The sequence below is a fragment of the Hemitrygon akajei genome, chromosome 23 (assembly GCF_048418815.1).
Source record: "Hemitrygon akajei chromosome 23, sHemAka1.3, whole genome shotgun sequence".
In the NCBI taxonomy this organism is placed as follows: domain Eukaryota; kingdom Metazoa; phylum Chordata; class Chondrichthyes; order Myliobatiformes; family Dasyatidae; genus Hemitrygon; species Hemitrygon akajei.
The window spans coordinates 58,570,481-58,791,934 of record NC_133146.1 but is presented as its reverse complement, the minus strand read 5'-3'; the positions used below and the strand labels follow the sequence as shown (position 1 = coordinate 58,791,934).

The following is a 221,454-nucleotide window of genomic DNA, read 5'->3' as shown; positions in this document are numbered from 1 at the left end:
ACTTCTGCACCTATTGTCTATATATATGTCACCACGTACAACCCTACCATTCATCTTTTGTGGGTATACTCAATGAATCTATAGAACAGTGGTTCCCAACCTTTTTTTGGCCATGCCCCACCTAATCACCTCTAAAATCCTGATGCCCCCTGTGGTGATATATAATTCTTATTATTCAAAAAGTGAACTCCTATTCACCTGGAGGAAGCCTAAAAGACCATTAACTTGGTTTAAACAAGCTTCAAATTACCCCCCTGTGGGGCGTACGTTGGGAACCACTGCTATAGAATAATAATCATAACAGTATCAATGGAAGAGCACCCAACTAGGGTATTCAACCAGAGTGTGGAAGATAACAAGCTGTGCAAATACAAAAAGAAAGAAATAAAAATAATAATAATAAGTAAGCAATAAATATTGAGAACATGAGATGAAGAGTCCTTGAAAGGTTGTGGGAACATTTCGATGGTGGGGCAAGTGAAATTGGCTGAAGTTATCTGCTTTGGATCAAGAGCCTGATGGTTGAGGGGTAGTGACTGTTCCTGAACCTGGCGGTGTGGGTCCTGAAATCAGAAAGCTGTGCAAATGTTCTTGGACAAAATGACCCACGTGGGTTTTTTTTTACTGTACTTTTTTACCAATTTTCCAAGGCGCTTTATTGATGTTTGATTCGGCTTGGACTGGGAAGAGAGAAGGGATGAGGTCATAAAATGAACCATGTTTCCTTACAACATAGAAAAACGCCGTGTGGCCTATGGAATATATACCAGTTCTCAGAGTAATCTTATCTCTCCGTTTACTTCTCTGTAAACTGTTCCCTCACATCATGACACTGATTTCCCTTCCACAAACCCAGAGTAGGGACTATTTACAGTGGCCAATTAATTTCCGATTAGACCTTTTGATAAAGGAAAATTAAGCTATTCAGCCCATTGAGTCTGTTCCGCCATTCCATCATGGCTGATTAATTATCCCTCTTAATCCCATTCTCCTGCTTTCTCCCCATAAACTTAGACATCTCGACTAATCAAGAATCCATCAACCTCTGCTTTAAGTATATTAAATGAATTGGCCTGCACAGCTGGGTGGCTACAGAAATTCATCCTCATCTCCATTCTAAATGAATGCCCCTCTATTCTGAGGCTGTGACCTCTGGACCTAGACTCCCCCACGACAGGAAACATCCTCCCCTCATCCAGTCTATCCTGACTCTTCAATTTTCAATAGGTTTCTGAGATCCCCTCCATCATTCTTCGAAACTCTACCAAGTAGAGGACCAGGGCCATCAAATACTCCTCATATGTTAACCCTTTCTTTCCAGGAATCATTCACGTGAACTTTCTCAGGACCCACTCCAATGCCAACACGTCTTTTCTTAGATAACGGGGCCCAAATCTACTCACAATACTCTTAAGTGCAGTTGGACCAATGCATTATGCATCTTTACTGTTATATTCTAGTCCTCGCAATATGAATACTAACATTGCATTTGCCTTCCTTACCACCAATTGAACCTGCAAGTTAACCTTTAGGGAATCCTGCACAAGGACTCCCAAGTCCCCTTGCAGCATTGGTTTTAGAATTTTCTCCCTGTTTAGAAAATTGTCTAGGCATTTATTCCTTCTATCAAAGTGCATGACCATACACTTCCCTGGTGGTGCAGAACACCACTAGTGGCTGACAGCCAACCAGAAAAAGGCCTCCATTATTCCCACTCTTTGCCACCTGCCAGTCAGCCAATTTTTTATCCATGCCAGTATCTTTCCTCTACCACGGGCTCTTATCTTATTAAGCAGCCTCATATGCAGCACCTTGTCAAAGACATCTGAAAATCCAAGTAAACAACACACACTGACTTTCCTTTATCTATCCTGCTTGCTGTTTCCCCCAAAAAATCCAACGGATTTGTCAGGCAACATTTCCCCCTAAGGAAACTATGCTGACATTGGCCTATTTTATCATGTGCCTACAAGTACCCTACAAACTTATCCTTATTAATGGACTATGATATCTTCCCAACTACTGAGGCCAGACTAACTGGCCTATAATTTCCTTTTTTCTGCCTCCCTCCCTTCTTAAAGAGTGGAGTGACATTTGCAATTCTCCAGCCCTCTGGAATCATCCCAGAATCTAGTGATTCTTCAACGATCATTAATAATGCCTCCAAAATTTCTTCAGCCATCTCTTTCAGAACCCTGGGGTGTGGTCCATCTGGTCCGGGTGACTTATCTAAGTTCAGCTTCCCAAGCACCTTCTCCTTCGTAGTCACAACTTCACTCACTTCTGCTTCTGACAGTCTCAAATTTTATGACATACTGCCTGAGTCTTCCACAGTGAAGACTGCCGTAAAATACTTATTAAGTTTGTCCACCATTTCTTTGTCCCCCATTACTACCACCTCAGCGTCATTTTCCAGTGGTCTGATATCCACTCTTACCTCTCATTTACTCTTTATATATTTGAAAAACTTTTGGTACTTTCTTTGATATTACTGGATAGTCTGTCTTGATATTTCATCTTTTTACTCTTTATGACTTTTTTAGTCGCTTTCTCTAGGTTTTTAAAAGCTTCCTAATCCTCTAACTTCTTACTATTTTTTGTTATATCATATGCCCTCTCTTTTGCTTTTATACTGTCTTTGACTTCACTTGTCAGCCACAGTCGCATCATTCTCCCTTTAGAATCTGTCTTCATCTTTGGGATGTATCTATCCTGTGCCTTCCGAATTGCCCCCAGAAACTCCAGCCATTGCTGTTCTGCCATCATCCCTGCTAGTGTCCCCTTCGAATCAGCTTTGGCCAGCTCCTCGCTCATGCTCTGTAATTCTCTTTACTCCACTCTATTACTGAGACATCTGACTTTATCTTCTCCCTCTCAAACCACATGGTGAATTCTATCATATGATCACAGCCTTTTAAGGGTTCCTATACCTTAAGCTCCCTAATCAAATCTGTTTCATTACACAACACCCATTCAAGAATTGCCTTTCCCCTATTGGGCTCAACCACAAGCTGCTCTAAAAAGCCATCTTGTAGGCATTCTACAAACTCTCTCTTTATGGATCCAGCACCAACCCAAGAGTGGCTGCAGGATATTCTCAAGGGGGAGGGAGAATAGTCAAAGGTCGTGGTGCATATTGGCACCAATGACATAGGCGGAAACGGGGAAGAGGACCTACACAGTGAGTATATAGAGTTAGGAATGGGGCTGAAGAGAAGGACTTCCAAGGTTGTAGTCTATGGACTACTCCCTGTGCTAGGGGTAGTGCGTGGATGAATGAGAGCCTGCGGAAATGGTGCAGGGGACAGGGTTTCAAATTCCTGGATGATTGGAACCTTTTCTGGGGAAGGGATGACTTGTACATGAGGGATGGGTCGCATCTGAGCTGGAGGAGAACCAATATCCTGGCTGGGAAGTTTGCTGATACTGCTCAGGAGAGTTTAAACCAGTTTTACAGGGGACTGCGAACCAGAGCCCCAGGTCAGTAAGGGAAGGATTGGTTTGGAATGGTCCAACAAGAGGAGAGGCTGTACTGACCTGATGTTGGGTAATGAGCCTGCTCTCTAACCTTCAGTGTGTGAGCAGTTAGAGAACAGTGACCACGACTCCTTAACTTTCAGGATACTTATAGACATGGTTAGGTATGTCCTTGTGGGAGAGTTTTAAATTGGAGTAGGGCAAATTATGAGGGAATTAGAAAGGAACTAAGAAAAGTTAATTGGGAACATCTTTTCTCTGGCAAGTCTACATCAGACATATGGAGGGTGTTTAAAGATCAATTGCACAGTGTAGAGGAAAGCTTTGTTCCTGTTAGAAGGAAGAACGGGGATGGAAAGATAAGAAAACCTTGGATGTCCAGAGAGATGATGAATTTAGTCAAGAAGGAAAAGAATATATATGTAAAGCTTTGGAAATCAGGATCAAACAAAGCACGAGGTGTATAGAGAAGCCAGAAAAGAAATAAAGAAGGGAATTAGGAAAGCCAGGGGAGGCCATGAAAAGTCCTTGGTGAGTAGCATTAACATGAATCCCAACTCATTCTATACATACATCAAAAGGAAAAGGATAACTAGGGAGATTGTGAGACTACTCAAGGATAAGGGCGGGGGGGGGGGGCATTTGCTTGGATGCAGAGAACGTGATGAAGTACTTAACGAGTACTTGGCTTCAGTACTTACCAAGGAAAAGGATTTGGAGGACCAAGGGATCACTGCTGAGTACATAAATATTTTAGGGTGTTTAGAGATCAAGGAGGAGGAAGTGTTGGGCCTCCTACACTTCCTGTTGCGATTAACCCCAGGTTAAAGTATGAGATTGCTGGGGCCTTGACCAGTATCTTCATGTCCTCTCTAGCCACAGGCGAGGTCCAAGAGGATGAACAAGTGGCTAATGTTGTACCTCTATTTAAGAAGGGAACAAGAGAAAATCCTGGGTACTATAGACCTGTGAGTCTCACATTAGTTGTAGGAAAATAGTTGGAGAAGATTCTTAGGGATAGGATATATGAGCATTTGGAAACTCATGGCCTAATTAGGGAGATCCAGAATGACCTTGTGCGAGGCAGGTTGTGTCTTACCAACTTGATTGAGCCTTTTGCCAAGGTGAAGAGAGAGATTGATGAGGGTAGGGCAGTTGATGTTGTCTACATGGATTTTAGTAAGGCGTTTGACAAGGTCTCTCATGTGAGGCAAATCCAGAAGATTAAGATGCATGGGGTCAGCAGTGAATTGGCTGTTTGCATTTCGAACTGGCTTGTGCATTGAAGTCAGAGGGCTGTGGATGAAGGGACGTTTTTGAACTGGAGGTCTGTAATTTGTGATGTTCTGCAGGGATCTGTGCTGTTTGTGATGTATACAAATGTCCTGGATGAAAATGTAGATGGGTGGGTTAGTAAGTTTGCAGTTGATACCAAGATTGCTGGTGGTGTGGATAGTGTAGAAGAATGGCAAAGAATACAGCGCGATATACAGTACATCATTTGCAGATGTGGACAGAAAAATGGCAGATCGAGTTTAACCCAGATAAATGTAAGGTGTTGCACCTTAGTAGGGTAAATGCAAGATCCTTAACTCTGCTGCTGTCCAGAGAGATCTTGGGATCGAAGTCCATAGCTTCTCGAAAGTGGCTACACAGGTCAATAAAGTGATTAAGAAGGGTTATGGAATGCTTGCTTTTATCAGTCGACGCATTAAGTTCAAAAGTCAACTTTATAAACTTTATAAAATTCTGGTTAGGCCACATCTGGAGTTCTGGTTGCCTCACTATAGGAAGAACGTTGAGGCTTTGGAGAGGTTTACCAGGATGCTGTCTGGTTTAATAGGCATGTACGATCATGAGAGGCTGGACAAACTTAAGTTGTTTTCTCTGGGGTGCCAGAGTCTAAGGGAAGATCTGATAGAGATTTATAAGATTATGAGAGGCATAGATGGAGTAGACAGGGTGTTTTTGTTTCCCAAGGCTGAAATGTCTAATACCAGAGGGCATGTATTGAAGGTGAGAGAGGGTTAGGTTCCAAATGTGAGGGGTAATTTTTTACTTAGAGAGTTATCCTCTCTGGTATGGTGGTAGAGGCAAAAACATTAGAGGCTTTTTGGAGATATTTGGATAGGCAGATGAATGGAAGGAAGATGGAGAGATATGGACATGGTGTAGGTGGGAGTGGTTAGTGTTTGGCTGTTTTTTTGATCTGTTTTTTAGCTGGTTCAGCACAACATTATGGGCTGAATGGCCTGTTCTTGTGCTGTATTGTTCTATGTTCTAACCTGATCTTCCCAATCTACCTGCATATTGAAATCCCCCCTGACTATTTTAACAGTCAATACTGCAATTTGACTGTTGCAATTCATATCTCATAGACTAGCCACTATTTGGAGGCCTGTATATAACTCCCACTAGGGTCTTTTTTTACCCTTGCAGTGTCTTAACTCTACCCACAAGGATTGCACATCATTTTCTCCAGCGGAGACATCTCACCCCTTCTGCCTACTCTTCTGTCCTTTCGATACATGGTGTATCCTTGGATGTTAAGCTCCCTATTCTGATCTTCTTTCAACCACGACTCAATGATGCCCACAACATTATACCTGCCTATCTCTAGCTGTGCTGCAAGATCATCTACCCTATTCCATTTGCCGTATTTATTCAAATACCTTCGGTCCTGTATTCATCACCCTTTTTGATTTTGCTTCCATGTCACACTTCAACTCATTCCACTGAATGCAATTTTGCCCTATTATTTGCCTGTCTTTCCCCACAGCCCCACTACCCACTCCATCTACTTGCATACCAAATGCCCCTTCCTCAGCCCTGTCTCTCCGGTTCCCACCCCTCTGCCAAATTAGTTTAAAACATCCCCAACATCTCTAGCAAACTTGCCCACAAGGATATCGGTCCCCCTCAGGTTAAGATGTAACCGGTCCTGTTGTACAGGTCATTCCTTCCCCAGAAGAGATCCCAATGAAACCCTGTCCACTTCACCAGTTCCTCAGCCACATGTTCATCTGCTAAATCATCCTATTCTTACCCTTACTGGCACACGTCACAGACAGCAACCCAGAGATGACTAAACTGGAGGTCTTACATTTCAGTTTTCTACCTGGCTCCCTACGTTCTATTTTCAGGACTGCCTCCCTTTTCCTACCTATGTCGTTGGTATCAATACACACCAAGACTTCTGGCTGCTCCCCTTCCCCCTTCCATAACTAACAAGCATGTTGCTGGATGCTTGAGGAAACCCACACATTCACCAATGAACAACTTCCTCTCTAGTAGCTCCAAAGGTTGGGAATAACCCTGGATTGCTATAGCTGTGAGGTGGAAGTATTATTAATTAGCCCACTCCCCAGACCTGCATATCCAGAAAAAGAACTCCATTGCAGAAAGGATAGGATGAAGAAACACAAACCAGTCTTCATAGAGGAATCTGAAGTGGAGAGAGTGAGTAACTTCAAGTTCCTGGGTGTCAACATCTCAGAGGACCTAACCTAGACCCAACATATCGATGCAGCCAAAAAGAAGGCAAGACAGCAGCTATATTTCATTAGAAGTTTGAGGAGATTTGGTATGTCAAGTGAAACATCTGCAAATTTCTACAGATGTACCGTGGAGGGTGTTTTAACGGGCTGTATCACCATCTGGTATGAAGGGGTGGTGCTACTGCACAGGATCGAAGTAAGCTGCAGTGAGTTACAAAATTAGTCAGCTCCATTATGGGTACTAGCCTCCATAGTATCCAGGACATCTTTAAGGAGCGGTACCTCAAAAGGGCAGTGTCCATCATTAAGGACCCCCACCACCTAGGACATGCCCTCTTCTCATTACTGTCATCAGGAAGGAAGTATAGAAGCCTGAAGGCACACATTCAACGATTCAGGAACAGCTTCTTCCTCCCCACTCCCCCCCCCCAGCTATCAGATTTCTGAATGGACATTGAACCCACGAACACTATCTCAGCACTTTATTTATTTCTATGTTTGCACTACTTATATTTATACTTACCGTCATTCAGTTTTGTCTCTCTTGTCGTGTATCGCATTGTAATACTGCCGCAAAGTTAACAAATTTACATTTACAATATGATCCTGATTCCGGTTCTTCTCTTCCTTCCATCCGGTCCATCTTCATGGTGTGTTGCATCAGGAAGGATAATGGTATCGCCAACAATGTATGCCAACTGCCCATTCCCTTTTCTCTCTACCTTTTAGAAGGGACAGGAGCTTAAAATCCAAATGACCAGGCTCAAAAATAGCTTCTTCCCCACTGCTGAACTAATGATCACTATCACAACCCCTTCCTAGTAGTGCTGCCATGTTCTCAAACTCTTCATTCTACCTCTTCCCATATTGTCACTGGCATTTCATTTGCAATACTTCAGTTTGCATGACTAGATTTTGCACTGTTCTGTTGTTTTACGCTTGCCCCTATATTTATTGTTCATTCATGTACTGTATACTCCGTCAGCTTCACATGAGCATAGAATTTCATTGCCCCCCCCCCCCCCAGAGAAAATAACTTCAAATTAATCTATGGTATCTTACTTACTACCTGTTTCGCCACTGGCATTTAGGGCAGCAATGAAGGTCCTCCATCTCTATCTGTCCCTGCTTGAGGGCAGATGTGGAAGGAATCTTCAGTTCTGCTACCATACCAATATTTTGTTTGACCAGTCAGGGTTGTTAGCCCTGAGGTGAACCCCTGAACCTGGAGGACCAGTGGACCCTCTAAGACTGGCGCCTAACCTTTGACCTGTTTGGCATGGGTGAACCTTCCAAGAGCCAAAGCACAAGGCCCTGCCTCCAGCCAACATAGCTCTCTGGGGCACGTAAGCTCCCAAACCCTAAACCAAGATTGTGGTCCTCTTGGAGGAATCCATGGTACGGATAATAGTTTAAACTGCGAGAAGGGAGGTGACGCACACAATCAGCAAATGGAAGGAGGTAAATTTAATGGATGGTGAAGGGCTGGAGAAAATCATTTTAAGCAAGTAGTATTGGAGGTTCTAAAATAAGATTATTTATCTTATGTTTTAGACCATAAGACCTAGGAGCAGAATTAGGCCATTTGGCCCATTGATCCTGCTCTGCCATTTAATCTTGGCCAGGATTTAATTCGCCAGGAGTAAGATATGTTAAAGTGCCGGGGTTAGGACTCAATGTATTAAGTAAACTACTTAAGAACTTTTTAAAAGCTATTTATTAATGCTTTTTGAGAGGGTGATTTTAGATGCATATCATATTTTTACTGAGTTAAGTATTGTATGTAATTAGTTTTGCTACAATAAGTGTATGGGACATTGGAAAAAATGTTGAATTTCCCCATGGGGATGAATAAAGTATCTATCTATCTATCCTTTTCTCCCCTCCTCAGCCTCATTCCCTGGTCTTCTCCCTGTAATCGCTGATGCCATGTCCAACCAACAACTCAACATGCTCTGCCTTAAATACCCCCAACAACTTGGCCTCCACAGCTGCCTGTGGTAATAAATTCTACAAATTCACCACCCTCTGGCTAAAGACATTTCTCCATATCTCAGTTTTAAATGGACCCCCCTCTGTCCTGAGGTCGTGCCGTCTTGTCCTCAACTCTCCTACCATGGGAAACTTTCCTTCTGCATTTAGTTTGCCTAGGCCTTTCAACATTGAAAAGATTTCAATAAGATTTCCCCTCCCCCCCCACCCCCCACCCCCCACCCCCCACCTTATCCTTCTAAATTCCAGGAAGTACAGACCCAGGGCCATCAAATGTTCCTTGTATGATAAACCTTTCATTCTGGAATCATCCTTGTGAACCTTCTCTGGACCCTCTCTAATGCCAGCACATCTTTTCTTAGATGAGGAGCCCAAAACTCCTCACAATATTCAAGGTGAGGCCTTATAAAGCCTAAGCATTACATCCCTGCTCTTGTATTCTAGACCTCTTGAAATGAATGCTAACATGACACTTGCCTTCCTCACCACCAGCTCTACTTGCAAGTTAACCCTTAAGGTGTTTTGCACAAGGACTCCCAAGTCCATTTTCATCTCAGATTTTTGGATTTTTCACCCCATTTAGGAAATAGTCTGTACATTTATTTCTAATGCCAAAACGCATGAACATGCATTTTCCAACATTGTATTTCATTTGCCGCTCTCTTATCCATTCTCCTAATCTAAGTCCTTCAGCAGCCTACCTGCCCCTCAACCAATCTTTGCATCATCTGCAACAAAGCCATCTATTCCATTATCTAAATCATTGATGTGCAGCATAACAAGAAGCAGTCCCAACACCGACCCCCGTGGAACAGCACTAGTCATTGGCAGACAACCAGAAAAGGATCCTTTCATTTTCACTCGCTGCCTGCTACCAATCAGCCAATGCTCTAACCATGTAGTAACTTTCCTTTAATACCATGGGCTCTTAACTTGGTAAGCAGCCTCATGTGTGGCACCTTGTCAAAAGGCTTTCTGAAAGTCCAAATATACAACATCCACTGCATCCCCTTTAGCTATCCTACATGTATTCTCCTCAAAGGATTCCAACAGGTTTGTCAGGCAAAATTTTCCCTGAATGAAACCATGCTGACTTTGCCCCATCTTGTCCTGGTTCACTAAGTACTCTATGACCTCATCCTAAACAATTAACTCCCAACATCTTCACAACCACTGAGGTCAGGCTAATTGGTCTATAATTTCCTTTCTGCTGTGTGAGTAACATTTGCAATTTTCCAGTCCTTTGGCACCATGACAGAATCCAATAAATTTTAAAAGATCATTACTAATGCCTTCACAATCTCTAACACTACCTCTTTCAGAATCCTAGGATGCAGTTCATCTGGTCTGGATGACTTATGTACCCGTAGGTCTTTCAGCTTTTTAGGTCCACAGACCCCTTGCTTAATTGTATTGGTCCATGGCATTAACATAGGTTGGGAACCTCCTCTCTAGATAGATTACTGTTTAAGTGGAAAGAAATCTAGGTCAGTTTTTTTTTTTGTTTGTTTTTTTGAGTTTCTGAGGTTGTAGCTCATAGAATAGATGAGGCAGAATTCAATCCCTGTGATGCATTTGAACTTCCAGAACATTTTTGACTGTTGCACAAGAGAATATAATGCAGTTAGTAGCCATCAGATTCAAGATTGTTTAATGCTATTTCCAGTACACACACTCTCTTCAGCTTCCTCAGAAAGGAGAGGCATTAGTGAAATAGTTACTCTAAATTTGGCAGCACAAAAAATACATTAGGAACACAATATTTAAAATCACTATATATATGCGCAACAGCTTGTAAACTTCAATTGTATGGCCATAAAGTGACACTAGGCACAGGTGCATCTGTACAAAAGTTGACTGAGAGTAAATGATGAAGTGGTGCTTGCAGATGTGGAGGAGTGGGTTAGAGGTGGAGGCATTGATCAGCCTTACTGCTCGTTCAAAGTACTGTTTTTGATTGTCGTGGACCTGGTGTGGAAGCTGTGTAGCCTTCTCCCTGGTGGGAATGGAACCAACAGGCCTTGAGCAGGATGCATGGGACCTTCCATGATATTATTGGCCCTTTTCTGTATAATCTGCAGGTAGGCTGATGTTGGTGATGCCTTGGGCAGTTTTGACTATACATTGTACAGCCTTCCTGTCTCCCACAATGTAGTTTCCATACCAAGCAGTAATGCAGCATGTTAGTATGCTCTCTACGATGCATCTGTAGTGCATGAATGTACAAAGTCCCGCTCTCGTCAACCTCCTCAGAAAGTGGGTGTTAGTGAGCGTTCCCCAGCTCTATATATTACGTTTTGGGATCATGTGGTTGTGCAAGATGAGCATGAGAAGATAGATGGCAGAATATTGGATCATCTGAATTAGAAAAGTGGCCTTACATTTTTAGGCCATGGAAATGTAAATTTCCTCAATGCCAAAGGGACAACAAATACATTTAAACAATTCTAGAATTTGAACATGCAAGCAATGGCAGATGAGGCAAATCGTTCTGCAATATATTCTGCATGTGTGTATGAGATGTTCTCTGGTGTAGGGGCTTATGTCCATTCTGGGGCAGCTCACTCACCTTTGATCTCCACCAGCTACTTAGTTCTCACCTGTGGCTCCAAGTAGCTGTTTGCATGCAACAGCAGCCCTACACCCTACATCACTTTGACAGGCAGCCTCATACCCAGCGAGATTGGAAGTCAAGTCCATTGATATGAACAAGCATCACAAACTGGGGTCTTCCTTGGTTGCAGTAGATGACCATGACATCTTCCATCATGCTCTTCCTTCTTTATGGAACTTTGTAGTAGAGCCTGCCTGCCTGTTGGACCTCACTGTAGATCTTTTGCATACTAGGACAAGTACTAATCAAGTACTCTTATTTTATAAACACTGCGATGTTAAAGATGATAAAAAGCACCCCATCAATAAATGACAGTTGAAAATTTATTGAGATGTCATACATTTAGATGCAATGGGGCTGCACAATGGTGCACGAAACTTTCACAGCAAAGTAGGACAATATTCAATTTACATTTTGACACATGGCAACTTAATTAAAAAACATTAGAACTGATTACATGAAATTCCAAAGTAATTTAATTATGCTTATTATATTCATCCTTAGTCTGAAAATAATGCTAATTTCCTCAAAAATATATAATTTTCATGCCTTGAAATTAGACTGTACAAATTCCACAATACTTTCAGGTCCATTCACACAAAGACAATTCCATCACCTAGTATGAACAATGCCAGTTCATGGTGCATTGGGGTGGCAACCTTTCTGCTTCTTTAGCACTTGTCGGTTTTTATTTTTAAAATGAGGTTGAGTTGCTAGCTCAACACTCAGCTCAGCACAGATAGAAAGTGTTCAAGGAGCCAGCTGGATTCGAACCCAGGACGACTTGCCTCAGTCTAGTGGGGATGCCACTACACCATTGGTTGTCTTAACTCAAAAAAAAAAGCCACATCATATATTAAGAGTGGTTTAAGAGGAAGTGGTGGTGGGGGGGGGGGGGGGGGGGGGGGGAGGAGAAGAGAAGAAAGATGAGGGTAGGAAGAAAAATCCCAAACCAAACTAATTCTGCTCAGAAAGTGTTCGGAGATCAAACAGAATTGTTCTTTTATTGAATGATAGACAATTTGCAGGGACCATTGGGCACCATTTAAATCAAGGTGCATCTTACTTTAAGCAAATCTTTTTTAATAATTTATTTTATTGTTTTACTCGAATAGACTGGGGGAAAAAAAACTAACTTTGAGCAAATCTTGATCAGCTCACTTTAGTCCATAAAATTACTGCAAAAGCTGCTTTAACAGTTATCTCTTCAAGCATCATCAAGCAGTAGAAGTGGTGTGATTCTACTTAAAATTGGATTCAGTTAAGAGGCATGCAAGTTAATCAGCTAGGTATCTGGTTAAGTAACTTGATATTAATATTCAGACTTCCCAATTATTGTTATTTCCTTCACAAACTGGAGAACCACAGATTCAAGATCTAGATCACTGGGGTGCACAGACCCCTCAGTTTATGGCATAAAAAAGTTTGGAGACCCCTGACCAAGATGTTGGCTGGCACAAGTTACTAGACAAGATCCATGCTGATTAAAAAAAACCTCAAGTGCCACTATTAAGGCGAGTCATCCAACTAGCAAAACAAAACTTTACCATGACTTACTGGTGCAAAGCAATCTTAGTGCAAATTTATATTTTAAAAAAAAAACAAAATGTAAAACAAATCCAATTCATTGTTTGGCTTTTTATGTCCACACTAGAACGAGTTTGTCTTTTTTAAAAAAAAAACATTACTTCATGTAAACAAGGAGCACGAATCCCCTGGCACTAGACAAACCTTCTCAGCAAGGAGGAACTGAGGCGAGTATACAAAAGAAAAAACAATAAATCAAAGCACCTACATGTGATAACGTAACTAAGAAAACTTCCATTAAAAGAAGAATTTTCTGCTAGATTTCAAAGAGCTTGTATCAGAAAATTTCAGCTCATCTTAAAGTTGGATTTCTTTTTGAGACTTGTGATGACTTCACTCAAGTTCTGATCAAGCCGCTGATAATCAGAAGTTTTTGGCCGCTTAGTTCTTTTGGGACCACCTTTCTGACACAAGGAGGTAATCTGAAATGAAATAACGCAATTATATGAAAGTTTCAACTTCACTCTGGCTATAAAGTAGACTTGCCTAACAGTCTTAGATTTGAAATAACAAATGATAAAATCTGCAGATGCTGGAATTCCAAAGCAACACACACAAAAAAAAAATACTGGAGGAGCTCAGCAGGTCAGGCAGCATTTATGGAAAAGGGTAAACAGTTGACATTTTGGGCCGAGACCCTTCAGGACTAGCCCTAGCCCCTCAGATCTTCGAAATGGTGAACTTGTGGAATTCCTTGACACAACCGAGACCAAACCCAATGCCACAGGTCATTTTAGATATCCTTCTGCTCCACAATATGCATCATATTCAAATATTATGTGGACCCAAATCCAAGCTTTTCTGTAACCGCACACCATTTAGAAGGGGTATTCCTAACCTTTGTAGGCCACAGAGCAATACCATTAAGGGATCCATGTACCCCAGGGTGGGAACTCCTGCTTTAGAACTGCCATATTAAACCACGGTTGGCAGGTTGAAAATGCATCTCTACCAAAGGTGGTGCAAGGCACTCCTCTCCGTTAGGCTGCGGGTCACCCTCGGGCAAGGTGTAGCCACCCCTGCCTCCCCCTCCAAAACTGATCAGGGTCACGTGAAGCCTTGGGAGCAGGTGGTGGATGCAGCCAGTGCATATCACAAGTCCCGGCTATGTGACCAGTGACACCAGGCAGACAATCTCAGAAGAGTATTGATAATGGCTGGGGTCACCCATCTTGTAAAGACACTGCCCAGGAGAACACAATGCCAATCCACTTCTGTAGAAAAAAATTGCCAAGACTTATTATCATAGAAAGGCCATGATCACCTATGTTATACAACACAGCACATAATAAACAAACATTAAACCAAGAAAATTAATGAGTTTACCTTATTTTTGTTGTGGTATGCAATATATACCACTGATAGAAGCAATAATCCCAGTATCAGATACATTATAAAATGATCATCTTCAACAGCTGGTTCTGCAGCGATGTTGATATCTGACTTGAAGGATACTTTAGGTGTAGTACGAATACCAAGTGCACTAGTTTGGGCATCTATTGCATCAGTGGCAAATGGCTTTTTGTTTACAGTGGTAGATTGGGAAGTCTGTGGGAGCACATCAGATATGCTGACAACCATGGATCCATTTTGCTGTGGGACATTGTCAACAATAGTCTTATCGTTTGAAGGTTTGGAAGTCTGGTTCTTGTTGCCAGCCTGAGTTCCATTTTGCTGTGGGACATTGTCGACAATAGTCTTGTTTGAAGGTTTGGAAGTCTCATTCTTGTTGCCAGCCTGAGTTCCATTTTGCTGTGGGACATTGTCGACAATAGTCTTGTTTGAAGGTTTGGAAGTCTCATTCTTGTTGCCAGCCTGAGTTCCATTTTGCTGTGGGACATTGTCGACAATAGTCTTGTTTGAAGGTTTGGAAGTCTCATTCTTGTTGCCAGCCTGAGTTCCATTTTGCTGTGGGACATTGTCGACAATAGTCTTGTTTGAAGGTTTGGAAGTCTCATTCTTGTTGCCAGCCTGAGTTCCATTTTGCCGTGGGACATTGTCGACAATAGTCTTGTTTGAAGGTTTGGAAGTCTGGTTATTGTTGCCAGCCTGAGTTCCATTTTGCTGTGGGACATTGTCGACAATAGTCTTGTTTGAAGGTTTGGAAGTCTCATTCTTGTTGCCAGCCTGAGTTCCATTTTGCCGTGGGACATTGTCGACAATAGTCTTGTTTGAAGGTTTGGAAGTCTGGTTATTGTTGCCAGCCTGAGTTCCATTTTGCTGTAGGACATTGTTGACAATAGTCTTGTTTGAAGGTTTGGAAGTCTCGTTCTTGTTGCCAGCCTGAGTTCCATTTTGCTGTGGGACATTGTCAACAGTTTTCTTATTGTTTGAAGGTTTGGAAGTCTGGTTATTGTTGCCAGCCTGAGTTTCATTTTGCTGCACAACTGTTCCGTTAGTGGATGTGGTGTTTCCAATAAACTGATTATTTTTATTGATAGTTGTATTTTCAGTTGAGGGATGCGTATCCTTCACTAATTGGGTTGCATTTTTTTCTGCTGACCCTTCGGCCAAAACAAGGGTGCTCTTGTAAAAAGTAACTGCAAACAGAAGTGTTGGTTATTCATTCACAATCTACTGTTCAAGATAAATCTCATCAAGAAATGCACATTTAAGATGCCTCAGTTCAAAAGTCCACCATAATAGAGTTGAGGGGAGAACAAATATCTTTATTTGCCACTGATAACACTTTTCTGTGAAGACAAAGCACTTCCTGCTTTAGAAGCACTACCTTTGCAGCAATGCAGACAGCTAACCACACATGGTTATGAACACATTATGAAGGGCAAATGTCAGCTAGGACACTAACTTTTCAAACAATTACACTGGCCTAGGTTAGACAAATTTTCTGGGATGAGTTATTTTTAAATTAAGCAATATCTGGTACTACATTGAACTGAAACAAATCAGCCATTTTGATTTTGAATACAATACTTTGTCCTGCCCCACTTCTCAGAGCATTACCATGACAACTAATTTTTAAGAGGAATATTTCATACATTTGCAGGTATAACCCGTGACAGCTATTAATTCCTTGCAGAGTAGATAAACATAATGAGTGAGAATTTTACATTGAAAATTTCTGCAAGTCAATTTTGTGCATTTCCCTGCAACTTTGTAGGAAATTCAGAACAATTCAAAAGTAGTGGATATGATCCAATCCATCATGGGTAAACCGCTCCCCATAGAGCACATGCCAGAGGAAAGCAGCCTCCATCAAGGACCCCCAGGACTGCAGTCACCAGGAAGGTGGTACAGGAGCCACAGGACACCCAACTCCAGGTTCAGGAGCAGTTGTTAGCTCTTGAACCAGAGACAGCAACTTCACTCACTCCACTGAACTCTTCCCACAATTTATAGTCTCACTTTCAAGGACTCTTCACCTCATGCTCAATGTTTATTACTCATTTATTATTACGGTATTTATTTTTTCCTTTTGTCTTTTTCACATTGGACACGTCCTGTTGGGTACAGTCTTTCATCCATTCTATTATGGTCCTTGGATTTACTAAGTATGCCTGCAGAGAAACAAATTGCATGGTTGTATATGCTGACATATGATCATAAGTTTACTTTGAGCTTTGATTGTAGCATTTTCATTGCCACAAAATCTTGTAACATGAACACTAGTAAATGAGAAAGCATTGAGATCACCAGAGTACCTATGATGTTAAAGGTACAATGAAATACACCGTCCTCGTTATATACAGGGATACATTCCTTAGTCAACGCATAATGTGAATAATCATTTAAATGGAGAAAATAGGGATGCGTTCTGGAGGGCTTCCTAAATATGTTTTATCTGTAATTGATTCACATTTTCATACCAATATGACACAAAAGCAGTACCACAAGGCAACATTCATATTATATTTCATCAATTTAAGGTAATATTCAATGTAACAAATCATAGAAAGTTAACATACTAGGGTGTACAGTACTCAAACCCTTAAGAGCAAGGGGGTTTAGTGAATGGTAAACTAAGAGAGACTTCATCTTACAGTCTCCTTCAGCATTGGAACACATAAGCAGAGTCAACCTATCCTTTGCTGCCTTGCAACCTGACGCAGTTTTTTCATCCTTACTTATGCAAGTGCATTTCGGCATTAGCTTCCAAAAAAGCCTGGTCTCGTCTGCATTAAACACCTGCTTTGGTGTGATGCCTAACTCAGCTATCATAGCCCACAACTGCACAGGATAGCGTTCAGCAGCTTCGTGGTCAGCACTAGCTTGCTCACCACACACAGCTAAGTTGTGAAGCCTGTCATTGTTAACAAACTTAGAAAACCATCTCCTACCTGCATTAAAGCTAACAATATCACTTGACACTTCCTCACTAGCCTTTGAACAAGGCGACCATAAATTTACAAAGCTTTCACACGAAGATGATTGGAACTAAGTGTTTTTTTTTCTTTGTTTCATGCTCAATGCACAAACTCAACATTTTCTCCATTTTTGCAATAATCGGGTTACGCACTTTGGTAACAATTTTTTGAAGACACTTGTGATGAATCAATCACTACGCTTTTTATTTTCTCAGCATTTTTCTTTGTTTCTGATTGTGGACTCCCCCAGGCCAAAGCAGCGTCCCAGAGCTGTGTTACCTTCACCTCACACTGCCCTGTTTATAATTTCCAACTCCACCCCCCCCCCCCCCCCCCAAGTGTTAAAGCGATTCTCTGCCACTTGGCTGATGGCCCAAGACTTGACATTGGACGCTTAGGAGGCATAGTTAAATATTTCAAGCACAAAAATCACTGCACTGTAGGTAAAAACAAAAGTTTAAGAGTGCAAGATCGCACATCCACATGCTGCCAAAACCAATGCAAGACTGGCGCGAGTGAGACTGTGAGGCGTGCGCACGTGACTTGTATTGGCGGGAAAGCAATGCTCCTTGCATTACTGAGCTGTGGACGCATACTAGGAGAAGTTGGTAGAAATAGGTTGCTCACACAACTGTGAATCCGCATTGTCTGAAGACGCATACAACGACGATAGGGTGTATAACATTAGGCTTGGTGTCCTAGCCACAAACACCAGTGGCCTACAGAGACCTTTCCTAGCTGTGAAAGAGGTCCCAGCCCAGATGTTTTACAGGCAAAACATTTGGACTGGGTAATTAAAACACCAATAATCCACTTATTTTGAAAATCCAAATGGACATTAAAACCTTTAAACCAGGTTTTCCCCAACCTGGGGGCTGCAGAGACCTTGGTTAATGGTAAGGCTCTAGGCCATAACGAGGTTGGGAACCCCTACTTTAAACTCATCTTGCTCAATGAAGAATGTTGTACTACTGTGCCTCATAATATAGGAATTAAGAATTGTATGTTGGGGTATTAACAGGAGCAACAGCCAATAGTCTAGAAAGTCTGCCAGTTTGATACCACTAAAATAATAAGTGGGCCAGGTGAGAGCTGTGAATTAAAAAAAAACTTGATCTTCCACAGAGAAAAGCCTTTCCTTTAATTTTCAACAGCATTTTGAATAACTGCTGAAAACAAGCAAAGAGCACCAAAAGCACTTCAGTCAGTGGAAAACTGCTGCTGCTCGAACTTTATTCAACAGAGATTGATAAATGACAGAATCCCATGTGAAAATCTACTCTTCACAGCTCAGACCGAAGATTGAGTGAATGGCTTAAAGAAACAAGGGTAATTTCAAATATTACTATGACTCAGACAAGCCCAAAATGTTGTATATTACAATAGCACTGAACAATTATTAATCTGATTGATTACAGATGCTATTGCCTTCAGGTATAATTTGTACAATGCAAGATCTACTTTATATTTTGGGCAGAAAAAGGCACAAGGACTGCAAGAATACAATCTGGATTTACTTTTATGGACGCAGTGAAAATGGACACATTGTGTCAGTTGGCTATTTCAAACAGAAAGTGAGGAGACTTTTAACAATAAAACAAAGTATTAAAAAAATCAGCGATTATTCAGTGAAATACGTATACCCAAGGGCCTGCAATGACAGCTTTGAGAGATAAATTTAAAGTATTCAGTTCATCACTAAATCAAGACCAAAACGGAAGCAGCAAATTAGTCAGCAGCTGTGGGGACCAGATAAAGGTTCCATGTTACTGACTTTCACATTACAGTGCTTTGAAAAAGTATTTAGCTTGCACAACTAATTTCACATTTTACTGTTTTTCTAAATACAAATATTGAATTAGGATTCTGATCAAACCTACAAAACATTGTACATGTCAAATTAAAAACTCCAAAACCTGTTAACAATATACTAAAAATTATAAACCAAAATTGTGAGGCCAAGGAAGTATTCACCCACTTGGCATAACTATGCTAACTTTTCTCAAGAGCCACGTTACCCTTTTTGTTGATGTAGAAAATTGGAGGATCACCCCTTCTCAATGAATTCATAATAAATACCCCTTTATATGGTCCAGAGGCAAGGTAGATTTTCAACACTAACCAAAATGAAGACAAGTTGGGAAAATGATAACAGAAGAGCACATATTTGGGGACGGGTACAAGACCACCACAAAGGCACAAAGGAAAAAATATGAAAATACTGCCACACTGTCTAGCTCAGACTGCCTTTCTAAACGTAGTTGCCGAAGAAAAATAAGAGAGGCTACTGTGACGACAGCAGTCACCAAGTGAGCTGAGAAGACAGTGGCTGCAACTGGAGATCATGGCTTCACAATCTCCAAGGCCTTGCACAAAAAGGGCATTTATAGAAGAGTGGCAAAGAACCATGGTGAATACAAAAAACAAAACCCTTGTCCATAAAGACTTTGCAAAGCATTGTCATAAGGTGGGTGTTGGGAACTGACCCAAATGCAAGACACAGACACTGAAGTACTAGGGAGAGAACTAGGTGTATCAAGAAAGCAAGGGAAGTGGGGAAGAAATGACACTGGACAAGACTAGGAGACAGGGCATGGGCTAGGACTAGAGTAGGAAAGTGGGACCTGGATGAGAAACTAGGAACCTGGACAAGGACTCCGAGCCAGAGACTGGACAGGGACCCAGAACCTGGGTCTTGACTTGGGCTCGGACTCTGGACCCACATGAGGAACTGGAAGTGGCGAGGCAACAGGACTGGATGTGGGGGCAGGACGCGGGACTCCAGAGCTGGACAAGGACATGCAGCTCAGACTTGGTCCAGATTGAGGGAGAGCAGGAATGCAGAGCCTAGGTTGAGGGAGAGCAAAGTAGAAGTGGGGAGAGGTATAGCTGGACACAGACACTAGCCCTGGATGAGACCAGGACTCAGGGCCTAGGGTACAACTTGGACACGGACTGGAACCTCCTCGGAGCCTTGAACATGGAGGCAAGGACAGGAAGGGACAGATCCCACTGTAGGGTAACGGCAAGAACGGCCCGACTTACCCACACAGAGGTGAGGACGGGATACCAACAAGATGAACCAGCAACCACACTCAAACCCAGGGCTACTTGTATTCCAGCCCCAATGTGAGAATCAGGTGTCTATGATTAAGCCCAAATGAAACAAGGGACAGCCAGAAGACCCGGAGTCTGGAGTACATGGACCGAACCATGAAATGGAACGCAGACTTTACAGACTGGACCATGACGAACATCACTTAGAAAATACTGTAAAAATGTGGTAAAAGGTCTTGTGCTCAGATGAGACTAAAGTGGAACTTCCTGGCTTCAACACTAAGCAGTACATGTGGTATAAATCTAATACAGTGCACCAGCTAGGTAACACCATCCCTACTGTAAAGTATGGAGGAGATATGGGGATGTTTTTCAGCAGCAGGGGCTGAAAATATGGTCAGGATTAGACACAGAAAGCCTATAGCACAATACAAGGCTTTCGGCCCACACAGCTATGCCGATCATGTCCTTACCTTAGAACTATCTAGGGTTACCCATAGCCCTCTATTTTTCTAAGCTCCATGTACCTATCCAAGAGTCTCTTAAAAGACCCTATCGTATCTGACTCCACCACTGCCAGCACTGATGAGAAGGGATTGATGAGATGAATTCTGCTAAATACAGAGAGATCCTGGATTTAAAAAACTGTTAGCCTCTGCCAGAAAGCATAAAGTAGGAAGGAAGTTCATCTTTCAGCAGGACAACAACCCCAAGCACATGGCCAGAGCCACCATAGAAGTGCTTCAGATGAAGGAAACTGATGCCGTTCAGTGTCCCAGAATCCTGACCTTAACCTGACTGAACATCTGACAAGACCTCAAGATTGATCACCACCATTCCCCAACTAACCTGGCATAGCTTGAGCAATTTTGCATGAGGAATGGGCAAATTTGCTCCACCACATTATGCAAAGCTAATATAGACACATCCAAAAGGTTCTGATGGCTGTGAGGTGGTTCAACTAAGTACAGAGCAAAGGGGAATGAATACTTTTGAACTGCTGACATTTCTGCTTTTGAATTTTGTTTTTTCATGCTTTAAAATTTTGCCTGTTTGGGGGACTTTAGAAAAATGAGCATGTGTTCACAAATAAAAATTCCTAGTTAAATTTATCAAAAATCCGTGGTTGTAATACTCATTTATGTGAGCAAAGTAGCTGAATACTTTTGCAAGGCACCGTATATATTGCTTCCGCATCAATATTGCCTGACCACCATTCGGAGAGCCAGGATGCTGTACGTGCTGGAGGCTTGGAGGGGACGAATGGCCAACATTTCAACTCAAACTCTGCAATAGGTCGAATTCTACCCCCACAGACGCTGCCCAGTCTAATGAACTATTCCAGCATTTCCCATCTTTTCAGGATTTCCAATGTATGTTTTTATTTCATGTCTCCAAATTTCTTTTAAGCAAAGCAAAAACAGCTGGAAACTAACATCATCCTGATATTTCTGTAAGTTGGACAACTATTGGGCCAAGGGTAACTTGGGTTTCATTCGTTCTATTGTATTTGCTATGAATGCCCGTAAGAAAATGACTCCCAGTGCTGTATATAGTGACATATATGTGCTTTGATAATAAATTTAACTTTGAACCTTGGTCGAGGGCGGGATTTTCTAAAAAAAAAGACCAAGACTAACAGACTAGGAACAACTATTAAGCAAAAAGTAAAATACACAACCAAAATCCGACGATAATTTCAGCAGCAGCATTTAATTTGTGTCTAATTATAAGGAAATGTTCACGTCTTAAAGGAATACCCCACCCCTAAATATACCCAGCCCAGGACATCGTGAAAACACAACTCAAAATGGAAATCGGAAGTTTCAAGTCACTAATGAGGAACCTTATCACGCCAGAATCTCTTCACGTGGTCATTGCTCGAAGAGATAAAAATTGGCTCTTTAGCACAAAAGTTATGTTTTGGATGTTATGGAAAAACTCGTGTTAGCGTTTTTAGGTTAATCTGATTCTTACAGAAGGGAGCCCCAAAAGAGCCAGCCCCATACATGACAGACGCCGAAACTTCACTACTGAGAACTTTGACCACTCCAAAATAGCGCGTGGAAATAATTTCTTCAAATTCATAATGGTCTGGCACTGGGGAGAACTCCTTGTATATTAAATACTCCACCCGGAACTGTTTCAACTGGAGTTTACAGGGCTCTGCTACGCACACACCTGCGGCCGCTTTATCTTTATTACTAAACGCGGAAGTTACCAATAGTTCCCAACACCCCCCAACTCAATGTTAACATTTACAAACTTACCACTGCCGATGAGGAGCCATATAACAACGCCAAAGGAATTGCTTTTTCGTACCATGGTAGTCTACTGTAAAGGGTATGTTGTAGAACAAGTACAAAGCGAAACAAACTGTTTTAAAATTGGATTGAAAACTAACCCCGCCTCTACATCCGCTCTCAACGTAGCTATTTACACAATTAGCTTTGATCGATATGATTGGATAAAAACAGACCGCTAGATAATAGTATGTCAAGTCTTCTGATCTTATTCGCTGCTAATGACTCAGTTTCTATTAAACTCTTGCCTGGCAATTTATTATTTAACGGCTGGTTAATTATTGATCGTTATATTTGCAAATGAACGTCAACATGCAGAAAAAAGTTTTAATTTATCGCTCGTAATGCCCCAATTGCCTAGATATATCAGGTTTGTTAAGAATTTTAAAATGCAATACTTAATGAAAACATTATTCATTCGCCCTTAATCATGCTGATAGCAAAATACTCGTGACTATTCCACGTGGTGATTTTGGAGTGATCCGTGTACAGGAAATTCACATGGTTCCAATCTCCTCGCAGCTGAGTTGGTTAATGACGAGTGAAGTCCATTTTGCCCAGGTGTTACTTGGGTCAAAGGAATAAGTGTGTCGCTGAGGTAGAAATCTCATCCTGGCTTGTAGACAGCGAATGTACTTGTTCTCTGAAGCAAGCCGTTATAATCTGAATTGGTAAGTTTCTCATTAAAAGGGGGTTTCTAGAAAAAGAACGTACTATGCTTACCTGGAATTGGTTCAAAAATTTTACTCCAGTGAACACTTGGCTATAAATGCCATTGAGAATTGCAATGCAAATTCTAATTCTCTTTGTTAAAAAGCTTAGTTTGATTGTGTTCGTAACTGGATGGAACTTCAGTATTGTACGTACAGCTTTAGATGTTACCCGCTCTATAATGCAGTATCTAACACCAGTGTGATATGCCATCGGGGAGGAGGTACAGGAGCCTGAAGACCCACACTCAATGATTTGAAAACAGCTTCTCTGCCATCAGATTTCTGGACTATCCATGAAAATACTGCCTTGATAATGTTTTTTTCTTTGCACTATTTAGTTTTGTAATACATACAATTTTTATGTGCTTGCAAAATAACAAATTTCATGTGTTTCAGTGATAATAAATCTGATTCCGAAGCCCTTTATCCAATCCAATGTGGGTATTTATTATGTATTCCCAGTTTATATTATAGACAGCACCGGGCATTTGAGGATTATTGGAGCCCATGAATGTAAATGCCACAGCAGTCCTGTTAAATAGGATTTTTAGGAAGCTGTCTGGGATGATGAACAAGGTTTATGTTGAGATGGTGTTAACTTGGTGTTATGGTGTTATTCTGTATTCCCACTAAACTTTCCAAGGGGTTGGAGGTCACATGTTTGGGAGGTGTTGCTGGAGGATTGAGTTGTCCTGGAGTATCCTGTAGATAATTGCAACTGCTGGCATAGTGTATGGGTGAGTGTGGCTATGTCTGTCTTGCCTGTTTTTATTAAACTTTGGGATCTCGCCATCTTGGGCAAGACCAGCATTTATTGGTTATCTCTGTTGGCATTGGGAACATGGTGATAAGCCACTTTCTTAAATTGTTGCAGAACTAGTGATGTTGTGATTGGGCAGGGAGTTCAAATGGAGAAGGGCAGTTCACAGCTCAAATGCCAACTATAAATTTGCTGATGATGGAACTATTGGCAGAATTTCAAATGATGACGAGGGCATACAGAAGCGAGATATATCAGCTAGTTGAGTGGTGTCGTAGCAACAACCTTGAACTCAATTTCGGTAAGACCAAAGAACTGATTGTGTACATCAGATAGGGTAAGTAGAGGCAACCCACTTTAGTCCTCAGAGAAAGGATCAGAAATGGAACGAGTGAGCAATTTCAAGTTCCTGGGTGTCAATATCTGAGGATCCATCCTGGGCTCAACATATCGATGCAGCTACAAAGAAGACATGACAGTGATAATTATTTCATTAGGAGTTTGAGGGATTTAGTATGCCACCAAAAATATTTGTGAATTTTTACGGCTGTGGAGAGCATTCTAACTGACTGCATCATTGTGTAGTATGGGGTGGGTTGGGGGGAGGCTACTGCACAGGATTGAATAAGCTGCAGAGAGTGTTAAACTTAGTCAGCTCCATCATGGGCACTATCTTCTGTCGTACCCAGGACATCTTCAAAGAGTGATGACTCAGAAAGGTGGCATTCTTCATTAAGGACCCACATAATCCAGGACATGCCTTGTTCTCATTGATACCATCAGGAAGGAGGTGCAGAAGCCAGAAGGGACTCACTCAATGATTCAGGAACAGCTTCTTCCCCTCTGCCATCAGATTTCTGAATGGACAATGAACCCATGAACACGACCTCACTGCTTTTTTAAAATATTTATTTTGAACAACTTATTTATTTTAACTATTTAATGAATATATACTGCCAGTAATTCTGTTTTTCTCTATTATTGTGAATACCATTGTACTGCTGCTGCAAAGACAACAGATTTCACGGCATATGCCCGAGGTATGAAACCTGATTCTGATTCAGTCAGACTCTCTCATTCCAAATGCTATTGATCTTTTTGAGTTTTGTTGCAATCACCCTCTCACAATCTGTAATATCAACTCCCAGGCAATGAAATATTTTAAGTTTCATTTTCACTTTCCCAGGAATGTATTTGCTTTTATGGTCTACAGGGAAAATGTAGAATATTCAGTGCTCAGTTGTAAACTGAGTGACTGGCTGTATTTTGGCCTGGTATGGGCACATCAATGCCTTTGAACAGAAAATCCTACAAAAGGTAGTAGATTCAGCTCAGTACATCATGGGTAAACCCTCCCAACAACTGAGCACATCTATATAGAAACAGAAAACCTACAGCACAAAACAGGTCCTCTGGCCCACAATGCTGTGCCAAACATGTACTTACTTTAGAAATTACCTATTTTTCTAAGCTCCGTGTACCTATCCAGGGGCCTCTTAAAAGACCCATCACCGGCAGCCCATTCCATGTACTCGCCACTTCCTGCGGAAAAAGTTTACCCCTGACATCTCCTCTGTACTTCCAAGCACCTTAAAACTGTCCCCTCGTGCTAGCCATTTCAGCCCTGGGGGAAAAGCCTCTGACTATCCACATGATCAATGCCTCTCATCATCTTGTACATCTCTATTAGGTCACCTCTCATTCTACGTCGCTTCAAGGAGAAAAGGCCAAGTTCACTCAACCTGTTTTCATAAGATATGCGCCCCAATCCAGGCAACATCCTTGTAAATCTCCTCTGCACCCTTTCTATAGTTTCCAGATCCTCCTTGTAGTGAGATGACCAGAAAGGAACACTGTACTCCAAGTGGGGTCTGACCAGGGTCTATATAACTGTAACATTACCTCTCGGCTCCTGAACTCAATCCCATGGTTGACAAAGGCCAATGCACCGTATGCCTTCTTAACTACAGAGTCCATCTGTGCAGCAGCTTTGAGTGTCCTATGGACTCAGACTCCAAGCTTCCTCTGATCCTCCACACTACAAAGAGTCTTACCATTAATAAATAGTAATAGTCTTACCAAAATTCTGCCACCATATTTGACCTACCAAAATGAACCACCTCACACTTATCTAGGTTGAACTCCATCTGCCACTTCTCAACCCAGTTTTACATCTGATCAGTGTCCCACTGTAACCTCTGACAGCCCTCCACACTATCCTTTGTGTCATCAGCCAATTTACTAACCCATCCCTCCACTTCCTCATCCAGGTCATTTATAAAAATCACAAAGAGAAGGGGTCGCAGAACAGATCCCTGAGGCACACCACTGGTCACCAACCTCCATGCAGAATTTGACCCGTCTACAACCATTCTTTGCCTTCTGTGAGCAAGTCAATTCTGGATCTACAAAGCAAGGTCCCCTTGGATCCCATGCCTCCTTACTTTCTCAATAGGCCTTGCATGGGGTACCTTATCAAATGCCTTGCTGAAATCCATATACACTACATCTACTGCTCTACCTTCATCAATGTGTTTACTCACATCTTCAAAAAATTCGATCAGGCTCGTAAGGCACAACTTGCCTTTGACAAAGCCAAGCTGACTTTTCCTAATCATATTATGCCTCTCCAAATGTTCATAAATCCTGCCTCTCAAGATCTTTTCTATCAACTTACCAACCACTGAAGTAAGACTCACTGGTCTATAATTTCCTGGGCTATCTTTACACCCTTGAATAAGGGAACAACATCTGTAACCCTCCATTCCTCCGGAACCTCTCCTGTCCCTATTGATGATGCAAAGATCACTGCCACAGGCTTAGCAATCTCCTCCCTCGCCTCCCACAGTAGCCTGGGGTACATCATGTTCAGTCCTGGTGATTTATCCAACTTGATGCTTTCCAGAAGCTCCTGCACATCCTCTTTCTTAATGCCCATATGTTTAAGCTTTTTAGTCCGCTATTGCCAAGGTCCTTTTCTGTAGTGAATACTGAAGCAAAGTATTCATTAAGTACCTCCACTACCTACTCCGGTTCCATACACACTTGATTGGTCCTGTTCTCTCACGTCCTATCCTCTTGCTCTTCACATATTTGTAGAATGCCTTGGGGGGGGGGGGGGGGGTTCTTTAATGCTGTCCACCAAGGCCTTCTCAGGGTCCCTTCTGGCTCTCCTAATTTCATTCTTAAGCTCCTTCCTGCTAGCCTTATAATTTTCTAGATCTCTATCATTACCTAGTTTTTTTGAACCTTTTGTAAGCTTTTCTCCTTGACTAGATTTTCAACGGCCTTTGTACACTATGGTTCCTGTACCCTACCATCCTTTCCCTGTCTCATTGGAACGTACCTGTGCAGAATGCCATGCAAGTATCCCCTCAACATTTGCCACATTTTTGCCGTATGTTTCCCTGAGAACATCTGTTCCCAATTTATGCCTGATAGCTTCATATTTCCCTTTATTCCAATTAAACGCTTTCCTAACTTGTCTGTTCCTATCCCTCTCCAATGCTATGGTAAAGGAGATAGAATTGTGATCACTATCTCCAAAATGCTCTCCCACTGAGAGATCTGACACCCGACTAGGTTCATTTCCCAATACCAGATCAAGATCAAGTACAGCATCTCCTCTTGTAAGCTTATCTACATACTGTGTCAGGAAACCTTCCTGAACACCCCCCCCCCCCAATCTAAGCCCCTCGCTCTAGGGAGATGCCAATCAATACTGGGGAAATTAAAATCCCCCATCACGACAACCCTGTTATTACTGCACTGTACCAGAATCTATCTCCCTATCTGCTCCTCGATGTCCCTGTTACTATTGGATGGTCTATAAAAAAACACCCAGTAGAGTTATTGATCCCTTCCTGTTTCTAACTTCCAACCGTAGACAATCCCTCCATGACTTCCTCCTTTTCTGCAGCCGTGACACTATCTCTGATCAGCAGTGCCACACCCCACCTCTTTTACCTCCCTCCCTGTCCTTTCTGAAACATCTAAAGCCTGGCACTCTAAGTAGCCATTCCTGCCCCTGAACTATCCAAGTCTCTGTAATGGCCACCACATCATAGCTCCAAATACTGATCCATGCTGTAAGTTCATCCGCTTTGTTCATTATGCTTCTTGCATTAGAATAGACACATCTCAAGCCATCAGTCTGAGCACATCCCTTCTCTATCACCTGCCTATCCTCCCTCTCACACTGCCTACAAGCTTTCTCTATTTGTGAGCTAACTGCCCCTTCTTCCATCTCTTCAGTTTGGTTCCCAACCCCAGCAATTTTAGTTTAAACTCTCCCCAATAACCTTAGCAAACCTCCCTGCCAGGATATTGGTTCCCCTTGGATTCAAGTGCAACCCATCCTTTTTTGTACAGGTCATGCCTGTCCCAAAAGAGGTCCCAATGATCCAGAAATCTGAATCCCTGCCCCTTGCTCCAATCCCTCACCCATGCATTTATCCTGAATCACCTATCTGTCCCCCCTCTAACTATAGAGTCCCCTATCACTGCTGCCATCTTCTTCCTTTTCCTACCCTTTTGAGCCACAGGGCCAGAGTCTGTGTCAGAGGCAAGGCCACTGTTACTTCTCTCTTCTCTTCCCCCCCCCCCCCCCACCCAAACAGTACTCAAACAGGAGTATTTATTGTTAAGGAGGACAGCCATAGGGGTACTTTCTAGTATCTGACTCTTGCCCTTCCCTCTGCTGACTGTTACCTACTTATCTGTCTCTCGAGGCCAACATATGAAACATTGCAGAAAAGCAGCATCGATCATCAAAGATCCTCACCACCCCGGTCATGCTCTTTCCTCGCGGCTGCCATCAGGTAGAAGGTACAAGTGCCTCAGGACTCTCACCACCAGGTTCAAGAATATTTACTACCCCTCCACCATAAAGCTCTTGAACGAAAAAGGATAACTACACTCATTCTATTTCTGGTGTTCCCACAACCGATTATTTCACTTTAAGGACTCTTTATCTTGTTATTCCATGCTCTCGTTATTTATTGCTATTTATTTGTATTTGCATTTGCACAGTTGATTGTAATCTATGCTCTTGCTCTTTCATTGATCCTGGTTACAGTCGCTGTTCTCTAGATTTGCTGAGTACAGTCCCAGGAAGAAGAATCTCAGGGTTGTATGTGGTGACGTGTGTACTCTGCTCATAAGTTTTACTTTGAACTTGGAACATTGGAGGATTATCAAAACTTCAAGTGTCACTGGCAGGCTTCAAAGATACATATTAGGAGGCCTGAACAGATGACTTCTTGATCTTTATGAAGTGATGATAATTCTTCCATTGGAGGTGCTCCATGTTAGGCTTTGTAACTCCAAAACGTAAAATCAATTTGAAGAAAAAGACAGGAGCCCAAGAGATGTGAGTTTCAGTTTGTGTATACTTTAAGCAAGGTGCACACATATCATGGGTCACATCATGACAAATGTAATTTACCTATTTTTACATATAACCCTTAAGTTAATGAAATGAATAAGGATGCTTAAACAAGATATTTACAATATTACTTAAATGCCACAGAAATATTAAGTACAAAACACTCCATACTTCCAAGTTTGGGACATGCTCTTGAATTAACCTGAGTGAATAATTGCTGGGTTTTTTTTTGTAGATAGCATAAACTGCGGCCAAGGGGTGCTGATCGTGGAAGGCATGAATGTTTATTTTGGTAAATCTGGAGCCATCAAGTAGGCTCTTTTTTTACTGGATGGGAGCCACACAGATATGAGATCATGCTGAAGGATGCATATTCAGTTGTTCTAGAGAATCTGGCAGGTAGGCCATACTAAAGTTGTGCTACAGTTGTGAAGGAGTATATTGGACTGGTAGATTGGAACTTCATCCATGAAGTTAATTGGCTAGTCTTCTCTTGTACATCTGGTGTACAGTACAAAAGTCATAGGCACATATATATAGTTAGGGTGCCTAAGACTTTTGCTTAATACTGTTGTAATATATAAGTATGTATATAAAATATAGGAGCAGTATTAGGCCATTTGGCCCATCGAGTCTGCTCCACCATTTCATCATGGCTGATCCAATTTTCCTGTCAGCCCCAATCTTCTGCCTTCTCCCCGTATCACTGCATGCCCTGACCAATCAAGAATCTATCAATCTCTGCCTTAAGTATACATGAAGACTTGGCCTCCACAGCTGCATATGGCTAGAGAAATTACACAGATTCACCACTCACTGGCTAAAGAAATTCCTCCTCATCTCCATTCTATAAAGGACACCCCTCAATTCAGATGCAGTGTCCTCGGGTCTTGTACTCTCCCACCATAGCACCATAGGAAATATCATCTACACATCCAATCTATCAAGGCCTTTCACCATTCGCTAGGTTTCAATGAAATCACCCCTCATTCTTCTGAATTATAGTTAATACAGACTCAGAGAGGCATGGTCCGATCCATGAAATCCACGTTCCGGTTCATGATCTGGTCCATGTACTCCGGACTCCGGGTCTTCTGGCTGTCTGTTTCAGTTGGGCTTAATCACAGGCACCTGATTCTCATATTTGGGCTGGAATATAAGTAGCCCTGGGTTCGAGTGTGGTTGCTGGTTCGTCTTGTTGGTATCCTGTCCTTGCCTCTGTGGGGTAAGTCAGGCCGTTCTTGCCGTTACCCAATGGTGGGATCTGTCCCTTCCTGTCCTTGGGGTAAGTCAGACCGTCCTTGCCATTAACCCTACGGTGGGATCTGTCCCTTCCTGTCCTTGCCTCCGTTGGGTATGTCAGGCTATCTTTGCCATTACCCTGAGGCTGGACTGTTCCCTTCCTTCCCTCTGAAGCCCTGCTGGCTACCCATGCCTGCGTCCTTGCCTGTATCGCCGTCAAGTTATGCCGCTGGAGTGAGACTAGAGCCTTGCCACGCCAACAGAAGGAACTATCTATCGTTGAGCTTGGAACTGTCTCTGTGTCCCTGTGTGTTTAGTGTTCATGTGTGAGTCCCGGCCCTATGTCCTGTCCCCAAGGAGGGGTCCTGTGTTCCAGCCCGCGTCCAAGTTGTAGCCTAGGCCCTTTCCTGGTCTCATCCAGGGCAAGTGTCTGTGTCCAGCTATGCCTCTCCCCGCTTCTATTTTGCTCTCCCTCGACCTGGGCTCTGCGTTCCTGCTCTCCCTCGATCAAGACCAAGTCTGAGCTTCATGTCCTCGTCCAGCCCTGGGGTCCCACGTCCTGCCCCCACATCCAGTCCTGTTGCCTTGCCACGTCCAGTCCTCGCCTGGATCCGGAGTCCAAGCCTGAGTCAAGACCCAGGTTCCAGGTCCCTGTCCAGTCTCTGGCTTGGTCCTTGTCCAGGTTCCTAGTTCCCTGTCTAGGTCCCACTTTCCTGCTCTAGTCCTAGCCCATGCCCTGTCTCCTAGTCTTGTTCAGGGCCTGTGTCTTGTCCAGCGTCATCTCTTCCCCACTTTCCTTGCTTTCTTGATACACCTAGTCCTCTCCCTAGTACTTCAGTGTCTGTGTCTTGCACTTGGGTCTGTTCCCAACGCCCACCTTATGACACAGAGCTATGAAACGCTCCTTGTATGACAAGCAATTCAATCCTTTGTGAATCTCCTTTGAACCCTGTCCAGTTTCAACACTTTCTTTCTAAATTAAGGGGCCCAAACCTGTTCACAATACTCCAAGCGAGGTCTCACCAGTTCTTTATAAATTCTCAACATTACATCCTTGCTTTCATATTCTACTCCTCTTGAAATGAATGCTGATGTTGCATTTGCCTTCCTCACCACAGACTCAACCTGCAAATTAACCTTTAGGAATCCTGCACAAGGACTGCAAAGTCCTTTTGCACCTTTTTTTGTATTTTCCCTCCATTTAGAAAATAGTCAACCGTTTAATTTCTCTACCAAAGTGCATGACCGTACATTTCCCAACACTATATTCCATCTGCTGCTGCTTTGCCAATTCCTCAAACCAGTCTAAGTTTTCAGCAGCTTCTCTACTTCCTCAAGCAATCTGCTCCTCCACCTGTCTTCATATCGTCAGCAAACATTTTAACAAAGACATTAATTCCATCATCCAAATCATTGACATACGATGTGGAAAAAAAAAAGAGAATCGGTTCTGACACAAACCCCAGCCAGACAAGCTCCCTTTATTCCCACTCTTTGCCTCCTGCCAATCAGCCACTGCTTTAATCATGCTAGAATCTTTCTTGCAATATCATGGGCTCATAGCTTGTTAACCGGCCTCTTTAACTTATTTGTTGGCTTTGACTTCCTTTGTTAGCCATGGTTGTGTCATCTTGCCTTTAGAATACTTTTTCCTCTTTGGGATGTATATATCCTGTGCCTTCCAGAAATTCCAGCCATTGCTGCTCTGCTATCATCCCTGCCAGTGTTCCCTTCCAATTAATTTGGGCCAGCTCCTGTCATATGCCTCTGTAATTCCCTTCACTCCACTGTAACACTGATACGTCTGACTTTAGCTTCTCCTTCTCAAATCCCAGCATGAATTCAATCATATTAGGATCACTTACTCCTATGGGTTCTTTTACCGTAAGGTCTATAATCTATTCTGGTTCATTGCACAACAGCCAATCGAGAATAACTGACCCTCTGGTGGGCTCAACCACGAGCTGCTATAAAAAGCCATCTCATAGACACTCTAGAAATTCCCACTCCTGCAATCCAGCACTAACCTGATTTTTCCAAATCTATCTGCATATTGAAGCCCCCTGTGACTATTGTAAAATTGCCCCTTTTCGATCTCCCTCCATAATTTGTAGGCCACATCATTACTACTGTTTGGGGGTCTTTATACAACCCCAATCTGGACATCTTACCCTTGCAGTTCCTTAACTCTAGTTTAACCCCCCACCTTGCAGCATTAACAAACCTTCCCAATAGGTATTAGAGTTCAGGTGCAAACTGTCCTTTTTGTACAGGTCCCATCTTCCCTGGAAGAGAGCCCAGTGATCCAAACATTTTATGTCTTCCTTCCTACACTAACTCCTTAGCCACATATTAAACTCTACAATTTTCCTAGTTCTGCCCCCAATAGCACGTGGCATGGGTAGCAATCCTGAGATCACAACCCTGGAGGTCCTGGCCTTTAACTAAGCCCCTAACCCCTTGAACCCCCTCTGCAGAACCTCGTCACTCATCTTGCCCATGTCATTGTCATGTCATCCTACATGGACCATGACTTCTGGCTGTTCACCTTCGTACTTAAGAATGCCGAGGACGTGATCAAAGTATCCTGGACCCTGGCAGCTGAGAGGCAACATACCATGCAGGAATCTCATTCCCATCCACATGTCCATTCCCCTAATTAATGAATCCCGTATCACCATAGTGTGCCTCTCCTCCTCCACTTCCCTTCTGATCACAGAGGCAGGCTCAGTGCTAGAGACCTGACCACTGTGACTCTCTGTTAGGTTATCACTCCTGACAGTATCCAAAGGTTGTTGAGGGGGATGGCCCTAGGTGTACTCTGCACTGGCTCCTTAACCCTTTTTGGCTGTCACCCAGTTTCCTGTGTCCTGCACCCTGGGTGTAACTACCCCTCTATATGTCCTATCTATCCCCCCTTCAGCCTCCCAAATGGTGTTCACCCAGTTCCAGCTCCAACTCCTTAGTGCAGTTTGTTAGAAGCTGCAGCTGGATGCACTTCTCACAGTTGTAGTTGTCAGGGACACTGGGGGTCTCTCTTCCTGCCTATATCCCAACAAGAGGAGCATTGCACTATCCTGCTTGGCATCTCTACTGCCCCAGCTGAACAGATATAAAGAAGAGAAGAAAAAATCTTGAGCTTTTCTTTCCTTTGCTTTCACTGAGTGATGCTTCTCAGCTCTGAAGCCTTGAAGACCTAAAGCCTCAAGATCACCACTCTGACTATGTCCACTCTGACGATGGCCACTGCGCTTGCCCCTGCTTTTCTTTAATTTGATCTTACTAATCAATACCAGAGGCTGATTGGTCTCTGATCAAAGCTCTATTATGCTTTCACTACCTTTTGCTGCCTTCTATGCTCAAGCAGTGGACCTGATTGAAGTCCTTTCTTCTCCAAACTTCTGACGTTTGGATTGGTTGCTGGTCTTAGCTGTATTCTGCCACTCTCCAGGATATTTGAAATTGGAGCCTTCACAATGCCAACACCAAATGTCATGGATAAAGAGGATAGATTTTCTCTTGTTGCAGATGTCATCACCTGGAACTGAAAAATGTTCCTCAGCCCATCCCTGAATGTCCCACTGCATGGGCTGCTTCATTTTTTGGAGAAATTTAGAGTGGCAATGAACATTATGCAATCATCAGCAAATGTCTCCATTTCTGACATGTAGGAAAGGCCATCATGGATGAACTGGGTGAAGATAATTGGCTGTAGATCTTCACTGAGGAATTCCCGTGGCAGTATTCTGGGGTTGAGACGATTCGTGATTTTCCTCTGTCATAGGCTGGTGGACAGTGTTCACTTTTGCATATCATCGAATTAAGTACATGTATCCCTTGCTACATTGAAGATTTCTTTAAATCAGAGAAAACAAATGCAGATTGGTTTGACACTGCACAGAACACCTGTGAATCTTGCTCTTCCTGTCATCTCGCCCTTTAATTTTTCATCTGACTCCCACTCTGAACTCTATGTGTAGGTCTTCTATATAATACTGAGCTTAATACCCAACATAAACTCGAAGGGCACCATCTCATCTTACACCAAAGCACCTGTAGACTTATGGACTCAATATTGAATTCAATAAATTCAGTTAATCAGCCTTTTTTGGTCAGTTCTGAAGAAAGCCATTCATCTGTAGGATTAATTCAGCTTTGTACTTCTCCACACACAGGAACTGATTGAGTATTTTCATCATTGTCTTCTGTGTTTTATTCCAGATTCCCAGTAACTCCACAGTTTCCGTATGCCGTCGTTAACACATACTGTTTTCATTCACTTCTGTTCATTTGCATGCTTCCCAGCACATCAGCTATGATTAATTCTTGTCTGGTGATAGGTTTTACTGTTGTCGGATACGACGGACTATGTGGGGGAGTTTTTATAGTGGAAAAGTGATTGCACTGGGGAAGTTCGACTCTCGCAACCTCAGAAATCCAGCTTCAGTGGTATAAACAAGCACTACAAAATGGGATCTTCCTTGGCTGCAGTGGATGACATGACGTCTTCTGTGCCTTGCATTGCCCTTTGCTCTCCAGAGTGTTGCAAAACCACCTTCCCGGCCGTTGGATCTGTGTAGATCCCATCCGCCTAGTCCGCTGGATGAGCTGACTTCACATGCTAGGACAGGCATGTCCTTACCTCACCAGAGTATGAGGCCAGCCAGCTACCCTCACCTGGTTTAGCCCGCCTGTCGAAGTGGTGTACAGGGGTGTGGCTGCTGTCACATGTGAACAGTTACTTTGAGCCACAGGAGTGTCAGTGGGGACCTAAGGTGAGTGGACTGCCCCAGAATGGACACAATAAGCCCCTTCAACATAGGTACTGCCCCCTTCCAGTGATTAGTGATTAATTTGATAGAGGTATATAAAATTATGGGTATAGATAGTGAATGCAAGCAGGCTTTTTTCACTGAGGGAAGGGGAGAAAAAAAACCCAGAGGTCATGGGTTAAGGGTGAAGGGGGAAAGTTTAAAGGGAACATTAGGGGGGGCTTCACACAGAGTGGTGGGAGTGTGGAATGAGCTGCCAGATGAAGTGGTAAATGCAGGCTCACTTTCAACATTTAAGAAAAACTTGGACAGGTACATGGATGAGAGGTGTATGGAGGCATATGGTCCAGGTGCAGGTCAGTGAGACTGGGCAGAAAAATGGTTCGGCACAGTCAAGAAGGGCCAAAAGGCCTGTTTCTGTGCTGTAATGTTCTATGACAGCAAAAATGACGTTTTTACTTGGATAACCAGATAACCATAATCTCCACCCTATCACAGACATTCACTTCTCCCCTTCCTCCAATTCTTCTATAACTTAAAATGCACATATTTTCTTACTTTTCAGTTCCAATGAAGGGCCATTGACCTGAAACTTTACCTCTGTCTCTCTCCACAGATGCCGTCTGATCTGCTGAGTGTCTTTAAAATCTTCCTGTTTTACGTCAGTTCTTCACAGGACTCATTAATGCTGCACTCAATCTTGTGCTGTTCCAAAGAGTGCTATATGAGGTCATTGTTGCCATTGAACTTTATAATGACTCAACTTATAGTTGGGGAAGTGATGACTCCCTCCTGTTACACTGTTTGAAGTAACTTAATTTTTTATTTTTGCCTCCTAATATTTATATCTGTGCACTTGTAATGCTACTGTGACACTGTAATTTCCTTTGGGAATAAAGTATCTATCTAGCTATGTGTCTAAAACACATGTAGCTCATTAACACTAAGTCAATTGAATCACTGTCTTTAAATGACACTCTGTTAAGTCATGCAAGAGTTTTATTCATTTGTTATTCTTATCATTTGGTTTAACTGGTTCTTCATGGGGCAGGATGGAGATACATCTCTACCGAAGGAGGGTAAGGTGCTCCTTCCCTTTGTTATCCTGCAGGTCACCCTTTGGTAAGGTTAGCCCCCCGATCAGGGTCATGTGAAGTCATGGGAGCAGGTGGTGTGTATCACAAGTCCTGGTTATGTGACCACTGACACCAGGCAGACAATCTCCGAAGAATCCTGATGAAGGGTCTTGGCCCATAACATCAGCTGTTTGTTCAATTCCATGGATGCTGCCGGACCTGCTGAGTCCCTCCACCACTTTGTGTGTGAATCTCTGCAGAGAATTTATAATGGCTGGGTTCACCCATCTTGTAATGACACTGCCCAGAAGAAGACAATGACAAACCACTTCTGCAGAAAAACTTGCCAAGGACAATCGCAGTCAAGATGATGATCGCACACATCATACAATACATGCATAATGATGATGATGACCATGTTCAAAGTTGATTGGTAAAAACAATGTATTATAAAAGATGAGTGTATTAATCTTCTAAAATCATTATTGGAAGTTGACATTGCATATGATAGTTACTGTAGATACTTTAAAAAGCAAATTAACTCTTGGTTTATGATTACATCATAACACATGAACGTTCATTCTAAATGAATCACGGATGCCATGTAAATGACAGCTTTACTGATCACAGAACAGCAAACCCCAACAAAATAGTGGAAGTTTTGAAGTAGATAAATTGATTATTATTTTGGTTTGCGTTAAAACCAATGCAGATTTTCAGCACAGATCTAAAGTTGTCTTTTTAGAGGCAAAAGAACACAGTAGGAAATAGTAAACATTAAAAATTTGAACTGTAACCATGGCGGATTGATTTATTTCTGTTAACATTCCATTGCCCTGTAAGTCGTGTTGTGATGGCCATGGTGAGCACGACGTGTATTGATTCTATTCACACTTCTCGATTAATAACATGTTAGATTCCAACACCTTCTGAAGTTTAATGGGAACATTGATTAATCGAGTTATGTTCATAGAGTCATACCCCATCCAGTCCATGCCGAATTATTTAAACTATCTTTTCCCATTGACCATAGCCCTCAATACCCCCACCAACTTTCTACGTCCAACTCGAATGCACCATTTGCGGTGTTGGTTTATGATATTTAGTTGATAACCAAAGTGATAATGAAAAGAAATACTAGACACACTGAACAAACAATAATAAACCAGTAGTTTACCTTGGGAAAACTCTGGACAACTTTAAAGCATGTGTTGTGACCATTAATAATAAAAAATAACCACAGGAAACTGAATTGTGCTTCAAGCTATTGAACTTAATTTAACTATTTTTTTTAATTTTGCTGGTAATATGTTGTCAGTTCCCTTTTACAGGTGGTTGATGTCAAATTGTAAACAGTATCATATCACTTCCTACTATTTTGGGACGAGACATTTCTGACCACCGTCACTCTCCCAATCTGATACAACTCGCACATGAGAGCGCTCTGTGATTGACCGCTTCGCTGACCATTCACAAACCGTATTCTGAAGATCCGAGCCCGGTAACGAATAGTTCCGACCAATGGATGAGGAGTGGGTACAGGACGGGATTAGCCGTGAAATAAAGCTCTTGACTGCTCGCGACAGGTTTGAGTACAGACGCAGTGAAAAGACGGGGGCCAAAAAGCACAGCTCGGGGGAAAGTAAAGTTTTTATCCTTGACTTATAAATCAACATTCACAATGAATACACCGTGCGCCCGCTGTGGTTTCGGGGTTTATCCCGCGGAGAAAGTAGTTTGCTTGGATCAAGTAAGTGATAATCTCTAGACTTTAAATGAAATACCATTACTAATGAAGATCATGGACAATTAATAACATGTTTATTTTGCTATCCACAGACATGGCACAAGTCTTGTTTTCATTGTGAGGTCTGCAAAATGATTCTAACAGTTAACAATTTTATTAGCCATCAGAAGAAACCATATTGTCAGGCGTAAGTGATTTTTAATATTAGCGGGAACTTCTGTGACAGTTTGCGAAATATTATATTATGATTATTATATCTTTAAAATATAGCAAAATATTAACACTAAAAACAATGTCATTAGTAATTCTGGCTCAAATCTATTTCTGTTTTTCCTGTGTACACCGACAGTGTCACAACTATTCTAATTTTAGATATTTATACCATCGGAATTCGTCAACCTATTAATAGTAAGAATAGATTGTATGATTGGAGAAACTTGCCTGGGTAACTTTAGGGGAACTTACTGGACAGTTCTATTAATTCCATTTTTATCAATTAAGTGCAATGGTTTTGCTTAATTCTCAGGCACAACCCCAAAGTCAATAAGTTCACCAGTATACTTGACACTCCTCTGAACATGAACGTAAAGAAGCAAAGCGAATCTAGTGAGGTGGGTACACAAAAAAAACCGTGAAAACATTTCATTCTTAAAGATCCCTCAAGGCGCCAGTCACTTCAACAGTTCGAAATGAGTCCCAATGGTTTTTGTCGTCTCCTTTAAGAATGGGTATTATTTCAATTTAAACAATAAATGAGTTAGTAAATTGTATCTACCGGTAATTTAGTACTTCATAGTGGACAGGTTTTACAGTGATTCAATACTAGCTTCCAGTAACTTTTGGTGATATCCAAATTTTGGAAGGAGCCCGTGTTACGGGAACATCTATTTCAGGATGGCAAATGTGGCATGAAACTTCCGACTTCATGTACAAATTCAAATTATACACCCGGCTTAACTTCTCGTAAACTCTTATCGTCTTCTGTTGCTTTTAGTTACAAATCACAAATCTGTTTTTGTGTTGCTAAAATAAAATGCCGTGACTTAGTACGTTGAAACCGATCCTTAATAAGTTAACCATGCAGGTACGAAAAGCAAATAACGAAAACGTCGTCGCATACACATTCTATCTATTTTCTTATGTTATATATGATAGCTTTCGCAAACCCGCTCGCATGTCGTTTGTTGTTAATGTTCATTGGTATAACATTATTGTCAGCCCCTAATGTCTTTTATTCCAGTTACACTTTAGTTTGGGCTTAACTTGATTCCATAACAAATGGAATATAAATTTCAATCTGCACCAGAAACTAGCAAAACCAAAATAACATTTTTTTTTCTGTTTAAAGTGACTATGTCTCATTTGTGTTAATTTACAAAGAAGGAACAAGGTCGTCTAATATTATTCAATGTGAATTCTATTTCGTCTAATTCTACTATTCAATGAATTTTATTTTGTCTAATTCTAATTCAATTCATCTAATACTATTCAACATGAATTCTGACTGATACCAGTAACTGAATAGAACAGTATGGAACTTTGTGGGTAACGATCAAGTCAACCAGACTGTGGTGCTAATTCAGTCCGTGCAGAACAGACATTTATAATGCTTGTGGTACGGCTTAATTAAAAAAAATTTAATTTTTTAAAAAAAAATAGTAATATTTTTAATGGAAATATAAATCCTTTTTCTTCTAAAGCAGGTAAGTGAGTACAGTGCCTATAAAAAGTATTTACCCCCTTGGAAGTTTTCATATTTTATTGTTTTACGTTTGAATCACAGTGGATTTAATTTGGCTTTTTTGACACTGATCAATAGAAAAAGACTTTCGTGTAAAAGTGAAAACTGATCTCTACAAAGTGATCTAAATTAATTACAAATATAAAACACAAAATAATTGATTGCATAAGTGTTCACCTCCTTCAAGTCAGTATTTAGTAGATGCACCTTTGGCAGCAATTACAGCCTTGAGTCTGTATGTATAGGTCTCTATCAGCTTTGCACATCTCAACACTGCAATTTTCCCCCATTCTTCTTTACAAAATTGTTCAAGCTCTGTCAGACAGCATGGGGATCATGAGTGAACAGCCCCTTTCAAGTCCAGCACAAATTCTCAATTGGATTGAGGTCTGGACTCTGACTTGGCCACTCCAGGACATTAACTTTGTTGTTTTTAAGCCATTCCTGTGCGGCTTTGGCTTTATGCTTGGTGTCATTGTCTTGCTGGAAAACAAATCTCTTGTAGACTGCATCACTTTTTCCTCCAGGATTTCCCTGCATTTTGCTGCATTCGTTTTACTCTCTACCTTCACAAGCCTTCCAGAGTTTGCTGCAGTGAAGCATCCCCACAGCATGACGCAGCGTGATGCTTCATGGTAGGGATGATGTGTTTTGACGATCTGCGGTGTTTGGCTTGCACCAAACATAGTGTTTAGTCTGATGGCCGAAGAGCTCAATTTTGGTTTTATCATACCATATCACCTTCTTCCAGCTGACTTCAGAGACTCCCACATACCTTCTGGCAAACTCTAGCCGAGATTTCATGTGAGTGTTTTTTCAATGGTAGCTTTCTCTTAGCCACTCACATAAAGCTGTGACTGGTGAAGCACCTGGGTAACAGTTGTATGTGCAGTATCTCCCATCTCAGCCACTGAAGCTTGTAACTCCTCCAGAGTTGTCATAGGTCTCTTGGTGGCCTCCCGCACTAGTCCCCTTCTGGCATAGTCACCCAGTTTCTGAGGATGGCCTGCTCTAGGCAGATTTACAGCTGTGCCATATTCTTTCCATTTCTTGATGATTTGACTTAACTCTACTCTGAGGGATATTCAGTGACTTGGAAATTTTCTTGTATCTATCTCCTGACTTGTGCTTTTCAATAACCTTTTTGTGAAGTTGCTTGGAGTGTTCTTTTTTCTTCATGGTGTAGTTTTTGCCAGGATACTGACTCACCAACAGTTGGACTTTCCAGATATGGGTGTATTTTTCTACATTCAATTTTAACACCTTGACTGCACCTGGTAGTCTCCATTTAATGAATTATGTGATTTCTAAAACCAATTGGCTGCATCAGTGATGATTTTGTGTGTCATATTAAAGGGGGGGGGGGTGTGATTACTTATGCAATGAATTATTTTGTGTTTTATATCTGTAATTAACTTAGATCACTTTGACACAAAGGAGTCTTTTTCTGTTGATCGGTGTCAAAAAGCCAAATTATATCCGCTGTGGTTCAGCATTGTAAAACAATAAAAAATGAAAATATCCGAAGGGAGGTGAATACTTTTTATAGGCACTGTATACAACCAAATGTTATTAATATTTCACCATTTATTGGAGGTGAAATTCTGCTCTTATTTCAAATTAGGCATGGGACCAGAATTTGCAGTTGAAGTAAATAAATTGCTGAATTTTTAGCTGCATTGTTCGATCTACTTTCTGTTAACTCTGTTTACTGTTTCTTGCTTTTCAAATGATTTCTGTTTCTGTTTATTTATATGGGGCAGATCACCACTCCATCTACTTACATAGCAGAATTTTTTGAAGAAAGGAATTTAACTCAGTCTATTCAACTTCAGTGATATAATGTTCCTGTTGCTCTCAAGTTGAAAATGTTTAATTCTGAAAAGTCCAACAAGGAAATGAAGCATGCATCCAGAGCTAATTACAACTAATTAGAACACAAAAGGACTTTATTTTGTTTGCTTACCATATGTGAACATTTGTTGTCCATCTCTAATTACCCATAAGACCATAAGATAAAGGAGCAAAAGTAGGCCATCCGGTCCATTGAGTCTGCTCCACCATTCAATTATGGCTGATCCAATTCTTCCAGTTATCCCCACTCCCCTGCCTTCACCCCATACCCTTTGATGCCCGGGCTACTCAAGAACCTATCTATCTCTGCCTCAAATGCACCCAATGACTTGACCTCCACAGCCACTCGTGGCAACAAATTCCACAGATTTACCACCCTCTGACTAAAGTAATTTCTCCACATCTCTGTTCTTATTGCATGTCCTTCAATCCTGAAGTCACGCCCTCTTGTCCTAGACTCCTCTACCATGGGAAACAACTTTGCCATATCTAATCTGTCCAGGCTTTTTAACATTCAGAATGCTTCTATGAGATCCCCCCTCATTCTCCTGAACTCCAGGGAATACAGCCCAAGAGCTGCCAGATGTTCCTCATAAGGTAACCCCTTCATTCCTGGAATCATTCTCATGAATTTTCTCTGAACCCTCTCCAATGTCAGTATATCCTTTCTAAAATAAGGAGTCCAAAACTGCCCATAATACTCCAAGTGTGGTCTCACAAGTGCCTTATAGAGCCTCAACATCACATCCCTGCTCTTATATTCTACACCTCTAGAAATGAATGCCAACATTGCATTTGCCTTCTTCACCACTGACTGAATCTGGAGGTTAACCTTTAGGGAATCCTGCACAAGGACTCCCAAGTCTGTGTTTTGAATTCTCTCTCCATCTAAATAATAGTCTGCCCATTTATTTCTTCCACCAAAGTGCATAACCATATATTTTCCAACATTATATTTCATTTGCCACTTCTTTGTCCATTCCCCTAAACTATCTAAGTCTCTGCAGGCTCTCTGTTTCCTCAACACTACCCGCTCCTCCACCTACCTTCGTATCATTGGCAAATTTAACCACAAATCCATTAATGCCGTAGTCGAAATCATTGACATACATTGTAAAAAGCAACGGTCCCAACACCGACCCCTGTGGAACTCCACTGGTAACCGGCAGCCAGCCAGAATAGGATTCCTTTATTCCCAATCTCTGTTTTCTGCCGATCAATGAAAACTCCACCCATGCTAGTAACTTCCCTGTAATTCCATGGGCTCTTATTTTGTTAAGCAGCCTCCTGTGTGGCACCTTGTCAAAGGCCTTCTGAAAATCCAAGTACACCACGTCTACTGCATCTCCTTTGTCTACCCTGCTTGTAACTTCCTCAAAAAATTGCAATAGGTTTGTCAGGCAGGATTTTCCTTTCAGGAAACCATGCTGGCTTTGGCCTATCTTGTCATGTGCTTCCAGGTACTCCGTAATCTCATCCCTAACAATCGATTCCAACAACTTCCCAACCATTGATGTCAGGTTAACAGGTCTATAGTTTCCTTTCTGCTGCCTCCCACCCTTCTTAAATAGCGGAGTAACATTTGCAATTTTCCAGTCATCCGGTACAATTCCAGAATCTATCGAATGGAGCTGCCTGCTAGAGCTGTTGCAGTCCATGTTGGAAGGAGTTCTCGATGTATTATTTGTGTTGTTTGTTTCAGGATTTAGGCTCTGTAATAATGTAAGAACAGAGAGTTTTCCAAGTCAGGACAATGTGTGACCAAGTAATTTGGAGTTACTTCCATACAGTTACAGTCTGAGACTTTGTTGGTGGTAGGAGATGGCTGGAGTTGGAGCTGCTGTTAACACATTATGACCATAAGGTATAGAGGTAAAATTAGGCCATTTGGCCCATCACCATTTCATCATGGCTGATCCATTTTCCTCTCGGCCCCAATTTCCTGGCTTAGCATTTATCATTCCTCATTTGCCTCTAACTCTCAACTAGACTAAACTGAACAACCAAGACAAAGAGAACATAATTATACTCACTCACTTCTACCACACCCCAACCCACATGACAAATTACCCATAATAAACACGCAACACGGAATACAATACAGACAGAAAATAGGTACATGGCTCCTGTAGGTGATGTCATTGGTTGTCAAGGATATGAGGTTGGATTCAAAAGAAATTGCAATATCTGCATTACTATGGACAGGAACCCCTAAAGATGTGTTTTAAAATTCATCATCGTAAACTGTCTACTGAATTTTTGTACTCAGATTAAGTACCGCGAGGAAGCCGAAAAATTCAAATCAGTATTTCAGTGGGATATAAAATCAAAGCAACTTGAGCATGCCTGTAGTGTCGGACAACTTGCCAGTAAGGTAAGCAATTTGATCTTATTGTGTAATGTGGGCATTGTAATTCATTATTAATAAGACAGTGGCCCTGAATATTTATAACTGTTTTAGTTAAAACCTGCCATAACTGTGGTCAGAATCCAACACCGCAATCAGAAGTGTTTCTGGGGATGGGCCTGCCAGATCATGCCTATTCCTGTCTCTTGGAAGCAATTCACTTTGAATTTCCACGGCAAGGATCTTTTATTGAGCTGCCCAGTACAGATAGTGCAGTTCTCCCAGGCGGAACAAAGGACCAGACTTCCTTATCTTTAGCCTCTTCAGTAGTTGGGTTGGGTACGATGAAGGCATATAAATTAATGGCCCTCTCACTGATGCCACAAACTTTAGTGGAGTTAGCGGTAGAGATGATTACAGGTACTGTATGATTCTGCAGACTTTCAGATCCTGTGTGGCTAATGATGATAGAACCCTGGAGAAATTTAAAATGGGATTCTGACTAATTAGATCCATTTACACTATTGTACAAAATCAAATATTACCACATTATATTCGTAACAATTGTTTTGAAATTATATAAAAATGGAATCTTGCCTTTGTTCAGCAAGTTTTAGTTACAAAATTTATCACAACGTAGGGAGGATTGTTCCTGGGCTTAGATTCAAACATTAGAGTTTGAAAATTGGATGTGAACCCTGCAGTTTTTCAGTGTTTGGTGTTTTCTCTCTCGTTTCTGTGGGAACTAATTTTAAACATACAAACAAATAAGAGAGAGTTTTCTTTATCACTCTGGTTTGCAGGTGCAATATACTAAAGACTGGGATGAAAAGAAGGGATCATATCACTTACCACCAGGCATACTTCAAGCACAGAACAATCTGGATCTGATCAGTGAGGTAGCATATGACTATTCGCCTTACTAAGTTAACAATATTTTATGTTGTACATGTTAAGGTTTGTCACTAGATATAAATAAACAAGGTTTCTCATTTTTCTAACATTCCAGAAAGCTTTCCAAGCTATGTATGGAGGAGGTAACAGTTGGTATTCTGCTACAAGTCAAGAGGTTGTACAAGTTCCCCAGGCACAAAAAGTAATCAGTGAGGTATGTGAAGGGAGATTTATGTAGTTATTCATTCTTAAATAAGTTGTATCATGTCTGGTTTCCGCTGATCTGTTTCTTAATGCTGCTTTAGGAGTAAGACCTGTAGATTAGATCATTCTTATTTTCAGACTACAGATCACATACTGCTGAAAGATAAGAATAAAGAGTACTAGTGAATGATGCAGTACATAATTATATATTTATAACTCAGCAATGCGGATTGCTATTCATTCCTGCACTACTACAACAATTTGATTGTTAAATTAGAGAATGAAAAGCAACTAAACTGAGTATACCTAGACTGTTTCAAAGATTCTGCACTTTGATGTTTAATATTCTGTGTGTTATTGCCTCTTTCTTTGCTGTTTGCACTTTTTTTGTGCATGTTGGGTGTTTGATGTTTCCTTGAATGTTTGCTTGACTTTCAAATAATGGTCATGGGTCTAAAGTAGAAAAAGTTTCATCCAAACTGATCATATTAGTGTAATTTTTTACTCAGCTTCTGTTGGCTGGTAAATCTAGGGAAGGCAATCTCTGGCCTTGCTAAACGTGTGAGATTAAGGTGTAAGCTCATCTCAAACCTCCTGTTTGTGTGGATACTGCGTGATTCGTTACCCTGTTAGAAATCAGTACCACGAAATACCAGATAGTACACCATGCACAATTAACGATTTAACTTTATAATTCTGAATTTGACTACACGGTTAGTAAAGAAAAAGAAAAGGGGCCTATTTTAATGGAACAGTCTAACGTGCACAAGTTGGAGCTCAGTTTCCCCTCTGCTGATCCTCCACCGATTTCCCCGGGCTTCGTTGACTCCCGGCCCCACTCCAAGTCCACTCCTATGACCTCTCCTCTCCGGCATCTTCTGCTGAACAAAAGACCCAGATCACCTTGATGTCAAACGCACTCCCTTCATTTGATGACTCATATTCCAAAGCACCCATTATCTCTAACCATAACCCAAACACTGCTTCTACAGAAAGACCATTTCATTAGCAGTGAAATCTTTCCCAGGGTATTACACAAGTAGCAGTAATAATAAGAAGCCTGCTTTAACTAACATTGAGGGATAGTTGAACCAAATTAAATGTAATACATGCCCCGTTCCTAATGTATGTCTGAGCAGTAGGAAATCTAATACATGTCGACAAATTGTCACAGTTCTAAGAACTTATAAATGATTAAAGGCATCATTTCTCCCAGCTTATTTGTCATTAATGTTGCATAAAATCTAGTAGATTTTAATGCTTATTCTGTTTTAAAATTGGGAAAGGTTGTGTTAACGTTGCATAAAAGGTTGTTCAGTTTTTTTCATTAATATTTGTAGTGTATATGTTTCTAATTAGTATTGTGAAGAAATACATCAAGCAGATAGTAAGTGATAAAATTAATCACTGAGTGGATAATGTAATTCATGACAACAGATTTGTAACTATAATAGTGTATTGATAATTTTAAGTTGGATCTGCATTATTTTCATGGCAAATGTTTGTTGCCTGAAACATGGATTCTGTGAAAATCAGCAATTGCCATAGTATGGTATACCTAATTTTAGGAAGTTAGCACTCCAATTTGATTCCATTATATACAATTCCTGCACGTGACATTGGCATACTCAATCCTGTTGATAATGAACTAGTAGCCTTATTGGTTAGGATGTTCTCGGGACATCCAGGTATGTCTGATAGATGCCAATTTGGATGTAAACATAAATATGAGGGATTCTGCTGATGCTGGAAATCCAAAGCAACACACGCAAAATGCTGGAGGAACTCAGCAGGTCAAGCAGATCTGTAGAAATGAGTAAACAGTCATATTTTCAGGCCGAGACATTTCTTCCAGTCCTGAAGGAGGGTCTTGGCCCGAAACATTGACTCTATTTATTTCCATAGATGCTGCCCTACTTGCTGAGTTCTTGCTGCATTTTGTGCGTGTTGCTTTGGATGTGAACGCCTGTTTCAGGCTGTTTCCCAGACTGTAGCTAACTGCAGTTTGCACCCACCGGGCTGCGAGCAGTGAACAGGAAGTGCAGAAAGGACCTTGGAATGGTCCAAAAGGCTAATTAAAACTTATTTTACATGAGCTAGAGTTTGTAGTGGAAGTAACAACCACAGTTGGCCTTTGCAAAGTGCCCTTGCGTTTCCCTCTCCCATTAACTAGAGAGTTGTCATAAACCAGAGTCTCGGTTATCCAATCTCACTTTCAGGTTGGAAAAGATGCTGTGACTAACCATTGAGTCATAGACTAAATGACTAGACTAGAAGATGACTGAGTCTGGCAGACTAATTCTGTGCATTTATATAGCATATAAAATGACAAGAAGCAGGGATCGAGTGGACAGCCAGAGATTTTTTCTCAGAGTGGAAATGGCTAATATCAGGGGCATAATTTTAAGATGATTGGAGGAAAGTACTGGGGGATTTCAGAGGTAAGTTTTTTACGCAGAGAGTGGTGGGTGCATGGAATACCCTGCCACGGTGTGGTGGTTGAGGCAGATACATTAAGGGTGGGCACATGGATGATAGAAAAATTGTTGAGCTGTATAGGAGGGAAGGGTTCGATTGATCTTAGAATAGGTTAAAAGGTTGGTAGAATTTAGTAGGCTGAATGGCCTGCAACCAGTTGTAATGTTCTATATTGCCAATTTACTCAATCATGTGTGGCATACACTACACGAGAATTGACTCCATGTTATGATCAAATTTGTAGCCAGCTGAATCTAAATAATTTTATTTTGGATTGTTATGCTGTAAGCAAGCACACCTCTGAAGTATAATTTCAGTGAATGATTAATAATTAAAGTTAATGTTTCAAAGTCCAAGGACTTGAGAATTTTACAGTAAAGGGGTCAGAATTAGAACAAAACAAACCTGGAAAACTGGTGAAAGATCATTTCTGAAATATTCATGCCCACAGGTGTTTCCTGACCTGCTGAGTGATTCTAACATTTTCTGGTTTTATTTAAGTCAACATTTGATACTCTTGATTTTCTTTTTAAATTTTACATCCCAGTTTCAACATAGTGAAGAATACGAGAAGGACATTGAAAAACAATGGAACCAAGCAGCAGGTGCTGAAGTGGCCATGAAAAGAGAGAACTCACTGAAGTACACTCAGGTTAGTTGGGCAACAAAAGATTATGTTGATACACAAACATCACTCTCCTCAATACTTTCCTGATTGTCTGAATGATTTGACTGATATTAATAAAAGTGAATTTCCTAATTGACCAGCTAATAACACAGAATGCAAGTCAATTAATAGTTTAAAGTTCAAAGTAAATTTCATTATCTAAGTATGTCTAAGTATATTTTTCATTATCAAAATATGTCACCATATTTAACCCCAAAATTCTTTTTCTTATGGGAATACTCAGCAAATCTATAGAATCATAACTATTACTGGATAAATGAAAGATCAACCAGAGTGCAGGACAAAAATACTGTGTAAATGCCGATGTAAATAAGACCATAAGACCTTAGGATATAGGAGACAGATTAGGCCATTTAGGCCATCAAGACTGCTTTACAATTTCAACATGGCTGATCCATTTTCCCTCTCAGCCCTAATTTCCTGCCTTCTCCCCATATCCCTTCATGGCCTGACTAATCAAGAATCTATCAACCGCTGTCTTAAATACACCTAATGATTAGGCCTCCACAGCCACCTATGGCAATAAATTCCACAGATTCACCACAATAAATAATGAGATCTTGCGATAATGAGTTAAAGAGCCCTTATAGTGAGATCATTGGTTGTAGGAACATCTCAGTGATGGGGCAAGTGAGTGGAGTCATCCCTTTTTATTCAAGAGCCTGATGGTTGAGAGGTAGAAACTGTTCTTGAACCTGGTGATAAAAAAGTCCTGAAGCTCTTGAGGGCAACAGTAAGAAGAAAGCATGACAAACACAATGCCAGAGGATCTCAGCGGGCCAAAACATTGGCTGTACTTTTTAACATAGATGCTGCCTGTCCCGTTGAGTTCCTCCAGCATTTTGTGTGTGTTGCTTGGATTTCCAGCATCTGCAGATTTTCTCTTGTTTGAGAAGAGAGAATGGCCTGGGTGGTGGGGATCTCTGATGATGGATGCTGCTTTCCTATAACAGTCTTTCATGTAGATGTGCTCAATGGTGAGGAGAGCTTTACCTGTGATGGACTGGGCCAAATCCACTACCTTTTGTAAGATTTCCCGTTTAAGAGCATTGTTGTTTTCATACCAGGCTGTGATTCAGCCAGTCAATATACTCTTCACCACACATCTATAGATTTGTCAGAGTGTTAGATGTCATGCTGAATCTCCACAGACTCCTAAGGAAGTGCTAATATATTTAGATTGAAATTTAACATTAACATTTTTATGCTTCACGTCCTACCTTAGTGGGACTTGAATTCCGTTTACTATTTTACCAATGCCATTCCTGTACAACAAATACCCAATGAAATTAATCAGTCTTTCTATATTCGACCTGAACCAGTGAAAAGCTTTGCTCAATTCTGTCCATGTCCCTCAACTATTCTCCTGGTTACTGTAAACTAATATAGCTCCGGTTTAAGTCTTGTTCTCATTGCTATCCCATGAAATGCAGAGGGCAAAGGCATTTAAATAAAACATTCAAAGATTAAAGATTAGCTGTATTTGTCAAACATACACTCAGTGGGCTACTTCATTCGGTATCTGCTGAACCTTATAAAGTTGCTGCTGAGGGTAAGTTTGTGGTCTTCTGCTGCTGTAGACTATCCACTTCAAGGTTCAACATGGATGCTCTTCTGCACACCACTGCTGTAATATGTGGTTATTTGCATTACTGTTGCCTTCCTGTCACCTTGAACCAGTCTAGCTCTCTTCTCTGACATCTTTTATTAACAAAGCAGTTTCCCCGACAGAACTGCCACTTACTGATTTTTTTGTTTTATGCACCATTCTCTGTAAACTCTAGAAACTGTTGTGCATGAAAATCCTAGGTGATCACATATTCTGAGATAATCAAATCACCCCATCTGGCACCAGCGATCATTCCACAGTCAAGTCACTTAGATCACGTTTCTTCCCCCTTTCTGATGTTTGGTCCAACCAATAACTGAACCTCTTGACCATGTCTTCATGCCTTTATGCATTGAGTTGCTGCCACATGATTGGCTGATTAAATATTTGTTTAAATGAGCAGGTGCACAGGTGTACCTAATAAAGTGGCCATTGAGTGTAATCAAAACACATGGATTAAAATAGTAAAAGGTTAAAAGATAAATTAAAAATATATAACAATTGTAAACAGTAACAATAATTAACATGAAGAAAGGAATCTCAAACCACTTTCCTTTTCATATTGGGTTATTATTCCCATTCAAATGAGTGGTGTTGTGTTCCATGGTTGAGAAGAGCTGAAAGACTAGATGTAAAGTGTGTTTGCCCCTCAGCTTAGTATACCTAGGTATCGTTCTTCACCCAGTGGCAAGTCGAATGGACAAGAGGTACCTGGCCTCCACCACCTTTCTGACTTCTTTGATTCATTCCATTGGTGCAGAAGTTAGAAATCTTTACAGAATTACAATCTTCTGTTCCAGACCATTTATTTCTAATTAGTTTTTAATGCAAAAGATATCTGCATGGCTATTTTTCAGGACAAGGAAGTAGTAATTCAACCTTACTGAGGCTCCTTGATGGAGGTAGTATGTGTGAGGGAGAGTTGAGAATCCACAGAGGCTACATGAAATGCTTCTATCCTAATATTAAGTTAGGCATGTTTTTGGTTTAGCTGGTAGCTGACTGAAACAGAATATTTTTTTAAATATATGAAGTAAACACTGATCCTGTTAGCCATTTTATTTGCTCATGTCCACGTGGACTTTGAAGAGTGAAAAAGGAGTTGGGCTGCTAATGTGTACCACCAATTAAACAGCCTCTTAAAGCAGTGACTGTGACCAAAATGTACATTCCTTTAGAAATTAAAATTAAAACTTCCAAGAAGAAGCTGGAATTCCCTCTGATTCCACAATATGGGGAGTGTCCCCAAATTTCCTAATTATAACTTGCCCCTGGTATCAGGCAAAGGAAGCTGATGATATTAGGTATTTCAAATGGGGGTGTAACCTGTCACAGGAACAAACTTTGATTATTGACGCCTGCCTTTTGTTTTGGAAATCTCCCAGCAAATGATTGCACATTAAAAAATGCTGATGTCAATTGCTTGTCATAGAGTTGTACGGGGCGCTACAGCACACGTTGGCCACGTCAACCAAGTTGTCTACTTGCGCTAGAACTGTTTCCCAAACATTTGGCCCATATCCCTTTAAGTCTCTCCACGTATCCATCTAAATGTCATCTAGGCACCATAATTGTACTGAAATTTACATCTTCCTCTCACAGCTCATTCCAGAAATTCACCACACTCTGTGTGGAAAAAGTTGATCTCAGATCCCTGTTAAGTCTTTCCTCCATCACCTAAAACCTATTCCCTTTAGTCATTAGCCTACCCTACTCTGGGAAAAAGATTGTGACTATTCACATTTGAATGGGATGAAAAATCATATACGCCAGGTCTTGTAATTTTTAATATATTACCTCAAGGCAAGGCAAGTCATTAAATCATCTGTAGTGTTGAATTTTCCTTTGTAATTCTATTGTTCACATTGTTAATGTTTTGTGGTAATGTGCTTTACCATATTAACTATGCCTTTTTTTAAAAGACCATAAGGCATAGGAGCTGAATTGGGTCATTCAGCCCATCGAGTCTGCTCTGCCACTTCATCATGGCTGATCCATTTTCCTTTGCCTTCTTCCAGTAACTTTTCATGTTCTGACTAATCATGAACCTGTCAACCCCGACCTTAAATACACACAGTGACATGGCCTCCACATCAGATTCCACGGATTCACCACCCTCTGGCTAAAGAAATTCCTCTTCATCTCTGTTCTAGATGGACACCCTATATTCTGAGGCTGTGCCCTCTGGTCCTTGATTCCCTCACTATAGGAAACATCCTCTCCACATCTATTCTGTCTAGTTCTGTCAACGTTCGATAGATTTCAATGAGATTTCCCCTCATTCTTCTTAATTGCAGCAAGTACAGGCCCAAAGCCCTCAAACCCTCCTCACAGGATAACCTTTTTGTTCCTGGAATAATTCTTGTGAACCTCCTTTGAACCCTCTCCGTCCTTTCTTAGAAAAGGGGCCAAAACTGCTCTCAGTACAACTGCCATGTGCAGAAGTTCGCTGATGACACAGCCATAGTGGGGTGTGTCAGGAATGGACAGGAGGAAGAGTATAGGAAACTGATACAGGACTTTGTGATATGGTGCAACTCAAACTACCTGCGTCTCAATATCACCAAGACCAAGGAGATGGTGGTGGACTTTAGGAGATCTAGGCCTCATATGCTGCCAGTGATCATTAATGGCGAATGTGTGGAGCAGGTTAAGACCTACAAGTATCTGGGAGTACAGTTAGACGACAAGCTAGACTGGACTGCCAACACAGATGCCTTGTGCAGGAAGGCACAGAGTCGACTGTACTTCCTTAGAAGGTTGGCGTCATTCAATGTTTGTAGTGAGATGCTGAAGATGTTCTATAGGTCAGTTGTGGAGAGCGCCCTCTTCTTTGTGGTGGCGTGTTGGGGAGGCAGCATTAAGAAGAGGGACGCCTCACGTCTTAATAAGCTTGTAAGGAAGGCGGGCTCTGTCGTGGGCAAAGTACTGGAGAGTATAACATCGGTAGCAGAGCGAAGGGCGCTGAGTAGGCTACGGTCAATTATGGAAAACCCTGAACATCCTCTACATAGCACCATCCAGAGACAGAGAAGCAGTTTCAGCGACAGGTTGCTATCGATGCAATGCTCCTCAGACAGGATGAAGAGGTCAATACTCCCCAATGCCATTCGGCTTTACAGTTCAACCGCCAGGAGTAAGATATGTTAAAGTGCCGGGGTTAGGACTCAATGTATTTAAGAAAACTACTTAAGAACTTTTTAAAAGCTATTATTAATGCTTTTTGAGAGGGTGATTTTAGATGCATATATTTTTACTGAGTTAAGTATTGTATGTAATTAGTTTTGCTGCAACAAGTGTATGGGACATTGGAAAAAAGTTGAATTTCCCCATGGGGATGAATAAAGTATCTATCTATCTATCTATCTATCTATCTATCAAGTGAGGCCTCATCAGTGTCTTATAAAGTCTCGACATGACATCCTTGCTTTTATATTCTAGTCCTCTCGAAATGAATGCTAACATGGTATTTACTTTCCCTGCCACCTGCAAGTTACTCTTTAGAGGATTGCCAAATCTCTTTGAATCACGGATTTTTACTATTAAAGTATATGGCTTTCCAAATGTGGCTGCCGACCAATTCTATTTGTTTGTGGGCACAAAATAGGATTCACTAGTCAGTTAAATGGCTGGATTATTCAGGTTGAAATGCAACAGATTGATCAAAGTCTGGAAACAACTGATAACTTTGAAGGTGATGCTATCTTATTTTGTTGTTATAACTTCAGCTGAAAAAAAGCTAGTTAGTGCATTGGCATTTTGTTTTAATGATCTAAAGTACCTGTTTGGTTAAGCAATGATAATAATAAAAGCAACCCAAATAAACTGGAAATAAACCAAAGATAAATCAAGAACATTAAATCAGTGTGATCTCAGTTCTTGAGTAACAGATTTGAAGTAAATAGTCTGGGTTATAATTTAGCTAATTTGCAAATTTAAATTAATGAATATTGAGGCTTAAGTCAGAAAGATAAATAGGTGTGTATCAGTGATATATCAGAAAATCTGGTCTTTAAATGTAATTGTCAATATGGGTTGACTTACAATTTGCTTCTCCTTTGACAGCCTGAGTTCTCTGCTGAGTTTGAGGAAGCGAAGGGGAAAGGGAGTTTCCCAGCAATGATCACACCAGCATACTACAGTGCCAAGAGAGCCAATGATCTTGCAAGTGATGTGAGTATTTGATTAGGAAAAACAAGGGTTTCATTGCAATACAATTGTTAGGCAGAACCTGAAATATTCCAGAATTAGGTTGTTTTCAAGAAACTGGTGTACTATATGACAATCTGCTTAAGGTTGTTTATAGTATGGGAGGTAGTGGGGATGAGTTCCCACTGTCTATTAAATGCTCCCAATTGCATACATTTCAGATAGCCTCTGATAACCAAGTCCAGCTCCTGTGGTTTAGCTACTAAGCCAGGTGCAGACAAGAGAAGGGGCAAAGGCAGGTTACTGGCATCTTAAAACCAGTCGCTTTGGGCAGATGGGGCTTGTCAGTCATGGCTGACAGCTCACCTAGGAGAAGGAAAACTCTGGTCTTGGACCTCCACTGCCTTGCAGTTATACCCACTCATGGGGAAGGCTTTGGGAGTAAACCCTGAGGCAGTCCTATGTAGAGTTCAACGCAGACTGGCAACTTAAGTGACACTACTAGTTCCTAATTGTATCGGTCTCTGCCATTCCTTTTGATTTATCGGCAGCATGGAGAGGGGGAGCCCGCTACATGGCAACCGCTTGCTCTCCATGTTGTACTGTCCTGGCTTGCGTATCGTGTAGACAGCTGGGACGCAACATCCACGGTCGAGCCTGACTGATGGAGGACTTCTGATAAGACAGATGCACAGAATGAAGTGAAGTGAACTTGTGTCATGTTTATCTACTCCCAGTTTCCAAAGTGAGCCACGGTGACATAGATAATGCCTCTGTGATTACAGTGAGCGTTCTGACTCGATCAAGTTTCTCTATCCTCTCTGAAAAGTAAGAACAAGCCCAATACCAGATCACTGCACTGTGTAAAAAATTTTTAGGCACATATCTATAGCTAGGGTGCCTAAGGCACAGTACTGTATTTGTCAAGGTGGAGCAGAGAATGAGTTTGAAAATCTGGGTGCAGCAAAGTATGTTAGGAATGGTGAGAATGGAGCACTGCGGGAGGGTGTGGGACAGTTGGTAAAGGAGGAGTGCCAGGGGTGGGGTATGGTGTGGGTGCAGACACACCCAGCTCTGAGACACCAGGCAGGATCAGTTGATTTCAAACAATTGGCTTATCGATCATTACAGAATGTCTCTCTGTTCTCCCCCCTCTCCCTGACCCCTTCCCACTCTCAGTCTACAATAGAGAGCCATACCAGAATCAGGTTTATCATCACTCACTCATGTCATGACATTTGTTTTCTTTTTGCAGCAGCAGTATAGTACAATACATAAAATTACTACAGTATTGTGCAAAGGTTTTAGGCACCCTAGCTGGATATATGTGCTGTACGTGGCCGCAGTATTGCAGTTTGTTCTTCCCTGCAAAGTCTGTATCCCAGAAATGTAAAATTCCCTGAGAGGCAGCGTAATCTGTCACTTCGAATTTCAGGCATGTGAATGCAGCATTACCTTGATTTCAATCACCCTGTCTCTTCTGATGTCAAGTGGGTTCCAATTACTAAATCAGGTTTCAAACCTCATGAAATTCTCAACAATTTTGATTAAGGTTTATTATGCTAAGCAACATTTTGATTTCATGTTGTCTGCAAAATGAATATGCATAATGTTTTTCCAAGTACAGCTATTTTGTATGTATGTAATAATGTACGTGTGTGCTGGGGTGGAGATACATCTCCAGCAGAGGAAGTGTGAAGTAGTCCTTCCCTCTGCTAGCCAGTAGATCACCCTTTGGCAAGGTGTAGCACCTGCGTAGCTCCCCAGTCAGGGTCACGTGAATCCATGGGAGCAGGTGGTGGATGCTGATCTCTGGAACAGAACCCCTGGTTTCCCATTTTTAGTAGCAATTTAACAAATCTCATCACCCACAGATAGAACAGACCGATGAGTTAACCTTCTTGTAGCTAGTGACTCATTCTTCACTTGGAAATCTTCAATTCACACTCGTGTGTTAATCGTCATCTCACTATGTCCTGTATCATATGATGTAGGTGATCATGAATTTTCCTTTTCCTCCAGCCCTTGACCTTTTCTGCCCACCTGGCTTCACCTCCTTCCCCTCCCTCCACCTTTATATTCTGGCATCTTCTCGGTCGTGAAGAAGGATGTCGCCCCAAAGTATCGATTATCTATTCATTTCCACAGCTGCTGCTGGACCTGCTGAGTTCCTCCAGCATTTTGTCTGTGTTGCTTTGGATTTCCAGCATCTGCAAACTTTCTGATGTTTATGATCTGACCATGATTGTTACTGGCCAATTTTTCTACAGAAGTGGTTTGCCATTGCCTTCTTCTGGGCAGTGTCATTACAATACGGGTAACCCCAGTCATTACCAATACTCTTCAGAGATTATCTGCTGGTGTTGGTGGTTGCACAACCAGGACTTGTGACCATCACCACCTGCTCCCGTGGCTTCATGTGACCCTGATCGGGGTTTAGGGGAGGCTTAGCAGGTGCTCCCCTTATCCAAGGGTGACCATTAGGCTAGCAGAGGGAAGGAGCAGCTTACACCTCCTTTGGTAGAGATGTATCTCCCCTCTCTCACCCATGCTTTATCTACAGTTGATTTATTGATATTTTTGTGACAATAGTGTCATTTATAATCTGCTTTCCCTCATCTTCCTAGTGTTAAAGATATTAAAGTATCATTTCTCATTGCAAAACTCAATAAAAATTTTGCCCTTCTGATTCACGATACAGTCACACAAGAGATTCTGCCAGTGCTGGAAATGCAGAGAAACACACACAAAATGCTGGAGGAACTCAGCAGGTCAGGTAGAATCTATGGAGAGGAATAAAATGGCATTGTTTTTGGCTGAGACCTTCATCCTTTATTCAGTATCAAATCAACATCACTGACGTATGTTGTGAATGTTGTTGTTTTGCAGCAGTTTTCCTCTTCATGAACGAGTTTTCCTCTCCATGGTTGCTGTCTGACCTGATGAGTTCAAGATGTAGTATATTTTTATGTTCTGTAATTTACAGCTGGTATCACCATGGTTATTATCCCTGTCAATTTTTTCCTTGTGTGTCAAGCACACTATCACATATTACATCTTTCTTCAGTATGCTTTCCCATCAACTTGACATGTAGACACATACCAGTCCCCTAATCTAATTCATTCATGACCAAGACCTGAGAGTTGTGTAACATCTTCCTTAAAATCTTTAAGCTTTTGATTGTCATAACCTTGTCCTTGACAAACAATCATTGATCTTTTTATTCTGAAAACTTAGTTGTGTTCTGAACTTTGAACCTTTGCCCTTCATTCTTTACAGAGGGAAAAATGACATGTGGAAAGTAGTCTTTGAGGGAGTATTTTAAGAAGAATGAGTACAAGGATACAAATACACGGTTAATTGCTGTCATTAAAGAATGATGCTGTAAGGATTATGTTGATGACAAGACACTAATGTACATGATTAAGTCATTGTTTAAGAGACAATCTCTTCCCGATTGCAGATAAAATACAAGAAAGACCTTACACAGATGAAAGGATCGGCCCAATACCACACAATGACAGCTGAAGAGAACTTAACCATGAAGCGTGCCCAGGAAGTTAACAAGCTTGTCAGTGAGGTAAAGGAACTTAATTGCTTGTGTATTTTTATACCTATTGGCGAGGAGTCATAACTGTAAATTTTCATAAAATTCATTGTCCTCAAAGGAAGACTGTTTACAGTTTTATTGATTTGTTGTGGGGTAATTAAAAATATCAGAGTCCAGTATGAACCAGAGCAAATGGATTTTCCACCTGATGATCTGTATCTGTAGCTGATGCCTTTCCAGTCTGTTTAATGACAAAGGTTGTATCAGAACTACTGAAATATATTTCTGTATTATAGGGCTATGTTATGTCTTTATCTCAGGAATACACAATAAGATTTAACATGAATTTAGTAATTTAGTTGATGCAAACAATTTTAAATACTGGTCTATTGATGATGGTCTGGAACTCCTGGTTCTACCTGATCTTGGAGGTCAGGGTAGAATTTGGTTGGGAGCACTGCATTTAAATACTAGGTCTAGAAAAGTTTACCTATGAAAAACTTGGGTTCCAGAAGGTGGCTCCACCAAAGAATCTTCTACAAAGCGAAGGAAAGTGCAGCATCTAAGTTGCCTCAGTACTTGCAGCAGCTTTAGGATTGACTTAGTGTTTGACAAGGAAATTATGTCAACAGATGAACGTTGGTCTATAAATATTTTACATAAAACTAAAAGATAAAGGAACAGCATTAGGACATTTGACCCATCGATCCACCATTTCCACCATTTGATCATGGCTGATTTAGATATTTTTAAATCCCATTCTCCCATCTTCCCCCGTAACCAACTAAGAATTTATCAGCGATAACATGAAATCACTTCCTAATCAGGTCTGATATCATCGGCATATGTTGTGAAATTTGTTGTTATGCAGCAGCAGTACATTGCAATAGATAATAATAAAAACTGCAATTACACATGTCCTGGGTGATAGGGGACCATAATGATGGATACCACCCTTTTGAGGCATTGCTCCTTGAAGATGTCCTGGATGCTGGGGAGGCCAATTATAAAACATGAGAATGTACAGATTAGTATCCAAACGTAAATCGTATAGTTGGCCAAGTCCGATCAAATTCCCCTCACTGGCCTCGATGCCACTTCCTTCTCACATCCCAAAGAGGTGCTGGTTGGTAGGTTAATTGGGAATGCAGATTGTTCCCTGTGTGCAGGAGAGTGATAGACAATAGACAGTAGGTGCAGGGGTAGGCCATTCGGCCCTTCTAGTCAGCACCACCATTCACCGTGATCATGGCTGATCATACACAATCAGTACCCCGTTCCTGCCCTCTCCCCATATCCCTTGACCCCGCTATCTATAAGAGCTCTATCTAACTCTATCTTGAATGCATCCAGAGACTTGGCCTCCACTGCCCTCTGGGGCAGAGCATTCCACATATCCACCACTCTCTGGGTGAAAAAGTTTTCCCGCATCTCTGTTCTAAATGGCCTACCCCTTATTCTTAAACTGTGGCCTCTAGTTCTGGACTCGCCCATCAGTGGGAACATGCTTCTTGCCTCCAGTGTGTCCAATCCCTTAATAATCTTATATGTTTCAATCAGATCCCCTCTCATTCTTCTAAATTCCAGTGTATACAAGCCCAGTCGCTCCAATCTTTCAACATATGACAGTCCTGCCATTCCGGGAATTGACCTTGTGAACCTACGCTGCACTCCCTCAATAGCAAGAATGTCCTTCCTCAAATTTGGAGAACAAAACTGCACACAATACTCCAGGTGTGGTCTCACCAGGGCCCTGTACAGCTGCAGAAGGACCTCTTTACTCCTATACTCAATTCCTCTTGTTATAAAAGCCAGCATGCCATTAGCTTTCTTCACTGCCTGCTGTACCTGCATGCTTACTTTCATTGACTGATGTACAAGAACACCTAGATCTCATTGTACTTCCCCTTTTCCTTACTTGACTCCATTTAGATAGTAATCTACCTTCCTGTTCTTGCCACCAAAGTGGATAACCTCACATTTATCCACATTAAACTACATCTGCCATACATTTGCCCACTCACCCAACCTGTCCAAGTCACCCTGCATTCTCATAACATCCTCCTGACATTTCACAATGCCACCCAGCTTTGTGTCATCAGCAAATTTGCTAATGTTACTTTTAATCCCTTCATCTAAATCATTAATGTATATTGTAAACAGCCGCGGTCCCAGCACCGAACCTTGCGCTAACCCACTGGTCACAGCCTGCCATTCCGAAAGGGACCCGTTAATCGCTACTCTTTGTTTCCTGTCAGCCAGCCAATTTTCAATCCATGTCAGTACTCTGTCCCCAATACCATGTGCCCTAATTTTGCCCACTAATCTCCTATGTGGGACTTCATCAAAAGCTTTCTGGAAGTCCAGGTACACTACATCCACTGGCTCTCCCTTGTCCATTTTCATAGTTACATCCTCAAAAAACTCCAGAAGATTAGTCAAACATGATTTTCCCTTCATAAATCCATGCTGACTCGGACTGATCCTTCTACTGCTATTCAAATGTGTCGTAATTTCCTCTTTTTATAATTGACTCCAGCATCTTTCCCACCACTGATGTCAGGCTAACCGGTCTATAATTCCCTGTTTTCTCTCTCCCTCCTTTCTTGAACATTAGCCACCCTCCAATCAGCAGGAACTGTTCCTGAATCTATAGAACATTGGAAAATGATTACCAATGCACCACAATTTCTAGAGCCACCTCTTTAAGTACCCTGGGATGCAGACCATCAGGTCCTGGGGACTTATCAGCCTTCAGACTCAACAGTCTATCCAACACCGTTTCTTGCCTAATATAAATTTCCTTGAGTTCATCCTTTACCCTAGTTCCTTTGGCCACTATTACATCTAGGAGATTATTTGTGTCTTCCCTAGTGAAGACGGATCCAAAGTACCTGTTCAACTCATCTGCCATTTCCTTGTTCCCCATAATAAATTCACCTGTTTCTGTCTTCAATGGCCCAATTTTGGTCTTGACTATTTTTTTGCTACTCGCATACCTAAAGAAGCTTTTACTATCCTCCTTTATATTCTTGGCTAGTTTACCTTCGTACCTCATTTTTTCTTGGCGTATTGCCTTTTTTGTTATCTTCTGTTGCTCTTTAAAAGTTTCCCAGTCCTCCGGTTTCCTGCTCATCTTTGCTATGTTATACTTCTCTTTTATTTTTATACCGCCCTTTACTTCCCTCGTCAGCCATGGCCGCCCCTTACTCCCCTTAGGATCTTTTTTCCTCTTTGGAATGAACCGATACTACATCTTCTGCATTATTCCCAGAAATACCTGCCATTTTTGTTCCACTGTCTTCCCTGCTAGGGTATTGTTCCATTGAACTTTGGCCAGCTCCTCCCTCATAGCTCCATAGTTCCCTTTGTTCAACTGTAATACTGACACATCCGATTTTCCTTTCTCCTTCTCAAGTTGTAGGTTAAAACATATCATATTATGGTCACTACCTCCTAATGATTCCTTTACCTCGAGGTCCCTGATCAAATCCGGTTCATTGCACAACACTAAATCTAGAATTGCCTTCTCCCTGGTAGGCTCCAGTACAAGCTGTTCTAAGAATCCATCTCGGAGGCACTCCACAAACTCCCTTTCTTGGGGTCCAGTACCATTCTGATTCTCCCAGTCTACCTGCATGTTGAAATCCCCCATGACAACTGTATCATTACCTTTGCGATATGCCAATTTTAACTCTTCATTCAACTTACACCCTACATCCAGACTGCTGTTTGGGGGCCAGTAGATAACTCCCATTGGGGTCTTTCTACCCTTAGAATTTTTCAGTTCTATCCATACTGACTCTACATCCCCAGATTCTATGTCCCCCCTCGCAAGGGACTGAGTATCATTCCTCACCAACAGAGCCACCCCACCCCCTCTGCCAGTCAGTCTGTCCTTTCGATAAGATGTATATCCTTGAATATTCATTTCCCAGGCCCTGTCCGCTTGAAGCCATGTCTCAGTTATTCCCACAACATCGTACTTGCCAATTTCCAACTGAGCCTCAAGCTCATCTACTTTATTCCTTATACTTTGTGCATTCATATATAATACTTTTAATTCAGTACTCCCCTCTCCTTTCATATCAATTCCTATTTCACTTGGCCATACTGTATGATCTCTTCTTGAGCTTTCTACTCCATTGATTCTGTTGTCCTTTTTAACTTTTCTTATTTTCACTTTCCCTTTAACTCCATCCTTATATTTCCAGTTCATCCTCTCCCCCCCACTACTTAGTTTAAACACATCCGTGTTGCAGTGGCAAACCTGTCTGCCAGAATGCTGGTCCCCCGCCTATTAAGGTGCAACCCATCCCTTTTGTACAATTCATCCCTACCCCAAAACAGATCCCAGTGGTCCAAGAATGTAAATCCTTGCATCCTGCACCAGTTCCTCAGCCGCACATTCAGATCCATTATCTCCCTGTTCCTGCCCTCTCCAGCACGAGGAACTGGAAGCAAACCAGAGATAACCACCCTGGAAGTCCTGCTTTTCAGCCTTCTTCCGAGTTCTCTGAAGTCCCACTGCAGAATGTCCTTCCTCTTCTTCCCGATGTCATTTGTGCCGACATGCACCACCACTTCCGGCTGTTCACCTTCACCCTTGAGGATTCCCTGCAACCGGTCCGTGATGTCCTGGATCCTAGCACCAGGGAGGCAACACACCATCCTTAAATCTCGCCTGTTGCCGCAGAAACCCCTTTCCGTACCTCTTACTATGGAGTCCCCTACTACCACGGCTCTTCCTGATGTCTGACTCCTCGGCTCTGCCTCTGCACCAATTTTCGGCTCGCAGACCTGTCTGCCTCTCAGACTGGCAGTATCTTCTGTCCTGACAGCTTCCAAGAAGGTGAACTTGTTTATGAGAGGTACATCCCCTGGGGTCTCCTGTACTTCAAGCATCCTTTCCTTCCTCATCGTCGCCCCCTTTCTCTCTTCCGGTATCCTCGGTGTAACGACCTCACTGTAGGTCCTGTCCAGAAAACCCTCGTTTTCACGGATAAACCTGAGGTCATCCAGTTCTTTCTTCAGTGCTGCAACATGCTCCTTCAGAAGCTGAATCTGGACACACTTTCCACAGCTGTAGCAGCAGTAAAGAGTCAGGGTTGGGGAGGTGGGGCATGTGGAGGGTGCTGTTCAGATGGGGTGAGGGAGAGAGTGTGGAATGGCAGTGGTTCTGAGGGGAATGTGGGGAGACTAAAATAAGCTTAGTGTAAGATTAGCATAAACGGGGTCTTGATGGTCTCTTTGAACCCAGTGAACTGCAGGGCCTGTATCCATGCCAAATGGCCCATGATTCTATTGAAAACTCAACAATACCATTGCCAAAAACATTCAGCCAGATTGGCTGGAGAATCATCAGCTGGCAAAGTGGTCAGGAACTCAGAGGAAGATATATTATTAGAGGGAAAACTGGAAGAAAGTACACTCTATAATTTAGTTTGTCATAATAGCACACATGATTGTCCAATTAATGTTAAGCTCAAGAGAACTTAGGTTACTTGCCAAATTTATACAAAGGCTTTGAATACTTGATATTTGAAATATTGTCATCCCAAAATATGTGTTTATTTAAATTGCAAGGTACACTACTGTGCAAAGGTCTTAGGCACATGTTCTGTATATAGCAAGGGTGCCCAAGACTTTTGCACAGTATTGTATTTTGTTTATTTTCTTGGAAATGGAGAAGTATTTCAATGTAACTAACCAGTTACTACTTTGTATTCCTATTAATTGACTATTTTATTTATAACTTTTTCAGATTGGGTACAAGAAGGACAGAGAAACATCCAAGGGTCACAGCATTAACTACTGTGAGACGCCCCAATTCAAGAATATTGCTAAAATATCTAAATTTACAAGCAACGTAAGTCATCCCAGCTTTGTGCAACTTTTAGGGATAAAATTGTTGCTCCTGAGATCAATGATAGGATAATTATTGTATTTCTTGTATTTAATTATAATAAGAAATTAGAAAGGTGTATTTATTCTTTGATATACAGTGCTGTGCAAAAATCTTAGCCATGTATGAATAGCTAGGGTGCCTAAGACTTTGGCACAGTACTGTATTTGACAACATGGAGTGGAGACTAAGTTTGTAAATTTGGCGGGAGCAAATGTTGTTGTGAATGGCAAGATTTAAGTGCCACGGGAGGGATGTGGGACAGGTGGCAGAGGGGGAGTGCTGGGGTGGGGGTGGGGGGTTGGCACAGCTACAGATACACCCAGCCCTGAGACACCAGACAAGGTCCTTTGATTCCAAGCAATTGGTTTATTGACCATTACAAAATGTCTCTCTGGTGCATCCCACTCCCTCCCTCTCCCTTCCCCTTTTCCTAACCATGATTCCCCTCTCCCTGCCCCCTTCCCACTCTCAGTCCACAATAGAGACCCATATCAGAATCAGGTTTATCATCACTCACATATGTCATGAAGTTTGATTTTTTTTGTGGCAGCAGTACAGTGCAGTACATACAATTACTACAGTACTGTGCAAAAGCCTAGCTATATATAGCAACACACAGAGTGCTGGAGGAACTCAGCAGGTCAGGCAGCATCTATGGAGATGAATAAACAGTTGATGTTTCGGACTGAGGCACATCTTCAGGACTGAGAAGGAAGGGGGAAGATGCTAGAAGAAAAAGCTTGGGGGAGCGGAAGCAGGCAAGGTGAAAGGTGATACCAGGTGGGTGGGAAAGGTCAAGGTTTGGAGAAGGAATCTGATTGGAGAGGAGAGTGGACCATTGGAGAAAGGGAAGGAGGACAGGACCCGGGGGAGGTAAAATGCAAGTGAAAAGAACTAAAAGGTCAGAGTGGGGAATGTAGGAGGAGGTGGGGATATTTGTTTTCTGGAAGGAATAATTGATATTCACGCCATCAGGGTGGAAGGTACCAAGACCAAATATGAGGTGTTGCTCCTCCACCCTGAGGGTGGTCTCATCTTGGCACAAGAGGAGGCCATGGACTGACACGTCGGAATGGGAATGGGAATTAAAATGTTTGGCCACCGTGAAGTCCCGCTTTTGCAGGGATTGGAACAGAGGTGCTTGATGAAATGGTCCCCTTACAAAGAATATCGCCAGTGTAGAGGAGGCAGTGTAGAGGAGATCGATCTATATATATATATATATACACCTAAGAATTTTGCACAGTACTGTAATGGTATTCTACTCTAGATTAAGTTTATTGAATATGTTCACTATTCTCTCCATCTCTTGGGTTGCTAACACAAATGACACATTTCACTGTTTGTTTCAATGTTCATGTGATAAAGGCACTTGATTCTTGAATCACTTAGGTTAAAATTCAGAGTTTAGTTGCTATTGGCTTTTGTACATTTTGGTTCCCCTTCAGTGATTGTGTAGATCTATAATTTAGCCAGATGCAGTATAAAGTTCCTTTTGCTTTGCTCTAGCGCTGGCTCTCTTTGTGTTTTAGGGGTTCCCAAACGTTTTTGTGCAATGGATCCCTACCATTAATCAAGGGGTCCATGGACCCCAGATTAAGATGCCGTGATTTAAGGAGTTACTATTACTGCAGACTAATTCAGTGAACAGCCTTCAGTATCTGGACTCTTGCAATTATATTGACAAATAATATTCTAAGTGGTAGTCATATTACACATGTAAATCCGTGAGAGAATTAATCAAGAATTGGTCAGATCACATTCTTTTGACGTTCAGTGCCGTTGCTGTAATTGAATTTCCGACCAGAAAGTTAACTGGATTGAGACGGGATGAGTTGTTGTCTGGAGGAGATGGAACAGGAGGGTGATTAAAACAAAAAGAGCACAGGGAGAAAGAAAAAGGAATTGCTGGAGCTGGTCTGTTCTGACACAAACTGGAAAGGCTGGTTATCTGAAGTTGCATTCGGTTTCCTGCTCAGCTTTCATTCTCTTGTTTCACTTCTGCCAGACAAATCACCTGAAGTTAACACATCTTCATTACACCATTTCAGCCAGCACTACTAATATATGTGTCGTTTACTCTGTCCAGATCTTCTGCACAAATATACCCTTTCTTTGTTCTCTCCACCCCCCGAAACTTAAAGCATTTTTAATTTTCCAAACCAATTCTGATAAAATGTGAATGCCCAGAAACATTGAGTATTTTTCCCTCTATAGACATTGGATTATTTCTGCCATTCTCAGTTTTGATTTTAACTTCAATACATAAGGGCGGCATGGCAGTGTAGTGGTTAGCACAACACTTTACAGTACCAGGAACTTGGGTTCAAATCCCACCGCTGCCTGTGAGGGGGTTGTATGTTCTCTCTGTGACCTCATTGGTTTCCTCCGGTTCTCCAGTTTCCTCCCACAGTCCAAAGACCTTCGTGTTGGTGGGTTCCATGATTAGGCTAGGGTTAAATCAGGGGATCTGCTGGGCAGCATGGATTGAAGGGCCAGAAAGGCCTGTTCTGTGCTGTATCTCAATAAATATAGTAATGGTATTAATGTAGTATAAATGGAATTCTCTTCTTTTGATGTAAGACAATTCCCAGTCAGTTTTGCTGGTTAAGTAGTTTGTGACTGTGTGATTAAAACATGACATTAATATATTACTCTATTTCCTTTGCATAGCTCAAGTACACAGAAGACTACCAAAACCAAGTGAAAGGTCACTATGAGGGCATTGGCATGGATAGGCGCACAATACATTGTATGAAAGTTGGAAGTTTGGCAAGTGACGTGAGTATAACGAAGAATAGTAATTAATGAAGTTCATTGTTGAATTCACTGATCAGATCAATGCTAGAGTGGATACTATAGGAAGAGTGCAGAGGATATTTACAAGAGTGTTGCCTGCATTGGAGAGCATGCCTTCTGAGAATAGGTTGAGTGAACTCGGCCTTTTCTGCTTGGAGCGACGAAGGGTGAGAGGTGACCTGATAGAGGTGTATAAGATGATGAAAGGCATTGATTGTGTGGATAGTCAGAGGCTTTTTGCCAGGGCTGAAATGGCTAACACAAGGGGGTATAGTTTTAAGGTGCTTTGAAGTAGGAACCGAGGAGAAGTCAGGGAGGGGTAAGTATTTCACACTGTGAGTGGTGAGTGCATGGAATGCACTGCTGGCGACAGTGGGGCAGCAGGATACAATAGGGTCTTTTAAAAGACTCTTAGATAATGCTTAGCAAGATAGTACATGGAGTTTAGAAAGATAGAGGGCAATGCGGTAGGGTAATTCTAGGAAGTTTCTAGAATAGGATACATGGTCAGCACAACATTGTGGGCCGAAGGGCCTGTAAATGTGCTGTAGATTTCTATGTTCTATGTTCTCGACCTTCCTAGGAATGACAAGGCAATGGGATTCACTGCTGCCAAACACTCGGTGTGGGGAGGATCATCCAGTACACTCAGTAAACCTGCACCAAGTTTACCATGGTGCAGCGGAATGGCTGGGGAACTGCGGGACGATGGTATTCCACAATATCTGGAATGACAGCAGTGAGGCACATTAGGAGGTCTGAGGCTTACAGTCACACACTCTTGTATGGGACTCCGAAACTTCCTGATAGTTCTACAGTCCATCCCTGGCTCTGCTTTTGCAGACGTTCTCAAACCGAATTTGAACACAAGTCATAGAAATGTACAAAAATCATTTGATACGGCAACCAAACCTTCACGGTGTTGTAATGAATGGCATCAAAAACATGTAAGAACACAGAAGTCTGACAAGAAAGAACAACAACCAAAAGGAGGAGGGGGAAGAGGGAAAGAGAGGGAGAGGGAGGGGAGGAGGGGATTGGTAGGGAGCAGAAAGGAGAGAGAGGGGAAAGGAAGGGAGGGGAGGGGGAGGGAGTGGAGGGAGGAGAGGGAAAGAAGGGGAAGGGATTGAAGGGGACGGGGTAGAGGGAAAGGGGGTGGGACAGAAGGGATTGAGGGGGGATGGGGAGAGAGGAAGGAGGGGGAAAGTGGGGGAGGGGGAGAGGCAGAGAGTGAATACAAACTAGTTTGGCTGTTCATAGGAATGAGCTTTGGTATGTACGACAGACTATTAAATTTAATATCATGGGAGCTTGTTCACAGATACAGGGTCACTAAGTTAGGTGTTCATAACCCTGAGATGACTTGTACCATGCAGAATTTCTATCATTCCTCAGTAATTTCATGTATATTATGTTCAGTAATGATTTCTAATTATAGCCCCATTCTTTTAAATAATGATGATAATGAGGTCACATTATGCGAACAACACACATAAAATGCTGGTGAAACGCAGCAGGCCAGGCAGCATCTATAGGAAGAAGCACTGTCGACGTTTCGGGCTGAGACCCTTCGTCAGGACTAACGAAGGGTCTCGCCCTGAAACATCGACAGTGCTTCTTCCTATAGATGCTGCCTGGCCTGCTGTGTTCCACCAGCATTTTGTGTGTGTTGTTTGAATTTCCAGCATCTGCAGATTTCCTCGTGTTTGCTCACATTATGTGAGATCCAATGCCGGTTTATGCTGAATACCACTGCTAGAAGCTGCGAAGTATTTCATAGACTGTAATTTTATGTATGGCAAGATGCTTCATAAAAATAATGTCAATTTATGCCTTTTGTGAAGCAATGCAAAGAACAGGAAGTGAACAATGACAAGCTTTTATGTCAAGGTAGCATTTCACTTTAATTTGATTGATTTTTAATCCAAAGCTGTTTACAGAGGCGTATACACAAGAGATTCTGCAGAAGTTGGAAATCTAGAGAAAAACACAGAAAATGCTGGAGGAATGCAGCAGATCAGGTAGCATCTTTGGAAATGAGCAAACAGTTGATGTTTTGGGCTGAGACTCTTCTACAGGGCCTGCTTATTTTCTCCAGCATTTTTTGTGTGTTATTCCAGTTTACAGAGGAAATATAATCTCAAATATTATAAGTTTTGTTATGTGCCTGGCTACAGTAAATATGACTTTGATTCTGAATAGATTGCAAACATATCTATCTACTTGTTATATTTTAAGGAAAGCTATTAAGTGTATGCAGAAGTCATATTCTAGAAACAACAATTAACAATTTGATAATGAGATAATTAGCTTAAACCTACTGGTTTGACCAAGCAACAGTTCGACTCTTGTTTACTAAAGTTGGCATTTACTTAACAAAAAGACATTGCTAAATGCCAATTTTCTGGTATTTGCAGTACAAAGGGCATGAAACTTGTGCACAAGAATTCATAATGTAGGCAAGAGGCAAATCACGCAAGAAAAGATGGGGAAAAAAAGTAAATATTCAGATTTCCAATGAGAAAATTATTTTTGTAAGTGGGGAGTCACAGCTGCTTAACCGTTGGCTACATTAAAGTAACTTCTGGGTAAGGAATCTGTACATCCTCTCTGTGGAATGCGTGGGTTTTCTCTGGGTGCTCCGGTTTCCTCCCACAGTCCAAAGATGTACTGGTTATTAGGTTAATTGGTCATTGTCAATTGTCCGGTGATTAGGCCAGGGTTAAATTGGGCGTGGCTGGTGGTATGGCGCAAAGGGCTGGAAGTGCCTATTCAGCACTGTCTCTCAACAAACTAATAAATCAATAATGCTATTACAGTGCTAGTGACCTGGGTTCAATTCCAGCCACTGTTTATACGTTGTCTCCATGAATGTGTAAACTTCCTCCGTGTGGTTTGGCTTCCTCCCACGGTCGAAAGGTTAGTACGTAGTTTAATTAGTCACATGGGTATTATTGGACAGTGTGGGCTTGCTGAGCCATAATGGCCTGTATTGCACTGCATCTCCAAATAAATAAAGAGAGAAAGAAGTATACTCTCCGTATGAAGAGAGTTTGAGCAAATTGGAACTTCACTCAGTGGAGTGTAGGAAACTGAGGGTTAATATTTAGAGATGTGTACACACAGGCTGAAAACAATCTTTTCCCCAGGTCGGGGGAATCAAGAACTAGAGGACATAGGTTTAAGGTGAGAGGGGAGAGATTTAGTATGAAACTGATGGGCAATTCTTTTCACTCATAGGGTGGTTCATGAGCTACCAGAGCAGGTGGTTAAGGCAGGATATAAGACAAATAAGAAAGACATAAGAAACATTTAAAAGACATTTGGATATGTACATGGATAGGAAAAGTTTCGAGAGATATGGGCAACACTCCCTCGGATTTAAAGCTGCACAGACCAATCATTGCTTTGAGCAGGAATTTTTTACATGGCCTGAAAACTGCGCTGCACTTTAAATGTGTTTTTTGTAATATGCATACTCTGAATGTATAGAATGAAAATTGAAAAATCACAACTTTTGATTTTATTTATTAATTGGAGGATATAATGAAATATAGTGCAACAAAGAAAATTTTTCATGTTTTGTAAACATTTTCTTGTTTGTCTTTATTCTAACTGCACGGCAACAGAAGTTAAGTGCGCGGAGGTATTGCAGTCACCGTGTGGCTGCACACTTGTGCAGATGAGAGGGACAAATGCAGGGAAATTCAGCTCGCACAGTAGCGTAGGGTTAGATCGGGGGATTGCTGGGTGGCGTGCGCGAAGGGCCGAAAGGACCGATTCCATGCTGTATCTCAATAGATAAATAAATGATAGACAGCAGACAGACCTGGCCTAGATAGGGATCTTGGTTGGCATGCACCAGTTGAGCTAAGTGTCTATTTCCAATGTGTATGTCCGTATGACTAAGAAATCTAATAGAGAATTCAGGATTAACTTCATTACGCAGAGAGTGATATGAACGAGGATTTCCGTACTAACGTGCATCCAAGAAATTGGGATGAGATGATCATCCATGTAGCTGGATGATATTCTGGCTGCTGGTTACCATTAAGCTGACACCTGAGAGCAAGGAAAAGGAAATCTAACAGAAGTCTAAGAGAATATCCATCGCTGACATACTTTGTAAATTATAACAAATTGTAAAACATTTTACAAATCGGGTAAAAATAATCGTGACCAGCTTTCTTTGGAGTCAATGGAAAGCATTTTCTCTTCAACACAAATTGCAGAATGACTTTTTTTAGTAATTATCTTTATATTTTATGAACGATAAGATTGACTATTATGTTAGATACCATTGCTTAGGAATAATCAAACACTTTTTGGCATGCAACATAAGAATAAATATTCATTTTCTTGACAGAGTCCAATGCACTCAATGCTAATTAATGTTTCACAGAATTATGTATTGATACCTGTCAGGATTCAGCTCCTGTCATTGACAGACTCAGAATGTTTTCAAAACCATTTTGGTGCTAATCCAGTAAATGCAAGCTTCTTGAAGGAATAATATTTACTGCAAAATTCTGACGTATTTTTCAGAGGAAGTACAAAGGTGGTTTGGAAGGGGACAAAATGCTTTGCTTTTACCCAGCTGATGTCACACCTTCGTATGAGACAATGAAGAAACTGGTCCCATTAAAAGATGTAAGTGTCATGTTTTGTAACTTAAAAACATTAAACTAATTCAAAGGAAGTCACAGGAGTCTAACTTTGTGTTTACTTAAGCGAGGCGCGCACGTATCACGTGGTGACTTGATTTATGTATGCAATTAACGTATTTATGCATATAACCTGTAATGAATTACTTAGAAGAACAAGAATGCTTAATCAACAAATATATATACAACACACACAAAATGCTGTAGGAACTCAGCAGGCCAGGCAGGAAAAGACTACAGTCGATGTTTCAGGCCGAGACTCTTCAAAAAATTTGGATTACTACATTGTGAAGTCTCTTCCGGGGATGCCTACCCTGAAGAAGTTTAATCTTCCCTATGAAGTGTCTCAGCCCGAAACATCGACTATACTCTTTTTCCAGAGATGCCGCCTGGCCTGCTGAGTTCCTACAGCATTTTGTCTGTGTTGCTTGGATTTCCAGCGTTTGCAGATTTTTTTCCTGTTTGTTAGTATGTACACAAGATTACTCAAATATTACTGCTGAACTATTAAATACACAACATTCCTCGCTGCTTAGCTATAAACACCAAATCGAAGGAGGCTGCATCTCCACTATATATACAGTTGTGGTTGTCTGACAATGACAAGAAACCTGTGCCGGAGATTTTAAAGAGGAGAAGCGTTGCACTGGGGCAGTTCCACTCTCTCGACCTCAGAAGCCCGGGTCCAGTGATATAAACAAGCGTCATAAACTGGGGTCTTCCTTGGTTGCAGTGAATGACCATGACATCTTCTGGCCTTGTCATGCTCTTCGCTCTCCATGAAGTGTTGCAGTACTGTCTTCTGGGTCGTTGGATCTCACTGTAGATCTCATCCGCCTAGTGCCGACTTCACATGCTTGGACAGGCATGTCCACATCTCACGGGGGTATGAGGCCGCCAGCCTATTGAAGCAGTGTACTGGGCTGTGGCTACTTGGAGCCACAAGTGAGAGCTGAGTGTTTGGTTTCTTACTCCTGTGGGATAATGTTTTCTTTGACAAGAGGGATTGCTCTGCTTGACAGGTGGTTGTGAGACAATCTCAGGTTCTGAGGTCTCCTCAGCAGAGTTGACTCAGAGCCTGCAGGAGGTGGTTCTGACAATGGCAGCCACCTTTCTTGTTCTTTTCTCAGCATTTCTCTCTGAATCTACTTCTCCCCCAGCCCTGGTTTCATTCTTTCTCTTCTATTTCCTCACACTCCTCACTTTGTTTTTCTCTGTCTCTTTCAACTTCTTGTCTTTTGTTTTCTCACCTTCCTTTTTCTCCTTTCTAGGACATGCATCTTGTCTTGGGAAGGTGCATTTAGTTCTGAGTTCTGAGACTGCAAAAGTGGTTCTGAAAACTCTGGGCTCCTTTCTTCTTCCTTTTTCTAGTTCGTGCATCTTGATCTTGTGAAGGTGCATTTAGTTCATTGAAGTATTCTCTTATTAATCCTTCTATGTCTCCCTTTACAACCTGATCTCTCCTCTTGATCTTCTCATGCACAGCATCATGTGGCGAGTCCTCTATTTTCATATCTCTATTGACTCCTTTCTTTTTGGCCTTCCATTCATCCAGATAGGTTTTGGTTTTTGTATCTACTTTTACAAGCAGCTTTTTGTCTTCCACTTGAAGTTCATGCAATAACCTTAATGCACACAGAGTAGATTCTGGTTCTTCAAACTCTCAAAAGCTGAATGGTTGTAACTTTCCTGAAGCTCTTTGAACTCTTTCCCATCTTAAAACCAAGCCTCATTCACAAGTAACTGCCTGATTAACATATCCTTGGTCCAATATGCTTTCCAACCAGAGGTTGGCAACAACACCTGTTTGCCCTTGGTTGGACAACGGTTCATGGTGTACAGCATGGAGACAGTTGTGGCATCACCCACTACCTTTCTTAGTTCACTTTCAGTTGACTCGTTTGCAGGGGATGTGGCATTGAAATGGTGAATGGATCTCCAATCAAGTTGTCGTTGTCTCAGTCAATCTCACCCCCACAATACTGGCCCTCCTGCTTTTACCACATACAAGCCCAATGTGGCTTGTTGGTTGCCGTATTTCACTGTTATGAACATCATTCTCCATTGACTTTATTTTTTCTCCAGTATAAGTTTTTAGTTGAATATCTGCAAGCTTTAATTTAGTATCTTTAAAATGCTGTTCAAGCTTATTTTGTGGAGTGACTGAAACAGCTGAGCCAGAGTCCAGTTCCATTTTAATTAATTTGCCATTCACACTTAAGTCTTATAGACATTGCTTGTCTATTGTTAGTTTTCACATGGTAAATCTCAAGGCTACATAATCTGGCGTCACTCTCATCATTATCAGATTTTTCATCAACAGCATGCAGATTAGTACTCTTTTCAAAACTACAACTTGACTTTTATCTTTTTCTCTTGTCTGAGTGGTTCATTTATCTTTTTGTGCCCAACATGCCGTTTGTATGTGTCCTACTTTGCTGCATTTTCTGCCAGTTTCATCTTTAAGCCTGCATTGGTCTGCTGTACGTGAGCCCCTGTCACAAGGTAATGTAATTTGTTCAGCCAGGAGGAGGCAGGTTTCTGTTCAGATATTGCAATTCTGTTCATGCTCATTTTCATTCCTGACTGCAACTCAATTGTGTCTCTATCCGCCGTTTCCGGTGATAGAGCAATTTCAACTTCTCTTTTAAATGTAGGTTGTGCTTGAGCCATTTTTGAATGCTTTCTTTTTTCTTTTTTTAAAAATTTTTTTTAGTTTTTCAAAACATTTTACAAAATTAAAAACCCCAAATCCCAATGAGGAGCATTAATACAGTGCAAGATTAAGCATACAATAACAATATGCTACAAAGGAAGAGAATTTAACAAAAAAGCACCTAAATTAAAGACAAGTGAGCTTAGTGTCCTCCCCAAACCCCACAACACAAGAAAAAAACAACAACAACTCCAGACCAACCACCACACAGTATAAAGAGTATAAGTCCGGACAGTCAAACTCCCAGACTGTGAATACACTTAGTAACAGAGGATAATAATGCCTACTACCAGAAAAAAAAGGGAGCTGAAAGCAAGGGACCGAAAAGAAGAGAAAAAAAAAGAAAAAAAAAACCCTAGTCAAGAGGAAGGTTATGAAAGTACTCGATAAAAGGTCCCCAGACCTTATGGAACTTTAGATCCGAATTAAGAACTGAATAATGTATTTTTTCGAGGTCCAAGCAGGCCATAATGTCGTTAAGCCATTGCGCATGAGTGGGCGGGGCAACATCTCTCCATCTAAGGAGGATCAAGCGTCTCGCCAGGAGAGAGGCAAAGGATAGTATTCGGCATTTGGTCGGACCCAGACATAAATCTGTCTCGCTCCAAAAACCAAACAGAGCAATTAAGGGGTTAGGTTCTAGGTGCTGATTCAGAATACCCGATAATGTAGTGAAGATATCTTTTCAGAATCTCTCCAAGCTAGGACAGAACCAGCACACATGGATGAGAGAGGCCACGCCCCTCTTGCATTTATCACAGAGCGGACTAATGCCAGGGTAGAATCGAGACAGTTTAGACCTAGACATATGGGCCCTATGAACAATCTTAAACTGTAAAAGGCAATGGCGAGCACAAAGGGAGGTTGAGTTAACCGATTTGAGAACTGAGTCCCAGCTCTCCTCGGATAAGGAGATATTTAAATCCTGCTCCCAGGCCATTTAAATTTTATCCACAGGGGCCCGTCGTAAGGCTGCTAGTTTATCTCGGATAATTGATATTAAACCTTTACCTAGTGGATTAATGGAAAGAAATAGGTCCATAGCATTTTTCACAGGCATTTCAGGAAAGTTAGGAATTAAAAGAGCAGTAAAGTGTCGGATTTGGAGATATCTGAAAAAGTGAGCGTTAGGCAGGTTGAACTTAACGGAGAGCTGCTGAAAAGAAGCGAAGCGATTATCAATGAAGAGATCTTCAAAATGTCCAATGCCCCTCCTGTACCAAACATGGAATGCTGAATCGTACGTAGTAGGTAAAAAAAGGTGATTATGTGCGACAGGGCTAGAAATGGAAAACCCCTGGAAACCATAGCACTTCCCGAACTGAGCCCATATACGCAAAGTGTGTCTAACCAGAGGATTAGCTATTGATCTGGGCAGACTGCTAGGGAGTGCAGAGCCAAGAAGTGCAGATATAGATAATTCTTTAGTGGAGCTCAACTCCATTGCCACCCAGTTAGGGCACTCAGGTTGACCGTGGAAGAAAGACCAGAAGGCAGCACAACGTATATTAGCTGCCCAGTAATATAAGCGAAAGTTAGGTAAAGCCATGCCACCCTCTTTTTTAGATTTTTGGAGGTGGACTTTATTAATTCTAGAGCACTTATTCTGCCACAGATATGACAAAACAATAGAGTCTAAGGAATCAAAAAAAGATTTAGGAATAAAAATTGGGATAGATTGAAATAAGTATAAAAATTTGGGGAGAACATACATTTTAACAACATTAATACGACCTATCAAGGACATAGATAGAGGTGACCATTGTACCAGACTCTGTTTTATAGCATATGAAAGATTGACAAAGTTTTCACGAAAGAGATCTTTAAACCTCCTTGTGACTGTAATTCCAAGATAAGTAAATTGATTATGGACTACTTTAAAAGGGAGATCACGAAATATTAGTTCTTGTGCTTCCTTATTAATTGGGAAAAGTTCACTCTTATGTAAGTTGAGTTTATAGCCAGAGATCTGGCCAAACTGGTCAAGAAGTGAAAACATTAGAGGTAAGGATGTAGACGGATTTGAGAGAAAGAGTAATAAGTCATCAGCATAGAGAGAAACTTTATGCTCAACACCCCCTCTCCAAATCCCGGTCAATTCAGGACAATTTCAAAATGCTATCGCCAGAGGTTCTATAGCCAAATCAAAGAGAAAGGGACTTAAGGGGCATCCCTGACGGGTGCCACGCCTGAGATTAAATACTTGGGATTTCTGAAAATTAGTTAGAACAGAAGCAGTAGGATACAGGTACAGCAATTGGATCCAAGAGATGAAACTTTGGCTGAGGTCAAACCTTTCTAAGACAGCAAAAAGGCAGCTCCACTCCACACGATCAAATGCTTTCTCTGCATCAAGGGAGGTAACACATTCAGGAGTCCCAGTTGGAACTGAGTATAAAATATTAAATAGACGCCGAATGTCAAAAAAAGGGAGACGGTTTTTAATAAAGCCTGTTTGGTCATCAGAGATAATGGAGGGAATAACGGTTTCTAATCTATGAGCCAACACTTTAGCCAAGATCTCTACATCAACACTGAGCAGAGAGATCGGCCTGCACGAGGAACACTCTGTTGGGTCCCCGCCCTTTTTTAAAAGAAGAATAATAGATGCCTCATTGAAAGAGGGTGGCAATTTGCTGCAATCAAACGAGTCAGATAATACTGAAAGTAACTGAGGAGAAAGAAGTGAAGAGAATGATTTATAAAATTCCACAGGGAACCCATCAGGTCCAGGAGACTTCCCTGAGGACAGTGCAGAAACCGCAAAAGACATTTCCTCTGGTGACATAGGCGCATTGAGTTTGGCCCTGAAATCAGACGAAAGTGAGGGGATATTCAGACTCTGTAAAAATTGATCCACAGAGATATTGTCATTCAGAGATTCAGAGGAATAAAGCCGAGAATAAAAATTTTTAAATGCGTCATTAATTTCTAAATGATCCAATGTAAAGTCTCCGTTCTCCTTCCGGATCTTTGTAATATGTTGTTTGGCTTTGGAACGCCTCAGCCGATTGGCCAGGAATCCACCAGACTTATCCCCATGAATGTAAAAGCGGCTCTTGCTTTCGAGAAGTTGGCGTTCGACAGGTTGAGTGGACAGAAGGCCAAATCCAGTTTGGAGTTCAACGCGCTTCTTGTATAATTCAGGGTTCTTAGTTTGGGCATATATTTGATCCAAATCTTTAATCTGGTTAATGAGGTCTGCTCGATCTGCATGGGATCTTCTATTGAGATTTGCTGTGTAAGAGATTATTTGACCCCTCAGATATGCTTTCATGGCATCCCAGACAATCTGGGATGGCACTTCAGGTGATGTATTAGTGTTAAAATAAAAGGTTATCTGATCCTTAATAAATTTTACAAAATCATCATCCGATAATAAAGTTGAATCGAACCGCCAGTGTTTATTCCTCTGAGGGAGACCAGGAAAGTTCAGAGAGAGGGTAATTGAGGCATGGTCAGAAATCAGTATACTCTGATAGTCACAAGAGTGGGCAAATGGGATAAGTTGGTTATCGAGTAAGAAATAGTCAATTCTAGTGAAGGTATGGTGAACATGTGAGAAAAAAGAATAATCTCTCTCCATAGGATGGAGGAAACGCCATATATCAGAGATACCAAAATTAGAGAGAAACGATTGAATAGCTAAGGCAGATTTAGTAGGTGATCTGGTAACAGAGGACGATCGGTCCAGTTTAGGATCCAACCAACAGTTGAAGTCACCACCCAGTATAAGAGAGTATGAGTTTAAGTCTGGTAGTGAGGGAAAAAACCGTTCAAAAAAGTTAACATCATCAAAGTTGGGGGCATACAGGTTTGCTAGTGCAACTTTAGTGTTATATAGTTTACCAGAAACAATAATAAAACGGCCATTTGTATCAGATATTCCATTATGGAGTTCAAAAGGAACACTTGAGTTAATAAGAATGGAAACTCCCCTAGCCTTAGCGGCATAGGATGAATGAAAATGCTGACCCGCCCACTTTGACAGAAGCTGGGAGTTATCAAAACAACGAATATGAGTTTCTTGGAGGAAAGCAATGTCAGCTTTGAGTTGTTTGATATGTGAGAATACCTTCCTCCTTTTAACAGGGTGGTTCAATCCCTTTACATTCCAGCTCACGAATTTAAGTGCACTAGCCATTATCAATTACTAATGCATAAAAGGCAGCAGGCATATAAAAAGTCAAGCAGTACAATAGCAGTCTGGGAGCAGAAATGTAAACATAGATTCGTAAGGTCAAAATATAAACATGTCCTAAGCAATAAAGAGATGTTGGAACTGGAAAATGCACCCCACCCGCACAACCCAAAACTAGACGGCTACCAAAACAAGTAGCTAGCTCTACCAAAAAAATTAACCCAAATACAACTTTCAGATCTGTGTCATTAACAACAGTTCCGTATAAATACTATAGCAAATAGTAACTAGTTTATGCACTAGACAACATAACTACAGATTAGAACACCTTCTGCAGAAATATAAAACTTAATACAGAGAAAATCGGAAGAAAACCAAAACTAACCTACCCGCGAAAAATTATAGAAGAATAAAGTAAGAGAAAGGAAAAAAAAGGTAAGAAAGAAAAAGAAAAAAGAAGAGGAAGGGGAAAATTATAAATTCAAGACGAGTATTTATCAACCATTTACAGAGAAGGGAGAAAAAAATTCAGAGATTAGAAAAAAGGGGTGAAGAAAAGAAAAAGATAAAATAAGTAAATATTTAAAACAAAGGAAAAATAAATCTCTCAGTGCATTATAGGACCACTACCGAACTGACAATGCTCAGACAGTCTCTTCAACTCAGCCACGTACACTGAAATGGACTCCCCTTCCTTTTGTTTCCACTTGTGAAACCTAAAGCATTTTGCATTCAACAATGGCTTCATTTCTAAGTGCTTCTGCATTACTTTCACAATATCAACAAAGCTAATTTCTGCTGGCTTGGTTGGAGCTGTTAAATGTTGAACAAAACTTAAATCCAATGCACTTAGTAAATTTCATAATCGCTTCTCATTGGCTATTCCATTTGTTCAATTAGCCCAGTATACGTGAACCCATTACTTGGTGAGCAATCAAATGTGTCAATTTTCCAATGTAGTCAGCTATTTCTGCTCTATATTTAACGATTATTATGAACCCATGAATTCTTCAGTTTTCTACCTTTTTTAAACTCAGTTGTGTTTTCACTTCCAAGGAACATGTGCTGTGCTGCCTTTTTAAAAAAAAACTCACGTTCCTTGTTGTGCTTCAACAGGTTGATATTTGTCTCCGGTTCGCTGTAAAAATACTTTGTTTGTAACTGCATAACATTCAACTAATTCAAAGGAAGACATGGGAGTCTGACATATGAGTCTAACTTCATGTTTACTTTAAGTGAGGTGCACACGTATCACGTGGTAGCGTGATGACACATGCAATTCATGTATTTATACATATAACCCATAATAAATTATTTAGACAAACAAGTCCATAATCAACCAATATATATACAAGATTATTCAAATATTACTGAAACATTAAATGTACAACGGTGAGGTTCTTCAGTAATCTACCTGTGCCACTTTCTCTTGGTGCTGGTTCTTGCGAGGCCAAGGGTCCCACTGTCCTTTTCTACCTTTGGCAGGAGTAAGCCCAAATATCTCATCCTGAAATGTTGACTGTTCATTCATTTCTGTAGATGCTATCCAACCTGCTGAGTTCCTTCAACATTTTGTGTGTTGCTTCGGATTTCCAGCACCTGCAGATTTTCTTGTGTTTATAGTTAATTTTATCAGACTATTTGAACCACGTTGGTTGTCATATGCATATCTCTTGACGATCCTGTTCCTGTATCCACCACCCCTAACCTCAGCTACTTTGGATGTTTTTTTGAAGCATTTCCAGTTTCAGTTGTTAACTCTGGCAACCATGCTGTCAGCTGCCAAGTCTAGAAGTCCCTTGTTGAATCCTTTTGGCTTCTGCCTCTCTGCTCTCTCTCTGCTTCAGTATGCTTCTTGGGATCAGTTAATAGGCCAAAATTTTCACCATCTTGTCAAATATTTCTTTGTCAATTTTTGTTTAGTGTGGGCAGTCCCCATGTTATGACAGGGTTCTGTTCCTGAGAACCCACATTTTACATGAAAGCGCTGTGTGGGAGAGGATCAGAGAAACATCTCCATTGGGAGAGTGAGCAGGCTTGGGAAGAGCATTCGCCAGTTGGCCTAATGGACTCTGTGTGTGAGTCTGCTCAGCTTTGATATTCCTCTGATTGTTCTGGCTCGGGGTGGGGGGGGGGGGGGGGGTAAGGTGAGAAGCGAAACGATCCATGTGACGAAAGATGCCTGTGGCCCCACAGGATCCCGCAAGTCCATCGTCATCCATTCCGCTGGCTTCCCAAAAACTTGTCTATATGTATGAATATCTGTAGGTTGGATGTTTGTAACCCAGTGAGGTCTAGAAATGTGGCTTCAGACACTCAATTAAAAGCACTTAGTTTTCTTGTTACAATGTTGTGGCGAAGGGCAATGTTTAATTTCTATACGCCATTTGTTATATTACTGTAAGCATCAAAGAAATTAGTCCTGCCTGCCTTTCTTAAGGAAGGGTTTTTGAAGCCCTCTGTTGGTCAGGGTTGCCCACGGATGTTGTATCCCAGCTGTCTACGTGATATGCAAGCCATATGGAGAGCAAGCTGTTGCCCATGTAGCAGGCTCCCTTCTCCCTATGCCGCTGAAAGGAATGGCAGTCCAATACAGTTCGGCACCAGCGACGTCGTCGGAGTTGCCAGTCAATGTTGAACTGAATGTAGGATTGCCTTAGGGACCCTAGCTCTGGATTTTTCATCAGGGTTTACTCCAAAGGGGTCAAATGTCTTCTTTCTCTGTTATAAAGTTCAGTTGTCCACATTTTAAGCATTTGCTGTTTCTTCTTACAGGGTATGCATATAAATCATAAACGCTTCACATTTTCCAGAGAATTTAAGCTGTATTCATTGTATTCCCGTCTATCTCTCTTGCCCTCTGTGATTTTCTGTGTGGTTCTAGATGTACTATAGGCAGCACGTGGAGAAGCTGAACTACACATCGGTAACAGACACTCCTGAAATTGTTCGAGCAAGGACTAACGCACAGCAGCTAAGTAATGTAAGTTATTGTAAAATAACTGAATTAACAGTTGGATATGGGGTTACTTGGGATGCCTATGTCAACTATGGGGATAAAATAATTGTTTTAAAAATGCTTTCTTCGAGGGAACATTTTTAGTGTCATTTGAAAGGATAATGGTAAATGCAGATTGTTTTTTTTTTCCTTCCACCTTTTTTTCCAGATTCTCAGCAGGAAAGCTCTATGAAGAGACAATTTACTGCTATCATTGACAGTTTGGTAGATGTGTTTAACTTGCTTTGTGTTTTAGTTACAAACTTGAGCCTCTACCTCTTTCTTTTCAGTTAAATTATCGAGCACAGTATGAAAAGACTAAAACCAAGTACCGTAGATTCCGGACTACAGAGCGCACCTGATTAAAAGCCGCTGGCTCTAATTTTAGAAATAAAATCAATTTTTTAATTGTAAAGGCCGCACCGGATTTTAGGCCGCACCGGATTTTCGGCCGCAGGTGTCCCACGTTGTAATATGAGATATTTACACAGAAAGATATTACACGTGAGGATTTTTTAACTTTTAATTAAATCCATATGGTAACAAAAACAAATACATATTGCAAATGCTTTTTTTCGAACCGTGCCCGTAACGCGGCTACTTTTAAATATACGTTGCGTATACTTCTTTACTGAACAACATTCCAATATCTCCTAACGACTGGTAAAAAATATATATACTGCAGCCTACCAGGAAAAGTTATTGATCGCCTTTAACTTAAAAGCAGCGTTCGCTCAGATCCAAAGCCGCTCGCGTAATGCGCTCCCTCCCTCCGTCCCGTTTCATCGCAAACCGGCATTTTCCCACAAGACACCGCGAAACCGGGTGTGACGTCATAGCATCCCGCGATGTAGTACAGAAAACAAATATAGTTAAAACTCTTCTAACTTTAACTAGAAAATGAATTACTAAGCGAAAATATTATAAACTCAGTAACTGCCATAAGGCAGCACAATGCTTCGAGTGTTTTCCATGTTGATGAGGGTGAGTACAAATGACTGATTTACAATAATTTAATTGTGAAAGTGCGCTTGATTTATCGTACAATTTCATTGGACCTCTGTGAACTACTCATCAATTTTATTGGTCTACTGTTATGAGGCAAAATGTTTACGAGGCGGCATGAAAAAAACCATGTATTAGCCGCTCCGGATTAAAGGCCGCAAAGTTCAAAGCTGTTCAAAATGTGGGAAAAAAGTAGCGGCTTAAAATCCGGAATCTACGGTACACGTTGCCTCTTGAAGTACCACAGTTAGTTAAGGCCAAGGCTAATGCTGATCTTTACAGTGATGTGAGTATGGAAGCCTGCTATTAACTTTTTATTCCACATCAGAATGTAGTGCTTTATTTTATGAAGTGATATCAATAATTCAATCATTAATCTGATTGCTGTCTTGCTTAGTTTTCGAATACAGTCAAAATCGTGTGTTAAGTTCATGTTATTGTCATTCAACCATACACATGTATACAGCTAAATGGAACAGCATTTCTCAGGGGCCAAGGTGAAAAACACAGTGCATACAGTCACACACAGCACATACAGTCACGATCCAGCACGTACAGTCACAAATTGATATCAGCACAGCTCCCTGAGTGGCTGGGCCTGAAGACTAACAGGTTGACATAAAGCATGAGGTACATGGTTATGGGGGACGGTATAATGCTACTGGCACTATTATAGTGAAACACACTGTCATATAAATATGTGAAACAGCAGCAATAAAAGATGAAAAGTGACAAGGGCATTCACTCAGAGTATACACATGCTTTCGTCTTGGGCTCTTAGCTCCCAGTGGAGCCTAGGCCATTGATGACCTTCCGTCTCCGTCGCCCAAAGTCGATGCGATGGTTGGAGTTCATCAATGTTTCTGCAATCCATCGTACCCTCTGTACAGGGGATTGGCCTATACAGCTTCACCAGAGCCCTGTTGGCCAGCCTTATCTGTTTTTACCTCTCACGACAGGGGCGTAGGGTTAGATTTTGAAAGGTGTACAGATGTACTGAATGGTTTTAAATCTGTGCTGCTCACCCTGATCTAACTACGATTGATGTGGTTAGTATGAACAGAGGAGGTTTAGTAGAGGAAAGGTCACCGGAGGGGTCAGTTTGCAATCCTGCGCAGGTGGAGCAGCAGGTGACTTATCGACATTTAATATCCATTGGTGCTGAAGAGCTTGAGAAAGAGAGGGTGGGAGGAGAAACTGGGAGGAGGGACGCAATGACAGGGAACATTGTCAAGCAGCAAGCAAGTGCACCAGACTGGGCCTTTGAGAGAGACTAGGGGTGATATCCAGGGTAGGCGCTTACCCCAAGGCCCAAGCCATGCCATAATATTGCCCAGGAGGGTGTACCCTGTAGGTGGTCACGCGTAACATTTCAAAAGCCGGAGAAAGGCTGCAGATGCTGGAAATCCAAAGCAACACAAAGAAAACACTGGAGGAACTCAGCAGGTCAGACAGCCTCTTTGGAAATGAATAGATAGTTGATGTTTCGGGCCAAGACCCTTCCTCAGGACTGAGAAGGAAATACCAGAATAGAAAGGTGGTGGGGAAGGAAGCTAGCTGAAAGGTGATAGGTGAAGCCAAGTGGGTGGAGAAAATCAAAGGCTGAAGAAGAACGAATTTGACAGGAGAGAAGAGCGGGCCATAGGAGAAAGGGATTGAGAAGGGGACCCCGAGGGAAGTAGTAGGCAGGTGAGAAGGTCAGAGTGGGGAATAAGGGAAGTGAATTGTTTCCTTCCCTTGGGTGGATTGCTTACAAGGAGTAATCGGTATTCATGCTATCGGCTTGGAGGGTACCCTCCACCCTGAGGGTGGCCTCATCTTGGCACAAGAGGAGGCTATGGATGGACATGTTGGAATGGGAATGGGAATTATAATGCTTGGCCATAACATTTCAGTCTTGTTGATATTGGGTTCCAGCACTTTGGATGACTGAATGGAGATTGGAGACAAATCTGTAAGTGTAAAGTGGTCTCAGCTTGGCATTTGGTTTGGCCTCTTGGCTGTCTGCAGTTTCAGTTTTCAGCTGGCCAATTTGTGGTGGAAAGGTGGTTAGAGTAAAGCTCAGTACCATTGTAACTGGCACCTAACCACACCACCCCACCTCTGCAATCGTCCACAGCCCGCTGGGTTATTGGACTACACTAAGCCTGCAGGCACACTAGGCATTTGCTGCTGGGTAGCTCCCCCACTACCCCAGGGACCTGGTTGTGTGGCTGTCCCACACAGCAGAGCGCTCCATCAGTCACAGGCTGGGGTCTCCCTCCCAGTCTACACTGACACAACATTCCCTCTCTGAATGTTGCTAATAATCAGAGACGGAACAGTTCAGATTTAAAATAACCAAAATTAAAAATTGTTTAAAACATTCTGACTTCCTTAGAATATAAGACATAGGAGCAGAATTGGGCCATTTAGCCTATTGAGTCCACTCCGCCATTTTATCATGACTAACTTATTGCCCCTCTCAACCTCATTTGACACCCTGACTAATCAAGAACTTATCAACCTCTGCTTTAAATACACTCAATGACTTGACCATCACAGCCATCTGTGGCAACGAATTCCACAGATTCACCACTGTCTGGTTAAAGAAAATTCCCTCCTCATCTCTGTTCTAAAAGGATATGCTTCTCTTCTGAGTCTGTGCTCGCTTGTTCTGGACTCTCCCACTATAATAAACATCCTCTCCATATCCACTCTATCTAGGCCTTTCAATATTTGATGGGTTTCAATGAGATCCTCCTCATTCTTCTAAACTCCAGTGAGTACAGGCCAAAATGCTGCTCATACATTAATCTTTTCATTTCCAGATATATATAGATAGATAGATAGATACTTTATTCATCCCCATGGGGAAATTCAACTTTTTTCCAATGTCCCATACACTTGTTGTAGCAAAACTAATTACATACAATACTTAACTCAGTAAAAAAAATATGATATGCATCTAAATCACTATCTCAAAAAGCATTAATAATAGCTTTTGAAAAGTTCTTATGTCCTGGCGGTAGAATTGTAAAGCCTAATGGCATTGGGGAGTATTGACCTCTTCATCCTGTCTGAGGAGCATTGCATCGATAGTAACCTGTCGCTGAAGCTGCTTCTCTGTCTCTGGATGGTGCTATGTAGAGGATGTTCAGAGTTATCCATAATTGACCGTAGCCTACTCAGCGCCCTTCGCTCAGCTACCGATGTTAAACTCTCCAGTACTTTGCCCACGACAGAGCCCGCCTTCCTTACCAGCTTATTAAGACGTGAGGCGTCCCTCTTCTTAATGCTTCCTCCCCAACACGCCACCACAAAGAAGAGGGCGCTCTCCACAACTGACCTATAGAACATCTTCAGCATCTCACTACAGACATTGAATGACGCCAACCTTCTTAGGAAGTACAGTCGACTCTGTGCCTTCCTGCACAAGGCATCTGTGTTGGCAGTCCAGTCTAGCTTCTCATCTAACTGTACTCCCAGATACTTGTAGGTCTTAACCTGCTCCACACATTCTCCATTAATGATCACTGGCTCCATATGAGGCCTAGATCTCCTAAAGTCCACCACCATCTCCTTGGTCTTGGATATATATATATATATATATAGATATATATATAAAATTATTAATATAGTTTAATTTAAAAGACAAATATGAAAAACTTAAATTCAACAGTTCAAAAATACAGGGATTCTGCAGATGCTGGAAATCTTGAGCAACACATACAAATTTGTTGAGGAACTCAGCAAGTCAGATAGCATCTGTGGAGAGGAATTAGCAGTTAACATGTCTGATCAACACGTTCATCAGGACGGAAAGGAAGGGGACAGAAGCAAGAATTAGAAAGAGGAGGCTGGGATGTAGCACAACTGGCAAGTGATAGGTGGGAACAGGTGAAGAGGTAGATGGTTGAGTGGGGAGGGGGAAATAAAATAAGAAACTGGGAAGTGATAGGTAGAAGAGGTAAAGGGCTGAGGAGAAGGCAGTGGGCAATGGAAGAAAGGGAAGGAGGGTAACTCCAGTTCAATAGGGACTCCTCACATGCAGAGCTGAAAACCTACCACAATGCTGCCGATTGCTCGGTTCAGATCCATTAGGAGCTACCTCTCCGCTGGCAGTTTGGCAGAATTAATACTGCTTAACCAAAATGAAACAATACTAGAAACTTTCTTAAAGCTCCTGATAAATGATGAGATATTAATTTCTATAGTTGCTGCCTGACCCATTGACCTTCTATTTTTATTTCAGACTTCCAGTACATTGAGCTCACTGTTTTTCAATGCTGTTCCTTTCATTTAGTGTATAGCACTGTAGTTCCACCAAGAAGCCAGGAGATGGCAGTAATACCCCACATAAACAGCACCTGAACATTTGACAATCCTCGTCCAATCTGCAGTGTTAACATAACACTGCTCTTTTCCCAAAGGATAAAGGGTATTGGAGATTAACTTATTAAAGTTACTTTAGGTCCACTCCAAGCATTGAGATTTAGTTTGTTAGATACCTTTCTGCAAAGGAAATTGTAATTCTTTTAAACAGTGTATTTACAATTTAGAAAGCTCCTTTCGTTTGCTCTAATGTTAGTTTTGATGACAAGGTGGATGCAGCTATGTTATGAACATAGAATGTTACAGCAGAGGGACAGGTTCTTTAGCCCATGACCCTAACAATGATGCCAAATGATGCCACGGTTAGCGCGACACTATTACAGTTCAGGGTGTCAGAGTTGAGAGTTCAATCCTGGCTTGCTCTGTAAGGAATCTCTGTACTTTGGAATGTATGGGTTTTTTCCGGGTGTTCTGCTTTCTTTGCACAGTCAAAAGATATACTGGCTGGGTTAATTGGTTATTGTAAATTGTCCGTGCTTGAGGTTGTTGAGAGTTGCAGATCGGCTCGACGTGCCAGAATGGCCTGTTCCGCACTGTATCTCTAAATCAAATAATAATAAGTTATTAAGATCTGCAAAACGGAGACACGAGGTTCTGCTGCTGCTGGAAATCTTGAGCAACACAGAGACAAAATGCTGGAGGAACTCAGCAGTTCAGACGGCAGGTTTGGAGGGAAATACTGAATGATCCCATCCTGAAACGGCAACTGTTCATTTCCCTTCATAGATGCTGCCTGGCCTGCTGAGTTCCTCCAACATTTTGTATGTGCTGCTGTAGAAATCAGCAAAATGATCTTCGTAGAAAATTCGAAGAGGAGAAATGGTATTTAAGAATAAAATAACAAAGAGGCAGAATGAATAAAATAAACCTGCTTTTGTTGCTAGAAAGCTTGAAAGCCGAGGGAGGGCAAAGAATTGAAAGTGACAAAAGAATTACTTCTTTTGCAAGGGTATATGAAAACAGGCTGGAGGCAGATTGAATTGATGGCTTTCAGAATGGAATTGGATAATTACCTAACCGGGAACCTATTGAGTGTTGAAAGGCCTCGATAGAGTGGATGTGGAGAGGATGTGGAGGAGTCTAGGACCAGAGTGCACAGCCTCTGAGTAGAGCAGAGGTTCCCAACCTGGGATACATGGACCCCTTGCTTAATGGTATTGGTCCATGACTAAAAATGGTTGGTAGCCCCTAAAATAGAGGGACATTCATTTAAAACGATGAGGAAGAATTTCTTTAGCCAGAGGATGGTGAATCTGTGGAGTCCATTGCCACGAGAGGCTGTGGAGGCCAGGTCATTGGGTGTATTTAAGGCAGAGGTCAATAGTCAGGGTATGAAGTGATACGGAGAGAAGGCAGGAGATTGGGGCTGAGAGAGAAATGGATCAGCCATGATGAAATGTCAGAGCAACTCAATGGGCCAAATGGCCTAATTCTGCTCCTATATCTTATGGTCCTACGGAAATTTGCATCTCCTGTATTGAAAAACTGGCATAGATCAATGGGCCAAATAGCCTTTTTTTTTATCATTAACAATTCCCTGATTCTATTTGTATGTGTGTCAGTTGCTTTAATCTTAATCAGTGCAATGGGCAACATTTTCACAGCTAAATCAGTAGTTGAAACCACACACACAAAACCGGAATCACTGGGCATCTGCCGAGAGAGAATTAGAGCTAATGTCCCAGGGAAATCTTGAAATGCAACACAAGGTGGGGTGTAGGGAGAAGGAGGTGGTGCAGAGAGTACAAAAGGAAAGTGGTATGATAGGTTGGAGAACCAGGGGGATTTAATGGCTCATGTGGTGATGGTAGTGAATTTATGTAATTTAAAAAAAATGTACCAAATTGACAATTGACTACCAACAGTGGTTCAGTATTAGTACTTCTGCTTAACAGTACTATGATTAAGTTCCATCCCAACCTGAAGTTTCACCCCAGTCTTGACATGCCAATATCTAGGTCCTCATTAAAAAAGAACAACAATCCATTCTTTTGGATGAAATGTTAACCTCAGATTTTCCTCAGACAGTAAGGGAAGAAAATCCCCATGTCAGTTCTATAAGGAATATCAGGGGATTTCCTTCTGTATTCCAGCTCATATCTATCCCATTCAAAAAGGATTTTTTTATTGTAATGACTTTGCTGTTTGTGGGAGGTTGCTTTGCTCAGATTTGTAGCTGTCAATCCTACATCACAACACTGACACCTCAGACGTACTTCCTGCATTGTAAAGCTGTTTGGGACATCCTGAGGTTGTGAATGCTATTACATAAATACATTTTTTTTGAACTATCATAATTTTCTGTACATTTATTATGCCTTGCAACAGTTCCAAATGTTCATGGTGTCTGCTACTCATCTCAGCGATTTCCATTGTTAATCCAATCCCACACATAACTGCTGATAGAAACTGAGGACTTATGGAATTATGTTGGAAAAATATTGCAAACCGTCAATCGGTGCTCCCGATTGAGTCATAGAATGCTTACAATGCAGGAAGTAGTCAATTGGTTCATCCAGTTCTTGCTGACCTAAGTAATATTCTCCAGACTTGGAAGCTCTGCAAATGAAGGACTATTTAAATTGTGTCTGGTGTTCCCGATGCAGCCTCCTCGATGTTGATGGGACCCGTTGTAAATTGGGGGACTGCTTTATCAAGTATCTCTGCACCATCTCCCACAAGTGGGACTTCCCGGTGGCCAAATACTTTAATTCTGATTCCCATTCTGACATGTCGATCCACGGCCTCCTCTTGTGCCACAAGGAGGCCACACTCAGGGTGGAGGAGCAACACCTTATATTCCACCCGGGTAGCCTCCAACCTGATGGCAGGAATATCAATTCCTCCTCCTGGTAAACTAATTTCCTCTGCCCCCTTCTATTCCCCAATTTGACCTTTTACCTCTTCTCCTCTGTCTATAACTTCCCCTGGGTCCCCTTCTTCTTTCCTTTCTCCTATGGTCCACTCTCCTCTGCTATTAGATTCCTTCTTCTTCAACCCTTGACGTGTCCCACCCACCTGGCTTCCCCTGGCTAGCCTCCTTCCCCTCCCCCCACCTTTTTATTCTGGTGTCTTCCCCCTTCCTGGTCAGTCTCCAAGAACGGTCTTGGCCCAAGACATCACCAGTTTGTTCATTTCCATAGATACTGCCAGACATTCCGAGTTCCTCCAGCATTTTGTATGTGTTGCTTAATCTAAACGGAATGTCCTGATTACTTTGGTAAAGATCCTTCCTGAGCATTGAATCAAGAGAAGTATCACAAAATGTTAAAATAGAAATCAGAAACTACTGGAAAAGAGGATTAGTGTCTCGAAGCTAATATGTTTCATGAGTCCATTTATTTGAGTAGTTCCAATCAACCTGCTGTGTTGATCAACATTTCTGAAAATACCATTTGCTTTAGGTGAACACTCAATGAGTGAATCAGTGGCAATGCAGAACCTTAAAACAGAATTAACTTTTGTTTTCTATTTTCTTCTGTGAAATGGACCCCAAGGGTTCAACGTTCAGTAACTCTGAGCAACTTCCTCCAACTTCCCAGTGGATAATAATAATAATATTAATAATAATAACTTTATTTATAGAGCAATTTTCATCCAGATGATGTATTCCAAAGTGCTTTACATTGGGATAAATGTACAGACATGAAAATAAAAGACAAAAAGATGTTAGTTAAAAGCAAGGTTAAATAAATTGGTTCTGTGCTGGTGTTTAAAAGTGTCAAATGAGTTTGCATCCTTTATAGTTTTAGGCATTGAATTCCACAGTTTAGGAGCTTAGTACAAAAGAAGTCTGACCTGCCAATTTGTATGCTAAACAATAGTCAGCTGCTGTGGTGCCATTAAAAGTGGCCACACAAAGAACGAGGAACGTTAAGAGCTCAAAGCAGTGGTTGGCGAAATGATCTCTGATTTCATTTAATTTCTCTGCTGGTCCTGTGGCTCAAGTCTTCTACGCTGTCTAATTTCTGTGTCTTTTCTGATTCCTACACCATTAATTTCGGCATATAATGTAGTCAGTGACTGAGTGTTCACATCTCCCTGCATCATACCTGCAATCCTTTGCTCAAAAATTGTACCCCCAATCTCAATGGCCCTCTACTTATTATGACTGTATGTTCACAAATCTAGACTCACCATCTAGAGGAAACCATATAGCATAGGCAGCCATTTGCTGGCCCCCATCATAATTTTGCTAACCCTCTGAATGGACTTAATTAGTTAGGTTTATTCCACCACTCTTGCACTATTGCCCTGCAATTTCGTTTTGATTATTTATGCTATATGCGAATTAAATATTGTCACATGCACAAACATGTGTGATATATAATTGGCATAAACTCTCTGTTCTCAGGTCAAATACAGAGAGCTGTGGGAGAAGAATAAGGACAAAGGGTTTCAAGTGAAGCTGGATTCGATTGCTCTTTTAGCTGCGAAAACCTCTGGGGACTTGGCAAGTGATGTAAGTTGCAGAATTTTTTCTCTACAGTTTCTCCTTAACCTAGATTCAAAGCCATTTTCACACATCCTGTCGATATTTTTTTTTACCTCTGTCTGCTACACCATAGCTAGCGTGATATTGAATGCTGAAAATTAATTACTAACATTGGTCAAAAAGGTCTTAAGGTATTGCTGATTGAAGGTGGAATCATGTTTCTGGCAGAGAATTGTTAGAACGAAACACATTCCTGATCTTCTGAAAAGGTTGTCAAAGAAACTCAGACAAAAACTGGGTCTTATTTCCATTGATCCAGATTAAGTCACATCACTTATGCTAATACAAAGCTCAGTGATAAAATATTTTGTTTGATAGATAAAAAGACAGTGATTCCTGAATGAATTCAAAGGGTTGAGGCATGATCTAACCATTGCTTAAAATTATCTAGGTTATGATAGGGTTGGTACAGAGACAGTCATTTTGCTGCTAGTTAATTTACAAGGGAGTTCTATCTTAAAGCTTCTCCATTAAGAAAAGTTAGGAAGCCCTTTGTTGCAGAAGGGAAAATGAAAATCTGGAATTACCTTCTCCAAAATGGTTATGAATGATGGCTTCATCATGGTAATGGAGACTGCACAAACTTTTCTTTTTGTTGGGAAAAAATATCAGAGGATGTGAATTGGCTTTGGGTAAATGGAGACAAGGAACTGAGCAACCGTTATCCAATTAAGTTATAGACTAAAACGGAGGGGTTTATTCATGATTCATGCTCTGTACTGCCATACTGCCACCCCAATGTTGTCTTCCACCCCAAGTCAGCCCAGCCCTCCTCTCCAATATTACGCACTTCCATCCTGTCCTCACCCCACCTGCAACTGAATCCTCACCTGGAGTTTGATTTGACCGCTATCATTCCCCAGGTATGGAGTTCTGGTTGCAGTGATGTTGACCCACCGGGTATGAGAGCTCAATTCGTGATGACGGTATTTTGCTGTAACAAATCGTGCCATTTGCGTGATTTGTTTCTTTGCACGGGGGTTGAAGTGGTTAGGTTTTCTCTGAATGGCTTCTATGGTTTACTTTGTACCATGTCTGTCTGTGGAAAAGATAAATCTCAGGGTTGTATACTGCACACATACTTTGAATATAAATGTACTTTGAATCCTTTGAGAGTAATCCATTATATTGAAAGTAGGATGCTGAAGTTTTCTTTAATGAAAGTATCCCCTTTGTACGTTAAGGAATGGTTAATCTTTCACTTTCCAAGCTACACAAACCGTAGTACCCAATCCTAATTCTTCAGGTCTGTGCTGCCTGATGTTGGACCACAGTCCCCTAATGAGTCAGATTTGTATCTCATTCCCTCTAAGGCCTGCCTCTTGCTCTTCCCTGTGGCCTCATCCAACACTGATTTCCTTTGCTGTGACCTACCCCTTCTGACTGGGCTACATGGTCTTCCTAAATGCCTTACCTCACCTTACCTTTTTTTTTATAGGCACCTTTGACCAGGGCTTTTGGCATTTATTTTCGTGGGTCAGGGTTCTAATAAGCAACAGCACCTCCCCACACTTCCATCATCTTATTCCCTTGTGAAGCACCTTGGCATCTTCTGCTTTATTCATTACATTAGCAAAAAGGATTCTACAGTTGCTGATACATATTTCAGTAAATTTTGCACTTGCACGTGGAATAGCAAATTCCCTTGGAAGTGACTATGTTCTTAACGTCCACAATTTGTTTAATAAATAACTGACATTTCATTCCCTGCTACTTTAACATGTTTTAAATAAATAGGCTGTAGCTTTGTTCACATGTCATCTTCTTAGACACCACATGAAGGCAAATGGACATCTCTTAGCTCCACAAGATTGAGAACATGTTTAAATCGTTTATTTCAACTCTTTATCGCCAGGCAACTGCCACATGTTTAATTTAATTTCTTTCTCCTGTTGTTTGAAAGATAAAATACAAAGAAGCATACGAGAAAAGCAAGGGCAAAGCAATGAGAAGCAAAGTGTATGATTCGAAGACTCTGCATTCTCTGTGGGTTTCCAAGATGAGCAGTGAGGTATATTAGATAAGAAAAATCAAAATCTCATTATTTACCTCAGTTCAATATGCAATTTAAAATCATAGTGGATTAACACATCAGTTATCGAAGGGCTGAATTTTCCTTCAAATTGACATTGCATCGTGCTTATGATCTACAGTTGCTAAAGATGCATTTTCATACAGTAGATTGAAATAAAATTTGCACAGTGATAAATAGGTTGTTACATTGGTTGTAATACATGTTTAATTTGTAACCTTGAAAGTAAACATTCATGTGTTTAATACATAACTACAAAAATGTTAAAAGCATAGAAATTCATTCTACTTTTGTGTGTACTAATTATAAACTCTGTCCTTCCACTCCTTTTATCAGCCTGTCACTTGCCCCTGGGTTCCCTCTTCATTCCCTTTCTATCGTGGTCCATTCTCCTCGCCTATCAGATTCCTTTACCTTTCTTACTCACATGGCTTCACCTATCACCTTCCAGCTATCCCCCTCCCCCTCCCCCTACTTTTTTATTCAGGCACCTTCCTCCTTCCTTTCAGGTCCTGAAGAAGGGTCTCGGCCCAAAACATCAACTGTTTACTCTTTTCCATTGATGCTGGATGTCTGATTGTATATGTTACTTTTAATTATAAACTTGATCCAACATCTCCCCATGCGTCAATGGTCATAAATGTATCTCCCATCCCCACACCAATCTATGCCAGTTGGTGAGCCAACTATTAAAGTGTTATTGGCCCACTATAGGCTATGTACCTAAAAAGATGCCTTTCAAGTTCCAAGTTACGTGCTTTATAACCCAGTGCCTTCACTCCTGTGTTAATACTTTTTCTTTGGATTTGTGTCTCTTTTCTTATTAACAACAGGTAGCATACAAGAAGAACTTTGCAGAGACGTGTGAGAAGTTCCACCTACCAATGGACATGGTGAATCTGACCCATGCCAAGAAAGCCCAGGCTTTGGCCAGTGACTTGGACTATAGAACGAGACTTCATGACTACACACTGTTGCCTGAAGATATGAAGCTGAAATGGGCAAAGAAAGCCCATGGGCTACAGAGTGAGGTGGGACTGCAATAGTGGAAAATTGACCTCCTCTTAAAGAAGGGTCAAAGTTCAATGGTGAATCAGTGGAATTCACTGCCACAGGCAGCTGTGGAGGCCAATTCACTGGGTATATTTAAGGCAGAAGTTGATAGACTCTTGATTGGTCAGGGCATGAAGGGATACGGGGAGAAGGCAGGAGATTGGGGCTGAGAAGGAATTTGATCAACCATGATGAAACGGCAGAGCAGACTCAATGGGCCAAATAGCTTAATTCTCTGCAGGCCAGGCAGCATCTATGGAAAAGAGTACAGTCAGTGTTTCGGGCCAAAACTCTTCAGCATGGTTTTGGACCGAAACATCGATTGTACTATTTTTCAGAGAGGTTGCCTGGCCTGTTGAGTCCCTCCAGCATTTTGTGTGTGTTGCTCGGATTTCCAGCGCCTGCAGATTTTCTCTTGTTTGTAGCTTAATTCTATATTTTATGCTCTTAATTATTGTTTTAAATGTTCACTATAAGATTGCACATTTTATTTATTTGTATAGAAATCACTGGCTTCTTGAAGGGTATTGTGTTTTTATTTGGAGGTTGTAGGTAAAAATAAATGCAGTAAGCATCCTGATAAATACGTGGATTTTTCCTGCGAGGTCCCTTGCTGCCTTTCTAAAGCTGGATATTTTTGTTGCATTGGTTGCATCACTACACTTGACTGCCCAGCTTCTCACATAAAGAACAGTGAGATGCTGACGGTGGAGCCTCTGGACTACAGCTCGTTTGCTTTCCAGCAAGGGTCAGAGACAAGCAATTAAGAACTGGAAACCGTGCAATTGTGAGGTTGCTAAGAGCACTTGCACTGCCTTTATCATTGTCGGGATCAGTTAAATCAGCAGTGATCAGACCAAGCCAAATAACAGGCTGTAGGTGGCAGTCCAATACCAGAAAGTGATTTGTAAAAGACTTCTCTGGTGTAAGAGAGAGGCCCACATGAGTTGAAAGGCTGAACATGAGATTCTATGTTTTGCACAATGTATACCTATCTTTGTCTCATTAACAAGATTTTGGTTGTTAACAAAGATTATTTTAATTTTAATTTTAAACTGCAGAGTAAGTACAGAGCAGATCTGACGTGGATGAAAGGAGTAGGGTGGGAGGCAAATCAAAGTCTGGATGTGGAGCAGGCGAAGAAAGCTGGAGATATTCTGAGTGAGGTGAGAAAACAAACTGGCCAGAATTAAAATGCATTGTATTGCAGCGGTTTGAAGAAAACAAATTACTCTGATAATAATTCTACTTTAGCAGAAGTATATTAACTGATATACCATGGGTGCTTGGATGCCACTAATAAAAGTGGTAAAAGAAAGTTTGTGCCAATATATTCTAATCAACCCTGATGCTCTTGTGATCCAAAGGTTATTCTAAAGTCAAGGATGATGCATAAATGTTGTTTCTTATGGCTAGTACAGCAGGAGCAAATCACAATTCTTGGTTATGAGATCACTGATGCCAGGCAGGCAATCTCTGAAGAGTATTGATAATAGCTGGGGCCAGCCGTCTTGAAAAATTTGCCAAGACCAATCATGGTCATGGAAAGATCATGATCGCCCATGCCATATGACACGGCTCATAATGATGATGATGACCATTGGATTGAAGTGGGGAATTGTTATTTTTCTTGTATTTTAGCTTGTTTTTCTTTTAAGTTGCTTGTGTGTATTTTTAGATAATCACTTATGTACATGCATGTGATTGGTGAATTTTCCAGTAAATGCAGTACAGTTGCCTCTGTATTTTTATTAAGTCTTACAAAGAAGGAGAAGTATCAAGAGAGATGAAGGAAGAGAGCAGACTAAAAAGTAGTTGTGGTCTTCTCAAACCAGACTAGAGATCAACAGAACATCCATTCATAACAGTTAACCAATAAGATAGTCAGGTTCAAGGAATATGACACCTGCGACTGAAACCAAAAAGTTTCCAGAAAAATAGAAGCAGCTCTACTGCAGTTACTGGGAAATTCACTGAAAATCATATATACCTAAGTGATTACATAAAAATACACACAAGCATCGGAAAGTTAAACTACAGGACTAATATAAGAAAAATAACACTTCTACACTCCAATCCAACAGTCATCATCATCAGTATGTGCCATGTTGTATGACATCATCATTGTGCTGTGTCATCTGATGTGGGCGATCATGGTCTAATGGCCATGATTGTTCTTGGCAAATGTTTGTACAGAAGCGGTTTGCCATTACCTCCTTCTGGGCAGTGTCTTTACAAGACTGATGACCCCAGCCATTATCAATACTCTTCAGAGATTGTCTGCTTGACGTAGGCTGTCGCGTAACCAGGACTTGTGATATGCACCGGCTGCTCGTACGACCATCCACCACCTGCTCCCGTGGCTTCACAAGATCCTGATTGGGGGGGAGGGGGGTTAAGCAGGTGCTACACCTTGCCCAATGGTAACTTGCAGGCTAGTGAAGGGAAGGAGCACCTTACATCTACAAGTACTTTGGTAGGGATGTATCTACATACGCCACCCAAAAATCCAACAGTACCCAACAAAAATTTCATTTCCCACATACATTTTACTTCTGGACTTGCTAGTAACTGGCTATGTTTTAGAAGGCATGGTACAACCCAACAAGATTATGGATTTCTGATGACTGCTAGGAATAAACAGGCAGTAATGACTGTGAAGTGATCTGCATCCCAGTCTCTGGTACATCAACCCCTTTGGAAATACTTCCACAGACTACACGTTAGTCTTTGAGGTTCTAATAAAGTTGTGATAAGATCACAAGAAAAGCTAAACTGAAAATTTAATTGTTAGGAAGTTCACATTAGAAGCAAAGCTAAATAAAAATGTAGGTGGCCACTGCTCAACAATCCTGAAAAAGGAGGGCTGCCAACGTTGTTGAGACGTTGAATGGACTGGCCCATAACATCCTCAAATGCTAATGAGGGCTGTATGTTTTATTGAATGTGAACAAGTAACATTTTCATTCTGAATGATTGGGACCTACTAAATGGTGGATAAGATACTAACAAAAATCTAATTTGGGATTAATAAATACAATCGACACACTACCATTGGTTAACCTGAAATGATCCTTATAAGCAACACACACAAAATGCTGGAGGAATTCAGCAGGTCAGGCAGCATCTATGGAAAAGCGTAAACAGTTGACGTTTCACGATGAGACCCTTCTTAAGGAGGATTTTGCCTGAAACATCAATTGTTTATCCCTTTCCATAGTTGCTATCTGACCTATTGAGTTCCTCCAGCATTTTGCGTGTGTTGCTTTGGATTTCCAGCATCTGCAGATTTCCTTGCGTTTATGTTTAAAAGCATGTATACTGTACTTCTGCCATAAAGACAACAGATTTCTTGACATATGCCGATGATGTTAAACCTGATTCTGAGCATACTATTTTCACATAAAGTAAATAATTTCTGGACTTATTCTGAGGATGAGAGAAAAATCAATAATTGTTAAATGGTTTGTTTTCACTTGTGTTTCGATCTGTTACTGTGTTAGAGTGAGCCAGCTCAGATGAACAATCTTTGAATTGCCAACAGGTGCCCTTCTAGAAGCCATTGAGGGAAGCTTACCTGAATTAATGTTAAGTGTCTGTGAAGCACAAAGACATTTGTGGCTGATGTTAGTGAGCGTAATTTCCTGTTCAATTTTAAATTCATTTTGTGCACTGGATGAAACTTCAACTGAGCGTGGCAGTATGTTTTAAATTACAATTGGACCCGAAATCTGCCTTAGTGGGTCGAGTTCAAAAATTTTAGGAAATATGATCAAGATAATCACATAAAGTAATGGAAATGTACAAATATTCTATCAGTTTTGAAGGGTTGTGCTTTTTTTTAAAAAACACATAAATATGATCCCATTAAAGTCATAGATTTGGCCCCTAATATCTGTATGCTCTCACATCACAAGTTCTGAAATGTTTCTTCATATGAATTCCTACATCTTACTTATAAGATCATACTTAAAGCAATTTCCTGGATTCCTAATAATAACAGCATCCTGACAAGAATTTTAAGAGACAACATGAATTTAGTCCATCCCCTGCCTTGGCTCAATTGTATTGCATGCTTTTATTTGACAGAAGTTTGTGAAATGGGTTTGATGAAGAATGCATCAGATCTTTTTGAAACAAAATAAAATGTCACGTAACATAGGCATGGACAGAAAAAGCAAAAATACCATTATCCAGGATAATTGAGCATTTTTTTTGATCACAAAATCAGTTTTATCTGGGGTAATCATGAATACTTCTGTTTTAAGAAAAAACTGAGAGTTTTGTGGTTTTAGCCTGACAGTAACCACAGCGGAACTATTAATATTGAAGTGTGGTGGCTAGATTTATGCTGCCGTTCTAGACCTCGACCTGACACTTGGTCTGGTAGTTAGATTTAATGTTTCTCATCGCTGTTTAATATCAGCAAGACTGTGTCCTTTAACAATCACTCACCAACCTTGTTATGACTGTGGGACAGAAGCTTCACGTTAGGAAACCTTTAAAAGAAGGATGTGGTAGATCTGCTGCCAGATTAACCTGCTGTTCAGGGCATTGCTGTGAATTCTTCAAACTCTTGAGTTCACTTCCTAATCCCCTCAGTGCCACCACCATTACTTTCATTTCATGTTCAGCTATTTTGCTCAAAATTCCATCTTTTCACAACATTTTTGAAGCCAACATTGTTCTTCTGTGTCTGTTTGTATCATGACAATTTTACACCTTTATGATATTCTGTTCTATGTACACAGACAATTGTAGGATTATCTGTTATAATAGAAGAATAACACCACACTGTCTCCATGGTCTGTGCACCACAGAATAGCCAGGAGGGCTCTGATTTTTCCCTTTTTGTGGTAGCATCATCATTACGTGCCTTGTATGGTGAGGCTGATCATGGTCTTTCCATGACCGTGATTATTCTTGGCAAATTTGTCAACGGAACTGGTTTGCCATTGTCTTGTCTTGACAAGACAGGTGAGCCCAGCCATTATCGACACTCTTCAGAGATTGTCTGCCTGGTGTCAGTGGTCACGTAACCAGGACTTGTGATATGCACCAGCTGCTCACACGACCGTCCACCACCTGCTCCCATGGCTTCACATGACCCTGATGGAGCAGAGGTAGCTAAGCAGGTGCTACACCTTGCCCAGGGGTAATCTGCAGGCTAGCGGAGGGAAGGAGCACCTTACACCTCCTTTGATAGAGATGTATCTCCACACTGCCTCCCAAATTAGATATCGGGTCTTTTAACTTTAATCAATCGTAGCATTATCTTGGGCTATGTTTTTCTCTCTCTCACTTAGTCTTTGTCTTGTCTTTGTCGTGTGCTATTGCTGCAACAAGCTAACTTTAATGAGATTACCTGTATACATATGCCTAATACAACAGTAACAAAGAACTTGAACAAGGGTACTGATAACAAAATAAACAATTATAATAACCCCAGTTATTTGGGTCTTAATAGGAATATAGTAGTGTAAAGGATAATCAACAGTATTAGAATGTGGCCATGTACAATTTCAACTTAATTTATAGTGCTGTGTTAAAGACTTAGGCACATATATATATCTAGGGTACACAAGACTTGACACAGTACTCTATTTGTCAATGTGGAGTGGAGAGCAAGTTTGTAACTTTGGAGGGTGCAAAGAACGATGAGGGTGGAGTGCCACAGGTGAGCGTAGGACAGGTGGCTGAAAACAAGGGACAGGGGGTACAGACACACCCAGCCGTGAGACACCAGGCAAAGTCATTTGATACCAAACGATTGGTTTATTGATCATCACTGAATGCCTCTCTGGTGCTTCCCATCCCTTCCCCTCTCCCTTACCCTTTCCCCAACCATGATTCCCCTCTCCCTGCTCCCTTACACTCTCAGTTCACAATAGAGACCCATATCAGAATGAGGTTTACACTCACGTATGTCATGAAATTTGTTTTTTTTTGAAGCAGTAGTCCAGAACAATACAAAAAATTACTACAGTACTGTGCAAAGGTCTAAGGCACCCTAGCGATATATACCATATATACGTGCCTAGGACTTTTGCACAGTACTATATAGATTTCAATATTGGCTACTTGGGAATATTTATTGTCCTGTATTTCATCTGCCAGGAGCAACGAAACCTTGCTATCAGCAAGACAAGATAATAACTTTACATTCCGGATGACAGGTGGATGGCAGGTTATGCAGAAGGGACAGGTTAATTATCAGGCTGATGCAAAACACAAGGGCAGCCATGTGAAAATAAATATGGAAGACATATCAGAGAGTGAGACAATTGTTGGTAAACTGGGTTCTACTTGCTAACAATGAATCTTCATTTAATGATATTATGATCCTGAAATAGTGGAATAACCATTTCAAATAGCAATAGTCAAGAAAAGACTGAAAATGAATGTGATCATAGTACATTGGTTTCATAAACCCTAGCATGCATTTGGTTAACATTTTACTAGAATCAGGCACAGACTTTTTTTTCGGCTGATTTAAAGAGTAAGTTCACTATTGTCAGAGATTAAATTGTACCTTCTTTTAACTTGCAGAAAAAATACAGACAGAGAGTTGATGCGTTAAAATTCACCAGTGTGGCAGATACTCCACAGATTATTCATGCTAAGAAGAGCCAAGATTTGCAAAGTGATGTGAGTACTGCACTGGCAGAGGGAGATCACTTACGAAAAAAAAATTGCTGTGTTTCAAAGAGTGATGGGTGCCACTGACATAATCAAAGATGATCAAACCAGAAAAGTTTGGAAGGAAAAGTTTCATGTGTTTATTTCTAAACATCAGAAAGTTTCTGATTTTTTTTTTCTTATTGTTTCATAGTTCCATACATAAATTTAGTGCAGGCAACTGGGTGCTTAAAATTGAACTCTTTCAGTTCTGAATGTAGTTAGTTCCACTAGCCCACTGATGTAAAAATATCTCTTCTCAACAATGCTGACTGTCATACAAAGGAATAGGTGAAGGTATTTATATGAACACAACGCTAGAGATCTCTTGCATTTCAAGTACCTTTACTGTGTTATCATTTTGCCTTTTATAAATTGAAGGAAATTAGTGATCACTGACACAAAGGAAGTGGATAAAGGATGTGTAACTTCAGTACCACTTGCCTCCTCCAGGTGGCACAATAGAGAATAGTGGTAAATAATGGCTCCACAAATTCTTTTTTGAGTTTTTTTTTAGATTTCAATGTTTATATCTGTTTATTGATTGTCAAGCCTGGACAGTTACACGATACTGTGCAAAAGTCTTAGGCACATATAAATAGCTAGGGTGCCCAAGACCTAGGAGCACAATTAGGCCATTCAGCCCACCGAGTCTGCTCAGCCATGGCTGATCCTGGATCCCACTCAACCCCATACACCTTCCTTCCTGTCAGATCCTTTGATGCCCTGACCAATCAGGAAATGATCAACTTCCGCCTCAAATATATCCGTGGACTTGGCCTCTGCCTCAGTTTGTGGCAGAGCATTCCACAGATTCACTACTCTCTGGCTAAAAGAATTCCTCCTTACCCCTGTTTTAAAAGGTCACCCCTCTGTTTTGAGGCTGCACCCTCTAGTTCTGGATGCTCCCACCATCCTCTCCACATCCATCCTATCTAGTCCTTTCAACATTTGATAGGTTTCAGTGAGATCCTCCCACATTCTTCTAAATTCCAGTGAGTACAGACCCAAAGCTGCCAAATGCTTCTCATATGTTAACCCCTTCAATTCCAGAATCATCCTTCTGAACCTCCTTTGGACTCTCTCCAATGACAACACATCCTTTTTGAGATATGGGGCCCAAAACTGTTGACAATGTTCCAAGTGTGGACTGACTTATAGTGTCTTATGAAGGCACAATATTATCTCCTTGCTTTTATATTCTATTCCCCTTGAAATAAATGCCAACATTGTATTTGCCTTCTTTATCACAGACTCAACCTGTAGATTAATCTTCTGGGACCATGGCACAAGGACCCCTAAGTCCTTCTAAACCTTTACTGTTTGAAGCTTCTCCCCATTTAGATAATAGTCCACACTATTGTTCCTTTTACCAAAATGCATTATTACACATTTCCCAACACACTATTCCATCTAACACTTTTTGCTCATTCTTTAAATTTGTTTAAGTCCTGCTGCAATGGCATTGCTTCCTCAGCACCACCTACCCTCCACACACCTTGGTATCATCTGCAAACTTTGCCATAAAGCCGTCAATTCCATTATCCAAATCATTGACAGACAATGTGAAAAGTAGCGATCCCAAAACTGACCCCTGAGGAACACCACTAGTCACTGGCAGCCAACCAGAAAAGGTCCCCTTTAATTCCACTCCCTGCCTCCTGCCTGTCAGCCATCCTGCTATCCATGTGCCCATCCTGCTTGTTACCTCCTCAAAGAACTCTAACAGATTCAAAGACCCTAAGACCTTTGCACAGTACTCTAGTAATTTTATACATTGCACTGTACGGCTGGTGCTTCAAAAAACACATTTCACGGCATACGTAAGTGATGATAAACCTGATTCTGATCTGGGTCTCTGTTGTGGACTGAGAGTAGGAAGGGGATAGTGAGAGGGGAATCATGGTTGGGAAAAGGGGAAGGGAGAGGGGAAGCACCTGAGAGACATTCTGTAATGATCAATAAACCAACTGTTTGGAATCAAATGACCTTCCCTTGCCTGGTGTCTCAGGACTAGGTTTGTCTGCACCCATGTCACCCCCTGCTTCTGCCACTCCTTCTCTGTCATCTGTCCCCCGCTCCTCCCGCAGCACTCCATCTTCACCATTCCCAACATCCTTTGCTCTGCCAGATCTACAAACTCTCTCTCTGCTCCACATTGACAAATACAGCACTACGTGGAAGTCTTTGGCCCCCTCGCTGTACAGACGTGCCTAAGACGTTTGCACAGTACTGTATGTGCGTAATTATAGTACTTCAAAAGCTGAAATCCTGAGTATATTCTGCCCCAGTCACTGTGAGCATATAAAGGAAAGCTGAGAATAACAAAAACCTGCAGATGCTGAGAATATGAGATAAATACAGAAAATACTGAAAACAGTTTTTTAATATTGAAGTCTTGAATTGTTGCATTTAGCATTGGCAAAGGATATTTATTCAAGATCTGTTGTTTTTTGTCCATGTTACACAGCTAACATACAAGGCAGTGGGTGAACAGAGTCGTCATCAGTACAGCATCAGCAAGGATGAGCCATTGTTCATGCAAGCCAAGGCTAATGCCCAGTACTTAAGTGATGTAAGTAACAAATTATTTAAAAAGCTGAAATTAAAAGTTTGGGTGTCCTTAGGTTCGGCTTTTGTTCCATGATTCAGTACTTGGGTTTTAGAATTGGCTTGAGTACAGGTGAGAAAAATAGGTGAATTGTATTCTGGTGAAAATGTTAATTTATTTATTGAAATATGGCATAGAATAGGCCCTCCTGGCCCTTCAACCTGCACTGCCCAGAAATCTCCTGATTTAACCCCATAGAACAATTTATAATGACCAATGAACCTACCAGCCAGTATGCCTTTGGACTGTGGGAGGAAACCAGAGCACCTGGAGGAAACCCTCACAGTCGTGGGGAGAACATACAAACTCATTGCACGCAGTGGCAGGCAGCTACCGTGCAACCTCGAAGTGTATGGTATTATTTCTCCCTGAGATCTCGCTGTATTTAATAAGGCTGAATTTTGTGTCCATTTTTCTTTGTTCTCTCGGAAGGGGCTGATGGATTGCTAGGTCACTTCTGAAAATAACTCAAGGAATATGGAGTCACAGATTAGTATCAATAAATTTTAATTTCTCTAGGGCATTAATGGGATAGTTGGAGTTTATAATACAATTTCATGGCTTCCTACAGTTAATGACATTGGGGCTTGAACTTGTGATATCCGTAGCACTGGTTCAGCACCATACCAGCTGCGCTAATTAGCTTGATTCAAACACAAATGCTTTATGTGGAAGATCACTAACAAAAGCAGTGAATAGGTTGTTTATAAACTATTATTCAAAGTAATTAAAGAAACTGTGGCTTAGGAGTTCTTTGCTATTGCTTTGAAAAGTGTTGAAGAGTTGTGTGGCACAGAGAGCTATCTTAGAACAGAACAATGCAGCACAGGAATAGACCCTTTGGCTGTACTAAACTAATAATTAAATACCAATCTAAATGCCAGAAAGTCTGCAGATGCTGGAAATTGAAAGCAACAAACACACACACACAATGCTGGAGGAACTGAGCAGGTCAGGCAGCATCTGTGGAAAAGAGTGAATACGTGACATTTTGGACTGAGAATAAAAAGGTGGGGGGGAGGGGAAGGGGGCTAGCTGGAAGGTGATAGGTGAAGCCAGGTGGGTGGGAAAGGTCAAAGGCTGGAGAGCAAGAGAGGAGAGTGGACAATAGGAGAAAGGGAAGGCGGAGGGGACCCAGTGGGAAGTAATAGGCAGGTGACAAGAGGTAAAAGGTTAAGGTTGGGTATAGAAGAGGTGCGTAGATTTGTTTATCGGAAGGAGAACTCAATATTCCATCAGGTACCCAGATGGAATGTAAGGTGTTGCTGCTCCAGCTCGAAGGTGGCCTCATCTCGGCACCAGAGGAAACCGTGGATCAACATGTTGGAACAGGGGAAGGGGAATTGCAATCATCTAAACTAATTCCTTGTGCTACCATGTGACCATGTCAATCCATTTGCTGTACATTTATGTGGCTATCTAAGAGCTTCTTAAATTCCTCTTTCATATTTGCCTTCACTACGATTCCCGGCAGTATGTTCCAGTCACCTACCATTCACTATTCACTGTAAACAAAAAAACTTCTCTCTTTTCCCCACACATCTCCTCTGAACGTACACCACCCCCCACCCCATCGTAAATGCATGACTTCAAATATTAGACATTTCAACCCCAAGAGAATGATACAGTGGCCGTGGGTTTGCTTCTGAAATTTCACTTGTACCTGAGACCCGTGGGAGAACAGGGCCACCAGTAAGGGGGTGGGAATCCGAAGGTTGTGGAGGGTCTGGGATAGCATCAGATAGTTGGTGGTAGTGTCCTCTGAATAACGACTGAGTTTAAGGAAAATAAATTAGACAGTATTCACTTGTGTCAGGTCCCAAGAACGTAGGCTGGGGTCATCTGTAAGAGCCCCTATTTACATGATGTTGTTCCTTGGGAGGAGGTGATCCACTCTCCTAATCAGTGCTTCAAAGTAGAGCTGAACAGTGTCATGCCACCGAGTCCTGTACAAGTGTGTCTAAAAGACAAATGTTTAGGGGAAGACGATGGTCAGAGGGAGGGAGGGAAAGAGAACGAGAGCGGAAGGTTTGTCAGTGTGTATGGAGGAGAGGGGGAGAGAGGGAGTATAGGGATAGAGGATGAGAGCGGAAGGTATGTCAGTGTATATGAGAGAGAGAGGGAGACAGAGACATGGAAGCAGAACAGAAAGGAAAAAAACGAGAAAAACAAAATGGATTTTAAGTTTGGGAGATGTGCAAAACCTGAACTTCAGCAAGAAGTGGTTTTAAATTGGCAGTTGTGTGAGTGACACAGCAGCAGATTAACTGCTATAATTAAAAATGTATAAATTAACATATAAATCTGAGCAGTTTCTGTGCACAAATAACTCATTGTTGGAATGCTGTACCCGGGAACAAAAGCACTTGCTTGGTCACATCTAGTGCACTGCACAAGCAGATAAGAGAAATGGAGAAAATAAGTTGGCACTTCATTACAGAGATAAGCCCAATAAAGTCCAGGCATAATGGACTTCACTTGTGTTTTTCTCTCTGCAGACCAGAAGCAAAATAATGATGATTATATGGCTTTGGTTAGATTTTAGAAGTGACCATTTTAATTTTAATTGCACTTGGCTCCTGCATTGAAAGGTTGCATTTTATATCTGGAGGTAGGAAGACACAAACTCGAATTCCCATCGTGCTTCTGTATTTTTACTGTGATTTTGTAAGGGGTATAGAAACTTGGGAAGAATGGTATAATTTTGGCCCTTCAGCTCGTGTTACTGTTGGAAACCAGGAAAATCCCTGTGCAAATTCCCCAGTGACCTTAAATCAAGACTTACCTGGGGTTAGTCAGGAGCCAGATGAGTTCCTGATGTTTCTTTTCTCTACCTGAATGATGTAAACTCTAATTAGCAAAGGGTACAATTAACCGAAACTATTGTAAAATCTGTCTTTCATCAAGAAAATCTACAAGAGTCACTGGGAGGCAGAGAAAGACAAAAGCTTTGAACTGCGGCTGGATACTATAGCCATCCTGGAAGCCAAGGCAAAGAGAGATCTTGCAAGTGATGTAAGTTATCTGTTCTGAGCAATTTGACACACCATTAATGTTTCAAATTTGAATAAGTATTATGCTGAATTTTCTTTATTAGACTAGATATTGCAAACAATATTACACTATTGCCACTTAAAATTAATTTATCTGAAAATAAAAAGAAGCTTGCTTTAAAAAGACTTGCAATGTAAAAGTCAATATAGAAGTAACTCCAAAATGTTATTTTGTAGTCATGAAAGCCAGCAGAGCCTCCAGGCAGTGTGGCTGACCACCCCCCCCCACCCCCCAGGACTGGATGAGCAGAAGTTTTCTCAGAATGAAATATTTGGATGAGTGAAGCCATCATCCTTGAGAAACATCACAAATGTTGGTTCCTCTCCTACTGACCCAATTTGAAACTGAAGCAGGTTCTTTGCAACTTTGCTGTCGACATTCAGTGCTCAGTGCTGTGACAGCTCCGACATTGCTTACCTTCACCTTCATGTCATCTTATGTCACCCACCCCCATGTCATCCGACAACCCAGGTCTCATCCTGATCTTTGTTACCCCCAAACTTGTCCGGTCTATCCCACTCCTGGCAGGCCTTTCTTGTTCTCATGCCTGCAAACCCGAGGAGATCCAACAATCTTCAAACTGTGACCAGCCTTACAGAAAACAGATTCCCCAACCAACTGCACACAGAAAATGCTGGAGGAACTCAGCAGGCCAGACAGCATCTCTGGAAAGAAAGTACAGTCAATGTTTTGGGTCGAGACCATACCCACAACCAATGATCTAACCTTAAGAACTCTTTATCTCATTATCTCATGTTCTCGTTATTTATTGCTATTTATTCATATTTGCATCTGCACAGTTCTTTGTCTTCTACACTCTGGTTGATCTTTCATTGATCCTGTTATAGTTGCGATTCAATAGATTTGTTGATTAAGCCTGCAAGAAAATTAATCTCAGGGTTGTATACAATGACGTATATGTGTTTTGATAATAACATTTACTTTGAACTTTGGAGTGCGTTTGCACCAGATCCCTGGGTATGCTGACTTGTACTAAAGCTTTGCTTAAATGGGGACCAGTTTTAAGATAGTTTTCAAATTCTTTCATTGTCTCATCTCCCTATATCTTTATGATCACTTTCAATCCTACTGTGATTTGAGACATCCCGAGAATTTAACAATTCAATTTTGACAGTTGCATCAAAGATCTAAACTTCAGATTCTCTTCCAGCACCTTTGTCTTGCATTTTGCCACTTTCTCACATTCTCACTTCATTACTTTATCAGACCCTCCCTCTCTCTCCATAACTCTGGTCTCCTGTTAAGGCGCTCTTTAAAATCTACGTGTTTGGTCGAATCTTCTTTTTGTCACCTTTCTTTACTCACATGGCTTGGCAACAACGTTTTAGTGTAGTAACTCTTAAGTAAATCACTCATACAGTTATGTAAGTGGTTTGGTATTGTTAAAGTCAATCTGTCGTACATGAAGCACTTAATGGTAAAGCACATCGGCAGAAATAATATAACATATAACTGCGCAATGTAATGAATCGTCTGAATTAGGCAAGGAAAGCTGCAAATAGACAATCCACAACGGAACTCACAAAAATCTAGAGGTCTGTCAGGATATTTGTCTTCTGAAAGGGGGGGAGGGTAAGTTGCTAGAAGTCTGTGGAACACAAACTGATTCTCTGAAAGATCGGTGCCACTTAAAACAACATGAATCCAGCTTTCATGTGAAGATAGAAAAGTTGACAATAGATACAAAAACAGTAAGTATGAACAGAGCTCATATACTCGACAGAAGCATTCCCTCTCAGTGATGTTATCATACTGCTTCATAGCACGGGTGGTTTTATTTATTTTATTGATTAAGAAACAGGGTAGAATAAGGCCTTCCAGCCCTTTGAGCTGCAATGCTCAATAAAATAAAGGAATCCCTCAATTTAATCCTAGCCTAATCACAGGACAATTTGCAATGACCAATTAACCTACCAGCCAGTATGTCTTTGGACTGTGGGAGGAAACTGGAGCACCCAGAGGAAACGCAAGCAGTCATGGGGAGAACGTACAAACTCCTTACAGGCACCCGGGTCTCTGGTACTGTAAAGCGTTTTGTTAACCACTATGCTACTGTGGCGTCCTGGAATTATTTGTATGCCTGGAATAAAATGTCAAGTTTCAGTAAATGTACAAGTTTATGGTTTGCTCTTGGCTGGGTTTACGCTTACTTAGATACCTGCCTGGTTCAATGTTTTGAAAGTACATTGCAGGCAGTTCAATATCTGCTTTTCCTTTCTCATTAGGTAGGGCAGGTGATGAAATAAGGGTTGGCCATTCATTAACCTCTTTACGAAATACTTTGACAGCTGAAGTACAAGGAGGAACACGAGAAGCTAAAAGGCAAGTTGATCGGGGTGAAGGATGTCGCAGGTGACTCTCAGCTGGCCCATTCCATCCAAGCCTCCAAGCTGCAGAGTGATCTAGAGTACAAAAGGAAATCGGAGGCAATCAAGACAAAGTTTCATCTCCCAATGGATATGCTGGAATTGGTGCATGCAAAAAGGGCACAGAGTTTGGCCACTGACATGGGCTACAAACACCGGTTCCACCAGTATACTGTCCTACCTGGAGACCCGAAAACCGAATGGGCTAAAAAAGCATATGCTCTTCAAAGTAATGTAAGCAGCAAGCTGCTAAATTCAATTGTGCTCTTTACTGTTGTGATGTGGATCTTTATGGTGCAAAGAAAATTTAACTTATTTCTTTAACCATGTGGTATTGCTTCCTTCCTGCCGAGATGTGCCCAGATTGAAGGTGAGATGTTGTTGTTCCATTTTGACTTGCTCCTTGTTGTAAGAGTGCAAGGTGGGGTAGCCAGGATGGGAGTAGGATGGAGAATTCAAGTGACAACCTGCAGGAAACGGAAGGTCTCTCCTGTGGGTTGAGCACTAGGTACATGGCAAAGTGCTCACCCAGTCTAGGTTTGTCTTCTCCTGTGCAGAGGAGAGACTGCGTTGTGCACACCGTATGCAACACAATAAGCAGGAAGAAATCAAAGTCTTGATATACGATTGGCTTGATTCTACACACGTATCACAGAAAGACCTAAACGCAATGAAAAAACACACTTGCGTACACTTCTGACATGTTCACATTTCTACATCAGCAAATAATTGTAAATTTATAAAGCTCTGGTGAGGCCTTACTTGGAGTATTGTGAGCAGGTTTGGGCCCCTTATCGAAGGAAGGATGTGCTGACATTGGAGACGGTTCAAAGGAGGTTCATAAAAATGATTCTGGGATTGAAAGGTTACCATATGAAGAGTGTTTGATGAATTGGGGCCTCTGTTCACTGGAATTCAGAAGAATGAGGGGTGACCTCATAGAAACCTATTGAATGTTGAAGGGCCTCAACAGAATGGATGCGGAGAGGATATTTCCTTTGGGGGCGGGGAGCCTAGGATCAGAGGACACCGCCTCCGAATAGAGAGGCATGCTTTTAGAACATATTGAGGAGGAATTTCTTTAGCCAGGAAATGGTGAATCTGTGGAATTTGTTGCCACAGGCAGCTGTGGAGACCAATTCATTGGGTATATTTAAGGCAGAGGTAGATATAGATTCTTGATTGGTCAGGGCATGAAGGGATATGGCGAGAAGGCAGGAGACTGGGGCTGAGAGGGCATATGGATCAGCCATGATGAAATGGTGGAACAGACTTGATGGGCCAAATGGCCTAATTCTGCTCCTATATCTTATGATCTTATGAACTTATTTCTGATACTCCAATTTCTCTGATGCATACTCTCCCCTAACTTAATTATGTATAACCTTGTTTGACTCAATTTACCACATGCACAAAGCTGTAATGGCCCTAAAATGTTGACAGCATTAAGATTATCCTGCTAAAAGCATGGATTCAATTAAGCAAGATTATAGTATTTCAGTTTATGTGAAATTTTCTATTTATTCAATTTTGCAGTTGTCAAATCTGAAAACTCTAAGCCAAGTAAAAGTTTGTTTCCTGCCTTACAGCATGTAGTTGTCATCACATATTCCAATGCATTAAAGAGAGCTAATGCAAGAGGGAGCCCAGCTGGTTCTGAAGTGTTGGGTATTATTTATAGTGTGAGCTGTCTTAAAGCTTTTGCCCAAATTCATCCACATGACTCATTAACCAAAGTCCTGGATCATGTAACTTTGGAAAATTCTTCCTTCATAAAATGAACACAAATGGAGGAAGGACAATTCTGGTGCCTGTTCACAACATATATTGTTTTTGCAGCCCAATAATTTAGTAATCATTTGTGTTACAGTCTTGTTTAACAAGGTTAATTCAATATATCGATGCCCAGTGAAACGAGCTGAATACAAACACTGATCAAAAGTACTGAAGTGGAAGAATGAAGGGATGTTATGTTTTGTACTTCCAAAACTAATTGAAAGAAAAACACAGGAGTCAGGGATAACTTGTTTTAGTTTGTGTTCTTTAGTTAAGGCACTCACATATGATGTGGTGTTGGAATAATGTATGCCATTTATGTACTTTTACAGGTGGCCCATATTGGAATATGTAAAAAATAAGGAATGCTTAATCAAGCAATATATTTACATATTACTCAAATATTACTGAACTATTAAATATACAATATGGGGGTGATAATTTTCCTTTAAGAAAAACATTGATATGGGTAGATGATATGTTTTGTAACTTCAAAATATTAAACTAATTCAAAGGAAATCCGTGAATGTAGGTCTAAATCCACATCAAATTTACAAGATTACTCAAATCTACTGAAATTTTAAATACACAACGTTAGAGAAGAGGAAATTACTTAGTTTCTTTTAGCAAGGCAGTTTGTATCTCATGCTAAGACTTCAAGTCTGAACTAATGTTGGGAGATGGTAGAGAGGAAATACAATGACTCCTCTTGTAGTTTATGAAGCTCGCTTATGTCACAAAAATATGTCTTGCCTTATAATCCTGTCTGGGAAGATTGATACGGTATTACTTTCTCAGAACCAGTACAAGTCTGACTTGAATTGGATGCGTGGTGTTGGATGGATCACCAGTGGTTCTTTAAGTGCTGAACAAGCTAAAAGGGCAGGAGAACTGTTCAGTGAGGTAAGTGTGATAAATGGTTCCTGCTAATCAAAACCATCAGCCAGCACACAATTAGAACACACAACCCAGCGCCACTTCCATGCCATTCAACATCACAATGTTTCTGGAATTGATTGGAAAGATTTAGAGGCTAATTGAGTCCTTAAAGTTTGAACATGATATCTGCAATACGAACACACATTTTGTGGGGCAAATTGAGGCATTTACCAGTGTTGCTTACGGAAGTTGGCTCATGCATATCTGTCCAGATATGCCAGGTTGTTGCTAGTGCTGCAATTTTGGAGCACACCACTTCATCCTGCCCTTTACTTCGCCTCTTATGTAAGTTCAGAAGCAGCAAGGAGCACCTCTATGCTCCCCACTCCCATAACCATTTCTATTTAAATGGGTCATCAATCATTTGCAGATTAATGTTGTTTAATGCCATTGGGATATAACTTCTAAATGTACTTCACCCTTCTTAGAGTTATTTGAAGTTCAAAACTGCTTTTGGGGAGTGTTGTGGCAAGTCTTGAAGGAAATTCAGCAATTCTGCTCTGAGCTTCTCTTGGATGTAAGATAGTCTGGGTGAAATTTACCAGCTGGCTTCAGCAGGTGGTACGTTTCAGCTGGAAGGCCAAGGGCAAATCCCACATTGTCACTGGCTGTCATGGCAATAAACCTTTATGCATTTGGCTTTATACAGTCTGGAACTAGGTACTGCTAGAAGTACTTGTTAGATTAGGTTGAACCTATGGAGAAAAAACAGAATTAGTCTTCATGTCAATAACTTTTTATTGACTCTGAAAATAATCTGTTAGAAATATGCACTCAGTATTTATATTTGTGTCAATGATAATTCTTGATTTTACATTTATACCTTTCAGAAAAAATATCGTCAATATCCTTGTAGCTTGAAATTTACGAGTGTTACAGACTCTCCTGAAATGATACAAGCCAAGATTAGTTATAACCAGGCTGTGGATGTAAGTAGTTGATTGACATGTTTCATAAATTAACTGCTCAATTATTTGCCCTATGTTATTCTTTTATTGAAGAGAAAATATTAGTAATACATAGAAAGCTAGGAAGTATCGGAGGAGACAGAAAGAGAATTAACACTTAATGTCTATTGCATTTTATCAGAACCGTTCTATTTTTCTGTAGGAAATGTTTCTCTTTATGAAGTCATAGAAAAGAAAAAGGTCTCGGTAACTATATCTGGTTATGTTCACATTCGCCGGGCCTGGACAATGAAGCAACAAAAGAACTAAATATATTTTTAAACTAGGATTGAATGACAGAGTATGGGACAGTACAATATCTACCAACTTTGGAAGCAGGACATTTTAGCTGTTTTCTTTCTATTACTTTTCTTAGTTTGGAGTGAATGCACTGTGGACAGGGCAAAACAAAATTGTATATTTTGAAGTTCAAAGTAAATTTAATATCAAACTACATATATGTCACCATATACAACCTTGAGATTAATTTTCTTCTGTGCATACTCAATAACTCTATGGAAAAACTATCAAAGAAAGTCTGCCCACCTAGGGCATACAACCAGGGTGCAGAGGACACCAAACTGCAAACACAAAAAGAAGGAATAATAATAATAAATAACTAAAGAATAAATGTCAAGAACATGAAATGAAAAGTTCTGGAAAGTGAGTCCACTGGTTGTGGGAACATTTGAATGATGGGACAAGTGAAGTAGTTATCCCCTTTGGTTCAAGAGCCTGATGATTGAGGGGTAGTAACTGTTCGTGAACCTGATGCTGTGAGTCCTGAGGCTCCTGCACTGGCTTCCTAATGGCAGCAGCAAAAAGAGAGCAAATGCTTCACTGCATTTTGTGGTCCTTTATCTACAAGTGTCTTGATGGTTAGGAGGGAGTATTTCAGATCAAATCTATCAAAAAGGCAATGGGCTGTTGAGAAAGTGCTGTTGAGAATATGTGAATTTACAGTTGTTCTGCCTGATATAATTGAGACCTGCCGTCCGGCCTAAAGACCCAAGACTACCTTTGAAGGATCAGCCGTGATGGTATGGCAGAACAGACTAGATGGGCTGAATAGCCTAATTTTGCTCCTATAGCTTATGGTCTTATAGTTAGTAATTTTTAAGGTGAAATGACAGAGATGGGGACCATTTGTCCCTTTGAGTCTAAGCTGACTCAAAGATTCGTCACATCCTGTCTTCCCACTAATTTCCCCTGTAAGCTCTTCTCCCAATTCTCATCTCCCACCACTCTCCAATTCTACCACTTACCTATTCTGTAAGGGAAATTTGTAATAGTGAATTAGTCACATGTTTGGGAGGTGAGGGGAAATGAGAGGTTTTGGAGAAACCCCCTGTTGTCACAGCGAGCATGTGAAAACTGCACACAGGAAGTCAGGACTGAACTCACATCACTAGCAGTGTGAGGCAATAACTACACCTCTGTTCTGCCACAGAAAAAGACTTTCCAAGTTCTCTAACATCATAAAGAAAGTCTTTGGCAAGTTGACCTTCGTAAATCTAAGTACTGGGTAAAGGAGATGGGATGTTATGTTGAAGTTTTATAAAATGTTGGTGAGGTCTAATTTGGAGTATTGTGTATTCCTCAACATGCCAGTCATTAAAGTGAACTGACATTGATCTGCTTTCAGCAACATGTCACTACTTCGGATTATCAAAACTGTCACATATGACAGCAGAATAAGAGATCAGCCAATCTAATGCCTTGGTGTGATTGGGTTTGACTAGATTTGCAAACAATATCCACAACTATTAAATACAAATCGAATTGTCCATATTGTCAGTAGGGCACTGAGGAGTGCTGTAGAACAAAGGGATCTGGGAATACAGGTCCAAAATTCATTGAAAGTGGCATCATTGGTAGATAGCACAATAAAGAAAGCTCTTGGCACATTCCCCATCATAGATCAAAGTAGTGAGTACGGGAGATGGGATGTTATGCTGAAGTTGTATAGGACGTTGTCGGGGCCTAACTTGGAATATTGTGTGCAGCTTTGGTTACCCACCTTTGGGAAAGATGTGAATAAGGTTGACAGAGTACAGAGAACATTTACCAGGATGTTGCCGGGTCTGCAGGACCTGGGTTATAAGGAAAGGTTGAATAAGTTAAGACTTTATTCCTTGGAACATAGAAGATAGGGAGGAGATTTGATAGAGGTATACTAAATTGTGAGGGGTATAAATAGGGTAAATGCAATCAGGCTTTTTCCACTGAGGTTGAGAGGGACTAAAACTAGAGGTCATGGGTTAAGGGTGAAAGGTGAAAAGTTTAAGGGGAAACTTCTTCACTCAGAGGGTGGTGAGAGTGTGGAATGAGCTGCCAGCACAAGTGGTGCATGCGAGGTCAATTTCAATGTTTAGGCCAAGGTACGTGGACGCAGGGATATGAAGAGCTATGATCCTGGTGCAGGTCGTGGGGAGTTGGCAGTTTAATTGGCTCAACATGGACTAGATGGGCTGAAGGGCCTGTTTCTGTGCTGTACTTTTCTGTGACTCTATAACTCTAATGTCTACATTTTTTAAGGAAGCCTGATAAACATTGTCCGATCTGATGTTAGCTTGTCATTGTACTTCGTGCATACTCTGTTCCTCTTTCCCAAATGGGCCTTCCTTGTTTGCCAGCTGGAGTGAAATAATTTTGTGATATTCCTTCCTGCATGATGCACGAGGATCCCCACTAGCTGAGAAAGTAGGCTGCACCCATCATTCCTTCACAACGTCTTTGCCTTTCAGTTCTCTTCCCTCTGCATCATTATCTCTAAAGTCCCTGAGGAAGGGAATAGGCATACTCCTGGTAATGCAAGTAAGATGATTAAAGCCTTTCCTTGTGGCATTGTAAATAATGTTTTAGAAAAAGATTAGCTTTATTTCGCTCATGTACATGAGAACATACGGTGAAATGCGTTGTCCTGTGTTAAATCAAATAGTGAAGGTTGTGCCGAGGGCAGCCCATAGGTATTGTCTGGTGTGCCAGCATAGCGTGCCCACAACTCACTAACTGTGACTGTACTTGTTTGGACCGTGGGAGGAAACTGGAGCACCCGGAGGAAACCCATCTGGTCATGGGGAGAGCATACAAACTCCTTACAGAGAGCGGCAGGAATTGAACCCCGATCTTACCACTGGCTGCACTGAAGTGTTGTGCTAACCGCTAAGCTACCATGCCACCCAGCGATTTCTATAAATACTTTCCATTGATTGTTCTTTTGAAAATGTTATAAAGTCAAATATTTTTGGAATGATCTGTTGTTTCCATCATAATAGTTGTTCGCTTGTATTTGGAGCTGGTTTTAAATTCTGTTGTTTTTCAGCGTGGAATAGATCCTTCAGATTCTTCGAGCTGGTGTCACCCAGATTCCTAAACGATGCTTTACTTCATATTAACTGATCAGATTTAATACACAAACCTAATATTAGTTCTAACTTGAACATGGTTCACACCATGATATTTTATGAGTTATTTTAGGCATAACAAGCCAAAATGAAAACTAATTGAAGAATATCATTCCTTTTCTATAAGTTTAAAACGAGTGCAATTGGTTTTCAGAGCCAGCAATCACCAGTTGGGGTTCAGTTCCTGCTGCTGTCTGTAAGGAGTTTGTATGTGCTCCCCGTGACTGTGTGGGATTCCTCTGGCTGCTCTGGTTTCCTCCCACATTCCAAAGATATATGGTTCGGTTTAGTGAGTCGTGGGCATGCTGCGTTGGCACCAGAAATGTGGTGACGCTTATGGGCTGAGTTGATATGATGCACACAATGCATTTCACTGTATACTTTGACATGTCAATCTACATGTGACAAATAAAGGTAATCTTAAAAAAAAATAGTAGAGATGCTGAAAGCATTCATATACACTTCCTCATTCTGATTCCTAAATGACTTGCATTAAATAAGTTAACATCTACTTTAAAATAGTGGAAAGTTAAACTGGTACCAGCTAAATAAGCCCGTGAACATTATTCATAATTTAACATGTTTATTGCTTTGTGGCTACCTATTTCTTGAGTTGTTAATGTAATTTGTTATTCAATTAATAATCTGTTAGTGGGATGTGCACAATTGCAACTGTGTTATATGCATATTTCTCTTACAAGATATAATACTTTTTCCATCTACCAAGATGTAAGATGACGTTGCCCTAGATACATATTAAAATGGAACTTATTCTTTTATTTGACAGAGACTGTACAGAGAACATGGAGAAAGTGTAAAACATGACTACACACTGACAAAGGACCTCCCAGAATTTCTGCAGGCTAAAGTTAATGCAAAGAACATCAGTGAGGTGAGATTTAGAACAGTGTCTCTCTGTCCTGATCCAATGTTCAGTAGGTTTATTAACTGATCAGAGGCACTGCTAATGCTTATTAGTGAATTAAAATTGTAGTCATTTCTGTAATGAGCAACCCAGGCAATAAAGGCAGTTTTGTTAAAAGATTTTACTTACATTTTCTGTAATTTCACATGAGGATGAAACACGTATTCCTCAACCTGCCAGTCATTAAAATGTACTGATATCGATCTGTTTTCAGCAACATGTCACTACTTTGGATTATCAAAACTGTCACATATGACAGCAGAATATGAGTTCAACCGATCTAATGCCTTGGTGTGATTGGGTTTGACTGGATTTGCAAACAATGTCCACAGCCATTACATACAAATCTAATTGTCCATATTGTCGGTAGGGCACTGAGGAGTGCTGTAGAACAAAGGAATCTCGGAATACAGATTGAAAATGGCGTCACAGGTAGATAGGGTCATACAGAAAGCTTTGGGCACTTCATCTTTCATAAATCAATGTACTGAGTACAGAGATGGGATGTTATGTTAAGATGTTGGTGAGGCCTGATTTGGAGCATTGTATACAGTTTTAGTTACCAGTCTACAGGAAAGATGTAAATAAGGTTGAAAGAGTACAGTGAAAATTTACAAGGACATTGCCGGGACCGGAGGACCTCAGTAATAAGGAAAGATTGAATAGATTAGGACTTGATTCCTTGGAACATAGAAGACTGAGGGAGATTTGACAGAGGTATACAAATTTTTGAGGGATATTCATAGGGTAAATGCAAGCAGGCTTTTTCCACTGAGGTTGTGTGGGACTATAACCAGAAATCTTGGATTAAGAGTGAAAGGAGAAAAGTTTAAGGGAATATGAGGGGAAGCTTCTTCACTCAGAGGGTCATGAGAGTGTGGAACAAACTGTCAGCACAAGTGGTACATGTGAGCTTGATTTCAATGTTTAAGAGAAGTTTGGATAGGTACATGGATGGTAGGGGTATGGAGGCTTATGGTTCCAGTGCAGGTGGATGGAAGTATATGGGTTAAATGGTTTGGCATGGAGTAGATGGGTTGTTTCTGTGTTGTACTTGTCTATGATTCTGTGCCTCTATATAATGTAGCTAAGACCCAAAACTAATTGATCCTTGCTTCCTAGCATACATAAATACTAAATCTCAAAGAGCAATTACATTTGTTCTTCACCTTTGGGATGTGGACATCAGTAGTAAGGCAGCAGTGATTGTCCTTCAGAAGGTGGTTATGAACATTTTGTACAGGGAGCTATCACATTTGGGTCCTAATTATAAATTTAGAACAGAAGGGTTAACATTTTATATCAGTTGCGTGAGGCTTCTTTCTACAACAACTTGCATCAATATAACAGCTTTAATTTACTTAACATCTATAGCATAGCAAAAACATCCCAGCCAGTTTGTCCTGGGAGAATTTGATAAGAAGGATGTAGCAAGAACTTTGAACTAGGTGATACTGTTCAAAAATAAGTGGTCACCCATTTAAACAGATAAGGCAAAATGTTTCTCTCAAAGGCTGCTGAGTCTCTGGAATTCTTCCTCAAACAATAATGGAAGCTGAGTCTGCATATTTTTAAGATAGAGGTAAATAAGATTCTTGCAATCAAGTGGGTGTAAAGTTATTATGGGTGGATGGGAATGGGAGTTGAGACTATCATCAGATCAGTGATGATCTTATTAATTGAGAGAAAAGACTTGATAGGCCAAGTGGTCCACTTTTACTCCTTGTCTGAATGTTCAATTAGACCATAAGATATAGGTGCAGAATTAGGCCATTCGGCCTATTGAGTCTGCTCCTACATTTCACCATGGCTGATCCATTTTCCCTCTCAGCCATAATCTCCTGCCTTCCCCCTGTATCCCTTCATGATCAGATCATAATTACACTGATATCAAGTAAAATTTGATAGAAAGCAAAACTGGGATTGGTTACCAATGGCTTTGTCAAAATTGTATGGGCTTTAAGGAACAAGTTAAAAACGCAGAGAGATTTGGGACTGGATGTTCAGAGTTTGGGGTGCTGCCACCTGAGGGGAATGTTCATCAGTATCAGAGCAAGAAAATACCGGCCTGTGGTAATGAAGTTCTGTGATTCTGAAGAGCCGTAGGTCTGGAGAAAGCCCAAGTGTAACCATGATGGTCTTTGAAAAATGAGGCTGAGACTATTAAGATTAATGGATGGTCACATCAAGTGTCCATGTAGGGTAGTTGGCAAATGGGTGATGTATGAATGGGAGTTACGATGTGGACAGCAGGGTTTTGGAGGGTGTAAAGTTGGAAGACCAACCAGGACAATGTTACAACTTTAACATTATAAACATCTGCAGGACATTTCAATGGAGCATTTACAGCATTTATGCCATGTTGTACTAAAGTGGTGGCTCCATTCAGAGAAATCATAGTATGATTGATTTGAGAATTGAAATAATTACAATAACTGAGGTTGGAGCAGAAAAGGTAGGTTTTACTCTGTATAAAGCTCTGGATTGATAATGGAAATGTTCCATCTCCCAGCACTGGGATCACTTACCTTGACAGGCACAACATCTGCAAAAGTGAAAAACCTTTTTTAAAGATACAAAGCCTTGAGCAAATTAAACAATTTGAATCCACGTACCAAAATTCTAATTAGCCCCAGCTGGCAAGACATTGAAAGACGATGCTGTGATATTTAATGACTTCAGAATTGAATGTATGTGCTTGCTTGGCACTTAATCTTTGTGATTATATGGGCTAAGCAATTGACAATTGTAGGAAAATTATTGTGCCTCTGTTTTAAGTTATTGTTTCATTAGTAACTAGTACATCATTTCGTAATATATATTTTTATGTTACTTTGTGGGGTAATTAGTCTTTCAAAAACAAGAGGCACTCAAATGATCAGGTATAAATTAAGATAAAAGTTCATTTTAATAAAAGAATTTAAAGCAAAACTGCCGTTTTTTTTCTGTGATGGAGGAGATAACAAAATGTGAATCAATTGTGAATGTGGCTGGCAGGGACACAATTGAATATGTCTGCATTTTCAATCTCTAAGATCTTACAGCTGAATAAGACAGTGAAAGTGTTTACAAAATCAAAGTATGATGTACAGGAGATGGAATACAATGCTGAAATTGTATAAGACATTGATGAGGCCGAGTTTGGAATAGTGGGTGCAGTTTTGGTCGCTTACCTACAGGAAAGAGGTAAATAAGGTTGAATGAATGCAGAGAAAATTTACGAGGTTGTTGCCAGATCTGGAGGACCTGAGTGATAAGGAAAGATTGAATAGGTTAGGACTTTATTCCTCGGGAAATAGAAGATTGAGAGGGGATTTGATGGAGGTATACATGAAGGGTATAGATAGAATAAATGGAAGCAAGGTTTTTCCACTGAGTTTGGGTGAGGCTACAACTAGAGGTCATGGTTAAGGGTGAAAAGTGAAATATTTAAGGGGAACATGAGGGGAAACATCTTCACTCAGAATGTGGCGAGAGTGTGGAACGAGCTGCCAGTGCAAGTGATGGATGTGATTCGATTTCAGTGTTTAAAAGAAGTTTGGATAGACACATGGATGGAAAGGGTATGGAGGACTATTGTCCTAGTTCAGGTCGATGGGTGTAGGCAGTCTAAATAATTTGGCACAGACTAGATGGGTCAAAGGGCCTTTCTCTGTGCAGTACTTTTCTATGACTAAGACTCTAAAATCACTTCTTGTCTTAAAGATTCGCTACAAGGAGGCATGGACAAAATTGCGAGATGGTGGATACAAACTGCAGTTGGATGCTATTCCATTCCAAGCTGCCAAAGCTTCCCGAGAAATTATTAGTGATGTAAGTATAACCTTAGATAACTGCTTTGGAAATTGTTGAAGTTAATACTTTCCAGAGGTGCAAAGAAGATGAAGTTAAACAGTTTATGTGCTATTTAGAATTAATGCCATTTACTTGAGAGCAATTTTGGACTCATACACTTGGATAAAATCCAGGCTTAACTATTCCTTGGCCTTTGGCAAACTTACATTTTGAAGCTATTAAAACTACTCTCTCCAACATGTATGTTGGGATGGGTTCTATCATGATTACGGTCTGTATTGGCATATTTTACTGACCTACCTCACTTTTTTTTTACGCGAATAATTATCAGAACGAAATTCAGAGCAGATGATTAGTGCAAAAGGGAATAGTACGTTAGAGTTACTGTAGGCTAAGTAATATCCTTTTTAAGAGCCATGATCTAGTAACAAAGCCTTTAATATTTTAATGAAGTCCACTTCTGATTAAAATACATCTCTCAGCATTCTGAGAACCGGCCACTTTTGGTACGAGGTTCCTCCTGTTACATTCCTTCCAGTGCTCATAGTTCAGTTAAGACTTGAAGCCACTTATTGAGGCCTTTGGCAGCACTCTGCAACCTTGTAGGAACGTCATTTAAAATTCTGACATGTTTGACAGTGTCTTTCCATTGGGACTTTGAACTCCTTTAAGACTTTTGGAAATTGGAAAAGTTTCCAACTTAACAGAGCAGATTTCATTTTTAAGTATTTTAACATTCTTCATACAGAAACATATTGATTCTGACATAACTTTACATTTCAGATGTAAGATGTTGCTTTAAAATGCTCAATATTTGTACACACTGCTGGATGGCTTTAATTAATTTGCTAGGAAGAGAATCAGAGTCAGGATTATTATCACTGACATATGTTCTGAAATTTGTTGTTTCATGGCAGCAGTGCAGTGCAGGTATTACAAATTATGACAAGTTTTAATAAGAATTATATAAAATAAATCAATAGTGCAAAAAGAGAGCGATAGTTCTGTTCATGGGTTCATGAGCAGTTCAGAAATCTGATGGTGGAGGGGAAGAAGCTGTTCCTGAAACGTTGAGAGTGCATCTTCCAGCTCCTGTACCTCCTTCCTGGTGGCAGTAATGAAAAGAAGTAGTAACGACATTCGGTGACATAAAGGATGGTTTACTGCAAACACATCTTTTGATATGAGCATTAGCTTCATACAGTACTGTGCCATTACTCCAGTTTTAGGCAGATATATATCACTGATAAACCTGATTCTGATATGGGTCTCTGTTGTGGACTGGGAAGGGGGCAGGGAGAGAGGAATCATGGTTGGGAAAAGGGAATGGAGAGGGGAGAGAGTGGGAAGCACCAGCACCAGGGAGACATCTGTAATGATCAATAAACCAATTGCTTGGAATCAAATGACATTGCCTGGTGTCTCAGGACTGGGTGTTCCTGTACCTGCACTACTTACCCCTGCCCTTGGCACTCCTCCTCTGCCAGCTGTCCACGCCCACCCATGGCACTCCACCCTCACCATTCACAACATCCTTTGCTCCCGCCAGATTTACAAATTCGCTCTCCACACCACATTGACAAATACAGTACAGTGCAAAAGTCTTAGGCAGCCTAGCTATATTTGTGTGCCTAAGACTTTGGCCCAATTCTGTTTACATACAGTATATTTCACAGTCAACATCACACACACATTGTTTGCCATGATAACTTTACCTTTCTGTATATCAATTGGTTGCTGCGTTTGCTACATTACAATAGTTACCAAACTTCAGATATATGTCCTTAGCTTTAAATTGAATTTCTCTTAGTGAAGGTGTTGAGTTTATGTTATACAGAACAGCATGGGGGACTAACACACACAAAGTGTTGGAGGAACTCAGCAGGTCAGGCAATGTTTATGGAGAGGGATAAACAGTTGATATTTCGGGCTGAGATCAGGACTGGAAAGGAAGGGGGAAGAAGGTGGGGTGAGGGGAGGGAGTACAAGCTGGCAGGTGATAGTTGAGGCCAAGTGAGGGGGAAGGTGGTTGGGTGAGGGAAGGGGCTGAGTGAGAAACGGAGTGATGATAGGTGGATAAGGAAGAGAGGTGAAGAAAAAGCGATCTGATTGGAGAGGAGAATAGAACATGAGAGAAAGGGAAGGAAGCGGTCCACCTGAGGGAATAGAAAGGGGGAAAGGTGAAGGTGTACAATGAACTTCTCACTACACATATGTTACAACCATCACTTCATTTATGTCTGTTACTTGTAAGGTAGCTGTTGGTTAATCATTGAGATCATTTTGTTTAAAGAGCTTTAATTCAGAAGAGGTCAACATGTAGATCTTGTACGCAGGCCCACTGCCCACAATGGTTCACAGAAACCAGCCTCCCTTTTATGGACTCTGTCTATATTTCTCGCTGCCTCAGAGAAACAGCCAGCATCACCAAAGACCCCACCCACCCAGGGCATTCTCTCTTCTCCCCTCCTCCACAGGGAAGAAGAGGCAAAGGCATATACCAGCATGCTCAAGGGTAGCTTCTAGCAGCTGATATAAGACTATTACATTGATGAAGTGGACTCTTGACCTCACAATGTACCTCGTTATGATTTTACATTTTATTGTTCGCCTGCACTGCACTTTCTCTGAAGCTGTTGTATTTTATTCTGTGTTGTTACTGTTATACCTTGTTCTACCTCAGTGCACTGTGTAATGATCTGATCTATATGAACAGTATGCTTTTCACTGCCCTTGGTACGTGTGATGGTAATAAATCACCAATTCCAAAACCCCTAAGCTTACCTGGTGTGGATTTACAGAGCCAACCTTACACTCTGACAGTATAGCCTGAATTGGGGCACGGCTTGATCACCATATTGGAGCAATTCCACTCCCGAAATACCTGTGACGGGCCCAAAACCCGGCTCCCATCTTTCCTGTCTGTCAAATCTGCTGGGTTTTAAATGAAATAAAGGACAAAAGCAAAATGTATTTAAGTTGTTAACTTTCTTATTTACTGCCTGTTACACCGCTGGCATTAGGGGCAGCAGTGAAGGTCCTCCATCTCTGGTGGTGTTCAGGGCTTCCCTCACTGAGTCAGTAGCTCCTCTTGGTTTTCACTACTGTCAGTCATGCAAGTCCCAGGTGGAAACTCAGGAATATCGTCGCACTCAGGTGTAGAAGGATTCTTCACTGCTACTTTCTTAACAACTTTCTTTTTGACCGGTCAGGGTTGTTAGCCCTGAGCTGACCAACCCCCCCCCCCCCCCCCCCCCACCCCCAACCGAACCTGGTGGACCAGTGGACCACTCTTAGTCTAGCCTCTACCCGTTGACCTGTTTGGCACGGATGACCCTACCAATAGCCAAAGCATAAAGCCCTGACTCCAGCCAGCATAGCTCTCTGAGTCACTGAGGCATGCAGGCTTCCAAACCATAAAGGTTGTAGTCCTCCTGGAGGTTAAGTTGTTTACAACATGATAAATCTAAAATAATTAAACAGCAACATATTCTTCCATGGCCCTTCTTCCCTGCAATTCAACAGTCTGGATTGAAGTCAGTAGGGTCACAGATGTCCCACCAGGTCTAACCTAGAGCTGATATCTTTAGGGTCAATGTTGAGGAATCTCAGGAAGATTGAGCTTAGTTCTGGATGCTTTTGTGGAATATGTATCATCAATACTGTCAAGAAAATTTGGACTATTCAGAGAGGACGATTCTTACTATTACTGATCAACAACTTTGGGGCATAAAAAGACTATCCTTCAACAAATTTGTAATGGTACTCTTAGATGCAGACCAAAGTTCCCACTAATTATTTTTGCAGTGGAGTGGACTAACCCCAAACATTGCACTGAGCAGGAAATTTTTACGTGGTCTGAAAACTGTGCTGCACTTTAATAAATGTTATATAAAAGAGATTCCAGATGCGCGGCTCCATATGCTATGTGCCTGGGAGTGTTTTAGTTACTGCACGCTGTGAACCCGCGCAGCTTAGAGGCAGCCCTTTTAAGGTGCAAAAGGCTTAGATTCTGCTGTGTGTTATTAGTACAGCAGAGAAACAGGCCCTTTGGCCCATCTAGCCTATGCTGAACTATTTAAGCTGCTTACTGCCATCGACCTGCACTGGACCAATACTTGAGCATATAGACATTAAAATGGAGGATGTGCTGGAGCCTTTGAAAAGCATTAAGTTAGATTAGTCACTGGATCTGGACAAGATATGCCCCAGAATACTGTGGGAAGTGAGGGAGGAGATTGCTGAGCCTCTGGTGATGATCTTTCTATCATCAATAGGGAAGGGAGAAGTACCAGAGGATTGGAGGGTTGCAAATATTGTCCACTTGTTCAAGAAAGGGAGCAGAGATAAACCCAGAAAGTCCTAGACCAGTGGGTCTTCCTGCAGTGGTGGGTAATTTGTTGGAGAATATCCTGAGAGGCAGGATTTATGAGCATTTGGAGAGAAATAATCTGTTTGGGGACAGTCAGCATGGCTTTGTCAAGGACAGGTTGTGCCTTACGAGCCTGCTTGAATCCTTTGAGGATGTAACAAAGCACATTGATGAAGGTAGAGCAGTGGATGTAGTGGATTTCAGTAAGGCATTTGATAAGGTTCCCCATGCAAGGCTTTATTGAGAAAGTAAGGAGGCATGGGACCCAAGGGGACATTACTTTGTGGATCCAGAATTAGCTTGCCCACAGAAGGCAAAGAGTGGTTGTAGATGGTTTATATTCTGCATGGAGGTTGGTGAACAGTAGTGTTCTGCAGGGATCTGTTCTGGGACCCCTCCTCTTTGTGATTTTTATAAATAACCTGGATGAAGAAGGAGAAGGTGTATTAGTAAGTTTGCCAATGGGGTGGATTGGGGGGGTGTTGTGGATAGTCTTGAGGGTTGTCAGAGGTTACAGTGGGACATCAGTAGGATGTAGAACTGGGCTGAGAAGTGGCAGATGGAATTCAATTCAGATAAGTGTGAAGTGGTTCATTTTGGTAGGTCAAATTTGAAGACAGAATGTAATATTGGCATTGTGAAGGATCAGAGAGATCTTGGGATCCGTGTCCATAAATCACTCAAAGCTGCTGCACAGGTTGACAGTGCTGTCAAGAAGGTGTTGATCAACCATGGGATTGAGTTCAAGAGCCATGAGGTAATGTTACAGCTATATAAGACCTTAGACTACACTTGGAGTACTGTGTTCAGTTCTGGTCACCTCACTACAGGAAGGATGTGGATACTATAGACAGAGTGCAGAGGATTTACAAGGATGTTGTCTGGATTGGAGGGCATGCCTTATGAGAATACGTTGAGTGGACTTGGCCTTTTCCCCTTGGGACAATGGAGGATGAGAGGTGACCTGATAGAGGTGTATAAGATGATGAGGGGCATTGATTGTGTGGATAATCAGAGGCTTTTTCCCAGGGTTGAAATGGCTAACATGAGGGGGCATATCTTTAAGGTGCTTGAAAGTAGGTACAGTGGAGATGTCAGAGGTAAGTTTTTTCATACAGAGAGTGGTGGGTGTGTGGAATGGGCTGCCAGCAACGGTGGTAGAGGCGGATATGATAAGGTCTTTTAAAAGATTCTTAGATAGGTACATTGAGCTTAGCAAAATTAGTGGGCTATGTGGTAGGGAAATTCTAGGCAGTTTCTAGAGTAGGCTGCAGGGTTGGCACAACATTGTGGGCTGAAGAGCCTGTAATGTGTTGTAGATTTCCATGTACTATAGCCCTCCATACCTCTACATCCAAGTGCCTATCCAAACTTCGCTGAAGCGTTGAGACTGAGCAGGCATGCACCACTTCTACTGCTTGCTCTCTTTCCACACTCTCACCACTCTCTGAGTGAAGAAGTTTCCCAAAGTTTTGAAGTTTTCATGAATTGATTGAAATTCCTCTCAGCACTGGAGTAATATTAGATTAATTGAAAGAGTATAATCACCTAGGCTACAGCTTCAGATGCACGCATTGATTGTGTGGTTCACTTGGCTGTGTTTCTAGAGTATCAGCCTAAGAAAATGAAGCACTTCTTCAAGCTTCATTCTACACAATTGCACTACTTCCCTCCACTTCAGCTGCCTCCTAACATCTGTTTTCTATTACAGCATAAATACAAAGAAGCATTTGAGAAGACGAGAGGTCAGATGGTTGGAACACGAAAACTGGAGGATGATCTGAATATTTCTCATTCGGTTCACGCAGCCAAACTCACCAGTGATGTACGTAGGAAAACAACTTTACAGCGTATTGTTCTGAGATAAATTTTTCAGCATTGTGGGTAGTCATGGGAGAGACTGATGGTATTGTGGTGTAACACAGCATCATATCATCAGCGTTGTGTTGTGCGAGGCAGAGAGCAGATTGCGAAATGAATGATATTCAACGTTTAATGTTGGCCTGTTGGGTTTACACGCGTGCTTTGGAAATATTTGTAATTTAATTTGATTTAAAGTTGCCTGATGTTGAAGGAAATCATGGAGGTATCAGTGCATCGTTATCCTCCCAAGTTCAGGTCAAGGTGTATTTTGAACTTTTCCACTAAAAAATACCTTTTCAGGATTGTTTAATGACGTTTCCTGTACACAATGTAATGAAAATGAAATAATTGTTACTCAGGATCCAATGCAGCATGAAAATAAACCACAAAGGCTAAAGAACAAAAATAAAAATAAAAAAGAACACCAAATAAATATAAATGCATACCATAAGATAACTTATACGTAGTTCGATTGTATGTCCATAATGTGACTCTGGGCTGTACATACGGTGACTGATGGGAGATAATAAAATAGTGGTGGAGTTAATGGGTGGAGGTGTTGATGAGCCTTACTCCTTGGGTAAAGGAACTGTTTTTTGAGTCTGGTGGTCCTGGAGTGGGTGCTACAATACCCCCTCCCTGATGGAAGTGGGACTGACAGTCCATAAGTAGGGTGGGTGATGTTACTGGCCCTTTTCTGGCAACTTTCTGTATATACATTCTTGATGGCGGGTGGGCTGGTGCCTGTGATGTGTTGGACAGATTTGGTTGCCCATGGTAGAGCCTTCCAGTCCATCACAGTGCAGTTTCCATACCGCGCAGTGAGGCAGCTTGCACATCTGTAGAATGACGTATGGATTAGAATGCTAAATTAGAGACATTTATGTTTACATATACTGTTTATTTACAGTAGTTAGTGAATGTTTTTGAATGACTGGTTCTCTTGGATAAGGCAATTGCTGTTTCAAGGCTCAACACTAGCTTCTCCTGTGTCTATGTGATGTCTGGATAGAAGAAGGGAGGAAAGGGATTGAGGTGCTTCTCTTCCCCTGTTGAGCAGTAGAGTAGAGCAGTGGTTACGGTACCATTGATCACTGATTAGGGTTCAATTCCCGCCACTGTTTGTAAGGAGTTTTGTACCTTCTCCCCATGACCAGTTGAGTTTTCTCAGTGTGTTCCAGTTTCCTGCCACATTACGAACCGGTACAGTACAGTTAGTGTTTGTGAGTTGTATGTTGGTGCAAGAAGTGTGATGACACTTGCAGGGCTGCCTGATAGAATCCCTGCTGATTTGATTTGACACAATTGATGTATTTCACTACATGTTTCGATGTTTCAAAATACATATGGCAGATAAAGCTAATCTCTATCTGAAGGCCTAGACACTAACCTAACTCCTTGGGGAACAATAATCCCAGAATCCGTGATATAATGTGTCTTTTTTTCCTCCTTTTTCCATGAAATATCAGTATTTCATCAACTTTATGGGTAGTATTTTTCTTCCAGGAACTAAATGATCATTGATTGGAATAATGAAGATATTTTTATTGCTTGTTGTCTAAACCAGCTGAAGTACAAGGATGATTTTGAGAAGACAAAGACAGACTTCCATCTACCAATGGACATGGTGAACTTTGTACATGCTAAAAAGGCCCAGGCCTTAGCTAGTGACCAGAACTACAGGAGTATCATTCATCATTATACCACACTACCGAGTGACATGAAGGTGCAATTGGCGAAGAGAGCATACGACCTACAGAGCGAGGTATGTTCACGTTAACAGCTTGGTACTTCACCCACATTCAGCTTTCTCCCTGGAGGGTACTGTCTCAAACTCTGGTGACATTTTCTGACTGTTGCCCTACCTCTGGACCAAGGTCTCCTCTAAATTTTTTTACAACTGCTCAGTTCAACCATTGCTCCGAGCAGGAAATTTTCACACAGCCTGAAAGCTGCATGGCACTTTCATAAAACATTATATAAAAGAAAATTCCAGCTCCGTGGCAACAAAGGCTATGTGCATGTCCATATGTTTGTTACTGTGTGGCTTACAGGGACTGGTGCTCGGGATATTTCTTTTCCCATGTCTCATTACACTAGGAAGGGCATGCCTGTGCTGATCTTGTGTATATCCTTGTGTATTTTCTTTAAGATAGCGATTCAGTTTGGCACTTCTGCTGCTACTTAATCTCCAACTATGCCAAGATTTGTAAAATATATTCTTTTCAGTTTTTAATGCTTTCATTAAGCCCAGGTTATCCATGGATTACAAAACAATGGACACTCTTACATATGAATGGTCTCTCATAATATTATTAAATTCAAAACTCCTATGTATATACATGTTTCTTTCTACAAATGGCAAAATTAGTTTTCCTTCTCAAAGCTCAAAGTAAATTTATTGTCGAAGTACATACACGTCACCATGTGCAAACCGTGATCCGTTTTCTCACGGGCATACATAGTAAATCCAGGAATCACAATAGAATCAATGAAAGACGGCAGCCGATGGGACAGACAAAAACCAGTGTGCAAAGGACAATAAATTGTGCATATACAAAAGAGAAAAATAAATTAATTAATAAAAAATAAAGTATTGAGATCATATGATGAAGTCCTTGAAAGTGATTTAATAAGGTTGTGAGAACTGCTGAGTGATGGGGTGAGTGAAGTTATTCTCTCTGGTTCAAGAGCCTGATGATTGAGGGGTAATAACTGTTCCTGAACCTGGTGGTGTAGGTCCTAAGGCTCTGTACCTTCTTTCCGATGGGTGGTGGGGGTCCTTGACGATGGATGCTGCTTTTCTGCAACAGCTCTCTGTGTAGATGTACACAACGGTGGGAAGGGCTTCTCTGTCTAAGTTTTGGCCATTCATTGCAGTACTCCAGAGGCAGGGTTACCATGGTTACCATATTGAATAATTTTTGTGTACTACTTCAACGTATGGACAAAATTGACTTTTAGATGTCTGTAAAAATGGGGCTGGCCTGTAATTAGAAAAGTAACTGCTAGATCTCTTCAGATTAAGAAAAGAATCTATAAAATAATTAAATAAAATGTCACTGGGAAGCACAAAACACGTGTAATTTGATCTTTTCCAAAGAGGACAGGTGCTGATTGGAAAAGGTGGGTACACACCCAGTGAGATTGTTTTCCTGAGGTGAAGTTAATGAATTACCAAATCTAGTCCTATCCATTCATTGCCCTCAAAACAGGTTCACAAGCAGCACTCATGCAAAAATATTAACTTTACGTTCTTAAAATCTTTTTTTCCAATGTGAATTGAATAATGTACGATCGGGATATTTTGGTAATCTGTTTTTTTCTAGAATTTGTACAGATCTGACCTGAATTTCATGAGGGGAGCAGCTTGGATTTCAACAGGGGCATTGGGGATTGAAAGGATGAAGAGAGCGAGTGATCTTATCAGTGAGGTGGGAATTTTTTGATATTGGGTTTGTATGCTTGTGCTGTTTAACACTGTGAAATCTGAAGGTGCAGTCTAAGATTAGTGTAAATGGAGAGATATTTTATTGGTTCCTTTGATCGTAATATCTGCTCTAATGTTACCATAGCAATTGTGCAAGCCTGCAAACTACTTACACCGCTATCATTTAGGACAGCAGTGAGGTCTTCCATCACGTCAGTAGCTTCTGCTTGGTTTTCACTACTGTCAGTCTTGCAAGTCTCGGGGGGAGACTCAGGAATACCATCACACTGAGATGTAGAAGGATTTTTCATTGCTGTCTGTAACAATTTTGTTTTACTAGTCAGGGTGTTAGACCTGAGCTAGACCCCCGAACCTGGAGGACCGGTGGACCACTCTTAGTCTGGCCTCCACCATTTGACCTGTTTGGCATGTGTGACCCTACCAAGAGCCAAAGCATAAAGCCCTGACTGCAGCCAACATAGCTCTCCAGGTTATTGATGCACGCAAGCCTCCAAACCACAAAGTGTGGCCCTCTTGGAGGAAGCTTGCAAGCTAAGCAGGGAATAAACCAGCTTTTGGCATCCTGAATGCTGGAGGAACGTTGCCCAGAAAATAATAAATTAATCTCTGCCTACTTCCAAAGGATGCCGTGGAATCTTACCCAAAAGTGGGAATTTCAGTGATGCATTTGGTACAGCCCTGAAGTGCTGGTGTGGAACTCGATCTCTTGTGGAGTGCAGTTTATGTTTGGATGTGAGACTGCCACCATCTGGCCAAAACTGAGATGAAAGTAATTGTGGTGACCTTCCTACATGCTTTGTTGCATTATTACGTGACATAAGCCTTGGTTCGCTACATAGAGGTAAAATTTGTTTGGACCAACCATGGAGAGATGGTCCAGTTTTACTAAAATGCTCATATTTTCTATCAAAGGGAATTGATTGAGAATAGTTAAACATGTTTCATTTTCCTTCTAAATTCACAAGTTTGGTTGAACTGCCAGGCCATCATTTTACTAAATTTATTTAGAGATGCAGGCCCTTTTGGCCCACCGAGCCTGGCTCACAGCAACCCACCAAATGAACCTTTAACCTAATCACAGGACAATTTACAATGACCAGTTAACCTACTGAATGCTCAGCCTTTAGACTGTGGAAGGAAACTGGAGCACCTGGAGAAAAGCCATGATCACATGGGAAGATGGTACAAACTTTCTTATAGAGGGCGTCGGAAATTAACTCCCAACTCCGACACCCCAAGCTGTTGTGCTAACCGCTATGTTCAAACCATACCAATGATTTCCACTTGAAGGACAATAGTCATTCAAAGAATTCCGAAGGGCCTTCACTAATGAATAAATGCAAAATTTCCAGCCCCAAAAAGCATCAATCAACATACCTTTTGTTAAAATGGAGTTATGTGAACTATATGCATTATAGCCTTCCAATTTAGACACGCATCTGGATTTATATGGGTTGGAACATAATAGTTATTTTCTGGTGCCATCTTTGTAGATGCTTGGTGTACATTGTTACCCTATTTTCAAGTTTGATCTGCCAAAGTGTATAACTTCACTTTCACATAGATATTATGTAGATTCAGAACTGTCTTGCCCACAGAAGGCAGAGGGAGGTGGCAGATGGACTGTATTCTGCTTAGAGGTTCAATGATAACTGGTGGTCTGCAGGAATCTGTTCTTCGTCTATGCTGGCACTTAATGTAGTCTTGATGAAGGTTCTCAGTCTGAAATATAGATATCTTTTACTCCCTACCACAGATGCTGTCTGACTTGCTGAGTTTTCCAGCATTTAGTGTGTGTTGATCAAGACTTGAAGCATCTACAGACTCTCTTGTGTTTAACACTTTAATACTTCTTAGGTGGTGCGAATGGTGACAGGAATGTAGATGGAGGGTGCCAGTGTCAGTAAACACACGCAGAATGCTAGAGGAACCCAGCAGGCCAGGCAGCATCTATGGAAATGAATGAACAGTTGACATTTCGGGCTGAGACCCTTCATCAGGACTGGAAAGGAAGGGGGAAGATGTCAGAATAAAAAAAGTGGGGAAGGTGAGCGGAAGGAGGTGGTATGTGAGGTCAGGAGGGTAGGAAAAGTAAAAGGCTGAAGAGGAAGGAGTCTGATAGGAAGGGAGCATGGACCATAGAAGAAAGGAAAGGAGGAGAGGAGCTGGGGGAGATGATAAGCTGGTGAGAAGAGGTAAAGGGCCTGAATAGGGAATAGAAGAAGAGGGGAGTGGGAGTGAATTTTTTTAACTCGATCAATGTTCATACCATTAGGTTGGAGGCTACCAAATGGAATATGAGGTGTTACTTCTCCCCCTGATGGGGGGCCTTATCATGTCACACCAGGAAGCCATGGACTGACATGTCAGAACAGGAATAGGAATCTTTCTCCAAAGATCCTTGTAGAAACAATGAAAAAAATCTCTCACCCCTCTGGAAAACAATATAGTATCTGCACCGGGCATATAACTTCCTGGGCATCTAACTTCCTGGGCACCATTATGAAAATTAACAATATAGTATCTGTACTGCTCATATAACTCCCTGGGCAGCATTATGGAAATTAACTGCCCTGTCCCTTTGCCAACCTTAAGATCCACCCATTTATAAACTCCGGCAGAAACTGATATATCTGTGCGCTGGCATATTGTTACACTCTGATGATCAGTATATTAATCAATGAGTATTAGCATTTTCTGACATGATGGCAATGTGAAAATGGATAATCTCTTTAGTGCTGAGCTGAAGTAAGGTGAGGGAATAGATTAAATGGTTAAGAATATCTTGTTTTGTTACTTACAGAAAAATTATCGACAGCATCCGCATTCACTAAGGTTTACGCAAGTGACAGATTCACCTGATCTGATTCATGCAAAACTCAGTAACATCATCGCCAATGAGGTTAGTAATTTCTACAATTCGATAGAATCTCACTGTGGGGGTCACCACTCAGAATTGAAATATTATTCACTTATTGAGAAACAGCATGGAACAGGCCTTCTGGTCCTTCGAGCCGAGCTGCCCAGTAATCCCCCGATTTAACCCCAGCCTAATAACGGGACAATTTACAATCATCAATGAACCTACCAATTACTACATCTTTGGACTGTGGGAGGAAACTGGAGCACTTGGAGGAAGCTTACACAGGAAGAATGTACAACTCCTTGCAGGCACAGGGGGAAATGAAGCCGGGTCACTGGTACTGTAAAGTGTTGTGCTAACCACTACGCTACCATGCTGAATGTGATACAGGACAATAGACAGCAGGTGCAGGAGTAGGCCATTTGGCCCTTCTAGCCAGCACCGCCATTCACTGTGATCATGGCTGATCATACACAATTGGTACCCCGTTCCTGCCCTCTCCCCATATCCCTTGACCCCGCTATCTATAAGAGCTCTATCTAACTCTCTCTTGAATGCATCCAGAGACTTGGCCTCCACTGCCTTCTGGGGCAGAGCATTCCACATATCCACCACTCTCTGGGTGAAAAAGTTTTTCTGCATCTCTGTTCTAAATGGCCTACCCCTTATTCTTAAACTGTGGCCTCTAGTTCTGGACTCACCCATCAGCGGGAACATGCTTCCTGCCTCCAGTGTGTCCAATCCCTTAATAATCTTATATGTTTCAATCAGATCCCCTCTCATCCTTCTAAATTCCAGTGTATACAAGCCCAGTTGCTCCAATAGAACCAATAGGACCAATAGAACAGCCTGAATGCACAACATTTCTTAGGGAAGAGAGGCTGGTTGTGATGGACTGGGAATGGAGTTGGTGAACTTTCTTCCTCTACCTCAGTTCCACGGGACTGGTGATGAATTACCTTCACTCTGGTTTTTTTTAATGTTCTGAGGAATTTTTGGGGCGGGTGCAGGAGCCGCAAACCCTTCTGCAGAAGGGCAGGAGCTGGTGGGCAGGGCAAGTGGGTGAATCATTCTCTGTGTTGATACTCTCTTGGTTTTTATGTTGACTTTCTCTGTCATCCTTCAATACCATTCTGAACGCTCTGTGTCTGCTTCACCCATCATGGGCCAGGGAGTCCCAGGATTTGAAGGGATATTGAACTTCTTTTCAAGGAAGCTTGGAGAATATCCTTGAATGATTTTCTGTGTCCAACCGGCAGTCAGTCCCCTCCTGTGATATATCGTGGAACCGTCTGCTTTGGAAATCTGAAGCTGGGCTGGTAAATGACATAATCAGCCTCACACAGCCAACTGAGAGATCAGTAAGAGTTTGATGCTGGGGGTGTTGGCTTGGGAAAGGATGGTGACATTAGCTAGTTGGACCTTCCAGTTACACCTGAGTCAACGGAGTTGATTAGGATTGGTCATGTGGTGGCCAGCAAAGTCAGGATGTGCTCTTATTATCTGGTTATGTGTTCCATGTTTGGTGTGCAAGTTGGGCTCAAACTGGAGGCATTTATAGTGATAGTGAACACTGTGTCTTGGGATCTTTGAGTAATGGGGCAGCTCTGGGAGAAGAAAACATTGGGAATATGATCCAGACATTAGTGGATACTGGGGGTGGGGGGTGGGCCTGGGGATTTTAGAGTGGGGTTGAAATCCATAAGCAGCAAGGATGAGTGTCCGAGCCATGTATCATATTTTGAGCTGCATGTTTAGTATGGTAATGTGGGAGGGGATGTGGTGGAAATGAAGGGAATAAGTTACATATTCATGCCTTGTTCTAGGCGTTTTGGTTCTGGGGACCACTGGGTGTCATATCTTTAGTTGACCGCTTAATTGCATCGCTTCAAGATTGTATGTTTTGCTAGTTACTAATAAAGGATCAAATGCAGTTCTTTGACTTTTTCGAACAGGGTTATTGAATTGATCGGAGGGTATGCCATAGATGATAACCCCCTGCGTGGTTGCCAGAAGTGGCATTAGCTTCTTTGAGTTGCCGCTGCAGATGAGTTTTTCCATCACTGGAGGTATCTGAGTCTGGCAACATTGTCGTTACTTGCCTCCAAATGCTTTGGTGAAGTAATAGAAATGATGCGTATATAGTGGCCTGGAGATCCTGCAGAAACCTGGCCTAGCAAATAAAGTACAGTATTGCACTAAAGCCTTGGGCACATATACTGTATATAGCTAGGGTGCCTAAGGCTTTTGCAGAATACTGTAGTGATTTTTATGTATTGCTCCATACTGTTGTGTCATAAAAAAAACATTTCATGATGTATATGAGTGATGATAAACCTGGTTCTGACATGAGTCTCTATTGTGGACTTAGAGTGGGAAGGAGGCAAGGAGAGGGGAATCATGGTTGAGAAAATGGGAAGCACCAGAGAGACATTCTGTAATGATCAATAAACTAACTCTTTGGAGTCAAATGACCTTGCCTGGCGTCTCAAGGCTGGGTGTGTCTCCTCTCATACTGCTACCCCCGCCCCTGGCACTCCTTCTCTGCCACCTGTCCCACAATCCTCTCATGACACTCTATCCTCACCACTCCCAACATCCTTTGCTCCCACCAGATTTGCAAACTCACTCTCTGCTCCACGTTGAGAGATACAGTACTGTGCAAAAATCTAAGGCATCCTAGCTAAATATATGTGCCTAAGACTTTTGCACAGTACTGTATGTTAACAGGAAGTCACAACATGTTCAGGACTTTTCATAATCTGTTCATTTGCAGTGGCACAGCTTGTAGTTACTCTTCCACTTATTTGATAGTTATCTAATATGCCAGTGTAAACATCATAACCATGTTGTATTCCTTGAAGATATGTAATTTATTTTGTGATATGAGATTCCTTGATCTCTGCTTCTTTCTCTGTTGCTCTGTCTCTTTGTTTTGATCTAAGACAACCTTTATTTCAGTTTCTGTGATTCTGTTGCTTTGGGGACCAATTCTCTCATGCATTTGTGCTCAGTCATCATATGTGGTGGGTTGTGCAACGTGCCAACATCCATTTACATTGTGTGCCACTGCAGACGACATAAGGATTGAGCACAGAATCCACACATCCATCCTTTTTATGTTCAGACCACTTATCTTTGCTTCAGGATGTTAGGTATCAAATAACTGCCAATAAACTCTTAAAGGGCACGTTGAGTGGAAGTTGCTAGATAATGCATGGACATAGTGTACACATAAATATTTCCATAAGTGCTCTTGGAGAGGCCACTGGTTCATGTCACTGTCCTTGGAGAGGACACTGGTTCATGTCACTGTCTTGGAGAGGACACTGGTTCATGTCACTGTCCTTGGAGAGGACACTGGTTCATGTCACTGTCTTGGAGAGGTCACTGGTTCATGTCACTGTCCTTGGAGAGGCCACTGGTTCGTGTCACTGTCCTTGGAGAGGACACTGGTTCATGTCAGTGTCTTGGAGAGGACACTGGTTCATGTCAGTGTCTTGGAGAGGACACTGGTTCATGTCAGTGTCTTGGAGAGGACACTGGTTCGTGTCACTGTCCTTGGAGAGGACACTGGTTCATGTCACTGTCTTGGAGAGGACACTGGTTCATGTCACTGTCCTTGGAGAGGACACTGGTTCGTGTCACTGTCCTTGGAGAGGCCACTGGTTCATGTCACTGTCCTTGGAGAGGACACTGGTTCATGTCAGTGTCTTGGAGAGGACACTGGTTCATGTCACTGTCCTTGGAGAGGACACTGGTTCATGTCACTGTCTTGTAGAGGACACTGGTTCATGTCACTGTCTTGGAGAGGTCACTGGTTCATGTCACTGTCCTTGGAGAGGCCACTGGTTCGTGTCACTGTCCTTGGAGAGGACACTGGTTCATGTCAGTGTCTTGGAGAGGTCACTGGTTCATGTCACTGTCCTTGGAGAGGCCACTGGTTCATGTCACTGTCTTGGAGAGGACACTGGTTCATGTCACTGTCCTTGGAGAGGCCGCTGGTTCATGTCACTGTCCTTGGAGAGGCCGCTGGTTCATGTCACTGTCCTTGGAGAGGCCACTGGTTCATGTCAGTGTCTTGGAGAGGACGCTGGTTCATGTCACTGTCATGGAGAGGACACTGGTTCATGTCACTGTCCTTGGAGAGGACACTGGTTCGTGTCACTGTCCTTGGAGAAGACACTGGTTCGTGTCACTGTCCTTGGAGAGGACACTGGTTCATGTCACTGTCCTTGGAGAGGCCGCTGGTTCATGTCACTGTCCTTGGAGAGGCCACTGGTTCATGTCAGTGTCTTGGAGAGGACGCTGGTTCATGTCACTGTCATGGAGAGGACACTGGTTCGTGTCACTGTCCTTGGAGAGGCCGCTGGTTCATGTCACTGTCCTTGGAGAGGACACTGGTTCGTGTCACTGTCCTTGGAGAAGACACTGGTTCGTGTCACTGTCTTGGAGAGGACACTGGTTCGTGTCACTGTCCTTGGAGAGGACACTGGTTCATGTCACTGTCCTTGGAGAGGCCGCTGGTTCATGTCACTGTCCTTGGAGAGGACACTAGTTCATGTCACTGTCCTTGGAGAGGCCGCTGGTTCATGTCATTGTCCTTGGAGAGGCCACTGGTTCATGTCAGTGTCCTTGGAGAGGACACTGGTTAATGTCACTGTCTTGGAGAGGACACTGGTTCATGTCACTGTCCTTGGAGAGGACACTGGTTCATGTCACTGTCCTTGGAGAGGCCGCTGGTTCATGTCACTGTCTTGGAGAGGACACTGGTTCATGTCACTGTCCTTGGAGAGGACACTGGTTCGTGTCACTGTCCTTGGAGAGGCCACTGGTTCGTGTCACTGTCCTTGGAGAGGCCGCTGGTTCGTGTCACTGTCCTTGGAGAGGACACTGGTTCATGTCACTGTCCTTGGAGAGGACACTGGTTCATGTCACTGTCCTTGGAGAGGCCACTGGTTCGTGTCACTGTCCTTGGAGAGGCCACTGGTTCGTGTCACTGTCCTTGGAGAGGCCGCTGGTTCGTGTCACTGTCTTGGAGAGGCCGCTGGTTCGTGTCACTGTCTTGGAGAGGACACTGGTTCGTGTCACTGTCCTTGGAGAGGACGCTGGTTCATGTCACTGTCCTTGGAGAGGACACTGGTTCATGTCACTGTCCTTGGAGAGGGCACTGGTTCATGTCACTGTCCTTGGAGAGGCCACTGGTTCGTGTCACTGTCTTGGAGAGGCCGCTGGTTCATGTCACTGTCTTGGAGAGGACACTGGTTCATGTCACTGTCCTTGGAGAGGACGCTGGTTCGTGTCACTGTCCTTGGAGAGGCCACTGGTTCATGTCACTGTCCTTGGAGAGGACACTGGTTCATGTCACTGTCCTTGGAGAGGACGCTGGTTCATGTCACTGTCCTTGGAGAGGCCACTGGTTCATGTCACTGTCCTTGGAGAGGACGCTGGTTCGTGTCACTGTCCTTGGAGAGGACACTGGTTCGTGTCACTGTCCTTGGAGAGGACACTGGTTCGTGTCACTGTCCTTGGAGAGGACACTGGTTCATGTCACTGTCCTTGGAGAGGCCACTGGTTCGTGTCACTGTCTTGGAGAGGACGATGGTTCGTGTCACTGTCTTGGAGAGGCCACTGGTTCGTGTCACTGTCTTGGAGAGGACGCTGGTTCGTGTCACTGTCTTGGAGAGGACGCTGGTTCATTTTGCTGCTCTCGAAGAGGCCGCTGCATCCTGATGCTCTCAGAGAGGCTGCCGGGTCCCGATGCTGTTGGAGATGTTACTGAAATTCTGAGATTTACGGATTGGACTGTGGTTCATATCGGCTTCTTTCAGTTCTATGTTTTTTTACCTGTTCTCGCCTAATCTTTCTTGTTGCCAGTTGGCAGGCTGGGGATTTGGGTGACCTGTTAGTTTTTGTGTGAGGGAAGGTTTGGGGGGTGGGGGTGTTGAGATTTGCTAGATTTTGTTTCTATTTTTTCATGTTGCGGGGGGTGGGATTGATGTCTTTTGTTCAACTACTTCTACGGTTTTCTGTACTTTATGGCTATCTTGAGAAGCCAAATCTCAGAGAGTTGTACTCTGCATACATATTTGATAATAAAATGAATCTTTGAGTCTTTGCCTTTCAGCGCTTGTACAAAGCTGCAGGAGAAGATGCACGACACCATTACACTGCAGTTGTTGGCTCACCCGAATATATTCGGGCAAGGGTTAATACAGCCAATCTCAGTGAGGTAATATTCAGCTCCTTAGTGCTCAATTGATTCAGATTTTGTATCTATCTTTAACTACATAACTAACATTAAGTTCTGCCTCTCTGCAGGTGAGGTATAAACAATCGTGGCTGAACCAACAAGCTCTGGGATACAAATTGACCCTGGAAGCCATTCCTTTCCGGAGCGCGAAAGCATCCAGAGAAATAGCAAGTGATGTAAGAGGAAATCTCTTCAGATTCATGCGTAAAGTGTACTTGCATACACTTTTATTCTTTTATTTACATATTTCGCGATACAGTGTGGGAGGAGGCTCTTCTGGCTCCTCGAGCAGAACCACCGCAGCAACCCTGATTGAACCCTAACCTAATCCTGGGTCAATTTACAATGACCAGTTCACCTAACCGCTGCGTCTTTGGACTGTGGGAGGAAACCAGATCATTGGGGAAAATCCTTGTGTTCCATGGGGAGCAATACAGGGATTGAACTCCAAACTTTATGCCCCGAGCTGTAATAGCATCGTGCTAACTGCTACACTACCAGGGCATAGCGGTTAATGGTATTCTGCATACAAATATAAGAATTATAATCCTTGTCTATGACTATTTCTAGTGAAGTAACAGTGGATGATGACTTTCATGGTGTTCACTGAATTGGCACAGTAGCAGCTGTGAGATGATAGTGGCCCTCAAACACCCTACCAGCTAATTTTCTAATAAAACTGTATGGCAGTGTGCCTAAGAGCATTGATGCAGTTTAAAGGCAAAGGGTGGTCACACAAATATTTTGATATGGTTTTCTACTGTTTACTGCTCTTTATAGTACATTTATTGATATTTAGAAACTTTTCAGTTTATTATTTTTGAAAGCATCTTCGTTTTACAGCATTTTTTTTTACATTTGCCTAAGCGTTTTGGACAGTACTCTATGTTTGATGAAATTTGCATTAATTTTTCACCTGAATTTTTGAATACTAATATTCATTTTTCAGTATCAATACAAGAATGCCTTTGTCAGGGCCAGGGGAAAGCATATTGGTGCAAGAAGCATTCTGGATGACCCCAAAATGTTGCACTGCATGCAAGTCGGCAAGTTACAGAGCGACAAACTGTACAAGAAAGAATCAAAAGAAAGCCAAACTCAGTTTCACTTACCAATGGACATGGTGAACCTGGTGCACGCCCAGAATGCCCAGGCGTTGGCCAGCCACTTGGGTTACAAGAAGTTGTTGCACTCATATACAATGCTGCCAAGTGACATGAAGACACAATTGGCAAAGAAAGCATATAATCAGCAGAGCGAGGTGAGTCCACAACCATAGTTTAACACAGATTAGTATAAATTGGGATGATCGTTTCCTTTTACCTAATTTATCATGGCAATGAGTCATTTATTGTTTGAGATACAGTGCCGAATAGGGTCTTCTGGCTATTTCAGCCACGCCACCCAGCAACCCTCGATTTAACCCTTGCAGGTATTGTGGTGAAGAATAGCTGTGATACAAGATACAGCCAATGACTTTAGAAGAGTACAGCACCGGGCGTGCCATTCAGTCCACAATATTGAGCCATTCATAATGTCCATTTATACTAAATGTCCTCCTGTGTGTCATCTATATCCATTCATATTCATGTGCAGGTACACCTAAAAGCCTTTTAAACTCCACCAAACTGTCCACTTCACTACTATCCCTGGTAATCCCCCTATCAATCCCTGCTTAAAAATCTTGCCCCATAACTCATCTTCCCTTATATACTGTGATCCAGCTAATGATGACTAGCATCTCCAATATCCTCACTACCAGATTTACCTATGCTGCCACCATCAAAGATGCTTAGACTTGTAAAGCAAAGTCCGTTTGTTCCTCACTGCTTCGTTCTATTACGTGATGACATCCTAGTCCATTTGCTGTTACTGTGTCTATCTTACCAGCTCTTAATATCATTCAGTACCATAACCCCACCCTCTTCAGTATCAGCAATAATACAATTTTTTTATCATTTACAAACTTGCCAAATCATAACTGGATGTCGAGGTGGAGCTATGTCTCCACCAAAGGAGATAGAATGTGCTCCTTACCTCTGCTAGCCTGCAGGTCACCCCTGGGCAAAGTATTGCACCTGCGTGGCCACCAACTCCACCACCCCCACCCAGCCCTTCAATCAGGGTCACCTGAAGCCATGGGAGCAGGGGCTGGATGGTTGTATGAACAGATGGTGCATATCTCAAGTCCTAAAGAGTATTGATAATGCCTGGGATCACCCCTCTTGTAAAGACACTGCCCAGAAGAAGGCAATTGCAAACGTTCTGTGGAAAAAATTTGCCAAGAACAATTGTGGTCATGAGACCATGATTACCCACATCATACAGCATGGCACATAATGATGTTGATAAAACTTCAAATATTCACATCCAATTTGTCATGTGTGTAATAAGCAGTAAGAGTCCTAGTTCTGATCTCTGTTGCTAACTTGCCTTGGACCCAATGGGTTGAACTTTTAGACTAATTTCTTATGCAGGATCTTATCAAAAGCTTTGCTGAACACCAACCACTTTGCCACCATCAAAAGGTTATTGATGGTGTGGGCCAATTTCATCTTTAAAGTGGTTACAAGATGTACAATCTGGATTGGTGGTGTGCTGGAACCAGAATCAGTGCAGGAACTTTCTGCCCATGTTAACCTGTTTATCTGAAGATCAGCTGAAGCCAGGTAGAGAGAGGCATATCTGATGTTAGATTCTGAAGATTTTAATCCAAAGTTCTTTCAGAAGTCAGGGAAGAGGCACAAAACTTGTTGCTTCAAGATCTTTTTATTAAGTGTAACAGAGCAAAGGAAAATTGAAACAGACAGTGGAGGGAAAGCTAAAATGAAGAAGATGGTGCTGCTTTGTGTTTAACTATTTTATACTCATAGATAAGTACAAATTCTATTCAAATTTATAGATAAGAGTTAACCAATTAGAAAATTATTATTCAAATAATGCAGTACAAAGAAGCTTCCAGAACTTTCCAGAATTATACTTTGTATAACTGCTAGAGGCATATTAAACTTGTATTTACATACTACAGCCACTAGGAAGCATAGTAAGCTGTTACTTGTGTATAAAAGTAATTATATATGCAAGTATAAACAGTTGCCCAATTTAGGAATGTTGACCAAAGAATGCTATATGAGGTCATTAAGTCATTAGGCTCTATGAGTCAACCTATAGCTGGAGAAGTGATGATCCCTCCTGTTAGACCGTTATTAACCTCTGTTTAGCTCTGTTTACCACACCCTTCTATCACAGACACCCTGTGCAATACTACCATCACTTCTTATCCAGGCAGTGTGAATGTGCACCCATTACTGTATAATATTATGGTAATTCTTGCACTACCATCTTATCAGTATGAACTTGTAAATCTTATAACCTTTGACTTGTAAATCTTGTACATCTTATTTTTAAGGTAACTTACTTTATATTCTTTCTTCTCTTCTGATATTTGTATATCTGTGCACTTGTAATGCTACTGTGACACTGTAATTTCCTTTGGGATCAATGAAGTATCTATGGATATAAAATACAAGCAATAATTAATTGTTAAACTGCAAAGAAAATAACAATTAAACAGCCAAATCTAATGAAACCCTCTCACTGTGGCTCGTATACAAGCTTGGCTCATTAGTTAACTCTGCTAACAGCCATATAACTCAGTGGTGAAAAGGCCACCTTTCATAAACAATATATGTCCAGGATCGGAATGATTTGGGATTCAACCAAACAGGACAATTGTGATGTTCCAATTGATTAAGTTTAATTGTAACAAATGCTGTGTAAGTGCTGCTCACACATGATTATTGGTGGGTAAGAAATAACAGATTGTACACCAGCATATAATTATAAAGAAAGTTTCTTTACCAATTTTTCAACTTTATCAAACAATTAACAGGAAAAGAAAAGTCAAAAGGTCCATTACAGTTAAACCAGTCTCAATGTGCACATAAACGCTGGAGCTTGTTTCTGTAGTTGCTGGGTATATTCCATTACTCATGGCGCTGAATCCCCATCATCAATCACAGGTAGAACTTCCCTTCTAGGGTCACCCCTTGGATGGGACCCTCCAGGGGTGTTCCTTTGTGCTCTTCTCTTCGTACCTCACGCCAAAACACCCCAAACCAGACTTCTATCCTTCAGAAATCTCTTCCTGTCCAGCTGTCTCAAACCTTCTCTTACATCTCATTGGGCAGAAAGTTACAACACACACCCAGACAGTCTTGATTGGCTGACACTACATTCCTAAATTGGGCAACGAGGCTCCTTATCTTTAGCTGAAGCCAAAACCCTCTTGCTAACAGGATACACTGCTAAAATAAAAATACCTCACAGCATAGCAGTAGAAATCTTACTCAGTGCATTACACTAAGAATTCAACAGTCAGATCCACTATTGAGCAGGTAGAATTGATGATTCATGACAAAGTCCAGTCTAATTGCTGCTTTTCAAAAGTGCTGCCTAATGTCAGGATTTAAAAACTAATCAGGATTAAAACACGAGAACTGAGAACGAATTCACCTAAAGCGACACTATACCTTCCATTTATTCTATATTTGGAATCCGGGAAATTTAGCAGTTTTGAGTTTTGTAATCTTATGTTAGAAGTACTTGAGCCGACGGCTTGATGTGCTTCCTTGAATTAATTCATTTTTTTTTACCTCCCTCAAAGTTTCTCCCCATAGGTGTTTTGTGCAAGGATTATTGCCAATAGGTTCGATCACACATTATGGCCATTTTGAACAGTTAGTCCTAATAGTGCATTTAATGTAGATATTGATGTTAATGGTTAAGCAACATGCTTTACATTAAAATAAAAAAACATTTGCTGAGATTTGTTCCAACTGGTTCATCAGGCCGCTCACAGATTTTGGAGAATGTTGCCTGCCTTGAGGCCCTGAGTTATAGGGAGAGGTTGGGTAGGCTAAGAGTTGACTCCTTGGAGTGTAGAAGATTGAGGGATGACCATATAGAGCTGTATAAAATCAGAAGGGGCATAGATGGGTGGATGCATGCAGTTCTTTCCCCACAGCTTGGCTCATCAAGAACTAGGGGGCATAGGTTAAAGGTGAGAGGGGAAAAATTTAATAGGAACCTGAGGGGGTAACTTTTTCATATGGTGTGTATATGGAATGAGCTGCCAGAGGAAGTAGGTGAGGCAGGTATGATAACAGCATTTAAAAGAGATTTAGTCATGTACATGGCTAGGAAAAGTGTAGAGCAGGGGTTTCTAACCTGGTTTCCATGAACTCCTGGCATAAAAAAGGTTAGGAACCCCTAGTTTATAGGACTAGTGTGAATAAACATCTTGGTTGGTGTGCACAAATTGGGACGGAGGACTTGTTTTATTCTGTATGATTCTTTGACAGTTCCAAAGTAATTGTTTCTTGAATTTAGTGACATTTTTCCAACTCTCTTGTCAGTGTGGGAACAGATATTCTGGAATTTGATATTATACATGTGGAATAGAGCTCTTGAGGTGTGCATGGAAATTTGGAGGAATGAGTTTCTTGTGCATTTTGTGTTCGTTTGTACTGTGTGAATCTTAAGTTTTATATAATGTGGCAGAATATTTCCTTTGTGTGTTGAATTTGCACAATAATATTTTAAATTTATGATTTAATTTCCCTTTCAGAGTCATAGAGTCACAGAACAGTACAGTATAGAAACAGGCCCTTCCATCCATCTAGTCCATACCACACCATTTAAACTGCCTAGTCCCATTGTCCTGCACCTGGACCAGAGCCCGCCTTACCCATCCAAACTTCTCTTAAACATTGAAATCAAGCTCACATGCACCACTTGTGCTGGCAAGCTCGTTCCACACCCACTACCCTCTGAGTGAACAAGTTTCCTCTCATGTTCTCCTTGAACTTTTCACCTTTCACCCTTAACCCATGATCTCTAGTTATAGTCCCACCTAACCTCAGTGGAAAAAACCTGCTTGCATTTACTGTACCTACACCCCTGATAATTTTGTATAGACAGACAGACATACTTTATTGATCCCGAGGGAAATTGGGTTTCGTTACAGTCGCACCAACCAAGAATAATGTAGAAATATAGCAATATAAAACCATAAATAATTAAATAATAATAAGTGAATTATTCCCAGTGGAAATAAGTCCAGGACCAGCCTATTGGCTCAGGGTGTCTGACACTCCGAGGGAGGAGTTGTAAAATACCTCTGTTAAATCTCCCCTCAATCTTCTACATTCCAAGGAATGAAGTCCTAACCTGTTCAATCTTTCCTTATAACTCAGGTCCTCCAGTTCCCGCTTACTGTTTATATTTCACGCTTGTAAATTAATACAGGTTTCTCTCTAATTTCTACAGGTACAGTATAAGTCTGATCTAAATTTCCTCAGAGGAGTTGCGTGGATGACTCAGGGATCTCCACAGATTGAGACAGTGAAGAAGGCTGGTGCACTAATCAGCGAGGTAATTATGCACAGTCATTCAATCATATTTTAATACCTATGAATACAGCCAAATGAGACAACATTACTCTGGGGCCAAGGTGCAAAACACAGTACACCAGCCACACACAACACAAAGCACACATAGTACATACAAGGTAGCAAGCACATGTAAGACTCCTGTTAAATACAGCCATGCAAAAAAAAGTACAGACCCTGGGTTCATGAATGCTACAAAAATCTGCAGCTAACCAAAACCCAGCTTGTCTTCTGCCAAGCAAACACTGGGGGCAGCACCAGCTCCAGCCTGGATGCTGCACCGCAGCCTCCCCAGTGGAGCACGTGGGTTTCGATGCCTCTCTCCTGGCAGCTGTAAGCACGGCAGCTTGAGGTCCAGTCCTTGCTACGACTAAGGCCACGCAGTTCCCCTGCTGTCTGCCAATAATATCAATGAGTCGGACTTACAGCATACCACATTAATAAAGGGTCTTGCAATCACAAGTAAAGCCACGAGGATGGTCACTTGCTATTTAACTGCACACCTCTTTTGCACACCGACTCCTCCAAAGCCTCTCTGACACACTTTCTGACCAAGGTCATAAACTGCAGATGTCTTTCAACTAAATGAAAAGTGAATCTTTATTAATCAGATATCTATGAAGATTCCTGATAAACATTTTGTACTTTGAAAGTTGTGGCAAAGAATTTGTCAAGAGAATTGCAATTAAATATATGGTCATGGCATAAACTGAGTCTGTTTCTTTAGCTTTCCCTAAAAGGAATATAAAGAATTAATATACTAAATGTACGGTATATGGATATTTCCACATAAAGTTCATCTTTGTAGCCCCTGAATAAGGGCTTTAGTCAGTGTTAATTTGCTCTCCTGCTCATTTAGTGATGTCTGGTGTCCTTGGCAGAGTTAGTTGCTATGTTTATCAGGAAAAGATTGGCACTGATAGGAGGGACACATGAAGATTAATATCACACTACCAGTGTATTATAATCATCTCTGAGCAGAAGTGACATTCCTAGAACAGATATGGTGGAAGACAGTCTGATTCCATTAGGTACTTGGCTTTTTTTTTAGTTTCAACAGTATATTTAATTAAATTTTCCATTTCTTTGTTCTCTAGAAAAAGTACAGACAGCATCCCGATACCTTGAAGTTTACAAGTGTGACTGATTCAGCAGACATCATCCATGCTAAGACAAGCTACCTGCAATGCAGCGATGTACGTTAAGGGAGGGATTTGAAGTATCCTTTCAAGTGGCAATAATGTTTTGGTGCTGCGTCCAATTTTCCCCTTCAGATCTGAGATAGAACTTCTTCAGCAGAATAAGTAAATGTAGTTTGACAGAAGGGCAATAATTAATTCAGAGAACATACCTCGCTCTCCTTTTCTTTGACTGTAGCATTGAAAGCAAAGAGAAATCTATCGTAATTTTAGCATATTCACTGATTTTCTCACAGGAATGGGGAGCAAGATAGAGGCAAAAGAAAGCTGTGCTGTCAAATTTGATGCTGCCAGTGGCCTAATAGTAATTATCGCTTCAATGGTCCTGTCCCCAAGTGGGTGAATATAAAATTATAAACCCCAGCCAACGAAATACTTCCCCTTGGCACAAGTCTGGGTTGTGGGCTATGCTGCCTAGTGTGGTAGTAATGATAATCTGGCTATCACGAGGTGACAGCTTTACAGTTTGTTCTGAGATCGGTGCGGAGGTTGGGAAAGGAGCAACAATGTTCTGTTGTTATCACTCTTCCTGATTTATAAGACCATAAGGTATAGGAGTAGAGTTAGGCCATTTGGTGCATTGAGTCTGCACCAAGGCTGACTTATTCTCCCTACAATTCCATTCTCCTGCCTTTTCCCCATAACCTTTGACACCCTTACTAGTCAAGAACCTATCAATCCTTTATTTAAATAAACCCAATGATTTGCCATCTGTGGCAATGAATTCCACAAATTCACAGCCCTCTGGCTGAAAAAAATCCTCCTCATCTCTGTTCTAAAGGGACATCCTATTATTGTGAGACTGAAGCTCCTTCTATTCCAAATTCTTATGGAAATTGCAATTTGGTCCAGGTCATTGCAGCTCAAAGATTAACGCTGAATGAAACTGGACATTCATACAATCATGCTGTAAGTCGGAGATACAAATGGAGTTGTGATTTTAGGTCAACGGCCTTTTTCATCCTGCTCCCATTGTCCTATAAGTCTAACTTATAGCCTTAGGGTTTTGGTTTTTCCTGCTCTCCCCCTCGTTTTTGGCTGCTGGCCTTGGTCTGCATAGTTGTCGATGGACCCAGTCTCAAGATAAGGGGAAAGGTATTTAGGACCGAGATGAGGAGAAATTTCTTCTCTCAGAAAATGGCATCCCTCTGGAATTCTTTATTCCAGAAGCCATGTTGCTGATTATATTTAAGCTAGATAGATATCTATGTATCAAGGAGCTTGGGAGAATGTGTGGAAACATATAGTAAGATAAAGGATCAGCTGTGATTGCATTGTGGGAGAGCAGGATTGAAGGGATGAATGGCCTACTCTTGCTCCTATGTTTTGATGCAATAGTAAGTCCCTGCATCTGTGTGACAAGTACTGTAACACTGTAGTACCCTGGACTGGTACAAGTGTTTATTTACTATCATCCTGTGAGTTATGTGGCTCTCATTGTGCCTGTACTCAGCTGCTGTAGAGCAGAGCAGCAATAGTGGGAGCAGCCAGGAAACAGAGAGTGCTAACATCGTATTTGCCTTCCTCAACATTGACTCAACCTGAAAATTAACCTTTAGGATGTTATGCACAAGGATTCCCAAGTCTCTTTGCCTCTCAGATCTTTGGATTTTCTCCCTGTTTAGAAAATAATCTGCACATTTTTTTCTACTGCCAAAGTGCATTAACATTGTATTTCATTTGCCACTCTCTTGCCCATTCTCCTAATCTGTCCAAGTCCTTCTGCAGCCTACCTGTTTCTTCAAAACTACCTGCCCCTCCGTCAATCTTTATATCATCTGAAAACCTGGCAACAAAGCCATCTATTCCATCATCTAAATCATTGAAATACAGTATAAAAAGAAGCGGTCCCAACACCGAACCCTGCGGAGAACCACTAATCACTGGCAGCTAATCAGAAAAGGATCCACTCACTGCTTCCTACCAATCGGCCAAAGCTCTAACCATGGCAGAAACTTTCCTGTAATGCCATGGGCACTTAACTTGGTAAGCAGCCTCATGTGTGCCACCTTGTCAAAAGTTTTCTGAAAGTCCAAATATGCAACATCAACTGCATCTCCTTTATCTATCCTATGTGTAATCTTCTCAAAGAATTCCAACTGACAAAGAAAACCATGCTGACTTTTTCCTATCTTGTCCTGTTTCGCCAAGTACTCCATCATTTCATCCTTTACAATTGACTCTAACATCATCCCAACCACTGAGGTCAGGCCAACTGGTCTATAATTTCCTTTCTGCTGCTTTCCTCCTTTCTCAAAGAGTAGAGAGACATTTGGCATCATGCCAGAGTCCAATGATTTTTGAAATATCATTACTTGTGCCTCCACAATCTCTACCACTACCTCTTCCAGAACCCTAGGGTGCAGTTCACCTGGTCCGGGTGACCTGTGTACCCTCAGGACTTTCAGATTTTTGAGCATCTTCTCTCTTGTAATAGTAACTGCGCTCACTTCCCTTCCCTCACACCCTTCAACACCTGGCACACTGCCAGTGTCTTCCACAGTGAAGACTGATGCAAAATACTCATTTAGTTCATCAACCATCTCCTTGTCTCCCGTTATTATTTCTCCGACCTCATTTTCTAGTAGTCTTATATCCACTCTCATCTCTCTTTTATTTTTTACATATCTGAAAAAGCTTTTGCAATGTGAGCAGCCATTTGGGAGGTGCAGCCAAGATCTGGGGCCATCACTTGGGAAAGTGCTGTAGTGGGGAAGCTGTGCAACAGTATGATCTTGACCTACACCGAGAGAACAATCCAGAATTGTCAGGAGTCCTGTGAGCCTCTGTGCCCTTGCTGTAGAATGTTGGGTTTCTGGGTTTCTTGAGCACCTGTGTTTGCTAATTGCTGTGTTAACTAGAGTCGTTAAGCCCTTGTGATTTCTGTTTCATCTTGTCAAGTTAATTGTGACTGGCACGGGTTTTCTGCATTCTGTGATTATTTAAAGTGGACTCCTGATTAGTGCTTATCACGGGGTCCTTGTGTTGGGAATGATTTGTCTCACAGTGTCGTTCAGTCGTGCCCCTGATGTTCTGTTGGAATTCCTATCTTGTTTCCGTCTCTAACTGGGAGTCTGCCGTTCCTTCGCACCTGGGTTCATTCATTGCCAGTGTGCATCATGAGAGGAATGAGGGTGCAGCCAAAGGGGCTGCTGATCATTTCAAATAACTCAATGGTCACAAACTTGGGAAACCCTGAGCTGTCAATGCGCCAGCAAAGTCTAAGCAGGATCTGGTGTCTCTAAAGGCCTGGCAGGCCTAGGTGCTTTGTGAGTAGGCCTCCTGCCATGAGGAACCCAGCTGACCTGGCTCAGGCAGCCCTAGTCATAACAACCTCTCTGATAGCGCAGTGCAACCTGCTGTGTGTGGAAGCAGTATCTCAGCAGGCAACTGTTGGAAAGGCACTCAATGTTAGAAGACACATACTTAATAGTGTTGGAAGGTGTTTGAGCAGCAGCAGTCAGCTCTGAATTTGTGTCGATGGGTCACTCAGTGTCATCAGAGAACTGATTTAAATTGTGTGTAAACCATTGGCTTAGCAATATATACTATGGGACCGTGCAAAGCAACAATGCTGTGGAGCCTGAAGATCCAGTTTATCAGGCAGGCAGAAATGTGGAATGCTTCGTTACGGACAGTATTTATTGCAGGCGTCATGGTTACTAATAAAGCTGTTGCACGGCAGTGCTTTGTCCAGATTCACAACAAACATGATTTTAACTAGAGATGATCCCAGTAGAAAAGTGAATTTTGCATGCTTAATGCCGAAAAGGCGTCTGACCAGTTTCTAGGCTTTAGATCTTGACTATGTTGCTGCCATTTACCAGGTAAGTTATTCATTAAGCCGCGGCTGTTGTGGGATGGTGTGCTGGTAGTGTTCAAAGCACAGCCCTCTTTGGGGTTGATTAAATGTAAAAGTAAAACCTGGCCTAACCTGTTCATGGCAAATCTGAATTTGACTTGAGCCACGTGCATACATTCTTCTTTTCCTCAGGGTCCTGACTCAATCATGACATTAAATATAACAATCAGAATTGGGTTTAATATCACCAGTATATGTCATGAAATCTGTTGCCTTTGTGACACCAGTACAATGAAATACATGGTAATGAAAAAGGTCATGAATTACGTGAACGTGAATATCCAGTCCCACTAAAAAGTATTCACCCCCCCTTGAAAGTCTTCATGTTTTGTTGTTTTACAACGTTGAATGACAGAGGATTTAATCTGACATTTGTTTGACACTGATCAACAGAAAAAGACTTTCGTGTCAAAGTAAAAACAGATCTCTACAAAGTTATCTAAATTAATTACAAATATAAAACATACGATAATTGATGCATAAGTATTCACCCCCTTCAAGTCAGTATTTAGGAGATGCACCTTTGGCAGCAATTACAGCCTCGAGTCTGTGTGGATAGGTCTCTATCAGCTTTGCATATCTGGACACTGCAATTTTCCCCCGTTCTTCTTTACAAAATTGTTCAAGCTCTGTCAGACAGCATGGGGATTATAAGTGAGCAGACCTTTTCAAGTCCAGCCATAAATTTTCAATTGGATTGAGGTCTGGACTCTGACTTGGCCACTCCAGGACATTAACTTTGTTGTTTTTAAGCCATTCCTGTGTAGCTTTGGCTTTATGCTTGGAGTCATTGACTTGCTGGAAAACAAATCTTCTCCCAAGTTGCAGTTCTCTTGCAGACTGAATCAGAATTTCCCTGTATTTTGCTGCATTCATTTTACCCTCTGCCTTCACAAGCCTTCCAGAGTCTGCTGCAGTGAAGCATCCCCACAGCATGACGCAGCCACCACCGTGCTTCAGGGTAAGGATGGTGTGTTTTTGATGATGTGCTGTGTTTGGCTTATGCCAAATGTAGTGTTTAGTCTGATGGCCAAAAAGCTCAATGTTGGTTTCTTCAGATCATTGAACCTTCTTCCAGCTGACTTCAGAGTCTTCCACATGCTTCCTGGCAAACCCTAGCCGCGATTTCATGTGAGTTTTTTTCAACAGTGGCTTTCTCTTTCCCACTCTCCCATAAAGCTGCAACTGGTGAAGCATCCAGGCAACAGTTATTGTAATTGCAGTCTCTCCTATCTCAGCCACTGAAACTTGTAACTCCTCCAGAGTTGTCATGGGTCTCTTGGTGGCCTCCCACACTAGTTCTCTTCTTGCACGATCACACGGTTTTTGAGGATGGCCTGCTCTAGGCAGATTTACAGCTGTGCCATATTCTTTCCATTTCCTGATGATTGACTTAACTGTACTCCGAGGGATATTCAGTGGCTTGGAAATTTTCTTGTATCTATCTCCTGACTTGTGCTTTTCAACATCTATTTTGTGGAGTTGCTTGGGGTGTTCTTTTGTCTTCATGGTGTAGTTTTTGCCAGGATACTGACTCACCAGCAGTTGGACCTTCCAGATACAGGTGTATTTTTACTACAATCAATTGAAACATCTTGACTGTACATAGTGATTTAACTAATGATGTGACTTCTAAAACCAATTGGCTGCACCAGTGATGATTTGGTGTGTCATATCAAAGGGGGTGAATACTTACACAATGAATTATTTTGTGTTTTATATTTGTAATTAAGTTAGATCACTTGTAAAGATCTGTTTTCACTTTGCCATGAAAGAATCGTTTTCTGTTGATCAGTGTCAAAAAGCCAAATTAAATGTTGTAAAACAATAAAATATGTAAACTTCTGGGGGGTGTAAATACTTTTTATAGATAATAGATATATATATATATATATATAAACAGTACATTTATATACAGCTACATTAAATAAGTAGTGCAAAAGTAGAAATAAAAAGGTAGTAAGTTAATGTTTATGGGTTCATTGTCCATTCAGACATCTGACGGCACGTGGGGAGAAGCTGTTCCAGAACCATTGAGTCAGGCTTGTGTTCCTCCTCCTTGATGGTAGCATTGAGAACAGGGCATGTCCTAGAGGATGTTGGCACTTAGTGATGGATGCTGCCTTTCTGAGGTATTGCCTGTTGAAGATGTCCTGGATACTATAGAGGTTACCATGATACCCTGATGAAGTTGACTACGTTTACAATTCTGCAGCTTACTTTGATACTGTGTCTTAGCTCCTCCCCCTCGCATAAAAGACGCTGTTCACAGATTCAGAGATGGCTGTTAGTTTGTCACAGGAAATACAAGAAATGTTGAAGACAGGAGCGATGTGATAATATTCAGCAAATTACCCAGCCCAAGCTGAGCTGAATCCAAACACTTTATTGGAATGTACAGTCAGCCCAGTCCAATCAAGTACCTATAATTGGGTCATTTGGGCTTGAGCTGGGGAGACTGATTTAATCTTAAGTGCTTAATTAATTTCTTCCAGTCATTTAAGCCAAATCAAAGTCCAGTTCCATCGCTGTAATCTGGTTCTGATGTTTATTGTACAAATGAAGTAACGGAGTTTGACTTTTTTGAGAGGTGAAAGAGAATATTCTAATGTAAGTTAACAATGAACGAACTTTTTCAAATGTTTTTTTGCCTACAAATTTTAAGTTTCCAAGTGTTGACTAATCATCTTTAGAAGTAGCAAGCAATGATTATCTTTATTCAATGTTGCAATGAACAATCTTTAACATGATAGTAATGGACCAGTTGGGCTGAAGGGCCTGTACGTGTGCAGGGGCACTTTGTGACCTCTTGGGCCTGATATAATTTATTTTGCTATTAATGGTATCTTCTGTCTCAAATTCGGTGCTGGACAGGTCTAAATATAATCAATTTAGAATTAAATTTTCAGTTACTGGTATCTTGTATCAGTCAAGAAAAGTAATGTGTTCCCATAATTTGACAGTGCGTTAGAAACCATATAAGGTAAATTTGGTAAATATCCAAGTAGGTTTGTTTGTTATTCAGTCAAATGGCCGCTTTTGGCCTTTACTGGTCAACAGTGAGCTAATGGCAACTGCACCTCCATTTGGAGGGAGAACTGAGTTTGAAATCTAATTTAGTGGTGCACTGTGTTTCAGAGATTGTACCGATCCAGATATGCACAGACTATGCATAGATCTACGATACCACCTGACCACCCTGATTTCAAGCGAGCGCGAATCAACGCCTACAACATCAGTGATGTAAGTCACCGGACTCCGCTTTATTTCTCACATAGATGATCTTGTACTACTTCTACTCTGCCCCACCTCCTTATTTTGGCTTCTGCCACCTTACTTTCCATTCCTGCTGAAGGGTCTGGGCCTGAAGCTCTGACTCTTTATTCCTCTCCATAGATCAGGGTTTCCCAACTTTGTTATGCCATGGACCAATGCCATTAAGGAAGTGGTCCATGAACCCCTGTCATAGATGCTGACTGAGCCGCTGGATATCTACCTATGCATGAGAAGAGTTGGAATAGAAAAGTAACTAACAGCCAGATGATTGAAGAGTAGGGTTTCATTTAATAGGCAGCTTTCTATAATCTAACACTGTTAATTTCACCGCAGCATTCATTTTTGGTGACAGTGAGGGTTTAATATGAACTTGATGAATAGTAATTGTTATAGACAGCCAGTTTTGTGGCTTACTGCCAGCAGCTGGTGTCCGATGTTACTTTGTTGGATTCCTGATTTCAGCTCAAATGCTGTAAGAAAGCAACACAAAGGTTATTGCTGCTTCTCTATAGGACCAACTGTTCCAGACCAACCTTGAGCACCTCTCGCTATTCGTTCAGGGTTTTGACGGGGAACTGAGAATGCTACCTCCAGCGTGGTAATGAGAACCAGATGTGAGAGATGTTCTATTGCATAAAGTAAATTGTTGATTTTAATATTACAGAAAGCTTACAGGACATCTTGGGAACAGATAAGGGCATTGGGTTATGACCTTCGACTGGATGCTATTCCCTTCCAGACAGCCAAAGCATCCAGGGAAATAGCCAGTGATGTAAGAACTATTTCCTTTAAAATGTAAACATTTTAGCTCAATTTGCATCTACTGTTTATATTAAAAATTAATTGATTACTACGTTTTACTTGTTTGAAGATAAGAAAAACTAAAAGATCCTTAATGTCTGAATCACAAAAATTTAATGAGATGCAATCCATTAAGAAGTCCGTTACTTTTAAAATTTGCTTAGATTTTACCATGCAATATTTTTGATGAATATCATTGAATAGATTAGATTTTTGGAATGGTTTTCACGTAATGTTATTATTATTACTGCCCATTATGCCACTGGCATTTAGGACAGCAAATGTCCTCCATCTCTGGCAGTGTTCAGGTCTTCCCTTGTCGTGCCAGTAGCTTCTTAATAGTTTTCACTACTGTCTGCCATGCAGGTCCCAGGTCGAGACTGAGGAACTGAACAGAACCCCAGAACCTGGAGGACCAGTGGACCACTCTTGGTCTGGCCTCTACCCTTCGCCCTGTTTGGCATGGCTGACCCTACCAATAGCCAAAGCATAAAACCCTGACTCCAGCCAACATAGCTCTCTGGATCATTGAGGCATACAAGCCTCCGAACCGTGACAAGGTCGTGGTCCACATAATGTACACAAAAGCAATATTGACTATTTGTGTTTGTCTTTTATAAAAGAGTATTTGCTATCAACAACAAATTTTAAATATAGGTTTTAATGACTGCTCAGAATTAGAATTGGTACCATCATATTGATAAATAAAATGATTTTGACATAATAAAATTATAAGCTTGATCTTTATAGCATTAGATGCATGTAAAAGCATTTGGTTTTAAAAGTTTTCTTTCTCTGGTAGTACAAATACAAGCAGGCATTTGTGCAGGAGAGAGGCCAACAGATAGGCTGCCGCACTGTTGACGATGACAGAAAAATGAGGCATTTCCTGGCTGCCAGTAGACTCCAGAGTGCAACTGAATACAAGAGGCAATTTGAGGAGGGCAAATCCAAGTACCGAATACACATGGACCAGCCTGGCTTTATACAAGCTAAAAGAAGCCAGGAACAAGCCAGTAATATTAACTACAGGCAGCACCTACATCATTGGACATGTGACCCAGAGCAACTGAATGTGAAGCATGCTCGAGAAGCTTACAAACTACAAAGTGATGTAAGTAATGATGATTGTTTTCTTAAACAATCTTGAACAAACGTTTGAAAACACAAGGCAAGTTCTTTTGCAAGGTCAAGGGGGAACAGCCTTGTTATATGTGTTTTCCTTACACTTATGAAGCAAGGCTCAGACAAAACCATGTAGTTACATTATAAATAAGTTCATTTAGTATGCATTTATTATGTCACAGCATGTAGGAACCATAACAATTCTTTTGGCCCTCGACTAGAAGTGCTCAGGTAAGGAATTCGTTGAAACTGTCCATGAGAAAAACAGGAATGTTTCAAGCTCAGTATACAAAGGACGGCCGTGACGGGTTCTTGGTAATATGGCGAATCGGGTTTATTGTCACAGACCTGTTGTGAAATTTGTTTAATTTTTTTTATTGAGATACAGCATAGAATAGACCCTTGTAGCCCTTCATGCTGCGCTGCTCTGCAATCCCCCAATTTAATCCTAGCCTAATCACGGGCCAATTTACAATGGCCAATTAACCTACCAACCTTCCACAGTCTTTGGACTGTGGGAGGAACCCAGAACATCCAGCAGAAACACATGGGGAGAACGTACAAACTCCTTACAGGCAGCAGCAGGAATTAAGCCTGTACTGTAGTGTTGTGCTAACCACAATGTTAATGTACGGTGTTTTGTGGTAGCAGTGAAGGGCAGGCATATAGCAAATTGCTATAAGCTATTATAAATTGTGCAAAAGAGGGATAGTGAGGTAGTATTCATGGAACGTTCAGAAAGCCAATATCAGGGGCATTTAGGGCGGCAATGAAAATCCCCCATCTCGGGATGTCCAAAGCTTCCTTCATCGTGTCAGTAGCTTCCTTTCAGTTTTCACCACTGTCAGTCATGCAGGTCCCAGGTTGAGACTCAGGAATACCGTTATACTCAGATGTAGAAGGATTCTTCATTGTTGTTTCTGTAACAATTTTGTTTCACCAGTCAGAGTTGTTAGCCCTGAGTGGAACTCCTGAACCTGGAGGATTGGTGGGCCATTCTTAGCCTGGCCTCTACCCTTTGACCCATTTAGCATGGGTGACCCTACCAAAAGCCAAAGCATAAAGTCCTTACTCCAGCCAACATAGCTCACCGGGTCATTGAGGTACACAAGCCTCCAAGCCATGACAAGGTTGTGGTCCTCTTAGAGGAGTTTACAATACACAAGACCATAACACATAGGAGCAGAATTAAGCCATTCAACCTTTAACATCTGCCGGATGATGCTGAGGATGTTCTACGAGTCTGTGGTGGCCAGTGCTATCATGTTTGCTGTTGTGTGCTGGGGCAGCAGGCTGAGGGTAGCAGACACCAACAGAATCAACAAACTCATTCATAAGGCCAGTGATATTGTGGAGTGGAACTGGACTCTCTGACAGTGGTGTCTGAAAAGAGAATGCTGTCCAAGTTGCATGCCATCTTGGACAATGTCTCCCATCCACTCCATAATGTACTGGTTAGGCACAGGAGTTCATTCAGCCAGAGACTCATTCCACCGAGATGCAACACTGAGCATCATAGGAAGTCATTCCTGCCTGTGGCCATCAAACTTTACAACTCCTCCCCTGGAGTGTCAGACACCCTGAGCCAATAGGCTGGTCCTGGACTTATTTCCACATGGCATAATTTACTTATTATTTTTTAATTATTTATGGTTTTATATTGCTATAATTCTACACTATTTTTGGTTGGTGCGACTGTAACGAAACCCAATTTGCCTCGGGATCAATAAAGTCTGTCTGTCTGTCCGTCTGTCCATCAAAGAAGCCAACATAACTGGAAAATAAGATTGAACTATATGAAGGCATAAATTAGCAAATTCAGTATAAATATTGAAGTCACAATTCTCCTCACTAACTACTGGAATCCATACTGTAGCGTAAGATGTTGCAAAGTGCTCTTATGTCCTGAGTGATTGTGGGGCAGGGTGAGCTGGAGTTTTGATTAACTGTAAATGTTTTCCTAGGTTGCATACAAATCTGACCTCAACTGGACTCGTGGGATTGGTTGGACACCTCCCGGTTACCATAAAGTTGAAATGGCTAGGCGTGCTGCTAACATGGCCTATGCCCAAGGGCTGGACCCTCAGGAAGCTGCTATTCAATATGAGCAATTCATGGTGAGTAGTATTACATTAGAACACCAAACATATCCTTTCATCTTCCTCACATTCATGTGCCTATCTAAACATCTCTTAAAAGCCTTCAATATATTTGCCTATACCACTGAACCAAGCTGCACATTCCAGACGTCCACCACTTCCTGAGTAAAAAAATTATCCCTCACATGCCCTTTGAACCTACCCCCTTTCACCTTCAATACATGCCCCATTAGGACAGGGATTCCCAACCCTGGGGTTCATGCACCCCTTGCTTAATAGTAGGAGTTCATGGCATAAAAAAGGTTGGGAACCAATGTTCTCTCTGAAGTGTGCACTTGTGCCCACACACACAGCTTTTGCTACTTGCCCATAATGGAATTTAAAATGCATACGAAAGGTTGTCACCCTCTACCTCATTGGCGTGTTAAGTATATTTCACAACCATGCACAAACACATTTCCTTTTCCGGTTTCTGATGTGGACAGTGTGAACAATGTGGGGTTTGCGACAATTTGTCTGCAGATTTTGAAACTGGCTTATTTATGCCGTTTTTATTGAAGAAGTTATTCAGTGAGCACATGTTGTTGCCACTGGGCAAAAATTGCACAATACAAGATTTTTGTGCACACACTGGTCATTACAAATTGGAGGGAACGTTGTTGGGAACCCCTGAGTTGGGGCATGTGACAAATTATTGGGTCAGTCAATAATTATCGATGATAAGATACTCATCAAAACCATCATAATCAGTGCAAAAATTGCTGGAAATCTGAACTAAAATGCCAGAGACTCTGAGTAGAACAGGTTGCAGCTGCAGAGAGGGGGAGAGAGTTAACTTTTCATTTTGACCCAGAATGTGAACTCCACAGATGCTGCCTGACCACTGAATGTTCCCAGTACTTTTCTGTTTTATTGTCATCAGTATAAAATCATTCTCCCCGACAGTCACCATAACCAAAACCCGTCAAGATATTTGCAGGAATAACCAGGATCTGCTCCTGTTCTGACCCTGTAAGTCCACAAGAATCTGTGTGGTGATGTGGAGCATCAGGCACTTTGTGAAATTTCTCTGCCTTTATAATGATAGACAACCAGGTATCACAGCACATAAACTTTTGAAGAATATTCTTTTTGTCTGATGTATTAGTGGTTTCTGTGCTTTGAAGAAACAGCTCTGAATCTGTGCATCAATGGCATAGGTTCATTAAAGGAACATTATACACTGAAAGCATATAAGTGAACCAGATAATATATGATCTAAATTTAAACTGTATGTTCCCTGAGTAATATTGAGTGTGATAAGAAATGAGTTCACCAAAAATAAAGCTTTAATATGACAGCCACAGTCAAAATGAAAGCATCAGAGAATTAAGAATATCATACTTAACATTCAACATCTGATGTCAAATGAAGATCTTAATAAATATCAGATTCAGGTTAAGCTGTGCTTATGCATTTGGAGTTTTACTGACCTACATCTATTCCTGCAAGGATCAATGCTTTTGAATACAAAATATTAAACTGGAACTTTGGGAATCATTCCGGTGAGTAGTTTGCTCACGTTTCAAAAAGCTGAATGAACAACGTGAACCCTTGAAATGAATGGGCAGAATACAAAAGTGCACTGTGCACCCTGGCTTCAGATATGTCCTCTGGCAGATGAGACTCCCCAGGAGAGCAGCAAGTTAAATAAGCACCTTTTAAACTACAAGAAATCATTTATATGTCTGTGTACTCAGAATGATGTGAAGGGGTCTAATCATATTACATTGAAGGACAATGTAAAGTACCCTAAATTTCTGAAGTTTTAATGCTTGGAGCTATTCTTTGTGCTTTCTTGATGGTTGCGCTGGGAAATGATTGATGTCTTATGGAATGTGACTGAAATGTATTAGCACAGAATTATTATGCATGAGTCCAAAAGCTCACATTCCCCTTTTTGTTATCAGCGAGCTCAAGCAAACAGGAGTACAGAAGAATTTCAGCGGACAGATGTGATGCCAGATGCAACTGAAATACTTCAAGCAAAAAGATTCAAGATGAAACTCAGTGAAAAATAAAATGCTCACATGGCTAATTGCTGTCCTACTTTTTAAATGGCACATTTTCCCAACATTATATATAAGCTACATTTAATTTTTAGTCAAACTTTGCATACATAATTAATGCACCTTCTGCACTGCAAGGTACTTCTCTTTATCAATTTTCTATTCAGTCATGCATTAAACAATTTTAAATTGTAATTTTTGTCTAATTTTAAAGAAAGTATGCATTAAAAGTGATAGAAGTCTTAAAGTATATTGTGGTTTGTAAATGTTATTAGCCTTTTCGATAGTCTAACTCATTTTGCATTAGCACAGGGTCATATTTGATTCAGAGTTCACCATAAGTGATGGGGAGGCTTTCTTTGTTAAGCAATCAATACTCAAACCATTGAAGGTGCTTCAACAAAGTCTACTTAACTTTTGACCATCAGGTGGCCAAAATCTATCTTCAGAATTGGCCTTCAGTGATGCCTGAAGTATGAAAAGGACACTTTGCAGAGGACTTAGAAAGTCTGCTGAAGTGGAAATTTGGTTTGTAGGTTAGACGTGTTAGAGGACAAGTCCAGACAGAAGGAAGATGGGCATCAGCAATGGGCTGCAAGATTTTCCTAATGCAGCCATTGTAAAACTGACATCGTAAAGCAAATAACTTCACATAGTAACTTAAGATATAACATATATCATCCATGATCATGTTTTTATTAACAATCGCCTACCATTCTATAACAGAGATGACTGTCCAGGTTGGATCTTTCCTTCTTCAAAGTTCTCTCTCTACTGCCCACTATGTCACTGGTGTTTAGGGCAGCAATGAAGGTCTTCCATCTCTGGCGGTGGCCAGGGCTTCCTTCATTGTGCTGGTAGCTTCCTCTCAGCTTTCACTACTGTTGGTCATGCAGGTTCTGGGTGGAGACTCAGGAATACCGTTGCACTCAGATGTAGAAGGATTCCTCATTGCTGTTTCTGTGACAGTTTTGTTTGATCAGTCAGAGCTGATACCCCTGAGCTGAACCCCTGAAACCTGGAGGACCAGTGGACAACTCTTTTCTGGCCTCTACCCTTTGACCTGTTCGGCATAGGTTTAAATTAAGTTTATTATCAGTTCAAACTAAATTTAAATTAAATTCATTATCAATGAAGGTACAGAATATATCACTATATACTACCTTAAGATTCATTTTCTTGCAGGCATTCACAGTAGAACAAGAAAATATAACAGAATCAATGAAAAACTATATGCAAAGACTGACAAATAAAATCAATGTGCAAAGGAAGACAAACTGTACAAATTAAAAAAATACACACAATAATGACAAGCACATAAATAAATAATATTGAGAACATGAGTTGTACAGTCCTCGAAACTGAGTCCATTGGTTCTGGAATCAGTTCAGTGTTGAGGTGAGTGACGTTATCCATGACAGCTCAGAAGCCTGATGATTGCAGGGTAATAACTGTTACTGAACCTGGTGGTGTGAGATCCAAGGCTCCAGTACCTCCTTCCCAATGTCATAAATGAGAAGAGAGTGTGGATGATGGGGGTCCTTGATGGTTCTTTTCCTCTTCCTCCTCCTTTTCCAGTCCTCAACTGCTTTCCACTTTCCACATAGCTGCTTCTTTCAGTCTTGTTTAGTGTGCAACGAGCTCAGGGATTAGACCAAGGTGGGAACTGCAGTCTCTTGCTCAAGCAAGGATCCCGATGGGGCAGGTGGAAAGTCAGTTTCTGAGGTAACACACTTAAGCCATTGCTTCTTCAGTTCTTCTGTGTGCTCCTGATGAATCATCAAGGCCACTTCTTCACTTTGTGTAGATATAGGCAAGAAAATGCCAAGAGTAGGAATGTTTCGAAGAACCTTTGAGAACTTTCTTGAATCTTTTTCACTTCCTACCTGGTGCGCTCTTCCCAAGATAGTGCTAAAGAGGTGTAATTAATTAATCTGAAAGAGGCCAAAGTGGGGAATAGAAGAAGAAAGGAGAGAGGGATTTTTTTAACCAGAAGGAGAAATATCCTTCACTCTGTTAACCTCATGAGATAGACATGTATAGAGCAGCTAGAGAAGGTCATTTAAAAGAATCAGTAGCTGTATAAATGTTGATTTCTCCCTCCAGTAAAATAAAACTTCCCTCCCCCTTCCCTCTTCTTAAATTCCCTGCTCTGGCCCCCTACCTCTTCTCATCAGCCTGTAATTAATTAATTACAAAATCTCTTCCTAAGATTTCATAGGCTGTCAGTGGTTGTTCACCTGTGGCAGCTTAGTCTTTCAGAAGAAATGTCCTTACAGAACTAAAAGTGTTCTTCGTTGAGCTTCGCAAAGGTGGGTTGCTTTCTAAACATGCTGGGTGAGTTTGGTTCCCTGCTGAAAGCCTTTCTTTTCCTTCTCCTATTGATTGTTATTTTGAGGGTCACAAACAAGGGGAAATCTGCAGATGCTGGAAATCCAAGCAACACACTCACAATACTGGAGGAACTCAGCAGGCCAGGCAGCATCCATGGAAAAGAGTATGGTTGACATTTTGGGTCATGGCTCTTGGAGTCTTGCTTGTTATTTCAAGAGTATATTCTGCACACCTGCCCAGATAAGGTTTTGAGTTGTTCTTAATGTCTGGATTTGCAAAGAAGTTGGCAAAAATGACCTTTAACATTCAAAGTACATTAACTAACAAAGTAGATATACTATACACAACCTTGAAATTCATCTCCTTAAAGGCAGCCACAAAACAAAGAAACCCAATAGAATCCATTAAAAAAGACCATCAAACAACAAATGTGCAGGAAATAACTAATGGTGCAAACAGTAAAAGTAAGCAAATGCCATTCAGAATTGAAGTTCATGAAAGTGAGTCCACATCCTCGAAGCTGTATGTAAAAATACAGGTTATATGTAAAATTATGTTAATTGCATACATCATTATGCTGCCATGTGATACTTGTGTGCCTTGCTTAAAGTAAAACTGAAGTTACACCCAGATTTTTGGACTCCCATCGTCGTAATGAATTAATTTAATGTTTTGAAGCTACAAAATATAATAGCAGTGAGCTGAACACCAGCCGGTCCCTTGCCCCCATACCCCACACCCTGACCTTTTCCATATGAACCAGTGCTTAAATCAGCCAAACAGTAGATTGTTTCTTACTTTCGGACCCAGGCCCTGCCGCCTCGACTTGCTCTTGGCCCTACTATCATAACACTTCCTATGGACTTTAGCTATTTCAAGGACTCTTTAACAGCACTAAAACTGTGTAACATTGGCACAATAGAAGGAATGGTGTTCTCTGCTTTATAGATGTGTTGCTTGTTAGATTAACAGAGGTCGTAGCCTGGAAGGTGGGTTTTGAAACTGGCAGGGTTAGCAATGGGTTGTGGGGTGGAGATACATCACTACCGAAGGAGGTGTAAGGCACTCCTTCCCTCCCTGTAAGTCACCCTTGGACAAGGTGTAGCACCTGTTTAGCCCCTCAAACAGGGTCAGGTGATGCGTGGATGGTCGTATGAGCAGCTGGTGTATATCACAAATCCTGGTTATGTGACCACTGACACCAGGCAGACAATCTCTGAAGAGTATTGATAATGGCTGGGGTCACCCCTGTTGTAAAGACACTGCCCAGAAGAAGGCAATAGCAAAGCACTTCTGTCGAAAAATGTACCAAGAACCATCATGGTCACAGGACCATGATTGCCTACGTCATACAACACGGCACATAATGACGATGATAAGTGTTAGCATCACATCAGTGTTTATCATCTGCGGCTGCTCACTCTTCTTTGTCACCCACTGAGATCTTGAGCAATGCTGTTGGGCTGCACGCCTGTGCGGTGGATGCCATGTTTAATTTGAATGCTGAAGAGAGAGTACTGCTGACCTCAATTTCACACTCGGGAGGTTGAAAGATCTATGTCTCCGCAGCAGCCTTCATTACTGCAGCCTTCCTGACTGCCTTAGTGCGAAGAATTGAAACATAAAAGAAGCTGACACCATAGACTTAATCCACAAGTAGATGATATTTAATCTTGTATGATGTTGACAATGCATGAAACAGGCAAAGAGATAATAAGAATCACCCCAGACAGGTGTGAATCGCTTCCAGACAGGATGAAACACATAAAACTGTTTTAGAAGTGTCATTGACCAGATTTAAACAGTAAGATCCTTCAATATCTAAGCATTTGAGAAACGACTGTTGGCACCGTGTGAAGTTCAGGACCCTCAGCAGGCTATAAACAGGAGGAAGACTAACGTTGCAGAGATATGACTTTAAAAGCACGGGAACTGTGCTTGGCTACTGACAGAAGGGACACGAGAGGAACGAAGCCCCTGTCCTCTGAATGAGAGCATGTGCTCCACTTCCAGGGCGCTTGATTAAAATTTCTAGAAGTATGCCAGCTTGTTTGATCTTCTCTGAATGCATTCCTGGAATTCAGTAGTTCCTGTGCCCGTTTCTAAAATAATTAATGCAAGCCACTTCAAAGCAAAGATGATCATGATGAGAGGGCTATGCATAAATTTTCCTTAAGTGGAGGAGGGGTTCTGCATCAGCCTTTCCCCTTCTTTGACCTTGCCCATCTGGTGCCAGTTGTATAATGAGGTGTGCAGCAGCTGGAAGCCACATTGACTGCAGTCTGTTGCCGTTGGATGGTAAATGTGCCAGATCATCTGCCCTTCCGAGAGTTTTTCCTCAGAATCTAATGCACTAGGTGTCAGTTTAAACTGACACCATTACCACCTGCATTCCTTTCTTGCAGTTGTGTTCCGCAGACACCACTGAGGTCAACATGTGTAATGCTGGCTTTGTGTCATAGATTGTATTTGGGAAGTAGCCAGGATTCATTTACTGTAACACCCATCCAAAATGTGTGATAAGTTTTACTTGGTCACTAAAATTTGCAGCATAATGGACTACTGAAGGAAATAATGATAAATGTTAACAGGTATTATTTATTTATAACTATACTAGCCCATCAGAACAGGTGGAAAATATTTGCTATCTTGTCAGGTTAAAAGCTTTGTATTTTTTAATGAATTAATTACATCACTGCTATTAATTCTGGTGAGGGGGAAGATATGTTTCCACCAAAGGAACTTCCCATCAAAGTAAAGTGCTCCTTCCCTCCACTAGCCTGCAGTCACCTTTGGGCAAGTTGTATCACCTGCTTAGCCTCCCCAGTCAGGGTCACATGAAGCCATGGGAGCAGGTGGTGGATGGTTGTATGCGCAGCTGGTGCAGATCGCATCCTTGCTATGTGATACTGACGCCAGGCAGACAATCTCTGAAGAGTATTGACGATGGCTGGGTTCACCCGTCTTGCAGAGACACTGCCCAGAAGAAGGCGATGGTAAACCAGTTCACCAGCTGTTCATATGACCACCCACCACCTGCTCCCATGGCTTCACGTGACCTAGAATTGGGGTCTAAGCAGGTGCTATCCCTTGCCCAAGGGTGACCTGCAGGCTTGTGGAGGGAAGGAGCACCTCATACCTCTCTTGTCAGAGACATATCTCCACCCTGCCACCCATAGTTAATCTTTAATATTCCCTATTATGAAGCACTGACTTGTCTGTTCTGTTTCGTGGGACTCAATGCAACAGTAGCATTGCAGGAAAGGGTTTAAAAGCAATTTGGTTACCCTGAAATATTAGTTAGAATTCTAAAAATAAAATAGATGCATAAACCATTGCATGTGTCTGAAAGCATAAAACCAGAAATCATAATGATATTTATCAAAAACTTTTTTTTTGGAAATAAATGTTCCTGCAAGATTTGTCTATGGTAATCAAATCCATCAGAGACTTTAGTTTTAAGAGAAAGTAATTACTTATATAATGAAATAAAACATATCAATCGAGTTGTGTGAGTTTTCTGTTTATATTTTAGATGGCAAATAGAGTCAGAGTCATTGAAAAGTACAGCACGGAAACAGGCCCCTTGACCCATCTAGTCTGAGCCGACCCATTTAAACTGCCTACCCGTGGACCTGAACCAGGATCTTAGCCCTCCATATCCCTACTATCCATGTACCTGCCCAAACTTTCCATAAGCTCAAGTTTGTGCTGGTAGGCCATTCTACACTCTCATGACCCTCTGAGTAAAGGGGCTTCCCCTCATGTTCTCCTTAAACTTTTCACCTTTCACCCTTAACCCATTGTAGTCCCACCCAACCTCAGTGCAAAAAGCCTGCTTGCATTTACCCTTTCTATAGCCCTCATAATTTTTGCAAATCTCTATCAAATCTCCCTTCAATCTTCTATGTTCCAAGAAATAAAGTCCTAACCTATTCAATCTTTCCCTATAACTTGGGACTTCCAGTCCTGGCAACATTCTTGTAAAATTTCTCTGTACTCTTTCAAGCTTATTTACATCTTTCCTGTAGGTAAGTGACCAAACTGCACACAATATCCAAATGAGACCTCACCAACATCTTATACAACTTCAACATAACATCCCATCTCCTGTACTCAGTACTTTGATTTATGAAGGCCAATGTGCCAAATGCGGTCATTGTAACCCTATCTACCCGTGATGCCACTTTCAATGAATTATGGATTTGGATTCCCAGATCCTTGAGTTCAACTGCATTCCTCAGTGCCCTACTGTTCGCTGTGTAAGACCTACCCTGGTAGGTCCCACTGAAGTAAAACACTTTGCATTTGTCTGCAACTAAATTCTATCTGCCATTTTTCAACCCATTTCAGTCAAAGAAAAGTACAGCGCAGATGCAGACCCTTTGGCCCATCTAGTCTGTGTCAAACCATTTAAATTGCCTAGTTTCATTTACCTGCACCCACACCATAGCCCTCCACACCCCTCCCATCCATGTACCTATCCAAACTTCTCTTAAATGTTATAGAATTTTGTAATAAATACATTGTTATAAAAGACATCCTTAATAAGATTCTTATTATTCTCAAATACTTATTGTATTAACTTACCACTTCATGCCTTTGGGAGATTTTTGTGCTGTTTATTTCTTTGTTAAAAGTAGCAAAGACAGAGATGGATTATAGGCACTCTAAGTGTTTATACAATAACATGTTAGACAGTCACCAGCTGTAGTAGGTTCTCCTATCATGAAGTGGTCTGAAGCTTGTAATTAAATTTATTATATATTATGCCTGGTTAAACACTGCATAAGCAAATGAAAAGGCAATTAATGTGCTTCAATTTATTAAAATTGAAATACAAAATATTTTTCAGCCGTTCCAATATCAGTATGGAGATATATTCATCACTTTCTCTGTCATAACTATATGGAAATATGCAATATATTAACTTTTGAATTATTACTATAATTGGTGGTTGGGATGATACATTATAAGCAGAAAAGCACACACAAAATGTTGGAGGGATTCAGCAGGTCTATCGAGAGGAATAAATAGTCAGTATTTCAGGCGAAAACTCATCATCAGGACTAGCTTCATCACTCAATGTTGATGAAAGGTCTCAGCTCGAAACGTGGACTGTTTATTCCTTTCCATAGACGCTGCCTGACCTGCTGAGTCCCTCCAGCATCTGCAGAAGCTCTTGTGTTTACATTATTAAACAGAGTTTTTATTTTCTTTGTATTCATTGCAAAATGCCTACCTGATTTTGTTACAGTGTACAGTATTGAAAAGCAATTAATATACAGTGAAAGTAACACAAACTATAGCTGAGCTATTAAATTTAATTTTGATTTTATTTGCAAGTTGAAAAATTAAAAACTAGTTAATTATTCCTTGAATCCAGTTAAGGAATGTGGTGACACGGGCATAAACACCCGGTTTGTTCTTCACTCCACAGTGATCCCCCCAGCTCACTATTCCATAGATCTCATAGCGTCCATCTTTCAAACAGGTCAGTGGTCCTCCTGAGTCTCCCTGTACAAAATGAACAGCATTGCATTAATCTATTGTTCTCATTTCTTTATGTTTATTCTGTTCCTCTTCTAATTTACACTACTGAGCAAAAATCTTAGGCACATGTACATAGCTAGGGTGCATCAGACTTTTCCAGAGTACTGTAGTAATTTTATGTGTTGCACTGTATTGCTCCTGTAAAAAGACAACAAATTTCATGACCTATGTGAGTGATGATAAACTTGATTTAGATATAGGTCTCTGTTGTGCACTCAAAGTGGGAAGGGGGCAGGGAGAGGGGAATCATGGTTGGAAAACAGGGAAGGGAGAAGAAAGTACCAGAGAGACATTCTGTAATGATCAATAAACCAATTGCTTGGGTTCAAATGACCTTGCCTGGTGTCTCTGGGCTGGGTATGTCCGCATTCCTGCCAAACCCGTCCCTGAAACTCCTTTGCTGCCACCTGTTCCACACACTTCCCAAGGTACTCCACCCTCACCACTCCCAACGTCCTTTGCTCCCTCCTGATTTACAAACTCGCTCTCCACTCCATGCTGACAAATACAGTACTGTGCATAAGTCTCAGGCACCCTAGCTATATATATGTGCCTAAGACTTTTGCATAGTACTGTATATGTTTGACTTCTGCTTGTTATATTTAGTTGAGAAATAGTTCGCTGGAATCTTGACCAAGAGGTTCTTTTATATCATTTTAGAGACTGGGAACACAGTGCTGTGGCCCTAGTGACATGGGTTTTATCCTGACTACTAGTGCTCAGTGCAGATGACCTGCCTGGTATCTCAGGGCTTGGAGTGCCTGCACCTGCACTTGACTCTCTTTCTCTGTCACTTGTCCCACACCCTTCCCGTGGTGCTCCTCCCTCGCCTTTTGGTGTAAGACTAACAAACAGCTTGCCCTCGTGTGCTGAGATCACAGCATGTACAGCTGGTCTCTATATGTGGAGTACAGCATGTATAGAGTCCACAGCTGGTCTCTATATGGAGAGTGGTGGAGTGGGTGAGTCTGGACCTCAGTGGAGCTGCTGTGCATCCATATTAGAACATGTTGACTATTACGGGTTTGCTTCAGAACTGCAGCAGGGCCGATACAATTTGGCCCAAGTACCTGGAATTATATCCATTCTTCCAAACTGAGGTGACCAGAAACTAACTACAGCAAACCTATGGCTTCCTTTGTGTAGATCAGATAACGTAATGCAAATCCTGGACTTCTCAAAACAGATCTGTGTAGGATGGAGCTGAGAGAACAGAACAAGTCATAATTTGTGCTTTGGGAAGCAACAGTTCTCTGGAATATTGACCAAGTGGTTACTCCTTTTATGTTATTTTACAGACTGCGAGCAGGGAAGAGTGCCGCTGTATTCAAAAGTTTATTTACAGTAATATTTTAGAACTCGGTGATTTAAGAAGTCTATTTCACAGTTAGATCCCCCGCCCAGCAGTTGTCAGCTTTGCCTCTTCCTTAAGTTTGTTCCTAGCTTCAAAGTCTAATTTTCAATAGCCATTGTCAATCATCGTCTACATGATTATGTTTATTCTTGGCTATTGCCTTCTTCTGGGCAGTGTCTTTACAACAGGGGTGACCCCAGCCATTATAAATACTCTTCAGAGACTGTCTGCCTGGTGTCAGTGGTTGCATAACCGGGACTTGTGATATGCACTGGCTGCTCATACGACCATCCACCACCTGCTCCCTTGGCTTCACTTGAACATCCCCTCTTCTGGCCTAATGGCAGAAAGACCATTGACAGGGCATTTGAAAGTGGTTGGAACTTGGACACTACCCTGCATGACATGATATCCTAGGAACTTACTTATTGAGATACAACACTGAATAGCCCTTTACAGCCCCTAGAGCAGCACTGCCCAGCATTACCCGATTTAATCCTAGCCTTATCGCCTAATACAATGACAAATTAACCTGCCAACTGGTATGACTTTGGACTGTTGGAGGAAACCCACATGGTCACGGAGAGAACGTACAAACTCCTTACAGGCAGTGGCAGGAACTGAACCAGGGTTGCTGGTACTGTAAAGCATTGTGCTAACCACGACACTATAATCATAACCATCTTTGTTGTATGAGGTACAAATCAAATCATTGGTATGACATTTCCACCTTGAATTCAGTTTTACCAGGGTTCAGTGATGACACTATGCAGTTTTGATGTTAAGAGCTTGATAACAGTTTTGATACCACCTTATATCATCTTGTAAATATAACCAGAATATATATGGTCAGTGTCAGTGTTGTAACTATATGTTGCAGCTTGGGTAGCGATACAAATAGTTCTGAAACAGGTTTTCAGTACCACAGCTGCATGTCTTGTTGTTTAGCCTTGGCTGTTTCTGATGCCCTCAGAGTTTTCTTGGTATTGTGTGGAGTGAATTGACTTGTCTAAAGCCTGGTTTCCATAACGATCACTGGAGGAAGATGAAATGGAACTCATATTGAGCAGTTCCGACTGGATGTAGTTGCAAATTTTTCAGCCTTGCCTTTAGCACTCACATGCTGGGCTCTGCCTTCATTGATGAAGGGGATGTTCATGGAGTCTTCTCCTCTTCCCATTGACCACTTAATTGTCTTGCATTGTTCACAATTAGATGCGGTAAAATGGCAAAGTTTTTATCTGATGCATTGGCCAAGAGATTCCTCAGCTCTGTATATATCAAGCTGTTCTTGCCGTTCAGCATGCATATAAACCGGAATTTCATGGAAATTGTGAGCCCCTGGATGTTGTGTATCATTTTAAAGTCAAGGAAGCCTTACTGAAGATTTGAAACAAACTAGAGCAATGGAAACAGTCAACAGCTCAGAAATCTGTGGGAAAAAACCAGATCCAATATTTGATGGCCAAGAACCCATCTTCAGAGGTGCCCTAGTGATGGGGTCCGGGATCTGAAGTTTTAACTTTGTTTCCTTATCCACAGGTGCTGCCTGTTCTACTACGTTCATTTTCCTATTTCATTTTGGATTTACAGAACCTATGGGTTTTTGTCTGATTTTCCTCATTTGCAAAATTGTATTTAAAAGCAATACATTGGAAAAGTCTTACAAATGGTGGAACTTTGAACTTTGACAAAATTAAGTCTATAAAAAATAGGAGAAATGTACAAAACTTTGAGGCTTGAGACAGAAACTAAAAATCAAGCAGATAAATTTTAAAAGTCTCAAACAAACTAATAAACAGGAGGAACCATACAAAAGACAACTATATGTAGCTAAAGAAAGCATTAAAATGCAAACAGAAAAGAAAGGCAAATTATAGAGTACAGCCAAAAGTGCTTTAGGACCAAGTTTGTGGTAAAGGGAAGGTCATGGACCAGATGGGTCTATTAGAAGATAAATTGGGTAAAACTATTACAGATGATTAGGATATAGGAAACATATTGAATAGATTTTTCACATCAATTTTCACAATTGAACACTGTAGGCAAATTCCAGCCAGAGTGAATGAGACTCCATGAGCCACAGAACCTTTGTAAGTTAGAAAGGAATGGTCCGGAATTTGCACCAGTAATGACCGCAAGATTACTGATGCTCTCTGTTATTATTTGAGCAGAAGTGACAGCAGTGGTGGGATTTCTGCCCTTTCCTAGTTTAACTGAGCATCTCTGAGGCTGCTGTCAACAATTTAGTCTCCACGGCTCGGCTGCTTGCAGTCTTTCCCATTGTGGTCGAGAGAATTGACACTTCCATTTAAGCTATTCATGAATGAGTGTCTTTGCAAAATACCCTGACAATTTTACACATTGCTAATACATTTATAATGACCCATTTTAAGCTACACCGTATGCCTAAGCAAACTATCTGGTCTTAGCAAAAACTACATTTCTATATAAGTACATTCAATATAAGGAATATTTAATACAATAAGAGATAAACTCTTCTTCAGAGATTTGTCTCCATTAACCTCAATGAAATATTAGGAGTTTATTGCAATCCATCGTGAGTTTAGCATACACAAAAGGGGACTAGTAATATCGAAGGTCGACCTCGATAGTAGGGAAGGCATAAGAGTGACTATACTACCTGAAGTGATTAAGGAAAGCTGATCGGCCTCAAAAATTGCTGGCCAACTTTTATCAGTGTGCGATAGAGGGCATACTAACATACAGAATGACAGTGTGGTACTCTAGCTGCAGCAGGACAGATCACAAAGCACTCCAACAAGTGATTAGGATCATTGGGATTCAACCACCAGACCTGGAGACAATCTACAACTCTTGATGCCTATGGAGTGCTCATAACATCAGTGCCCAGAAACTGTCTGTTCCATCTTCTGCCATCTGGTCGGAGATACAGAAACATCTTAGCCAAGACAGTAAGACTGAAAAACAGCTTCTTCTTGAAGGCTGTTCCAGTATTATGGACTATCAATGTCACTTGTTGCATGTAAATATTGGATTTAAAAAAAAATTAGCTGTGTTGTAATTTAATTGTAAATATAAGCTTTGCATGGACTGGAGTAGCACTACAGTCCTGTTGTCTTGAGCAATGAGAATAAAGTTCTATTCTCTTCTAATTTCTGTCCTTTAGAATTACAAATTTTTGCATTATCTTAAAAACTACTAATGATTACCCAGCTTTTTGCTTAATGGCACACACGTCAGAGTGTATTTTTACCTGTTTGTATATTGTTAAATAAAAACTATTAAAAAATGTGACTTTTACTATTTGGCCTGCTAATACTGAGAATTGTGATTGGGTGGCAACCAACTGACTTTATGACATCACAGGTGTTACACCTAGAATTCCCATTGACATTCAGAAAAACGAGTGGTGGTGGGGGGGGGGGGGTGGGTGGAGGACACACTTATCGCAGGGATTATTAACCCTTTGTGGTAAACCTTGCTTAAAGTCAGCAGAGAGTACCACTACTATATGTATGTTTTGAGCTGAGAAGAAGTTACATGGAAAATACAAAAATGAAACAGCCGAAAAATTAGTTGAAGTAAAAGAAGGAGATCATGGAGTCACTTTTTAATTTATTTATTGAGATGCAGCACCTTTCCATCAATTCGAGCCTCACCACCTTGTAATCCCCCAATTTAATCCTAGCATAATCACAGGACAATTTACAATAACCAATTAACCTAACAACTGGTACGTTTTTAGAATGAGGGAGGAAACCGGAGAACCCGGAAGAACCCACGCAGTCACAGGGAGAACATACAAACTCCTTACAGGCAGCAGTGGGAATCGAACCCTGGTCATCTGTACTGTTGAGCAATGTGCTAACCACTATACTACTGAGTCATAGAGCAATGCAGCCAGGAACCAAGCCCTTCAGCCCAGCTTGTCCAGGCTGACTATGATTCACGTCTAAGCTAGCCCTATTCACCTATGTTTGGCCATATTCCTTTAAACCAGTGGATTCTAACCATTTGTATGCCATGGACCAATACCGTTAAGCAAAAGATCTGTGGACCCCAGGCTGGGAGCCCCTGCTTTAACCTTTTCTTATCCAGGAACCTTTCTTCTAAATTGTCTTTTAAATCTTGAAATTTTAAATCTTAAATTTAAATCTTAAAGAATTTAAATTGCAAAATAATGAAGATCAAGCTTATATATTTCAGAACTCCAGAAATAGGGAATAAATAGAGGATGATCATGACTCAGGAAAGAATAATTGCATAATCATGGGTCAGATGTTCACTTTGTTATTGGGAAGATCATTCATCCAGTATGTGCCGTGTCATGTGACAGCGATGATCATGGTCTTTCTATAACCATGATTGTTCTTGGCAAACTTTTCTGCAGAAGTGGTTTGCCATTGCTAACTTCTGGGCAGTGTCTTTACAAGATGGGTGAGTCCAGAGGTACCCTTCAGAGACTGTCTGCCTTGTGTCAGTGGTTGCATAACCAGGACTGGTGATATGCACCAGCTGCTCATACCACCATTCACCAGCTGCTCAGAATCCTCATATTAAACCCATTTGTTTTCTGAAAGGAGTAAACAATATTCACAGAGTCTGATTATGTAATTCTACGCTGACTTCTAGCCTAATCCCTGAAAGGGACAAGAGAAATCTCCATAATATTAGTGATATAAGATATGAGGAATAGATCTTCAAAAAGTATTTGTAAAGTCACAGCTTTGTGTAATTATATCTACCGTGGTCTATACACCTCTTGTCCACTTCTCTCTGTTCTTTTCAAAGAACCCAGAAAAATTGTAGTTATTCAAGTATCAGTTTAAATGGTCATCTAGCTATTGGGTTGCCATTTTCACTGTGTTATCTTCCCTATAGGGTGGCAGTGTGACAATATGTCTTTACCAAAGGAGGAGTACGGTGCTCCTTCCTTCTGCTAGCCTGCAGGTCAACCTTGGACAAGGTGAAGCACCTGCTTACCCTCTCCCAATCAGGGTCACATGAAGCCATGGGAGCAGGTGGTGGATGTCATATGAGCAATTGGTTCCTATCAGAAGCCCTGGTTATGCGACCACTGATTCCAGGCAGACAATCTCTGAAGAGTACTAATAATGGCTGGGGTCACCCATCTTGCAAAGATGCTACGCAGAAGAAGGCAATGGCAAACCAGCATTGTAGAAAAATATGCCAAGTACAGTCATGGTCAAGTTCATGATCACCCATGTTATACTCATGGCACATAATGACTGAATGAACTATGTTATTCAGTTAATCCTTGCTCCTATGTCTTATGGTCTTATAATTCATAGTGTTAAGTGTAAATTTCCTACTATCATCTCAAGGCTGACTAGCTGCAGTGATGGAAGTTGGGTTACACATTTTTGCCTCAGTTGTCTTATTTTTATGCGATGTAAATTGAAGCCCTAGAAATCATAAACTTCAGCTTTGCCGCTACTCTGCTGCACCTTAATATTAGTTCTGCAAGTGTGAAGTTTAGACCTTAGTGATTTGTTTTACCTATTGTTTTCTCCTATTCTGTCCCATATCCACCTCTAGTGAAATAAAACATTCTGCCTTGAAAATTCTATTGGGTGGTATCTTTTTCACGGGCTCTACACAATTTGTATTCCCTGATTTCCAGTTCGCTGAATTTTCTTCCAAGTTTCCTGTGTGGATAGCATTGTCACAATGTCTGTTATCCAAACAAGATATCTGGATATATAAAGTCGTGTCACTGGCAATATGAATGGTTTGGACCACTTGTGCAAAAGGCTTCACAATGAACGTGGGGCAGCCCACAGCAGATAATTGGGAGCCCTCCTCACCCTTCCCTGATGCTTCAACCTGACCATACCTTCAACTGGACGGGGGGACTCTTACACTCAGGGGCTACTTTATCAGGAACAGGTAGTGGAACCCAGTGTGGCTTTATGCTGCTGCAGCCTGTCCACTTCAAGTTTCAACATGCTGTGTGCCCACAGATGCTCTTCTGCAAACCACTGTTGTAACACATGATTATTTAAGTTACTTTCACCTTCCTGTCAGCTTGAATCAGCCTGGCCATTCTCCTCTGACCTCTCTCATTAACAAGGCATTTGTACCCACAGAACTGCTGCTCACTGGACTGGATGTTTTTCTGGGTTTTTTTGCACCTTTCACTGTGATCACTGGACTGTTGTGAGTGAAAATCCCGAGAGAGCAGCAGTTTCTGAGGCAACCAAACCGCCCCGATTGGCACCATCAACCACTCCATGGTCAAAGTCACTTAGATCAGACGACTTCTTCATCCTGATGTTTGACCATGTCTGCATGCTTGTATGCATTGAGTTGCTGCCACATGATTGGCTGATTCGATACTTGCATCAGTGAGCAGATGTACGGGTGTGTACCCAATAAAGTGGCCACTGAGGGCATAGACTGTGCACTAACAATGTGGGTGGCTTGGGCCATTTGTGCAAAAGGATTCACAATGAACGTGGGGCAACCCACAGCAGACTTTCGAGATCCCTCCTCACCCTTCCCCAATGCTTCAACCTGACCATACATTTAGGTAGAGGAAGGGACACTTATAATTTGCAAATGAATCATACATTGATTCACAGTAAAGATTAATGCACTTCTCCAGGCCTACAAAAATACCTTATGGATTGATAAATATACCTTCTGTTTTGATGCATTTAACTTAATTTTTTTGCATATATATTTATGCACATGCTTTCTAGACCTGCTGGAAAATATACTCCCAACTAACCAAAGATACAGATGGATCATTAAAGGAATCAGAATGAACGTAAAAAGGTACAACCCACCTGGCAAGCATCCACTCCACCTTTTTCTAAATTTCCTGCGCAAAACATTGATGCATCAAGGACACCACCGTAAGATCTCACTCTGTTGCAAGATTGTTGAGAGATTAACTTGACAGATGCATCCAATAAATAATCTGAACTGTTCCCTGGAAAAAAGGAAAACTATTGTGTACAAGACGATAAGACACTCGAGCAGAATTAGGTTAGTTGGCCCATCAAATCCGCTCTGCCATTCCACCATAGCTAATTTAATAATCTTCTCAACACCATTCGCTTCCCTTCTCACCCTAACCTTTGATGCCTTGACTAATCAAGAACCTATCAACCTCTGCTTTTAGTATATTTAAAGACCTGGTCTCCACAACTGCATGTAGCAATGGATTCCACAGATTCTCCACTTTCTGGAGACATTCTAGAGAATTTCCTTCTCATCTCTGTTCTGAGGCTACATGCTCTGGTCCAGGACTTCCTCACTATATGAAACATCCTCTCCACATCCACTCTTTCTAGGCCTTTCAATATTCAATAGGCTTCATTAAATCCCCCCGCCCCATTATTTCAAACTCCAATGAGTACAGGTCCAGAGCCATCAAATGTTCTCCATATGTTAACCCTTTCATTCCCAGAATAATTCTCATGAAGCTCCCCGCTCCAAAGCTGCTCACAATACTCCAAGTGCAGTCTGACCAATGCCCTAGTTAGGATTTCTATTTCTATGCTGCAGAAATTTCACTTCAGCAGTTTTCTGCAAAAGCTGTGTGTCCTGCTGCTAGAATGTTTTGGTTTCAGCTAAAGATAAGAAGCTCTGCAGTTCAACTTAGGAATGTAGTGTTAGCCAATCAGGATGGTGTGATCTGGAGACAGTTATAGAGAGAGCAGGGCAGAGAGAGTTTTATGATGGTCAGTAGTCTGGTTTAGGGACTTTTGGCTGTGGATAGGGACAGGAGGGATGATGCCAAAGAACGCCTTTGGAAGGAGAGTCCCTGTTGCAAGAAATGCATTGTGAAGATGAATGGCTCCAAGGAGCAAGTGCAATACTCCCGAGAGACAGAGCTAGTTTGCTTGAAATGGTCTTCAAAAATCTGGTGGATATTTTCATGCGGGTCCAGTGCATGAGTAAGAGATACACATGAATATCCAGTTTTGGAAGACACAAGCTCCAACAGATTTATGCACATTGGACTGGCTTTTCTGTAATGGGCCCTTTCCTTTTCCTAATAACTCTTTGAGAAAGCTGAAATGAGCAAATATGCTTTCTTTACAATTTTATGAGGTATACGATTTGTTATTTCTTGCCAATCAATAATTGTGTATGGGCAGTATTTACATAATATTCACTCAACTTGTAGTTTCTTTAATCAGAACACCATGAAGTTCCTGTTTGGTTGAACCCCAAATCATATTGACTCTAGATGTATATTGTTTATGAAAGATGGCCTTCTCACTGCCAAGTCATGGGACTGATAGCAGAGGAAGCTGACGAGTCAAGTTTGCATATGTGCCTAGTGAGGGGGTTACACTTATAAAACTTCAGCATTATATCTTTGCTCTTATATTCTAATACTCTCCAAATGAATGCTCGCATTGCATTTACCTTCCATACCACCGACTCAACCTGTTAGTTATTCTTGAGGGAATCCTGCACAAAGACTCCCAAGTTCCATTGCACCTCTGATTTTTAAATTTTCACCATTTAGAAAATGGTCTACACTTTATACCAAAGTGCATGACCTTACACTATATTTGATCATCTACTTCTTTGCCCATGCTCCCAATCTGTCTAAGTCCTTCTGCAGATTCCCTGCTTCTTCAACACTACCAGCCTCTCCATCTATCTTTGAATCGTTCGCAAACTTGATCACAAAGCTATCAATTCTGTCATCCAAATCATTGGCAGACAATGTGAAAAGAATCAGTCACAACACCAACCCCAGCACAACACCACTGGTCAACTGCAGCCATACAGAAAGGGCCCCTAATTATTCCCACTGTTTGCCTCTTACCAGTCAGCCAATTTTTGATCCATGTTATTACCTTTCTTGTAATACCATGAGCTTTTATCTTGTTAAGCAGCCTCTGTGCAATAGCTTGTCAAAGGCCTTCTGAAAATCCAAGTAAATAACATCCACTGATACACACAAAATGCTGGTAGAATGCAGCAGGTCAGGCAGCATCTACAGGGAGAAGCGCTGTCGACGTTTCGGGCCGAGAACCTTCGTCAGGACTAACAGTATCTTCCATAGTGAAGACACGTGCAAAATATTTATTAAATTCATCTGTCATAAATTAATTTATACCCCCTGACTACCCCTCCACATCATTTTCCAGTGGTCCAATTGTTTCTATTTTACTCATTCTATATATGAAAAAAATTGCTTCCTCTTTGATATTATTGGATAGCTTACCTTCATATTTCATATTTTCACTCCTTATGGCTTTCTTAGTTGCCTACTGTACTTTTAAAAGCTTCCCAGTTCTCTGGGTTCCCATTTTTTTTGCTATGTTATATGCCCTCTCTTATGCTTTTATGCTTTTATTCTGCGTGTGACCTGCCTTGTTAGGCATGGTTGCCTCATCCTTCATTTAGAATACTTCATTCTATCTTTCACTTTCAAAAATGCCTTCAAAAACTCTAGCCAGCATTGTTCTGCCATCATCCCTGCTAGTGTTCCCTTGCAATCAACCTTGGCCAGCTCCTCTCTCATGCTTCTGTAATGCACTTTACTCCACTGGGATACTAATACTTCTGACTTTATATTCTACCTCTCAAACTGCAGGTTGAATTCTATCATATTATCAATGCCTCCTAAGGGTTCCTTTGCCTTAAGCTCCCTAATCAAACTGGTTTATTACACATCACCCAATCCAGAATTGTCTTTGCCCTATTGAACTCAACTACAAGTAGCTCTAAGAAGCCTTCTCATAGACTTTTTACAAATTCATGGGTTCCAGCACCACCCAGATTTTCCAATCTACCTATATATTGAAATTTCCAATGACTATCATAACATTGCCTTTTTACAACCCTTTTCTATCCTACATCCTGTCTATTATACAGAACCCTGTATAAAACTTCCATCAGGATCTTTTTACTCTGGCAGTTTTGTAACTCTCTCTACAAGGATTCTACACCTTCTGATTCTATGTCACCTCTTTCTAAGGATTAAAAATTTTTTTAAATTGAATTTTCAAATAGGTTATAGAAAGAAAAAAATTATCAACGCTTCTCCCCTCCCCTTAACCCCTCCCCCCTAACATATCCCTATAGAAAAAAAAGAGAAGAAAAAAGAAAGAAAGAAAGAAAGAAAACAAGGAAAGAAAGTAAAAAGAAAGAAAAGGATGCCTGGATATCGAAAGATCCCCACATGCTCCATGGAGTTCATAATATGCATTAATATGTATATTTATTTATTTCCCCAGATAACCAATAATTTTATCTTCAGAGCACCTATATATTTAATCCTATCTTTTGTAAATAAGGGCACCAAATTTTCAGAAATATTTCATATTTATCTCTTAAATTATAAGTAATTTTTTCAAGTGGAATGCAGCTAAAAATTTCATTCTTCCAAAGATCTATACTTAAGTATGAATCTGATTTCCAAGTAACTGCAATAGCCTTTTTGGCTACTGGCAATGCAACTTTTATGAATTCTTTCTGATATTTATTCAAATTGGATTTCGATTTTATCCCTTCAATATCACCTAGTAAAAATAATGTTGGATTATGAGGAAGTTGTATTCCAATAATTTGTTCCAGTAAAACTCTTAAATTTGTCCAAAAAGGTTGAAATTTAAAACAAGACCAAGTTTTTCTTTTCACCGGTCCATTAAGCCCATTAACATTAAAACTTAAAAAATTCAGTAAATTTGTCATTATTTTTAACCGGGTTACTCCAGTCTATAATAATACATAATATTTCAACTCTCATACTACCTTGGGGAATTATTTTAAAATTCTCCATGTTGCTATGTGTCTCCCCTCCAATCATCCAGGCAAAGAAAGAAAGATAAAAGAAAAATGGATTATAAAGAAAAAAATAACAAAAACCCCCCTGCTAATGTTGTGAATGAAAAAAAAACACATTACCCCCTCCATTGTGTGAGTCATGGCAAACGCCATGATTACACACATGAATCCCGTAGCGATCGAACCGAAGTTCCCCCAGCTCCCCATAACATGAAAAAAGTATATATAAGAGAAGAAAAAATAATATCACTACTCTCGATTAATATTTCTCAAATCTTTACCTTTCTCCCCCTGTATCATATAATTAAAAGTATATTTAAATATTCTTCTGTCCTTAATGTCCATCAACTCACTTCACTGTCCCCATCTTCATCTTTAATCTGTTTCACTTTTAAATCTTTACTGTGTCTAGTGAATATTTGGGAGTTCTTGTGCAAACTCCTCTGCATCCCGATGATCAGTAAAAAATTTTCTTTTTCCGTCATCCAAAAAAATTATCAGTGTTGCTGGGTGGCGCAATATAAATTTATAACCCTTTCCCCATAAAACTTTTTTTGCTGGATTAAATTCCTTCTTTCTCTTTAAAAGGTCATAACTTATATCAGGATAGAAAAGAACTGCTTTCCCTTCTATCATCAATGGCCCATTTCTCTTTCTGGCACATTGGGCAACCGCCTTCAGGATCTTTTCTTTATCTTGATATCTTAAGCATTTTATCAAAATTGGTCGTGGGTTTTAATCAGGTTGAGGTTTTGGTCTTAAGGCTCTGTGGACCCTTTCGATTTCAATCAACTGGGTTCCCTCTTCCATTTCCAAATTCTCCGGGATCCATTTTTGAAAAAAATTTATTGGATCCTCTCCCTCTATCCGTTCTTTAAGACCAACAATTTTAATATTATTTCGTCTACTAAAATTTTCAAGCACGTCTATTTTTTCCAACAGTTGTTTTCTTTCTGATGTCCAGGCAAGAATATTATCTTCCATTTTATTCACTCTGTCAATAGTGTCTCCCATTATTTCTTCCAGCTTTTTAACTTTCTTGTCCATTTTCTCCTGTTTTTTCACCATTTTATCATAGTCTTCATATTTTTAATATCTTCTTTTATTATTTTTAAAGTTTTTAATTCTTTTAATTCATGCATTATTTGTGCCAAAGCTTCTCTTATGTCTCCAGAATATCTTCCACCTCCAACCTCTTCCTGTTGTTCTTCTTTGACCTCCTCATCTTCATCTGTATGTTCCAGAGAATCCAAATCCACCTCGGATTCATTTTCACTTCCACTTCCAATCGTAGCTGGGATTTGTAGTTCAAATTGCTCATGTTTGCGCATGCCCCTTCCTTCATGCACGTGCAGTTCCTGTTGTTTCTTCTTGGAGACTGTTGATGTTGCCGCCGATTCCTGTTCTGTATCGCCAGAGGTTAAGATGCACTTGAGTCCGAGGCTCCTTCATGGTGGCCGGCCCAGCTTGTACTGTCTTCAAAGTAGTAGTTTTCTTCTGTGTCTGTTTAGAAGGCATATCTAAGGAAAATCCTGAGTAGTTTAGATGTAGTTTTTAGAAAATATTTACTAACTTTTCTTCACTTAAACATTAATTTATTAGTTTTTTACAGGAGAGCTGGACTTCCACGTCCCATTCCATCACGTGACATTCCCCCCCCCCCCTCTTTCTAAGGACTTGATTTCATTTTTAACCATAGTGCTGTGTCACACCCTCTGCCTGTCTTTTCAATACAATGTGTATTCTTGGATGTTAAGCTCCCAACTATGCTCTTTTTTCAGCCACGACTCAGTGATGCCCACAATGTTGTACTTGCCGACCTCTAATTTTGCTACAAGTTTATCTACAATATTCTGTTTACTGCCTGCATTCATATGTAACACCTTCAGACCTGTATTGATCAGCCTTTTTGATTTTACCCCCATGTGAATTTCAACTCATCCTGCCAATTGCAATTTTTCCCTATCCTCTGCCGGTCCTTCCTCATGGTCTCGTTGCAGAATGCATCTAATTGTTTACCAACTGCCCCTTCCTCAGCCCTGTCACTCTGGTTCCCATCATCCTGCCAAATTAGTTTAAACCTTCCCCAACAGTTCCAGCAGACCTGCCCAGAAGTATATCGGCTCCCCTCAGATTCAGGTGTAACCCATCCCTTTTGTACAGGTCATACCTTCCCCAGAAGAGATCCCAATGAACCAAAAATCTGAAGTTCTACCTCCTTGTACCAATTCATTGGGGCTCAATAGTTGACATTTTGAGCAAAAAATCTTCCATCAGGACGCAACAGTCGATGTTTCAGGCTGAGACCTTTAGTTGAACTGTCAACTTTTCACACAAAATGCTGGCGGAACACAACAGGCCAGGCAGCATCTATAGGGAGAAGCGCTGTCGACATTTCGGGCCGAGACCCTTTGTCAGGAGTAACCGAAAGGAAAGATAGTAAGAGATTTGAAAGTAGTGGGGGGAGGGGGAAATGCAAAATGATAGGAGAAGACTGGAGGGCGAGGGATGAAGGCTCTGCTTTCTGAACACTCTGCTCTCCACTCCCTCCGCACCAATCCCAACCTCACTATAAAACCTGCTGATAAGGGGGGAGCTGTTGTTGTCTGGCGTACTGACCTCTACCTGGCCGAGGCACAGTGACAACTCTCTGATACCTCCTCTTATTTACCCCTTGATCATGACCCCACTAAGGAGCACCAGGCCATTGTCTCCTATACCATCACCAACCTTATCAGCTCTGGGGATCTCCCATCCACTGCCACCAACCTCATAGTCCCCACACCCCGCACTTCCCGTTTCTACCTCCTACCCAAGATCCACAAACCTGCCTGTCCAGGTAGACCTATTGTCTCAGCTTACTCCTCCCCCACCGAACTCATTTCTACATACCTTGACACTGTCTTATTCCCCCTTGTTCAATCTCTTCCCACCTATGTTTGTGACACATCTCATGCTTTGAATTTTTTCAATGATTTTAAGTTCCCTGGCCCCCACCGTCTTATTTTCACCATGGACGTCCAGTCCCTATATACCTCCATCCCCCACCGAGATAGTCTCGAAGCTCTTCAGTTTTTTTTGGATTCCAGACCTAACCAATTCCCCTCTACCACCACTCTCCTCCGTCTAGCGGAATTAGTTCTTACTCTCAATAATTTCTCCTTTGGCTCCTCCCACTTCCTCCAAATCAAGGGTGTAGCCATGGGCACCCATATGGGTCCCAGTTATGCCTGCCTTTCTGTTGGCTTTGTGGAACAGTCCATGTTCCAAGTCTATACGGGTATCTGTTCCTCCTCTTTTCCTTCGCTACATCGACGACTGCATTGGCACTGCCTCCTGCACACATGCTGAGCTTGTCGACTTCATTAACTTTGCCTCCAACTTTCACCCTGCCCTCAAATTTACCTGGTCCATTTCCGACACCTCCCTCCCCTTTCTTGATCTTTCTGTCTCCATCTCTGGAGATGGCCTATCTACTGATATCTACTATAAGCCTACAGACTCTCACAGCTACCTGGACTATTCCTCTTCCCACCCTGTCTCTTGCAAAAAGGCTATCCCCTTCTTACAGTTCCTCCGTCTCCACTGCATCTGCTCTCAGGATGAGGCTTTTCATTCCAGGACGAAGGAGATGCCTTCCTTTTTTAAACAAAGGGACTTCCCTTCGTCCACCATCAACTCTGCTCTCAAATGCATCTCTCCCATTTCCCACACATCTGCCCTCACCCCATCCACCCGCCACCCCACTCGGGATAGGGTTCCCCTTGTCCTTACCTACCACCCCACCAGCCTCCAGGTCCAACGTATAATTCTACGTAACTTCCGCCACCTCTAACGGGATCCCACTACCAAACACATTTTTCCCTCCCCCCCCTTTCTGCTTTTCACAGGGATCACTCCCTACGCGACTCCCTTGTCCACTTGTCCGCCCCATCCTTTCCCACCGATCTCCCTCCTGGCACTTATCCTTGTAAACGGAACAAGTGCTACACCTGCCCTTACACTTCCTCCCTCACCACCATTCAGGGCCCCAGACAGTCCTTCCAGGTGAGGCAACAATTCACCTGTGAGATGGCTGGTGTGGTATACTGCGTCCGGTGCTCCCGATGTGGCCTTTTATATATTGGTGAGACCCGACGCAGGCTGGGAGACCGTTTCGCTGAACACCTACGCTCGGTCCACCAGAAAAAGCAGGATCTCCCAGTGGCCATGTATTTTAATTCCATGTCCCATTCTCATTCTGATATGTCTATCCATGGCCTCCTCTATTGTCAAAATGAATCCAAACTCAGGTTGGAGGAACAACACCTTATATACCGGCTGGGTAGCCTCCAACCTGATGGCATGAACATCGACTTCTCTAACTTCCGTTAATGCCCCTCCTCCCCTTCTTACCCCATCCCTGACATATTTAGTTGTTTGCCTGTTCTCCATCTCCCTCTGGTGCTCCCTCCCCCCTTTCTTTCTCCCGAGGCCTCCCGTCCCATGATCCTTTCCCTTCTCCAGCTCTGTATCACTTTCGCCAATCACCTTTCCAGCTCTTAGCTTCATCCCACCCCCTCCGGTCTTCTCCTATCATTTCGCATTTCCCCCTCCCCCCACTACTTTCAAATCTCTTACTATCTTTCCTTTTGGTTAGTCCTGACGAAGGGTCTCGGCCCGAAACGTCGACAACTCTTCTCCCTATAGATGCCGCCTGGCCTGCTGTGTTCCACCAGCATTTTGAGTGTGTTGTTGTTTGAATTTCCAGCATCTGCAGATTTCCTTGTGTCAACTGTTCACTCTTTTTCTGTAGATGCTGCCTGGCCTGCTGAATTTCTCCAGCATTTTGTGTGTTTTGCTCACTCTGATGAGTCTTGTCTGGGTGGGTATTGGATTTTAAACACCGAACTTTCACATTTATTATGGAAAACAGAACATGATGCATTTGATTACCTGATTCTGTTATACCCCATCCTGAAATGTAGCACGACAAGTTGAGAGGTGGATTGCTAGCTGGTAAACATACTGTTTTGACATATTTGGTTTCATTGGCACACCATCCGTCAATACTTTTCAACTTCACTAAGGCTGAAAGATAAGTTTTACTAACTTAGGATTTCACAAACAAATTTATAACATATCTTTAGTGAGAATTTCTGTTCTGAGTTGTTGATAATTTTCTTAGAATTAGTCACGGTGAAACTTCATGACTGCTTATAACTTTGAAAAGGAGAAGAGGATTTAAAAAAAGGGAACCAAAACAAATTGTGAAAAACAAATCTATTCAAGGAATCATTAATAATAAAGCGAATCTTGTTTGTGATTTAAACTTTGAATCTTATGATAACAATACTGGGAGTTCAGATACCTTTATAGCATATAGCAGACTTAAGTTACAAAATTTGAAAAAAATTATAAAATTACTCTTAATTAATCAAAGGGACTGAGTAACTATAATTGGATCCAACCACCCAATTAATTTGACACTATAAAACTGGATGAGAAATAGATAGGAATACAAAGAATTTTCTTACCAATATCATTGTGTAAGGCACTTTCTGTCTCTTCATAGTCTGGATGTACAATGATTCTCTCAACATCAAACTGTTGTTCATTGAGTTCTATGTATTCTATATTATGCTTCCCGAGTAATATTTGATAATGCTTGGGTTGTAGGCTACAAATCATTGAGGAGTTAAAAATAAATATATTTTTATTGGAAATTAGTGCCCAAATTAAATTCTACTATGCAGTCATTTCCATATCAGCCCATTGAACACAATAGCTAAGCATTTGCAGGCAGGTAATTTAGAAGGCTTTCATGTAAAAAAAAAATCAGAGTATAGCTATCTATATTTTCTGCTTGTTTTTATTTTACAAATTTCTCTACTTTATTTCATAGCAATTTTTGTAGGAAATACTTAACTATTACTTTGTGCTTTCAACATGCCACTAATTGATTGATTGAGCTGGGATTTGTTTGAAATTCCCTCCAAAAGATTGACAAGTAATTCAAGATAAATAATGGTCATTGAACAGAATAATTTTTGCATTATTTTCCTCAGCCAACATTAATGCCAAGTTAGGGAACTGTGTCTTTTTCCTGAGAAATACTGAACAATTGTTGCTGATCTTAGGTAATCACACAGATTCTGGGAAATATTGTATACGCTGTTATATTCCGTAAGAAGATATGGGAATGATTTTCCTTTCCTAAACACAAGGAACTAGTAAGTGTCAGTATCTAGAATACATCACAAACACGAGAAAATCTGCAGATGCTGGAAATCTGAGCAACAAACACGAAATGCTGGAGGAACATAGCACTCTGGACAGCATTTTGTGTGTATTACTTAGAATACGTAATAGTTCATGGCAAGTTGCTTAAAAAAGTATTTTAAGTGTTACTTGAAGACTACAAGGGATTTGTTATAGCCAGGGGGCAGGTAATAGGGATAAGCTCTCTCTATTTATTCAATGCCCCAAATGGTGTGCACCTCAAATATCCCCTGACAGCCAAGTCCGGCTCCTGGCCTAAGACCAGCGGAACCAATTCTACTGACAGGAGAAGGGGAAAAGGTGGGTTAATGTTTGTGTAAAACCAGTCGCTTCGGGCAGATGGGGCTCGGCAGCCCTGGTTGGCAGCTTCTCTCAGAAAAGGAAAACTCTGATCTCAAGCCTGCGCTGCCTGGCGCTATACCCACGCATGGGGAAAACATTAGGAGTAAATACCAAGGAGACATCCAGAGCTGAAGTGCCCAAGACAGTCCTATGTTGGGTTCAACGCTGACTGGCAACTCCTGCAACACCACTGGTGCCAAACTCTATTGGTCTCTGCCGTTCCTTTGGATCAGCGCTTCCTAATCCACGGTCCACAGACCCCTTGGTTAATGGTAAGGGTCCACGGCATTAAAAAAAAAGATTTTGGATTCATTAGCTGAGTGGAAAGGGGGTGTCTGCTACATGTGTAACAACGTGCTCTCCCTGGCTTTCAGACTGGCTTGTGTATTACGTAGACTGCTGGGGCATAACATCCATGCTCATCCCCAACCAACTGAGGTCTTTTCAACGTTATGTAGCGTTTGCACAGTTTAAGTAAAGGAATTCAAATCATATCTACATTAAAAAGAAGTTCAAGTATCAAAGGAGCATCAGTTGAATCAGCTGTCAACTGTATTCATTTTTTGGATGAATTTTAATTGAAGGAACTGTGTCACAAACTACAGGAGATTTACTCCACACTACAAGAATGGATTCATATCTTTGTGCATCAATTGTTATTCTGAAGTTCATTGGACAAAACAATTCAGAAGATGGGCTTCTGGAATAGATTTCAGTTCAACTCCTTCCCTTAAACCAAATTCAAAACAGTTTGATTCCCTGCACTTGGTGCAGCTCTACGTTCACGGTGAGCTGAAGAACTGTTGGGTAGTGAAGACAGAAAAGACCCTTCATCCACACACAATTTCTATCAGCCTTTTCTGTTTATTATCTGGTGAGGAAATTATGTTGACAAAGATTTATCTCTGGAAATAACTAATGTCACGCAAACCAGCACCTGGCACTTAGACAGCTGCCAGAAAAACAGTCACAACAAGCAGTCATAAGAACGGTGTTGGGTCTCTCTAATGTAGCTTTCTCGAACATTCATACCACTTGGCAACCTTAAGCTTTATGTTGCCTATCATATCACACCCACTCTGCCCTAGCTAGTCCATAGCCACTACCTCTGTTGTAAAAGTGCATGGCTGTCCTTGGGAATGTATTCAATAATTTCTGATTTTATCTAAGATTTCCAGCATCTGCAATTTTTTTTATTTTTACCCAACTAGGTGTTTCTTTCAGCTAAAACAGAAACAGTGTAAAAAAATTAAAATTTATTTATGTTTTCCTGCACGATATAAATTATATTGGTTCTAGTTCCACATCCTTCAGATTATACAGTTACATTGATAATTTGTGTTATCATACCTTGCTTCCAAGCAGTGAGCCGCCGTAAGAACCCAGCAAGGTGTAATCAAGGCCCCTCCACATAGATGTCCTTTTTCATAAATACCTACATGAGATTTTAGTTGTAAAGATGCTTGCCAAGGGTGTCTGCCAAGCAATGTCTTCCTTCCACCATAGATACGACTTATACTTTGCCTGGGACTTAATGCTTCGCCACAGCTTTCAAAGGTTTGTGGGCGCTCTGTTGCAGCAATGCTCTCGGTGACTGTGTCAGTTTCAGCCTCAGGCATGGTGGTATATTCTACATCAATTACAAAATGCTTTTCGTTACTAATAATTTTAATTCTAATCCTTGTCCAAACAGCATGTTCCTTGTCCCAGGTACTGTTTGGAATGATTTGCTTAGAGTTCTCATCACTATCCCACCATAAGCATGTTATGACCAGCTTCCGAGGTTTGGACTCCCTGGATTATGGTAGTTGTCGTGGCCCTTTTAAAGATTCAGGACAGTCCCACCAGTTCGCAATCATGCTTTGGGTGCCAAGGATTGAGCATCTAAGGAGCACCTGAACTGAAGTTTGGTGCTCAATCGTAAGCCTATTCGTGATCTCCTCTAATGTTTGTTTTGTGCTCAGATTCTCGATCCAGTTCGAAACCGTGTCTCGATCCTTGCCGTGGATACTCCAGTATTAGGGTCCAGACCATTCTCATCAAGGACTCTCGTCACAAAGCAAGCTTGATTAAACTTACTCTACATTTCCAGAGTATTCTGACCAGAATAAGAATAAAGTGCATTTTAAATCTGAAACTTGGTCTGAAAGGGTTTGTTGAGATCCCAGTATGCAGACTAAGATCTTCATAGCCAAGTCTATACACCATAAGCTAAGTGAAATTTCATTAACCTACATAAGGTTTGAAATTTTCTGCATAAATATCTTTGAGGACCTAACCTGGTCCCAGCATATCGATGCAGCTAGAAAGAAGGCAAGACAGTGGCTATATTTCATTAGGAGTTTGAGGAGATTTGGCGTGTCACCTAAAACACTTGCATGTTTCTACAGGTGTACTGTGGAAAGCATTCTAACAAGTTGTATCACCATCTGTTATGGGACAGTGGAGGTGGGGGTGCTACTGCACAGGGTTGAAGTAAAATTAGTCAGCTCCATCATGGGTACTAGCCTCCATAGTATCCAAGTCATCTTCAAGGAATGGTGCCTCAAGAAGGCGGTATCCATCATTAAGGACCCCATCATCCAAGACATGCCCTATTCTCATTGTTACTGTCAGGAAGGAAGTACTGAAGCTTGAAGGCACACTCTCAGTGATTCAGGAACAGCTTCTTCCCCTCTACCATCAGATTTCTGAATGGACATTGAACTCATGAACACTACCTCACTATTTCTTTTATTTCTGTTTTGCACTACTTACATAATTTAACTATTATATATATAGTGTGTGCGCATATTTACTGTAATTCACTGTTTTGTTTTCTATTATCATGTATTGCATTGTACTGCTGCTGCAAAGTTATCAAATTTCACGACATATGCTGATGATATTAAACCTGATTCTGATAAGGAATGAACTAAGTTAATGATATAACCTGGTAGAATAGAACTGAAACAAGTGAACATCTGCAGATGCTAGAAATCCAAGCAACATGAACAAAATGCTGGAGGAACTCAGCAGGCCAGGCAGCATCTATGGAAGAGAGTAAATAGTCGACATTTTTGGTTGAGACCCTCCAGCAGGACTGGAGAAAAAAAGATTAGGAGTAGAGTTAAAAGGTGGTGGGGGGGGGGGGGGGAGGTGGGAAGGGCAGGAGAAACATAAGGTGATAGGTGAAACCAGGAGAGGGGAAAAGTCAGGTGAAGTAAAGAACTGGGAATTTGATTAGCGAAAGAGAGAAAGGGGGGATCAAATAGGAGAGGACAGAAGGCCTTGGAAGGAGAAAAGCATGGAGGAGCACCAGAGGGAGGCGATGGGTGGGTAAAGAGATAAGGTGAGAAAGGGGAAAGGGGATGGGGAATAGTGAAAGTGGCGGCAGGGAGGGGTGGTGGGGGGAGGAGGCCTTGGATAGACATATCAGAATGGGAATGGGAAGTGGAATTAAAATAGGTGGTCAGTGGGGGATCCTGCTTTTTCTGTGGACTGAGTGCAGGTACTTAGTGAAACTGTCTCCCAATCTGCATCAATTCTCCCCGACACATAGGAGGCCACACTGCGAGCATTGGACACAGTATAGGACCCCAACAGACTCACAGGTGAAGTGTCGCCTCAACTGGAAGGACTGTCTGGGACCCTGAATGGCATGAGGGAGGAGGTGTAGGGGAAGCTGTAGCACTTGTTCCACTTGCAAGGATAAGTGCCAGGAGGGAGATCAGTGGGGAGGGACGAATGGAGAAGGGAGTCACATAGGGAGTGACCCCTGCAGAAAGCAGAAAGTGGTGGGGGGTGGGAGGGAAAGTTGTGCTTGGAGGTGGGATCCTTGGAGACAGTGGTAGCTGCGGAGAATTATGTACTGGACGAGGAGGTAGGTGGGATGGTATGTGAGGACAAGAGCAACTCTACCCCTGGTAGGGTGGTGGGAGGATGGGGTGAGAGCAGATATGTGTGAAATGGAAGAGATGCAGTTGAGGGCAGTGTTGATGGTGGAGGAAGGGAAGCCCTTTCTTTAAAGAAGGAAGACATCTCTTTCATTCTGGAATGAAAGGCCTCATCGTGAGAGCAGATGCAGTGGAGTCAGAGCAATTGAGAGAAGGAAATGGAAATTTATTGTCAAGACAAGGAGATTGCAGTAGTCAACAAGCACTTTGAGCATGGAATGGAAATTTTTTATTGTGAAGCAATGTAATAGATGCCTTTTGATTCATCATGCTTGCAACTTTCTGAATTTTATTTAAACTTTATGCTCTAATTCCCTTAGATATGAATGGTATTAAAAATAAGATACTGAGAATGGAAATGGCAGCAGCCATAGGAGCACGGGTCCTTCTTGTTCTTCCTCTGCCATTCACTAACTGTTTGAATCACTGTCTTCCATGTTCCCATAATTTTCTGCTTCCCCTCTTGTCCAAAACTCTATTGATTATAGCTTTGAGTGAAATCAGCAACTGAGAACCCACAACTCCCTGAGCTAGAGACGTCCAAGGGCAACTGTTTGAGAAGCTTTTCTTCGAAACCCAAAATGACTCATCCATTATCTTGAGACCATGGGGCCTGATGTGAATCTGCTCAAATGAAGTTGTTTGCTCCGTGTATTTAAAGAACATTTGTTAGGAATATTTTTCTCCTGACCATATCTTTCATGCCACTGGATTTGTATATTCATTTTGGATTGTATGGATAAAATAAGGTTGTGCAGAGACAGGTGCACACAAACAAAAGAGAGATCTGGAGCAGATAGGGCAACAGATCCTGGAAAGGTGTAATAATAACAGTGTTGTCATAATGGGAGATTTTCAATTTCCCAAATATTGAATGGCATCTCCCTAGAGCAAGGGGTTTAGATGAGGTAGAGTTTGTTAGGTGTGTTCAGGAAAGTTTCTTGACACAATATGTAGATAAGCACACAAGAGGAAAGACTGTTCTTAATTTGGTATTGGGAAATGAACCTGGTCAGGTGTCAGATCTCACAGTGGGAGAGCATTTTGGAGATAGTGATCATAATTCTATCTCCTTTACAATAGCATTGGAGAGAGAGAGAGGAACAGACAAGTTAGAAAAGAATTTAATTGGAGTAAGGGGAATTATGAGGCTATCAGGCAGGAAATTGGAAGCTTAAATTGGGAACAGATGTTCTCAGGGAAAAATACGGAAGAAATGTGGCAAATGTTCAGGGGATATTTGTGAAGAGTTCTGCATAGGTATGTTCTGATCAGACAGGGAAGCTATGGTAGGGTACAGGAACCGTGGTGTACAAAGGCTGTAATAAATCTAGTCAAGAAGAAAAGAAAAGCTTTCAAAAGGTTCAGAGAGCTAAGAAATGTTAGAGATCTAGAAGATTATAAGGCTAACAGGAAGGAGCTTAAAAAGGAAATTAGGAGAGCCAGAAGGGGCCATGAGAAGGCCTTAGTGGGTAGGATTAAAGAAAACCCCAAGGCATTCTACAAGTATGTAATGAGCAAGAGGATACAATATGAAAGAATAGGACCTATCAAGTGTGATAGTGCAGCAGACTGAAAAACTTGAGCGTATAGATATTAAGAAAGAGAATGTGCTGGAGCTTTTGGAAAGCATCAAGTTAGATAAGTCACCGGGACCGGATGAGACGTACCTCAGGCTACTGTGGGAGGTGAGGGAGGAGTTTGCTGAGCCTCTGGCAATGATCTTTGAATCATCAATGGGGACAGGAGAGGTTCCGGATGAATGGAGGGTTGTACATGTTGTTCCTTTCATTCAAGAAAGGGAGTAGAGATAGCCCAGGAAATTATAGACCAGTGGTTGGTAAGTTGATAGAGAAGATCCTGAGAGGCAGGATTTATGAACATTTGGAGAGGTATAATATGATTAGGAATAGTCAGCATGGCTTTGTCAAGGGGAGGTCGTGCCTTACGAGTCTGGTTGAATTTTCTGAGAATATGACTGAACACATTGATGAAGGAAGAGCAGTAGATGTAGTGCATATGGATTTCAGCAAGGCATTTGATCAGGTACCCCATCAAAGGCTTATTGAGAAAGTAAGGAGGCATGGGACAATGTCCAAGGGGACATTGCTTTTTGGATCCAGAACTGGATTGCCTACAGAAGGCAAAGAGTGGTTGTAGACGGGTCATATTCTGCATGGAGGTCGGTGAACAGTGGTGTGCCTCAGGGATCTGTTCTGGGACCCTTACTCTTTGTGATTTTTATAAATGACCTGGATGAGGAAGTGGAAGGATGGGTTAGTAAGTTTGCTGATGACACAAAGGTTGGAGGTGTTGTGGATAGTGGGGAGGGCTGTCAGAGGTTACAGCAGGACATTGATAGAATGCAACACTGGGCTGAGAAGAGGCAGATGGAGTTCAACCCAGGTAAGTGTGAGGTGTTTCATTTTGGTATGTCAAATATGATGGCAGAATATAGTATTAATTGTAAGACTCTTGGCAGTGTGGAGGATCAGAGGGATCTTGGGGTCCAAGTCCATAGGACGCTCAAAGCAGCTGCGCATACCTTCTGTGGTTAAGAAGGTATACGGTGTATTGGCCTTCATCAATCGTGGAATTGAATCTTGGAGCCGAGAGGTAATACTGCAGCTATATAGGATCCTGGTCAGACCCCACTTGGAGTACTGTGCTCAGTTCTGGTCGCCTCACTACAGGAAGGATGGTGAAGCCATAGAAAGGGTGCTGAGGAGATTTACAAGGATGTTGCCTGGATTGGGGAGCATGCCTTAAGAAAACAGGTTGAGTGAACTTGGCCTTTTCTCCTTAGAGCGATGGAGGATAAGAAATGACCTGATAGAGGTGTATAAGATGATGAGAGGTATTGATTGTGTGGACAGTCAGAGGCTTTTTCCCAGGCTGAAATGGTTGCCACAAGAGGACACAGATTTAAGGTGTTGGGGCGTAGGTACAGAGGAGATGTCAGGGGTAAGTTTTTTACGCAGAGAGTGGTGAGTGCGTGGAATGGGCTGCCGGCAACGGTGTTGGAGATGGATATGATAGGGTCTTTTAAGAGACTTCAGGATAGGTACATGGAGCTTAGAAAAATAGAGGGCTATGGGTAAACCTAGTAATTTCTAAGGTAGGGACATGTTTGGCACAGTTTTGTGGGCGGAAGTGCCTGTATTGTGCTGTAGGTTTTCTATGTTTCTATGTTTCTAATGCACCTGATGCATTCTAGTCAACATTCACAGCATAACAAAGACTGAACTGCACACACCTCTCTCACATTGAGAGATTGAACAAAAATCCCATTTCAGTCTTCCATTGCGTTCTTTGAAAAAGCACCAAGGTTTAACATCATCGTCAGGATTTCTGTTGAATGATAGAGTTAAGAACAGTTTTAATTGTTTGCAATATGATTGATATAAATGTTCATCCTTTTGTTGCAAGAAAGCAGCATCCAACATCAGGCAACCCCACCCTCGGGCCATACTCTCCTCTCGCCGCAGCCATCAGGGAGAAGGTACAGGAGCCTCAGGACCTTCTTTCTGATGGTACCACACCACCAGGTTCAGGAAAAGTTATTACGCCTCAACTATCAGGCTCTTAAACCAAAGGAGATAACTTCACTGAACTTCACTGAACTGTTCCCACAACCTATGAATTCACTTTCAAGGACTCTTCATTTCATGTTTTCAACTTTTATGGCTTAGTTATTTATTATTATTATTTCTTTCTTTTTGTATTTGCAGTTTGTTGTCTTTTGCACACTGGTTTCATGCCCAAGTTGGTGTGTCTTTCATGGATTCTATTATTGATTTATTGAGTATGCCTGCCAGAAAATGAATCTCAGGGTTGTATATAAGGCAAAGAGTGGTGCTCTTGACATGATTTCCTGCTACTAAGAGCTGCTTCATGAAGAAAAGGCCGTCTCAAATCTCGATGTCTAATTGATGAGGAAGTCAATGTTAGAGGGGGACCCATAGTCTGGCCCCTCCTCTAATATGTAACCACCACCCGCTTCCCTCCACTTTTGCTGCCGCACTAATGTACAGGTTAGGTCTATTTGTGTATTTGTTATTCCATGAATTACTGTGGATACATAAACTAGCGTATCATATATTTTGGGTTTGTTTTTTTAATCAGGCACACATGTCCATTTCTGACCCCGCATAGCGCTGATTTCCATAGCATTCCCTCCCCGAGGAATGCATCCTCACTGTTAGCGAGGTCTGAGTGTACTTTTGGTTTTATTTATTTATTGTAGACTATAATGAAATGCAGTAAAAAAAAGAAAATATTTCGTGTTGTGTTCAGTGGATTGGTGTTTTATTAACAATGAATTACTGACTTCCATTCTGTGTTTATTGTTACAATTCGTAACAGAGTTGTAACTTGAAACACTGATAATGTAAGTACAGTATGTTGAAACTCTAAGATGTTTCAAAGTAAAGGTTGTGGCATGTACATTATTTAGAAAATTTATGAATTATATTCATTAACACATAAATAATTGCAAGGTAAGGTATTTCACAATTATATTAACATAGATTTTGAAATTATATTGACATTATATAAAATAAAATCCCAGCTGTGTGGCAATAAGGGCTATGTGTGCTGGAGCATTTCAGCTACTGTATGGATGTGAACCTGCACAGCTTAGAGGGAACAGTGATTGAGTCCGTAATTATTATTGTACAGGTTGGTTCAAGCCTTCCTCTCCAGCCCTTTACCTTTCCCATCCTCCTGGCTTCATCTGTCTCCTTCCTCTCCTTTTTATTCTGGCACCTTCCCCCTTCTTTTCCAGTCCTGAAGAAGAGTCTCAGCCAGAAGTGTCAGTTCCATGGACGCTGACCCACTGAATTCCTCCAGCACTTCATGTGTGCTGCTTCAAATATCATTAACTTGTGGTTTTAATGAGATGCATCAATGCTTTAGCTCCAATTTTGCAATCACCAGTGCTTCTGCCCCTTGTGTGTCTGTTTCGTATTTGATATTGTAGGCTTCTCACAGGCAATGTCCTATAGATGCTGGTCAGTGTATTAAAGATCCTGGTGTTACACCAGCTCATATTTAGGATTTAAATTAGGCTCAGTGATCACTACATTAGAAATATGAATGTTTTATTTACCTACAAAATCTGTGATCTCCAAGGCCGTTTTCTTCAGCTTGGTCTCCAAGTATATTAATATTTTTCCTTAGAAGCAAGTGAGAACTCCAGTATAAACATGTTTTCCCTTGTTCTGTTATATAAACATTGCCTCTGTAGTTTTCACCATTATCTTCATAACAGTCATCTACATCTATAGAAGGTTAAGACCAAGAGTCATATGCAGATTGGCAAAAATTCTACAGTATTACACATCCCATTTAAGCTTTAAACTTTACACTAGATCAAAACTCAAACAATTTGACAAGTACTGAGTCACAAATTTTGCTTTTAACTATTTGGCTTAATAAGAGATTCTATACCTTTTAAACGATTAGCATAGAATGAAGTGTGAATATAAAGAAACCTAGGAAGTGCTTTACCCAAAAAGGAAAACTAGCCTCAAATAACTAACTTAAGGGTTTCTATTCAACTGTGTCAATTGAATTGAAATAGAGATTTTTAAAGGAATGTTCATCAAGTACAAATAAAAAAAAGCCTTCTTACCTACTTCACAAAATCTGCCTGTGAATTTCTTTGGACACAAGCAAGAGAAAGATCTTCTTGTTTTTCCCATTTTGCAAACTCCTCCATTTCTACAGGGGTTTCTTGAACAGGTGAATACTCCTAAGAGCAGATGCCTGTCAAACCTTACCAAAATGTTATCAATTCTGCATCAATTTTAGAAATACTTTGAGAAACTATTAACTTTGAGACTTAATTAAAGTGAAACAATATAAACCCACAGCCCACCCACACCCCACTTTCTATGCTTCCACCAACGAGATGAAAACACACAGGAAAAACTGCTCGCAGTTATCCCCAAATACTTTGCAATCATTTCTCTACCTAGACATTGAACTTTAAACATTTCTTGTAGGTTAGACCAAGATGCATTTGCTAAAGACAAATCAGAAAATACAAAAGAATTATGTAATTACAAATCTTTGCTTTGTGAAATCATTATTTGCTGCACTCTAAAAGTGTTTAAACAATGAAACCTAGGCATTTCAAGGTAGGAACTGGAGCTCAGGCTGTTATGGAGATGAGGATGAGTGGGTGGGTGATATTGGTGAAATGGCAGTACAGTATATACAGAGGTGGGAGAGGGTGATGATGCAAGGATCTTCATGAAGGGATTATGGTTCCAACTCACTACAACAATTAAGAACACAAATCAGGGAGAGCTGATCTTTACAGAGGAGTACCAGCATTGATATTTTAAAAATAAAACATACCATAAGACCACAAGAAATGAGAGCTGAATCGGGCCATTTGGCCCATCGAGTTTGATCCACTATTTCATCATGGCTGATCCATTTTCCTGCTCAGTCCCAATCTCCTGCCTTCTCCCCATCTCCCTTCATGTCCTGACTAATCAAGAATGTATCAACCTCTGCCTTATGTACACCCAATGACTTGGCCTCCACAGCCACCTGTGGCAACAAATTCCACAGATTCGCCATTCTCTGGCCAAAGAAATCTAAATGGGCGTCCCTCTTCTTCTGAGTCTGTGTCCTCTAGTCTTATACTCCCCCACCATAGGAAATATCCTCTCCACGTCCACTCTATCGAGGCTTTTCAACATTCGACGGGTTTCAGTGAGGTCACCCCTCATTCTTCTGAATCCTGATGAAGTATTCTTCTGAATTCTCCAGAGCCATCGTACGTTCTTTATATGACAAGCCCTTTAATCCCAGAATCATTTTCATGAAAAGGGGATGTCCTTTTATGCTTAAAAACTCTAGAGCAATTTAATTCCAGATTACTATCTTCCTTGTTTTGTTAGTAGTTATTATAAAGGAAATAAATCATGATTTTAAAATTCTAGTTTCTTTGCTAATTACATAAACTGAGTCATGAGCAATGCAGGCCTTCGCACCTGTAATTGTTGATTGTTGCCTTATCCAGAGTCATTAAGCCCTTGTGATTTCTGTTTAATCTTGTCAAATTTATTTTGACTGGCATGGGTTTTCTTTGTACTGCGATTATTTAAAGCAGACTCCCAGTTAGCGCAGGTCACAGGATCCCTGTGTGTTTTGAGAATGATTCATCTCACTGTGTTGCTTGGTCAAGCTACAAACGTTCAGTTGGAATTCCTATGAATAATTTCCTGTTTCTATCTTAATATGGGAGTCTGTCGTTCCTCCATTCCCAGTTTCAGTCATCAGTTGGCGCACAGAGCTGTTCATGTTAATATTGTGTGCGCAATATATGATGGGAAATGAAATTTGTGCTATGATAAGTTGCAATGGGAAGTATCTGGTCAAATTACCTAATGGAAGGACTCTGACTATAAATAACTGCAAATTCTTCAAAACAAGCATTTAAAAATTCTATGCATGATTTACATATTGGAGCAAACTTCTAATTTCATGTCTGACTAAATGTTGGCTACTAATTTACCAGCTAGTAATGTCTAGGCATAAAGCAAGTCTGTAAATATGTTAAACAGGAGTACAGTATATAATGGTTTGTGGTAATGATGCCAACCGAATTAGATCAACCATTTGTCACTAAACCCTGTTTACTTGCTCTGCAGAGAATATTTACATTAATAGCAACAAGGAACATGCACCTCCTGGCTCCTCAGTTGCTAGCCCTCCCTTGACACTCCTTTGATTTGTCTCTGCTTTCCACAGAACTGGCCTAAGGAACAAGTCTACATCAGAGCCAGCTGATCACATCCACAGACCAACACTTTACGTATGAACTATTTTGGAGTGAGCTTAGGTCCTTTGTATCTATTAGGGTTCTGGGGTTTTGCCTTTTTCTGGCAACCAATATGTAGAAACCAATGCTTAACTTGCAAATCATTTCCTATTGATTCCTTTAACGAAGCAGACTAGCCAGATGAGCAGTTAATAATACAGTATCCTTAAATATAGCCGCTTTGCCAATTACATATCTAGTGAGTCACCAGAGAGTTTAGGTGTTCTCAACTTCTGAATCAGTCAAGCCATCTTGGATCTTCTTGGTGCCTAACGACACATGCACAGCTGTTGTCATAATCTCACCCTGCCCAACTCATATCACTTCTCTAACAAGTGCCTCATTTGCCATTTTTTTTCATCATTTTGATTCTTTTATGTACTGACATCAGCAAACATAATCCTATTGTTTTAAGATTAATTGTGGATTATTTGTGAGTAGCAGGAGCAATAGTTCCTGATGGCAATGGGATTAGCTACTTTGATTGTACACTCCAGTTAATGTCCTCACTTTTTGTGGCTCAGAACCCCCCCCCCCCCCCCACCTGTTTCAGCCCACTGAATACACAGCACCTGCTTGTAGAACAATTTATTCAACTCCTTCCCTTCTGTCCTGCCCAGGAGCCCAATTGCTATTTCTCGTGTCCACCTGATGTCCAGTGAATGCAATGATTAACTCGACTTCAAGCATCCTCTGTTTCCACAGAGTAAACCATACTCAGTGTAAAACAATATTTCACCACACTTTCTTCTGGTCTACGCCTGTTGAATCTTTGTTCCTTGGCCCTTAAACTACCACCTTTGTAAAAGTACATCGCTGTAAAAATATGTCTAAGATCTCATGGAGTGTTATATCACTTTGGTTAACTTACCCATCATATTCAGAAGCAACTTAGCTTTCTCTATGAATTCAACTCTAGCTTTTCTACTATTAGAACCAACCTCTTCCAACATATTCAGACACAAACGACTATCTCTATGAATTCAACTCTAGCTTTTCTATTTTTGAGAGAGCCAGTATGAATTCTTTAACATCTGTCTTTAGCTTCCTTTAGTCTTTATTTTGGGCTCCTGAATTTTTTAACTGACATGCAGTTGGATCAATCTTTCACCCCCTTTCTCCATTACTGCTTTATTGTTCCTTTCCAATTTGTTTGCCCCATTGATACGTTCGCAAGCCTTTTTTATTCACCCTGCTTTGCCGTGCTTCAAAGTAATAGCAGATTTTGTAATGGAAGCCAGCTGGCGGGCTGTGCAGACATCTGCCAACATGGAGCCAACAGGATCAGTTGTACCAGCTGCTTTCACATATTAGTTGTGTTTTGACTGATTTCATGACAACCTTTTACAGGAAACTGTTCACTGAGAGAAAAGACAGACTAATCATATGGAAAAATATAACTGGTTACTGTACGTTGTTTGCAGTTCGGAGGCTTGTAAGGATAGTCACATTTGCACTTGTGATATGGTGGTGTATCTATAAGGACACATTCTCCATGCAGACATGTTTTCTTCCGACAGGGATTGTTCACTGTAAGATAGAGAACAACTTTTCATAAAAGTTCCATGTTCAAAGCTCAAAGTTAATTTATTATTAAAATTCATATAGACCACTATATACCATCCTGAGATTCATTTTCTTGCAGGCATTTGCAGTACCACAAAGAAATACAACAGAATCAATAAAAAAAACTACACACAAAGACTGACAGGGAATCAATGTGTAAAAGAAGGCAAACTGTGCAAATATAAATAAACAAATAATACTGAGAACATGTCCAACCTCCTGCTCACTCGCCTCCTCTTGCTGTAAATTGGAATGTGATGTTGACTTAAGATATCCACAATAAGTTAAATCACAACTACAAGCATGGAATTAATTAGAATGTTTTAATATTGGTTAATAATGGTTTATGAACCAGACAGAACTTGCATTCATATGATACCTTTCACACCCTTATAATGTCCTAATTCCTTCATAACCCAAATGATGATATTTAAAGAGCAGCCATCACTGTATTTAAGGAAAATAGTTTAAACACAATATGTTACATTATGACTGTAATTAAAAAGCATGTACTAAGATTAATATTCAGTTACCTTCTTTAATATTTTGTAATACAGTTTTGTATAAGAAATACATGAAAAAATAAAAATCAATGGTAAATGAGAATCTGGGAGTTATCCAACAAATGCCTCACCATCTTACTCTCTAAAACCTTTTGCTTCCAACAGACTAAATTCAGGAATGCCCTTGATGTGTCTGGATAAACTCAGCACCACTGAAGAAGAAGAAGACTTGATCCAGGTTAAAATGGCACATCTGATTAGCACCCCGAGCTAGCCATTCACTCCCTCTATATCTGATGCATCAAGACCACTTGATGTACAGAACGAGCTGTTCTAAATGAACAAAACCCAAATCCATGACATTGTTCATGCACAGCAAAGCCAAGAGAAACATGGGAACATCATCGTGGTAAAGTTACAACAAAGTTACTTACCATCCAGCCTTGAAATATATTGCTTTTCCTTACCCAGTAGGGTAGGCTCCACATGCCCACCTCACAGGGTGCTAGATACTTTATTGATCCTAAAAGAAATTACAGTATCACAGTAGCACTACAAGTGCACATATATTAGAAGAGAAGTAAGAAAAAATTTACAAATCAGTTACCTTAAAATAAAATGTACAAGATTTACAAGCCAAAATTGCATTTCAAGATTTACAAGTTCACACTGTTGAGGGAGCACAAAAATTACTGTAATATTATACAGTGATGGGTGCACATTCACAATGTCCAGGTAAAAAGTGACAGTAGTATTGCACAGGGTGTCCGTGATAGCAGGATGTGGTAAACAGAGGTTAATAACAGTTTAGCAGGAGGGCCGGGATCATCACTTTCCCAGCTATAGGTTGACGGGGTAAAGCTCAGGGTAAGAATGACCTCATATAGCACCCTTTGGAGCAGCGCAGTTGTCTTAGTCTTTTACTGAAAGTGTTTAGCCAAGAAGGCATGCAGAGGGTAAGAAACATTGTCCAGAATTGTCAGAGTTTTCCAGAGTGTCTTTGTTCTACCACAGCCTCCAGTGTGTCTAGTTTGACTCCTATGACCAAGCCAGCCTTTCTAATCGGTTTATTGAGCCTGTTGGCATCACCTGTGTTGATCCTCTCCGGGCTGCCCTGCCTATCCATGTGGGAGTGGGCTCTGTTCAGCAAGTAGGTGACAGCATTGTCAACTCCAATGTACACCTGGTAGAACAGGCATCACATGTGTTGATCCTCTCCGGGCTGCCCTGCTTATCCATGTGGGAGTGGGCTCTGTTCAGCAGGTAGGTGACAGCATCGTCAACGCCTGGTAGGCAAACTGCAGGGGATCGAGGGCTGAACTAACCAGGGGTCAGAGGTGAGCCTGGACCAGCCTCTTTAGGGTCTTCATGATGTGCGAGGTTAGGGCCACTGGACGGTAGTCATTCAGGACTTTCAGTTGGCCCTTCTCGGGTACTGGACCACACCTGATGTTTTCCACACACTCAGGACCCTTTCCAGGCTGAGACTCAGATTGAAAATGTGCTGGAGAACTCCACACGGCTGCTCAGCACTCTCCCTCAGGACCTCGGGGTTCACACCATCCAGTCCCAAAGCTTTGTTGTGACTGAGTTTCCTCAGAGCCATTCTCACCTACTCAGTAGTGAAGTTGAGTTGCTATGTGGAGGTGTGGATGGTAGGTGCAGGGCAAGCAGGTGACATAGACTGTGAACATCCACGCATTGAACTGGAGGGTGGCAGGAGGGAGGAGGGGAGGCACTGGTGCTGAGGGAACATTGGGTGCCTCGGCACCTGGACTACTGTTCTGAGGGAGGTGTGAACAAGGGGGAATTGCCAAACCTATTGGTTTAACTCATTAGCCCATCCTGAGGCTCTACAGCTAGGCTTCTCCACCGCACCACACCCCCCGTGTGCTACTCTGCCCAAGCTTGTTCTCCAGCTCTCTCCTGTATTCCTCTTTAGCCACTTGGATCATCTCCTTTAGCTCCCTCTGCACATGTTTCAATTCTTCCATGTCTACTGTGGTGAATAAAAACCTTTAGATCACTGGTGAGCCATGGTTTGTTGTTAGGGAAGCAGCCAACAGTCCTTGATGGTATTACAGTGTCCACACTGATGTAGCCAGTGATGCAATCGGAAAGTCTGTTAATGTCCTCCCCATATGGTTCATAAAACACATTCCAGTCAGTAACCCCAAAGCAGTCCTTCAAGGCCTTCAAGGTCGAGCAAGGAAGATAGTTGAAGTCACCTGATACTACAATGAATGCATTGGGGTGTTGAGTCTGGAGTCTTGTGATGGTAGCGTGTATGATGTCACACACAGCATCGGGATTGCATAGGGAACTTGCAATGTAGATAAAGAGCAATAAGGTGTTGCTGATCTCACGTGTTAGATACTATGAATGTAAACTCACAGCATGTAGTCCAATGTCCGGACCGCAGATTCATTCTTTCACAGAAATGTGACTGGGATTACACCACCTGCTGTTCACAAGCATAGCAAGCCCACCTCCCTTCCTCTTACCGCACTGTAGATGAACTCTGTTTGCTTGTAGCTTTGAAAATCCATTCACCGTGGCGTTGGAATCTGGGATTTGCTCATGCAGCCATGTTTCAGTGAAAAACATCACACTGCATTCCTGGTATTCGTTCTGTGTCCTTTGGGATGGGTAAGAAATGCTGATCTCAGCAATGATGCCACATCCCGCAGGCAGCCATGACACAAAGACCGTGGAACCCATTCAAGAAAACATCAAATGCCCATTTCAAAGGTAATATTACAAGTCATGCAAGTGTTATCAGAAAGACCAGCAAAGATACCTGTAGATTCCATATATGTCGGACTGCAGAAATTATTGAAAAGTTAAAAGTAAATGTGGTAATATCATCATGGGTTGAGATTCAAAAAGTCAATGCATCTGCTATGTTGGCTAAAACATAGAAGATGTGTCAATGGTGTAGAAAAGGCCATTAAAACTGTAGTAACCACCTTACTAATGCCTCTGTAAATGATGGATTACTCTGCGGCTCCACACGTTATTGAAGAATAAGAGTATCATCGCCTTACAGCAGGGGTTGCCAAGTTGGGGTCCATGGGCCCGTTGGTTAATGGTAGTGGCCGATGGCACAAAAAAGGTTAAAAAGGGAGCAGACCACCACTTTAATGTTTGTGACATCAAACTGTCCACTAGGCCACCACAAAGTCTATGGTATATTCCAGATGTATTCCTCGAATAAACTGTACAAGCTTATTTGAGTTCATTGTATCTCAGCAGTGCAAGTCAGTCCACTCCCAAACAAACTCAATGGCCACCTATACAATTCCTCACTAGTGCAAATATCTGATCAGTGCAAATTTGTGGCAGCATCTCAACACATATACGTGTGCAGACCTAGTCAAGAGGTGCAGTTGTTGTTCAGACCAAACATCAGAATGGGGAAGAAATGTGATCTAGGTGACTTTGACTGTGGAATGATTGCTGGTGCTAGATAGGATTCTTTATCTCACAAACTGATCATCTCCTGGGATTTTATGCACAGCATTGTCTAGGACAGGGGTTCCCAATCTTAATGCTTAATGGTATTGGTCCATGGCATAAAAAAGGTTGGGAACCCCTGTTCTAGAATTCACCGAGAATGGTGCAGAAAACATCCAGTGAGTGATAGTTGATGAGAGACGTCAGAGGAGAATAGCTAGACTGGTCCAAGCTGACAGGAAAGTGACAGTATCTTAAATAACCACACATTATAATTGTGGTGAGCAGAGCATCGCTGAATACACAACACATCAAATCTTGAAGTGGACAGGCTACAGCAGCAGAAACCCATGAACATATACTCTGTGGCCACTTTATTAGGTACAGGAGGCTCTTAATAAAATGACCACTGAGTGTCGGTAGTATATACATACTGTATGTATGTATGTTCATTAGACTTTTGAATTCTACAATATTTTAGGAGATCACTGGTATTCAGGGAATCCATGAATGGTGCAAATAACCCAAAAAGGGCTGCTAAGCCAGTGTGCTTTCAAGTCTACATTGAAACTCATTTTGTTGTAGTTATGGTATAACACAAAAGGAAGGGGCTGGTGCAAAAATTCAAGGACATTCTTTTTTTAAAAATTAAATTATTTTTCTACATTGGTTTTGAACTTTGCTTTTTGTTTCCTTAAACAGTAATCACTGACTTTCTACTCTTACACTTTTCTTCCTAACTACATTATTGAATTTAGTGGGGCAGAAGAAAAATCATCTTTGATCTTCATTGGCTTTGAAGTTAATGGAATGTACAGGGTGACTACAATCAGAGGACAATATTATATATATTTGACACTGGCAAGCAAGGATAAATTTCTCCCTAGCATGTCTTAACTTCAAACTATGGTATTCATTACTTCAGTGTCAATTGATGCAAAACTAACACCTCTTTCCAGCAGGGTAACATAAAAAATGTAAACTCTCTAATAACCTATCACCATGAAAATCTCTTCACTTAGTACTATTTAACATTTTTTTTCAGATTGACCAGAACTGAAAACAAAGATAGTGCACTCATTCAGACTTTGAAATAATTTTAAAAGCTCATCTGCTTACAATGTCCTTCAGAGAAGATAACTCATCTCCTCTAACTTCTCTGGTCTGCATCTGACTCCAGTTCTACACTAATGCTGTTCTCAGGACAAATAACAGTAGAGATTATATACTGCCTCTCCAGTCTTCATAAAAAAAGTTAATAACTACTGTTTTCTTAATTTTGCTGTATGTTATCCTTGTGGCACTGATTAATATTAATCTTTCATTTATTATGAAATTATTAGAAAAAGCTACTTTTGACAGCTTGTTGCCATAGTCATAGAAAAGTACAGACAGAAACAGGCCATTCAATACATCTAGTTCATGCTGAACCATTTAAACTTCCTAAACTGAACCATTAAACTTCCCCACCTTTTTATTCTGGCATCTTCCCCCTTCCTGTCCAGTGCTGAAGGGTCTTGGTCCGAAACATGGACTGTTTATTTATTTCCATAGGTACTGCCTTGTGTGTGTGTGTGTGTGTGTGTGTGTGTGTGTGTGTGTGTGTGTGTGTGTGTGTGTGTGTGTGTGTGTGTGTGTGTGTGTGTGTGTGTGTGTGTGTGTGTGTGTGTGTGTGTGTGTGTGTGTGTGTGTGTGTGTGTGTGTGTTGCTTTATAAATGCACGTTTATTGCTCGGTTTTGCAACATACTGCATTGGTGCTTTCACATGAATTTAAATTCAACACTACAGTTCCTATCTGTCATTCATTCAAGGTCCAACTGCCCTGCTCCAGGTTCAAGGTGCATTCCACTGCATTCAGTTCAACCTACACCTGACAAACCTGAAGGTTTGGGTTACATTTGACATTTTAAGATTAAGTAAATATTGTTTAGATTATTTCTTAATATTTCTAATTATTTTCAAATGGCAGAAACATTTCCAAACATATAATTCAGGCAAGCATGTTATTTTCCATCAAACAGAATTTTATGTTATACAGATCATCTACAAAGAGAATCAGAAATGTGGAGTACATAACCTATTGTCATCTTAAGAACATTCTGCCATTGATCTAAAGTGTAATCCTGAAATGATTGACAGGATGAAATATGAAAAGGACCAAGATAAACAATGTTAATTCAAATTTACCCGAGCACAAATTTACGTGTCTCACTGTGTAGAATGGATGCTTTACCCTTTTGCCAATTCGGTCAGAGTAAAACCCATGCTGAAAATAATCTCTTTTCTTCCAGAACATTAGAACTCAGAACAGAATAAATTGAGAAGGGGTCGAGCTGTTGCATTTGAGAATATGAAACATAAAGCAGGTCAGTATTCAGAATATGATGTAAACTGTCTGCGAAAATATCTGGGGCAGAAAATGGTCAAGCACTAACTGGTAACGTGAGAGATGTGTTCTGCGGTAGGGCTTCTAGTATTTTTGGGATAATTCGTGGGGAGAAAGGAGGTGGGTGGAAGTGAACTCAGTCAGCTGAACTACAGCTTCTGATGATACCAATTGAAAACAAAATGAAAAATGATTGCACCTTTTTAAGATCCACCTTCATTCTTCTGATGTGTACATATATTTTTATTTATTTTATTTAGTGATACAGCGCACTGTAGGCCCTTCCGGCCCTTTGAGCATGCCACCCCAGTAACTCCCGATAACCCCGATTAACCCTCACCTAATTATGTTCCAAATCACAATGATCACCATTCTGATACGTCTTTCGTCTGTGGGAGGAAACCGGAACACTGAGAGCAAACCCACACATTCCATGGGAAGGACTTACAGAACGGTGTGGGAATTGAACTCTGAACTCCAGGACACCCTGAGCTGTAATAGCATCGTACTATTCCTGCCGCTGCCAGTAAGGAGTTTGTACACTCTCCTCATGACTGTGTGGGTTTCCCTTTGATACTCTGGTATTCTCCCACAGTCCAAAGGCGTGGTAGTTTAATTAGTCATGGTGAATAATCCCATGATTAGGCTAGTTTAAAATTGGTGGGTTGTTGTACAGCGTGGATCAAAGGGCAGAAAGGGCCTACTATATTTCAACAACAAACATATAAATAAATAAATAACCACCATGCTACTGTGGCGCCCATATACTGAAATCAAGTACATACACTGATCAAATGAACTGATTGCAACACACGTGTGCTGCAAATGCTAACAAACTTGATAGACTGCAGCAACTACTGTGAACCAGCTGGGAATGAGGTAGAAAACTAAATAAATACAGTAACCTTGAACCTTGTTTCACAAATTTGTTTTTAAGTCACGTGGGGCAGATTTACTGCAGACCATGTCTTTACTTCAAACTACAAGAGTCAAGAAACGCTGTCACATTCACTGATGTCATGTAATAAAAAAATCAATATGATTTGTACAGGTTTTGTTCGGGTACATCAGGAGTACTATCATCCTTTGAGCGGAAAAGTAGGGAAGCTGCTTGTTTTCCATTAAAATTCACAGACCACCACCAGAATCGCGGGGCCCTTGCAACCTCCATGTGGTTTATTTTTGAAAACGCAATTTGATCTGAAACACTAAGGTCAATCACTTTGCATCAGTTACCGTGCCATTTGATGTATGGATTTCCTGTGGTCTAAAAGACAGTATAACTGAATACGGTAGCTTCTTCTGGCAACCTAGCAAGTCTCTCTCTAAACGTTAAGGAGGATAGTGATATTCAGTTTTGAAGGTGATTGTCCCCAATGAAGAGCAGAGAAGTTTAGAAGCAAATTCAGTAGAGGTGTTTAAATTGAGGACAGATTTAGATAGAGTAAATAATGTAAATGGTCTTCCAGAACACAAGGATCAATTATAAAAGGGGAGGATGTTAATGTGCTTGTGTTCAGTTTTCGAATCCGAAAGAGACTAGGGAAATGATTAGAGGGATATACGGAATGAGCATCAGAATGTGAGGTGTGTGCAGCTAAATGGATTGCTGTTGACAGGACCTGTATCAGACTTGGCTGTACTAGTCTATGAGTCTATGATTGCATTCTGCAAAACCAGTTCCTCTTTTAACACCATGTAGCACAGATAGGGAATCGGGTAGGATATTTCGATTCCAGGTAATGACAGACTTTTAAGCCATATTAATGATTGCTTCATGACCGTGCTAAGTTGTTGACTTTCTGGCAATAGACTCATCAGCAGGAGAGCTATTTGCTCAGGCCAAGTGCCTACGGTGACTTCTGGACAAGTAAGAGGTATATGTAGCTGTTCCACTCTGTGAGTCTCCCATTATCCTTTCATTTATGAGGACCAGTCTCAGTCTCTCCAGTCTATCTAATTTACTAATTATCGTGTTAACTATATTCAGCCTGCATCATGCTGCAGTTGTAAGGGCTCGATCCTGGCCTCAGGTGCTGTTTGTCTGGAGTTTGCATCATTTTTCCCAGAACGTACACTGCTGTGCAAAAGTTTTCAGCACAAAAGACCATAAGACAGAGGAGCAGAATAAGCCATTTGGACATTGAATCTGCTCTGCCTGATCCATGGATTATGCCAGATCCATCTTTCCTCTCAACTCCAATTTCTTGCCTTTCCACCATATCCCTTCATATTCTGACTAGTCAAGAATCTATCAAGCTTTGCCTTAAGTATCCACAGCCATGAATGACAACCAAATCCACAGATTCACCACTCTGTGGCTAAAGAAATTCCTCCTCATCTCTATTCTAAAAGATACCCCTCTATTCTGAGGCTGTGTCCTCTGGTCTTAGACATTGCCACCAAAGGAAACATCCTCTCTGCATCCATTCTATCAAGGCTTTTCACCATTTGATAAGTTTCAATTAGGTCACCCCTCATTCTTCTGAATTCCAGTGAATACAGGCCCAGAGTCATCAGATGCTCTTCATATGCTTGTAGCCGTTCAATTCTGGAATCATTTTCGTGAACCTCCTTTGAAGCTTCTCCAGTTTCATCACATCCTTTCTAAGATAAAAGGCCCAGAACTGCTCACAATACTCCAAGTGAGGCCTCACTTGGTTTATAAAGTCTCAACATTACACCTTTGCTTTTATACTCTAGTCTCATGAAATAAATGCTAACATGTACTTGCCTTCCTCCACCAACTCAACCTGCAAAGTAACCTTTAGGGAATCCTGCACAATAATAACCTTTAGGGAATAAAAATAACCTTTAGGGAATCTGCCTCGGTTTTCTGCATTAGAAAACGTTCACCCCTTTCATTTCTTCCACCGAAGAGCATGACCATACACTTCCTGACATTGTATTCCATTTGCTGTTTCTTTCCCCATTCTCCTAATCTGTCAAAGTCCTTCTGTAGCCTCTCTAACTCCTCAAAACTATCTGCCCCTCCACCTATCTTCATATTGTCTGCAAACTTTGCAACCAAATCGTCAATTCCATCTTCCAAATCATTGACATATAACATAGAAAGAAATGGTCTCAACACAGACTGCTGTGGAACACTACTAGTCACCGGCAGCCAACTAGAAAAGGCTCCCTTTATTCCTGCTCTTTGCCTTCTACCAATCAGCCACTGCTTTATCCATGTTAGAATGTTTCCAGTAATACCATGGGCTTATAGCTTGTTAAGTAGCCTCATATGTAGCACCTTGTCGAAGGCTTTCTGAAAATCCAAGTACAGAACATTGATTGATTCTCCTTTGTCTATCCTGCTTGTTATTTCATCAAAGAATTTCAACATATCTGTCAGGCAAGATTTTTCCTTGATGAAACCATGCCGACTATGCCCTATTTTATCATGTTTCTCCAAGTACCCCAAAACCACATTCTTAATAATTGTCTCCACCATCTTCTCATCTGCTTTCACGACATATGTGAGTGATGATAAACCTGATTTTAATATGGGTCACCAATGTAGACTGAGAGTGGGAAGGGGGCAAGGAGAGGGGATGGAGGAAGGAAGCATCAGAGAGACATTCTGTAATGACCAATACACCAAACAACCTTTTCTGGTGTCTGCCCCTGGCACTGCTTCTCTGCCATCTATCCCACACACCTCCTGCGGCATCCTTGCCATTCCCAACTTCCTTGGCTCCTGCCAGATTTACAAACTTGCTCTCCGCTCAGTGTTGTCAAATATAGCACTATGCAAAAGTTTTAGGCACCCTAGCTATATGTATATGTGTGTAAGAATTTGCACAGAACTGTATAGATTTTCTGAGAGTTGGGGCTAGCTGGTACAAAACAGCATCTCAGAACTAAGGTTTGATGGTCTGGTATGGATAGAGCAGCTGAGAAATACTGCAAAACTTGTCACGACAGTCAAACTGTATCCAGACCCGACCCTCCAGAACCACTAAAGCTGACACCGTTACCTAATGATCCTTGGCAGGAGGTAGCTGTTGATTTGCTTGGACCATTACCAACAAACCATTCTGTTCTAGTAGTAGTCTACAAATGCAGAGAGAGTCGATGACAGTTTGTAGAAAATTTCCAGTGGACATGGGCAGCCTGTATCTATCAAATCTAATAATGAACCTCAATTCAGATCTGAACAGTCCAAAGAACATTGTGGGAGTAATGGAATCAAACACCTGAAAATAATGCCAAAGTGGACTCAGGCAAATACTGAAGTGCATCACCGATGTAAGGGATTAGGATTTTTCAAGCAGAAGGATTTGACTGGAAATGTGAATTGAGAAAGTATGTGACTGTGTACAGATGTGTGGAAAATGCCACTGCAGGGAAAAGTCCTGCCGAACCTCTCTACAACTCAAAATGAGGGGGAAGTTATCAGACATCAGGAAGGTAGACACGGCAGAACTGGAAGTACGAGATCAGGACGCAGAACAAAAAGGAAAGTACAAGCTGTATGCAGACGATCGCAGAGCAGCACAAAGGTCTACTGTAAAAGTTGGGGACACTGTGCTTATCCAGCAAGAAAAAGTGGACAAATTCACCACACATTTCAACACAACACCTCACAGGGTGGTGAGAAAAACAAGAAATCAAGTGGTTAAAAAAAATAAAAACACAAATTGCTGGCAGAACTCAGCAGGCCAAACAGCATCTATGGGAGGAGGTAGTGACGATGTTTCGGGCTGAAACCCTTCATCAGGAGTGGTATTTGAATCACTCAAGTGATTCAATAAATAAATAAATAAACAAAGTGGTATTTGAATCTCTGAGAGTGCAGCATGCAAGGAACACCACACATAAAAAAGTTCAACAGAAGGGAGACTTTCGACAAACAGGAGGAAATTCAAGGATTTGACAATGAGGTACCAGGACAGGAGGACAATGAGATGGACAGTTACGGGCAAGCTCAGATTCACAGTGAACAAAAACCGTAACCAGACATTGAAAGCAAAGAGAAACTGGTAGAGAGACCTCAAAGGGTTAGAAAACAACCTCTGAAGTTTAACAATGTTGGATTGAAGTGGAGCTTTAAACTGTGGGTTTTGAACAATGAAAACTGTTGTAAGTTGAAAATGGAGTTATCATTAAGTTAAAACAGAAAATGTGTTGGCTATACTCATGCCTATCAGAGAATATATGTTGAATTGAAATGGTTAAACCAGTGAGTTGCATGTGGCCTAAAACATTGAAGTTGATTTCTCAGGAAAGGAGAAATGTCATGTATTGAAAGGGTAAGGTCAGTTAATGTAAGTTGACACTTGTCAGGTACAGTGATGATGTCTTCAGTCTGGGACAGAACAACATGTGATGTGAGGGAGGCTTGGAAGCGAGAATGAAAAACAAAGACACCTTTAAAGCATGAAGTGTTGAGTCATGATATATACACAATCTAATTAAGTACTAAGAAAGGTTGCAAATATTACAATAATGTGAGAGGAACTTAGACTTTAGGGACCGTACAGTACGGGACAAGTCCTCCGGCCCGTGATATTTGATCCAAACACAAGGCCAATTAAACTAAGTACTTGCAGCCGGTATATAATCCACAATCTTCCATTCCCCCTGTATTCATTGTGTCTAAGAGTCTCTTAAATGGCACTTAATTTTCAGAATTCATTTTAAATTTCCTTAAATTTTATTCACTGTAGATATTGCATGCAGAATGTGTGCTATTTATTAATGATCGCTTAGAGTTACAATTGATACTCAACTACCTTGTACTCAGAAAACAGAAGCAAAGACAAGTTCACTGAAGTAGAATGTAAGGTAGAAAGGGTATAGAGAGAATGGTGCATGAGCTAGGATTTAATAAAAACTAGGGGATGCGCAAGTGTTTGAGCTGGTAGATGGCTGATTCCTTACTTAAATGATACTTCATTGTTTTTGAATAACTTGTATAAAATGTGTTGTGATCATTAATGTATTTAATTTTAAATGGCACATGAGAACCCACGCAACTAGGTACAGAAGAAGTTATTACCTTACAGCCATCAGGCTCTTGAACCGGCATGGGAAACTTCACTCACCACAACTCTGAACTGATTATACAACTTAAAGACTCATTTTCAAAGACATGCTCTCAGTGTTACATTTTTACAATTTTTACAGTGTTACAATGTACACAATTTGTCTTTATTACACTGGTTGCTTGTCAGTCTTTGTGTATAGTTTTCATAAATTCTATTGTATTTCATTTTTTTCTGTAAATGCCTGCAAGGAAATAAATCTTAACATTGTATATGTTAACATACATGTGCTTTGATAATAAATTTAACTTTCTTACTTAAAAAATTGACAAATGGGGAAGAAAATTACAAACAAATCTTATGTTTAGAAAAGCCATTACCTATCTGACATGTCTTTCCTGTATAGAGGGGATGGCAGTGACACTTGAATTTTGAGCCAATTGTTTCACAGGTGCCTTCATTTTCACAAGGACTGGTTGAACAAGGATCTAGAAAATATATAAATAACAATGTTACTGCTCTATCCACTTTGCTTGGTTTAACTTATACTAAAGACCAGCATATGTACAGTATGTTAACATGTGATAAGATAGTATTTGAGTAATTGGATTCATATCCAGTCACTTGTATAAGCCTTTGATTCAGAAATCAGAATCAGAATCAGATTTAATATTACTGGCATATGTCGTGAAAGTTGTTAACTTTGTGGCAGCGATACGATGCAATACATGATAAATAAACAAAAACTGAATTGCAGTAATATGTATATTAAATAGTTAAATTAAGACAAGTAGTGCAAAAACAGAATGTATAAATATAAAAACCGTTAAATGAAATAAACATTTCATAAAAATGAAAAGCAAAGATTAAAAGTAATGAGGTAGAGTTCACGTGTTTACTGTTCATTCAGAAATCAGATGGCTGTGGGAAGGAAATGGCTACGCTCTGTTTTCATGCAAGTGGCATTTTGCAATTGATTGAACATACAGGTGTAGTCTGTCAGTCTTTAGCAGATCTGAAATGTCCTGAGAGCATGAGCAATGCTCCTTTAGTTAGCCCTAACTGAAGTCCTGATTGGCTTTGGGAGTCTGATTGAGTCACTGAGCATTATCTAAAGCCTCTCCAGTATTTCACCAGTGCTAAGCTCCATTCGAAAGAAGTCCAAGGAATGTTCTATCTCCTCCCTGTGAGGGATCTGAAGTTCCTGTGCTCTGGAGATAGATTCCAAATATAAGACCATAAGATATAGGAGCACAATTAGGCCATTCAGCTCATTGAGTTTGCCTCACTATTTTTTCATGGCTGATTTATTATCGCTCTCAACCCCATTCTCCTGCCATCTCCCTGTAATCTTTCACACCCTGATTAATCAAGAATCTATCAACCTCCAACTTGAATATACCCAATGACTTGACTTGTCTGTGGCAATGAATTTTTCCTCATCTCAGTTCTAAATGGATGTCCCTCAATTCTGAAGCTGTGCTGTCTGATCATAGACTTCCCACTATAGGAAACAACCTCTCCACATCAATATTCAATAGATTGCAATGAGGTCTCCCCTCATTCTTCTAAATTCCAGTGAGTACAGACCCAGAGCCATCAAACGCTCCTCATATGTTAAAGCTTTTATTCCTGGAATCATTCTCGTGAACCTCCTCAGGCTCCTCTCCAATGCAGGCACATCACTTCTTAGATAAGGGGCCCAAAACTCACAATATTCTAACTGCAGTCTGACCAATGCTTTATAAAGCTTTTGCACTACATCCTTGTTTTTGTTTTCTAGTCCTCTTGAAATAAATGCTAACATTGCATTTGCCTTCTTACCATCAACACAACCTACAAGTTAACCTTTAGGGAATCCAGCACGAGGATTTCTAAGCCCCCCCTGCACCTCTGATTTTTTTAGTTGTCTCTCCTATTTTCAACTATCAGAAAATGGTTGATGTCTTTATTCTTTCTGCCAAAGTGCATGAACATGCACTTCCCTACATTTTGTTCCATCTGTCACTTCTTTGGCTATTTTTCCAAGCTGTCTACATCCTTCTGCTTCCTCAACACTACCTGCCCCTCCACCTATCTTCGTATCATCCACAAACTTGGCCACAAAGCCATCAATTCAGTCATACAAATCATTGACATATAACATGAAAAGATGTGGTGCTCCCTTTATTCTCACTCTTTGCCTCCTGACAGTTAGCCAATCTTCTATCCACACTAGTATCTTTCCTGTAATACCATGGAATCTTATCTTGTTAAACAGCCTCATGTGTGGCACCTTATGAAAGGCCTTCTGAAAATCCAAGTTAAAAACATCCACTGACTCTCCTTTGTCCATCCTGCCTGTTAATTCCTCAAAGAATTTCAACAGATTTGTCAGCAAGTTTTCTGCTTTAGAAAATCCTAATGACTTTGGCCTATATTGTCATGTGCCTCCAAGTATCCTGAGCCCAGGACTCCAACAGCGTACAACTACTGAAATCAGGCTAACTGGCCCATAATTTCCTTTTATCTGCCCCCCCCTTAAAGTGATATTTAATAAACCAGAGAAAACTTTTCACATTTGTAAGTCACCACACACTTGCTTAAGATGCTCTGAATGATGATCAGCATCTCCCAAACCAATATACACAACAGACCCTTGTGAGGCAAGATCCAAAACTTGGCACAGGGTTGTGTTGAAGAAAGAACTCAAATAATACCATCAAACTTGTACAGTTTGTTTTCGCTGTATTCGGTTAATGGTATCATTCTTTGATAATGGTAAAGATACCATTAAGAAAGTCTTAGAATACAAGTACCTCGGGTCAAGAATGATGAGTTCGGAGAAGGACATAAAGATACAGAAGGCGTTGGTGTGGAGGGCTATGAATGACATGAAGGAAATCTGGAGGTTGAATCTGACCAGAGGGCTCAAAAAGAGGATCTTCATAGCAGCCATAGAGTCCATTCTCACGTACAGATGCGAGACGTGGACACTCAACAAGACCATGCAAATGTCACTGGATGGTTGCTATACCCGAATGCTCCAGATGGCTCTTGACGTGAGTTGGCAACAGCACATGACGAACGTTGAGCTCTATGATGACCTACTGATGCTCACTACTAAAATCGAGGTGAGAAGACTGCAATTAGCGGGGCACTGCCTACGCCACCCTGAGCTACCTGCCAGCCTAGTCATCACATGGGAGCCCAAGCATGGGAGGATGAACCCTGGGTGCCCTCCCAAGACAATGGTCAACACGCTCCGAGAAGATAGCGGCGCGGCTAATGTAGATAAACTGGACACAGTGATGAGGAAGGAGGAGAAGTGGAGAGTCCGTCATCGTGCCCAACGCTGGCCCCCTGGGCCTGAGTCGACGTAGTAATAGTAGTAGTGTATTCTGTTAAAATGATGTTGTCAGATTAAACTCAGGTGAGGACACTTGAACTCATTTTACATACAGTAACTTAGAACATTATTTCCTTGAAGATGGAATGCATGAACACTACCTTACCACTTTTTTCTCTTTTTAATACAACTTAGTAAATATATATATACACTTTCCACTGTAATTTATAGTTTTCATTATTGTGTGTTACAATGTACTGCTGCCACATAACAACATATTTCATGATATGTGGCAGTTGCTTTCATACCATCATAAATGTGGGAAAAGCATGGGTTATGTTCTAATCAAAAGTTACATTCAGCTTTGAAAAAGAAGTAACAACTTCAATGAAGCATCTGTCTAATAACTTTATAAATTATGTCAAGACTGAGGTCATTAAATAAATGTACATTTGTACATGGCAAAGTTAACAACAGTTAAACTAACAGATAATAAATGAATGCTACATTCTATGATTTTTAAAAAATTAAAAACTATAAAAAACCTTCTTCTATAGAATCTTCAAATATCCAGTCTGTAAGCAGGTTTATTGCTTCCTGTACATCATCATCATCATCATCTGTATCATCATTGTCGTCATCGTGATCTGTTTCTTGAGCAGAAGTTATTAGTCATTGGTTAAGTGCACACAGTGGAATACCACATTAATTTAACCAGTGGAGGATATGCAGGAAGATGGTGCACACTCCACACAGACTGTATCAAAAATCAGGGTTAAACCTGGAGTTATGATATACATAGTCTCTCCTCTGTTGTCAGATTCAACTCAAGAGAGGACACTTGACATCAATGAATTCAATCAAGACTTTAAGCTTCTTCCAAATTGCCTTCAGTTTGGTTAAGGTTTTAATTATTCATATTTTTGTTTGTTTTTAATAAATATTGTGTTGTCATTTTTAATTTCTGTATTTTTAACATTGCTTGATTATTTTCTTAACACCACCTACAAGTTGCAGGAAGATCTCAGGAGATCAGATGGCAACTATGGAGGGTATATCTGCAGGATCGATGCCGCCTGATCTGCTGAGATCCCTCAGAGTTTTGTATGTATAGCTCAAGATTTCCTGAATCTGCAGAATCTCTTGTCTTTCTGTTTCTTTTTAATATTTGGTAAGTATTTCTGGTTATTAGAGGGACAAATTACCTTCTTATCTTTGACAGTTGGCAAATCTGGAAGTGATGGTTTGCCAGTTGTCAGAGCTTCAAGGGTTTCTTGAGGTCAGGGAGCCACAGAGGAAATGGGGGGGGGGGTGCTCTTCCAGTAGGTTTGGCCATTCATTTGGAGTGTGGGGCACACCCAGGTTAACAAGAAAGATTAGATACCCCTGCAGCAGAAAAAAGCTGTCATGGTGGGCCTGCAAGTTATGGGCAGAGGGCCTGGGTCAGTAGAATTCAACTCAATGCATCATGGAATCAGTGGAAGAAGTAAATCAAAGGAGATATATACTGCATCAAGTCTGATGTGGAAAACAATGCTCTGAGTACTGCTCATCAAAAAACAGATGCAAAGCAGGACGTTTAATGCTTTTGCAATATTTGTCAAAGTCTGAGAGTTTATCTTTAACCAGATGCTAAGAGGCAAATCACCAGCATAAATGCTGGTGTACCTCAGGAAGATGAAAATGCATGTTCTAAATGTATCAGTAAGCTGAAGTCTTGTGTGTTTGACAGCATGTGTCTGTCTTTAGGTAGCATAGCAAATACAGACAGCCGGCAACTACAGACTCAATTCGTATCACATCCAGCACTTAATCTCCAAACTTCTGTTGATCAGGGCCTTACCCTTCCATTCTGGCAATGCTCCCACCCATAATGGACAACTTGCCCAGTGTGGTAGCTGGTCAACAATAACTGTACATCACTTGTGAATTTTGCATTACCCTCCTGAAGAACTTATTTTATCTTCTCAAGGAGCAAGAGGTACTAGAAACAGGGAAAAGCAATAGAATGGACAAGGCAGACATACCTACAAAGTGGAGACCCAGCTGAAGAGGCGTCCATGTAAGAAACACCTGTATAGGTACATGGGGAGGCCGGGCTGAGGGGGATACGGGCCAAATGCAAGAAATTGGAACTAGCTGGGTGGAAACCATGATCAGCATGGACTTGATGGATCATGATTGTATTTGCTCATTAAGATCTCAAACATTCTGCAATATACTGTATATAATTGCTTTCAATTGATTCCTCAGAGATCACATGCTTTATAATTTTGTCAAGTTATTTAAAACTACCTTTCTTTGTGTTTTTAAAAAAGTATTAGGTAATGCATAGAAGATTAATTTTTATGATGTGTCATCTCTAATGCATGGTTCTATGTTTCATTTATACCTTTTTGGAATTTCCTTACTACATTAAAGAGACTCATTTATTCTTAGTACATAGAAAATAGAACATTTTAGGATGGTACAAGCCCTTTGGCTCACAATGTTGTGCTAACCTTTTAACCTACTCTAAGATCAATCTAACCTTTCCCTCCTATAGAGCCCTCCATTTTCTATCATCCATGTGCCTACCTAAGAGATTTTAAATGTCTTTAATGTATCTGTATACACCAGCCCTGGCATTCTATACACCCATCACTTTCTGTGTAAAGAACTTACCTCCGACACCCCCCGCATACTTTCCTCCAATCACCTTAAAATTGTGCTGCCTTGTATTATGTTTGTATGTTAAGGTCCAAATAACAATGAGTTGAATGGCTCAGAGAAATCCCACCCCACCCAAAAGCACCCAATTATCACAAGGTTCCCATTATTTATTCCCTTATAATTCTAATGTGAAGACTTGAGAAAATGGCCAGCACAATTTCTTAGTCATTGTCTTCTATCGACCAACCGTTCAAAGATCTATCTTTCTCCTTAACTTGCTAAGTACATCTACTTTGCAGAAGTGGGAAAAAACTCGAAAGGCACTCTGTAAAAATAGAAGTAATTAAAATAAATCTGAATAAATAACTTCAGAACTGCATGCAGCACTAATGAATTCCTTTGACTAGGTGTAATCAATTGGACCTTGTTATCTTTTTCATTATAATATGCAAATCCTTCTGCTTAAACACTTCAGCTCTAGATCATTTTCAGCAAAATTTTATATGTGCACTCTGCTTAATTATTGTATGGATTCTGCTGAACTATGATTATTTTCTTGAATTCCTGTGTAAGTGGCATTCCCTCATTTACAACTTCCTTTAAAACAATTTAAATCTTTTCACAGGTATAAAAAATAGCAATAATCTTCAACTCACCATCATCATACCAATCAATGGATTTCTACACAGAAAGAAATAGTATTAGATTTTCCCTCATTTAGAAAAATAATTGCAGAAAGCAATGACAAGATATAATTTATACGAAGCAAGCCACAAAACATAAACAAACAAAAAACAGTAAAATTTACCATAAATATGAACATACTTTGCATTTACTACTATGAGCATTAAGTTACAGTGGAACTTTGATGTAAAATGCACAATATTCATGAATCAAGCAATCATAAAAATTGACTTATGATACTTTAATGGGAATAGGTAATGAAAAATAGATTTATTTATATTACTTACTGTCAATGGTACAACTGTATGCCAGATCACACAAATAAAAATCAAAGTTATACCCCTTGCCATACCGACATATATAACAGTTAGACCTGACCTGTTTGTTGTTTGGCAGTAGTGGCAGCCTTCACTTTATGCTAAAAAAATAAGTTTACTGGACGTTGAATGGTCAGTGTATGGGCACAAAGGAAAGCTGCCACTGGGACACCAAATGAAAATTAATGTTTAATAGTCAGAGTTCCTGCACACTTGCTCCATCCCGATCATTTTTGGTTATTCTCCCTCTTCACAATCCAGTCAATATTCCGACATCAGTTTGCTTGACAAACTTTCTGTAGATAAGATATTCAAAGTCCAGTTTAGTGCAGCTGCAGGTTTCTTTGAAAATGTGTTTGTTTTAGTTACAGGATTACCCTCTTGTTTTTAAACACATGTACTTCTCCGTTAAAGCATCAGGTAAAGAAGTTTCAGTGTCTATTTTTGAAAAAATGTTATTTGCCTATCACATTGTCAAAATGTGAACAAATTTTAGACAGAGAGCTGAAATAGAACAGCAATAGTTAAATATTAATGTAAGTGTAGACACACACAGAACTTCCACAAAATCAATGATATTTCCTTTCCTGTTCAAGCTCTTTGGCCCAGTTTCCAGTCAGGGTGGCTTTATCCTTGTTCTTTATTGTCTCACTCTTCCAACCTCTGAAAGCTGCCTCATTTCTCTGCACTTCTCTCTGTTGCACCTACGGTCTCCCTGAAATCCTCCACCTAACAACGTTCAAAGTAAATTTATTATTGAACTACTTAGGTACACCATTTACAATTGTGAGCTTCATTTTCTTGCGGGCATAAACAATAAATCCATATGAGAATAATAACCATAATATGGTTAAGATTCAATGATAGACCACTCCAACTTGGACGTTCAACCAGTGTACAAAAGACAACAAACAGCAAATGCAAAAAGAAAGAAATAATAATAATGAATAAATAAGCAATAAATATTGATAACATGAGCCAAAGAGTCCTTGAAAGTGAGTCCATAAGTTGTGGGAACAGTTCAATAATTGTGCAAGTGAAGTCATCCCCTTTGGTTCAAGAGCCTGATGGTTGAGAGGTAATAACTGTTCCTGAATCTGGAGATGTGGGTCCTGAGGCTCCTATTTGCACAGCTATACCACAAGGTTGTGTGCTTGGTCTCCTTGTCTACTCACTTTACAAGATCAAGGAGTGGATTATTAACTTCAGGAGGAGAAAACTAGAGGTCTATGAGCCTCGGTGTTATCATTTTGGAGGATGTGTCTTGCACCCAGCACTTAAGTACAGTTATAAAGAAAGCACGGCAGAATCTTTACTTCCTTAGGAGTTTGCAAGGATTTGGCATGACATCTAAAACTTTGATAAACTTCTATAGATGTATAATGGAGAGTATATTGATTGGCTGCATCACAGCCTGGTCTGGAAACACCAAAGTCCTTAAATTGGAAATGCTCCGAACAGTCACAGGTATGGCCCAGTGCATAATGGTTTTAAGCCTTCCCCACCATTAAGTATATTTACATAGCTTGTTGTTGCAGGAAAGCAGCATCAATCATCAGGGACCCCCAGCAGCCAGGCCATGCTCTCTTCTTGTGGCTGCCACCAGGAAGAAGGTACAGGAGCCTCAGGACTCATACCATCATCCACTCAAAACTAATCAATAAGCTCCAAGACCTTGTTCTCAATAGCTCCTTGTGCCATTGGATCCTGGATTTCCTCACTTGCAGACTTAGTCAATTCAGATTGGAAAAAAA

General features: G+C 41.1%; 3 protein-coding genes and 1 long non-coding RNA gene across 8 annotated transcripts; 2 read left to right on the top strand and 2 right to left on the bottom strand.

Moving 5' to 3' along the window:
• Nucleotides 1-11,889: 11,889 nt before the first annotated feature.
• LOC140715482 (uncharacterized) lies at nt 11,890-23,056 on the bottom strand. 3 transcript variants are annotated; one of them, XM_073027785.1, is made up of 4 exons: nt 22,820-23,056; nt 15,504-15,707; nt 14,494-15,422; nt 11,890-13,589 (listed from the first exon to the last, which is right to left on the bottom strand). In XM_073027785.1, exons 1-4 carry the CDS (start codon nt 22,872-22,874, stop codon nt 13,455-13,457), a joined length of 1,323 nt encoding a protein of 440 aa, XP_072883886.1. In that variant the 5' UTR covers nt 22,875-23,056; the 3' UTR covers nt 11,890-13,454. The 3 variants fall into 3 exon arrangements, with proteins under 3 accessions (XP_072883886.1, XP_072883887.1, XP_072883885.1); XM_073027786.1 differs by having other exon boundaries at nt 14,494-15,344; XM_073027784.1 differs by having other exon boundaries at nt 14,494-15,707.
• A 271-nt stretch (nt 23,057-23,327) lies between these two features.
• LOC140715486 (uncharacterized) lies at nt 23,328-36,649 on the top strand. Its single transcript, XR_012096143.1, has 4 exons — nt 23,328-23,523; nt 29,947-30,110; nt 35,294-35,728; nt 36,342-36,649. It is a non-coding gene; the product is annotated as an uncharacterized lncRNA (long non-coding RNA).
• Nucleotides 36,650-38,370: 1,721 nt separating this feature from the next.
• On the top strand, nt 38,371-160,681 carry nrap (nebulin-related anchoring protein). Of its 2 annotated transcripts, XM_073027790.1 has the most exons (41): nt 38,371-38,551; nt 38,641-38,735; nt 39,075-39,159; nt 44,413-44,517; nt 45,294-45,389; nt 45,500-45,598; nt 48,614-48,718; nt 54,429-54,536; nt 57,977-58,093; nt 63,828-63,932; nt 66,645-66,752; nt 71,316-71,420; nt 81,176-81,274; nt 81,580-81,621; nt 82,518-82,580; nt 91,023-91,130; nt 93,067-93,174; nt 94,029-94,226; nt 95,310-95,414; nt 100,798-100,896; nt 103,397-103,501; nt 106,445-106,552; nt 108,901-109,212; nt 111,553-111,657; nt 112,524-112,622; nt 116,835-116,939; nt 120,678-120,785; nt 126,851-126,964; nt 128,570-128,767; nt 130,332-130,436; nt 133,257-133,355; nt 139,444-139,548; nt 139,638-139,745; nt 140,519-140,830; nt 145,900-146,004; nt 147,119-147,217; nt 154,221-154,325; nt 155,023-155,130; nt 155,962-156,273; nt 158,249-158,401; nt 160,333-160,681. In XM_073027790.1, the coding sequence occupies exons 1-41, from the start codon at nt 38,483-38,485 to the stop codon at nt 160,441-160,443; spliced, it is 4,995 nt and encodes a 1,664-aa protein (XP_072883891.1). In that variant the 5' UTR covers nt 38,371-38,482; the 3' UTR covers nt 160,444-160,681. The 2 variants fall into 2 exon arrangements, with proteins under 2 accessions (XP_072883891.1, XP_072883893.1); XM_073027792.1 differs by lacking the exon at nt 133,257-133,355.
• Nucleotides 160,682-167,573: 6,892 nt separating this feature from the next.
• On the bottom strand, nt 167,574-219,956 carry LOC140715481 (hyaluronan-binding protein 2-like). Of its 2 annotated transcripts, none has more exons than XM_073027781.1 (13): nt 219,671-219,956; nt 219,356-219,380; nt 216,593-216,700; nt 213,100-213,207; nt 200,231-200,347; nt 196,613-196,732; nt 196,088-196,259; nt 194,234-194,328; nt 188,393-188,672; nt 185,956-186,098; nt 185,375-185,509; nt 176,470-176,615; nt 167,574-168,282 (listed from the first exon to the last, which is right to left on the bottom strand). In XM_073027781.1, exons 1-13 carry the CDS (start codon nt 219,731-219,733, stop codon nt 168,127-168,129), a joined length of 1,668 nt encoding a protein of 555 aa, XP_072883882.1. In that variant the 5' UTR covers nt 219,734-219,956; the 3' UTR covers nt 167,574-168,126. The 2 variants fall into 2 exon arrangements, with proteins under 2 accessions (XP_072883882.1, XP_072883884.1); XM_073027783.1 differs by having other exon boundaries at nt 216,593-216,694.
• Between the last annotated feature and the right edge of the window lie 1,498 nt (nt 219,957-221,454).

Coding starts and splice junctions, on each gene's coding strand:
- nrap (XM_073027790.1), top strand. CDS start 38,483: ATGAATACACCGTGCGCCCGCTGTGGTTTCGGGGTTTATCCCGCGGAG. Junction 81,275..81,579: donor ACGCACAGCAGCTAAGTAAT/GTAAGTTATTGT, acceptor CTTTCTTTTCAG/TTAAATTATCGAGCACAGTA. Junction 112,623..116,834: donor GTTATAACCAGGCTGTGGAT/GTAAGTAGTTGA, acceptor TTTATTTGACAG/AGACTGTACAGAGAACATGG.
- LOC140715482 (XM_073027784.1), bottom strand. CDS start 22,874: ATGGTACGAAAAAGCAATTCCTTTGGCGTTGTTATATGGCTCCTCATC. Junction 15,708..22,819: donor ATGGCTCCTCATCGGCAGTG/GTAAGTTTGTAA, acceptor TTCTGTTTGCAG/TTACTTTTTACAAGAGCACC. Junction 13,590..14,493: donor CATACCACAACAAAAATAAG/GTAAACTCATTA, acceptor ATTTCATTTCAG/ATTACCTCCTTGTGTCAGAA.
- LOC140715481 (XM_073027781.1), bottom strand. CDS start 219,733: ATGGCAAGGGGTATAACTTTGATTTTTATTTGTGTGATCTGGCATACA. Junction 216,701..219,355: donor CATTGATTGGTATGATGATG/GTGAGTTGAAGA, acceptor CTTCTGCTCAAG/AAACAGATCACGATGACGAC. Junction 200,348..213,099: donor AGGAAAGACATGTCAGATAG/GTAATGGCTTTT, acceptor TCTATCTTACAG/TGAACAATCCCTGTCGGAAG.